We start from the raw sequence: 288,358 nt of genomic DNA on the forward strand, positions 1-288,358 counted from the left end.
GTGTGAAGTTTGCATGTTTTTCCTGTGTTGTTGTGGGGTTCCCCCCCGAGTCCAAAAACATACTGAGGCTAATTGGAGTTACCAAATTGCCTGTAGGTGTGACTGGTATCTGTGCCCTGCGATATGTTGGTGGCCCATGCTGGGTTGTTCCTTGCCTCACACCCATATCCTCCAGGACAATGTACGCTACTGTAATGCAGAATTGAGATCTTGCAAGTACAAGTATGAGTACATTGGAGGGCACGTCAGAGGCGGAAATGCTGTAGGTGACGTCAGATGCCGGAGACTTGGTGGAAAATCTGAATGAACAGCGAGGGGAATTTGGAATCTCTTGTGGAATATATCGACTGGTACTTCAACATTATAGTCATGAAGAAGAACGCAAACGCATCTTCTCCAGCCAAAAGCGAGACGCCGTCCTCCAAAAGAAGTTGCCCGGCAGACTCCCCTGGCACAGCATCGCCGACTGGTAAAGACTTTGCCGACATCTTGGATTCAATCGACAAACGATTGTCCAGTTTCGACGCGAGGTTGGCTCTGCTCGAGATTCTACATCAGGAATTCAAATCCCTGAGGGAATCTTTGGAATTCAACCAGCAGCAGGTGGAAACACTCGCTGCTGAAAACGCCTCACTACGGGACTCGGTTAAGTGTCTAACTGAAAATGTGACCCATCTAAATGAAGAAAATAAAAAAATAAGAGACTCATCGATCTACAGGCCTGGTGTTTTCAGGCATCCCAGAATTACCGTCAAAACCTTTATCAAGAACCACCTGAAACTTTCGGAGGACACTGTGAAAAACATCTGCTTTGAGAGAGTCCATCGGCTGGGAGCCAAGAGGCCTGGTGCACTGAGACCGCGTCCTATTGTGGCTAAATTTGGATATTTTAAGCAGGAGCAGGTGAAGAGCCACGGCAGGGAGCTGAAAGGAACGGACTTTGGCGTAAACGACCAGTTCCCCAGAAATCCTGGAGCGACGCAAAGTTCTGCTCCCAATCCGACGCAACTTTATTTAGAAGGGCTCCCGAGTTGTCATCGCCGTAGACCAGCTGTACGTGGATGGGCAGCTGTACCGCGACCCCAGTACCACTCCCTGGTTATATTAACACCAGTCCAGATAAGAACCCGTTATATATTTTTCTTATTTCCTCTAATCGTCTTCCATTAACATCTCTCTAGCTTATACATGTTAATCTGCTAATTGAACATGATGTCATATCAAATACATTACCGTCAGTCTCCGCAGCGCTACAGTGCTAACAATGTTTCCGCTTCTCTCTTGTCCTCACGTATACCCTCACCAACTTGCCCCTTTGTATGTCTCTCTCACTTCCCCCTTCTTTCACTGCACCGATCACCTGCTTTTCTACTCTGTCACACACAAAACCCTCAATCATCACGCATCTGCACAGCACAACCACGTACATATGCAGTCAGCGTCAACACAACCACTCCGACCTCATAGCGCACACAGACACATAGGGCACACACAAGCCCGTACAAGCTCGCTCAAACCTCATTCATTTGCATGTGCTACATTAGCTACACACACATGTCTAAGGACACACTAAGGATTGTCTCAAGGAATGGGCATGGAGCTGGCTCCAGAGAGAAGAGGTTAAAAATATTAAAAAACTACAGGCAGACGTTGTTTTATTACAAGAGACTCATACACCTGCCAAATGATGAACTTAAAACACCTGAGTTTCCTAATGTGTTCTCAGCCTGCTATAACTTTAGGCAAGGCGGGTAGCAATTCTAATACATCCATCCATCCATTTTCCAAAGCGCTTATCCTACTGGGTCGTGGGGGGTCCGTAGCCGGTCCCGGAAGCAATGGGCTCGAGGCAGAGAACAACCCAGGATGGGGGGCCAGCCCATCGCAGGGCACACTCACACACTATTCACTCTCACCCTAAGGGCAATTTAGCAACTCCAAATAGCCTCAGCATGTTTTTGGACTGTGGAGGGAAACCGGAGTACCTGGAGGAAACCCCACGACGACATGGGGAGAACATGCTCACTCCACACACATGTGACCCAGGCGGAGACTCGAACCCGGGTCCCAGAGGTGCGAAGCAACAGTGCTAACCACTGCACCACCATGCCTCCCCATTCTAATACATAAAAATGTCAATTTCACAGTACTCAACACAATTATAGATCCACAGGGTAGATTTATAATCATTAAATTATCTATACTTAACAAAAAGTTATGTATTGTTAGTATATATGGTCCAAATGTTGATAACCCCTCATTCTTCCACGTTTTCTTTACCACACTCTCTGAACACCTGGATTGCGCACTTGTTCTTGGGGGCGACCTCAACTTTGGACTAAATAAAGAAATGGACAGGCTCAGTACAGCTGCTCAGCGCAATTGGGAATCCACAAATATAGTTAAACAGCACATGAGCGACTACGGACTTTGCGATGCATGGCGTTCTCTTCACCCCACCCGTAGGGAATATACTTTCTTCTCACATGTCCATCACTCTTACTCTCATCTGGATTATTTCCTAGTCAGTAGCTCTCTGCTGAGTGACATTTCAGACACAGAGATACACCCTATAGCTGTCAGCGATCATGCTCCTGTATCTTTAACCCTAATAAATAAGAAGGCCATTCCACCAAGCAGAAACTGGAGATTTAATACATCATTGCTTAAAGATGGAAATTTTATTAACTATTTTAAAAAACAGTGGGCTTTATATTTAGACTATAATGACCTGCCTGGAACATCAGCATCTGTTGTCTGGGAAGCAGGCAAAGCTGTGATGAGAGGTAAAATAATCTCATTCTCATCACATAAAAAGAAAAGAGAAAACAAGTGTATCCAGGAATTAGAAGAAACCATCAAATCCTTAGAAGAAGCCTACATATCATCCCAGGAACAGGAAATGCTGAATAAAATACGCAAAGCAAAACTAGATTTAAATGAAATTATTAATAGAAAAACTTCGCTGGCAAAATTATGAACATGGTAACAAATCAGGTCATTTTTAGCTAATCAGTTAAAAATAAATATGGAAAAAACAACTATATGTGCTGTTAAAGACTGAAATGGGGATACAGTATATGACTCTGACAGAAAAAAACAGCACTTTCAGGGACTTTTACAAATCTTTATATTCACCACAGATAAACGCATCTAAAGACGAAATTGATCAGTTTCTTGATAGTATAACCCTTCTGAAATTATCAGACAATCAAGCGATGGCACTGGATTCTCCGCTGACACCAGGTGAACTCCAGGAAGCCCTGAACGGTATGCCCAATAAAACGGCTCCAGGTCCAGATGGATTTCCAGCAGAATTCTATAAAGAATTCTGGACAATTCTGGCATCAACATTCTGCAGAATGTTGCAAGAAACCAGGGAAAATGGTCGGCTACCACCAAATATGAATTCTGCCAACATTAGTCTCTTGCTAAAACCAGGCAAAGATCCTACAGTATCTACCAGCTATCGTCCAAAATCCCTTATAAACGTTGACCTTAAAATAATCTGCAAAGCTCTCTCAAAAAGAATAGAGAAGTTAACCCCTCTCATAATTCATCCTGACCAAACTGGTTTCATAAAAGGAGGCACTCATCAACAAATACACGTAGATTACTTAATCTAGACATAGACTATTCATGCAATAAAAACCTTCAAATTACAATATTGTCTCTAGATGCAGAAAAAGCATTCGATAGAGTTACAGTAACTGGAATTTTTTATTTGCAGCTTTATGCAAATTTGGTTTCGGAAACTCTTTCATAAACTGGTTAAAAATATTACATCGTTCCCCAACGGCATGTGTCAGGACGAAAGAAACTGGAGGATGTTTGGTCAGTCTGAAGAGGGGCACCAGGCAGGGATGTCCTCTATCCCCCTCAGTGTCTGCGATTTTTATTGAACCACTAGCAGCAGCAATTAGACAGGCTACAGTGATTAAAGGCATTAAACGCAGGAATGTAGAACATAAGGTAAGTCTTTATGTGGATGACGTGTTACTTTTTCTCCAGCATTCACAAACCACTCTTTCTGAGGTGATTGCATTAATAAACTCTTTCTCAAGAGTCTCAGATTATTCGATAAATTGGTTAAAATCTACAGTTCTTCCAATTAATTGCTCCTTCCAGAATAATTCTCCCACTCCACTGCCATCTGGAGATATAAAATATTTAGGTATTAATGTTACACCTAGGCTGGCAGATTTAACTAAACTAAACCATTTCCCACTTTTAAATAAAGTAGCGGATGATCTGGTCAGGTGGAAGTCCGTACCCATATAACTTATGGGAAGGGTCACCTCAATAAAAATGATGGCTTTGCCAAGAACTAATAATTTATTTGCAACGATCCCGAGTAAACCATCACCTGACTGGTTTAGATCTCTGGACTCCGCCATCTCTAAATTCCTCTGGAAAGATAAACCCCCACGTATTAGCTTAGAAACACTGCAAAGGACTAAGGACAAAGGAGGAATAGATCGGCCTAATTTTCACCACTATTTCTTAGCCAACAGGCTCCAAAACATCTCAGGGTGGTTAAAACATACCCTCTTAGATGAGCCTTGGCCAGACGTAGAACAGGCACTATGCAATAAGATAGAGATTTCGGATCTACCATTCATTAGCTCAAACATCAAAACGACAGGAATGCTTCAAAAGCATCAGTATCAGCTCTTTTCTGACAGCGTGCTGGGAGTTTCTAAAAATGACTCAGTCTTCATTAATCCCATGCAAGCGTACTCCCATCTGGAACAACCCTGACGTACTACTAAACAATAATTGATAAACTTCCCAGATTGGAGTTGTAAAGGTATTAAATACTTGGAACATATATTTGAAGGAATAGACTTTATTCCCTTTGACATATTAGTTAAACGATATGGGATTAGCAAGAATAGATTTTTAGAATATCAACAAGTTAAATCTATAGTAAAAAAAAATTAAGGTCTAATCAAATCAAATTACAAATACCACAAAGTGTGGCAGAATTCCTTAATCTAAAACCCCCCAAATTACTGTCTAAAATATACAGGACACTTTCTAAAATGGATGAATCATTGCAAAATGGGAGGCAGATCTATCAGTCAGCTGGGACCACAATTTCTGGTCTAAGATATGTTTAAAAACCTTTAAACTGATTAGAAATTCCAGTTTACAGTTAATACAATACAAAATCCTGCATAGAGTGCACTATACAGGGCATCGGATGTTCAGGATGGGTTTTACGTCTTCTAACATCTGCTCACACTGTCAAGGCGATACACCTGACAGTTACATCCATGCTTTTTGGTTCTGTCCACCTACTCAGATGTTCTGGCGCAGGATCTGTGAAGACTTAAAATGTCTGAAATGTACCATTCCAGCCTCTCCTTCAGTCTGCTTGTTGGGTGACCTAGATGGCGTCAGTACAGATTTTAACACAATCCACATGGCTTTCACCGCCTTATGCACTGCCTAGAAGACTGTCCTTATGAACTGGAAAAATAAAAATAATTTTAATATCGACCAATATAGAGACAGTTTGTTGAACCATATTAGTCTTGATACAGCTTCTGCTGCCACACTAGATCAATCTCTCTGTGCTCCTTTGATCAGCTCCATCACCTAGTGGGGGTGGGGGGTCACGGTTCTGTCCCGCTTTGGTCATTGTCGTTGTACGTGGGGGGCATATTGTCTCGGGCCGTCTGGGGGTTCCCTGGGGGTGGGTTGCTGGGGGGTTCGGCACTGCGACTGCGATCCTGGCCTGGGTGGGGCTTTGGTGGCTCTTGGGTGGGGTCCTTCTGGTGGCTGCAGGCGGAGCTGCTGGGGGAGCCTGTGCCGGCGGACGTAGGTTACCGGCCTGGCAGCAGCGCTGCTCCTTGGTGAATCCGGGGCGGGCTTGGGGTTCTGGGGGCGCTCTGCCTCCGGGCTGGGGTTCCGGCTGGGCCGGGGGGGCTGAGCTAACACCAGCTGTTGGTTGGCAGGGGGTAGTTAGCGCCATGCCCTTCCCGTTTTAAAAGCACTTTAGAACATGCACCAACACCACATCTGAGTGGGCGAAGGGGGGGCATAGGGTCTTTTCACACCCCCGTTCTCTGTTCGACATTTGGAGCTGGGGGCTGAGAGGAAGAGCTGGCCGTCCGGTCGGGGTCTGGGCTGGTGGGCTTCTCGGCTGCTGCAGGGTCCGGGGTGGTCTTCTGGTCTCCTCGCCAGAGGAAAAAATAGGGGTCCACATAGAGTATATATGGGGAGTGAGAGTATGTGTACATCTCTCTATGTTGGGTGAATGTGTAAATATTTGTTTATGTGTGCATGAGGGTGGGAACGTATGCTTGTGTATGTGTGCGCCTGTTTGTCTATGCAGTATCTGCATTTAAGACCACCAACTGCTCTTTCTTCTCCTTCGCTCGTCGTCTCAGAGTGGGTTCGTTAATGAGTTTAAATGTTATTGAATGGCTTACCTTAAACTTCTCCAGTAAGTCTTCAGCGGTGGAGTGGCTCATGTACTGTGATCCCAGATACCAGGACTGCACTCGAGAGCCATTCTCATAATTTACCCAATACCTGACATGCACATCCAGTTGTTTTCTTTTGATGGTCCTGTTCATACTTACGTCAAACATGACAACGAAGCTCCCTTTTAATATATGGAGCGAGTCCGAATCATGCAAGAAAAGCGGTTATATCCCTACCACAAGTGAATGTTTTGGCAAAGCCCATAGCACTTCTGCTTTCAGTGTCGGTTGAGGAGAATGTACTGAAGGCATTACTTGTTGTGGGATCCGGAGACACTGCCAAAACGGGTGTAGGCCTATCTGTAGAGGTTGTGCTTGCAATGCCAATACTGGTAAAAAACTGAATGGGGACAGTTGTCCGACTATTGACAAAATATTTGTGCTTCTCTCCCTTGATATGTGCATCGATGGCTTTACAGCCCATTGCTGCCAGTTTGATAACTTTTTTACAAAGGTTGTATTGTGCTTTTTAGACATTAGTCGTCTTTTTCAACAAGCCACAGTACTTATCATTTGCATTTACCATTTCTACCATTTTAAGGGAAACCTGCTACACACCAGCTATGCACATGCAGCACTATATCTTCATTTTCTATGGCGTGCATATAGGCCTATCGGGTACACACTGCCCCCTGTGCTATAGGCAGTGACGTGCGTGGGAAAAAAAAAAAAGGGGGGGAAAAACAGACTTTGATACTTTTCAAAGATCCGCGGGGATCCTGTAACTTCCTCAAAGCTTTGGACAGGAATGGTGAACTTCCTGTGTAAGGTAACAAGGGGTCTGGAGCCTATCATGGAAGCTATGAGCACAAAGCACGGAATAACCCAGGATGGGGTGCCAACCTGTTACAGGGCATACACACCACTCAGACGTGGGTAATTTGGCAACTCCAGTTAACCTTGGAATATTTTTAGACTGTGGGGGGAAACCGGAAGAAATCCCATGACACCTGGAGAACATGCAAGATCCACAGACATGACTTGAACCTTCCTCCCACATATGTCAGGCAACAGGTCTAACCACTGTGCAGCTCCTACGTGCAATTTTGAAATTAAGCAATGATGCTGATCTAGATATGAAGACTGTAAACATTAAAAACCTGGAGATGTGCTTCTATGGGGTCACTTGTAAGAACAACATGGTCCCATACAGACAGCGAGAACATTACGCCTGGCGGTCTATGTTACATCACATTAATCTCCTTTCAATCACATTTCTTCTGTGTATTACCTAAATAATTAATGTAATTATTATCTATCCATCTGTATTTGTGACAAACACCTAAATATTTACCATAAAGACCCATCACTGAAATAGTGACACCCACATCAGGTGAAGAATACAGATAAGATTCCTTCCTGAATGTTTTTATACATAACCACATTGCAAAGGAGAAACAAGAGGGATATCTCATTACAAGCTTTATTACAGGACATTATGGGGTTCACCTAAAACAGCTGGACTTATTATACATTGATTGACAGTACCAGTATGTGTGTGTATGCATTGGGATTGTTTGGGACCAGTGATATTACTGCTAAATAAAACTGAAAGATGGAAACTAATGAAAAAAAACTGGACTAAAAGTTGAAACTATAGCTAATAAACTCGTCAGGCATTAAATCAACATAAAAGTACTGTCACTCCACCATCTTTATACCAAGTTTACCCACAATAAATTTTTAGTTTACAAAAAGTACTTCCTGCTTCCATTATCTACCAAAACAGCTGCATGTGGTGCTCCCATAAGCGAATTTAAAAAACCGTGTTTAATATCTCTGGCTCCCCTCACCTGCATATCAGCTCCCGCCTGTTACAAGTGAATTACTGCGTTAAATGAATCAACCAATTGGTTAAATAGTCGATGGATTAATTCATAGAAAAATTGTCGCTAGTTGCAGCTCTAATGTCAACAGTAAGAACATAAACCACCAGTGATAATACTATATAAATGAAACCCGGGGAGGAAACCCGTCTAAATCTGGAAATGCTTCTGGCAGCGTGCCCGCCGGGACTTGACTTCTGGCAGCCTGCCCGCCCGGGGCTTGACTTCTGGCAGCGTGCCCGCCGGGGCTTGACTTCAGGCAGCGTGCCCGCCGGGGCTTGACTTCTGGCAGCGTGCCCGCCGGGGCTTGACTTGGGGCCGCCTGCCCGCCGGGACTTGACTTCTGCCAGCGTGCTCGCCGGGACTTGACTTCTGGCAGCGTGCCCGCCGGGACTTGACTTCTGGCAGCGTGCCCGCCGGGACTTGACTTGGGGCCGCTTGCCCGCCGGGACTTGACTTCTGGCAGCCTGCCCGCCCGGGGCTTGACTTCTGGCAGCGTGCCCGCCGGGGCTTGACTTCAGGCAGCGTGCCCGCCGGGGCTTGACTTCTGGCAGCGTGCCCGCCGGGGCTTGACTTGGGGCCGCCTGCCCGCCGGGACTTGACTTCTGCCAGCGTGCTCGCCGGGACTTGACTTCTGGCAGCGTGCCCGCCGGGACTTGACTTCTGGCAGCCTGCCCGCCCGGGACTTGACTTCTGGCAGCGTGCCCGCCGGGACTTGACTTCTGGCAGCGTGCCCGCCCGGGACTTGACTTCTGGCAGCCTGCCCGCCCGGGACTTGACTTGGGGCCGCCTGCCCGCCGGGACTTGACTTCTGGCAGCCTGCCCGCCCGGGGCTTGACTTCTGGCAGCCTGCCCGCCCGGGGCTTGACTTCTGGCAGCCTGCCCGCCCGGGGCTTGACTTCTGGCAGCGTGCCCGCCGGGGCTTGACTTCTGGCAGCGTGCCCGCCGGGACTTGACTTCTGGCAGCGTGCCCGCCGGGTGGAGCCGCTTGACCGCCGGGACTTGACTTGGGGCCGCCTGCCCGCCGGGACTTGACTTCTGGCAGCGTGTCCGCCGGGACTTGACTTCTGGCAGCGTGCCCTCCGGGATTTGACTTGGGGCCGCCTGCCCGCCGGGACTTGACTTGGGGCCCCCTGCACGCCGGGACTTGACTTCTGGCAGCGTGCCTGCCGGGTGGAGCCGCCTACCCGCCGGGACTTGACTTCTGGCAGCGTGCCCGCCGGGACTTGACTTGGGGCCGCCTGCCCGCCGGGACTTGACTTCTGGCAGCCTGCCCGCCCGGGACTTGACTTCTGGCAGCCTGCCCGCCCGGGACTTGACTTCTGGCAGCCTGCCCGCCCGGGACTTGACTTCTGGCAGCCTGCCCGCCCGGGACTTGACGTCTGGCAGCCTGCCCGCCCGGGACTTGACTTCTGGCAGCCTGCCCGCCCGGGACTTGACTTCTGGCAGCCTGCCCGCCCGGGACTTGACTTCTGGCAGCCTGCCCGCCCGGGACTTGACTTCTGGCAGCCTGCCCGCCCGGGACTTGACTTCTGGCAGCCTGCCCGCCGGGACTTGACTTCTGGCAGCGTGCCCGCCGGGTGGAGCCGCTTGCCCGCAGGGACTTGACTTCTGGCAGCGTGCCCGCCGGGACTTGACTTCTGGCAGTGTGCCCGCTGGGTGGAGCCGCTTGCCCGCCGGGACTTGACTTCTGGCAGCCTGCCCGCCGGGTGGAGCCGCCTGCCCGCCGGGACTTGACTTGGGGCCGCCTGCCCGCCGGGACTTGACTTCTGGCAGCGTGCCCGCCGGGTGGAGCCGCTTGCCCGCCGGGACTTCACTTGGGGCCGCCTGCCCGCAGGGACTTGACTTCTGGCAGCGTGCCCGCCGGGACTTGACTTCTGGCAGCGTGCCCGCCGGGACTTGACTTCTGGCAGCGTGCCCGCCGGGACTTGACTTGGGGCCGCCTGCCCGCCGGGACTTGACTTGGGGCCGCCTGCCCGCCGGGACTTGACTTCTGGCAGCGTGCCCGCCGGGACTTGACTTCTGGCAGCGTGCCCGCCGGGACTTGACTTCGGGCCGCCTGCCCGCCGGGACTTGACTTCGGGCCGCCTGCCCGCCGGGACTTCACTTGGGGCCGCCTGCCCGCCGGGACTTGACTTGGGGCCGCCTGCCAGCCGGGACTTGACTTGGGGCCTCCTGCACGCCGGGACTTGACTTGGGGCCGCCTGCCCGCCGGGACGCGACCTCGGGCCGCCTGCCCGCCGGGACGCGACCTCGGGCCGCCTGCCCGCCGGGACGCGACCTGGGGCCGCCTGCCCGCCGGGACGCGACCTGGGGCCGCCTGCCCGCCGGGACGCGACCTGGGGCCGCCTGCCCGCCGGGACGCGACCTGGGGCCGCCTGCCCGCCGGGACTTGACTTCTGGCAGCGTGCCCGCCGGGTGGAGCCGCCTGCCCGCCGGGACTTGACTTGGGGCCGCCTGCCCGCCGGGACTTGACTTCTGGCAGCGTGCCCGCCGGGTGGAGCCGCTTGCCCGCAGGGACTTGACTTCTGGCAGCGTGCCCGCCGGGACTTGACTTGGGGCCGCCTGCCCGCCGGGACTTGACTTCTGGCAGCGTGCCCGCCGGGACTTGACTTCTGGCAGCGTGCCCGCCGGGACTTGACTTCGGGCCGCCTGCACGCCGGGACTTGACTTCGGGCCACCTGCCCGCCGGGACGCGACCTCGGGCCGCCTGCCCGCCGGGACGCGACCTCGGGCCGCCTGCCCGCCGGGACGCGACCTCGGGCCGCCTGCCCGCCGGGACGCGACCTCGGGCCGCCTGCCCGCCGGGACGCGACCTGGGGCCGCCTGCCCGCCGGGACGCGACTTCTGGCAGCGTGCCCGCCGGGACTTGACTTGGTGCCGCCTGCGAAGTAGAAGTCAGGGTTAGTAATTGGGCTTTTTCCACTAAGCCCAACTTACTGCAAACACCACACTGTATGTGATATGTCTGCATTATGTTTGCCATTGATTATCCATAAACTGTTGCAGGTAGTGACAATGACTCATTCACTACCAAAGAGTACTGAGATTGAGTAGAGTGAGGGACTTGGGGAGTATTACAGAAGAATAAAAGCTCAATCACTAAGAACTAACCAAGACCAGCCTTAACTCTCTAAGCACTTTGGAGACTGATATAAATGGTAAATATGAGATGTGAGTACCAGGTACTCATTGAATACTCAGTCATGCAGAAATATAGTATAAAGTTATAATTATGGGGACACTGGGCCTTCAGGTGACAATGTCCTAAACTCTTTCATACTTAAAGAATGCTTACAGTTATTACTTAAGGACGCACAAAACTCCAGTTCAGCAAATGTATGGAATATATACCGCAGTAACTACTTTTTGTCATTTATCAAGTAACTGATTAAATTGTAAATGTAACTCACAGCGTAAAAACGTGGAATGCAATCATAAGCGCATGGGCCTCTTGCGTGGCGGTGGTGAGCTGGAGCCGCTGGTGTCGTCGGGCTTGGCCTTGCGCTTCCTCTGACTGGTGCCAACGGGCATGTGAGGAGGGCTCTCCTCCTGCCTCACAACCCATGTTCGCAGAGAACTGTGCACACGCACGGAGACATGCACGGACATGACCATGGTGTGATCATCAGCGTAGTCCGTGATGCTCCAAAGTCCCTCGGGAATGCTGAGCTCATCCAGCTTGCGCAGGAAGGTCTGGCCTTCAATCTCAACCTGCTGCCACATGGTGTTAGGGCCCGCAGGGATCCAGAAGGTGGAGCTGGAGGGTTCACCATGCTCTGACTCAACCTCATTTCCAGGCTGAGTGTCAGAAGCCACAGATGAGGGCTCATCTTCACCCCAGAGCAAGGGGAGAGCCTCGAGGAGTCCATCAGCATCCTCAGTCGTGGATGCTGGAGCTGCAGGGGAAGCCTCCCTTGCAGAGCTGGGTGACGGCAGCCCCTGTCCGTAATGGGCATTCTGCTCAGCTGGTGATTCTCCATTCCCATGCTGGACACCAGTCTCTGCACCATGATGTAATACTTGCAGCCGTGCAGGTGCTATGCGCAATAGACTGGGATCCAACTGCTCCCCAGTGAGTCGCCAATAAAATGATGGGACACTGAGGGCCAGAGACTGCAAGTTCTCCATGGTCAGTGAGCTGCTCTCAAAGTTCACGACCAGTATGGAGATGAACTTATCCTCCACAAACTCATGAACTGCAACAAAATGGAACACAGAGAGATATATATAAGAACATGGGCTCTGACAATAACGGAATAAACACTGTACTACAAAATAAGTTTAAAATGAGTCTACGGGCTTCAGATTGTCGGATAAATGAAATTGTGAGAATCACCCATGAAGCTAAAAAGACAACATCCATGAATACGCTTACTCTCACAAATATCCAAGTGAATTAATATTAAATGTGTCTGTATTATGCATTATGAAACATTTATTCCTACACTTTTGTCACTAATAGTCATCTTCCTTTTTATTTTCTTATTAAACACGGTGAGCAAGAAATCGAGACAGAAGGGGAGTACACCGAAGGGTATTTCCTATCGCATCGTTACATTTTCTCATTTTAAAACTCCAGTGTATACCTTTGCAGTACAAAATACATTCGTTTCTGTAGATAAAAGTTGAACTATTCAACCGGTCGGTGATTTTACATCGAAAATCAAAGGTTTTACTTATCAGCTACTTATCAACTAACAAACATTAGGCCAATGCAGACGTTCATTTCGTTTGTCACATACCGGTAACTACAACTTTATTATTTAATCATTAATTACCTTCTGGATCCATGTTCTCCAGGTTCAACGAGCGATGGATTCGAAATCTCATCGAGTAACACTCCTTTATCTCAATACTCTGTGTCATTTTGCCAAGAGCAAGAATGTGCGCATCCAGAAAATGTAACGTATTTGTTTTGTTTTATTTCAAACTGCCTTCATGGGCCGGAAACCGTAAATATTCTAAACTCTGCGCTAAATCACATTCCGACGGCGTTAGTGTCACCGATTCAGATGGGATAAGGAACGTGCGTAATTTCTCTAAATTACCACACAGTAGAGAGTTCATGCCGACAGGATCTTATTGTCTACAAAGTAAGTTCAATGCAAGCATAACCTGCACAAGCAAGACGAAGCATGGCGACTGGGAAAAAAATTGTTGCACAATTACTTCAAAATGAGTGTAGCAGGGGGATATTTTGGTGTTTATTTTGTCACTTCCATTCTCCTGCTGGTTAATTAGTTAGGCATTTGTCTGTTTCCCTGTTCTTCTCTCACGGATGTGTGTGTGTGTGTATATATATATATATATATATATATATATATATATATATATATATATATATATATGTATGTGTGTGTGTGTGTGTGTGTGTGTGTGTGTGTGTGTGTGTGTGTGTGTGTGTACTACACTCGCGTTTGAAAGTAGCGAAGGCTGTTTTGATTGACCCTTATTCTTGACCAGTGTTCCGCGGTGTAGTGTGTTTGCTGACGGAGAGGGGGCGTAGATTACTGAAGCGGCGTCCACCGAACGCTGGCTACAGAAATCGCAACAGGTATGTTTACCTATGTAGGTTAAACTATTCCGTACTGACGCAACCAAAAACTAGTGAGCAAGTGATGTTATGTTTAGAGGTATGTGCCCATTGTTAACGGGGGGAAGGTGAGGACTTTACATTGTCTTTTCTTTTTTTCCCGTGTTTCTTTAGTGTTTTGTGTCGTGCGCTAGCTGCTCTCTATAGTATATGTCTGCGTGATGTTTGCGGTTTGAAATTTTATAGTATCGTTGCATTTCTTTGGCCCTCCAGCCTGTGGGCTGTATGTTATAAGCACTAGGGTTGTTGTGAGCGACGGGTTGGGGGGTTTTCCTTTTTGTTTGTCTCTCTCCCCTCCCTCTCACTTAGCTAGTTGCGGTTGTGCTAAGCCTGTTTAACCGCAGGGTGTCTTCAACGCTAAATTCCCTGAATGGTGACTTTGAGCAGGGCACACGTACATCAACAAGTGTCAAGGCAGCAAGTGCATGCAAACAACTTCTCAGGACAGTTATAGGGCCTTCAGGAGGAGCCAAACTGCTGCGTCATTCAGTGATACCTTGTCTAAGGCACTAAAACATTCTAAGCACTTGGGCATATTTAAACAAAGTAGTATGGCACCTGTGTCAGAATCCATCCCTGCCTTGTCCTGTTCACATGTCACTGGCCATCCTATTCTCTCCTCTGTCTTCTACCCCTTAGCCCGTAGTGTGTTTGCCTGCTCATAGGGCCACCATGTGGCTTAACGGGCCAAGTGGTTGGCCACCGTTCCTGACTACCCTTTTGGTTGTGGGTTTTGAGGATATCAGAGGGTCTGTGTTTTAATGATTGTCCCCCAGGCCACCATGCAGCTCAGCCCAGGATTCTCCACCCATTCTACCTTTACTCCTTCAGCCGCATACATGAGTCAGACCTATAGGTTATTCAAATTTCGTCCTGTCAAATTTACTGGACAGGAAGTGGACACTGCAAATGAATCTGTGAATACTCCAATACCTACATCTTCACAAGTTACATTAATGGGTTTGGTACAGTAAATGGCTGTGAGGTGGGATTTCTTCTTGATGTCTGTTTGTAGCCCGTCCACCAGCAGCTGCTGCTGTATTTATCACACCAAGCAGGGAAAGTATATTGCTAAATTTTCCTTAGTTCAATTACGCTTGATTAAGCTAATTAAGCCGGCTATGTTATTTACATTCAGAAGGATGCCGCCATATTGGGTTATACACAGATGCCACGATAGCTCACACTCACATTCCCTCTTCATTATTTTTCTAAACACACTCCATCCTGCCTTGTCACCTGCAACAAGATCTCACTCCCTGTATCAAGTAAAGTCTTTCTAATGATTGAGCAGATTTCTGCTTCTCTCCTAACCATGGACATCCAAAGTAAGATGAAGCAAAATGTTAGGAAATTTGACAACACATGGTTACTCTTTTGGTAACAGTGACCTTGGTTTTATTTTGATAGATGTAAACCACATAATTTGGTCTTAACCTTGTTTTCTGTCCTAAAAGCAAACTTTTGTGTTACAGGAGAAATGTGCACAGCTGCTCGGATCAACCCCAGCTAATCAGCGCATATGGGAATCTTTTCAAAATACCATGTGAGTCTTATGCAATTTACCCAAGTAATATAAGCTCTTTAGATGACGCTCAAATAATCATTTCCCATCAACTTAGTGTCAGAACACAAACTCGGTGGCAAAAAAAGTGAAGCACAACAGACTAAGTTGTGAAAATGAAATCTGCATGTGATGAAAGGGCATGTGACTGTATCACGATGATTATAATATCAGAGCATACGGACCACGGAGTTGGTGGTATGGCCACACTGCTGGTCCCATGTCAGTAGGGTATAGCACACCCTTGGGCCCGGATACCACTAGGATGTCACTGGTGTACCACTGTGCCGTCAGAGTGTGGTGTGTCACTCCACAGCGTTGGCAGGATTGCTCTTCTCCCTGAGGCGCCACCATACGCACACGACGGTCATCTGTGGTACTGCAGAACTGAGATGTATCGCTGAACATGGTAGGACGCCAGTCGTCATCAGTCCATGCCTCCCAGTGACTACACCACTCCAATCGCAACAGTTTCTGTGCTATTGTGAACGGCAGCCTATGCATGGGACGGTGAACCCGTAGTCCAGCTGATGCCAGTCATCGCGACATGATGATATAGGGTGTTGTAGAGAGTCCAGTAGCTGTGTCCATATATCAGGCGCAGGTGTCATGGGGATCTGTGATGCTTGGAGCACAATCCGACGATCCTTCCTTGGCGTGGTCTGTCTTGGATGACCAGAAACTTCACGACGTGTGTGGATGCCTCACGTGCCCATTGGTTTCAATATCAGGCCACTGTGATATCCGCATGGCCCACATGCAATTGCACCATATGACCACCTGGCTTCATGCAAACCCGCAATGCAACCCTATCAAACTCCGTCAAGTGCCGGTAACCCTAATGTGACTACGAGGCATCCTGTGTCTGGTGATTAAACATGCCAACTCCTTGCAATTCTAATCATTTACATATCCATCACTGGTCTGCACGTGTACCAAATTACATCTAAATTGGAGAGTTCTGGGTTTTCAACTTGTATATGCCCTTCACTGATGAGAAATTCATCAACATCTAAGTCCTACATTCATGTACAATGCATATTAAATTAATATTTTGTCACTATTAGTCTTGATGTATCATTCTTTGAATGCACTCAATTGAATCATGGACAGTGGTTCCACATGGAAAAAAATGAATATTCTGAAAAGGAAACGTCCTTCTTCGGTTGATACATTCACTTTGTTTTCTGAGAAGGTTTTTCCCTTGACTGCCTTGTACAGTATGTCTAGTGTGTTTTTTTGGTATGAATGTGGCATTAATCATACAATGAAAAAAACACTGACTTGTAGTGAACATGTAAAACAACAACATGCAGTGTCATCCATCCATCCATTTTCCAAACCGCTTATCCTATTGGGTCGCGGGGGGTCCGGAGGCAGGGAACAACCCAGGATGGGGGGCCAGCCCATCGCAGGACTCACTCACACACCATTCACTCACACATGCACACCTATGGGCAATTTAGCGACTCCAATTAGCCTCAGCATGTTTTTGGACTGTGGGGGGAAACCGGAGTACCCGGAGGAAACCCCACGACGACATGGGGAGAACATGCAAACTCCGCACACATGTGACCCAGGCGGAGACTCGAACCCGGGTCCCAGAGGTGTGAGGCAACAGTGCTAACCACTGCACCACCCCGCCGCTCCTCATGCAGTGTCATATATAACTGAAATAAGAAATGCTGGATTGCCTGAGTTGCATGCGTGTGTGTTTTTTAATATGGGCAACATGGTTCCCTGAGATGCCTCAGTGTTGCTCACCTCCATCTCTAACACACAGCCACACAAATGATTTTAAAACTACTGAAAGAAATAATTGGCTACACTGCAGCTCCACTGTTTTGTTTGGCACCCCTGCATGTTCTGCATTGCGTGGGGAAAAAAGTTGAAGGCTGTGTTACATACTGTAACACAGCTAGAATGCAAAAACACTTTATACTTCACATAAGGTGGTGGACGTTATTGACAAAGGCAAATTTGTGTTGACCCCAGCAAGGCAGCTAGCGTACTTTGCATTTCTCTCTTACCCGGATGTGACAATAAAGTGCTGCACTACAGTAAACCCTGCAGACACACATGAGTGTGTGGCAGAGTCTTTGGTTTACACTAAACTGAGAGCAGACTTGGAGAGCTCTCCCATTGAAAATAGCGAGATGGTTTTGTTTGTGGATGGCTCATGTTGGAGAGATGGGGATGCCTTGAAGGCTGGGTTTGCTGTAGTCCAGGCACAGGGTGATGATTTTCACACTCTCGTTTCAGAGCACAACCCTGTTCTGGTCAATTAGCAGAGATAAAGGCTTTGACTACAGCGTGCCGGCGAGGACAACATAAGACAGTTACTATCTACACAGACTCTGCATACACACATGATGTATGCCATCAGTTTGGAGCAGTCTGGAAGCAAAGGGGGTTTCGCAAAAGTGACGGCTCCCCCATTCAGCATTATAATCAGATTTTGGAGTTGCTACACACAATGATGCGTCCCAAGCGTTTGGCTATTGTTAAGTGTCAGGCCCACCGCAAAGGTCGTGATTTTGTTATTCAAGGAAATGCAGTCTCTGATGCGGCAGCCAGGCCAACATTTTGATAACGGATGCGCATGGTCTTGACCATTGCACAAGGGGGGTGGTGTTACAGAAAATTACAGAACAAGGTTTCTGGACACCATAGCTGCAAGCAATGACGGATGCAAGGTTGTCAGAATATGAGGTGTGCATTAAGAACAATTTACGCAAAGCAATCACGGCCCCAGTAGGGCACATTCCAGTGCCTGAGTGACCGTTCAGACACTTGGTGATGGACTATGTGGACATGGGAAAAACAGCATATGGAAAGCGATATATGCTTGTGATTGTGGACAGGTTCAGCAGATGGGTGGAGACAATACCGTCCAAGGACATTTGGGCGATGACAGTGGTGAAATTCCTGATCAGAGAGTCCGAGGTTTGGGATACCAACTGAAATAAGCTCTGATAATGGAGCTGCCTTTGTGGGGAAAGTTAAAAGTTAGTGGTTTAACAGCTGAGAATAAAACAAAAGTTGGCATGTGTGTATCACCCTCAGATGCAGGGTATGGTGGAGAGAGTGAATGGCACACTTAAGCAGAAGCTGAATAAAATTTGCGCCGCCATGAAAATGAACTGGGTGGATGCCCTGTCAACAGCCTTGATGACATATCGGATGGAAACGCACAGGTGATGCATTTGTCTCCGCATGAAATGCTGACAGGGAGACCTATGCCTGGATCGACTTGGAGGGGGCGTATAAGGGACCCAGCCTAGATCAGCTGGGGGATGAATTAAAGTTGTACATGAGGACTTTAACCAAAATACACAAAACTATTTCCAAACAGGAAAAGGAGAAAGCACAGAAAGAAGACACAGACCAGGAGGAGCCAGTCATCTTTCCAGGAGATAAAGTCTACCTGCGAGTGTTCCGGTGAAAGTGGCACTAGCCCCGACGAGAGGGACCCTTCAAGGTGACACGAGCCACAGCAACAGCGGTGCAGGTAGAAGGGAGTAATATGTGGTACCATTTGAACCACTGCACTAGAGTACCGCACGAAAGACAGAGTCACTGAAAACAACACAGAGGATGCAGTTGCCCTTGACTCAGATGGCCCTGATGGAGCTCCCAGAGGAGCTCCACAGCTTGGGGTGGAGTCAGTTTCAGGATCAGAGCAGAGTGAGGGTCAAGAGGGAGCATCGCAAGCAGACCAGCCACTCCAGACAGGACACGAAGCTGTGGGTTCTGGTACGGCTGACAGCAACGATGTTAGTGATGCTAATGATTTATCAGGCCCTTCAGGTCTGGGTGCACAGCAGGACCACAGGTCAGGTGAGCACAGGACAACTGACTTCACTGACTCAGCCTGGTCCTTTGATGCTGAATAACCGCTCAGATTACAGTGAGCGAATGCGGAGAGAAATGGGGGGAGATATGGGAGTGAGGAGAGTGAGTAAATTTTAGAAGGATGCCCAGGATGAAGTAGACCTGTATGGGTTAGCAAAACGTACACTTGGAAATTGGTGATATAAATGGGCTAAGTATACCGCCACTTCATTAGGGCAGGAGGGGTGTGTGTTGTGTGCAAGTCCTGACCCTTCAGTTCGGGTTGTCCCGTTCCCATACACTAATAAACAGTGTGAAGAATGGGAAATGGAGAGGATTATGAGATTCTGGAAGAGTCTGTGTCAGGAGGGGCAGGCCCCTAAGAAAGTGCAGGCCCACATCTAACCAGACGGAGCGCATACCGTACTGCCCATATCAGCGTCTGATATATCAGGGAAATACTAAATATGCATAGAGGGTGGAAAAGCATTGTGGGCAGTTTAAGCCCTGGGAAGGAGGTCAGCAAGATATTATGGCGAACAAATTGAGTTTTTTTACAGCAAATTTTCCTCTCTTCATGTTATCCCTACTGCGCAGATTAATCGTCCCATGTGCCTGCCAGCAAATATTGCTCCTTTACCTGCCGAATGCTGCCTAATTTTAATGCTGCAATTGAAAGGCTTCAAACATGATATGGGTGTGTGGGTTCTTACTAAAAAGTTATAATTCAAGTAGCCTCAATAACAGTCCATTTTGATGGCAGGTACCTGAAAGTACAACTCTGGAGGACCTTGAGAAGTGAAAGACACCTCTGCTTGACTTCATGGCCAATGCAGGTTGTCTGAGGCCTATCCGGTCAATAAGAGACGGGAATCTGCTGGAACATGACATTGTCACGTTTCAGGTCATCCACAGGGGTCAGGGTCCATTTCAGAGGTATTCTGTGTTCTGTTTACATGTACGTTAGTTAGGATCAGAATTTTATCCTTTGACCATCATGGTTCAAGTTGCTATTATTTCTTTGAATATAAACTAATAAAGTAACCAGTAACACATTGATAATTAATAAGCGAGTTATAAACACTGTCTACATTCTGCGCCACCTGTTCTGCTTTGAGACAATCACAATGACTGCTGACCAGATGGAAGATCTTTTCAGCATTCATCTGTCTCCAGAAGGTAGCAACAAGAGAGTTGCTGAGGAAATAGACTCTCCAGAAGGTAATGACCATCTCCAGGATGCAGAAGGTACTTTAATTGACCGTATAGTGTAGAAGTAAATGTTGTTTTTGTAAAACAAAATATACCTGTATAACAAAAAACACTGTAGCTAAAGGTAAATCCTCTTACTGGACAATCACCTATTTTAAATCGCTCTTCAGTTTTATCCGTTTTCCAAACCTCTTATCCTTCTGGGTCACGGGGGTCGGGAGCCCATCCCAGAAGCAATGAGCACGAGGCAGGGAACAACCCTGAATGGGGTCAAGCCCATTGCAGGGCACACTCACACACCATTCACTCACACACGCACACTTACGGGCAATTTAGCAACTCCAATTAGTCTCAGCATGTTTTTAGACTGTGGGGGAGAACCGGAAAACCCAGAGGAAACCGCACGACGACATGGGGAGAACATGCAAACTCCACACACATCTGACCCAGGCGGAGACTTGAACCCGGGTCCCAGAGGTGTGACGCAACAGTGCTAACCACTGCACCAGCATGTCGCCCCATCCTATTAAGCTTATTGTTCAGAATTAAAAATGGGGTTATTAAGAAAGAGTAGCCTCCTATAAAATAGCCCAGCACTCCTCCCTCCAGGCCAAGAATATTTTCTTTATGGTCCAGTTCAAAATAATATCAACTGCAGAATTACGGAGCACATGTAATTTATCTGTATTTTAGATGGTAGACGAGTGGCTGGGTGACGTCGTGGCTGGACGACTTGCAGTGTAGCTTGTTATCTGTGCATTCTGGGCAGGCTGCTGACTTCTGATTACTTTTGACATTTGGTTCAATGTTACGTCATTTCCAGGTGTGTCGGTGCCCAGTATGAAGCTAATCGCCGCATTATAGTTATGAAAAGAAGACAGAATAGCAAAGAAATTGAGGCAGAATTAATTCAACAAAGTATTAAAAATATTACTCAAGTAGATGAATCGCTTCTTGAGACTGAAGGCGACTGTATTTGCACGAACGAGCGTCGAAAAGAAATGCATTATTGTCGCGCAGGAGAACAAGACAACCGATGTTACAGCGAGCGGACGCTGCTGCCGCGCAGGAGAAGCGAAGCGACATTGCCTTTAAAATGAGAGATTACATTCCGTGGCAGGGGGACAGTTTACAGCACGACACCGGCATTAGGCAGCAGGATGGGTGGGTTAGGTGATCTCCCAGACTGAAAGGGATTCTGGGGACTCAGGGGACAGTGTCGCCCTGAGGGACTGAGGGCCACGTCAGAGGGGGCCTGCTGTAGAGGGGCCCAGACAAGGGATGGCTGATGTAGAGGAGCCAGGTGTGGAGGTGCCACATATTGAGGAACCCTGGTGATCACACTACAGGGGGCCAAATTTTGGTGGGCCAAGAGGAAGTGGCTGGGGAGTAGAAAGCATAGATGTCTTGGAGGTGGGTAGACTACAGAGATTTATGCACCCCGGGATTCCCTCAAGTGCCTCTCAGATCTAGGATGGCCAATACTCGGTCCTCCCCAGGAGTGAGAGGATGCAGACTGGCTCCCCCCAACCCTCCTCACCGGCTCCCTCCAAAGAGCTGTAGCCCTCCTTTTGGTGATGCCGACATCGTCCCTGCACTTCCCCCTCACACCCTCTGCCATGCGGCAGCAGACATGGCCCACAGAATGTATCAATTTTCTTTGATCTCTTGCTATATAGTTTCCTGACATATATTTGTCTTTTGCCAATGTGCATTGTGGTATAGGAAACGTACCCCAGAGCAGGACTTTAGACTAAACCATTTTCAGTAAGGATAGGTGTGCTTGGGGTGAAAACACTTTAAATGAACTGTTGAGATTGATTCATTTTATCTGTACTTTTTTGAATATGAAGAATTATATTATTTTAGTGGATATCTCCCTATTTTAATGCTAGAGGGAGCCCCCCCCCCAAATTTATGCCTGACCCACAAACCCACACACTGTCCACAGATGAGAACAGCGCAAACCCTGCACAGTCAGGTTTGGCAACTCCTTCCAATTTTATAGCCCAAACCAGGAGTAAAAGATGCAGAAAATCAGACCCTTCATAGAAAAATTTATGTTCAACGACACTCCATAATGCTGCTTAAAATGAAGCAATGCACGCACAAGTTAAAGCTCTTTTCGTTTTAATGAATGAGGAGTTTTGGATAAAGAAATGAATTAGGCTTATTTTTTTCATGTGAGCATCCTCCTGCAGCATTTAAATACGGTAAAGTGGCTGATGGATGGACTTGTATTAAATTTGGGAGGGTCTGAATGAAGCTCATTACCCCAAATTTTCTTAAATTGGCTTATATATTTACAACATGGTGACTGCAACAATAATACACCCACGACTGTGGTGTTCTACCTAGAGCACCACTAGAGGGAGCTCACACATTCTGTCGTACTTGCCACAGTAACAACAGTGATGTATAGGAACAGAGTTAGAAGCCGGTAATTTATATATAAAAAATGTCATTTCATTAATCTGACTGGGTAGGTCCAGCTGTCAATCCCACCCAGGCCTATCCTCAGCTCCGCCTCTGCGTCAGTCCATCTCTTTGCAGTCCAAGTTGTACATCTACCAAACTTGGCAACAAATTGAGAACCGTTCTGTTTCGGTGGTTGTATTTAAGGAATGTCACATTAGTAAACATCTGGACATCTGAAATGGGCAGAGACAAAATCGGCAGTACAGGCAGACCAATGTCTTTGAAACTCCTTTTTCCTTCAGCACCCTCTTACTGCAAAACCTCAATCCAAAGTTCTCCATGTTGTTCATCTCTGTGAAACTGCAACAGGAGAGCTCTCTCCACTGGTATTCTAATTCACCAAGGGAACAGGAAAGGCCCTCTTTTGGTAGACTGCCTACTGCAGGCTCTCTTTCCCGGGGATGAATTATCTCCAGCTTACTCAAGTGACTCTGGAAGTCGCATTAGATACTGTGTCCAGAAGCAGTCCATGCTGCGCTTAGGAATGATGTCTCTTCTAGTGTAGAACTGACTGTGGAATTTACTGTAAATACCTAGCAAAAAAAAAAGCTGCCAGAAAAGTATTGCAAAATTGCTGTTAATCACTGTAAAACCCCCAGCTCCATGGGTGTCCCTACAGGTGGCTGCCCTTTGCTGCCAGGTTTGCTGTTACCTTTGTCTGTGCCCGTGTGTCAAGTAGAGCAAGATGGGGTAGGTGAAAAGAGAATTTCCCCAAGGGGAGTAACAAAGCATCTTCATTTCATTTAGAAAATAATTACAAAATGTCTTTTACAGGTTTTGTCCTATGTAAATTACAGCAATTGTCTTTTTTAAACAGAAAAATAACAATTAACTGTAATCTAGTTTAAAATATTATCTTGTATTCTATTCAAAATATAGAAGTTACCTAGCAACTGGAATTGGCAATAAATGCTATTAATACTCCACAATACTGAATGTTGTTGTAGAATGCTTTCCAAGTTAATTTTTGTATTTTACATTTGCAGCTATGCAATCTATGCATATTGTTAAGTGGTTTAAATGAAACTAAGACGAAAATAACAGCCTGAGACAGAGACCCACACAGAACAAACTCACATTAACTGGAATGACATTAACTTGAAAATTTCAGGATAATCTTCACACCCGTTAACCACTTGATGGAATTCAACTTAGTCAGAGTTGCAACAAAGTCAAGTATTTTTAAAACTGACCATATTCTAGGCTTAAAGGCCCAATTTGAAATCAGGACTGGACATAGAAATCTATTCAGAACAACATTACATTAATGTTAGAATAATGTTATATTTTTTGCTGGTCTGTGTTAATGTAATGCAACAACTCTGGTCTAATACCTCCCTGTCACTTTAATGCTGGATGTGTGTGCAATTTATAACAAGTTAGGCAAGCCACGGATTCAACCATTAAACTGCATTTTCATTCCACATTTTTTGACAGTTCTGTCCAAAATCATATTCCACCAAATCAGCCGTTACAAATTCCAATAACTTCAACCTTCAAATGTATTAAAGTTGATCTTTTTCAGTGTGTTCCTAAATCTTACGGTATAAGCAAAAGGTATAAATAAAAGATTAAGAACAATTTCCATTTGAATAGTGGAGAAGAGTCCTCATCTTTTGTACATGTCTCATGCTCAGAGTCCATCAATCGCCTGAGGAGAGAGGAGACGTGAGGATTGACTGAGTTGTTCTTCTCAGGCATCGTCCCACTTCTTTGGCTTGCAGTCTTCATGCTGCTGGTTGGATTGATTCCAATGAAACAGTTTAAACCGCAAAATCACATGAATAAAACTTACGCTGACCCTCACTGAAGCGGCCTGGTATCTGTTTCATACCTCACTTTACAACACACAGGACTTTTTTTTTAATTTAAAGGCACAAGTTATTTTACGTCATGGCCAACCCACGTTTGCTAGTTTAATGGCAGAAAAATAGTCAAAGCCAGGCGCCTGGTCCACAAGGGTTGTACTCAGTCACTGCTGTTTTTATGGTGTAAACATGCTATAAACAAATTTTTTCAAACATTTTCTTTAAGAGCTAGGGGCGCTAGGTGGATTGCTATTATAATGATGGATTTGCCAGGCAGAAGAAAAGAATGCTTCTCTGCAGAGATACAAAAAATCTGCTTGTGCACAATGTGAAAGCGTGCGAGCAGACCATCTACAACAGCAGCAGGATTACACCAAAGTAGAGGTCTGCATTCCTGTGGAACCCACGGCAATAAAGTGCAGTGCAGGACAAACTTTCATTTTTGAATGCAGGAGCAGGAGGGAAGTGACTGATATGTTCGCAGGGAAAAAGAATGAAACAAGTGTTTTTTGTTATCAAACAATTTTTTATTTGCGTGAGTAAATACAAAATTACACAGCAAAGTATAGCACGTTATCACAACATTACATTGTGTGAAAGCGCTTTACAGCATCCCCACCCAAAGCCCCCAGTGAGTAAGCCATAGGCGACAGTGGCAAGGAAAAACTCCCTAGAAGGAAGAAACCTTGGGAGGCACCAGACTCAAAGGGGAAGCCCAAACCTCCAGGGGCCGGCAGGGAAAGTCAAAAACACACACACCAGATAACTGCAACAGGTTCTTCTACATATCCTATACATGGGCATGGTACAGTGATGCAGTGGTTAAAACTGTTAACTCACACCTCTGGGGACATTCATCCATTTTCTGAAACCGCTTCTCCTGTTCAGCGTTGCTCCAGCTGACAGCTTAAGCAATTCATCTGTATCTGAATGAGGAAAAACAACATACAGGCAATACAATGGAGCTGTCAGTCACTCCTGGCACATGGAATACAGTTCTGCACTGACACCTCCGCAATGAACAATTGCATTATAGCATAGGAAACTAGTTAACTTTCACATAAAATTTAGATATAATCAAAACAGAAGCCTGGAACAATTTAAAATTTTACTAAATGGCAATATACTGATTTTGGTCACCAAACAAACTTTACAGGACTTGCTTCACTACTTTTATTTGTGTTTCTTACAATACATCTGCCCTCTCCTGGTCTGGTGGAATATCATTGCTGTAGGCAGCACCGAGCGAAACCACCCGCATCCGCAGTAGAATGCAACATGAAAGCGCACGCGGAAAAGTGAAATATCACCTAGACTTTGCGGCACAGGAAACTAGCCGACTTGCACATGAAATTTAAATTTAACCAACACAGCACCCCACAACAATGTTCACTTTATTTAAAAGAAATGAACTAATTTACTCACTAGCAAGCGCAATAATGTACTTAAACGCAGGAAAGCGCACGCGGAAAAGTTAAATGTCAACTACACTTTGCGCATAAAATTTAAATATAATTAACATAGTAGCCCAGAACAAAATCACTTTATTTAAAAGCAATATACTGACTTTACTCATCAAACATATTTTAATATACATGCAAATTTGACAAATACTAAATAATAAGATAAATTATCCGATAAAATGGGAGCAGAATGGCAACCCACCTTTGTGCAGAAAACAAGTGAAGCCGCGTCTTTCAAACCGGCAGCGTCCCACGTGCCGAGGAGTCAAATGTAATCAAGCAACACGGCCCACACACATTAAATAATAACATCATAATAATTATAGTTCTTGTATAATTATTCTCTATATTATTCTATAATAAGATTAACAGACTTTTATAAGTTAAGTTGTATACCGAGAACAGTATGCGACAGCATAAGCATATAACTCTTAAGGGTTTATTAATTAAAAATCACACATTCATCCTGCTTAACATAAAACAATGACTTAAAGAGACTTAATTGTGAAATGAACGCTACTGTCCGAGGGTATTTATCTCCACAAATTGCTATGGAACATAATGTCTTAAATACTCAGATTTTCAGAATGACAGAATCTTAACATTTTAAATTTTGTTTTGCGATACCGATACGTAGTGATATTGGTATGTGGAACAACGTTAAACTGTAGTTAGATTAAGTGCGTATTCACAATTTACCCGTTTGCCTTTTATCGTGACTGAGCACGATCCCCCACCCCAACTGGTCTGAACTCCCCACATTGCAAATAACGATCCAGACCTCAGCGCTTTTGTTACCGTGGGACTTTGTTGCGTTGAAGAAAACATTAAAATGAAGTCTGAGGAATGTTACATGACACAGCTAAAATGCAAAAACTCTCTCTGGTGTAATTCACTGCATAAAACCAATAGTCTTAAGTGTGGTGCCTTCTTCATAACACTCCCTGACTTTTGTATTCGTGACCATGAGATACGGTGGCCTTTTCTTCCTTCATTTGACTAGTGTTCCTCCCTTTCCTCCCAGCCTTGGTTGGTGGTTCAGGCAGCATCACCTTCTTTTAATAGACCCAGGTGTATCCATCCATCCATTTTCCAAACCACTAATCATACTGGGTCGTGGGGGGTCCGGAGCCTATCCCAGAAGCAATGGGCACGAGGCAGGGAACAACCCAGGATGGGGGGCCAGCCCATTGCAGGGCACACTCACACACCATTCACTCACACATGCACACCTAGGGGCAATTTAGCAACTCCAATTAGCCTCAGCATGTTTTTGGACTGTGGGGGGGAAACCGGAGTACCCGGAGAAAACCCCACGACGATATGGAGAGAACATGCAAACTCCACACACATGTGATCCAGGCAGAGACTCGAACCTGGGTCACCCAGGTGTCATTTATTTTGAAATTCGGTTCAAGTGCAGAAAATGTTCTAGCAGAAGTCTTGGACAATCTCTGAATTACACAGAAATCTGACTTCTTCTGAAGCTGTGAGAAATTGTTCTTCTGTAATTGTTGCATTGATATTTGTTGATGTGCGTGTGCCCTCCTTGAGCAGTAAAGGGGAGATCACATGCAGAGCTGATTTTCTGTAGTTTCTTAGTCTAAATAAAAATAAAATATTCTCTTCATATAGGCTGGACATTTCTAGAAAAGAGCCAATTAGTTATTTCTAGAAAAATATATGGAGCCAATGAAAGGACCTGACGTCATAGTAGCACAGATCACTGTCCGTGGTGCTGAATTCTCTACTTGTTGGGCTGGCGCTGAACAAATAGGATAACCAGCCACCGTGTCCGTGTGCCTCCACTGATTGGCCCCCTGACATATAATTATTTTTAACACTGAAGGGGAGAAAGATCATACAGGAAATTAGTTAACAGTAATTAGCAATCACTTATAGTTCTCATTTATAATGATGTAAATTTAAAAAAATAATATATATATATATATATATATATATATATATATATATATATATATATATATCATTAAAAACAAAATATAATCCTGATTTAATGTATCCCTTCTGCTCTTAAAAAAGCACAATATGTCTGAAAGACAAATATGTCTATTACTCTACATGTTTTAATAATTTTGTTAATATTACCTAATTTGCTTATCTTTTTTTCTGTAATCACTCTGCATTAAAGCAATTTTTAAAACTAGCTGTGAAATTGATGATTCTGTTGTTATTCTGACTGTTGTTGCCCTGGTGCCTTAGGATACGTCTGTCTAAACATAATTGAGAGGATGGATGCATTATTCTATGGAGGCCTCTGAAGAGAATAAATGATCCCAATATTATATTGAGAGAGATGGTTAAATCAGAGCTGGATAAGATTTTAACAACTCTGAGCTATTAGTTAAGTTCTTCCCAAACGAGCTTGATGGGCCGAATGGGCTCCTCTAATTTGTAAATTTCTTATGTTCTAAGATATACAGTACTGTGCAAAAGTCTTAGGCAGTCCAAAGAAATGTTTAAAGCTGTTTATCTGGGTAGCAAGTGTACTTTGGCTTAGAACAAATAACACAATTTAACATTAGAACGTGTAAATTAAGAGGAACACAATAAAAACTATTAATAATTTCTTCTCTTTTCTAAAAAGATACTGATATCTAGTCGGATGGCTAGATGAACACCGCTTCAGTTCCCAAACTTCTCCTCAGGGGCACCTCAGCCGTTCCATGATTTTGACAGATTGACTAGCTGTATGAGGTGTGCTAGTGGCCAAGTCAAAAAATACATGGCTGCACTGGACGGTCGCTACAAATACTAGGATGATGTTAGCAGAGATTCTGAAATGGCTAAGCTGAGACACTTTGACAGGCATAATATCATAGTTTTACACCAACACGAGGACAATCTAAACATCGTTTTCTTTGCCTGCCTAAGATTTTTGCACAGTGCTGTACATGGAAGTCTCAATTCAACCCTATCCTTTCCTAAGTGCCATACTTCTGTTGAAAAAAGAAAATTACAGATTGGAAACCTTTTAATAAAGAAACTGTGATAGAAAATTCTTGATTATGCTAATCAGTAATCAATAATGGAATATAGATGATTATGCAAAATGCATTACCTAATCAGTAATTAACAATTGAGTTTACAATGTGTTGTTGATTTACACATAGTGGTTGAAACAATGTAATTTACTTGTCATTAATTGAATGTATCAAACAAGAATGCAAATCTGCTTAAGTAAGAAATTTCTATTTTCTATAGAGGAACTAACATGTTTGCCATATATTGCTTGATCAGCAAGAGGCCCAGGTCAAAGCAAAGGCATGACCTGAGAAGTAAGCTGTTGCAGAAGATATTATAAAATGAATGCATGGTATTGGATAACATAAAATGTAGAAAAAGAGAACAACGAGTCCTAGAATAATATAGCAAAAGGAAAAGTCCCAAATAGATAGACTTGTTCTAAGCTGATAGGTGGACCTTGAAAACGTAGAAGAAACTGGTATCTCCAAATGGCCAAACTTTCTTTGAACTGCCTGGACCTTGAAAGGCAGAAGTAACTGGAACGTCCAAAAATCCGATTTGTCCTTGATTTGTCAGATGACTGTCGCATTTTAGGCCATAAAAGATGTATGCATTTGTTGCTCGGGGAGCAGAACACAAGACGCATGCTTGCTGAGTGTCTGTTCCCTGTGAGCTCATCAAATAATAAAGTTCTGTCAAACACTTAAACATCGGACTTCGAGAAATTTCTTCCACAAAACACTCTGTTCTCGTTAACAATTTTTCAGTTATAAATTCCATATTATACACTTTCTTTCCTCTTTCTTTCCATTGTACTGTTGTGGGTGGCTGGGGTTTTAGCCAGGAGATCGTTATCATCCTCCTGGCAATTACAAGAAGAACTCTCTGTAATACAACCTTATTTTCATGCACTATATTCTGTGGCATAATTCCTAGTATGAAACGAGCTGGTTCAAGTGGTAATTTTATGTTCAAACATTTTTTTTATCTCTTCCTGTATATTTTGCCAGTACTCTGACAGTTTTGGACAATCCCAAAAAATGTGGGTGTGGTCTCCTACCAGGTCACAACCCCTCCAATAAACCCCTGATTAGAGGTGTTGCCAAACGTAGAGGTGAGAAGGGGAGTCTTAAAGTATCTCATCTTAACTTTCCAATCAAATTCCCTCCATGTAGGACTGTTTGTTATTCTGTGTCCTTCTTTACATGAATGAGTCCAATCTTCATCGTTAATGATAGTATTCATCTCTAGTTCCCATTTCTCTTTATTAACACTGTTGACTCTTTTTGCAATATTTTATAAATATATGATATAATGTTCTTTTAACCAATCCTTTAATTGTTAATATAAACAATATATTTGTTGACTGTAGGTATCTAAAACAGTTGGGCACTGGGAGGCCACATTTGTTTCTAAGATGTTCGAAGGACATTAGATCTCCTCCATTACACAACTGATCCAACTGGTTAAACCCTTTTCTCCCCATGTCTTAAACCCTGTATCTAATTTAGATGGTAGAAAATCAACATCATGTGCAATTTTTATTTTTGATGAAGGGCGTCCCAGCCTCTCTCTCACTTTTCAGAGTGTTTCCTATCCAAATGTTATTGATTTTATTTACTTTCCATGTATCTTGATTAAAAATAATTGCTATGTGTCACGCTGGCTCTCCGGGGTTAAAGCGGGCGAGCAGGCAGGAAACAAGCGAGGTAGCCAGAACTCAGGGAAAATGGGGGATTTATTTAAGGGAACTGGGGAAGGAGACATCAGACACTGACTAACATCAGTGACAGACAAGGAGTTAATGCAAAACAGGGACTTAAATACACGGAACAAGGCAGCAGGAAACAAGACACGACTGGGCACAATCAGGGAATCACACGTGGGTAATTAGGGGGCGTGGCAGACACGAGGAGCGGACGGAGCGGGCGTCACACTATGTCCAGCGGCAAATTTGGGCAGATTGTTCCGTTCCCACCCACTGACCCTCCCTGTCCTGGGTTATCCATACCACTACTGATATAAGTTGGGCTGCCAAGTAATAATTTTTTAAATTAGGTAAGTCCAGACCCTCATTCTCTTTTGGGTTTAATAGTCTTTTCAGTTCAATCCTGGGTCTTTTGTTTTGCCAGGTAAATTTGGATAACCATTTATTGAGCGTTTTGAATGTGGATATAGGGACCCCTATGGGCAGGGACTGGAACATAAAGAGAAGCCTAGGTAGTATGTGTCATGATCCGGCTCGTCGGCTCCTCGTGTGCCCCCTGATTACCCGCGTGTGCTTCCCTGATTGTTTCCAGCCTTGTCTGATTACTTTGCTTAGTCTTGTCCTGTTTTAAGTCCTGGTCTTGCCAGTTACCCTTGTCTGTCATTGTGGATTGTTGTTAGTCCCTGTCAAATTTTCCCGAAACCTCGTCCACTTAATAAATCCCCTTTATTCCCCGTACCTTGCCTGCCTTGCCAGTTTCCGGCACGATCGCCGCTACAGATATTTCCTGATCGTGACAGTATGTTCATTCTAATGCTCTCCACTCTACCCAATAAGGATAGAGGGAGGATTTCCCATCTTTGGAGATAATTCTTTATTTCACATAGTAATTTACCATAATTAGTCTTGTATAAGTATGATATACCAGGATCCCTAGGTATCTAAAGCCATAACTGTGGAATCGAAACTTAATATTTGAGAGCTTTAATGCAAAAACATTCTCTGTAGTATAAGTGTGGGTAGATTACTGTAAAATTTGGACGAATCTTAAACTTAAAGCAACAGTAAGGTGTAGCGATCAGGGAGTTCAGTATAGGACTAAACATGCAAGGGAAGAAGTAGATAATTAGTGAAACTTTTGACTGGACTGGAGATCTGAGGAGTCATCTAAAGATATATGACACAGCAGATATTTTTGTCTGCTTTTCAGATGGTTGACGTGACATATTTTCCGACGTGCGCTCTCTGTCCGCTGGTGGGAGTGTGCTCACCTGTCTGCATCGGGGCGGAAGTCCGCCATGCGCAATACAGAGAGCAGAGGAGAATAGTAAATGAGCGACCGTGTAGAGACAAAAATGACAAGCTTTTGTGTAAATAAGATAAATAGCATAAGGCTATTTAGTTTGTTTAAGAAAAGGACAACGTATAGACTTATTCTATAGGAAAAGTAACCTTAAGAACATAAGAAATTTACAAACGAGAGGAAGCCATCCGGCCCATCAAGCACTTTTGGGGAAAACGTACCTAACAGCTCAGAGTTGGTAAAATCTTATCTAGCTCTGATTTAAAGAAACCCAGGGTTTTAGCTTGCGCTACACTAGTAGGAAGACTATCCCATACTCTAACTACACGCTGTGTAAAGAAGTGCTTCCTCAAATTCGCTTTAAAATGTTCTCCCGCTAAATTCCACTTGTGGCCACGAGTTCTAGTATGTCATGTCACCGCCATCCAGACCTGTTAGAATCTTATATACCTGGATCATGCCCCAACTTAGTCTCCTTTGCTCGAGGCTAAACAGATTCAGCTCAACTAACCTGTCCTCATAAGACATTCCTCTAAGACCAGGAATCATTCTCGTAGCCCTACGTTGCAACTTTTCCAAGGCAGCAATGTCCTTCTTAAGGTATGGTGACCAAACATGCACAAAATATTCTAGGTGGGGTCTTACCAGGGAATTATATAATCGTAGCATCACTTCCTTTGACTTAAACTCCACACACCTAGAGTTGTAACCCAACATTCTATTTAACTTTTTTATTGCTTCCCCACACTGGCGAGAGTGGGACATGGAAGCATCAACATACACACTGAGATCTTTCTCATAATCAGCTACCTTTATTTCAGTGGAACCCGTAAAATATCTGTACTGTATATTTCTGCTATATTTCTGGATGTGGCAGTGTGTGAGGAGATGGAGACTCTGATAAAGTATCATAAGGCTAATAAGAACACAGCAAGGCGTAACAAGAAAAGGAGTGAGCAACTGGAGGTTCTGAGGTTATGGCAAAGGGAGAGGCCTGGAGAAAAGAGCAGAAAGTGATGAGAGAGTGATGAGTGAGAATCAGGCAGGAGTCAAAGGTAAAACAGAGCAGGAGGAATTACGACTTCCTCAGTATCAGGGACTGTATCTGTTAGTAGAAGGGCCACCTCTGATATTTAAGGGCCACTTTCCAGTAATAGAGGGCAAGATAAAGTTCAGAGGGGAAGAAACAGAAGGATGAAGAAAGTTGTTTATATGGGTACAGGGAAGTGAGCGACCTGCGGCGGCAGACCGTGAAGGAAGGACTGCGAGGGAGTGATATAATAATAGAAGGCCAGGCATGTGGGTTTAAGAAAAAAGGGAGTGATATAAAGGTGGGGTACGGAGCAAGTGGTAGGGCTGCAGAAGGGCTGATGCATCTGATGGACAGCCCTAACTCCCCATGTAGAGGATGGAGTCAGTTTCAGGAGAAGGAGATAGAAACGGATAGTGAGGAAGGAGTAGAGGAGGATAATGCAGATCATAGAACAGTGGGAAGCAGGAGGGCTGTGAGACCCCCGATAGGGACACTCTGATGCTCCCCCTGGTGGTGAAAGGAGCACAGACACAGTATGTGCCATGGGCAGAACAGTCCTGGCAGACGGAGCTTGAAAATGGATGAAAGTATTTGAGGAGGAAACTATGGGACGGCTCTTGGTGATGGGGGATATAAAAGCGGTTCAGGCTTGTGTCCTGGGGGTAGACGGAATGGAGAGAATGCTGGCAGTGGTGACAGGGACTCCGTGATTGAGTGTGGCTGAAATGAAGGTGGAGCCCGTAAAGGAGGGGGAGAGCCCAGCTGCCTATCTGCAAGCCCAAGAAAAGCGGTGGAGCAGTGAGGCAGAGCAGGACCTACAGGATTTGGTGTTCAGCGGTCTGTACCGGAGGGCTCTGCAGGACACGCTCCCGAAGCCAGTGAGAAGCAGGCTAAGGCAAGTGGTGGGACTTATTACTATTCCTGAGGAGCAGCTGATCCACGCTATTGACTTGTACAGAGAGGAGGAGGACTCTGCTGAAGAGCATGAGAGGGAGCTGACGAAGAAATTGAGTCAGTCACTGCCAAAAAAACAAGGCCACTAATTGGCCTCCGGTCCCTAATTAGAACAGAGTGAGTAGATACAATGGATGGGGGTTTCCTCAGAGGGCACCCATTTACTCACAAATTTGATGATCCTAGACCCCTGGGAGACTGGGAAACAGGCTGATTCAGCTGGTGTGCTGGAGCTGTGATCAGCCTGGACACACCTGTCCAACCTGCATGTTCCAGAATCTTCTTTAGTAGATGTTCAGATAGGGGCCAAAAATGTAAATATGTCTAAACTAACATCAGAGCATATCCCAGTGAATTTGTTAGGCAGAGATGCTGTGTGTCAGCTGCAGATAGACATAAAATGTACGAAGGGGGAGTAGAGGTACTCAGTGGACAGTTCACCCTTCTGCAACAAAGGTTGTTGTCCAGCAGGGATAGTATAGCTTATACGGATTAGAAGAAGTTATTGGAAAGGTTTGGGAAATCTTAGAACAGTGGAGACCATTTATACAGGAACAATATAGCAATGTGCTAAATTGGAAATAGGATAAATACAGTTGTTAGTGGCAATGGGAGATTTCAGTGATCCTGGAGTGAGGGATGAGTGGGACCGGATGACAGATCCGCTGCCTGGCCGAGAGAAAGACGGGATGCGCATGACGGCAGACTGGATAATATTAGGCCCTGAGGGAGTAGCCATTCAGATATGGAGGACGAGAGTAGTGGGAGAATGGTACAACACACCAGAGGAGGACCCCCCCTTAGCAGTGGCTTTTAATCAGCCCATGCTGGATCTGGGAGAAATGATGGGGCGAGCAAAGCAGGTGGTTTGGGTGCCGACAGAACATGAAGGAGTGCAGGCAGCGGCAGGAGAGAAGCTGGTAAGGAGTCAGTCGAGTGCAGAGAGTGTAGGAGATTTCAGAGGTTTGTGGTTGTGGAGCATGATTGGAGTGCAGTGTGAAGGGAAATAAAGGACAGAGGAATGTTGGCAGGAGATGGAAGTGCCTGAGGAGGTGTGGTTCCACTTTGGAACCCCGCCCCTCCCATCTGTGGTCAACCTTCCCCTTCTCAGTCTCTTATTTCTGGCCAGACGCGAGATCTTCGTGGTTTATGCAGCGTGCAAGCGTTTTTCCCCTCCTTGTGTTCCTGTCTTCCTGTGTACCGATCTCTGCTTCGCCTCCTTGGCTCCGAGTCATGCCTGGCGCGCTTACTGCCATCTACGATCAGCCGACCTGGATTACCGACATCGTCTGCCGTTTCAGCCCTCTGACAGCCGACGCCGGATGGATGGATGGATTCGAGCTTGTATTTGAAATAGAAACATCGCAGCGGTTCTCAGGCAACAGCTGGACATATTTATTTTTCAGCTTGGAGTTGTCTGGCTTTAAACGATTACATTGAAGCAGAGGTACTTGTTTTTGGTAAAAGCAAGAAATATAAGTTTTGTGTGTCTGAACTCTGGTCTTTACTCCCTGCACACATTGATGGCACGGAAGGACAGTCACTGCAGTCACCTATTCTCACAGACTGACTTTCTCCTTTAAGTGCTGATAATGCAGAAGAAGATGGATCATTGGCTTGCTTGCTTAATAACCACAAGCACCCATATTGCAGAATGAATGAGACTGAAGTGGATGGAAGGCCACATCATTCTGTCTGCAGTGAAAGAAATAATAGGAGTTGGAATTGATTATGATTATGGAGAAAATGGCTGGCTATGGTGAGAAAGCTGTGGAAATTTGTGCCAATTCACATCGGTGAGGGCATAAAGGGTAATTTCTTTCAGTATGGGACGAATTCACATATTTGTGCGAGGAAGGTAACAAAAGTTCACTAAAGTACACTATATTAAATTTGAATGTCTTTAATTAAAATGTTATGTACAGTATAACACTGCACCTTTTAACACTGCATGTCTGGCAGTGAAGGTCACATTCAGTTTGCTGAATGTATTCTGTCTTAAATGGTCGGTCTATTTTTCCTTCTGCTGGATGATGTACCCAATTTTCTAATAAACAAAGAGTATAATGAACAAGTTGATGTTCTGTGTGTCTGATACCTGTACATGTTTGGCAAAGCAGTATATAGTTACTGCCTACATTTTTGGCTGTGCATGTGTGATTTTGATGGGAATATTATATTTTTATATCTGTGTGTAGATTTTTTCAGCAATAATTGAGTTTATCCTTCTGTACAGTATTTAAGGTTTTGGTAATTCATGATTTATTTGTATTTGTGCAGTGTGCAGTTACCAGGTTATAAATAAACAAATAAATAAATGTGACATCAGAAGAGATGTACAATCACAGTAAAATGTGTGAAAGTAATGGAATGTGAAAATTGTTTGTGCGTATAAGTCTCCACATGTATAAAACGGTTGTATACCATAAGGAAAAGGAGCAATGGATGAATTACATAAAGTGCTTACTGTCCAAAACGAAAATGAGTCATGTTTGGCGTAACATAAATATTCAGTGAGTTAACCCTTCGAACTCGACAAACGCAAAATGCGTTTTTCGCACCTATTAATCTGAAGCTCTTAACTTTGGATATGCATAATGCACAGACAAGAATCATATGTCTTTGGAATCAAGAGAACTATCAGCTAACTTCACCAAGTCACCATATGGATGCAAAATCAAAGATTTCTGCCTGGCACTAAGCATGTATTCCTCTGTCACGTCACCGTTGGGAAGTAGGACCCAAATGCAAGCTGTAGGGCAGAATCCCCTTCGTGGGGAGTTTTATTGACAGGCAGGTTTGGGCACAGAGACGCAAACAGACAAGGACACAACTGGAGAAGATAGGACTGGGCACTTTACCAGACTAAGGAATGGGAAAACACAAGGAAGCTGATAGTGACTGACAGAAGGGGAGGAACATGGGATGAGACTAATAGACACCAAGCGTGGCTCATCAGGGAGGAGAACTGGAGGGTAAGGTTGACTAAATGGGCAAGACATGACAGTAAACGCCCCCCTCCCAATCCTGTGCCCTCCGGGTACAAGGGCATCATTAAGGGGACACACAGACCAGGGCAAAACCAAGGACAACAGGGGAGACTAACCCCCAGGACACAACTCATGACAGGCCAGGTAATCCAACAGGGATGCTGACTATGGACCAAAAGACAGACAGTGGGTGTCAGTGGGAACAAAGGACACAGTAGAAGGAGACAAAAGGGAGGGATTGGGCATCAAAAGGACCAAAGACGACACAGGGACAGACAAGGCAGGACACAACCAGACAAGACAGGCAAGCAACGGAACCAGTGCAACAATAATATGGCCAGGAGAGGGGAACCTAAAGCGGGAAGCAAGAGTGACTGGAGTGGGGGCTGGAACAGTGAAATCGGGCTAAGAGGTGAAACCAGGGAGAGCCACGGGGAAGCAAGACTACAGACCAAAGACTGAGGTATTAGGAGGGGCAAGACACTAGGTAGCATGGGAGGTAAAGTGAACAGTTCAGGGCCTCTGATGGGCTCCGGGGTGCCGCAGAAGGGTCACGGCCAGGGGGGCCTTTGGAATCCTGTCTGGGTCTGTAGAAGCTCTACTCGTCTGCGGCAGCCGAGGGAAGAACAGCATCGGTAGACGGCGAGGGGTTGGCAGAGTCGGAGGGTGTCGAGGGGCAGGCAGGACAGGAACTGGACCAAACCAGGGACCCTGCAAAACAAAAACACAGGCCAGTACCAGCGCCATGAGGAGACCGGATGTGGTTCCTTTTGGGAATCATTGAATGGGGTACCCTGAAAGACCATCTTGGACCAAGCCTGGATCAGGAGGCAGGTCTGGGTAGCATAACCTCGTTTTTTCCTCCTGGACCTCAGCTCACGACTGGATTTCCGTTGACCCTGCCGTTGTCGCGGCGATAGCCTCCTCGGCTGGGGAAACTTTGGCCACGGGGCTGACACCACGGAGTGGGACTCAGGGCAAGACCTGGAGGCTCCCACTCCATGTCCTCCGGGGGAATGTCCTCCAGGTCAGCCCCCTCTGGGCTGGCATTGTCCGGAGAGTCTGATGACAGGCTGGTGATGCCTTAATCCAGGCTGGCTGTGCCTTAATCCATACTAAATGTAATTAAACATAATGAAATTTAAAAGAATAAAATGGTAATTAGAGGAAAATTTAACGTGCAAGTTTTAAAAAATGGGCTTTTCCTTTTATCCAGATGTCTGCAAGCGCTGTGACTCTGTGATGAATGGTGACGTATGAGATCCTGAGACTGGGCGACGCTTCCAAGGATGGGTGGCAGGTGGCATTTCCCAGGAATTACAGGCTGGAGATGCCTGAGGAGCTCTCCTGGAGGGAAGACAGAAAGAGAAGAAGGGAACAAGCAGAGGCTGTGGGGAGAAAAAGACTGCAGAACCAGTTAAAGTTGTACAGCTGGATGGTACAAATGCCCTCAAGTCTTGGTCCACGAGGGTTCCTGTTTTTAATTTACAAAAAAACAATAAATTAATTTAAAATAAATCTTAAGGCTTATCATTTACATCTGTCTAGTAGTTAAAACACATACAATCGATTAACTTACCTGGTGATTTTGGAACTTCTGACTCCAAAGCAAAATAATACAGATTACAAGTAAATGCATCATTCTACTTGGGGAAAAGGGATAAATTAAATAAAGGGTTAACTTTGGAATCTAAATCAAAAACAGCAATATCATATCAAGGGTCTTCAATACCTTTTTCCTGTGTCTGCTCCCTTTACATGTAGATACTGATATAAACACGTACCTATAAAATATATTATGTTTAGTTTATAAGCTTATTTCATTATAACAAACAAGCACAATCCATAAGTGCACTAGGCCTAACACATGGTTCAGAAGCCTCCTACCCCACCTTACACCAGCCACATGGACACCATCTGTCCAACTGGGCAACCTCAGCGTCTTGTGCCTCCTGAAACGCCACCTCAGTTTCTTCTTCTTCCTCACATCCTTCTTCCTGAATGGTTTCCAGCCATGATCTGCCTCCTTGTGACACAATAGATCCCAAAGCATTCCCTCTACTTTTCTCTCCTTCTCCCTTAACCTCCTCCACATTCACTCCTACCTCACATCCATTCTCCTCACCTCCATTTACCATATGCATTCCATTCATACCAGCCTCCGCCCCCTCCATCTCACCATTGGACGCCCCTTTCTGATACCTCCACATTTTCCCAAGTAGCCCTTCCCAATCCCTCCTTATCCCCCCCAACCTGGACAGTGGGGGTGTCGCTCGTGAGCACTCCTCCACACTGTCTCCCCAGTCGATCACCTTGTCACACAGGTTCCAGGCATCCCAGTACTGGGTGTTGATCAAGGCAACCGCTGTCTGAATTTGCTTTCTGAGGAGTAAATGATAGATAGTTAACCAACTATTTACAGTGATAATTAAATGAATAAAGACCAGACAGATCTTCAACCATAAAAAAACAGTTGCTATAATTATTATAATCATGGGAGTAAATTTCATTTAACAGTAGGGGGGGACAATAAATATAACATTTCTCATAAGCAATTTTTGAAGGGGACACAAATAATACAGTCAAATTGTACTTATGAAGATTTATCCTCACAGTGAAAAACATTACTTCTGTCATTACTATTGTAGCAGGGAGACTGTGTCATTATGCTTATTTTCAAAGTTTTTCTCAGGTTAAATGACAAAGCAGATTTTTCTTCAAAACTATTTATTGCATTTTTTGTTATGTTGTTTACGGTCAAGCCATCAACATACAATAAAATTTAAACATGACTATTATTGTGAAAAAGATATCACATAAGTAATGTTTTGCATCAAAATCAACAATTAAATAACCAATTTACAGTAACTGTTCTATGCAAAAAAAAAAAAACATCTGCAATTTAAAGCAAACTTACATTAATGAATGGACACTAAACAAAAGTACCAAATGTGTTTTTCCTGGTATCACGGGGCCCCACAAACTCCTGGCATATGTTGTTTATGTTAAAGTTGTCCAGCTCATCTTTCTGCATATTCAGACTAACAGACTGTTAAGTCCATCGTGGCCCATAGTAGCCCTTAGCCACGTCTTTAGTCTGCGCAATGCACTGAAGCTCCTCTCAGCTTCACATGAGGACACTGGAACCACCAACAAAATTCTGACAAGGACCTCAATCTGGTTAAACAAGCCTGAAGGGCCAGTGCTTTGGACAGGATCTTAGTCCGTATTCAATAAGCCTTTAGGTGAAAGGAGGTGTAAGAATGAGGATCTTTCCCCTTTTTAAGCATGAGAAATATTAGCTTGGGCAAGAGGTTCAGGTTGTTGAACATGTCCAATAGGAGAGAGGACAACTGGGGCCATAACTTTTTATAGAACTCTGAAGGAAAGCCATCGGGTCTGGGACATTAACCACTTTGCGAAGCAGCCGCCATGGTGGTCAGTTCAGTTACAGTGATAGTGATAGTGACATCTAAATCATTCACAGCCACACATTCCTATGAAGGAATGGCTAAATCCCTAAAGAAACTATTGAACTCTAGACAACAAGTGAGAGGAGAAAAGCTTGAATGCATTATTCATTTCTAGAGGATTTGCTCGTAATAATGAGACCTTGTTTGCATCAGTAGTTCAGCAGTATGTTGAGACACTAGAAATTCATATTCTGCTTGTATCGTTAGATGCTCCTTATAAACATCAGCAGATGGGGAGAAACATATCAATTGTCAAGATCTGCTTCACGCTGTGTTAAATATGCCATCTTCTCCTTCCACAGCTCTCTATCATTGCTTACATATCAGATAATCTGCCCACTAGTATCGGTCTGCAAGGTTTCCAGCGATATGGAAACAAATACATCTGGAGATTTATTTAAAGAAAGAAAATTGGCAATTTGTTGTGAAATAAAATCAACAACGAAAGCAACTGAGTGTTGAACCGTCAAGGACACCATGTTCTAACAAAATTTTCGAGGAGACTGGAGCATGATCTGAGAAAGCTATTTTATCATAGCTACTCAGATATTGAGCAAGAAGTCTCTTATCAACTGCTCTTATCGACAATAGATAAACTATAGTGAGATGTTGGATATTTAAGTTATTTAATTTGTATGTTGATATTTTTTGCAGTCTGATTGAAAGATAATTCATTGCAGCTCTGAAGATAATTCTAAAGGTTCTAAACAAAAATAAATAAAAGACATTCCTTCCTTTGTTAAAAGGTTCTAAACAAACTGAAAACAACCCATTTGTTGTTACAATCGTCCTTAGTAATTGCTCATCCTGAATATAATTGTTAAAATAAAAGCAATACAAGTCTTTATTCCACTTTGTCATTTTTAAAATTGAAATACTGTCAAACAGAGATTCTAACTATGAACAAAAAACATATAATTTTAAATTTGAATTAAGCATATTTGCAAAAAAAATGTACTGTATATGAAGAATCGTTTTGGAATCGGATCGTGGATCCCAGAATCGTAATTGGATCGGATCGCAAAGTACCTAAAGATTCCCACCCCTAAGTGACAGTCACATAATGTTGGTGGGCTTGAGAGGTCTGGTGTGCTGTACATTTTTCAGTGGCTTTCTTCCAATTTCTAAAGCCTGTACTAACGAAAGCGGCATCAGGTCTATGACCTAAAGAGGACTGGTTTGAAACACCTTTGCTGAAGTAAAAACATAACACCCCTTACACTGATGGACTGTAATTTAGCCATGGAAAGTCTTGATACGATTTCTCTTGAAATGTCAATGACTTCTTTGAAAACATTTGTTTTTCGATACACTAGGGAGGTAGTTGTGCAGGCACTGAGATCTAAACTAAAAACTGTGCTCCCTGTGCTGCTGCTGGCAATATCATCTCTTTGTTCTGCTGTCTCCGGCTCCCTCCCTGGTTCTGAATCTGCCCCTTCCTCTACTCTCACTGTCTCAGAACAGACTGACTCCTAAAGCAGAAATAATGCAGGAAAAGATGTTTTCCATACTCATAATACTCAACTTGTTTACATTACACTTGTTAAATTGACAGATCATACTGTAAATTGGTGAGCCTGTGATGTTCATCTACTGAACAGCCACAACTCAGAAAACATTAAAGAAATTGTTCATCCAAAAAAAAATTCTGTCCTTATCCCTTCAATAAAAGCACAACACACTTACCTGACACTGTACATCTGAATGACCCTGCTCTACCTGTCCCTCAATAATTTCTGTCTCCTTTGCCTGCGATTGATATTGTGACATTAGTAGTCATAAGTACCCATTCTTAAAGCCAAATTGCCATAATATGTGAACTTTTCGTTTCGTTACTTGGCGTTTAGGTGCACTGAAAAATGTTCCTATGTCCATTTTCCTTTTCTCTGTCATTTTACCTAGTCTATGACACTGCAAGGCAAGGCGAGTTTATGCTGTAGCACATTTCATACACAATGGTAATTCAAAGTGCTTTACACAAAGAAAGTAAAACTAACATAAAATAATCACAACAATAAAAACAAGGAATTAAAAAAAGTTTCAATTTGTATTTAAAATGAATAGTTAGGTACACTTAAGAACAGAATAGAAACTGATTATACAAAAAAATACAGTGGGGTCAGTTTGGACGTAGCACAGTGCTCATTTAGTAAATGCACAGCTAAACAATATGCTAACTGTGGCCGTTAATGTTAAGTTAATATTATGCCAGGTCGTCACAAATAAAACAATGCATTGGAAACTGCTTTGGCGCGTTAGTTGCAGTGCACTATGGAACAAGTTATTGTAAACAAGCGAACGTTAACTACACAAGTAATATTTTAGTCGCTAATATATCAAATTCATGGGAAATTACATCGGTAATCAGCTTTTTTGCCGAAACTAATTTATGAATGAGTATGCATTAACTACATTAAAGATAATCTCTTTATTTAAAGTGAATAAAATACCCTACTTACTGGAATTCAACGTTAATAGATCCGCAGCCACACACCTGACTCGTGTGTGTAGAGTAGGTGAGATGAACTGGGAAAGCAGGCAGCGGGCCAAACCACTGTGAGGAATGGGGGGGGGACGCAACTGTTTCTAAATGCATTATTTGGGTTTGTTTTATTTTCTACTTACACAATTATTTTAGGTATACGTATATATATTTTTCATAATAGAGAGTGCGTTTTTTTTAATAATTTATTGGGGGGGGGACAACTCTCGGATGGGGGTGGGGGGGCATGTTCCCTCCGTCCCCTCCGCGATTTACGCCCATGATTATAATGAGTAATTGTGGGGTTTATTGCTTCCGTAGGATAAGCGGTTTGGAAAGTGGATGGATGGATGGATTATAATGAATAATTGTGGGGTTTATTGCTTTCAGGATAGGCTCCGGACACCCCGAGACCCAGTAAGATAAGCGGTTTGGAAAATGGAAATTGTGGGGTTTACAGAAAAAAAAACTGTGCTGGCGATTATAACTAACATGGAATAGGAAACAACAGCGCTCCACAAGTGAAAACCCAGATGAATGCTACTGAGAACTGTGTTAACACTGATGAAACTAAGAGTATTTTTTAAATTCTGTGCAACATTGTTTTTTTAAAAATGCAATAGTCAGCTTGAAGCATTTACCTTATTACGAAAGCAATGCCCCAAATTACTTAAACATTTTAGGTAAACATTTTACCATCCATTACCGTAAGGGTTCCCAGCCCCCGGTCAGTGTACCGGTACAGTCCGCGCTCAGTGCTCGGGGGGGGCGGGCTGTGCCTACCGTCCTGTGCCTACCGTCCTGTTTATTACGGGTTCGCGCCGTATTAAAAAGAAAACTGTCTGTATTGTTTAGTGCCGGATTTCCGTTCGCATAGCCAATCTCCCACCATTCCGCATATTTTATCGTGGACACCCCGGCAAATTACACCGCCGTTTTAGGGATCAGTGACATTTTTTGAAGTTTGGGAAGATTTTACTAACCAAATAGCTGTCTATCATCATCACTTCGATATAAGAGCACCCCCAATAAAAATAAAGACCACAAGTTTTAATGACATTAAAAACATGCAATAATTTTATCGACATGTACTACATTAGTATAGTATAAAAGAGTAAATAATCAAAGTAGCATAATATAATTTGAAGAATAAAAGGAAATTTTGGAGAGCTAACAAACTGCTCAATTGAGCGCCATTTTCATTCGTAGAGTTTGCTGTGCTGCAAACGGTAAAGAATATTTACGTTGTTTCTATGGAAACTACTCCCACTGTCCGCTTAACATTAATGTAATAGTACGTACGTTGAAATTGGCTAATGAGTTGTATTACGCTACGTGCGTATTACGTCATAACTCTTGCGTAACGTCCATTTAACCGGGGAATGTCGAAGACGTGCTATGTAGTTCAGATGTAGAAAGTTCTACGTTTCTTTTAAATGTTAAAGAAAGTTTCATAAAAACAAATTGTATAGCGAATGTTCAGTACAATAGGAAGCGTTATTTTATTCAAGCAAATGGAGCTGAGGCATAATATTTAAAGGAATGTTATTCAAAGGTAATAAGCTTCCACCACACTGCAGCTTAAATACACGCGTAATGAGGCAAAATACCGCTTTCTTAAATTAATTACATGATACGTGAATGTCCTGCTTTGTCTTCCAATAAGATAAGCTCGGTGGCTATAAAAACTCATACATTTAGCTGATACAAATTAATTTTGTCCTTTGGAAAAAAAAGTAGCTGATTTTTGGCTTGTTGAGGCTTCTACATATGACAAACCACAAGATGGCACTGCCTGAGCAGGCTTTTAGAAATGTACTGGAGTGCCACTAGCAGGCAAGCAAGTTACTTTGCAAGTTCTAGAGCACAGCAATGGTGTTTGACATTCTGTTAGCTATATACGCAGGGATGGATATAACTGGTAAGCAAGTACGCATTCACCTTTAAAAGCGATATGTGCAGCAATCGGTTGTTGTAACAGTGTGAATTCGTACGTACTTTATGTGCATTTGCGGCGATATGACAAGAAATTACCGTGCATTTTAACCTTTAATTTTCCTTACTTCTTTATATTACGTTTTCTCTGCTTTATTTCAGTCAGTCTAACATATTGCGCCACAGCCTTCAACCCAAATTTTCATAGCAGACTTCAGTTAGGAGTACGCCTTAGTAATGATTAACCTGGGACTCACCAGGGAGGTGTAGGGGGATACTATTGTAAATTGCTTAGTTTTAACTATAACAGCCTTAATAATCCTATCAAACACTGTGAAATACTGCAATACCTTTATCACTGAAGGGCTCGTATGATGCTCTTTCAAGAAACTCATTTTAAACCATCAGACGACAGGTGTGGATGGGCAGATCACATCTATCATTCTACAGTCTTTCTGCTGTAGAGCAAGGGACGTAGCAATATTGTTGCATACATCTATTCCCTTTGTTCTTTGCATATCTGATGTGGATTCCCGATCCAAATGGGAGATCTGTCATGATTACTAGTTTATTGTTCATTACACCTGTACTATTGGTTAATGCATGTGCTCCTAATTGCGATGATATTTTCTTTAAGCGTCTGTTCTCACTGGTACCTGATACCTCTAAATATCACCTTATCTTGGGGAGTGATTTAAATTGTCGCTTTAATCCAAAATTAGATCATCCATCCCCCAAGATAGCTCTGCCTTCAAAATCTGTCGAAATGATAAATTCTTTTACCAAAGAATTTAATGTGTCAGGTGTTTTCACAATTCTTTAATCCCACTCGAAAAGAGTATAGTTTTTTTCTCTCAGATTCATCACACGTTTACCCAAATTGACTATTTCTTAGTTGATAAGACTTCTTGCTCAATATCTAAGTAGCTATGATAAAATAGCTTTCTCAGATCATGCTCCAGTCTCCTCGAAAATTTTGTTAGAACATGGTGTCCTTGACGGTTCAACACTCAGTTGCTTTCTTTGTTGATTTTATTTCACAACAAATTGCCAATTTTCTTTTTTTAAATAAATCTCCAGATGTATTTGTTTCCATATCGCTGGAAACCTTGCAGACTGATACCAGTGGGCAGATTATCTGATATGTAAGCAATAATAGAGAGCTGTGGAAGGAGAAGATGGCATATTTAACACAGCGTGAAGCAGATCTTGACAATTGATATGTTTCTCCCCATCTGCTGATGTTTATAAGGAGCACCTAACGATACAAGCAGAGTATGAATTTCTAGTGTCTCAACATACTGCTGAACTACTGATGCAAACAAGGTCTCATTATTACGAGCAAATCCTCTAGAAATGAATAATGCATTCAAGCTTTTCTCCTCTCACTTGTTGTCTAGAGTTCAATAGTTTCTTTAGGGATTTAGCCATTCCTTCATAGGAATGTGTGGCTGTGAATGATTTAGATGTCACTATCACTCTCACTGTAACTGAACTGACCACCATGGCGGCTGCTTCGCAAAGTGGTTAATGTCCCAGACCCGATGGCTTTCCTTCAGAGTTCTATAAAAAGTTATGGCCCCAGTTGTCCTCTCTCCTATTGGACATGTTCAACAACCTGAACCTCTTGCCCAAGCTAATATTTCTCATGCTAAAAAAGGGGAAAGATCCTCATTCTTACACCTCCTTTCACCTAAAGGCTTATTGAATACGGACTAAGATCCTGTCCAAAGCACTGGCCCTTCAGGCTTGTTTGACCAGATTGAGGTCCTTGTCAGAATTTTGTTGGTGGTTCCAGTGTCTTCATGTGAAGCTGAGAGGAGCTTCAGTGCATTGCGCAGACTAAAAACATGGCTAAGGGCTACTATGGGTCAAGACAGACTTCACAGTCTATTAGTCTGCAATATGCAGAAAGACGAGCTGGACAACTTTAACATAAACAACATATGGTAAGAGTGTGGGGCCCAGTGATACCAGGAAAAACACATTTGGTACTTTTGTTTAGTGTCTATTCATTAATGTAAGTTTGCTTTAAATTGCAGATGTTTTTTTTGTTGCATAGAACAGTTACTGTAAATTGATTATTTAATTGTTGATTTTGATACAAAACATTACTTTTTTTATATCTTTTTCACAATAATAGTCATGTTTAAATTTTATTGAACGTTGATGGCTTGACCGTAAACAACATAACAAAAAATGCAATAAATAGTTTTGAAGAAAAATCTGCTTTGTCACTGAACCTGAGAAAAACTTTGAAAATAAGCATAATGACACAGTCTCCATGCTACAATAATAATGACAGAAGTAAAGTTTACGCCCATGATTATAATAATTATAGCAACTGTATTTTCTGTATGGTTGAAGATCTGTCTGGTCTTTATTCATTTAATTATCACTGTAAATATCTGGTTAACTATCTATCATTTACTCCTCAGAAAGCAAATTCAGACAGCGGTTGCCTGGATCAACACCCAGTACTGGGATGCCTGGAACCTGTGTGACGAGGTGATCGACTGGGGAGACGGTGTGGAGGAGTGCTCACGAGCGACACCCCCACTGTCCAGGTTGGGGGGGATAAGGAGGGATTGGGAAGGGCTACTTGGGAAAATGTGGAGGTATCAGAAAGGGGCCTCCAATGGTGAGATGGAGGGGGCGGAGGCTGGTATGAATGTAATGCATATGGTAAATGGAGGTGAGGAGAATGGATGTGAGGTAGGAGTGAATGTGGAGGAGGTTAAGGGAGAAGGAGAGAAAAGTAGAGGGAATGCTTTGGGATCTATTGTGTCACAAGGAGGCAGATCATGGCTGGAAACCATTCAGGAAGAAGGATGTGAGGAAGAAGAAGAAACTGAGGTGGCGTTTCAGGAGGCACAAGACGCTGAGGTTGCCCAGTTGGACAGATGGTGTCCATGTGGCTGGTGTAAGGTGGGGTAGGAGGCTTCTGAACCATGTGTTAGGCCTAGTGCACTTATGGATTGTGCTTGTTTGTTGTAATGAAATAAGCTTATAAACTAAACATAATATATTTTATAGGTACGTGTTTATATCAGTGTAAAAAGGGAAGGGGTTTCTCTATGACTTGGGTTGGTAGTAGCATTTGGGGGGTCAAGGAGTCAGATGTTAGTGGTTTATGGTAGTGTATTGTGTGTTGAAGTTTATTGAATTGGCGGACTACACATCCCATCATCCCCTGCGCACCACAAAATAATAGTCCATGCTTAGTGTGCTGTTTGGTTTATTTCTTTCTTTATTCAAGGCAATAACTTAGAGCTGTGAGGTACCCACTGTTCTAGTTTTATCCATCGGCCATGGTAAAGGGAGAACTTGGGTAAATCAGCAGAAGTCTCTCACCAACTTCCACCCCGGTTGCTGTTTCCTCTGGTCCCTCGGCATATGGGTTCCCTGCGGAAGCGCGCGCCGTCTGGGGAAGGTTCCCTTATAGCCCAGGGTGGAACAGGGGAAGGTGAAGGTTTGGCACAAAAGGGGGGGGGGAAATAGGTGAGAAAGGTTGTTTGTAGGGGTGGGAATCTTTAGGTACTTCGCGATCCGATCCAATTACGATTCTGGGATCCACGATCCGATTCCAAAACGATTCTTCATATACATTTTTTTGCAAATATGCTTAATTTAAAATTTAAATTATATGTTTTTTGTTCATAGTTAGAATCTCTGTTTGACAGTATTTCAATTTTTTAAATGACAAAGTGAAATAAAGACTTTTATTGATTTTATTTTAACAAAATTATATCAGGATGAACAATTACTAAGAACAATTGTAACAACAAATCAACAAATGTGTTGTTTTCAGTTTGTTTAGAACCTTTTAACAAAGGAAGGAATGTCTTTTATTTATTTTTGTTTAGAACCTTTAGAATTATCTTCAGCCGCGAGCTTAAACTCATCCGTGATGTAGTGAGCCGTAATGGTGACATACGAGTCTGTTGAAATTCATGTCCATGCATCGCATGTTATTGCAATCCTGTCCATATTACTTATTGATTCTAAAATTTGAGCTTTAGTCTCCCTGTAGAGTGCGGGTATTGCAGTGTCACTGAAATAACGTCGTGACGGCACACTATTTCTTGGCTCAAGCACCTGTAACATTGAGCGAAATCCTTCGTTCTCCATTACAGAGTAAGGCCAAATCTTTGGCAATGAAACCCGCCACTGACCGTGTAATTCGTTTTGCTTTTTCAGAATTGGATGGAAGCTTTGCTACTTGCTCAAGGGTCCTTTGAGTGAAACCGGCGCTGGGCGCGATCGGGACCGAAGTCCGTTCCTGCAGCTCTGAGTGGAACCGTGTTATATGCTTCTTCATATTAGTAGTGTTCCCGAAATACTTAAATTTGGCGCGACAGACTTTGCACACAGTATGGCTTTTATCAACGACCCCTTTCTCTTTGTCTTCACAAAATCCAAAATGTTGCCACACAGTCGATTTTAAATTTGATGGTGCAGGATGTAGTTTGTCCATTGTTCAAATGATGAGCAGCATATGTAAGAGGCGAGCGTTGTAATGTTTATTTTTCCGGCGCGCAGTCGCAATTTGGTAGAACACAGAATCGATTCTGAATCTTTGAGAATCGATTTTGAATCGTTAGAGAAAGAAAAAAGATGCATCGATGCATCGATTTTTTCTCTCACCCCTAGTTGTTTGTTCTTGCTTTTGTTGTGTGAGGTGGGATGTTCTGTGTGAAAGAGCAGGGGACGGTAATGCTTAAGGGCCAGCTATTATGATGTGTTCCATGTTAAATGTATGTGTTGTAATGTATGTTGTTAGTACATGAAACTCCAACTGGTTTCCCCTTGTCGTTGGGCTGTCCCAATTAGTTTAATGGGAAGCCGTATATAAGGGCAGGGGATTAGAGTAAAAAGGGTGGTTGGTGGTCTTTCTTTTGGTCTAATTGTTGTTTGTTTTTTATTTATTTTTTTTTTTTGTTGTTTTTGTCATGCTGTGGCCTGTGTGGATTATAGGCATGTCAAGGCCAAGAGAGAGGGGTAACAGCTTGAGGTGAGGCTGGAAAGGCCCCATGAAATAAAGCTACCTTTGTTCTGAGGCCTACTGCGTTTGTGCCTGGTTTCTCCCCACTCGCATGCGGGGTTGTTTGCATTCCCTCAACTCAATAAGGCAGGGCCTGTCCAGCTCTTGCCTTTTTCACATTCAGTATCTACATGTAAAGGGAGCAGACACAGGAAAAAGGTATTGAAGACCCTTGATATGATATTGCTGTTTTTGTTTTAGATTCCAAAGTTAACCCTTTAATTTATCCCTTTTCCCCAAGTAGAACGCTGCATTTACTTTACATTTTGCTTTGGAGTCGGAAGTTCCAAAATCACCAGGTAAGTTAATCGATTGTATGTGTTTTAACTACTAGAAAGATGTTAATGATAAGCCTTAAGATTTATTAAAAATTTATTGTTTTTTTGTAAATTAAAAACGGGTACCCTCGTGGACCAAGACTTGAGGGCATTTGTACAATCCACCTGTACAACTTTAACTGGTTCTGCAGCCTTTTTCTCCCCACAGCCTCTGCTTGTTCCCTTCTTCTCTTTCTGTCTTCCCTCCAGGAGAGCTCCTCAGGCATCTCCTGCCTGTAATTCCTGGGAAATGCCACCTGCCACCCATCCTTGGAAGCGTCGCCCATTCTCAGGATCTCATGCGTCACCATTCATCACAGTCACAGCGCTTGCAGACATCTGGATAAAAGGAAAAGCCCATTTTTTTAAAACTTACACGTTAAATTTTCCTCTAATTACCATTTTATTCTTTTAAATTTCATTATGTTTAATTACATTTAGTATGGATTAAGGCACAGCCAGCCTGGATTAAGGCATCACCAGCCTGGCATCAGACTCTCCGGACAATGCCAGCCCAGAGGGGGCTGACCTGGAGGACATTCCCCCGGAGGACATGGAGTGGGAGCCTCCAGGTCTTGACCTGAGTCCCACTCCGTGGTGTCAGCCCCGTGGCCAAAGTTTCCCCAGCCGAGGAGGCTATCGCCGCGACAACGACAGGGTCAACAGAAATCCAGTCGTGGGCTCAGCTCCGGGAGGAAAAAACGAGGGTATGCTACCCAGACCTGCCTCCTGATCCAGGCTTGGTCCAAGATGGTCTTTCAGGGTACCCCATTCAATGATTCCCAAAAGGAACCACATCCGGTCTCCTCATGGCGCTGGTACTGGCCTGTGTTTTTGTTTTGCAGGGTCCCTGGTTTGGTCCAGTTCCTGTCCTGCCTGCCCCTCGACACCCTCCGACTCTGCCAACCCCTCGCCGTCTACCGATGCTGTTCTTCCCTCGGCTGCCGCAGACGAGTAGAGCTTCTACAGACCCAGACAGGATTCCAAAGGCCCCCCTGGCCGTGACCCTTCTGCGGCACCCCGGAGCCCATCAGAGGCCCTGAACTGTTCACTTTACCTCCCATGCTACCTAGTGTCTTGCCCCTCCTAATACCTCAGTCTTTGGTCTGTAGTCTTGCTTCCCCGTGGCTCTCCCTGGTTTCACCTCTTAGCCCGATTTCACTGTTCCAGCCCCCACTCCAGTCACTCTTGCTTCCCGCTTTAGGTTCCCCTCTCCTGGCCATATTATTGTTGCACTGGTTCCGTTGCTTGCCTGTCTTGTCTGGTTGTGTCCTGCCTTGTCTGTCCCTGTGCCGTCTTTGGTCCTTTTGATGCCCAATCCCTCCCTTTTGTCTCCTTCTACTGTGTCCTTTGTTCCCACTTACCCACTGACACCCACTGTCTGTCTTTTGGTCCATAGTCAGCATCCCTGTTGGATTACCTGGCCTGTCATGATTTGTGTCCTGGGGGTTAGTCTCCCCTGTTGTCCTTGGTTTTGCCCTGGTCTGTGTGTCCCCTCAATGATGCCCTTGTACCCGGAGGGCACAGGATTGGGAGGGGGGCGTTTACTGTCATATCTTGCCCATTTAATCAACCTTACCCTCCAGTTCTCCTCCCTGATGAACCACGCTTGGTGTCTATTAGTCTCATCCCATGTTCCTCCCCTTCTGTCAGTCACTATCAGCTTCCTTGTGTTTTCCCATTCCTTAGTCTGGTAAAGTGCCCAGTCCTATCTTCTCCAGTTGTGTCCTTGTCTGTTTGCGTCTCTGTGCCCAAACCTGCCTGTCAATAAAACCCCACGAAGGGGATTCTGCCCTACAGCTTGCATTTGGGTCCTACTTCCCACCGGTGACGTGACAGAGGAATACATGCTTAGTGCCAGGCAGAAATCTTTGATTTTGCATCCATATGGTGACTTGGTGAAGTTAGCTGATAGTTCTCTTGATTCCAAAGACATATGATTCTTGTCTGTGCATTATGCATATCCAAAGTTAAGAGCTTCAGATTAATAGGTGCGAAAAACGCATCTTGCGTTTGTCGAGTTCGAAGGGTTAACTCACTGAATATTTATGTTACGCCGAACATGACTCATTGTCGTTTTGGACAGTAAGCACTTTATGTAATTCATCCATTGCTCCTTTTCCTTATGGTATACAGCCGCTTTATACATGTGGAGACTCACACACATTTTTCACATTCCATTACTTTCACACATTTTACTGTCATTGTACATCTCTTCTGATGTCACATTTATTTATTTGTTTATTTATAACCTGGTAACTGCACACTGCACAAATACAAATAAATGATGAATTACCAAAACCTTAAATACTGTACAGAAGGATAAACTCAATTATTGCTGAAAAAATCTACACACAGATATAAAAATATAATATTCCCATCAAAATCACACATGCACAGCCAAAAATGTAGGCAGTAACTATATACTGCTTTGCCAAACAGGTACAGGTATCAGACACAGAGAACATCAACTTGTTCATTATACTCTTTGGTTATAAGATAACTGGGTACATCATCCAGCAGAAGGAAAAATAGGCCGACCATTTAAAACTGAGAATACATTCAGCAAACTGAATGTGACCTTCACTGCCAGACATGCAAAGTGTTAAAAGGTGCAGTGTTATACTGTACATAACATTTTAATTAAAGATATCCAAATTTAATATTGTGTACTTTAGTGAACTTTTGTTACCTTCCTCGCACAAATATGTGAATTCGTCCCATACTGAAAGAAATTACCCTTTAGCCCTCACCGATGTGAATTGGCACAAATTTCCACAGCTTTCTCACCATAGCCAGCCATTTTCTCCATAATCATAATCAATTCCAACTCCTATTATTTCTTTCACTGCAGACAGAATGATGTGGCCTTCCATCCACTTCAGTCTCATTCATTCTGCAATATGGGTGCTTGTGGTTATTAAGCAAGCAAGCAAATGATCCATCTTCTTCTGCAGTATCAGCACTTAAAGGAGAAAGTCAGTGTGAGAATAGGTGACTGCAGTGACTGTCCTTCCGTGCCATCAGTGTGTGCAGGGAGTAAGACCAGAGTACAGACGCACAAAGCTTATATTTCTTGCTTTTCCCAAAAACAAGCTGAAAAATAAATATGTCCAGCTGTTGCCTGAGAACCACTGCGATATTTCTATTTCAAATACAAGCTCGAATCCATCCATCCATCCTATGTAACCGGGGGTCCGGCGTCGGCTGTCAGAGGGCTGAAACGGCAGACGCTGTCGGTAATCCAGGTCGGCTGATCGTAGATGACAGTAAGCGCGCCAGGCATGACTCGGAGCCAAGGAGGCGAAGCAGAGATCGGTACACAGGAAGACAGGAACACAAGGAGGGGAAAAACGCTTGCACGCTGCATAAACCACGAAGATCTCGCGTCTGGCCAAAAATAAGAGACTGAGAAGGGGAAGGTTAACCACAGATGGGAGGGGCGGGGTTCCAAAGCGGAACCACACCTCCTCAGGCACTTCCATCTCCTGCCAACATTCCTCTGTCCTTTATTTCCCTTCACACTGCACTCCAATCATGCTCCACAACCACAAACCTCTGAAATCTCCTACACTCTCTGCACTCGACTGACTCCTTACCAGCTTCTCTCCTGCTGCTGCCTGCACTCCTTCATGTTCTGTCGGCACCCAAACCACCTGCTTTGCTCGCCCCATCATTTCTCCCAGATTTAGCGTGGGCTGATTAATAGCCACTGCTAAGGGGGGCTCCTCCTCTGGTGTGTTGTACCATTCCCACCAGTCCTCCGTATCTGAATGGCTACTCCCTCAGGGCCTAATATTATCCAGTCTGTCGTCATGCAAGATTCTGGAACATGCAGGTTGGACAGGTGTGTCTATGCTGATCACAGCTCCAGCACACCAGCTGAATCAGCCTGTTCCCCAGTCTCCCCAGGGTCTTAGATCATCAAATTTGTGAGTAAATGGGTACCCTCTGAGGAAACCCCCATCCATTGTATCTACTCACCTGTTCTAATTAGGAACCGGAGGCCAATTAGTGGCCTTGTTTTTTTGGCGGTGACTGACTCAATTTCTTCGTCAGCTCCCTCTCATGCTCTTCAGCAGAGTCCTCCTCCTCTCTGTACAAGTCAATAGCGTGGATCAGCTGCTTCTCAGGAATAGTAATAAGCGCCACCACTTGCCTTAGCCTGCTTCTCACTGGCTTCAGGAGCGTGTCCTGCAGTGCCCTCCGGTACAGACCTCTGAACACCGAATCCTGTAGGTCCTGCTCTGTCTCAGTGCTCCACCGCTTTTCTTGGGCTTGCAGATAGGCAGCTGGGCTCTCCCCCTCCTTTACGGGCTCCTCCTTCATTTCAGCCACACCTAGTCCCTGTCACCACTGCCAGCATTCTCTCCATTCCGTCTACCCCCAGGACACAAGCCTGAACCGCTTTTATGTCCCCCATCACCAAGAGCCGTCCCATAGTTTCCTCCTCAAATACTTTCATCCATTTTCAAGCTCCGTCTGCCAGGACTGTTCTGCCCATGGTACATACTGTGTCTGTGCTCCTTTCGCCACCAGGGGGAGCATCAGAGTGTCCCTATCGGGGGTCTCACAGCCCTCCTGCTTCCCACTGTTCTATGATCTGCATTATCCTCCTCTACTCCTTCCTCACTATCCGTTTCTATCTCCTTCTCCTGAAACTGACTCCATCCTCTACATGGAGGGTTAGGGCTGTCCATCAGATGCATCAGCCCTTCTGCAGCCCTACCACTTGCTCCGCACCCCACCTTTATATCACCCCCTTTTTTCTTAAACCCACATGCCTGGCCTTCTATTATTATATCACTCCTTCGCAGTCCTTCCTTCACGGTCTGCCGCCGCAGGTCGCTCACTTCCCTGTACCCATATAAACAACTTTCTTCATCCTTCTGTTTCTTCCCCTCTGAACTTTACCTTGCCCTCTATTACTGGAAAGTGGCCCTTAAATATCAGAGGTGGCCCTTCTACTAACAGATACAGTCCCTGATACAGAGGAAGTCGTAACTCCTCCTGCTCTGTTTCACCTTTGACTCCTGCCTGATTCTCACTCATCACTCTCTCATCACTTTCTGCTCTTTTCTCCAGGCCTCTCCCTTTGCCATAACCCAGTGATTCCCAACCGGGGGTACGCGTACCCCTAGTGGTACGCGAGCACATTACAGGGGGTACGTGGAAAAAATTTTTATATTTAATTTCCCTGATGATGGGTAAATATTATCAGCCATTCCATTAGCTGTGCCCTGGTATAGAAAGAAAATCTATCTGGGATGTGTTGCTTAATGAATAACAAACCCAGCTTTTATCAATGAAAAGAGCAAAAAAAGACATAAACAACAACTACATGACGGAAAGACTAGAGCAGGGCTGTGCATCTGCACGACGCTCCGCTACCGACAGAGGGCATGAGAGAAAGTACAAGACAGACAAAAGTCACTGACGGGTCAAAGCAGCCACAGTCAAATGTGGATAAATGGCTGAAACGTCCCGTTGCTCTGGATCCAGGAGAGGGTTCAGCAGACCCCAAGACACGCAAAATAGAAACCAAACGTAAACCTAGGCAGTACAATGACAATTATATTTTCTTCGGGTTCACTTCTACGTCTGCGGACCTGCCACAGCCTCAGTGCTTCTTTTGCGGGGAAATCCTAGCAAATAGCGCAATGAAGCCGGCCCATTTACAACGACATCAGAGCACCAAACACTCGGGAAGTATCGGTAAAACAGAGGCTTTTTACAAACGAAAGTTATCGGAATTTAGGTCAGGTCAGACTGTAATGATGAAAGCTACGTCTGTATCAAGCAAAGCACTGGAGGCATCATACGCCGTATCCCTGCTTGTGGCTAAGTCAAAAAAGCCACACTCAATTGTCGAAGAGCTCATTCTCCCTGCAGCTAGTGTTATGGCTGAAATTATGATTGACAAGAAAGCAGCTGACACACTAAAAAAAGTCCCCCTGTCGAACAACACTGTGTCCCGTCGGATCAACAATATGTCAGTTAATATTATTGGACAAGTGGTGAAGAAAATAAAACAAGCCGGTCAGTTCGCTTTGCAGCTGGATGAAATGACAGATGTGAGTGGAGATGCTCAGCTCCTGGCTTTCGTTCGTTACAAAGATGTGTCGGACATAAATGAGCATATTTTATTTTGTAAAAAGCTGCCAGGAAAGACAACCGGAGGAGAAATGTTCCAGGTTATAGACAGCTTTTTCAAAGAACATGATCTGCAGTGGAATACATGCAGCCACGTCTGTACTGATGGTGCGGCTGCGATGACGGGAAGCGGGAAGGGACTGTTCGGACACATCAAAAAGGTAAACAACGACATTAAATGGATGCACTGTATTATTCATCGTGAAGCACTCGCTAGTAAGAGGGTTTGTCCTGATTTATGTGCTGTTATGGATGATGCTGTGAAGATGATAAACTTCATCCAATCCCGACCACTGAATCATAGACTGTTTGAAACTCTCTGTCATGAGAATGGCGCAGAGCACGAACAGCTATTGCTCCACACAGACGTGCGCTGGCTTTCACGCGGAAAAACGCTCCTGAGACTCTATGAGCTTCGCAATGAAGTTTTTATGTTCCTCAAGGAGCATCTGCATCCTCTTGCTGTGGTGTTTGAGGATGCAAACTGGGTGGCACGCCTTGCATATCTCGTTGATGTGTTTACCAAACTTAACGAGCTCAACCAATCACTTCAGGGGAAGGAGTCACACATCCTTAAAATGTATGACAGAGTGAAAGGATTCACTAAGAAGCTCGAACTATGGGAGAGGAAATGTGATGAGGGAGATGTGAGCTGTTTCCCACTACTTGATGCCCATCTTGCCACCACTGATGTTGCCCGGGGTCCAGTGGTCAAACTGGTGAAAGCACATCTGTCCAAACTCAGCATGTATTTTAGCCAGTATTTTCAGGACATTGAAAAAAATTCAGAAAGACTGGACTGGGTGAGGGACCCATTCATTGTGAGTGAGAGCAGCAGCAACCTTCATGCAAGGCTGCAGGAGCATCTCATGGATTTGTCATCTGACCGTGGGCTGAAAATAGCATTTGCTGAGAAGACATTGACTGAGTTTTGGTGTGATGTGGAGAAGGAATATCCTGAACTGGGAAAACATGCACTGTTTGAACTTTTACCTTTTGGTTCTACCTATATGTGTGAGGTGACCTTCTCAGCTTTGACACACATCAAAACCAAGCAGAGGAATAGACTGGATGTGGAGAACAGCCTGGTAACAGCTGTTTCCACACTGCCCCCAGATCTATCAGAGCTTATCAAAGATAAGCAAGCTCAGGTGTCTCATTAAACTAAACTAAGTTGAATGATGAAAACAAAGTAAAACTGATATGGTTATTTATTTTAGTGTTTTGCTCCTGATGTTCTAAGTTTAAATGTCTGTTTAAAGGGGACTCATTCAGCTTTTGTTATAACAAAGGGAGGTTTATTTACTTTTTTTTAAATTTAGTATTTATTTTCAGATTTATCATTCACTTTCGTGGCAACATATATATTTATGTTAAATTTAAACTGAAAAGAATAAAATGCCCAATAATTAAATGTTCAAGTTATGGAGATTTAATAAAATGTTTTAAATTTGATAATCAGTTGTACGTTCTACTTTTATTGAATCATCAACACATTTGACAAAGGGGGTACTTGTGGTATGAGAAAATCTCTCAGGGGGTACACAATTCAAAAAAGGTTGGGAAACACTGCCATAACCTCAGAACCTCCAGTTGCTCACTCCTTTTCTTGTTACGCCTTTCTGTGTTCTTATTAGCCTTATGATACTTTATCAGAGTCTCCATCTCCTCACACACTGCCACATCCAGAAATATTGCAGAAATATAAAGTACAGATATTTTATGGGTTCCACTGAAATAAAGGTAGCTGATTATGAGAAAGACCTCGGTGTGTATGTTGATGCTTCCATGTCCCACTCTCGCCAGTGTGGGGAAGCAATAAAAAAGGCAAATAGAATGTTGGGTTACATCTCTAGGTGGGTGGAGTTTAAGTCAAAGGAAGTGATGCTATGATTGTATAATTCCTTGGTAAGACCCCACCTAGAATAATGTGTGCAGGTTTGGTCACCATACCTTAAGATGGACATTGCTGCCTTGGAAAAGGTGCAACGTAGGGCTACGAGAATGATTCCCAGTCTTAGCGGAATGTCTTATGAGGACAGGTTAGTTGAGCTGAATCTGTTCAGACTAAGTGGGGGCATGAGCCAGTTATATAAGATTCTAACAGGTCTGGATGGTGAGTGACATGACATACTAGAACTCGTGGCCACAAGTGGAATTTAGCGGGAGAACATTTTAAAACGAATTTGAGGAAGCACTTCTTTACACAGCATGTAGTTAGAGTATGGAATAGTCTTCCTACTAGTGTAGCGCAAGCTAAAACCCTGGGTTTCTTTAAATCAGAGCTAGATAAGATTTTACCAACTCTGAGCTGTTAGGTAAGTTTTTCCCAAAAGTGCTTGATGGGCCGGATGGCTTCCTCTCGTTAGTAAATTTCTTATGTTCTTAAGGTTACTTTTCCTATAGAACAAGTCTATACATTGTACTTTTATTAAACAAACGAAATAGCCTTATGCTATTTATCTTATTTACACAAATGCTTGTCATTTTTGTCTCGTCTACACGGTTGTGTATTTACAATTCTCCTCTGCTCTCTGTATTGCGCATGGCGGACTTCCGCCCCGATGCAGACAGGTGAGCACACTCCCACCAGCGGACAGAGAGCGCGCGTCGGAAAATATGTCACGTCAACCATCTGAAAAGCAGACAAAAATATCTGCTGTGCCATACATCTGTGTATGACTCCTCAGATCTCCAGTCCGGTCAAAAGTTTCACTAATTATCTACTTCTTCCCTTGCATGTTTAGTCCTATACTGAACTCCCTGTTCACTACACCTTACACATCTTAAGTTTAAGATTTGTCCAAATTTTACAGTAACCTACCCACACTTATATTACAGAGAATGTTTTTTGCATTAAAGCTCGCAAATACTAAATTTGATTCCACAGTTATGGCTTTAGATACCGAGGGATCCTGGTATATCATACTTATACAAAACTAATTATGGTAAATTACTATGTGAAATAAAGAATTATCTCAAAGATGGGAAATCCTCCCTCTATCCTTATTGGGGAGAGTGGAGAGCATTAGAATGAACATACCACCTAGGCTTCTCTTTATGTTCCAGTCCCTGCCCATAGGGGTCCCTATATCTACATTCAAAACGCTCAATAAATGGTTATCCAAATTTACCTGGCAAAACAAAAGACCCAGGATTGAACTGAAAAGACTATTAAACCCAAAAGAGAATGCGGGTCCTGACTTGCCTAATTAAAAAAAATATTACTTGGCAGCCCAACTTATATCAGTAGTGGTATGGATTACCCAGGACAGGGAGGGTCAGTGGGTGGTAATGGAACAGAGTATCTGCCCAAATTTGCCGCTGGACATAGCAATTATTTTTAATCAAGATACACGGAAAGTAAATAAAATCAATAACATTTGGATAGGAAACGCTCTGAAAAGTGAGAGAGAGGCTGGGACGCCCTTCATCAATATCAAGATCAATGAAAATTGCACAGAATGTTGATTTTTTTCTACCATCTAAATTAGATACAGGGTTTAAGACATGGGGAGAAAAGAGGTTTAACCAGTTGGATCAGTTGTGTGATGGAGGAGATCTAATGTCCTTCGAACATCTTAGAAATAAATGTGGCCTCCCAGTGCCCGATTGTTTTAGATACCTACAGTCAACAAATATATTGTTTATATGAACAATTAAAGGATTGGTTAAAAAGAACATTATATCATATATTTATAAAATATTGCAAAAAGAGTCAACAGTGTTAATAAAGAGAAATGAGAACTAGAGATGAATACTATAATTAACGATGAAGATTGGACTCATTCATGTAAAGAAGGACACAGAATAACAAACAGTCCTACATGGTGGGAATTTGATTGGAAAGTTAAGATGAGATACTTTAAGACTCCCCTTCTCACCTCTACGTTTGGCAACACCTCAAATCAGGGGTTTATTGGAGGGGTTGTGACCTGGTAGGAGACCACACCCACATTTTTTGGGATTATCCAGAACTGTCAGAGTACTGGCAAAATATACAGGAAGAGATAAAAAAAAATGTTTGAACATAAAATTACCACTTGAACCAGCTCGTTTCATACTAGGAATTATGCCACAGAATATAGTGCATGAAAATAAGGTTGTATTACAGAGAGTTCTTCTTGTAATTGCCAGGAGGATGATAACGATCTCCTGGCTAAAACCCCAGCCACCCACGACAGTACAATGGAAAGAAAGAGGAAAGAAAGTGTATAATATGGAATTTATAACTGAAAAATTGTTAACGAGAACAGAGTGTTTTGTGGAAGAAATTTCTCGAAGTCCGATGTTTAAGTGTTTGACAGAACTTTATTATTTGATGAGCTCACAGGGAACAGACACTCAGCAAGCATGCGTCTTGTGTTCTGCTCCCCGAGCAACAAATGCATACATCTTTTATGGCCTAAAATGCGACAGTCATCTGACAAATCAAGGACAAATCGGATTTTTGGACGTTCCAGTTTCTTCTACGTTTTCAAGGTCCACCTATCAGCTTAGAACAAGTCTATCTATTTGGGACTTTTCCTTTTGCTATATTATTCTAGGACTCGTTGTTCTCTTTTTCTACATTTTATATTATCCAATACCATGCATTCATTTTATAATATCTTCTGCAACAGCTTACTTCTCAGGTCAAGCCTTTGCTTTGACCTGGGCCTCTTGCTGATCAAGCAATATATGGCAAACATGTTAGTTCCTCTATAGAAAATAGAAATTTCTTACTTAAGCAGATTTGCATTCTTGTTTGATACATTCAATTAATGACAAGTAAATTACATTGTTTCAACCACTATGTGTAAATCAACAACACATTGTAAACTCAATTGTTAATTACTGATTAGGTAATGCATTTTGCATAATCATCTACATTCCATTATTGATTACTGATTAGCATAATCAAGAATTTTCTATCACAGTTTCTTTATTAAAAGGTTTCCAATCTGTAATTTTCTTTTTTCAACAAGACTTTTGCACAGTACTGTATATCTTAGAACATAAGAAATTTACAAATGAGAGGAGCCCATTCGGCCCATCAAGCTCGTTTGGGAAGAACTTAACTAATAGCTCAGCGTTGTTAAAATCTTATCCAGCTCTGATTTAACCATCTCTCTCAATATAATATTGGGATCATTTATTCTCTTCAGAGGCCTCCATAGAATAATGCATCCATCCCCTCACTTATGTTTAGACAGACGTATCCTAAGGCACCAGGGCAACAACAGTCAGAATAACAACAGAATCATCAATTTCACAGCTAGTTTTAAAAATTGCTTTAATGCAGAGTGATTACAGAAAAAAAGATAAGCAAATTAGGTAATATTAACAAAATTATTAAAACATGTAGAGTAATAGACATATTTGTCTTTCAGACATATTGTGCTTTTTTAAGAGCAGAAGGGATACATTAAATCAGGATTATATTTTGTTTTTAATGATTATATATATATATATATATATATATATATATATATATATATATATTATTTTTTTAAATTTACATCATTATAAATGAGAACTATAAGTGATTGCTAATTACTGTTAACTAATTTCCTGTATGATCTTTCTCCCCTTCAGTCTTAAAAATAATTATATGTCAGGGGGCCAATCAGTGGAGGCACACAGACACGGTGGCCGGTTATCCTATTTGTTCAGCGCCAGCCCAACAAGTAGAACATTCAGCACCACGGACAGTGATCTGTGCTACTATGACGTCAGGTCCTTTCATTGGCTCCATATATTTTTCTAGAAATAACTAATTGGCTCTTTTCTAGAAATGTCCAGCCTATATGAAGAGAATATTTTATTTTTATTTAGACTAAGAAACTACAGAAAATCAGCTCTGCATGTGATCTCCCCTTTACTGCTCAAGGAGGGCACACGCACATCAACAAATATCAATGCAACAATTACAGAAGAACAATTTCTCACAGCTTCAGAAGAAGTCAGATTTCTGTGTAATTCAGAGATTGTCCAAGACTTCTGCTAGAACATTTTCTGCACTTGAACCGAATTTCAAAATAAATGACACCTGGGTGACCCAGGTTCGAGTCTCTGCCTGGATCACATGTGTGTGGAGTTTGCATGTTCTCTCCATATCGTCGTGGGGTTTTCTCCGGGTACTCCGGTTTCCCCCCCACAGTCCAAAAACATGCTGAGGCTAATTGGAGTTGCTAAATTGCCCCTAGGTGTGCATGTGTGAGTGAATGGTGTGTGAGTGTGCCCTGCAATGGGCTGGCCCCCCATCCTGGGTTGTTCCCTGCCTCGTGCCCATTGCTTCTGGGATAGGCTCCGGACCCCCCACGACCCAGTATGATTAGTGGTTTGGAAAATGGATGGATGGATACACCTGGGTCTATTAAAAGAAGGTGATGCTGCCTGAACCACCAACCAAGGCTGGGAGGAAAGGGAGGAACACTAGTCAAATGAAGGAAGAAAAGGCCACAGTATCTCATGGTCACGAATACAAAAGTCAGGGAGTGTTATGAAGAAGGCACCACACTTAAGACTATTGGTTTTATGCAGTGAATTACACCAGAGAGAGTTTTTGCATTTTAGCTGTGTCATGTAACATTCCTCAGACTTCATTTTAATGTTTTCTTCAACGCAACAAAGTCCCACGGTAACAAAAGCGCTGAGGTCTGGATCGTTAATTGCAATGTGGGGAGTGCAGACCAGCTGGGGTGGGGGATCGTGCTCAGTCACGATAAAAGGCAAACGGGTAAATTGTGAATACGCACTTAATCTAACTACAGTTTAACGTTGTTCCACATACCAATATCACTACGTATCGGTATCGCAAAACAAAATTTAAAATGTTAAGATTCTGTCATTCTGAAAATCTGAGTATTTAAGACATTATGTTCCATAGCAATTTGTGGAGATAAATACCCTCGGACAGTAGCGTTCATTTCACAATTAAGTCTCTTTAAGTCATTGTTTTATGTTAAGCAGGATGAATGTGTGATTTTTAATTAATAAACCTTTAAGGGTTATATGCTTATGCTGTTGTATACTGTTCTCGGTGTACAACTTAACTTATAAAAGTCTCTTCATCTAATTATAGAATAATGTATAGAATAATTATAAAAGAGCTATAATTATTATGATGTTATTATTTAATTGTGTGGGCCGTGTTGCTTGATTACATTTGACTCCTCTGCACGTGGGACGCTGCCGGTTTGAAAGACGCGGCTTCACTTGTTTTCTGCACCAAGGTGGGTTGCCATTCTGCTCCCATTTTATCGGATAATTTATCTTATTATTTAGTATTTGTCAAATTTGCATGTATATTAAAATATGTTTGATGAGTAAAGTCAGTATATTGCTTTTAAATAAAGTGATTTTGTTCCGGGCTACTATGTTAATTATATTTAAATTTTATGCGCAAAGTGTAGTTGACATTTAACTTTTCCGCGTGCGCTTTCCTGCGTTTAAGTACAGTAATTAGTTCATTTCTTTTAAATAAAGTGAACATTGTTGTGGGGTGCTGTGTTGGTTAAATTTAAATTTCATGTGCAAGTCGGCTAGTTTCCTGTGCCGCAAAGTCTAGGTGATATTTCACTTTTCCGCGTGCGCTTTCATGTTGCATTCTACTGCGGATGCGGGTGGTTTCGCTCGGTGCTGCCTACAGCAATGATATTCCACCAGACCAGAATGAGGGCAGATGTATTGTAAGAAACACAAATAAAAGTAGTGAAGCAAGTCCTGTAAAGTTTGTTTGGTGACCAAAATCAGTATATTGCCATTTAGTAAAATTTAAAATTGTTCCAGGCTTCTGTTTTGATTATATCTAAATTTTATGTGAAAGTTAACTAGTTTCCTATGCTATAATGCAATTGTTCATTGCGGAGGTGTCAGTGCAGAACTGTATTCCATGTGCCAGGAGTGACTGACAGCTCCATTGTATTGCCTGTATGTTGATTTTCCTCATTCAGATACAGATGAATTGCAAAAGCTGTCAGCTGGAGCAACGCTGAACAGGAGAAGCGGTTTCAGAAAATGGATGAATGTCCCCAGAGGTGTGAGTTAACAGTTTTAACCACTGCATCACTGTACCATGCCCATGTATAGGATATGTAGAAGAACCTGTTGCAGTTATCTGGTGTGTGTGTTTTTGACTTTCCCTGCTGGCCCCTGGAGGTTTGGGCTTCCCCTTTGAGTCTGGTGCCTCCCAAGGTTTCTTCCTTCTAGGGAGTTTTTCCTTGCCACTGTCGCCTATGGCTTACTCACTGGGGGCTTTGGGTGGGGATGCTGTAAAGTGCTTTCAGACAATGTAATGTTGTGATAACGTGCTATACTTTGTTGTGTAATTTTGTATTTACTCACGCAAATAAAAAATTGTTTGATAACAAAAAACACTTGTTTCATTCTTTTTCCCTGTGAACATATCAGTCACTTCCCTCCTGCTCCTGCATTCAAAAATGAAAGTTTGTCCTGCACTGCACTTTATTGCCGTGGGTTCCACAGGAATGCAGACCTCTACTTTGGTGTAATCCTGCTGCTGTTGTAGATGGTCTGCTCGCACGCTTTCACATTGTGCACAAGCAGATTTTTTGTATCTCTGCAGAGAAGCATTCTTTTCTTCTGCCTGGCAAATCCATCATTATAATAGCAATCCACCTAGCGCCCCTAGCTCTTAAAGAAAATGTTTGAAAAAATTAGTTCATAGCATGTTTACACCATAAAAACAGCAGTGACTGAGTACACCCTTGTGGACCAGGCGCCTGGCTTTGACTATTTTTCTGCCATTAAACTAGCAAACGTGGGTTGGCCATGACGTAAAATAACTTGTGCCTTTAAATTTAAAAAAAAAGTCCTGTGTGTTGTAAAGTGAGGTATGAAACAGATACCAGGCCGCTTCAGTGAGGGTCAGCGTAAGTTTTATTCATGTGATTTTGCGGTTTAAACTGTTTCATTGGAATCAATCCAACCAGCAGCATGAAGACTGCAAGCCAAAGAAGTGGGACGATGCCTGAGAAGAACAACTCAGTCAATCCTCACGTCTCCTCTCTCCTCAGGCGATTGATGGACTCTGAGCATGAGACATGTACAAAAGATGAGGACTCTTCTCCACTATTCAAATGGAAATTGTTCTTAATCTTTTATTTATACCTTTTGCTTATACCGTAAGATTTAGGAACACACTGAAAAAGATCAACTTTAATACATTTGAAGGTTAAAGTTATTGGAATTTGTAACGGCTGATTTGGTGGAATATGATTTTGGACAGAACTGTCAAAAAATGTGGAATGAAAATGCAGTTTAATGGTTGAATCCGTGGCTTGCCTAACTTGTTATAAATTGCACACACATCCAGCATTAAAGTGACAGGGAGGTATTAGACCAGAGTTGTTGCATTACATTAACACAGACCAGCAAAAAATATAACATTATTCTAACATTAATGTAATGTTGTTCTGAATAGATTTCTATGTCCAGTCCTGATTTCAAATTGGGCCTTTAAGCCTAGAATATGGTCAGTTTTAAAAATACTTGACTTTGTTGCAACTCTGACTAAGTTGAATTCCATCAAGTGGTTAACGGGTGTGAAGATTATCCTGAAATTTTCAAGTTAATGTCATTCCAGTTAATGTGAGTTTGTTCTGTGTGGGTCTCTGTCTCAGGCTGTTATTTTCGTCTTAGTCTCATTTAAACCACTTAACAATATGCATAGATTGCATAGCTGCAAATGTAAAATACAAAAATTAACTTGGAAAGCATTCTACAACAACATTCAGTATTGTGGAGTATTAATAGCATTTATTGCCAATTCCAGTTGCTAGGTAACTTCTATATTTTGAATAGAATACAAGATAATATTTTAAACTAGATTACAGTTAATTGTTATTTTTCTGTTTAAAAAAGACAATTGCTGTAATTTACATAGGACAAAACCTGTAAAAGACATTTTGTAATTATTTTCTAAATGAAAGGAAGATGCTTTGTTACTCCCCTTGGGGAAATTCTCTTTTCACCTACCCCATCTTGCTCTACTTGACACACGGGCACAGACAGAGGTAACAGCAAACCTGGCAGCAAAGGGCAGCCACCTGTAGGGACACCCATGGAGCTGGGGGTTTTACAGTGATTAACAGCAATTTTGCAATACTTTTCTGGCAGCTTTTTTTTTTGCTAGGTATTTACAGTAAATTCCACAGTCAGTTCTACACTAGAAGAGACATCATTCCTAAGTGCAGCATGGACTGCTTCTGGACACAGTATCTAATGCGACTTCCAGAGTCACTTGAGTAAGCTGGAGATAATTCATCCCCGGGAAAGAGAGCCTGCAGTAGGCAGTCTACCAAAAGAGGGCCTTTCCTGTTCCCTTGGTGAATTAGAACACCAGTGGAGAGAGCTCTCCTGTTGCAGTTTCACAGAGATGAACATGGAGAACTTTGGATTGAGGTTTTGCAGTAAGAGGGTGCTGAAGGAAAAAGGAGTTTCAAAGACATTGGACTGCCTGTACTGCCGATTTTGTCTCTGCCCATTTCAGATGTCCAGATGTTTACTAATGTGACATTCCTTAAATACAACCACCGAAACAGAACGGTTCTCAATTTGTTGCCAAGTTTGGTAGATGTACAACTTGGACTGCAAAGAGATGGACTGACGCAGAGGCGGAGCTGTGGATAGGCCTGGGTGGGATTGACAGCTGGACCTACCCAGTCAGATTAATGAAATGACATTTTTTATATATAAATTACCGGCTTCTAACTCTGTTCCTATACATCACTGTTGTTACTGTGGCAAGTACGACAGAATGTGTCAGCTCCCTCTAGTGGTGCTCTAGGTAGAACACCACAGTCGTGAGTGTATTATTGTTGCAGTCACCATGTTGTAAATATATAAGCCAATTTAAGAAAATTTGGGGTAATGAGCTTCATTCAGATCCTCCCAAATTTAATACAAGTCCATCCATCAGCCACTTTACCGGATTTCAATGCTGCAGGAGGATGCTCACATGAAAAAAATAAGACTAATTCATTTCTTTATCCAAAACTATTTCTTTCCTCATTCATTAAAACGAAAAGAGCTTTAACTTGTGCATGCATTGCTTCATTTTAAGCAGCATTATGGAGTGTCGTTGAACATAAATTTTTCTATGAAGGGTCTGATTTTCTGCATCTTTTACTCCTGGTTTGGGCTATAAAATTGGAAGGAGTTGCCAAACCTGACTGTGCAGGGTCTGCGCTGTTCTCATCTGTGGACAGTGTGTGGGTTTGTGGGTCAGGCATAAATTTGGGGGGGGGAGGGGGGCTCCCTCTAGCATTAAAATAGGGAGATATCCACTAAAATAATTCTTCATATTCAAAAAAGTACAGATAAAATGAATCAATCTCAACAGTTCATTTAAAGTGTTTTCACCCCAAGCACACCTATCCTTACTGAAAATGGTTTAGTCTAAAGTCCTGCTCTGGGGTACGTTTCCTATATCATAATGCACATTGGCAAAAGACAAATATATGTCAGGAAAATATATAGCAAGAGATCAAAGAAAATTGATACATTCTGTGGGCCATGTCTGCTGCCGCATGGCAGAGGGTGTGAGGGGGAAGTGCAGGGACGATGTCGGCATCACCAAAAGGAGGGCTACAGCTCTTTGGAGGGAGCCGGTGAGGAGGGCTGGGGGGAGCCAGTCTGCATCCTCTCACTCCTGGGGAGGACTGAGTATTGGCCATCCTAGATCTGAGAGGCACTTGAGGGAATCCCGGGGTGCATAAATCTCTGTAGTCTACCCACCTCCAAGACATCTATGCTTTCTACTCCCCAGCCACTTCCTCTTGGCCCACCAACATTTGGCCCCCTGTAGTGTGATCACCAGGGTTCCTCAATATGTGGCACCTCCACACCTGGCTCCTCTACATCAGCCATCCCTTGTCTGGGCCCCTCTACAGCAGGCCCCCTCTGACGTGGCCCTCAGTCCCTCAGGGCGACACTGTCCCCCGAGTCCCCAGAATCCCTTTCAGTCTGGGAGATCACCTAACCCACCCATCCTGCTGCCTAATGCCGGTGTCGTGCTGTAAACTGTCCCCCTGCCACGGAATGTAATCTCTCATTTTAAAGGCAATGTCGCTTCGCTTCTCCTGCGTGGCAGCAGCGTCCGCTCGCTGTAACATCGGTTGTCTTGTTCTCCTGCGCGACAATAATGCATTTCTTTTCGACGCTCGTTCGTGCAAATACAGTCGCCTTCAGTCTCAAGAAGCGATTCATCTACTTGAGTAATATTTTTAATACTTTGTTGAATTAATTCTGCCTCAATTTCTTTGCTATTCTGTCTTCTTTTCATAACTATAATGCGGCGATTAGCTTCATACTGGGCACCGACACACCTGGAAATGACGTAACATTGAACCAAATGCCAAAAGTAATCAGAAGTCAGCAGCCTGCCCAGAACGCACAGATAACAAGCTACACTGCAAGTCGTCCAGCCACGACGTCACCCAGCCACTCGTCTACCATCTAAAATACAGATAAATTACATGTGCTCAGTATTTCTGCAGATGACATTATTTTGAACTGGACCATAAAGAAAATATTCTTGGCCTGGAGGGAGGAGTGCTGGGCTATTTTATAGGAGGCTACTCTTTCTTAATAACCCCATTTTTAATTCTGAACAATAAGCTTAATAGGATGGGGCGACATGCTGGTGCAGTGGTTAGCACTGTTGCGTCACACCTCTGGGACCCGGGTTCAAGTCTCCGCCTGGGTCAGATGTGTGTGGAGTTTGCATGTTCTCCCCATGTCGTCGTGCGGTTTCCTCTGGGTTTTCCGGTTCTCCCCCACAGTCTAAAAACATGCTGAGACTAATTGGAGTTGCTAAATTGCCCGTAAGTGTGCATGTGTGAGTGAATGGTGTGTGAGTGTGCCCTGCAATGGGCTTGACCCCATTCAGGGTTGTTCCCTGCCTCGTGCCCATTGCTTCTGGGATGGGCTCCCGACCCCCGTGACCCAGAAGGATAAGAGGTTTGGAAAACGGATAAAACTGAAGAGCGATTTAAAATAGGTGATTGTCCAGTAAGAGGATTTAACTTTAGCTACAGTGTTTTTTGTTATACAGGTATATTTTGTTTTACAAAAACAACATTTACTTCTACACTATACGGTCAATTAAAGTACCTTCTGCATCCTGGAGATGGTCATTACCTTCTGGAGAGTCTATTTCCTCAGCAACTCTCTTGTTGCTACCTTCTGGAGACAGATGAATGCTGAAAAGATCTTCCATCTGGTCAGCAGTCATTGTGATTGTCTCAAAGCAGAACAGGTGGCGCAGAATGTAGACAGTGTTTATAACTCGCTTATTAATTATCAATGTGTTACTGGTTACTTTATTAGTTTATATTCAAAGAAATAATAGCAACTTGAACCATGATGGTCAAAGGATAAAATTCTGATCCTAACTAACGTACATGTAAACAGAACACAGAATACCTCTGAAATGGACCCTGACCCCTGTGGATGACCTGAAACGTGACAATGTCATGTTCCAGCAGATTCCCGTCTCTTATTGACCGGATAGGCCTCAGACAACCTGCATTGGCCATGAAGTCAAGCAGAGGTGTCTTTCACTTCTCAAGGTCCTCCAGAGTTGTACTTTCAGGTACCTGCCATCAAAATGGACTGTTATTGAGGCTACTTGAATTATAACTTTTTAGTAAGAACCCACACACCCATATCATGTTTGAAGCCTTTCAATTGCAGCATTAAAATTAGGCAGCATTCGGCAGGTAAAGGAGCAATATTTGCTGGCAGGCACATGGGACGATTAATCTGCGCAGTAGGGACAACGTGAAGAGAGGAAAATTTGCTGTAAAAAAACTCAATTTGTTCGCCATAATATCTTGCTGACCTCCTTCCCAGGGCTTAAACTGCCCACAATGCTTTTCCACCCTCTATGCATATTTAGTATTTCCCTGATATATCAGACGCTGATATGGGCAGTACGGTATGCGCTCCGTCTGGTTAGATGTGGGCCTGCACTTTCTTAGGGGCCTGCCCCTCCTGACACAGACTCTTCCAGAATCTCATAATCCTCTCCATTTCCCATTCTTCACACTGTTTATTAGTGTATGGGAACGGGACAACCCTAACTGAAGGGTCAGGACTTGCACACAACACACACCCCTCCTGCCCTAATGAAGTGGCGGTATACTTAGCCCATTTATATCACCAATTTCCAAGTGTACGTTTTGCTAACCCATACAGGTCTACTTCATCCTGGGCATCCTTCTAAAATTTACTCACTCTCCTCACTCCCATATCTCCCCCCATTTCTCTCCGCTTTCGCTCACTGTAATCTGAGAGGTTATTCAGCATCAAAGGACCAGGCTGAGTCAGTGAAGTCAGTTGTCCTGTGCTCACCTGACCTGTGGTCCTGCTGTGCACCCAGACCTGAAGGGCCTGATAAATCATTAGCATCACTAACATCGTTGCTGTCAGCCGTACCAGAACCCACAGCTTCGTGTCCTGTCTGGAGTGGCTGGTCTGCTTGCGATGCTCCCTCTTGGCCCTCACTCTGCTCTGATCCTGACTCCACCCCAAGCTGTGGAGCTCCTCTGGGAGCTCCATCAGGGCCATCTGAGTCAAGGGCAGCTGCATCCTCAGTGTTGTTTTCAGTGACTCTGTCTTTCGTGCGGTACTCTAGTGCAGTGGTTCAAATGGTACCACGTATTACTCCCTTCTACCTGCACCGCTGTTGCTGTGGCTCGTGTCACCTTGAAGGGTCCCTCTCGTCGGGGCTCGTGCCACTTTCACCAGAACACTCGCAGGTAGACTTTATCTCCGGGAAAGATGACTGGCTCCTCCTGGTCTGTGTCTTCTTTCTGTGCTTTCTCCTTTTCCTGTTTGGAAATAGTTTTGTGTATTTTGGTTAAAGTCCTCATGTACAACTTTAATTCATCCCCCAGCTGATCTAGGCTGGGTCCCTTATACGCCCCCTCCAAGTCGATCCAGGCATAGGTCTCCCTGTCAGCATTTCATGCGGAGACAAATGCATCACCTGTGCGTTTCCATCCGATATGCCATCAAGGCTGTTGACAGGGCATCGACCCAGTTCATTTTCATGGCGGCGCAAATCTTATTCAGCTTCTGCTTAAGTGTGCCATTCACTCTCTCCACCATACCCTGCAACTGAGGGTGATACACACATGCCAACTTTTGTTTTATTCTCAGCTGTTAAACCACTAACTTTTAACTTTCCCCACAAAGGCAGCTCCATTATCAGAGCTTATTTCAGTTGGTATCCCAAACCTCGGACTCTCTGATCAGGAATTTCACCACTGTCATCGCCCCCATGTCCTTGGACGGTATTGTCTCCACCCATCTGCTGAACCTGTCCACAATCACAAGCATATATCGCTTTCCATATGCTGTTTTTCCCATGTCCACATAGTCCATCACCAAGTGTCTGAACGGTACCTCAGGCACTGGAATGTGCCCTACTGGGGCCGTGATTGCTTTGCGTAAATTGTTCTTAATGCACACCTCATATTCTGACAACCTTGCATCCGTCATTGCTTGCAGCTATGGTGTCCAGAAACCTTGTTCTGTAATTTTCTGTAACACCACCCCCCTTGTGCAATGGTCAAGACCATGCGCATCCGTTATCAAAATGTTGGCCTGGCTGCCGCATCAGAGGCTGCATTTCCTTGAATAACAAAATCACGACCTTTGCGGTGGGCCTGACACTTAACAATAGCAAAACGCTTGGGACGCATCATTGTGTGTAGCAACTCCAAAATCTGATTATAATGCTGAATGGGGGAGCCGTCACTTTTGCGAAAGCCCCTTTGCTTCCAGACTGCTCCAAAGAGATGGCATACACCGTGTGCGTATGCAGAGTCTGTGTAGATAGTAACTGTCTTATGTTGTCCTCGCCGGCACGCTGTAGTCAAAGCCTTTATCTCCGCTAATTGACCAGAACAGGGTTGTGCTCTGAAACGAGAGTGTGAAAATCATCACCCTGTGCCTGGACTACAGCAAACCCAGCCTTCAAGGCATCCCCATCTCTCCAACATGAGCCATCCACAAACAAAACCATCTCGCTATTTTCAGTGGGAGAGCTCTCCAAGTCTGCTCTCAGTTTAGTGTAAACCAAAGACTCTGCCACACACTCATGTGGCTGCCCCTCATCCTCCAGGGGAATGCTGTCTGCAGGGTTTACTGTAGTGCAGCGCTTTATTGTCACATCCGGGTAAGAGAGAAATGCAAAGTACGCTAGCTACCTTGCTGGAGTCAACACAAATTTGCCTTTGTCAATAACGTCCACCACCTTATGTGAAGTATAAAGTGTTTTTGCATTCTAGCTGTGTTACAGTATGTAACACAGCCTTCAACTTTTTTCCCCACGCAATGCAGAACATGCAGGGGTGCCAAACAAAACAGTGGAGCTGCAGTGTAGCCAATTATTTCTTTCAGTAGTTTTAAAATCATTTGTGTGGCTGTGTGTTAGAGATGGAGGTGAGCAACACTGAGGCATCTGAGGGAACCATGTTGCCCATATTAAAAAACACACACGCATGCAACTCAGGCAATCCAGCATTTCTTATTTCAGTTATATATGACACTGCATGAGGAGCGGCGGGGTGGTGCAGTGGTTAGCACTGTTGCCTCACACCTCTGGGACCCGGGTTCGAGTCTCCGCCTGGGTCACATGTTTGCGGAGTTTGCATGTTCTCCCCATGTCGTCGTGGGGTTTCCTCCGGGTACTCCGGTTTCCCCCCACAGTCCAAAAACATGCTGAGGCTAATTGGAGTCGCTAAATTGCCCATAGGTGTGCATGTGTGAGTGAATGGTGTGTGAGTGAGCCCTGCGATGGGCTGGCCCCCCATCCTGGGTTGTTCCCTGCCTCCGGACCCCCCGCGACCCAATAGGATAAGTGGTTTGGAAAATGGATGGATGGATGACACTGCATGTTGTTGTTTTACATGTTCACTACAAGTCAGTGTTTTTTTCATTGTATGATTAATGCCACATTCATACCAAAAAAACACACTAGACATACTGTACAAGGCACTCAAGGGAAAAACCTTCTCAGAAAACAAAGTGAATGTATCAACCGAAGAAGGACGTTTCCTTTTCAGAATATTCATTTTTTTCCATGTGGAACCACTGTCCATGATTCAATTGAGTGCATTCAAAGAATGATACATCAAGACTAATAGTGACAAAATATTAATTTAATATGCATTGTACATGAATGTAGGACTTAGATGTTGATGAATTTCTCATCAGTGAAGGGCATATACAAGTTGAAAACCCAGAACTCTCCAATTTAGATGTACACTGAACAAAAATATAAACGCAACACTTTTGTTTTTGCTCCCATTTTTCATGAGATGGACTTAAAGATCTACAATTCATTCCAGATACACAATATTACCATTTCTCTCAAACATTTCTCACAAATCAGTCTAAATGAGTGATAGTGAGCACTTCTGCTTTGCTGAGATAATCCATCCCACCTCACAGGTGTGCCACATCAAGATGCTGATCTGACATCATGGGTAGTGCACAGGTGTACCTTATACTGCCCACAATAAAAGGCCACCCTGGAATGTGCAGTTTTGTCTCACAGCAAAATGCCACAGATGCCACAAGCATTGAGGGAGCGTGCAATTGGCATGCTGACAGCAGGAATGTCAACCAGATCTGTTGCTCGTGCATTGAATGTTCATTTCTCAACCATAAGCCGTCTCCAAAGGCGTTTCAGAGAATATGGCAGTACATCCAACCGGCCTCACAACCGCAGACCACGTGTAACCACACCAGCCCAGGACCTCCACATCCAGCAGGTTCACCTCCAAGATCGTCTGAGACCAGCCACTCAGACAGATAATGCACGGCCCCATGTTGCAAGGATCTGTACACAGTTCTTGGAAGCTGAAAATGTCCCAGTTCTTGCATGGCCAGCATACTCACCGGACATGTCACCCGTTGAGCATGTTTGGGATGTGCTTGACCGGCGTATACGACAGCGTGTACCAGTTCCCACTAATATCCAACAACTTCGCACAGCCATTGAAGAGGAGTGGACCAACATTCCACAGGCCACAATTGACAATCTGATAAACTCTATGCGAAGAAGATGTGTTGCATTGCATGAGGCAAATGGTGGTCACACCAGATACTGACCGGTTCTGAGTCCCCAGACCCCCAATAAAGCAAAAAACTGCACATTCCAGGGTGGCCTTTTATTGTGGGCAGTATAAGGTACACCTGTGCACTACCCATGATGTCAGATCAGCATCTTGATGTGGCACACCTGTGAGGTGGGATGGATTATCTCAGCAAAGCAGAAGTGCTCACTATCACACATTTAGACTGATTTGTGAGAAATGTTTGAGAGAAATGGTAATATTGTGTATCTGGAATGAATTGTAGGTCTTTAAGTCCATCTCATGAAAAATGGGAGCAGAAACAAGAGTGTTGCGTTTATATTTTTGTTCAGTATAATTTGGTACACGTGCAGACCAGTGATGGATATGTAAATGATTAGAATTGCAAGGAGTTGGCATGTTTAATCACCAGACACAGGATGCCTCGTAGTCACATTAGGGTTACCGGCACTTGATGGAGTTTGATAGGGTTGCATTGCGGGTTTGCATGAAGCCAGGTGGTCATATGGTGCAATTGCATGTGGGCCATGCGGATATCACAGTGGCCTGATATTGAAACCAATGGGCACGTGAGGCATCCACACACGTCGTGAAGTTTCTGGTCATCCAAGACAGACCACGCCAAGGAAGGATCGTCGGATTGTGCTCCAAGCATCACAGATCCCCATGACACCTGCGCCTGATATATGGACACAGCTACTGGACTCTCTACAACACCCTATATCATCGTGTCGCGATGACTGGCATCAGCTGGACTACGGGTTCACCGTCCCATGCATAGGCTGACGTTCACAATAGCACAGAAACTGTTGCGATTGGAGTGGTGTAGTCACTGGGAGGCATGGACTGATGACGACTGGCGTCCTACCATGTTCAGCGATACATCTCAGTTCTGCAGTACCACAGATGACCGTCGTGTGCGTATGGTGGCGCCGCAGGGAGAAGAGCAATCCTGCCAACGCTGTGGAGTGACACACCACACTCTGACGGCACAGTGGTACACCAGTGACATCCTAGTGGTATCCGGGCCCAAGGGTGTGCTATACCCTACTGACATGGGACCAGCAGTGTGGCCATACCACCAACTCCGTGGTCCGTATGCTCTGATATTATAATCATCGTGATACAGTCACATGCCCTTTCATCACATGCAGATTTCATTTTCACAACTTAGTCTGTTGTGCTTCACTTTTTTGCCACCGAGTTTGTGTTCTGACACTAAGTTGATGGGAAATGATTATTTGAGCGTCATCTAAAGAGCTTATATTACTTGGGTAAATTGCATAAGACTCACATGGTATTTTGAAAAGATTCCCATATGCGCTGATTAGCTGGGGTTGATCCGAGCAGCTGTGCACATTTCTCCTGTAACACAAAAGTTTGCTTTTAGGACAGAAAACAAGGTTAAGACCATATTATGTGGTTTAAATCTATCAAAATAAAACCAAGGTCACTGTTACCAAAAGAGTAACCATGTGTTGTCAAATTTCCTAACATTTTGCTTCATCTTACTTTGGATGCCCATGGTTAGGAGAGAAGCAGAAATCTGCTCAATCATTAGAAAGACTTTACTTGATACAGGGAGTGAGATCTTGTTGCAGGTGACAAGGCAGGATAGAGTGTGTTTAGAAAAATAATGAAGAGGGAATGTGAGTGTGAGCTATCGTGGCATCTGTGTATAACCCAATATGGCGGCATCCTTCTGAATGTAAATAACATAGCCGGCTTAATTAGCTTAATCAAGCGTAATTGAACTAAGGAAAATTTAGCAATATACTTTCCCTGCTTGGTGTGATAAATACAGCAGCAGCTGCTGGTGGACGGGCTACAAACAGACATCAAGAAGAAATCCCACCTCACAGCCATTTACTGTACCAAACCCATTAATGTAACTTGTGAAGATGTAGGTATTGGAGTATTCACAGATTCATTTGCAGTGTCCACTTCCTGTCCAGTAAATTTGACAGGACGAAATTTGAATAACCTATAGGTCTGACTCATGTATGCGGCTGAAGGAGTAAAGGTAGAATGGGTGGAGAATCCTGGGCTGAGCTGCATGGTGGCCTGGGGGACAATCATTAAAACACAGACCCTCTGATATCCTCAAAACCCACAACCAAAAGGGTAGTCAGGAACGGTGGCCAACCACTTGGCCTGTTAAGCCACATGGTGGCCCTATGAGCAGGCAAACACACTACGGGCTAAGGGGTAGAAGACAGAGGAGAGAATAGGATGGCCAGTGACATGTGAACAGGACAAGGCAGGGATGGATTCTGACACAGGTGCCATACTACTTTGTTTAAATATGCCCAAGTGCTTAGAATGTTTTAGTGCCTTAGACAAGGTATCACTGAATGACGCAGCAGTTTGGCTCCTCCTGAAGGCCCTATAACTGTCCTGAGAAGTTGTTTGCATGCACTTGCTGCCTTGACACTTGTTGATGTAAAAATAAAATATCCTTGTCATATAGGAACCAAGTCTCTGGCTGGAAATTTCTACAACAGAACCAATTAGTCATTTCTATAAATATATACAGAGCCAATGAAGGAACCAGATGTCGCAGTAACACAAGTCACTGTCCGTGGTGCTGAATTCTCTACTTGTTGGGCTGGTACTGAATGAATAGGATAACCGGCCAACGTGTTTGTGTGCTTACACTGATTATATATCAGGGGGGCAAATATTTATAACATTGAGGGGAAAAATTAAAAAATATATATAGTAAGGACAATATAATCGTGATTTAATGTATCCCTTCTGCTGTTTAAAAAGCACAATGTCTGAATGACAAATATGTATTACTCTGCACATTTTAATAATTTCATTAATATTATGCAGTTTACCTATTTGCTATAATCATTCTGCTTTAAAGCAATTTTTAAAACTAGCTGTGAAATTGATGCTGTTGTTCTGTCTGTTGTTGCCCTGGTGCCTTAAGATGTTAGACGTCTGTCTAAACATGCGTGAGGGGACAGATGCACTAATCCATGGAGGCCTCTGATCAGAATAACTCATCCCAATATTATATTGAGCGAGATGGTTAATTCCGTTTTAATCTAGACTGGGTTCAGAGCCTCCGTTCTGCCGTTGATCTTTTGCATGCCCGCTATTACATGTATTAGTTTACTCTAAATTTTGATCCCATGTCAAACTAAAGCAAATTAGGTCCAATTTTGTGTTACTAACGTAGCACCCCCTTGTAAACAGCTGGCCACACCTCCCCTTAAACTACAATTAAATGTGGTATTATGGAATATTATTCAGCACTATATAACATAGAATACAAGTATTATGATATTATTAAAAAGTATGTCAAATATCCATGATGTAATCATTACAATATAAACATTATAATGTAATCAACACAACGTAACCAACTGAGTATGTATTTGCACCTTTTGTTAGTCTGAGATTCTGTTAGCTACTTTATATTAGTCCTGAATCTATGAATATTCACTTTTATTAACGTATATTTTATCACAATGCTAAAGGACAAATATATTATCAACCTTTTAGTTAGACAATGTGTAAAAGGCTGAAACTGCCTAGGTTTACTACTAAAGGAAGGGATTCGCCTGAGTTCACCCGAAGTTCACGGCTGAGCATTTTTAAAAACCCAAGTGGAGCTGCTCCAACAACCATTATGTTCAGCCGAGAGACCAAACGGTAAAAGAAATGATGGACAAACTTATCACCTAGGCGTGTGGATTAAGGGAAAAAACAATTATTGTGAATGGCTGAAGGAATGATGATGCTTAAGTTACGAGATATTGTTAAATGATAAGAACTTATATAAAAATTGGTGTAAAACAGTACTGGACACACTTTTACGTGTCCAGCCTTGGTTGTAACTTCTTTGTTGCAATAAAGACTGAATTCTGGATACTGCACAAGCGGACTTCTGATTTGGCGGGGAAGGAGAAAAAACCACGACAGTATATCCGAACAAGGGGGAATTAGGGCCCTAAAATTGAATTACACAGGTTTTATTTTATAAAACTAGAAATCTTTATTAAATACATTTAAAAGAAGGTCAGACAGGTTAGTCATTCGGCAAATCAAAGGCATTAAACAAAACAAACATACAAGGGACTTGCCAAGCTACCAGGTCCAAGCCAGTTCAACCGCTAAGATGAAACAATACCGCGCGTGAACAAATGCAGGCGCTCAGACCGCTACACGCACAAAAATAAATAAAAACCAAACCCAATGCACTGTGACCTCAAACGATAATGATCACACTAGTGAATATTAAAAAGAAACTGGCCTCAAGCTTCACCGCACATCAAAGTCACCATTCAGGGAATTTAGCGTTGAAGACACCCTGCGATTAAACAGGCTTAGCACAACCGCAACTAGCTAAGTGAGAGGGAGGGGAGAGAGACAAACAAAAAGGAAACCCCCCAACCCGTCGCTCACAACAACCCTAGTGCTTATAACATACAGCCCACAGGCTGGAGGGCCAAACAAATGCAACGATACTATAAAATTTCAAACCGCAAACATCACGCAGACATATACTATAGAGAGCAGCTAGCGCACGACACAAAACACTAAAGAAACACGGGAAAAAAAGAAAAGACACTGTAAAGTCCTCACCTTCCCCCCGTGAACAATGGGCACATACCTCTAAACATAACATCACTTGCTCACTAGTTTTTGGTTGCGTCAGTACGGAATAGTTTAACCTACATAGGTAAACATACCTGTTGCGATTTCTGTAGCCAGCGTTCGGTGGACGCCGCTTCAGTAATCTACGCCCCCTCTCCGTCAGCAAACACACTACACCGCGGAACGCTGGTCAAGAATAAGGGTCAATCAAAACAGCCTTCGCTACTTTCAAACGCGAGTGTAGTACACACACACACTATATATATATATATATATATATATATATGCACACACATCCGTGAGAGAAGAACAGGAAAACAGACAAATGCCTAACTAATTAACCAGCAGGAGAATGGAAGTGACAAAATAAACACCAAAATATCCCCCTGCTACACTCATTTTGAAGTAATTGTGCAACAATTTTTTTCCCAGTCGCCATGCTTCGTCTTGCTTGTGCAGGTTATGCTTGCATTGAACTTACTTTGTAGACAATAAGATCCTGTCGGCATGAACTCTCTACTGTGTGGTAATTTAGAGAAATTACGCACGTTCCTTATCCCATCTGAATCGGTGACACTAACGCCGTCGGAATGTGATTTAGCGCAGAGTTTAGAATATTTACGGTTTCCGGCCCATGAAGGCAGTTTGAAATAAAACAAAACAAATACGTTACATTTTCTGGATGCGCACATTCTTGCTCTTGGCAAAATGACACAGAGTATTGAGATAAAGGAGTGTTACTCGATGAGATTTCGAATCCATCGCTCGTTGAACCTGGAGAACATGGATCCAGAAGGTAATTAATGATTAAATAATAAAGTTGTAGTTACCGGTATGTGACAAACGAAATGAACGTCTGCATTGGCCTAATGTTTGTTAGTTGATAAGTAGCTGATAAGTAAAACCTTTGATTTTCGATGTAAAATCACCGACCGGTTGAATAGTTCAACTTTTATCTACAGAAACGAATGTATTTTGTACTGCAAAGGTATACACTGGAGTTTTAAAATGAGAAAATGTAACGATGCGATAGGAAATACCCTTCGGTGTACTCCCCTTCTGTCTCGATTTCTTGCTCACCGTGTTTAATAAGAAAATAAAAAGGAAGATGACTATTAGTGACAAAAGTGTAGGAATAAATGTTTCATAATGCATAATACAGACACATTTAATATTAATTCACTTGGATATTTGTGAGAGTAAGCGTATTCATGGATGTTGTCTTTTTAGCTTCATGGGTGATTCTCACAATTTCATTTATCCGACAATCTGAAGCCCGTAGACTCATTTTAAACTTATTTTGTAGTACAGTGTTTATTCCGTTATTGTCAGAGCCCATGTTCTTATATATATCTCTCTGTGTTCCATTTTGTTGCAGTTCATGAGTTTGTGGAGGATAAGTTCATCTCCATACTGGTCGTGAACTTTGAGAGCAGCTCACTGACCATGGAGAACTTGCAGTCTCTGGCCCTCAGTGTCCCATCATTTTATTGGCGACTCACTGGTGAGCAGTTGGATCCCAGTCTATTGCGCATAGCACCTGCACGGCTGCAAGTATTACATCATGGTGCAGAGACTGGTGTCCAGCATGGGAATGGAGAATCACCAGCTGAGGAGAATGCCCATTACGGACAGGGGCTGCCGTCACCCAGCTCTGCAAGGGAGGCTTCCCCTGCAGCTCCAGCATCCACGACTGAGGATGCTGATGGACTCCTCGAGGCTCTCCCCTTGCTCTGGGGTGAAGATGAGCCCTCATCTGTGGCTTCTGACACTCAGCCTGGAAATGAGGTTGAGTCAGAGCATGGTGAACCCTCCAGCTCCACCTTTTGGATCCCTGCGGGCCCTAACACCATGTGGCAGCAGGTTGAGATTGAAGGCCAGACCTTCCTGCGCAAGCTGGATGAGCTCAGCATTCCCGAGGGACTTTGGAGCATCACGGACTACGCTGATGATCACACCATGGTCATGTCCGTGCATGTCTCCGTGCGTGTGCACAGTTCTCTGCGAACATGGGTTGTGAGGCAGGAGGAGAGCCCTCCTCACATGCCCGTTGGCACCAGTCAGAGGAAGCGCAAGGCCAAGCCCGACGACACCAGCGGCTCCAGCTCACCACCGCCACGCAAGAGGCCCATGCGCTTATGATTGCATTCCACGTTTTTACGCTGTGAGTTACATTTACAATTTAATCAGTTACTTGATAAATGACAAAAAGTAGTTACTGCGGTATATATTCCATACATTTGCTGAACTGGAGTTTTGTGCGTCCTTAAGTAATAACTGTAAGCATTCTTTAAGTATGAAAGAGTTTAGGACATTGTCACCTGAAGGCCCAGTGTCCCCATAATTATAACTTTATACTATATTTCTGCATGACTGAGTATTCAATGAGTACCTGGTACTCACATCTCATATTTACCATTTATATCAGTCTCCAAAGTGCTTAGAGAGTTAAGGCTGGTCTTGGTTAGTTCTTAGTGATTGAGCTTTTATTCTTCTGTAATACTCCCCAAGTCCCTCACTCTACTCAATCTCAGTACTCTTTGGTAGTGAATGAGTCATTGTCACTAACTGCAACAGTTTATGGATAATCAATGGCAAACATAATGCAGACATATGACATACAGTGTGGTGTTTGCAGTAAGTTGGGCTTAGTGGAAAAAGCCCAATTACTAACCCTGACTTCTACTTCGCAGGCGGCACCAAGTCAAGTCCCGGCGGGCAGGCGGCCCCAGGTCGCGTCCCGGCGGGCAGGCGGCCCCAGGTCGCGTCCCGGCGGGCAGGCGGCCCCAGGTCGCGTCCCGGCGGGCAGGCGGCCCGAGGTCGCGTCCCGGCGGGCAGGCGGCCCGAGGTCGCGTCCCGGCGGGCAGGCGGCCCCAAGTCAAGTCCCGGCGGGCAGGCGGCCCCAAGTCAAGTCCCGGCGGGCAGGCGGCCCCAATTCAAGTCCCGGCGGGCAGGCGGCCCCAAGTCAAGTCCCGGCGGGCAGGCGGCCCCAAGTCAAGTCCCGGCGGGCAGGCGGCCCCAATTCAAGTCCCGGCGGGCAAGCGGCTCCACCCATCGGGCACACTGCCAGAAGTCAAGTCCCGGCGGGCACGCTGCCAGAAGTCAAGTCCCGGCGGGCAGGCGGCCCCAAGTCAAGTCCCGGCGTGCAGGAGGCCCCAAGTCAAGTCCCGGCGTGCAGGCGGCCCCAAGTCAAGTCCCGGCTGGCAGGCGGCCCCAAGTCAAGTCCCGGCGGGCAGGCAGCCCCAAGTCAAGTCCCGGCGAGCAGGCGGCCCGAAGTCAAGTCCCGGCGGACACGCTGCCAGAAGTCAAGTCCCGGCGGACACGCTGCCAGAAGTCAAGTCCCGGCGGGCACGCTGCCAGAAGTCAAGTCCCGGCGGGCACGCTGCCAGAAGTCAAGTCCCGGCGGGCACGCTGCCAGAAGTCAAGTCCCGGCGGGCAGGCGGCCCCAAGTCAAGTCCCGGCGGGCACGCTGCCAGAAGTCAAGTCCCGGCGGGCACGCTGCCAGGAGTCAAGTCCCGGCGGGCACGCTGCCAGGAGTCAAGTCCCGGCGGGCACGCTGCCAGGAGTCAAGTCCCGGCGGGCAGGCGGCCCCAAGTCAAGTCCCGGCGGGCAGGCGGCCCCAAGTCAAGTCCCGGCGGGCAAGCGGCTCCACCCATCGGGCACACTGCCAGAAGTCAAGTCCCGGCGGGCACGCTGCCAGAAGTCAAGTCCCGGCGTGCAGGCGGCCCCAAGTCAAGTCCCGGCTGGCAGGCGGCCCCAAGTCAAGTCCCGGCGGGCAGGCGGCCCCAAGTCAAGTCCCGGCGAGCAGGCGGCCCGAAGTCAAGTCCCGGCGGACACGCTGCCAGAAGTCAAGTCCCGGCGGACACGCTGCCAGAAGTCAAGTCCCGGCGGGCAGGCGGCCCCAAGTCAAGTCCCGGCGGGCACGCTGCCAGGAGTCAAGTCCCGGCGGGCACGCTGCCAGAAGTCAAGTCCCGGCGGGCAGGCGGCCCCAAGTCAAGTCCCGGCGGGCAGGCGGCCCCAAGTCAAGTCCCGGCGGGCAGGCGGCCCCAAGTCAAGTCCCGGCGTGCAGGAGGCCCCAAGTCAAGTCCCGGCGTGCAGGCGGCCCCAAGTCAAGTCCCGGCGTGCAGGCGGCCCCAAGTCAAGTCCCGGCTGGCAGGCGGCCCCAAGTCAAGTCCCGGCTGGCAGGCGGCCCGAAGTCAAGTCCCGGCTGGCAGGCGGCCCGAAGTCAAGTCCCTGCGGGCAGGCGGCCCCAAGTCAAGTCCCGGCGGGCAAGCGGCTCCACCCGGCGGGCAGGCTGCCAGAAGTCAAGTCCCGGCGGGCAAGCGGCTCCACTCAGCGGGCACACTGCCAGAAGTCAAGTCCCGGTGGGCACGCTGCCAGAAGTCAAGTCCCTGCGGGCAGGCGGCCCCAAGTCAAGTCCCGGCGGGCAAGCGGCTCCACCCGGCGGGCACGCTGCCAGAAGTCAAGTCCCGGCGGGCAGGCGGCCCCAAGTCAAGTCCCGGCGGGCAGGCGGCCCCAAGTCAAGTCCCGGCGGGCAGGCGGCCCCAAGTCAAGTCCCGGCGGGCAGGCGGCCCCAAGTCAAGTCCCGGCGGGCAGGCGGCTCCACCCGGCGGGCACGCTGCCAGAAGTCAAGTCCCGGCGGGCACGCTGCCAGAAGTCAAGTCCCGGCGTGCAGGCGGCCCCAAGTCAAGTCCCGGCGGGCAGGCGGCCCCAAGTCATGTCACGGCGGGCAGGCGGCCCCAAGTCATGTCCCGGCGGCCAGGCGGCCCCAAGTCAAGTCCCGGCGGGTAGGCGGCCCCAAGTCAAGTCCCGGCGGGCACGCTGCCACAAGTCAAGTCCCGGCGGGCAGGCGGCCCCAAGTCAAGTCCCGGCGGGCAGGCGGCCAGAAGTCAAGTCCCGGCGGGCAGGCGGCCAGAAGTCAAGTCCCGGCGGGCACGCTGCCAGAAGTCAAGTCCCGGCGGGCACGCTGCCAGAAGTCAAGTCCCGGCGGGCACGCTGCCAGACGTCAAGTCCCGGCGGGCACGCTGCCAGAAGTCAAGTCCCGGCGGGCACGCTGCCAGAAGTCAAGTCCCGGCGGGCACGCTGCCAGAAGTCAAGTCCCGGCGGGCACGCTGCCAGAAGTCAAGTCCCGGCGGGCACGCTGCCAGAAGTCAAGTCCCGGCGGGCACGCTGCCAGAAGTCAAGTCCCGGCGGGCAAGCGGCTCCACCCAGCGGGCACACTGCCAGAAGTCAAGTCCCGGCGGGCACGCTGCCAGAAGTCATGTCCCGGCGGGCACGCTGCCACAAGTCAAGTCCCGGCGGGCACGCTGCCACAAGTCAAGTCCCGGCGGGCAGGCGGCCCCAAGTCAAGTCCCGGCGGGCAGGCGGCCCCAAGTCAAGTCCCGGCGGGCAGGCGGCCCCAAGTCAAGTCCCGGCGGGCAGGCGGCCCCAAGTCAAGTCCCGGCGGGCAAGCGGCTCCACCCGGCGGGCACGCTGCCAGAAGTCAAGTCCCGGCGGGCACGCTGCCAGAAGTCAAGTCCCGGGCGGGCAGGCTGCCAGAAGTCAAGTCCCGGGCGGGCAGGCTGCCAGAAGTCAAGTCCCGGGCGGGCAGGCTGCCAGAAGTCAAGTCCCGGGCGGGCAGGCTGCCAGAAGTCAAGTCCCGGGCGGGCAGGCGGCCCCAAGTCGCGTCCCGGCGGGCAGGCGGCCCCAAGTCGCGTCCCGGGCGGGCAGGCGGCCCCAAGTCGCGTCCCGGGCGGGCAGGCTGCCAGAAGTCAAGTCCCGGGCGGGCAGGCTGCCAGAAGTCAAGTCCCGGGCGGGCAGGCTGCCAGAAGTCAAGTCCCGGGCGGGCAGGCTGGCAGAAGTCAAGTCCCGGGCGGGCAGGCTGCCAGAAGTCGCGTCCCGGGCGGGCAGGCGGCCCCAAGTCGCGTCCCGGGCGGGCAGGCAGCCCCAAGTCGCGTCCCGGTGGGCAGGCGGCCCCAAGTCGCGTCCCGGCGGGCAGGCGGCCCCAAGTCGAGTCCCGGCGGGCACGCTGCCAGAAGTCAAGTCCCGGCGGGCAGGCGGCCCCAAGTCAAGTCCCGGCGGGCAAGCGCCTCCACCCGGCGGGCACGCTGCCAGAAGTCAAGTCCCGGCGGGCAGGCGGCCCCAAGTCAAGTCCCGGCGGGCAGGCGGCTCCACCCGGCGGGCACGCTGCCAGAAGTCAAGTCCCGGCGGGCAGGCGGCCCCAAGTCAAGTCCCGGCGGGCAGGCGGCCCCAAGTCAAGTCCCGGCGGCCACGCTGCCGGAAGTCAAGTCCCGGCGGGCAGGCGGCCCCAAGTCAAGTCCCGGCGGGCAGGCGGCCCCAAGTCAAGTCCCGGCGGGCAGGCGGCTCCACCCGGCAGGCACGCTGCCAGAAGTCAAGTCCCGGCGGGCAGGCGGCTCCACCCGGCAGGCACGCTGCCAGAAGTCAAGTCCCGGCGGGCAGGCGGCCCCAAGTCAAGTCCCGGCGGGCAGGCGGCCCCAAGTCAAGTCCCGGCGGGCAGGCGGCCCCAAGTCAAGTCCCGGCGGGCATGCTGCCAGAAGTCAAGTCCGCCGGCACAGGCTCCACCAGCAGCTCCGCCTGCAGCCACCAGAAGGACCCCACCCAAGAGCCACCAAAGCCCCACCCAGGCCAGGATCGCAGTCGCAGTGCCGAACTCCCCAGCAACCCACCCCCAGGGAACCCCCAGACGGCCCGAGACAATATGCCCCCCACGTACAACGACAATGACCAAAGCGGGACAGAACCGTGACCCCCCACCCCCACTAGGTGATGGAGCTGATCAAAGGAGCACAGAGAGATTGATCTAGTGTGGCAGCAGAAGCTGTATCAAGACTAATATGGTTCAACAAACTGTCTCTATATTGGTCGATATTAAAATTATTTTTATTTTTCCAGTTCATAAGGACAGTCTTCTAGGCAATGCATAAGGCGGTGAAAGCCATGTGGATTGTGTTAAAATCTGTACTGACGCCATCTAGGTCACCCAACAAGCAGACTGAAGGAGAGGCTGGAATGGTACATTTCAGACATTTTAAGTCTTCACAGATCCTGCGCCAGAACATCTGAGTAGGTGGACAGAACCAAAAAGCATGGATGTAACTTTCAGGTGTATCGCCTTGACAGTGTGAGCAGATGTTAGAAGACGTAAAACCCATCCTGAACATCCGATGCCCTGTATAGTGCACTCTATGCAGGATTTTGTATTGTATTAACTGTAAACTGGAATTTCTAATCAGTTTAAAGGTTTTTAAACATATCTTAGACCAGAAATTGTGGTCCCAGCTGACTGATAGATCTGCCTCCCATTTTGCAATGATTCATCCATTTTAGAAAGTGTCCTGTATATTTTAGACAGTATTTTGGGGGGTTTTAGATTAAGGAATTCTGCCACACTTTGTGGTATTTGTAATTTGATTTGATTAGACCTTAATTTTTTTTTACTATAGATTTAACTTGTTGATATTCTAAAAATCTATTCTTGCTAATCCCATATCGTTTAACTAATATGTCAAAGGGAATAAAGTCTATTCCTTCAAATATATGTTCCAAGTATTTAATACCTTTACAACTCCAATCTGGGAAGTTTATCAATTATTGTTTAGTAGTACGTCAGGGTTGTTCCAGATGGGAGTACGCTTGCATGGGATTAATGAAGACTCAGTCATTTTTAGAAACTCCCAGCACGCTGTCAGAAAAGAGCTGATACTGATGCTTTTGAAGCATTCCTGTCGTTTTGATGTTTGAGCTAATGAATGGTAGATCCGAAATCTCTATCTTATTGCATAATGCCTGTTCTACGTCTGGCCAAGGCTCATCTAAGAGGGTATGTTTTAACCACCCTGAGATGTTTTGGAGCCTGTTGGCTAAGAAATAGTGGTGAAAATTAGGCCGATCTATTCCTCCTTTGTCCTTAGTCCTTTGCAGTGTTTCTAAGCTAATACGTGGGGGGTTATCTTTCCAGAGGAATTTAGAGATGGCGGAGTCCAGAGATCTAAACCAGTCAGGTGATGGTTTACTCGGGATCGTTGCAAATAAATTATTAGTTCTTGGCAAAGCCATCATTTTTATTGAGGTGACCCTTCCCATAAGTTATATGGGTACGGACTTCCACCTGACCAGATCATCCGCTACTTTATTTAAAAGTGGGAAATGGTTTAGTTTAGTTAAATCTGCCAGCCTAGGTGTAACATTAATACCTAAATATTTTATATCTCCAGACGGCAGTGGAGTGGGAGAATTATTCTGGAAGGAGCAATTAATTGGAAGAACTGTAGATTTTAACCAATTTATCGAATAATCTGAGACTCTTGAGAAAGAGTTTATTAATGCAATCACCTCAGAAAGAGTGGTTTGTGAATGCTGGAGAAAAAGTAACACGTCATCCACATAAAGACTTACCTTATGTTCTACATTCCTGCGTTTAATGCCTTTAATCACTGTAGCCTGTCTAATTGCTGCTGCTAGTGGTTCAATAAAAATCGCAGACACTGAGGAGGATAGAGGACATCCCTGCCTGGTGCCCCTCTTCAGACTGACCAAACATCCTCCAGTTTCTTTCGTCCTGACACATGCTGTTGGGGAACGATGTAATATTTTTAACCAGTTTATGAAAGAGTTTCCGAAACCAAATTTGCATAAAGCTGCAAATAAAAAATTCCAGTTACTGTAACTCTATCGAATGCTATTTCTGCATCTAGAGATAATATTGTAATTTGAAGGTTTTTATTGGATGAATAGTCTATGTCTAGATTAAGTAATCTACGTGTATTTGTTGATGAGTGCCTCCTTTTATGAAACCAGTTTGGTCAGGATGAATTATGAGAGGGGTTAACTTCTCTATTCTTTTTGAGAGAGCTTTGCAGATTATTTTAAGGTCAACGTTTATAAGGGATATTGGACGATAGCTGGTAGATACTGTAGGATCTTTGCCTGGTTTTAGCAAGAGACTAATGTTGGCAGAATTCATATTTGGTGGTAGCCGACCATTTTCCCTGGTTTCTTGCAACATTCTGCAGAATGTTGATGCCAGAATTGTCCAGAATTCTTTATAGAATTCTGCTGGAAATCCATCTGGACCTGGAGCCGTTTTATTGGGCATACCGTTCAGGGCTTCCTGGAGTTCACCTGGTGTCAGCGGAGAATCCATTGCCATCGCTTGATTGTCTGATAATTTCAGAAGGGTTATACTATCAAGAAACTGATCAATTTCGTCTTTAGATGCGTTTATCTGTGGTGAATATAAAGATTTGTAAAAGTCCCTGAAAGTGCTGTTTTTTTCTGTCAGAGTCATATACTGTATCCCCATTTCAGTCTTTAACAGCACATATAGTTGTTTTTTCCATATTTATTTTTAACTGATTAGCTAAAAATGACCTGATTTGTTACCATGTTCATAATTTTGCCAGCGAAGTTTTTCTATTAATAATTTCATTTAAATCTAGTTTTGCTTTGCGTATTTTATTCAGCATTTCCTGTTCCTGGGATGATATGTAGGATTCTTCTAAGGATTTGATGGTTTCTTCAAATTCCTGGATGCACTTGTTTTCTCTTCTTTTTATGTGATGAGAATGAGATTATTTTACCTCTCATCACAGCTTTGCCTGCTTCCCAGAGAACAGATGCTGATGTTCCAGGCAGGTCATTATAGTCTAAATATAAAGCCCACTCTTTTTTTAAAATAGTTAATAAAATTTCCATCTTTATGCAATGATGTATTAAATCTCCAGTTTCTGCTTGGTGGAATGGCCTTCTTATTTATTAGGGTTAAAGATACAGGAGCATGATCGCTGACAGCTATAGGGTGTATCTCTGTGTCTGAAATGTCACTCAGCAGAGAGCTACTGACTAGGAAATAATCCAGATGAGAGTAAGAGTGATGGACATGTGAGAAGAAAGTATATTCCCTACGGGTGGGGTGAAGAGAACGCCATGCATCGCAAAGTCCATAGTCGCTCATGTGCTGTTTAACTATATTTGTGGATTCCCAAATGCGCTGAGCAGCTGTACTGAGCCTGTCCATTTCTTTATTTAGTCCAAAGTTGAGGTCGCCCACAAGAACAAGTGCGCAGTCCTGGTGTTCAGAGAGTGCGGTAAAGAAAACGTGGACAAATGAGGGGTTATCAACATAACTTTTTGTTAAGTATAGATAATTTAATGATTATAAATCTACCCTGTGGATCTATAATTGTGTTGAGTACTGTGAAATTGACATTTTTATGTATTAGAATGGGGAGGCATGGTGGTGCAGTGGTTAGCACTGTTGCCTCACACCTCTGGGACCCGGGTTCGAGTCTCCGCCTGGGTCACATGTGTGTGGAGTGAGCATGTTCTCCCCATGTCGTCTTGGGGTTTCCTCCAGGTACTCCGGTTTCCCTCCACAGTCCAAAAATATGCTGAGGCTATTTGGAGTTGCTAAATTGCCCTTAGGGTGAGAGTGAATAGTGTGTGAGTGTGCCCTGCGATGGGCTGGCCCCCCATCCTGGGTTGTTCTCTGCCTCGAGCCCATTGCTTCCGGGACTGGCTACGGACCCCCCACGACCCAGTAGGATAAGCGCTTTGGAAAATGGATGGATGGATGTATTAGAATTGCTACCCGTCTTTGCCTAAAGTTATAGCAGGCTGAGAACAGATTAGGAAACTCAGGTGTTTTAAGTTCATCATTTGGCAGGTCTATGAGTCTCTTGTAATAAAACAACGTCTGCCTGTAGTTTTTTAAGCTGGCTAAATATTTTTAACCTCTTCTCTCTGGAGCCAGCTCCATGCCCATTCCTTGAGACAATCCTTAGTGTGTCCTTAGACATGTGTGTGTAGCTAATGTAGCACATGCAAATGAATGAGGTTTGAGCGAGCTTGTACGCGCTTGTGTGTGCCCTATGTGTCTGTGTGCGCTATGAGGTCGGAGTGGTTGTGTTGACGCTGACTGCATATGTACGTGGTTGTGCTGTGCAGATGCGTAATGATTGAGGGTTTTGTGTGTGACAGAGTAGAAAAGCAGGTGATCGGTGCAGTGAAAGAAGGGGGAAGTGAGAGAGACATACAAAGGGGCAAGTTGGTGAGGGTATACGTGAGGACAAGAGAGAAGCGGAAACATTGTTAGCACTGTAGCGCTGCGGAGACTGACGGTAATGTATTTGATATGACATCATGTTCAATTAGCAGATTAACATGTATAAGCTAGAGAGATGTTAATGGAAGACGATTAGAGGAAATAAGAAAAATATATAACGGGTTCTTATCTGGACTGGTGTTAATATAACCAGGGAGTGGTACTGGGGTCGCGGTACAGCTGCCCATCCACGTACAGCTGGTCTACGGCGATGACAACTCGGGAGCCCTTCTAAATAAAGTTGCGTCGGATTGGGAGCAGAACTTTGCGTCGCTCCAGGATTTCTGGGGAACTGGTCGTTTACGCCAAAGTCCGTTCCTTTCAGCTCCCTACCGTGGCTCTTCACCTGCTCCATCTGCTTAAGATATCCAAATTTAGCCACAATAGGACGCGGTCTCAGTGCACCAGGCCTCTTGGCTCCCAGCCGATGGACTCTCTCAAAGCAGATGTTTTTCACAGTGTCCTCCGAAAGCTTCAGGTGGTTCTTGATAAAGGTTTTGACGGTAATTCTGGGATGCCTGAAAACACCAGGTTATTTCTCATGCTACAGGCCTGTAGATCGACGACAGTCTCTTTTATTTTTTTATTTTCTTCATTTAGATGGGTCACATTTTCAGTTAGACACTTAACCGAGTCCCGTAGTGAGGCGTTTTCAGCAGCGAGTGTTTCCACCTGCTGCTGGTTGAATTCCAAAGATTCCCTGAGGGATTTGAATTCCTGATGTAGAATCTCGAGCAGAGCCAACCTCGCGTCGAAACTGTACAATCGTTTGTCGATTGAATCCAGGATGTTGGCAAAGTCTTTACCAGTCGTCGATGCTGTGCCAGGGGAGTCTGCCGGGCAACTTCTTTTGGAGGACGGCGTCTCGCTTTTGGCTGGAGAAGATGCGTTTGCGTTCTTCTTCATGACTATAATGTTGAAGTACCAGTCGATATATTCCTCAAGAGATTCCAAATTCCCCTCGCTGTTCATTCAGATTTTCCACCAAGCCTCCGGCATCTGACGTCACCTACAGCATTTCCGCCTCTGACGTGCCCTCCAATGTACTCGTACTTGCAAGATCTCAATTCTGCATTACAGTAGCATACATTGTCCTGGAGGATATGGGTGTGAGGCAAGGAACAACCCAGCATGGGCCACCAACATATCGCAGGGCACAGATACCAGTCACACCTACAGGCAATTTGGTAACTCCAATTAGCCTCAGTATGTTTTTGGACTCGGGGGGAACCCCACAACAACACAGGAAAAACATGCAAACTTCACACGCATGGTGTTATGGCCGCAACTCAAACCCAGCTCCCAGAAGTGTGAGGCAATAATGCTAACCATTGCACCACCATGCTGGACCATAAGTGGAAATCCAACAAGTGAAATTGATTTATTAGGGTTAAGCTAACAGACACCCAGAAAAATTAAAATGTAAATCACTGCAGTGCCGTGCAAACCTGTGTGAACAGCCAATCAGATCAGTCTGCTCTGTAGCATGTACCTCCCTGTTTCCGGTCCCTTTGTCAGTTTCTCACTGGCTGATTCAAAAGAAGCGGAACCACTATGATGTTCAAACCCTTTGCTCTTCTCATTTTCATTAGTAAGTTCCTGATCACCGTAACCAGTCTGCATTTGAGACATTTTTCCCACACCTCATTCTCACAATAAGCTGATAATAATACTAATAATACTACTGTAATAATAGTATTACAGTAGACTTACTCTTTAAAGCCAGATGGCAGTGCTCACATACTGATGAATGGTTGTGTAGCCAAGTGCTAGAAAGCAAACAAACTGATTCACCACTTACTCTCATGTACATCAATTAAAACTGTTTGCTCCAAGATAAAAGATAAAAATACAAAAGTAATTTTTGCTGTCTAACCTCTGATTACTGCATGACATTTCTGATTAACTGATAAGTAGAAGATACGTTTAGTCCAGTGGCGGCTACTTGTCTGTCAAATAGGGGAAGCTCATTTTCGGCCTACATCATAAAATTGTCTATTTATTTAAAAGTAAATTCTGCCCTACATTCCTTTTCAAGAAAATGGTCCCCTAAATGACAGCTCCTGCTGGCCTAGCAAGGATGTCACATCAATAAGGCGGTTTAGGAAGGCCCTGTTTTGTTTGACTGTTTCATTATGTTTAGCCACTTGAATGCGAGCACCTTCATTTATTGCATGCTCAACCCTGATCCTTCCCATGCAACTTAATCTTGAACATGCACTCACATTTTCATTGCTCTTTTCATGTCTTTTATATGCCCTGTCAAAGTTAGACAGATCTCCAAACCCCACCTTTGACCAAACAACACATCCATGAGATGGTTTCATCAAGAGGCATGGCCAGCAGTACATTTTATTTGTCACAGCACTTCCAGTCAGCCAGCTAACTTTGTCATACCAGGAGAGCTGAAAAGACCTGTTATTTTTCCCTATCTTTTGCACTAAATCAATCTTAGGTGTTGATCTGCCCTGCTGTTTAATTCTACGTTTTTCCTCGTAAGGAACACTTTCAAATGGCTTCGCCAAAATCAGGTCGACAATATTAGCACTGTCTGCCATCGTGTGCAGTTTCACCCACGACGCTAGCCTATCCTAAGCCTACTATATGAATGAATGAATGAATGAATGAATAAACGATCTAAAAAAAATATTAAACTCTGTAAAAGTGAAACAAGGAATGTGGAGTATAAATGTGTGAAATGTATGATCAAAATCAAGCAATTTCGCCAAGCAAGTATAAAGAAATAGGTTGCAGCAGTTTTTATTTCGACTGAACTTGAGAAATCCGCGATGGGACTGAGCGCGAATAGCTTCAGCGATTCCTTATAGTACAAAATCGCTGTCAGTCAAAAGGAGATGCAATCTTCCGACAGACCCTCCAATCATCACGCAGAAGCTCGGAGTCCAGGCCAGCCCACTCCTCATTTTCTCCTCATTCACCCCCAGAGACGCTGAGCGTCCGTGGGCGGGACATAATCGCAGCGTTTATCCAATGACCATCTAGTTTCAAAGCACTGAAAAAAAACGTTCAAAGCAGCCCCATTGAAGTCAATGGACGCTGGGCTTCAACGGGGAAATGCACTGTGACGCTACGGGAATGTATGAGAAGAAAATCAAGTCAGCCGACCTGCTATATTTTACTGATTCAGAACAAACTCGTCTTTGAGATGAACGTTTTCTAACGCATTTTTAGTCAATAAAATGTTAATACAATAGTACACAATTTGACCATTAATTTTGTGACATAGGGGAAGCTGAGCTTCCCTTGCAGTCTTAAAGAAATCTCCACTGGTTTAGTCTGTTGCTTGGTGGTAAGATGTTTCCAAAAGGAGAACCACAAAGAGCACAGTCATTTTCAAGGTTATTTCTCACTGGTCAGTGTGAAAGGCTGCATCATTACTATAAAGCCGGGCTCAGCACAGTGACTGCACCTGCGCTGCACTGTAGATCGCAAGCCAGGCTGCAGACCATCAGCTCTGAAAGTTAAAACAGGACTCGTATGTGTGTCATGTGTTGTTTAATAAAAATTTACAGGACAGAACATACAGTAGTGGATTCAGTTTCCTTTGCTCTTACACTCAGATAAGGTCAGTTGTCAAGTCAAGCTTTTTACAATTGAGGCAGTTGGCCAAAATAAAGCCAATTCTTTCTAGGCAGCACTTTGAGACAGTAATCCACTCTTTTGTCACTACTAGTCTGGACCACTGTAATGCCCTCTATGTTGGGGTTAGAGGCTCCACTATTGTTCACCTCCAGAAGGTTCAAAATGCTGCCGCACATGGAAATATGAGCATGTCTCCCCCATTTTAGCCTCACTCCACTGGCTGCCCGTACATTTTAGGATTCATTTTAAAATTATGTTATTTGCTTTTAAAGCCCTCAAGGGTCTTGCTCCACCTGACCTCTGTGAGCTGCTTCACCCTTACACCCCCACCCGCTCTCTCAGGTCAGCTGATCAGCTGTTCCTGACGGTTCCTAAGACTCAGCGTGAGCTTAGAGGGGATCGAGCTTTTGCAGTCGCAGCTCCTAAAATGTGGAATGACTTGCCTTTTCACATTAGAGAGGCCTCTTCTCTGTCCGTTTTTAAATCTCTTCTTAAAACTCATCCTTTCTCTTTGGCCTTTGGCACGTTGTGAGATGTTGACTTTAATAGTAAATTTTATTTTAATCTTAGCCTTTTCTTTATTAATTAATGTAATTTTTTGTTTTTATTTTATTAATGGCCTTTTACTCTCATTTAATTTGTGTTCTGGTTTTTATTAAATTTATTTTACTTCGTTTTTAAGTATGTGAATGTTTTTATTTATTCCTCTGTGCAGCACTTTGGTCCATATGATTGTTTAAAGTGCTTTTCAAATAAAGCTGGATTGCACTGAATTAGAAGATGGCTCAACAAATCTCTTTCACAGTATGTAAAATTCGACAGAGGGGCGCAAGGTGACATTCTGTCAGGGGCCCAGAATTTTTTGCTACACCTCTGTGTTACTGTGTTTTTTTTGTTCTGTTGGGTGTTGGGTTTTTTCCCCTAAATATACGCTGAAAACCAACCAATCTCTGAACACAGAACAACACGGACAGCTGTGATGACTTTTTACTTGCTGCAAGGGAAGCCCGGTCCTGACCTCGAGGTGTCAGCCTCTCAGTCGAACTCAGCCAACTTCGAAAGAGTAACTCCCCTCGCAGTATCTTTTACTGAGGTACACAAACAGGATATGCGAATAACATTTAACATTGTTTATCACCATGTATGGGGTGGAAATATTCAAGCGACAGTTCTTAAGAAGGGTGATTGCTAAATTAAGATCAAGCTGCTGCAGGGTGTTATGTCTAAGAAATGGCATCTAGCAAAATGACAATAGTAAAAGTACATATTTCTCGAACAGTGGGTGTCAGCAAGAGCCGGCCCACTTATTCATTACATCATAGTGGGGGATCTCATTACAGTCAAGGTCCCACCCAGAACCCAGCAGGGGCCAGCCAAGGATCAGCCAAGGACCAGCCAAGGTCCCATCATGGAAACTGGGGAAAATTCAAGCGGCTACATCTGTATATATTTATAGAGATGACTAATTGGCTCTGTTGTAGAAATTTCCAGCCAGAGACTTGGTTCCTATATGACAAGGATATTTTATTTTTACTCGGACTGAGAGGCTACAGAAAATCATCTCTGCATGTGATCTCCCCTTTACTGCTCGAGCAGGGCACACGTACATCAACAAGTGTCAAGGCAGCAAGTGCATACATACAACTTCTCAGGACAGTTATAGGGCCTTCAGGAGGAGCCAAACTGCTGCGTCATTCAGAGATACCATTGTCTAAGACTTGCACTAAAACATTCTGAGCACTTGGGCATATTTAAACAAAGTAGTATGGCACCTGTGTCAGAATCCATCCCTGCCTTGTCCTGTTCACATGTCACTGGCCATCCTATTCTCTCCTCTGTCTTCATACGCACACGACGGTCATCTGTGGTACTGCAGAACTGAGATGTATCACTGAACATGGTAGGACGCCAGTCGTCATCAGTCCATGCCTCCCAGTGACTACACCACTCCAATCGCAACAGTTTCTGTGCTATTGTGAACGGCAGCCTATGCATGGGACGGTGAACCTATAGTCCAGCTGATGCCAGTCATCGCGACACGATGATATAGGGTGTTGTAGAGAGTCCAGTAGCTGTGTCCATATATCAGGCGCAGGTGTCATGGGGATCTGTGATGCTTGGAGCACAATCCGACGATCCTTCCTTGGCGTGGTCTGTCTTGGATGACCAGAAACTTCACGACGTGTGTGGATGCCTCACGTGCCCATTGGTTTCAATATCAGGCGACTGTGATATCCGCATGGCCCACATGCAGTTGCACCATATGACCACCTGGCTTCATGCAAACCCGCAATGCAACCCTATCAAACTCCGTCAAGTGCTGTTAACCCTGTCTAATGTGACTACGAGGCATCCTGTGTCTGGTAATTAAACATGCCAACTCCTTGCAATTCTAATCATTTACATATCCATCACTGGTCTGCACGTGTACCAAATTACATCTAAATTGGATAGTTCTGGGTTTTCAACTTTTTTTTCCCTGAGTGTATATGCCCTTCACTGATGAGAAATTCATCAACATCTAAGTCCTACATTCATGTACAATGCATATTAAATGAATATTTTGTCACTATTAGTCTTGATGTATCATTCTTTGAATGCACTCAATTGAATCATGGACAGTGGTTCCACATGGAAAAAAAATGAATATTCTGAAAAGGAAACATCCTTCTTCGGTTGATACATTCACTTTGTATTCTGAGAAGGTTTTTCCCTTGATTGCCTTGTACAGTATGTCTAGTGTATTTTTTGGTATGAATGTGGCATTAATCAGACAATGAAAAAAACACTGACTTGTAGTGAACATGTAAAACAACAACATGCAGTGTCATCCATGCATTTTCCAAACCGCTTATCCTATTGGGTCACGGGGGGTCCGGAGGCAGGGAACAACCCAGGATGGGGGGCCAGCCCATCGCAGGGCACACTCACACATGCACACCTATGGTTAATTTAGCGACTCCAATTAGTCTCAGCATGTTTTTGGACTGTGGGGGGAAACCGGAGTACCCGGAGGAAACCCCACGACGACATGGGGAGAACATGCAAACTCCGCACACATGTGACCCAGGCGGAGACTCGAACCCGGGTCCCAGAGGTGTGAGGCAACAGTGCTAACCACTGCACCACCACGATGCCCCTCATGCAGTGTCATATATAACTGAAATAAGAAATGCTGGATTGCCTGAGTTGCATGCGTGTGTGTTTTTTAATATGGGCAACATGGTTCCCTGAGATGCCTCAGTGTTGCTCATCTCCATCTCTAACACACAGCCTCAGAAATGATTTTAAAACTACTGAAAGAAATAATTGGCTACACTGCAGCTCCACTGTTTTGTTTGGCACCCCTGCATGTCCTGCATTGTGTGGGAAAAAAAGTTGAAGGCTGTGTTACATACTGTAACACAGCTAGAATGCAAAAACACTTTATACTTCACATAAGATGGTGGACCTTATTGACAAAGGCAAATTTGTGTTGACCCCAGCAAGGCAGCTAGCGTACTTTGCATTTCTCACTTACCCGGATCTGACAATAAAGCGCTCCACTACAGTAAACCCTGCAGACAGCATTCCCCTGGAGGATGAGGGGCAGCCACATGAGTGTGTGGCAGAGTCTTTGGTTTACACTAAACTGAGAGCAGACTTGGAGAGCTCTCCCATTGAAAATAGCGAGATGGTTTTGTTTGTGGATGGCTCATGTTGGAGAGATGGGGATGCCTTGAAGGCTGGGTTTGCTGTAGTCCAGGCACAGGGTGATGATTTTCACACTCTCGTTTCAGAGCACAACCCTGTTCCGCTCAATTAGCAGAGATAAAGGCTTTGACTACAGCGTGCCGGCGAGGACAACATAAGACAGTTACTATCTACACAGACTCTGCATACGCACACGATGTATGCCATCTGTTTGGAGCAGTCTGGAAGCAAAGGGGCTTTCGCAAAAGTGACGGCTCCCCCATTCAGCATTATAATCAGATTTTGGAGTTGCTACACACAATGATGCGTCCCAAGCGTTTGGCTATTGTTAAGTGTCAGGCCCACCGCAAAGGTCGTGATTTTGTTATTCAAGGAAATGCAGCCTCTGATGCGGCAGCCAGGGCGGCTGCGCAGGTGAGTACTGCTGATCTTTTACCTATGGTGACTACAGAGCAGGTTTCTGATCTGGTGGCCCTGCAGGAGCGGGCGGGCCCCTATGAGGCCTCAGTGTGGCTAAAAAGGGGGGCCTCTAAGGATGCTAATGGTCTGTATCGCAACCATGAGGGACTTTTGGCTGCACCTCTGTCTCTGGTGAACATTTTGATAACGGATGCGCATGGTCTTGACCATTGCGCAAGGGGGGAGGAGTTAAGGAAAATTACACAACAAGCTGCAAGCAATGATGGATGCAAGGTTGTCAGAATGTGAATATGAGGTGTGCATTAAGAACAATGTACGCAAAGCAATCACGGCCCCAGTAAGGCACATTCCAGTGCCTGAGGGACCGTTCAGAGACTTGGTGATGGACTATGTGGACATGGGAAAAACAGCATATGGAAAGCGATATATGCTTGTGATATGATTAAAAATATGATTGTGGACAGGTTCAGCAGATGGGTGGAGACAATACCGTCCAAGGACATGGGGGCGATGACAGTGGTGAAATTCCTGATCAGAGAGTCCGAGGTTTGGGATACCAACTGAAATAAGCTCTGATAATGGAGCTGCCTTTGTGGGGAAAGTTACAAAGTTAGTGGTTTAACAGCTGAGAATTAAACAAAAGTTGGCATGTGTGTATCACCCTCAGTTGCAGGGTATGGTGGAGAGAGTGAATGGCACACTTAAGCAGAAGCTGAATAAGATTTGCGCCACCATGAAAATGAACTGGGTGGATGCACTGCCAACAGCCTTGATGGCGTATCGGATGGAAACGCACAGGGTGACGCATTTGTCTCCGCATGAAATGCTGACAGGGAAACCAATGCCTGGATCGACTTGGAGGGGGCGTATAAGGGACCCAGCCTAGATCAGCTGGGGGATGAATTAAAGTTGTACATGAGGACTTTAACCAAAATACACAAAACTATTTCCAAACAGGAAAAGGAGAAAGCACAGAAAGAAGACACAGACCAGGAGGAGCCAGTCATCTTTCCCGGAGATAAAGTCTACCTGCGAGTGTTCCGGTGAAAGTGGCACGAGCCCCGACGAGAGGGACCCTTCAAGGTGACACGAGCCACAGCAACAGCGGTGCAGGTAGAAGGGAGTAATACGTGGTACCATTTGAACCACTGCACTAGAGTACCGCACGAAAGACAGAGTCACTGAAAACAACACAGAGGATGCAGCTGCCCTTGACTCAGATGGCCCTGATGGAGCTCCCAGAGGAGCTCCACAGCTTGGGGTGGAGTCAGGATCAGAGCAGAGTGAGGGCCAAGAGGGAGCATCGCAAGCAGACCAGCCACTCCAGACAGGACACGAAGCTGTGGGTTCTGGTACGGCTGACAGCAACGATGTTAGTGATGCTAATGATTTATCAGGCCCTTCAGGTCTGGGTGCACAGCAGGACCACAGGTCAGGTGAGCACAGGACAACTGACTTCACTGACTCAGCCTGGTCCTTTGATGCTGAATAACCTCTCAGATTACAGTGAGCGAAAGCGGAGAGAAATGGGGGGAGATATGGGAGTGAGGAGAGTGAGCAAATTTTAGAAGGATGCCCAGGATGAAGTAGACCTGGATGGGTTAGCAAAACGTACGCTTGGAAATTGGTGGTATAAATGGGCTAAGTATACCGCCACTTCATTAGGGCAGGAGGGGTGTGTGTTGTGTGCAAGTCCTGACCATTCAGTTAGGGTTGTCCCGTTCCCATACACTAATAAACAGTGTGAAGAATGGGAAATGGAGAGGAGTATGAGATTCTGGAAGAGTCTGTGTCAGGAGGGGCAGGCCCCTAAGAAAGTGCAGGCCCACATCTAACCAGACGGAGCGCATACCGTACTGCCCATATCAGCGTCTGATATATCAGGGAAATACTAAATATGCATAGAGGGTGGAAAAGCATTGTGGGCAGTTTAAGCCCTGGGAAGGAGGTCAACAAGATATTATGGCGAACAAATTGAGTTTTTTTACAGCAAATTTTCCTCTCTTCACGTTGTCCCTACTGCGCAGATTAATCGTCCCATGTGTCTGCCAGCAAATATTGCTCCTTTACCTGCCGAATGCTGCCTAATTTTAATGCTGCAATTGAAAGGCTTCAAACATGATATGGGTGTGTGGGTTCTTACTAAAAAGTTATAATTCAAGTAGCCTCAATAACAGTCCATTTTGATGGCAGGTACCTGAAAGTACAACTCTGGAGGACCTTGAGAAGTGAAAGACACCTCTGCTTGACTTCATGGCCAATGCAGGTTGTCTGAGGCCTATCCGGTCAATAAGAGACGGGAATCTGCTGGAACATGACATTGTCACGTTTCAGGTCATCCACAGGGGTCAGGGTCCATTTCAGAGGTATTCTGTGTTCTGTTTACATGTACGTTAGTTAGGATCAAAATTTTATCCTTTGACCAACATGGATCAAGTTGCTATTATTTCTTTGAATATAAACTAATAAAGTAACCAGTAACACATTGATAATTAATAAGTGAGTTATAAACACTGTCTACATTCTGCGCCACCTGTTCTGCTTTGAGCCAATCACAATGACTGCTGACCAGATGGAAGATCTTTTCAGCATTCATCTGTCTCCAGAAGGTAGCAACAAGAGAGTTGCTGAGGAAATAGACTCTCCAGAAGGTAATGACCATCTCCAGGATGCAGAAGGTACTTTAATTGACCGTATAGTGTAGAAGTAAATGTTGTTTTTGTAAAACCAAATATACCTGTATAACAAAAAACACTGCAGCTAAAGGCTATACATCATTTATACATTTTTTTTTGTTGTATTGATTAGCACCTTCAGATTTTTGGAAGATGAAATCCACTTTTTTAACTCTTTTTGATGCTTTGGAGTAAATATATTTTGAGGTAAAAAAAAGTTAAATCCTCTTACTGGACAATCACCTATTTTAAATCGCTCTTCAGTTTTATCCGTTTTCCAAACCTCTTATCCTTCTGGGTCACGGGGGTCGGGAGCCCATCCCAGAAGCAATGGGCATGAGGCAGGGAACAACCCTGAATGGGGTCAAGCCCATTGCAGGGCACACTCACACACCATTCACTCACACATGCACACTTACAGGCAATTTAGCAACTCCAATTAGTCTCAGCATGTTTTTAGACTGTGGGGGAGAACCGGAAAACCCAGAGGAAACCGCACGACGACATGGGGAGAACATGCAAACTCCACACACATCTGACTCAGGCGGAGACTTGAACCCGGGTCCCAGAGGTGTGACGCAACAGTGCTAACCACTGCACCAGCATGTCGCCCCATCCTATTAAGCTTATTGTTCAGAATTAAAAATGGGGTTATTAAGAAAGAGTAGCCTCCTTTAAAATAGCCCAGCACCTCCTCCAGGCCAAGAATATTTTCTTTATGGTCCAGTTCAAAATAATATCAACTGCAGAAATACGGAGCACATGTAATTTATCTGTATTTTAGATGGTAGACGAGTGGCTGGGTGACGTCGTGGCTGGACGACTTGCAGTGTAGCTTGTTATCTGTGCGTTCTGGGCAGGCTGCTGACTTCTGATTACTTTTGACATTTGGTTCAATGTCACGTCATTTCCAGGTGTGTCGGTGCCCAGTATGAAGCTAATCGCCGCATTATAGTTATGAAAAGAAGACAGAATAGCAAAGAAATTGAGGCAGAATTAATTCAACAAAGTATTAAAAATATTACTCAAGTAGATGAATCGCTTCTTGAGACTGAAGGCGACTGTATTTGCACGAACGAGCGTCGAAAAGAAATGCATTACTGTCGCGTTTAAATGAAATAGTAGTAAGTGTCACATTTGCGACGTATTACAGGAGGATGTTAATCTTAACTTTGACTGTAAAATATCATAATAAACAAGAAATGTGAGTTTTTAGTCTGCTTAAACAAGACTACCGATGTTACAGCGAGCGGACGCTGCTGCCGCGCAGGAGAAGCGAAGCGACATTGCCTTTAAAATGAGAGATTACATTCCGTGGCAGGGGGACAGTTTACAGCACGACACCGGCATTAGGCAGCAGGATGGGTGGGTTAGGTGATCTCCCAGACTGAAAGGGATTCTGGGGACTCAGGGGACAGTGTCGCCCTGAGGGACTGAGGGCCACGTCAGAGGGGGCCTGCTGTAGAGGGGCCCAGACAAGGGATGGCTGATGTAGAGGAGCCAGGTGTGGAGGTGCCACATATTGAGGAACCCTGGTGATCACACTACAGGGGGCCAAATGTTGGTGGGCCAAGAGGAAGTGGCTGGGGAGTAGAAAGCATAGATGTCTTGGAGGTGGGTAGACTACAGAGATTTATGCACCCCGGGATTCCCTCAAGTGCCTCTCAGATCTAGGATGGCCAATACTCAGTCCTCCCCAGGAGTGTGAGGATGCAGACTGGCTCCCCCCAGCCCTCCTCACCGGCTCCCTCCAAAGAGCTGTAGCCCTCCTTTTGGTGATGCCGACATCGTCCCTGCACTTCCCCCTCACACCCTCTGCCATGCGGCAGCAGACATGGCCCACAGAATGTATAAATTTTCTTTGATCTCTTGCTATATATTTTCCTGACATATATTTGTCTTTTGCTAATGTGCATTGTGGTACAGGAAACGTACCCCAGAGCAGGACTTTAGACTAAACCATTTTCAGTAAGGATAGGTGTGCTTGGGGTGAAAACACTTTAAATGAACTGTTGAGATTGATTCATTTTATCTGTACTTTTTTGAATATGAAGAATTATATTATTTTAGTGGATATCTCCCTATTTTAATGCTGGAGGGAGCCCCCCCCCCCCCCCCCCAAATTTATGCCTGACCCACAAACCCACACACTGTCCACAGATGAGAACAGCGCAGACCCTGCACAGTCAGGTTTGGTAACTCCTTCCAATTTTATAGCCCAAACCAGGAGTAAAAGATGCAGAAAATCAGACCCTTCATAGAAAAATTCATGTTCAACGACACTCCATAATGCTGCTTAAAATGAAGCAATGCACGCACAAGTTAAAGCTCTTTTCGTTTTAATGAATGAGGAGTTTTGGATAAAGAAATGAATTAGGCTTAATTTTTTTTCATGTGAGCATCCTCCTGCAGCATTTAAATACGGTAAAGTGGCTGATGGATGGACTTGTATTAAATTTGGGAGGGTCTGAATGAAGCTCATTACCCCAAATTTTCTTAAATTGGCTTATATATTTACAACATGGTGACTGCAACAATAATACACCCACGACTGTGGTGTTCTACCTAGAGCACCACTAGAGGGAGCTCACACATTCTGTCGTACTTGCCACAGTAACAACAGTGATGTATAGGAACAGAGTTAGAAGCCGGTAATTTATATATAAAAAATGTCATTTCATTAATCTGACTGGGTAGGTCCAGCTGTCAATCCCACCCAGGCCTATCCTCAGCTCCGCCTCTGCGTCAGTCCATCTCTTTGCAGTCCAAGTTGTACATCTACCAAACTTGGCAACAAATTTACAATGGTTCTGTTTCGGTGGTTGTATTTAAGGAATGTCACATTAGTAAACATCTGGACATCTGAAATGGGCAGAGACAAAATCGGCAGTACAGGCAGACCAATGTCTTTGAAACTCCTTTTTCCTTCAGCACCCTCTTACTGCAAAACCTCAATCCAAAGTTCTCCATGTTGTTCATCTCTGTGAAACTGCAACAGAAGAGCTCTCTCCACTGGTGTTCTAATTCACCAAGGGAACAGGAAAGGCCCTCTTTTGGTAGACTGCCTACTGCAGGCTCTCTTTCCCGGGGATGAATTATCTCCAGCTTACTCAAGTGACTCTGGAAGTCGCATTAGATACTGTGTCCAGAAGCAGTCCATGCTGCGCTTAGGAATGATGTCTCTTCTAGTGTAGAACTGACTGTGAAATTTACTGTAAATACCTAGCAAAAAAAAAAAGCTGCCAGAAAGCTATTGCAAAATTGCTGTTAATCACTGTAGAACCCCCAGCTCCATGGGTGTCCCTACAGGTGGCTGCCCTTTGCTGCCAGGTTTGCTGTTACCTTTGTCTGTGCCCGTGTGTCAAGTAGAGCAAGATGGGGTAGGTGAAAAGAGAATTTCCCCAAGGGGAGTAACAAAGCATCTTCATTTCATTTAGAAAATAATTACAAAATGTCTTTTACAGGTTTTGTCCTATGTAAATTACAGCAATTGTCTTTTTTAAACAGAAAAATAACAATTAACTGTAATCTAGTTTAAAATATTATCTTGTATTCTATTCAAAATATAGAAGTTACCTAGCAACTGGAATTGGCAATAAATACTAATACTCCACAGTACTGAATGTTGTTGTAGAATGCTTTCCAAGTTAATTTTCTTATTTTACATTTGCAGCTATGCAATCTATGCATATTGTTAAGTGGTTTAAATGAGACTAAGACGAAAATGACAGCCTGAGACAGAGACCCACACAGAACAAACTCACATTAACTGGAATGACATTAACTTGAAAATTTCAGGATAATCTTCACACCCGTTAACCACTTGATGGAATTCAACTTAGTCAGAGTTGCAACAAAGTCAAGTATTTTTAAAACTGACCATATTCTAGGCTTAAAGGCCCAATTTGAAATCAGGACTGGACATAGAAATCTATTCAGAACAACATTACATTAATGTTAGAATAATGTTATGATATTTTTTGCTGGTCTGTGTTAATGTAATGCAACAACTCTGGTGTAATACCTCCCTGTCACTTTAATGCTGGATGAGTGTGCAATTTATAACAAGTTAGGCACGCCACGGATTCAACCATTAAACTGCATTTTCATTCCACTTTTTTTGACAGTTTGGTCCAAAATCATATTCCACTAAATCAGCCGTAACAAATTCCAATAACTTCAACCTTCAAATGTACTAAAGTTGATCTTTTTCATTGTGTTCCTAAATCTTACGGTATAAGCAAAAGGTATAAATAAAAGATTAAGAACAATTTCCATTTGAATAGTGGAGAAGAGTCCTCATCTTTTGTACATGTCTCATGCTCAGAGTCCATCAATCGCCTGAGGAGAGAGGAGACGTGAGGATTGACTGAGTTGTTCTTCTCATGCATCGTCCCACTTCTTTGGCTTGCAGTCTTCATGCTGCTGGTTGGATTGATTCCAATGAAACAGTTTAAACCGCAAAATCACATTAATAAAACTTACGCTGACCCTCACTGAAGCGGCCTGGTATCTGTTTCATACCTCACTTTACAACACACAGGACTTTTTTTTAAGAATTTAAAGGCACAAGTTATTTTACATCATGGCCAACCCACGTTTGCTAGTTTAATGGCAGAAAAATAGTCAAAGCCAGGCGCCTGGTCCACAAGGGTTGTACTCAGTCACTGCTGTTTTTATGGTGTAAACATGCTATAAACTAATTTTTTCAAACATTTTCTTTAAGAGCTAGATGCGCTTGCACCTTGGTGGATTGCTATTATAATGATGGATTTGCCAGGCAGAAGAAAAGAATGCTTCTCTGCAGAGATACAAAAAATCTGCTTGTGCACAATGTGAAAGCGTGCGAGCAGACCATCTACAACAGCAGCAGGATTACACCAAAGTAGAGGTCTGCATTCCTGTGGAACCCACGGCAATAAAGTGCAGTGCAGGACAAACTTTCATTTTTGAATGCAGGAGCAGGAGGGAAGTGACTGATATGTTCGCAGGGAAAAAGAATGAAACAAGTGTTTTTTGTTATCAAACTATTTTTTATTTGCGTGAGTAAATACAAAATTATACAACAAAGTATAGCACGTTATCACAACATTACATTGTCTGAAAGCAATTTACAGCATCCCCACCCAAAGCCCCCAGTGAGTAAGCCATAGGCGACAGTGGCAAGGAAAAACTCCCTAGAAGGAAGAAACCTTGGGAGGCACCAGACTCAAAGGGGAAGCCCAAACCTCCAGGGGCCGGCAGGGAAAGTCAAAAACACACACACCAGATAACTGCAACAGGTTCTTCTACATATCCTATACATGGACATGGTACAGTGATGCAGTGGTTAAAACTGTTAACTCACACCTCTGGGGATATTCATCCATTTTCTGAAACCGCTTCTCCTGTTCAGCGTTGCTCCAGCTGACAGCTTTTGCAATTCATCTGTACCTGAATGAGGAAAAACAACATACAGGCAATACAATGGAGCTGTCAGTCACTCCTGGCACATGGAATACAGTTCTGCACTGACACCTCCGCAATGAACAATTGCATTATAGCATAGGAAACTAGTTAACTTTCACATAAAATTTAGATATAATCAAAACAGAAGCCTGGAACAATTTTAAATTTTACTAAATGGCAATATACTGATTTTAGTCACCAAACAAACTTTACAGGACTTGCTTCACTACTTTTATTCGTGTTTCTTGCAATACATCTGCCCTCTCCTGGTCTGGTGGAATATCATTGCTGTAGGCAGCACCGACCGAAACCACCCGCATCCGCAGTAGAATGCAACATGAAAGCGCACGCGGAAAAGTGAAATATCACCTAGACTTTGCGGCACAGGAAACTAGCCGACTTGCACATGAAATTTAAATTTAACCAACACAGCACCCCACAACAATGTTCACTTTATTTAAAAGAAATGAACTAATTTACTCACTAGCAAGCGCAATAATGTACTTAAACGCAGGAAAGCGCACGCGGAAAAGTTAAATGTCAACTACACTTTGCGCATAAAATTTAAACATAATTAACATAGTAGCCCGGAACAAAATCACTTTATTTAAAAGCAATATACTGACTTTACTCATCAAACATATTTTAATATACATGCAAATTTGAAAAAATACTAAACAATAAGATAAATTATCCGATAAAATGGGAGCAGAATGGCAACCCACCTTGGTGCAGAAAACAAGTGAAGCTGCGTCTTTCAAACCGGCAGCGTCCCACGTGCAGAGGAGTCAAATGTAATCAAGCAACACGGCCCACACAATTAAATAATAACATCATAATAATTATAGCTCTTTTATAATTATTCTATATATTATTCTATAATTAGAACACCGAGAACAGTATACAACAGCATAAGCATATAACCCTTAAAGGTTTATTAATTAAAAATCACACATTCATCCTGCTTAACAAAAAACAATGACTTAAAGAGACTTAATTGTGAAATGAACGCTACTGTCCGAGGGTATTTATCTCCACAAATCGCTATGGAACATAATGTCTTAAATACTCAGATTTTCAGAATGACAGAATCTTAACATTTTAAATTTTGTTTTGCGATACCGATACGTAGTGATATTGGTATGTGGAACAACGTTAAACTGTAGTTAGATTAAGGGCGTATTCACAATTTACCCGTTTGCCTTTTACCGTGACTGAGCACGATCCCCCACCCCAGCTGGTCTGCACTCCCCACATTGCAATTAACGATCCAGACCTCAGCGCTTTTGTTACCGTGGGACTTCGTTGTGTTGAAGAAAACATTAAAATGAAGTCTGAGGAATGTTACATAACACAGCTAAAATGCAAAAACTCTCTCTGGTGTAATTCACTGCATAAAACCAATGGTCTTAAGTGTGGTGCCTTCTTCATAACACTCCCTGACTTTTGTATTCGTGACCATGAGATACTGTGGCCTTTTCTTCCTTCATTTGACTAGTGTTCCTCCCTTTCCTCCCAGCCTTGGTTGGTGGTTCAGGCAGCATCACCTTCTTTTAATAGACCCAGGTGTATCCATCCATCCATTTTCCAAACCACTAATCATACTGGGTCGTGGGGGGTCCGGAGCCTATCCCAGAAGCAATGGGCACGAGGCAGGGAACAACCCAGGATGGGGGGCCAGCCCATTGCAGGGCACACTCACACACCATTCACTCACACATGCACACCTAGGGGCAATTTAGCAACTCCAATTAGCCTCAGCATGTTTTTGGACTGTGGGGGGGAAACCGGAGTACCCGGAGAAAACCCCACTACGACATGGAGAGAACATGCAAACTCCACACACATGTGACCCCGGCAGAGACTCGAACCTGGGTCACCCAGGTGTCATTTATTTTGAAATTCGGTTCAAGTGCAGAAAATATAATTACCATATAATTACCTTTAACAATGAGGGGGGAAAAGTCGAGACAGGAAATTAGGTAACAGTAATTAGTAATCACGTATAGTTCTCATTTATCATGATGTAAAATTATAAAACCTTTTCTGACTATTAATCTGCACATTTCAATAATTGAATTAATATTGCCTAATTTATTTATCATTTACTGCAATCACTGTACATTAAAGTATGTTTTGAATCTAGCTGTGAAATTGTTGATGCTTTTGTTGATCTGAAAGATGTTGCCGGAGCCTTAGGATATGCCTCTATACACATGAGTGAGGGGATGGATGCATTATTCTATGGAGGCCTCTGAAGAGAATAATTATCCCAATTTTATATTGAGAGAAATGGTTAATTGGTTAATGGTTAAATGGTTAATGCAAACTGTGTTCAGAGCCCCTGTTCTGCCATTGATCTTTTTTTAAGGCAAGCTATCATGTATTAGTTTACTCTAAATTTTGATCACATGTCAAACTAAGCCACATGGCAGCCCGAGCAGCAGGCAAACACACTACGGGCTAAGGAGCTACAAGACAGAGGAGAGAATAGGATGGCCAGTGACATGTGCTGGCCAAATGGGAACAAACAAGAGAGAACAGGACAAGTCAGGGATGGATTCTGACACTAAATACGCCCAAGTGCTTAGAATGGTTTAGTGCAAGTCTTAGACAATGGTATCTCTGGATGAGGCAGCAGTTTGACTCCTCCTGAAGGCCCTATAACTGTCCTGAGAAGTTGTTTGTATGCACTTGCTGCCTTGACATTTATTGATGTGCATGAGCCCTGCTCGAGCAGTAAAGGGGAGATCGCATGCAGAGCTGATTATCTATAGCTTCTTAGTCTGAGTAAAAATAAAATCTTCTCGTCATATAGGAAGCAAGTCTATGGCTGGAAATTTGTACAACAGAGGCATTTAGTTATTTCTAGAAAACTATATAGAGCCAATGAAGGAACCAGACGTCACAGTAACACTGGTCACTGTCCATGGTTCTGAATACTCTACTTGTTGGGCTGGCGCTGAACAAATAGGATAACCGGCCAATGTGTCCGTGTGCCTCCACTGATTGGCCCCCTGACATATAATTATTTTTAACACTGAAGGAGAGAAAGATCATACAGGAAATTAGTTAACAGTAATTAGCAATCACTTATAGTTCTCATTTATAATGATGTAAATTTTTAAAAATAATATATATATATATATCATTAAAAACAAAATATAATCCTGATTTAATGTATCCCTTCTGCCCTTAAAAAAGCACAATATGTCTGAAAGACAAATATGTCTATTACTCTACATGTTTTAATAATTTTGTTAATATTACCTAATTTGCTTATCTTTTTTTCTGTAATCACTCTGCATTAAAGCAATTTTTAAAACTAGCTGTGAAATTGATGATTCTGTTGTTATTCTGACTGTTGTTGCCCTGGTGCCTTAGGATACGTCTGTCTAAACATAAGTGAGGGGATGGATGCATTATTCTATGGAGGCCTCTGAAGAGAATAAATGATCCCAATATTATATTGAGAGAGATGGTTAAATCAGAGCTGGATAAGATTTTAACAACTCTGAGCTATTAGTTAAGTTCTTCCCAAACGAGCTTGATGGGCCGAATGGGCTCCTCTCATTTGTAAATTTCTTATGTTCTAAGATATACAGTACTGTGCAAAAGTCTTAGGCAGTCCAAAGAAATGTTTAAAGCTGTTTATCTGGGTAGCAAGTGTACTTTGGCTTAGAACAAATAACACAATTTAACATTAGAACATGTGCAAATTAAGAGGAACACAATAAAAACTAGTAATAATTTCTTCTCTTTTCTAAAAAGATACTGATATCTAGTCGGATGGCTAGATGAACACCGCTTCAGTTCCCAAACTTCTCCTCAGGGGCACCTCAGCTGTTCCATGATTTTGACAGATTGACTAGCTGTATGAGGTGTCATAGTGGCCAAGTCAAAAACTACATGGCTGCACTGGACGGTCGCTGCAAATACTAGGATGATGTTAGCAGAGGTTCTGAAATGGCTAAGCTGACACACTTTGACAGGCATAATATCATAGTTTTACACCAACACGAGGACAATCTAAACATCGTTTTCTTTGCCTGCCTAAGATTTTTGCACAGTGCTGTACATGGAAGTCTCAATTCAACCCTATCCTTTCCTAAGTGCCATACTTCTGTTGAAAAAAGAAAATTACAGATTGGAAACCTTTTAATAAAGAAACTGTGATAGAAAATTCTTGATTATGCTAATCAGTAATCAATAATGGAATGTAGATGATTATGCAAAATGCATTACCTAATCAGTAATTAACAATTGAGTTTACAATGTGTTGTTGATTTACACATAGTGGTTGAAACAATGTAATTTACTTGTCATTAATTGAATGTATCAAACAAGAATGCAAATCTGCTTAAGTAAGAAATTTCTATTTTCTATAGAGGAACTAACATGTTTGCCATATATTGCTTGTTCAGCAAGAGGCCCAGGTCAAAGCAAAGGCATGACCTGAGAAGTAAGCTGTTGCAGAAGATATTATAAAATGAATGCATGGTGTTGGGGAAAGCGCCCGGCGTTTCCACCCCAACTCCACATTTATGAGACACACACAGGTTACAGTTTTACTTGCAAGGGTACCCACACTCTCTGCAATGCAAACTACAGAATGTGTTACAAAGGGTGGTTCCCCTTGACTCCTTTATTTATAGTCAGTGGGAGGCGCAAGAGTCATGCAGAATAGGGAGGTGAGAGAAAGTTCTGGTTTTGCTAAGGTGGGAATGCTATTATTAATATAATCTAAAGTATGAGGCTAGGGGAAAACAAAATAATATATATACATATTTACATTCATTGCTGATCATACAGGAGTGATAACAAAATGATTCATAACAGTTTCTTCAACCTAACAGCCCCTCCTGTTTATCATGACAGTATAATCAAAAACATCAGTATTGTACAAGTTGCAAAAGCATTTCCAGTACAACTGTCATTTAGATCACATCATCATCATCCTAACTGTGGAGTACAGAAAACCATCAGGAGTCGTTCCTCCTGTTTATCATAGAAAAACATCTAATTCCGTTACTTCAGGTCCGAGCCCTGCACGGGTGCTTTCGGCTCAGCCGTCATTATGAATTACATGTCTTCTTCATCGCTATCGCTGGAAACAGGCTCTGTCTCCATATTCTGAGTAAGGGAGAGAAACATTGTACTGTGTGTCCGAAAAGCAGCATTAAGAGCTTGATTAATAAACATTTTCAAACATGGTATAACAGTTATAAAACAACAGAAAAACAAAATAAAAAACAAAACAAAAGGTAGGCACATTTTCATCAGTATGGACCACCATGTTCCTGTAACAAACCAGTCCAGCCAGGAGGACTGCGGTTGACTGTCCATGGTCATCACTTTTTGTAAGTCACGGAGGCGGTCAAGGGCAATTGTCATATTAGGTGAGTGCACGTTGTCAGGAATGTAAGTGCAGCACGTTTGATTCAGGAGGACACATACTCCTCCTTGTGCAGCTGTCAGTAGGTCTAATGCCATACGGTTCTGGATAACCATCTGTCTGGTTATGTCCAATTGTTCGTTTTGTTGTTGATCAATTAGTATCGAACTATTTATGAAAAGACCTAGTCTATAATTTAGAGTTTCTACTCGCAGCATGAGCTTTCCGACTCCTGCCCAGGGGAATAGGGACAGCACAACTTTACTGCCTGTTCCCCACAGTTTATGTTCAGGGGGTACGTCTGTTCCCCACAAACTGTCATGGGGTTGTATTGATATCGAACGCTTCCTCCTGCTTCTGATGAAAACCTTACTTCCCTGTGCTATCAGGAAGGTGTGATCTGAAACAAAAATAGGAGCGCACACTCCAAACCAGTTCGGTGGTAGGACAAAGTATGCACGAGGTCCGCATAACCAAGCCACTCCGTCCACCCAATAAGTTCCATTACTGGGCCCCAAGAACGAGACAGGAGAGCCGTACATGCTGCTAACGAAGGTCGTGTCACAATTCGTGGTATTGCCTCCGATCCACCTAGTGCCATTATTCTGTTTGTAGCAGACTGAATGATTATATGCGGTTGGGTCTTGATATATTAGGACAGAAAAGGGGAATTATACATTGGTTTTAGTTACGGTGAAATCCACCCAAAAGTCTTGGAGACATGTGCCGTTTTGGAACCCAGGGTCATCTGGGTATATTCCTGTGGCATCTTGCACAACAGTTTTTACGGTTATATTACCTGACCCATTAGTGGTGATATTAACATAGTCTCCATCTACGGAAAATATAAGTGAAACAATACTTTGGTACCCTATACCTGCAAAAGATGCAGCACATTTGGCCTGGGACATATTCATGGGTTTTCCATATACAGTGGGTCCTTCACTATGAGTAGGCATCACAGAACAAACATAGCAATTCGTCACATTTTTTGCTGTTACAGTGTCATGTACATATCGATACTAGTAGTTCTTCATGAACGGGTGTGAGTGGTCAGCAGGCAATGGGCGCAGATGGAAGTCATCATGGGTCCATCGCCGTAGGTGTTGCAATAGAGCTAGTGGGAGCAAGGACAACCATACAAGTCCAACAACAAGAATGACCCCTAGAGTCACCTTACCACATCCCCACCCCGTCAGAGCCATCCTAATAGAGTGCAGTTCAGTTGTTTTCTTCACCGGGTTGAGACAGCAGCACCCTATTGGTTACTGTGCCTTTGTAGCGGACTTCCACTGCTACTCTGTCGCTGAGGCCTCTGATAAGGGCTTGATGGGTTTACAGTGACTTTTGTGTATCCAGGAAGGTCGTTCTGCTATTTTCACAGCTGTTGGTGTTGTGAGGAGGACTTGATAAGGACCGTCCCACCGGGGTGTGCTCCACTCCTTCCGCAACAGGACCTTGACCAGGATCCAATCCCCTGGCTGCAAGTTATCCTGTTGGTTAGAAACAGAATTTACTGGCAGACTACTGGGGCTATGTTTTTGTTGTGATGATAGCAACTTTCGCATCCAATTAGCCAATGTATTTTCTCTGTCCGCTTTCCCTATATCACTCATTTCGGTTGCTAGGGGAAACGGCCTTCCGTACACTATCTCAAAAGGTGTTAATCCTGCAGGAATGGGAGTTATTCTCATCCACAATTTTACTAGAGACAAACATTCTGGCCACGGCCTTTTTGTCTCTTCCATTGTTTTTCTGAGCCTTGTTTTAATAGTGCCGTTAGTTCTCTCCACTAAGCCTGCACTCTGAGGGTGATAAGCACAATGATTCTTAAGCGTAAAACCTAATGCTTGTGAACAAAGGGACATGGTCTGATTTACAAAATGAGTCCCATTGTCTGATCTTATAATATGAGGTATGCCATAAGTAGGGAAATAATGGCCTACCAAACATTTTGCAACAGTCATTGCATCACAGTGCTTTACAGGGTATATTTCTACCCACTTAGAAAAGGTGTCTATAATGACTAGACAGTACTTCTTCCCTTGTGACCAAGATAATTCAATAAAATCCATATGTACAACTTGAAACGGGTACTCAGCTACAGGGAACTGGCCACGTTTTGGTCTCATGTTACCCTGTGCATTATGTTTACAGCAAATTAAGCATGTTCTACAAAATTGCTTTGCATAATCAGAAAAATTTATAGCATAAAAGTATTGCTGGATAATATGTACCATCCCTCCTGTTGAGACATGAGTATTTCCATGGCTCACTAAGGCAGCTGTTTTGTATAAGTTTTTTGGTAGGATGGGCTTGTCATTCATATAGTAAACTTTCCCTTGCTGTATTGCTCCTCTCTTGATCCAACTCTGTATTTCTGTTTTAGGAGCATGAATCTGTGCATCACACAGCACATCACTATCTATGAAAAGAATGTCTGCCACTGATAAGGTGGGCTGTTTCAGGGCCGCTTCTTTGGCAGTTTTATCTGCAAAGTTGTTTCCTTTAGCTATTGTGGAAGCATCGGTTTGGTGTGCTTTACATTTGCACAGTGCAAGGCGAGTCGGTAATTGTACAACATCTAATAATCAAAGTAGTAAGTTTGTGTGAGTTAGAGACGTTCCCTGCGATGTTTTAAAACCTCTATTTTTCCACACTCTTGCATGGTGATGAACAGCTCTAAACACATATTGACTATCAGTGTATATAGTAAGTGACTTATTTTTGAATAGCTCGCATGCCCTAATTACAGCATAGAGTTCAGCCGCTTGTGCTGAACAAGCAGGTGGGAGTGCATTGGCCTCTAACACTTCAGTGGACGTAACTACAGCATACCCGACCTTATTTTTTCCCATATCATTTTTTGATGCTGATCCATCTACATAAACAACCATTGAATCTGATATTGGGGTCTGTAAAATATCTGCTCTGGGTTTTGTTTGCTCTTCCACAACTGCTTTGCACGAATGTGGCTCTCCATCTTCCGTTGTCGGAAGAAGGGTGCTAGGGTTAAGAGGACCACATCGCTGTATAGTAATGTTTGACTGTGAAAGCAGGAGTGAGACTAAGGTCAGATGTCTAGCATGTGTGAGGAACGGAAGCGGCGTCTGCAGTAAAACTAATGAAACTGAATGTGGCACCTTCAGGGTGAGTGGGTGACACAACACTAATTCTGCTGATAATTTTACTGCTTCTGCAGCAGCTGCACATGCTTGCAAACATTGTGGAAAACCAGCTGCTACTGCATCTAATCGTTTAGAATAGAATGCTAGAGGTCTTTCCTTTGTCCCGAACGGCTGTGTTAATACCGCTTTCATATAACCTTGATTAGCATCAACACATAAGGTAAATGGTTGTTGATAATCTGGTAAGGCAAGTATCACATTTGTTTGTAGCATCATTTTTAAGTTTGTGAATGCCAATTCTCCTTCTTTTGTCCACTGAATTTTATCTTTTAAGGCCATGTCTTTCCCATAAATTAAGGTTTGCAGAGGTTGAACGAGTGCGGCATAATCAGGTAGCCATTCTCTGCAATAATTACAAAGTCCTAAGAAGGACATCATTTGCTGTTTAGTCTTTGGCTTTGGTGCCTCTTGTATTGCCTGTTTTCTAGTTTCTAATAATGATCGACCTTGTTGGGAGAGTTTATGTCCAAGATATATAACTTCCTCCCTGCAATATTGTAATTTTTGTTTTGATGCTTTATGTCCTGTATCATATAAATGCTGTAACACCAACAGTGTGGCTTCCTTACAATGCTGTTTTGTATCTGAAGCAATTAATATATCATCTACATACAGTAGCACTTGACTATGGGATGGTATTTTACAGGTACTCATAGAATATCTAAGGGCCATGGTATATACATGTGGACTTTCTGAAAACCCTTGAGGGAGTCTAGTATATGTGTATTTTTTTCCCTTATAGGTGAAACCAAATAAATGTTGAGAATCAGAGTGCAATGGTACTGAGAAAAATGCATTACTGAGATCAACTACTGAGAAGTAACTTTTATCAGGGGTTAATGAGTTGAGCAATAAGTGTGGGTTGGGCACGTCTGGTGCTGCGTGTTGCACTATGTTATTAACTGGTCTTAAATCCTGCACCATGCGCCATTTCCCTGTATGTCCCTTCTGGACAGGGAAGATAGGAGTATTGCAAGTGGCCTCAGGAGCCTCTCGCAATATTCCTGATGCCAACATATCCTGCACTACAGGGGCTATACCTTTCTCTGCCTCAGGTTTTAACGGGTATTGTCTAACTACCGGGCGGTGTTCTGATTTCACAATTACTTTGTATGGTGGGAACCCCTTTACCAGTCCTACATCAGTGGGGGAGGACGACCACAACCCTTCCGGGAGGCGATCTAGATCTGGACATGATCCCTCCTCCAGGGTTGGAAAAATTTGTCAGGTTGGGTCCTGCAAGTGTGTGGTGAGAGTGGTTTGAACTCTCCATCCCAAAGGAAACCGCCACACATTATGTTTTTTGTCATAGCTCCAACATGAGCCAGGTACGGGTTGGTAGTCATTGTGACTGTGCATGGAATCTCGTAAGAACATCTCTACATCCCTCCACTGCATCTGAGGTGGTTTTGATAGAGATACATGTGGTGTTTCCCCTCTGAACACAGCCTGTTGTTTATTAGATAAGATGACTGAGGCAGCAGAAAAGCCAGTAGTGGAGTTAACATACAAATGTTGTAAGGTGATACAAGTGTCTTGGAGGGCATGAAACGTTTTGTCATAGGCATAATCTGGTCCTGGGGTGCCTTTGTACCACATAGTGACATGTAAGGCATCATCAGGCATGAACTGGGTTTGTTTAGGGGACTGCTTTTCTCTAGTTTTTCGCAACAATTCTCGTGTCTGTGCAGTTCCCCCTAGGTCCAGTGACCAGTAATATTGTGGTGCTCCGGTTCCTTGCACAACATAGGCTTCCTCATTTATGATTGCTTTCATGCCAGAGTTTGTGGCAACTACACTAATGCCCATCTGTACCATAAGGTCATGGCCTAACAGATTGACAGGGCAAGAAGGGCTTATTAACACTTGTGCTTGACATTCAATCCCAGTTTCCTTATCTTTTACTGCAACTGGGTTTGTTAGCTGATGACTGTCTGTTTGGCCTCCTGCTGTTTTTATATTTATGACAGATGAGGAGTATGTGACTTCAGGAGGACTGGAGGTTAGGACAGTCCTACAGGCTCCAGTATCACACAGGCATTCGTATACTTTGCCATTTATGATTAATTTCCGACTTGGCAAAGTTCCCCACTGCCTTTCTGCTAATAGCTGACATACTGCTTGCAAATCTATTTCCTCATCCAGGAGGTCTTGTAAGGTAACCTCCGGTTCTTCCCTTAAAATGACCTCTGTTTCACCTCGGATAGTGTCAGCAACAGGGGTCTCCGAGGAGGGTCATTGGTCATTTTCGGTGGAGTTTGGATTGAATGGTCGCTTCCCTGACCTGCAGTCCCTGCTTAAATGTCCAGGTTTCCCGCATGTCCAACACTCTGTTTCCTGTGAAAACCCTCCTGTTTGTTTATTTCTAAATCTTCCTCGGCCTCTAAATCTTCCTCTTCCTCTACCTCTGAATCCCCCGCGTCCCCGAGGGTTCGTTTGCACTAGCGCTACCACGTCAGAGGCGCTGAATATTGTATCTGTCTTTTGCTGTTTCTGCGCTTTCTGTGCGTGTTGGGCATATTCTAAGGCTTGTTGGACTGAGCCAGTATTCTGATGTACCCAATGTTTGTCGAGATATTTTCGCAATTCAGGCTTTAGGCCTGCGACAAAAGCTCGTTTTAATTGTTGCTGATACACTCCTCCATCTTCCTCGTCGTGAGGAATTCCTGAATTTCCCCTGAACACCACTCGCATCCTATCCATAAAATCCTCAGGTTCCTCTCCATCTTTTTGTTTGCACTGCGCTATTCGCCCATAATCTGCACGTCTTACGAAGGCTGTCTCTACCCTGTTTCGCAAGTCTCGTAATGCTTGTATGAGTTCCTGCGAGTCATGTGCTAAGACTTCATCATTATTACCATGTCCTGTGAAGTCTCCCGCTACACGTCCCCATTTATGGGTAAACAACTGTCTTAGGCATCGGTACATTTCCCTGCCGTTCAAATGAAAACTACTTTGTAATTCTAGGATGGCAGTCCAAAACTCGGGTACCCCTTCTTCAACCGGGGGTATTCCTTTTAAAGCCGCTGTTCTATCCTCAGCGGTCCAGGGTCTATATACTAACATAGTTTCGGGTCCTGCATTATTTGGCCCTCGATTTGGGTTTGCCACTTCTACGAGGGGACACTGCCATTCTACCTCCTCTTGTTCTGTGTTATTTTTTGGATGCCATTGTACTTTAGCTGTGGCCAAATCTTTTACAGGATATAGAGAGGGATCAGACCCTCGAGTTAACATGCGAGATGGTTCCACCCCCCCCTGCTTCTTGTCTATCTGTGGCTGGAACCAGGCACCGGAATTTGTGGGGGCGGTGGAGGAGCTGGAGGGGCAGAAGGTCTTGCTGCCGTTTCTTCGTCTAGTGTGATTAAAGCCACCTGCAGTTTTTTCTCCTTATTTCTCTTTTTCTGTTGTCTCTTATTATCTCTTAGTTTACTCTGTTCTAACCATGCATCAGAGAAAACGTATTCCTTTTTTCTATCTTGGCCTTTTTTATTATTGGTAGTCTGTAACATCTCCAGTTTTAAGTTTCCCTGTAACTTTAATATGTCTGGAGTATGGAGTTTTCCTTCAAACCCATGTTTTTTCCTCCATCTCTGACTACTTATTTGTCCTGATCCTGGTTTATATCCTTCCATAAACTTCTCATCTCCCTCTAATTTGATTTGTTTACTCAGATTTTTTCCCATTGTTACCTTTTATTGAATACACTACAAAACATAAAAAATCCTAAAAGCAAGTCCCTGGCATGAGACCTCAGGAGGACACCAACACGGCCTTCTACTGCTCACTATTAGAGCAGCGGTGTTAGTTTTCAGGGATGAAACCCGTCCTTTATCCTTCAGTCACCAGTATGTTGTTGCTTTTAGGGTGGATCGTGTAGGTTAATCTAAAACCTATAAAAACACATCCACATACATCAATATATATATTTCCAATAACGCCTACTTTCTCTCCCGGTTAATTTCGGCTAACCTCAACCACATGCATGTCTTGGCCACCTACTTATTTAGGTGCCGTATGTCTCACTTGGCCACCTACTCACTTAGGTGCCATATCTCTCACCTGTATAGTGTGCTCTCTGTTCCGTCACCGAGGTCCTTCAGACATCACCAGACGTCGAGCGCAGTTCTAACCACCGGCCTGATGACGAATTCACATCACAGGTCTTTCTTGCACCCGTCTTCGAGTGACTGCCGGCAGTTTTCGGTGTCGCTTCTCTCGGCGTACTGGAGACGTCTTCGGGGTTCCTCGGATCCGGCTCAAAGGACCAAATTCTATGTTGGGGAAAGCGCCCGGCGTTTCCACCCCAACTCCACATTTATGAGACACACACAGGTTACAGTTTTACTTGCAAGGGTACCCACACTCTCTGCAATGCAAACTACAGCAGAATGTGTTACAAAGGGTGGTTCCCCTTGACTCCTTTATTTATAGTCAGTGGGAGGCGCAAGAGTCATGCAGAATAGGGAGGTGAGAGAAAGTTCTGGTTTTGCTAAGGTGGGAATGCTATTATTAATATAATCTAAAGTATGAGGCTAGGGGAAAACAAAATAATATATATACATATTTACATTCATTGCTGATCATACAGGAGTGATAACAAAATGATTAATAACAGTTTCTTCAACCTAACACATGGTATTGGATAACATAAAATGTAGAAAAAGAGAACAACGAGTCCTAGAATAATATAGCAAAAGGAAAAGTCCCAAATAGATAGACTTGTTCTAAGCTGATAGGTGGACCTTGAAAACGTAGAAGAAACTGGTATCTCCAAATGGCCAAACTTTCTTTGAACTGCCTGGACCTTGAAAGGCAGAAGTAACTGGAACGTCCAAAAATCCGATTTGTCCTTGATTTGTCAGATGACTGTCGCATTTTAGGCCATAAAAGATGTATGCATTTGTTGCTCGGGGAGCAGAACACAAGACGCATGCTTGCTGAGTGTCTGTTTCCTGTGAGCTCATCAAATAATAAAGTTCTGTCAAACACTTAAACATCGGACTTCGAGAAATTTCTTCCACAAAACACTCTGTTCTCGTTAACAATTTTTCAGTTATAAATTCCATATTATACACTTTCTTTCCTCTTTCTTTCCATTGTACTGTCGTGGGTGGCTGGGGTTTTAGCCAGGAGATCGTTATCATCCTCCTGGCAATTACAAGAAGAACTCTCTGTAATACAACCTTATTTTCATGCACTATATTCTGTGGCATAATTCCTAGTATGAAACGAGCTGGTTCAAGTGGTAATTTTATGTTCAAACATTTTTTTTATCTCTTCCTGTATATTTTGCCAGTACTCTGACAGTTTTGGACAATCCCAAAAAATGTGGGTGTGGTTTCCTACCAGGTCACAACCCCTCCAATAAACCCCTGATTAGAGGTGTTGCCAAACGTAGAGGTGAGAAGGGGAGTCTTAAAGTATCTCATCTTAACTTTCCAATCAAATTCCCTCCATGTAGGACTGTTTGTTATTCTGTGTCCTTCTTTACATGAATGAGTCCAATCTTCATCGTTAATGATAGTATTCATCTCTAGTTCCCATTTCTCTTTATTAACACTGTTGACTCTTTTTGTAATATTTTATAAATATATGATATAATGTTCTTTTAACCAATCCTTTAATTGTTAATATAAACAATATATTTGTTGACTGTAGGTATCTAAAACAGTTGGGCACTGGGAGGCCACATTTGTTTCTAAGATGTTCGAAGGACATTGGATCTCCTCCATTACACAACTGATCCAACTGGTTAAACCCTTTTCTCCCCATGTCTTAAACCCTGTATCTAATTTAGATGGTAGAAAATCAACATCATGTGCAATTTTCATTTTTGATGAAGGGCGTCCCAGCCTCTCTCTCACTTTTCAGAGTGTTTCCTATCCAAATGTTATTGATTTTATTTACTTTCCATGTATCGTGATTAAAAATAATTGCTATGTGTCACGCTGGCTCTCCGGGGTTAAAGCGGGCGAGCAGGCAGGAAACAAGCGAGGTAGCCAGAACTCAGGGAAAATGGGGGATTTATTTAAGGGAACTGGGGAAGGAGACATCAGACACTGACTAACATCAATGACAGACAAGGGGTTAATGCAAAACAGGGACTTAAATACACGGAACAAGGCAGCAGGAAACAAGACACGACTGGGCACAATCAGGGAATCACACGTGGGTAATTAGGGGGCGTGGCAGACACGAGGAGCGGACGGAGCGGGCGTCACACTATGTCCAGCGGCAAATTTGGGCAGATTGTTCCGTTCCCACCCACTGACCCTCCCTGTCCTGGGTTATCCATACCACTACTGATATAAGTTGGGCTGCCAAGTAATAATTTTTTAAATTAGGTAAGTCCAGACCCTCATTCTCTTTTGGGTTTAATAGTCTTTTCAGTTCAATCCTGGGTCTTTTGTTTTGCCAGGTAAATTTGGATAACCATTTATTGAGCGTTTTGAATGTGGATATAGGGACCCCTATGGGCAGGGACTGGAACATAAAGAGAAGCCTAGGTAGTATGTGTCATGATCCGGCTCGTCGGCTCCTCGTGTGCCCCCTGATTACCCGCGTGTGCTTCCCTGATTGTTTCCAGCCTTGTCTGATTACTTTGCTTAGTCTTGTCCTGTTTTAAGTCCTGGTCTTGCCAGTTACCCTTGTCTGTCATTGTGGATTGTTGTTAGTCCCTGTCAAATTTTCCCGAAACCTCGTCCACTTAATAAATCCCCTTTATTCCCCGTACCTTGCCTGCCTTGCCAGTTTCCGGCACGATCGCCGCTACAGATATTTCCTGATCGTGACAGTATGTTCATTCTAATGCTCTCCACTCTACCCAATAAGGATAGAGGGAGGATTTCCCATCTTTGGAGATAATTCTTTATTTCACATAGTAATTTACCATAATTAGTCTTGTATAAGTATGATATACCAGGATCCCTAGGTATCTAAAGCCATAACTGTGGAATCGAAACTTAATATTTGAGAGCTTTAATGCAAAAACATTCTCTGTAGTATACGTGTGGGTAGGTTACTGTAAAATTTGGACGAATCTTAAACTTAAAGCAACAGTAAGGTGTAGCGATCAGGGAGTTCAGTATAGGACTAAACATGCAAGGGAAGAAGTAGATAATTAGTGAAACTTTTGACTGGACTGGAGATCTGAGGAGTCATCTAAAGATATATGACACAGCAGATATTTTTGTCTGCTTTTGAGATGGTTGACGTGACATATTTTCCGACGCGCGCTCTCTGTCCGCTGGTGGGAGTGTGCTCACCTGTCTGCATCGGGGCGAAAGTCCGCCATGCGCAATACAGAGAGCAGAGGAGAATTGTAAAGGCGCGACCATGTAGAGACAAAAATGACAAGCTTTTGTGTAAATAAGATAAATAGCATAAGGCTATTTAGTTTGTTTAAGAAAAGGACAACGTATAGACTTATTCTATAGGAAAAGTAACCTTAAGAACATAAGAAATTTACAAACGAGAGGAAGCCATCCGGCCCATCAAGCACTTTTGGGGAAAACGTACCTAACAGCTCAGAGTTGGTAAAATCTTATCTAGCTCTGATTTAAAGAAACCCAGGGTTTTAGCTTGCGCTACACTAGTAGGAAGACTATCCCATACTCTAACTACACGCTGTGTAAAGAAGTGCTTCCTCAAATTCGCTTTAAAATGTTCTCCCGCTAAATTCCACTTGTGGCCACGAGTTCTAGTATGTCATGTCACCGCCATCCAGACCTGTTAGAATCTTATATACCTGGATCATGCCCCAACTTAGTCTCCTTTGCTCGAGGCTAAACAGATTCAGCTCAACTAACCTGTCCTCATAAGACATTCCTCTAAGACCAGGAATCATTCTCGTAGCCCTACGTTGCAACTTTTCCAAGGCAGCAATGTCCTTCTTAAGGTATGGTGACCAAACATGCACAAAATATTCTAGGTGGGGTCTTACCAGGGAATTATATAATCGTAGCATCACTTCCTTTGACTTAAACTCCACACACCTAGAGTTGTAACCCAACATTCTATTTAACTTTTTTATTGCTTCCCCACACTGGCGAGAGTGGGACATGGAAGCATCAACATACACACTGAGATCTTTCTCATAATCAGCTACCTTTATTTCAGTGGAACCCGTAAAATATCTGTACTGTATATTTCTGCTATATTTCTGGATGTGGCAGTGTGTGAGGAGATGGAGACTCTGATAAAGTATCATAAGGCTAATAAGAACACAGCAAGGCGTAACAAGAAAAGGAGTGAGCAACTGGAGGTTCTGAGGTTATGGCAAAGGGAGAGGCCTGGAGAAAAGAGCAGAAAGTGATGAGAGAGTGATGAGTGAGAATCAGGCAGGAGTCAAAGGTGAAACAGAGCAGGAGGAGTTACGACTTCCTCTGTATCACGGACTGTATCTGTTAGTAGAAGGGCCACCTCTGATATTTAAGGGCCACTTTCCAGTAATAGAGGGCAAGGTAAAGTTCAGAGGGGAAGAAACAGAAGGATGAAGAAAGTTGTTTATATGGGTACAGGGAAGTGAGCGACCTGCGGCGGCAGACCGTGAAGGAAGGACTGCGAGGGAGTGATATAATAATAGAAGGCCAGGCATGTGGGTTTAAGAAAAAGGGGAGTGATATAAAGGTGGGGTACGGAGCAAGTGGTAGGGCTGCAGAAGGGCTGATGCATCTGATGGACAGCCCTAACTCCCCATGTAGAGGATGGAGTCAGTTTCAGGAGAAGGAGATAGAAACGGATAGTGAGGAAGGAGTAGAGGAGGATAATGCAGATCATAGAACAGTGGGAAGCAGGAGGGCTGTGAGACCCCCGATAGGGACACTCTGATGCTCCCCCTGGTGGTGAAAGGAGCACAGACACAGTATGTGCCATGGGCAGAACAGTCCTGGCAGACGGAGCTTGAAAATGGATGAAAGTATTTGAGGAGGAAACTATGGGACGGCTCTTGGTGATGGGGGATATAAAAGCGGTTCAGGCTTGTGTCCTGGGGGTAGACGGAATGGAGAGAATGCTGGCAGTGGTGACAGGGACTCCGTGATTGAGTGTGGCTGAAATGAAGGTGGAGCCCGTAAAGGAGGGGGAGAGCCCAGCTGCCTATCTGCAAGCCCAAGAAAAGCGGTGGAGCAGTGAGGCAGAGCAGGACCTACAGGATTTGGTGTTCAGCGGTCTGTACCGGAGGGCTCTGCAGGACACGCTCCCGAAGCCAGTGAGAAGCAGGCTAAGGCAAGTGGTGGGACTTATTACTATTCCTGAGGAGCAGCTGATCCACGCTATTGACTTGTACAGAGAGGAGGAGGACTCTGCTGAAGAGCATGAGAGGGAGCTGACGAAGAAATTGAGTCAGTCACTGCCAAAAAAACAAGGCCACTAATTGGCCTCCGGTCCCTAATTAGAACAGAGTGAGTAGATACAATGGATGGGGGATTCCTCAGAGGGCACCCATTTACTCACAAATTTGATGATCCTAGACCCCTGGGAGACTGGGAAACAGGCTGATTCAGCTGGTGTGCTGGAGCTGTGATCAGCCTGGACACACCTGTCCAACCTGCATGTTCCAGAATCTTCTTTAGTAGATGTTCAGATAGGGGCCAAAAATGTAAATATGTCTAAACTAACATCAGAGCATATCCCAGTGAATTTGTTAGGCAGAGATGCTGTGTGTCAGCTGCAGATAGACATAAAATGTACGAAGGGGGAGTAGAGGTACTCAGTGGACAGTTCACCCTTCTGCAACAAAGGTTGTTGTCCAGCAGGGATAGTATAGCTTATACGGATTAGAAGAAGTATTGGAAAGGTTTGGGAAATCTTAGAACAGTGGAGACCATTTATACAGGAACAATATAGCAATGTGCTAAATTGGAAATAGGATAAATACAGTTGTTAGTGGCAATGGGAGATTTCAGTGATCCTGGAGTGAGGGATGAGTGGGACCGGATGACAGATCCGCTGCCTGGCCGAGAGAAAGACGGGATGCGCATGACGGCAGACTGGATAATATTAGGCCCTGAGGGAGTAGCCATTCAGATATGGAGGACGAGAGTAGTGGGAGAATGGTACAACACACCAGAGGAGGACCCCCCCTTAGCAGTGGCTTTTAATCAGCCCATGCTGGATCTGGGAGAAATGATGGGGCGAGCAAAGCAGGTGGTTTGGGTGCCGACAGAACATGAAGGAGTGCAGGCAGCGGCAGGAGAGAAGCTGGTAAGGAGTCAGTCGAGTGCAGAGAGTGTAGGAGATTTCAGAGGTTTGTGGTTGTGGAGCATGATTGGAGTGCAGTGTGAAGGGAAATAAAGGACAGAGGAATGTTGGCAGGAGATGGAAGTGCCTGAGGAGGTGTGGTTCCACTTTGGAACCCCGCCCCTCCCATCTGTGGTCAACCTTCCCCTTCTCAGTCTCTTATTTCTGGCCAGACGCGAGATCTTCGTGGTTTATGCAGCGTGCAAGCGTTTTTCCCCTCCTTGTGTTCCTGTCTTCCTGTGTACCGATCTCTGCTTCGCCTCCTTGGCTCCGAGTCATGCCTGGCGCGCTTACTGCCATCTACGATCAGCCGACCTGGATTACCGACATCGTCTGCCGTTTCAGCCCTCTGACAGCCGACGCCGGATGGATGGATGGATTCGAGCTTGTATTTGAAATAGAAACATCGCAGCGGTTCTCAGGCAACAGCTGGACATATTTATTTTTCAGCTTGGAGTTGTCTGGCTTTAAACGATTACATTGAAGCAGAGGTACTTGTTTTTGGTAAAAGCAAGAAATATAAGTTTTGTGTGTCTGTACTCTGGTCTTTACTCCCTGCACACATTGATGGCACGGAAGGACAGTCACTGCAGTCACCTATTCTCACAGACTGACTTTCTCCTTTAAGTGCTGATAATGCAGAAGAAGATGGATCATTGGCTTGCTTGCTTAATAACCACAAGCACCCATATTGCAGAATGAATGAGACTGAAGTGGATGGAAGGCCACATCATTCTGTCTGCAGTGAAAGAAATAATAGGAGTTGGAATTGATTATGATTATGGAGAAAATGGCTGGCTATGGTGAGAAAGCTGTGGAAATTTGTGCCAATTCACATCGGTGAGGGCATAAAGGGTAATTTCTTTCAGTATGGGACGAATTCACATATTTGTGCGAGGAAGGTAACAAAAGTTCACTAAAGTACACTATATTAAATTTGAATGTCTTTAATTAAAATGTTATGTACAGTATAACACTGCACCTTTTAACACTGCATGTCTGGCAGTGAAGGTCACATTCAGTTTGCTGAATGTATTCTCTGTCTTAAATGGTCGGTCTATTTTTCCTTCTGCTGGATGATGTACCCAATTTTCTAATAAACAAAGAGTATAATGAACAAGTTGATGTTCTGTGTGTCTGATACCTGTACATGTTTGGCAAAGCAGTATATAGTTACTGCCTACATTTTTGGCTGTGCATGTGTGATTTTGATGGGAATATTATATTTTTATATCTGTGTGTAGATTTTTTCAGCAATAATTGAGTTTATCCTTCTGTACAGTATTTAAGGTTTTGGTAATTCATGATTTATTTGTATTTGTGCAGTGTGCAGTTACCAGGTTATAAATAAACAAATAAATAAATGTGACATCAGAAGAGATGTACAATCACAGTAAAATGTGTGAAAGTAATGGAATGTGAAAATTGTTTGTGCGTATAAGTCTCCACATGTATAAAACGGTTGTATACCATAAGGAAAAGGAGCAATGGATGAATTACATAAAGTGCTTACTGTCCAAAACGAAAATGAGTCATGTTTGGCGTAACATAAATATTCAGTGAGTTAACCCTTCGAACTCGACAAACGCAAAATGCGTTTTTCGCACCTATTAATCTGAAGCTCTTAACTTTGGATATGCATAATGCACAGACAAGAATCATATGTCTTTGGAATCAAGAGAACTATCAGCTAACTTCACCAAGTCACCATATGGATGCAAAATCAAAGATTTCTGCCTGGCACTAAGCATGTATTCCTCTGTCACGTCACCGTTGGGAAGTAGGACCCAAATGCAAGCTGTAGGGCAGAATCCCCTTCGTGGGGAGTTTTATTGACAGGCAGGTTTGGGCACAGAGACGCAAACAGACAAGGACACAACTGGAGAAGATAGGACTGGGCACTTTACCAGACTAAGGAATGGGAAAACACAAGGAAGCTGATAGTGACTGACAGAAGGGGAGGAACATGGGATGAGACTAATAGACACCAAGCGTGGCTCATCAGGGAGGAGAACTGGAGGGTAAGGTTGACTAAATGGGCAAGACATGACAGTAAACGCCCCCCTCCCAATCCTGTGCCCTCCGGGTACAAGGGCATCATTAAGGGGACACACAGACCAGGGCAAAACCAAGGACAACAGGGGAGACTAACCCCCAGGACACAACTCATGACAGGCCAGGTAATCCAACAGGGATGCTGACTATGGACCAAAAGACAGACAGTGGGTGTCAGTGGGAACAAAGGACACAGTAGAAGGAGACAAAAGGGAGGGATTGGGCATCAAAAGGACCAAAGACGACACAGGGACAGACAAGGCAGGACACAACCAGACAAGACAGGCAAGCAACGGAACCAGTGCAACAATAATATGGCCAAGAGAGGGGAACCTAAAGCGGGAAGCAAGAGTGACTGGAGTGGGGGCTGGAACAGTGAAATCGGGCTAAGAGGTGAAACCAGGGAGAGCCACGGGGAAGCAAGACTACAGACCAAAGACTGAGGTATTAGGAGGGGCAAGACACTAGGTAGCATGGGAGGTAAAGTGAACAGTTCAGGGCCTCTGATGGGCTCCGGGGTGCCGCAGAAGGGTCACGGCCAGGGGGGCCTTTGGAATCCTGTCTGGGTCTGTAGAAGCTCTACTCGTCTGCGGCAGCCGAGGGAAGAACAGCATCGGTAGACGGCGAGGGGTTGGCAGAGTCGGAGGGTGTCGAGGGGCAGGCAGGACAGGAACTGGACCAAACCAGGGACCCTGCAAAACAAAAACACAGGCCAGTACCAGCGCCATGAGGAGACCGGATGTGGTTCCTTTTGGGAATCATTGAATGGGGTACCCTGAAAGACCATCTTGGACCAAGCCTGGATCAGGAGGCAGGTCTGGGTAGCATAACCTCGTTTTTTCCTCCTGGACCTCAGCTCACGACTGGATTTCCGTTGACCCTGCCGTTGTCGCGGCGATAGCCTCCTCGGCTGGGGAAACTTTGGCCACGGGGCTGACACCACGGAGTGGGACTCAGGGCAAGACCTGGAGGCTCCCACTCCATGTCCTCCGGGGGAATGTCCTCCAGGTCAGCCCCCTCTGGGCTGGCATTGTCCGGAGAGTCTGATGACAGGCTGGTGATGCCTTAATCCAGGCTGGCTGTGCCTTAATCCATACTAAATGTAATTAAACATAATGAAATTTAAAAGAATAAAATGGTAATTAGAGGAAAATTTAACGTGTAAGTTTTAAAAAATGGGCTTTTCCTTTTATCCAGATGTCTGCAAGCGCTGTGACTGTGATGAATGGTGACGCATGAGATCCTGAGAATGGGCGACGCTTCCAAGGATGGGTGGCAGGTGGCATTTCCCAGGAATTACAGGCAGGAGATGCCTGAGGAGCTCTCCTGGAGGGAAGACAGAAAGAGAAGAAGGGAACAAGCAGAGGCTGTGGGGAGAAAAAGGCTGCAGAACCAGTTAAAGTTGTACAGGTGGATTGTACAAATGCCCTCAAGTCTTGGTCCACGAGGGTACCCGTTTTTAATTTACAAAAAAACAATAAATTTTTAATAAATCTTAAGGCTTATCATTTACATCTTTCTAGTAGTTAAAACACATACAATCGATTAACTTACCTGGTGATTTTGGAACTTCCGACTCCAAAGCAAAATGTAAAGTAAATGCAGCGTTCTACTTGGGGAAAAGGGATAAATTAAAGGGTTAACTTTGGAATCTAAAACAAAAACAGCAATATCATATCAAGGGTCTTCAATACCTTTTTCCTGTGTCTGCTCCCTTTACATGTAGATACTGAATGTGAAAAAGGCAAGAGCTGGACAGGCCCTGCCTTATTGAGTTGAGGGAATGCAAACAACCCCGCATGCGAGTGGGGAGAAACCAGGCACAAACGCAGTAGGCCTCAGAACAAAGGTAGCTTTATTTCATGGGGCCTTTCCAGCCTCACCTCAAGCTGTTACCCCTCTCTCTTGGCCTTGACATGCCTATAATCCACACAGGCCACAGCATGACAAAAACAACAAAAAAAAAAAATAAATAAAAAACAAACAACAATTAGACCAAAAGAAAGACCACCAACCACCCTTTTTACTCTAATCCCCTGCCCTTATATACGGCTTCCCATTAAACTAATTGGGACAGCCCAACGACAAGGGGAAACCAGTTGGAGTTTCATGTACTAACAACATACATTACAACACATACATTTAACATGGAACACATCATAATAGCTGGCCCTTAAGCATTACCGTCCCCTGCTCTTTCACACAGAACATCCCACCTCACACAACAAAAGCAAGAACAAACAACCTTTCTCACCTATTTCCCCCCCCCCCTTTTGTGCCAAACCTTCACCTTCCCCTGTTCCACCCTGGGCTATAAGGGAACCTTCCCCAGACGGCGCGCGCTTCCGCAGGGAACCCATATGCCGAGGGACCAGAGGAAACAGCAACCGGGGTGGAAGTTGGTGAGAGACTTCTGCTGATTTACCCAAGTTCTCCCTTTACCATGGCCGATGGATAAAACTAGAACAGTGGGTACCTCACAGCTCTAAGTTATTGCCTTGAATAAAGAAAGAAATAAACCAAACAGCACACTAAGCATGGACTATTATTTTGTGGTGCGCAGGGGATGATGGGATGTGTAGTCCGCCAATTCAATAAACTTCAACACACAATACACTACCATAAACCACTAACATCTGACTCCTTGACCCCCCAAATGCTACTACCAACCCAAGTCATAGAGAAACCCCTTCCCTTTTTACACTGATATAAACACGTACCTTTAAAATATATTATGTTTAGTTTATAAGCTTATTTCATTACAACAAACAAGCACAATCCATAAGTGCACTAGGCCTAACACATGGTTCAGAAGCCTCCTACCCCACCTTACACCAGCCACATGGACACCATCTGTCCAACTGAGCAACCTCAGCGTCTTGTGCCTCCTGAAACGCCACCTCAGTTTCTTCTTCTTCCTCACATCCTTCTTCCTGAATGGTTTCCAGCCATGATCTGCCTCCTTGTGACACAATAGATCCCAAAGCATTCCCTCTACTTTTCTCTCCTTCTCCCTTAACCTCCTCCACATTCACTCCTACCTCACATCCATTCTCCTCACCTCCATTTACCATATGCATTACATTCATACCAGCCTCCGCCCCCTCCATCTCACCATTGGAGGCCCCTTTCTGATACCTCCACATTTTCCCAAGTAGCCCTTCCCAATCCCTCCTTATCCCCCCCAACCTGGACAGTGGGGGTGTCGCTCGTGAGCACTCCTCCACACCGTCTCCCCAGTCGATCACCTCGTCACACAGGTTCCAGGCATCCCAGTACTGGGTGTTGATCCAGGCAACCGCTGTCTGAATTTGCTTTCTGAGGAGTAAATGATAGATAGTTAACCAGATATTTACAGTGATAATTAAATGAATAAAGACCAGACAGATCTTCAACCATACAGAAAATACAGTTGCTATAATTATTATAATCATGGGCGTAAACTTTACTTCTGTCATTATTATTGTAGCATGGAGACTGTGTCATTATGCTTATTTTCAAAGTTTTTCTCAGGTTCAGTGACAAAGCAGATTTTTCTTCAAAACTATTTATTGCATTTTTTGTTATGTTGTTTACGGTCAAGCCATCAACATTCAATAAAATTTAAACATGACTATTATTGTGAAAAAGATATAAAAAAAAGTAATGTTTTGTATCAAAATCAACAATTAAATAATCAATTTACAGTAACTGTTCTATGCAACAAAAAAAACATCTGCAATTTAAAGCAAACTTACATTAATGAATAGACACTAAACAAAAGTACCAAATGTGTTTTTCCTGGTATCACTGGGCCCCACACTCTTACCATATGTTATGTTAAAGTTGTCCAGCTCGTCTTTCTGCATATTGCAGACTAATAGACTGTGAAGTCTGTCTTGACCCATAGTAGCCCTTAGCCATGTTTTTAGTCTGCGCAATGCACTGAAGCTCCTCTCAGCTTCACATGAAGACACTGGAACCACCAACAAAATTCTGACAAGGACCTCAATCTGGTCAAACAAGCCTGAAGGGCCAGTGCTTTGGACAGGATCTTAGTCCGTATTCAATAAGCCTTTAGGTGAAAGGAGGTGTAAGAATGAGGATCTTTCCCCTTTTTTAGCATGAGAAATATTAGCTTGGGCAAGAGGTTCAGGTTGTTGAACATGCCCAATAGGAGAGAGGACAACTGGGGCCATAACTTTTTATAGAACTCTGAAGGAAAGCCATCGGGTCTGGGACATTAACCACTTTGCGAAGCAGCCGCCATGGTGGTCAGTTCAGTTACAGTGATAGTGATAGTGACATCTAAATCATTCACAGCCACACATTCCTATGAAGGAATGGCTAAATCCCTAAAGAAACTATTGAACTCTAGACAACAAGTGAGAGGAGAAAAGCTTGAATGCATTATTCATTTCTAGAGGATTTGCTCGTAATAATGAGACCTTGTTTGCATCAGTAGTTCAGCAGTATGTTGAGACACTAGAAATTCATACTCTGCTTGTATCGTTAGGTGCTCCTTATAAACATCAGCAGATGGGGAGAAACATATCAATTGTCAAGATCTGCTTCACGCTGTGTTAAATATGCCATCTTCTCCTTCCACAGCTCTCTATTATTGCTTACATATCAGATAATCTGCCCACTGGTATCAGTCTGCAAGGTTTCCAGCGATATGGAAACAAATACATCTGGAGATTTATTTAAAGAAAGAAAATTGGCAATTTGTTGTGAAATAAAATCAACAAAGAAAGCAACTGAGTGTTGAACCGTCAAGGACACCATGTTCTAACAAAATTTTCGAGGAGACTGGAGCATGATCTGAGAAAGCTATTTTATCATAGCTACTTAGATATTGAGCAAGAAGTCTTATCAACTAAGAAATAGTCAATTTGGGTAAACGTGTGATGAATCTGAGAGAAAAAAACTATACTCTTTTCGAGTGGGATTAAAGAATTGTGAAAACACCTGACACATTAAATTCTTTGGTAAAAGAATTTATCATTTCGACAGATTTTGAAGGCAGAGCTATCTTGGGGGATGGATGATCTAATTTTGGATTAAAGCGACAATTTAAATCACTCCCCAAGATAAGGTGATATTTAGAGGTATCAGGTACCAGTGAGAACAGACGCTTAAAGAAAATATCATCGCAATTAGGAGCACATGCGTTAACCAATAGTACAGGTGTAATGAACAATAAACTAGTAATTATGACAGATCTCCCATTTGGATCGGGAATCCACATCAGATATGCAAAGAACAAAGGGAATAGATGTATGCAACAATATTGCTACGTCCCTTGCTCTACAGCAGAAAGACTGTAGAATGATAGATGTGATCTGCCCATCCACACCTGTCGTCTGATGGTTTAAAATGAGTTTCTTGAAAGAGCATCATACGAGCCCTTCAGTGATAAAGGTATTGCAGTATTTCACAGTGTTTGATAGGATTATTAAGGCTGTTATAGTTAAAACTAAGCAATTTACAATAGTATCCCCCTACACCTCCCTGGTGAGTCCCAGGTTAATCATTACTAAGGCGTACTCCTAACTGAAGTCTGCTATGAAAATTTGGGTTGAAGGCTGTGGCGCAATATGTTAGACTGACTGAAATAAAGCAGAGAAAACGTAATATAAAGAAGTAAGGAAAATTAAAGGTTAAAATGCACGGTAATTTCTTGTCATATCGCCGCAAATGCACATAAAGTACGTACGAATTCACACTGTTACAACAACCGATTGCTGCACATATCGCTTTTAAAGGTGAATGCGTACTTGCTTACCAGTTATATCCATCCCTGCGTATATAGCTAACAGAATGTCAAACACCATTGCTGTGCTCTAGAACTTGCAAAGTAACTTGCTTGCCTGCTAGTGGCACTCCAGTACATTTCTAAAAGCCTGCTCAGGCAGTGCCATCTTGTGGTTTGTCATATGTAGAAGCCTCAACAAGCCAAAAATCAGCTACTTTTTTTTCCAAAGGACAAAATTAATTTGTATCAGCTAAATGTATGAGTTTTTATAGCCACCGAGCTTATCTTATTGGAAGACAAAGCAGGACATTCACGTATCATGTAATTAATTTAAGAAAGCGGTATTTTGCCTCATTACGCGTGTATTTAAGCTGCAGTGTGGTGGAAGCTTATTACCTTTGAATAACATTCCTTTAAATATTATGCCTCAGCTCCATTTGCTTGAATAAAATAACGCTTCCTATTGTACTGAACATTCGCTATACAATTTGTTTTTATGAAACTTTCTTTAACATTTAAAAGAAACGTAGAACTTTCTACATCTGAACTACATAGCACGTCTTCGACATTCCCCGGTTAAATGGACGTTACGCAAGAGTTATGACGTAATACGCACGTAGCGTAATACAACTCATTAGCCAATTTCAACGTACGTACTATTACATTAATGTTAAGCGGACAGTGGGAGTAGTTTCCATAGAAACAACGTAAATATTCTTTACCGTTTGCAGCACAGCAAACTCTACGAATGAAAATGGCGCTCAATTGAGCAGTTTGTTAGCTCTCCAAAATTTCCTTTTATTCTTCAAATTATATTATGCTACTTTGATTATTTACTCTTTTATACTATACTAATGTAGTACATGTCGATAAAATTATTGCATGTTTTTAATGTCATTAAAACTTGTGGTCTTTATTTTTATTGGGGGTGCTCTTATATCGAAGTGATGATGATAGACAGCTATTTGGTTAGTAAAATCTTCCCAAACTTCAAAAAATGTCACTGATCCCTAAAACGGCGGTGTAATTTGCCGGGGTGTCCACGATAAAATATGCGGAATGGTGGGAGATTGGCTATGCGAACGGAAATCCGGCACTAAACAATACAGACAGTTTTCTTTTTAATATGGCGCGAACCCGTAATAAACAGGACGGTAGGCACAGCCCGCCCCCCCCTGAGCACTGAGCGCGGACGGTACCGGTACACTGACCGGGGGCTGGGAACCCTTACGGTAATGGATGGTAAAATGTTTACCTAAAATGTTTAAGTAATTTGGGGCATTGCTTTCGTAATAAGGTAAATGCTTCAAGCTGACTATTGCATTTTTAAAAAAACAATGTTGCACAGAATTTAAAAAATACTCTTAGTTTCATCAGTGTTAACACAGTTCTCAGTAGCATTCATCTGGGTTTTCACTTCTGGAGCGCTGTTGTTTCCTATTCCATGTTAGTTATAATCGCCAGCACAGTTTTTTTTTCTGTAAACCCCACAATTTCCATTTCCCAAACCGCTTATCTTACTGGGTCTCGGGGTGTCCGGAGCCTATCCTGAAAGCAATAAACCCCACAATTATTCATTATAATCCATCCATCCATCCATCCACTTTCCAAACCGCTTATCCTACGGAAGCAATAAACCCCACAATTACTCATTATAATCATGGGCGTAAATCGCGGAGGGGACGGAGGGAACATGCCCCCCCACCCCCATCCGAGAGTTGTCCCCCCCCCAATAAATTATTTAAAAAAACGCACTCTCTATTATGAAAAATATATATACGTATACCTAAAATAATTATGTAAGTAGAAAATAAAACAAACCCAAATAATGCATTTAGAAACAGCTGCGTCCCCCCCATTCCTCACAGTGGTTTGGCCCGCTGCCTGCTTTCCCAGTTCATCTCACCTACTCTACACACACGAGTCAGGTGTGTGGCTGCGGATCTATTAACGTTGAATTCCAGTAAGTAGGGTATTTTATTCACTTTAAATAAAGAGATTATCTTTAATGTAGTTAATGCATACTCATTCATAAATTAGTTTCGGCAAAAAAGCTGATTACCGATGTAATTTCCCATGAATTTGATATATTAGCGACTAAAATATTACTTCTGTAGTTAACGTTCGCTTGTTTACAATAACTTGTTCCATAGTGCACTGCAACTAACGCGCCAAAGCAGTTTCCAATGCATTGTTTTATTTGTGACGACTTGGCATAATATTAACTTAACATTAACGGCCACAGTTAGCATATTGTTTAGCTGTGCATTTACTAAATGAGCACTGTGCTACGTCCAAACTGACCCCACTGTATTTTTTTGTATAATCAGTTTCTATTCTGTTCTTAAGTGTACCTAACTATTCATTTTAAATACAAATTGAAACTTTTTTTAATTCCTTGTTTTTATTGTTGTGATTATTTTATGTTAGTTTTACTTTCTTTGTGTAAAGCACTTTGAATTACCATTGTGTATGAAATGTGCTACAGCATAAACTCGCCTTGCCTTGCAGTGTCATAGACTAGGTAAAATGACAGAGAAAAGGAAAATGGACATAGGAACATTTTTCAGTGCACCTAAACGCCAAGTAACGAAACGAAAAGTTCACATATTATGGCAATTTGGCTTTAAGAATGGGTACTTATGACTACTAATGTCACAATATCAATCGCAGGCAAAGGAGACAGAAATTATTGAGGGACAGGTAGAGCAGGGTCATTCAGATGTACAGTGTCAGGTAAGTGTGTTGTGCTTTTATTGAAGGGATAAGGACAGAATTTTTTTTTGGATGAACAATTTCTTTAATGTTTTCTGAGTTGTGGCTGTTCAGTAGATGAACATCACAGGCTCACCAATTTACAGTATGATCTGTCAATTTAACAAGTGTAATGTAAACAAGTTGAGTATTATGAGTATGGAAAACATCTTTTCCTGCATTATTTCTGCTTTAGGAGTCAGTCTGTTCTGAGACAGTGAGAGTAGAGGAAGGGGCAGATTCAGAACCAGGGAGGGAGCCGGAGACAGCAGAACAAAGAGATGATATTGCCAGCAGCAGCACAGGGAGCACAGTTTTTAGTTTAGATCTTAGTGCCTGCACAACTACCTCCCTAGTGTATCGAAAAACAAATGTTTTCAAAGAAGTCATTGACATTTCAAGAGAAATGGTATCAAGACTTTCCATGGCTAAATTACAGTCCATCAGTGTAAGGGGTGTTATGTTTTTACTTCAGCAAAGGTGTTTCAAACCAGTCCTCTTTAGGTCATAGACCTGATGCCGCTTTCGTTAGTACAGGCTTTAGAAATTGGAAGAAAGCCACTGAAAAATGTACAGCACACCAGACCTCTCAAGCCCACCAACATTATGTGACTGTCACTTAGGGGTGGGAATCTTTAGGTACTTTGCGATCCGATCCAATTACGATTCTGGGATCCACGATCCGATTCCAAAACGATTCTTCATATACAGTACATTTTTTTTGCAAATATGCTTAATTCAAATTTAAAATTATATGTTTTTTGTTCATAGTTAGAATCTCTGTTTGACAGTATTTCAATTTTAAAAATGACAAAGTGGAATAAAGACTTGTATTGCTTTTATTTTAACAATTATATTCAGGATGAGCAATTACTAAGGACGATTGTAACAACAAATGGGTTGTTTTCAGTTTGTTTAGAACCTTTTAACAAAGGAAGGAATGTCTTTTATTTATTTTGTTTAGAACCTTTAGAATTATCTTCAGAGCTGCAATGAATTATCTTTCAATCAGACTGCAAAAAATATCAACATACAAATTAAATAACTTAAACTATAGTGAGATGTTGGATATTTATCTATTGTCGATAAGAGCAGTTGATAAGAGACTTCTTGCTCTTGAGCTGGACAACTTTAACATAAACAACATATGCCAGGAGTTTGTGGGGCCCCGTGATACCAGGAAAAACACATTTGGTACTTTTGTTTAGTGTCCATTCATTAATGTAAGTTTGCTTTAAATTGCAGATGTTTTTTTTTTTTGCATAGAACAGTTACTGTAAATTGGTTATTTAATTGTTGATTTTGATGCAAAACATTACTTATGTGATATCTTTTTCACAATAATAGTTATGTTTAAATTTTATTGTATGTTGATGGCTTGACCGTAAACAACATAACAAAAAATGCAATAAATAGTTTTGAAGAAAAATCTGCTTTGTCATTTAACCTGAGAAAAACTTTGAAAATAAGCATAATGACACAGTCTCCCTGCTACAATAGTAATGACAGAAGTAATGTTTTTCACTGTGAGGACAAATCTTCATAAGTACAATTTGACTGTATTATTTGTGTCCCCTTCAAAAATTGCTTATGAGAAATGTTATATTTATTGTCCCCCCCTACTGTTAAATGAAATTTACTCCCATGATTATAATAATTATAGCAACTGTTTTTTTATGGTTGAAGATCTGTCTGGTCTTTATTCATTTAATTATCACTGCAAATAGTTGGTTAACTATCTATCATTTACTCCTCAGAAAGCAAATTCAGACAGCGGTTGCCTGGATCAACACCCAGTACTGGGATGCCTGGAACCTGTGTGACGAGGTGATCGACTGGGGAGACGGTGTGGAGGAGTGCTCACGAGCGACACCCCCACTGTCCAGGTTGGGGGGGATAAGGAGGGATTGGGAAGGGCTACTTGGGAAAATGTGGAGGTATCAGAAAGGGGCGTCCAATGGTGAGATGGAGGGGGCGGAGGCTGGTATGAATGTAATGCATATGGTAAATGGAGGTGAGGAGAATGGATGTGAGGTAGGAGTGAATGTGGAGGAGGTTAAGGGAGAAGGAGAGAAAAGTAGAGGGAATGCTTTGGGATCTATTGTGTCACAAGGAGGCAGATCATGGCTGGAAACCATTCAGGAAGAAGGATGTGAGGAAGAAGAAGAAACTGAGGTGGCGTTTCAGGAGGCACAAGACGCTGAGGTTGCCCAGTTGGACAGATGGTGTCCATGTGGCTGGTGTAAGGTGGGGTAGGAGGCTTCTGAACCATGTGTTAGGCCTAGTGCACTTATGGATTGTGCTTGTTTGTTATAATGAAATAAGCTTATAAACTAAACATAATATATTTTATAGGTACGTGTTTATATCAGTATCTACATGTAAAGGGAGCAGACACAGGAAAAAGGTATTGAAGACCCTTGATATGATATTGCTGTTTTTGATTTAGATTCCAAAGTTAACCCTTTATTTAATTTATCCCTTTTCCCCAAGTAGAATGATGCATTTACTTGTAATCTGTATTATTTTGCTTTGGAGTCGGAAGTTCCAAAATCACCAGGTAAGTTAATCGATTGTATGTGTTTTAACTACTAGACAGATGTAAATGATAAGCCTTAAGATTTATTTTAAATTAATTTATTGTTTTTTTGTAAATTAAAAACAGGAACCCTCGTGGACCAAGACTTGAGGGCATTTGTACCATCCAGCTGTACAACTTTAACTGGTTCTGCAGTCTTTTTCTCCCCACAGCCTCTGCTTGTTCCCTTCTTCTCTTTCTGTCTTCCCTCCAGGAGAGCTCCTCAGGCATCTCCAGCCTGTAATTCCTGGGAAATGCCACCTGCCACCCATCCTTGGAAGCGTCGCCCAGTCTCAGGATCTCATACGTCACCATTCATCACAGAGTCACAGCGCTTGCAGACATCTGGATGAAAGGAAAAGCCCATTTTTTAAAACTTACACGTTAAATTTTCCTCTAATTACCATTTTATTCTTTTAAATTTCATTATGTTTAATTACATTTAGTATGGATTAAGGCACAGCCAGCCTGGATTAAGGCATCACCAGCCTGTCATCAGACTCTCCGGACAATGCCAGCCCAGAGGGGGCTGACCTGGAGGACATTCCCCCGGAGGACATGGAGTGGGAGCCTCCAGGTCTTGCCCTGAGTCCCACTCCGTGGTGTCAGCCCCGTGGCCAAAGTTTCCCCAGCCGAGGAGGCTATCGCCGCGACAACGGCAGGGTCAACGGAAATCCAGTCGTGGGCTGAGGTCCAGGAGGAAAAAACGAGGTTATGCTACCCAGACCTGCCTCCTGATCCAGGCTTGGTCCAAGATGGTCTTTCAGGGTATCCCATCCAATGGTTCCCAAAAGGAACCACCTCCGGTCTCCTCATGGCGCTGGTACTGGCCTGTGTTTTTGTTTTGCAGGGTCCCTGGTTTGGTCCAGTTCCTGTCCTGCCTGCCCCTCGACACCCTCCGACTCTGCCAACCCCTCGCCGTCTACCGATGCTGTTCTTCCCTCGGCTGCCGCAGACGAGTGGAGCTTCTACAGACCCAGACAGGATTCCAAAGGCCCCCCTGGCCGTGACCCTTCTGCGGCACCCCGGAGCCCATCAGAGGCCCTGAACTGTTCACTTTACCTCCCATGCTACCTAGTGTCTTGCCCCTCCTAATACCTCAGTCTTTGGTCTGTAGTCTTGCTTCCCCGTGGCTCTCCCTGGTTTCACCTCTTAGCCCGATTTCACTGTTCCAGCCCCCACTCCAGTCACTCTTGCTTCCCGCTTTAGGTTCCCCTCTCCTGGCCATATTATTGTTGCACTGGTTCCGTTGCTTGCCTGTCTTGTCTGGTTGTGTCCTGCCTTGTCTGTCCCTGTGCCATCTTTGGTCCTTTTGATGCCCAATCCCTCCCTTTTGTCTCCTTCTACTGTGTCCTTTGTTCCCACTTACCCACTGACACCCACTGTCTGTCTTTTGGTCCATAGTCAGCATCCCTGTTGGATTACCTGGCCTGTCATGAGTTGTGTCCTGGGGGTTAGTCTCCCCTGTTGTCCTTGGTTTTGCCCTGGTCTGTGTGTCCCCTTAATGATGCCCTTGTACCCGGAGGGCACAGGATTGGGAGGGGGGCGTTTACTGTCATGTCTTGCCCATTTAGTCAACCTTACCCTCCAGTTCTCCTCCCTGATGAGCCACGCTTGGTGTCTATTAGTCTCACCCCATGTTCCTCCCCTTCTGTCAGTCACTATCAGCTTCCTTGTGTTTTCCCATTCCTTAGTCTGGTAAAGTGCCCAGTCCTATCTTCTCCAGTTGTCCTTGTCTGTTTGCGTCTCTGTGCCCAAACCTGGTGGTCAATAAAACTCCCCACGAAGGGGATTCTGCCCTACAGCTTGCATTTGGGTCCTACTTCCCACCGGTGACGTGACAGAGGAATACATGCTTAGTGCCAGGCAGAAATCTTTGATTTTGCATCCATATGGTGACTTGGTGAAGTTAGCTGATAGTTCTCTTGATTCCAAAGACATATGATTCTTGTCTGTGCATTATGCATATCCAAAGTTAAGAGCTTCAGATTAATAGGTGCGAAAAACGCATTTTGCGTTTGTCGAGTTCGAAGGGTTAACTCACTGAATATTTATGTTACGCCAAACATGACTCATTTTCGTTTTGGACAGTAAGCACTTTATGTAATTCATCCATTGCTCCTTTTCCTTATGGTATACAGCCGCTTTATACATGTGGAGATTCACACACATTTTTCACATTCCATTACTTTCACACATTTTACTGTGATTGTACATCTCTTCTGATGTCACATTTATTTATTTGTTTATTTATAACCTGGTAACTGCACACTGCACAAATACAAATAAATCATGAATTACCAAAACCTTAAATACTGTACAGAAGGATAAACTCAATTATTGCTGAAAAAATCTACACACAGATATAAAAATATAATATTCCCATCAAAATCACACATGCACAGCCAAAAATGTAGGCAGTAACTATATACTGCTTTGCCAAACACGTACAGGTATCAGACACACAGAACATCAACTTGTTCATTATACTCTTTGTTTATTAGAAAATTGGGTACATCATCCAGCAGAAGGAAAAATAGACCGACCATTTAAGACAGAGAATACATTCAGCAAACTGAATGTGACCTTCACTGCCAGACATGCAAAGTGTTAAAAGGTGCAGTGTTATACTGTACATAACATTTTAATTAAAGACATTCAAATTTAATATAGTGTACTTTAGTGAACTTTTGTTACCTTCCTCGCACAAATATGTGAATTCGTCCCATACTGAAAGAAATTACCCTTTATGCCCTCACCGATGTGAATTGGCACAAATTTCCACAGCTTTCTCACCATAGCCAGCCATTTTCTCCATAATCATAATCAATTCCAACTCCTATTATTTCTTTCACTGCAGACTGAATGATGTGGCCTTCCATCCACTTCAGTCTCATTCATTCTGCAATATGGGTGCTTGTGGTTATTAAGCAAGCAAGCCAATGATCCATCTTCTTCTGCATTATCAGCACTTAAAGGAGAAAGTCAGTCTGTGAGAATAGGTGACTGCAGTGACTGTCCTTCCGTGCCATCAATGTGTGCAGGGAGTAAAGACCAGAGTACAGACACACAAAACTTATATTTCTTGCTTTTACCAAAAACAAGTACCTCTGCTTCAATGTAATCGTTTAAAGCCAGACAACTCCAAGCTGAAAAATAAATATGTCCAGCTGTTGCCTGAGAACCGCTGCGATGTTTCTATTTCAAATACAAGCTCGAATCCATCCATCCATCCTATGTAACTGGGGGTCCGGCGTCGGCTGTCAGAGGGCTGAAACGGCAGACGCTGTCGGTAATCCAGGTCGGCTGATGGTAGATGGCAGTAAGCGCGCCAGGCATGACTCGGAGCCTAGGAGGCGAAGCAGAGATCGGTACACAGGAAGACAGGAACACAAGGAGGGGAAAAACGCTTGCACGCTGCATAAACCATGAAGATCTCGCGTCTGGCCAGAAATAAGAGACTGAGAAGGGGAAGGTTGACCACAGATGGGAGGGGCGGGGTTCCAAAGCGGAACCACACCTCCTCAGGCACTTCCATCTCCTGCCAACATTCCTCTGTCCTTTATTTCCCTTCACACTGCACTCCAATCATGCTCCACAACCATAAACCTCTGAAATCTCCTACACTCTCTGCACTCGACTGACTCCTTACCAGCTTCTCTCCTGCCGCTGCCTGCACTCCTTCATGTTCTGTCGGCACCCAAACCACCTGCTTTGCTCGCCCCATCATTTCTCCCAGATCCAGCGTGGGCTGATTAAAAGCCACTGCTAAGGGGGGGTCCTCCTCTGGTGTGTTGTACCATTCTCCCACTACTCTCGTCCTCCATATCTGAATGGCTACTCCCTCAGGGCCTAATATTATCCAGTCTGCCGTCATGCGCATCCCGTCTTTCTCTCGGCAAGGCAGCGGATCTATCAGCCGATCCCACTCATCCCTCACTCCAGGATCACTGAAATCTCCCATTGCCACTAACAACTGTATTTATCCTATTTCCAATTTAGCACATTGCTATATTGTTCCTGTATAAATGGTCTCCACTGTTCTAAGATTTCCCAAACCTTTCCAATAACTTCTTCTAATCCGTATAAGCTATACTATCCCTGCTGGACAACAACCTTTGTTGCAGAAGGGTGAACTGTCCACTGAGTACCTCTACTCCCCCTTCGTACATTTTATGTCTATCTGCAGCTGACACACAGCATCTCTGCCTAACAAATTCACTGGGATATGCTCTGATGTTAGTTTAGACATATTTACATTTTTGGCCCCTATCTGAACATCTACTAAAGAAGATTCTGGAACATGCAGGTTGGACAGGTGTGTCCAGGCTGATCACAGCTCCAGCACACCAGCTGAATCAGCCTGTTCCCCAGTCTCCCCAGGGTCTAGGATCATCAAATTTGTGAGTAAATGGGTACCCTCTGAGGAAACCCCCATCCATTGTATCTACTCACCTGTTCTAATTAGGAACCGGAGGCCAATTAGTGGCCTTGTTTTTTTGGCGGTGACTGACTCAATTTCTTCGTCAGCTCCCTCTCATGCTCTTCAGCAGAGTCCTCCTCCTCTCTGTACAAGTCAATAGCGTGGATCAGCTGCTTCTCAGGAATAGTAATAAGCGCCACCACTTGCCTTAGCCTGCTTCTCACTGGCTTCAGGAGCGTGTCCTGCAGTGCCCTCCGGTACAGACCTCTGAACACCGAATCCTGTAGGTCCTGCTCTGTCTCAGTGCTCCACCGTTTTTCTTGGGCTTGCAGATAGGCAGCTGGGCTCTCCCCCTCCTTTACGGGCTCCACCTTCATTTCAGCCACACCTAGTCCCTGTCACCACTGCCAGCATTCTCTCCATTCCGTCTACCCCCAGGACACAAGCCTGAACCGCTTTTATGTCCCCCATCACCAAGAGCCGTCCCATAGTTTCCTCCTCAAATACTTTCATCCATTTTCAAGCTCCGTCTGCCAGGACTGTTCTGCCCATGGTACATACTGTGTCTGTGCTCCTTTCGCCACCAGGGGGAGCATCAGAGTGTCCCTATCGGGGGTCTCACAGCCCTCCTGCTTCCCACTGTTCTATGATCTGCATTATCCTCCTCTACTCCTTCCTCACTATCCGTTTCTATCTCCTTCTCCTGAAACTGACTCCATCCTCTACATGGAGGGTTAGGGCTGTCCATCAGATGCATCAGCCCTTCTGCAGCCCTACCACTTGCTCCGCACCCCACCTTTATATCACTCCCTTTTTTCTTAAACCCACATGCCTGGCCTTCTATTATTATATCACTCCTTCGCAGTCCTTCCTTCACGGTCTGCCGCCGCAGGTCGCTCACTTCCCTGTACCCATATAAACAACTTTCTTCATCCTTCTGTTTCTTCCCCTCTGAACTTTACCTTGCCCTCTATTACTGGAAAGTGGCCCTTAAATATCAGAGGTGGCCCTTCTACTAACAGATACAGTCCCTGATACAGAGGAAGTCGTAACTCCTCCTGCTCTGTTTCACCTTTGACTCCTGCCTGATTCTCACTCATCACTCTCTCATCACTTTCTGCTCTTTTCTCCAGGCCTCTCCCTTTGCCATAACCTCAGAACCTCCAGTTGCTCACTCCTTTTCTTGTTACACCTTTCTGTGTTCTTATTAGCCTTATGATACTTTATCAGAGTCTCCATCTCCTCACACACTGCCACATCCAGAAATATTGCAGAAATATAAAGTACAGATATTTTATGGGTTCCACTGAAATAAAGGTAGCTGATTATGAGAAAGACCTCGGTGTGTATGTTGATGCTTCCATGTCCCACTCTCGCCAGTGTGGGGAAGCAATAAAAAAGGCAAATAGAATGTTGGGTTACATCTCTAGCTGTGTGGAGTTTAAGTCAAAGGAAGTGATGCTATGATTGTATAATTCCTTGGTAAGACCCCACCTAGAAAATTGTGTACAGGTTTGGTCACCATACCTTAAGAAGGACATTGCTGCCTTGGAAAAGGTGCAACGTAGGGCTACGAGAATGATTCCCAGTCTTAGCGGAATGTCTTATGAGGACAGGTTAGTTGAGCTGAATCTGCTCAGACTAAGTGGGGGCATGAGCCAGTTATATAAGATTCTAACAGGTCTGGATGGTGAGTGACATGACATACTAGAACTCGTGGCCACAAGTGGAATTTAGCGGGAGAACATTTTAAAACGAATTTGAGGAAGCACTTCTTTACACAGCGTGTAGTTAGAGTATGGAATAGTCTTCCTACTAGTGTAGCGCAAGCTAAAACCCTGGGTTCCTTTAAATCAGAGCTAGATAAGATTTTACCAACTCTGAGCTGTTAGGCAAGTTTTCTCCAAAAGTACTTGATGGGCCGGATGGCTTCCTCTCGTTAGTAAATTTCTTATGTTCTTAAGGTTACTTTTCCTATAGAATAAGTCTATACGTTGTCCTTTTATTAAACAAACTAAATAGCCTTATGCTATTTATCTTATTTACACAAAAGCTTGTCATTTTTGTCTCGTCTACACGGTCGCACATTTACAATTCTCCTCTGCTCTCTGTATTGCGCATGGCGGACTTCCGCCCCGATGCAGACAGGTGAGCACACTCCCACCAGCGGACAGAGAGCGCGCGTCGGAAAATATGTCACGTCAACCATCTCAAAAGCAGACAAAAATATCTGCTGTGCCATACATCTGTGTATGAATCCTAAGATCTCCAGTCCGGTCAAAAGTTTCACTAATTATCTACTTCTTCCCTTGCATGTTTAGTCCTATACTGAACTCCCTGTTCACTACACCTTACACATCTTAAGTTTAAGATTTGTCCAAATTTTACAGTAACCTACCCACACTTATATTACAGAGAATGTTTTTTGCATTAAAGCTCGCAAATACTAAATTTGATTCCACAGTTATGGCTTTAGATACCGAGGGATCCTGGTATATCATACTTATACAAAACTAATTATGGTAAATTACTATGTGAAATAAAGAATTATCTCAAAGATGGGAAATCCTCCCTCTATCCTTATTGGGGAGAGTGGAGAGCATTAGAATGAACATACCACCTAGGCTTCTCTTTATGTTCCAGTCCCTGCCCATAGGGGTCCCTATATCTACATTCAAAACGCTCAATAAATGGTTATCCAAATTTACCTGGCAAAACAAAAGACCCAGGATTGAACTGAAAAGACTATTAAACCCAAAAGAGAATGCGGGTCCTGACTTGCCTAATTAAAAAAAATATTACTTGGCAGCCCAACTTATATCAGTAGTGGTATGGATTACCCAGGACAGGGAGGGTCAGTGGGTGGTAATGGAACAGAGTATCTGCCCAAATTTGCCGCTGGACATAGCAATTATTTTTAATCAAGATACACGGAAAGTAAATAAAATCAATAACATTTGGATAGGAAACGCTCTGAAAAGTGAGAGAGAGGCTGGGACGCACTTCATCAATATCAAGATCAATGAAAATTGCACAGAATGTTGATTTTTCTACCATCTAAATTAGATACAGGGTTTAAGACATGGGGAGAAAAGAGGTTTAACCAGTTGGATCAGTTGTGTGATGGAGGAGATCTAATGTCCTTCGAACATCTTAGAAATAAATGTGGCCTCCCAGTGCCCGATTGTTTTAGATACCTACAGTCAACAAATATATTGTTTATATCCATCCATCCATCCATTTCCCAAACCGCTTATCCTATTGGGTCGCGGGGGGTCCGGAGCCCATCCCGGAATCAATGGGCACGAGGCAGGGAACAACCCAGGATGGGGGGCCAGCCCATCGCAGTATATTGTTTATATGAACAATTAAAGGATTGGTTAAAAAGAACATTATATCATATATTTATAAAATATTGCAAAAAGAGTCAACAGTGTTAATAAAGAGAAATGAGAACTAGAGATGAATACTATCATTAACGATGAAGATTGGACTCATTCATGTAAAGAAGGACACAGAATAACAAACAGTCCTACATGGTGGGAATATGATTGGAAAGTTAAGATGAGATACTTTAAGACTCCCCTTCTCACCTCTACGTTTGGCAACACCTCAAATCAGGGGTTTATTGGAGGGGTTGTGACCTGGTAGGAGACCACACCCACATTTTTTGGGATTATCCAGAACTGTCAGAGTACTGGCAAAATATACAGGAAGAGATAAAAAATAAATGTTTGAACATAAAATTACCACTTGAACCAGCTCGTTTCATACTAGGAATTATGCCACAGAATATAGTGCATGAAAATAAGGTTGTATTACAGAGAGTTCTTCTTGTAATTGCCAGGAGGATGATAACGATCTCCTGGCTAAAACCCCAGCCACCCACGACAGTACAATGGAAAGAAAGAGGAAAGAAAGTGTATAATATGGAATTTATAACTGAAAAATTGTTAACGAGAACAGAGTGTTTTGTGGAAGAAATTTCTCGAAGTCCGATGTTTAAGTGTTTGACAGAACTTTATTATTTGATGAGCTCACAGGGAACAGACACTCAGCAAGCATGCGTCTTGTGTTCTGCTCCCCGAGCAACAAATGCATACATCTTTTATGGCCTAAAATGCGACAGTCATCTGACAAATCAAGGACAAATCGGATTTTTGGACGTTCCAGTTACTTCTGCCTTTCAAGGTCCAGGCAGTACAAAGAAAGTTTGGCCATTTGGAGATACCAGTTTCTTCTACGTTTTCAAGGTCCACCTATCAGCTTAGAACAAGTCTATCTATTTGGGACTTTTCCTTTTGCTATATTATTCTAGGACTCGTTGTTCTCTTTTTCTACATTTTATATTATCCAATACCATGCATTCATTTTATAATATCTTCTGCAACAGCTTACTTCTCAGGTCAAGCCTTTGCTTTGACCTGGGCCTCTTGCTGATCAAGCAATATATGGCAAACATGTTAGTTCCTCTATAGAAAATAGAAATTTCTTACTTAAGCAGATTTGCATTCTTGTTTGATACATTCAATTAATGACAAGTAAATTACATTGTTTCAACCACTATGTGTAAATCAACAACACATTGTAAACTCAATTGTTAATTACTGATTAGGTAATGCATTTTGCATAATCATCTACATTCCATTATTGATTACTGATTAGCATAATCAAGAATTTTCTATCACAGTTTCTTTATTAAAAGGTTTCCAATCTGTAATTTTCTTTTTTCAACAGAAGTATGGCACTTAGGAAAGGATAGGGTTGAATTGAGACTTCCATGTACAGCACTGTGCAAAAATCTTAGGCAGGCAAAGAAAACGATGTTTAGATTGTCCTCGTGTTGGTGTAAAACTATGATATTATGCCTGTCAAAGTGTCTCAGCTTAGCCATTTCAGAACCTCTGCTAACATCATCCTAGTATTTGTAGCGACCGTCCAGTGCAGCCATGTATTTTTTGACTTGGCCACTAGCACACCTCATACAGCTAGTCAATCTGTCAAAATCATGGAACGGCTGAGGTGCCCCTGAGGAGAAGTTTGGGAACTGAAGCGGTGTTCATCTAGCCATCCGACTAGATATCAGTATCTTTTTAGAAAAGAGAAGAAATTATTACTAGTTTTTATTGTGTTCCTCTTAATTTACACGTTCTAATGTTAAATTGTGTTATTTGTTCTAAGCCAAAGTACACTTGCTACCCAGATAAACAGCTTTAAACATTTCTTTGGACTGCCTAAGACTTTTGCACAGTACTGTATATCTTAGAACATAAGAAATTTACAAATTAGAGGAGCCCATTCGGCCCATCAAGCTCGTTTGGGAAGAACTTAACTAATAGCTCAGAGTTGTTAAAATCTTATCCAGCTCTGATTTAACCATCTCTCTCAATATAATATTGGGATCATTTATTCTCTTCAGAGGCCTCCATAGAATAATGCATCCATCCTCTCAATTATGTTTAGACAGACGTATCCTAAGGCACCAGGGCAACAACAGTCAGAATAACAACAGAATCATCAATTTCACAGCTAGTTTTAAAAATTGCTTTAATGCAGAGTGATTACAGAAAAAAAGATAAGCAAATTAGGTAATATTAACAAAATTATTAAAACATGTAGAGTAATAGACATATTTGTCTTTCAGACATATTGTGCTTTTTTAAGAGCAGAAGGGATACATTAAATCAGGATTATATTTTGTTTTTAATGATATATATATATATATCTTTATTATTTTTTTAAATTTACATCATTATAAATGAGAACTATAAGTGATTGCTAATTACTGTTAACTAATTTCCTGTATGATCTTTCTCCCCTTCAGTCTTAAAAATAATTATATGTCAGGGGGCCAATCAGTGGAGGCACACAGACACGGTGGCCGGTTATCCTATTTGTTCAGCGCCAGCCCAACAAGTAGAAAATTCAGCACCACGGACAGTGATCTGTGCTACTATGACGTCAGGTCCTTTCATTGGCTCCATATATTTTTCTAGAAATAACTAATTGGCTCTTTTCTAGAAATGTCCAGCCTATATGAAGAGAATATTTTATTTTTATTTAGACTAAGAAACTACAGAAAATCAGCTCTGCATGTGATCTCCCCTTTACTGCTCAAGGAGGGCACACGCACATCAACAAATATCAATGCAACAATTACAGAAGAACAATTTCTCACAGCTTCAGAAGAAGTCAGATTTCCGTGTAATTCAGAGATTGTCCAAGACTTCTGCTAGAACATTTTCTGCACTTGAACCGAATTTCAAAATAAATGACACCTGGGTGACCCAGGTTCGAGTCTCTGCCTGGATCACATGTGTGTGGAGTTTGCATGTTCTCTCCATATCGTCGTGGGGTTTTCTCCGGGTACTCCGGTTTCCCCCCCACAGTCCAAAAACATGCTGAGGCTAATTGGAGTTGCTAAATTGCCCCTAGGTGTGCATGTGTGAGTGAATGGTGTGTGAGTGTGCCCTGCAATGGGCTGGCCCCCCATCCTGGGTTGTTCCCTGCCTCGTGCCCATTGCTTCTGGGATAGGCTCTGGACCCCCCACGACCCAGTATGATTAGTGGTTTGGAAAATGGATGGATGGATACACCTGGGTCTATTAAAAGAAGGTGATGCTGCCTGAACCACCAACCAAGGCTGGGAGGAAAGGGAGGAACACTAGTCAAATGAAGGAAGAAAAGGCCACCGTATCTCATGGTCACGAATACAAAAGTCAGGGAGTGTTATGAAGAAGGCACCACACTTAAGACTATTGGTTTTATGCAGTGAATTACACCAGAGAGAGTTTTTGCATTTTAGCTGTGTCATGTAACATTCCTCAGACTTCATTTTAATGTTTTCTTCAACGCAACAAAGTCCCACGGTAACAAAAGCGCTGAGGTCTGGATCGTTAATTGCAATGTGGGGAGTGCAGACCAGCTGGGGTGGGGGATCGTGCTCAGTCACGATAAAAGGCAAACGGGTAAATTGTGAATACGCACTTAATCTAACTAAAGTTTAACGTTGTTCCACATACCAATATCACTACGTATCGGTATCGCAAAACAAAATTTAAAATGTTAAGATTCTGTCATTCTGAAAATCTGAGTATTTAAGACATTATGTTCCATAGCAATTTGTGGAGATAAATACCCTCGGACAGTAGCGTTCATTTCACAATTAAGTCTCTTTAAGTCATTGTTTTATGTTAAGCAGGATGAATGTGTGATTTTTAATTAATAAACCTTTAAGGGTTATATGCTTATGCTGTTGTATACTGTTCTCGGTGTACAACTTAACTTATAAAAGTCTGTTCATCTAATTATAGAATAATGTATAGAATAATTATAAAAGAGCTATAATTATTATGATGTTATTATTTAATTGTGTGGGCCGTGTTGCTTGATTACATTTGACTCCTCTGCACGTGGGACGCTGCCGGTTTGAAAGACGCGGCTTCACTTGTTTTCTGCACCAAGGTGGGTTGCCATTCTGCTCCCATTTTATCGGATAATTTATCTTATTATTTAGTATTTGTCAAATTTGCATGTATATTAAAATATGTTTGATGAGTAAAGTCAGTATATTGCTTTTAAATAAAGTGATTTTGTTCCGGGATACTATGTTAATTATATTTAAATTTTATGCGCAAAGTGTAGTTGACATTTAACTTTTCCGCGTGCGCTTTCCTGCGTTTAAGTACATTATTGCGCTTGCTAGTGAGTAAATTAGTTCATTTCTTTTAAATAAAGTGAACATTGTTGTGGGGTGCTGTGTTGGTTAAATTTAAATTTCATGTGCAAGTCGGCTAGTTTCCTGTGCTGCAAAGTCTAGGTGATATTTCACTTTTCCGCGTGCGCTTTCATGTTGCATTCTACTGCGGATGCGGGTGGTTTCGCTCGGTGCTGCCTACAGCAATGATATTCCACCAGACCAGGAGAGGGCAGATGTATTGTAAGAAACACAAATAAAAGTAGTGAAGCAAGTCCTGTAAAGTTTGTTTGGTGACTAAAATCAGTATATTGCCATTTAGTAAAATTTAAAATTGTTCCAGGCTTCTGTTTTGATTATATCTAAATTTTATGTGAAAGTTAACTAGTTTCCTATGCTATAATGCAATTGTTCATTGCGGAGGTGTCAGTGCAGAACTGTATTCCATGTGCCAGGAGTGACTGACAGCTCCATTGTATTGCCTGTATGTTGTTTTTCCTCATTCAGATACAGATGAATTGCAAAAGCTGTCAGCTGGAGCAACGCTGAACAGGAGAAGCGGTTTCAGAAAATGGATGAATGTCCCCAGAGGTGTGAGTTAACAGTTTTAACCACTGCATCACTGTACCACGCCCCTGTATAGGATATGTAGAAGAACCTGTTGCAGTTATCTGGTGTGTGTGTTTTTGACTTTCCCTGCCGGCCCCTGGAGGTTTGGGCTTCCCCTTTGAGTCTGGTGCCTCCCAAGGTTTCTTCCTTCTAGGGAGTTTTTCCTTGCCACTGTCGCCTATGGCTTACTCACTGGGGGCTTTGGGTGGGGATGCTGTAAAGTGCTTTCAGACAATGTAATGTTGTGATAACGTGCTATACTTTGTTGTGTAATTTTGTATTTACTCACGCAAATAAAAAATAGTTTGATAACAAAAAACACTTGTTTCATTCTTTTTCCCTGCAAACATATCAGTCACTTCCCTCCTGCTCCTGCATTCAAAAATGAAAGTTTGTCCTGCACTGCACTTTATTGCCGTGGGTTCCACAGGAATGCAGACCTCTACTTTGGTGTAATCCTGCTGCTGTTGTAGATGGTCTGCTCGCACGCTTTCACATTGTGCACAAGCAGATTTTTTGTATCTCTGCAGAGAAGCATTCTTTTCTTCTGCCTGGCAAATCCATCATTATAATAGCAATCCACCTAGCGCCCCTAGCTCTTAAAGAAAATGTTTGAAAAAATTAGTTTATAGCATGTTTACACCATAAAAACAGCAGTGACTGAGTACACCCTTGTGGACCAGGCGCCTGGCTTTGACTATTTTTCTGCCATTAAACTAGCAAACGTGGGTTGGCCATGACGTAAAATAACTTGTGCCTTTAAATTTAAAAAAAAAGTCCTGTGTGTTGTAAAGTGAGGTATGAAACAGATACCAGGCCGCTTCAGTGAGGGTCAGCGTAAGTTTTATTCATGTGATTTTGCGGTTTAAACTGTTTCATTGGAATCAATCCAACCAGCAGCATGAAGACTGCAAGCCAAAGAAGTGGGACGATGCCTGAGAAGAACAACTCAGTCAATCCTCACGTCTCCTCTCTCCTCAGGCGATTGATGGACTCTGAGCATGAGACATGTACAAAAGATGAGGACTCTTCTCCACTATTCAAATGGAAATTGTTCTTAATCTTTTATTTATACCTTTTGCTTATACCGTAAGATTTAGGAACACACTGAAAAAGATCAACTTTAATACATTTGAAGGTTGAAGTTATTGGAATTTGTAACGGCTGATTTGGTGGAATATGATTTTGGACAGAACTGTCAAAAAATGTGGAATGAAAATTCAGTTTAATGGTTGAATCCGTGGCTTGCCTAACTTGTTATAAATTGCACACACATCCAGCATTAAAGTGACAGGGAGGTATTAGACCAGAGTTGTTGCATTACATTAACACAGACCAGCAAAAAATATAACATTATTCTAACATTAATGTAATGTTGTTCTGAATAGATTTCTATGTCCAGTCCTGATTTCAAATTGGGCCTTTAAGCCTAGAATATGGTCAGTTTTAAAAATACTTGACTTTGTTGCAACTCTGACTAAGTTGAATTCCATCAAGTGGTTAACGGGTGTGAAGATTATCCTGAAATTTTCAAGTTAATGTCATTCCAGTTAATGTGAGTTTGTTCTGTGTGGGTCTCTGTCTCAGGCTGTCATTTTAGTCTTAGTCTCATTTAAACCACTTAACAATATGCATAGATTGCATAGCTGCAAATGTAAAATACAAAAATTAACTTGGAAAGCATTCTACAACAACATTCAGTATTGTGGAGTATTAATAGCATTTATTGCCAATTCCAGTTGCTAGGTAACTTCTATATTTTGAATAGAATACAAGATAATATTTTAAACTAGATTACAGTTAATTGTTATTTTTCTGTTTAAAAAAGACAATTGCTGTAATTTACATAGGACAAAACCTGTAAAAGACATTTTGTAATTATTTTCTAAATGAAATGAAGATGCTTTGTTACTCCCCTTGGGGAAATTCTCTTTTCACCTACCCCATCTTGCTCTACTTGACACACGGGCACAGACAAAGGTAACAGCAAACCTGGCAGCAAAGGGCAGCCACCTGTAGGGACACCCATGGAGCTGGGGGTTTTACAGTGATTAACAGCAATTTTGCAATACTTTTCTGGCAGCTTTTTTTTTTGCTAGGTATTTACAGTAAATTCCACAGTCAGTTCTACACTAGAAGAGACATCATTCCTAAGCGCAGCATGGACTGCTTCAGGACACAGTATCTAATGCGACTTCCAGAGTCACTTGAGTAAGCTGGAGATAATTCATCCCCGGGAAAGAGAGCCTGCAGTAGGCAGTCTACCAAAAGAGGGCCTTTCCTGTTCCCTTGGTGAATTAGAACACCAGTGGAGAGAGCTCTCCTGTTGCAGTTTCACAGAGATGAACAACATGGAGAACTTTGGATTGAGGTTTTGCAGTAAGAGGGTGCTGAAGGAAAAAGGAGTTTCAAAGACATTGGGCTGCCTGTACTGCCGATTTTGTCTCTGCCCATTTCAGATGTCCAGATGTTTACTAATGTGACATTCCTTAAATACAACCACCGAAACAGAACGGTTCTCAATTTGTTGCCAAGTTTGGTAGATGTACAACTTGGACTGCAAAGAGATGGACTGACGCAGAGGCGGAGCTGTGGATAGGCCTGGGTGGGATTGACAGCTGGACCTACCCAGTCAGATTAATGAAATGACATTTTTTATATATAAATTACCGGCTTCTAACTCTGTTCCTATACATCACTGTTGTTACTGTGGCAAGTACGACAGAATGTGTCAGCTCCCTCTAGTGGTGCTCTAGGTAGAACACCACAGTCGTGAGTGTATTATTGTTGCAGTCACCATGTTGTAAATATATAAGCCAATTTAAGAAAATTTGGGGTAATGAGCTTCATTCAGACCCTCCCAAATTTAATACAAGTCCATCCATCAGCCACTTTACCGGATTTCAATGCTGCAGGAGGATGCTCACATGAAAAAAATAAGACTAATTCATTTCTTTATCCAAAACTATTTCTTTCCTCATTCATTAAAACGAAAAGAGCTTTAACTTGTGCATGCATTGCTTCATTTTAAGCAGCATTATGGAGTGTCGTTGAACATAAATTTTTCTATGAAGGGTCTGATTTTCTGCATCTTTTACTCCTGGTTTGGGCTATAAAATTGGAAGGAGTTGCCAAACCTGACTGTGCAGGGTCTGCGCTGTTCTCATCTGTGGACAGTGTGTGGGTTTGTGGGTCAGGCATAAATTTGGGGGGGGGGGGCTCCCTCTAGCATTAAAATAGGGAGATATCCACAAAAATAATTCTTCATATTCAAAAAAGTACAGATAAAATGAATCAATCTCAACAGTTCATTTAAAGTGTTTTCACCCCAAGCACACCTATCCTTACTGAAAATGGTTTAGTCTAAAGTCCTGCTCTGGGGTACGTTTCCTATACCACAATGCACATTGGCAAAAGACAAATATATGTCAGGAAAATATATAGCAAGAGATCAAAGAAAATTGATACATTCTGTGGGCCATGTCTGCTGCCGCATGGCAGAGGGTGTGAGGGGGAAGTGCAGGGACGATGTCAGCATCACCAAAAGGAGGGCTACAGCTCTTTGGAGGGAGCCGGTGAGGAGGGCTGGGGGGAGCCAGTCTGCATCCTCACACTCCTGGGGAGGACTGAGTATTGGCCATCCTAGATCTGAGAGGCACTTGAGGGAATCCCGGGGTGCATAAATCTCTGTAGTCTACCCACCTCCAAGACATCTATGCTTTCTACTCCCCAGCCACTTCCTCTTGGCCCACCAACATTTGGCCCCCTGTAGTGTGATCACCAGGGTTCCTCAATATGTGGCACCTCCACACCTGGCTCCTCTACATCAGCCATCCCTTGTCTGGGCCCCTCTACAGCAGGCCCCCTCTGACGTGGCCCTCAGTCCCTCAGGGCGACACTGTCCCCTGAGTCCCCAGAATCCCTTTCAGTCTGGGAGATCACCTAACCCACCCATCCTGCTGCCTAATGCCGGTGTCGTGCTGTAAACTGTCCCCCTGCCACGGAATGTAATCTCTCATTTTAAAGGCAATGTCGCTTCGCTTCTCCTGCGTGGCAGTAGCGTCCGCTCGCTGTAACATCGGTTGTCTTGTTCTCCTGCGCGACAATAATGCATTTCTTTTCGACGCTCGTTCGTGCAAATACAGTCGCCTTCAGTCTCAAGAAGCGATTCATCTACTTCAGTAATATTTTTAATACTTTGTTGAATTAATTCTGCCTCAATTTCTTTGCTATTCTGTCTTCTTTTCATAACTATAATGCGGCGATTAGCTTCATACTGGGCACCGACACACCTGGAAATGACGTAACATTGAACCAAATGCCAAAAGTAATCAGAAGTCAGCACCCTGCCCAGAATGCACAGATAACAAGCTACACTGCAAGTCATCCAGCCACGACGTCACCCAGCCACTCATCTACCATCTAAAATACAGATAAATTACATGTGCTCAGTATTTCTGCAGATGACATTATTTTGAACTGGACCATAAAGAAAATATTCTTGGCCTGGAGGGAGGAGTGCTGGGCTATTTTATAGGAGGCTACTCTTTCTTAATAACCCCATTTTTAATTCTGAACAATAAGCTTAATAGGATGGGGCGACATGCTGGTGCAGTGGTTAGCACTGTTGCGTCACACCTCTGGGACCCGGGTTCAAGTCTCCGCCTGGGTCAGATGTGTGTGGAGTTTGCATGTTCTCCCCATGTCGTCGTGTGGTTTCCTCTGGGTTTTCCGGTTCCCCCCCACAGTCTAAAAACATGCTGAGACTAATTGGAGTTGCTAAATTGCCTGTAAGTGTGCATGTGTGAGTGAATGGTGTGTGAGTGTGCCCTGCAATGGGCTTGACCCCATTCAGGGTTGTTCCCTGCCTCGTGCCTATTGCTTCTGGGATGGGCTCCCGACCCCCGTGACCCAGAAGGATAAGAGGTTTGGAAAACGGATAAAACTGAAGAGCGATTTAAAATAGGTGATTGTCCAGTAAGAGGATTTAACTTTAGCTACAGTGTTTTTTGTTATACAGGTATATTTTGTTTTACAAAAACAACATTTACTTCTACACTATACGGTCAATTAAAGTACCTTCTGCATCCTGGAGATGGTCATTACCTTCTGGAGAGTCTATTTCCTCAGCAACTCTCTTGTTGCTACCTTCTGGAGACAGATGAATGCTGAAAAGATCTTCCATCTGGTCAGCAGTCATTGTGATTGTCTCAAAGCAGAACAGGTGGCGCAGAATGTAGACAGTGTTTATAACTCGCTTATTAATTATCAATGTGTTACTGGTTACTTTATTAGTTTATATTCAAAGAAATAATAGCAACTTGATCCATGATGGTCAAAGGATAAAATTCTGATCCTAACTAACGTACATGTAAACAGAACACAGAATACCTCTGAAATGGACCCTGACCCCTGTGGATGACCTGAAACGTGACAATGTCATGTTCCAGCAGATTCCCGTCTCTTATTGACCGGATAGGCCTCAGACAACCTGCATTGGCCATGAAGTCAAGCAGAGGTGTCTTTCACTTCTCAAGGTCCTCCAGAGTTGTACTTTCAGGTACCTGCCATCAAAATGGACTGTTATTGAGGCTACTTGAATTATAATTTTTTAGTAAGAACCCACACACCCATATCGTGTTTGAAGCCTTTCAATTGCAGCATTAAAATTAGGCAGCATTCGGCAGGTAAAGGAGCAATATTTGCTGGCAGGCTCATGGGACGATTAATCTGCGCAGTAGGGACAACGTGAAGAGAGGAAAATTTGCTGTAAAAAAACTCAATTTGTTCGCCATAATATCTTGCTGACCTCCTTCCCAGGGCTTAAACTGCCCACAATGCTTTTCCACCCTCTATGCATATTTAGTATTTCCCTGATATATCAGACGCTGATATGGGCAGTACGGTATGCGCTCCGTCTGGTTAGATGTGGGCCTGCACTTTCTTAGGGGCCTGCCCCTCCTGACACAGACTCTTCCAGAATCTCATAATCCTCTCCATTTCCCATTCTTCACACTGTTTATTAGTGTATGGGAACGGGACAACCCTAACTGAAGGGTCAGGACTTGCACACAACACACACCCCTCCTGCCCTAATGAAGTGGCGGTATACTTAGCCCATTTATACCACCAATTTCCAAGTGTACGTTTTGCTAACCCATCCAGGTCTACTTCATCCTGGGCATCCTTCTAAAATTTACTCACTCTCCTCACTCCCATATCTCCCCCCATTTCTCTCCGCTTTCGCTCACTGTAATCTGAGAGGTTATTCAGCATCAAAGGACCAGGCTGAGTCAGTGAAGTCAGTTGTCCTGTGCTCACCTGACCTGTGGTCCTGCTGTGCACCCAGACCTGAAGGGCCTGATAAATCATTAGCATCACTAACATCGTTGCTGTCAGCCGTACCAGAACCCACAGCTTCGTGTCCTGTCTGGAGTGGCTGGTCTGCTTGCGATGCTCCCTCTTGGCCCTCACTCTGCTCTGATCCTGACTCCACCCCAAGCTGTGGAGCTCCTCTGGGAGCTCCATCAGGGCCATCTGAGTCAAGGGCAGCTGCATCCTCTGTGTTGTTTTCAGTGACTCTGTCTTTCGTGCGGTACTCTAGTGCAGTGGTTCAAATGGTACCACGTATTACTCCCTTCTACCTGCACCGCTGTTGCTGTGGCTCGTGTCACCTTGAAGGGTCCCTCTCGTCGGGGCTCGTGCCACTTTCACCGGAACACTCGCAGGTAGACTTTATCTCCTGGAAAGATGACTGGCTCCTCCTGGTCTGTGTCTTCTTTCTGTGCTTTCTCCTTTTCCTGTTTGGAAATAGTTTTGTGTATTTTGGTTAAAGTCCTCATGTACAACTTTAATTCATCCCCCAGCTGATCTAGGCTGGGTCCCTTATACGCCCCCTCCAAGTCGATCCAGGCATAGGTCTCCCTGTCAGCATTTCATGCGGAGACAAATGCATCACCTGTGCGTTTCCATCCGATATGCCATCAAGGCTGTTGACAGGGCATCCACCCAGTTCATTTTCATGGCGGCGCAAATCTTATTCAGCTTCTGCTTAAGTGTGCCATTCACTCTCTCCACCATACCCTGCAACTGAGGGTGATACACACATGCCAACTTTTGTTTTATTCTCAGCTGTTAAACCACTAACTTTTAACTTTCCCCACAAAGGCAGCTCCATTATCAGAGCTTATTTCAGTTGGTATCCCAAACCTCGGACTCTCTGATCAGGAATTTCACCACTGTCATCGCCCCCATGTCCTTGGACGGTATTGTCTCCACCCATCTGCTGAACCTGTCCACAATCACAAGCATATATCGCTTTCCATATGCTGTTTTTCCCATGTCCACATAGTCCACCACAAGTGTCTGAACGGTCCCTCAGGCACTGGAATGTGCCCTACTGGGGCCGTGATTGCTTTGCGTAAATTGTTCTTAATGCACACCTCATATTCTGACAACCTTGCATCCGTCATTGCTTGCAGCTATGGTGTCCAGAAACCTTGTTCTGTAATTTTCTGTAACACCACCCCCCTTGTGCAATGGTCAAGACCATGCGCATCCGTTATCAAAATGTTGGCCTGGCTGCCGCATCAGAGGCTGCATTTCCTTGAATAACAAAATCACGACCTTTGCGGTGGGCCTGACACTTAACAATAGCAAAACGCTTGGGACGCATCATTGTGTGTAGCAACTCCAAAATCTGATTATAATGCTGAATGGGGGAGCCGTCACTTTTGCGAAAGCCCCTTTGCTTCCAGACTGCTCCAAAGAGATGGCATACACCGTGTGCGTATGCAGAGTCTGTGTAGATAGTAACTGTCTTATGTTGTCCTCGCCGGCACGCTGTAGTCAAAGCCTTTATCTCCGCTAATTGACCAGAACAGGGTTGTGCTCTGAAACGAGAGTGTGAAAATCATCACCCTGTGCCTGGACTACAGCAAACCCAGCCTTCAAGGCATCCCCATCTCTCCAACATGAGCCATCCACAAACAAAACCATCTCGCTATTTTCAGTGGGAGAGCTCTCCAAGTCTGCTCTCAGTTTAGTGTAAACCAAAGACTCTGCCACACACTCATGTGGCTGCCCCTCATCCTCCAGGGGAATGCTGTCTGCAGGGTTTACTGTAGTGCAGCGCTTTATTGTCACATCCGGGTAAGAGAGAAATGCAAAGTACGCTAGCTACCTTGCTGGAGTCAACACAAATTTGCCTTTGTCAATAACGTCCACCACCTTATGTGAAGTATAAAGTGTTTTTGCATTCTAGCTGTGTTACAGTATGTAACACAGCCTTCAACTTTTTTCCCCACGCAATGCAGAACATGCAGGGGTGCCAAACAAAACAGTGGAGCTGCAGTGTAGCCAATTATTTCTTTCAGTAGTTTTAAAATCATTTGTGTGGCTGTGTGTTAGAGATGGAGGTGAGCAACACTGAGGCATCTCAGGGAACCATGTTGCCCATATTAAAAAACACACACGCATGCAACTCAGGCAATCCAGCATTTCTTATTTCAGTTATATATGACACTGCATGAGGAGCGGCGGGGTGGTGCAGTGGTTAGCACTGTTGCCTCACACCTCTGGGACCCGGGTTCGAGTCTCCGCCTGGGTCACATGTTTGCGGAGTTTGCATGTTCTCCCCATGTCGTCGTGGGGTTTCCTCCGGGTACTCCGGTTTCCCCCCACAGTCCAAAAACATGCTGAGGCTAATTGGAGTCGCTAAATTGCCCATAGGTGTGCATGTGTGAGTGAATGGTGTGTGAGTGAGCCCTGCGATGGGCTGGCCCCCCATCCTGGGTTGTTCCCTGCCTCCGGACCCCCCGCGACCCAATAGGATAAGCGGTTTGGAAAATGGATGGATGGATGACACTGCATGTTGTTGTTTTACATGTTCACTACAAGTCAGTGTTTTTTTCATTGTATGATTAATGCCACATTCATACCAAAAAAACACACTAGACATACTGTACAAGGCACTCAAGGGAAAAACCTTCTCAGAAAACAAAGTGAATGTATCAACCGAAGAAGGACGTTTCCTTTTCAGAATATTCATTTTTTTCCATGTGGAACCACTGTCCATGATTCAATTGAGTGCATTCAAAGAATGATACATCAAGACTAATAGTGACAAAATATTAATTTAATATGCATTGTACATGAATGTAGGACTTAGATGTTGATGAATTTCTCATCAGTGAAGGGCATATACAAGTTGAAAACCCAGAACTCTCCAATTTAGATGTAATTTGGTACACGTGCAGACCAGTGATGGATATGTAAATGATTAGAATTGCAAGGAGTTGGCATGCTTAATCACCAGACACAGGATGCCTCGTAGTCACATTAGGGTTACCGGCACTTGATGGAGTTTGATAGGGTTGCATTGCGGGTTTGCATGAAGCCAGGTGGTCATATGGTGCAATTGCATGTGGGCCATGCGGATATCACAGTGGCCTGATATTGAAACCAATGGGCACGTGAGGCATCCACACACGTCGTGAAGTTTCTGGTCATCCAAGACAGACCACGCCAAGGAAGGATCGTCGGATTGTGCTCCAAGCATCACAGATCCCCATGACACCTGCGCCTGATATATGGACACAGCTACTGGACTCTCTACAACACCCTATATCATCGTGTCGCGATGACTGGCATCAGCTGGACTACGGGTTCACCGTCCCATGCATAGGCTGACGTTCACAATAGCACAGAAACTGTTGCGATTGGAGTGGTGTAGTCACTGGGAGGCATGGACTGATGACGACTGGCGTCCTACCATGTTCAGCGATACATCTCAGTTCTGCAGTACCACAGATGACCGTCGTGTGCGTATGGTGGCGCCGCAGGGAGAAGAGCAATCCTGCCAACGCTGTGGAGTGACACACCACACTCTGACGGCACAGTGGTACACCAGTGACATCCTAGTGGTATCCGGGCCCAAGGGTGTGCTATACCCTACTGACATGGGACCAGCAGTGTGGCCATACCACCAACTCCGTGGTCCGTATGCTCTGATATTATAATCATCGTGATACAGTCACATGCCCTTTCATCACATGCAGATTTCATTTTCACAACTTAGTCTGTTGTGCTTCACTTTTTTGCCACCGAGTTTGTGTTCTGACACTAAGTTGATGGGAAATGATTATTTGAGCGTCATCTAAAGAGCTTATATTACTTGGGTAAATTGCATAAGACTCACATGGTATTTTGAAAAGATTCCCATATGCGCTGATTAGCTGGGGTTGATCCGAGCAGCTGTGCACATTTCTCCTGTAACACAAAAGTTTGCTTTTAGGACAGAAAACAAGGTTAAGACCATATTATGTGGTTTAAATCTATCAAAATAAAACCAAGGTCACTGTTACCAAAAGAGTAACCATGTGTTGTCAAATTTCCTAACATTTTGCTTCATCTTACTTTGGATGCCCATGGTTAGGAGAGAAGCAGAAATCTGCTCAATCATTAGAAAGACTTTACTTGATACAGGGAGTGAGATCTTGTTGCAGGTGACAAGGCAGGATAGAGTGTGTTTAGAAAAATAATGAAGAGGGAATGTGAGTGTGAGCTATCGTGGCATCTGTGTATAACCCAATATGGCGGCATCCTTCTGAATGTAAATAACATAGCCGGCTTAATTAGCTTAATCAAGCGTAATTGAACTAAGGAAAATTTAGCAATATACTTTCCCTGCTTGGTGTGATAAATACAGCAGCAGCTGCTGGTGGACGGGCTACAAACAGACATCAAGAAGAAATCCCACCTCACAGCCATTTACTGTACCAAACCCATTAATGTAACTTGTGAAGATGTAGGTATTGGAGTATTCACAGATTCATTTGCAGTGTCCACTTCCTGTCCAGTAAATTTGACAGGACGAAATTTGAATAACCTATAGGTCTGACTCATGTATGCGGCTGAAGGAGTAAAGGTAGAATGGGTGGAGAATCCTGGGCTGAGCTGCATGGTGGCCTGGGGGACAATCATTAAAACACAGACCCTCTGATATCCTCAAAACCCACAACCAAAAGGGTAGTCAGGAACGGTGGCCAACCACTTGGCCTGTTAAGCCACATGGTGGCCCTATGAGCAGGCAAACACACTACGGGCTAAGGGGTAGAAGACAGAGGAGAGAATAGGATGGCCAGTGACATGTGAACAGGACAAGGCAGGGATGGATTCTGACACAGGTGCCATACTACTTTGTTTAAATATGCCCAAGTGCTTAGAATGTTTTAGTGCCTTAGACAAGGTATCACTGAATGACGCAGCAGTTTGGCTCCTCCTGAAGGCCCTATAACTGTCCTGAGAAGTTGTTTGCATGCACTTGCTGCCTTGACACTTGTTGATGTAAAAATAAAATATCCTTGTCATATAGGAACCAAGTCTCTGGCTGGAAATTTCTACAACAGAACCAATTAGTCATTTCTATAAATATATACAGAGCCAATGAAGGAACCAGATGTCGCAGTAACACAAGTCACTGTCCGTGGTGCTGAATTCTCTACTTGTTGGGCTGGTACTGAATGAATAGGATAACCGGCCAACGTGTTTGTGTGCTTACACTGATTATATATCAGGGGGGCAAATATTTATAACATTGAGGGGAAAAATTAAAAAATATATATAGTAAGGACAATATAATCGTGATTTAATGTATCCCTTCTGCTGTTTAAAAAGCACAATGTCTGAATGACAAATATGTATTACTCTGCACATTTTAATAATTTCATTAATATTATGCAGTTTACCTATTTGCTATAATCATTCTGCTTTAAAGCAATTTTTAAAACTAGCTGTGAAATTGATGCTGTTGTTCTGTCTGTTGTTGCCCTGGTGCCTTAAGATGTTAGACGTCTGTCTAAACATGCGTGAGGGGACAGATGCACTAATCCATGGAGGCCTCTGATCAGAATAACTCATCCCAATATTATATTGAGCGAGATGGTTAATTCCGTTTTAATCTAGACTGGGTTCAGAGCCTCCGTTCTGCCGTTGATCTTTTGCATGCCCGCTATTACATGTATTAGTTTACTCTAAATTTTGATCCCATGTCAAACTAAAGCAAATTAGGTCCAATTTTGTGTTACTAACGTAGCACCCCCTTGTAAACAGCTGGCCACACCTCCCCTTAAACTACAATTAAATGTGGTATTATGGAATATTATTCAGCACTATATAACATAGAATACAAGTATTATGATATTATTAAAAAGTATGTCAAATATCCATGATGTAATCATTACAATATAAACATTATAATGTAATCAACACAACGTAACCAACTGAGTATGTATTTGCACCTTTTGTTAGTCTGAGATTCTGTTAGCTACTTTATATTAGTCCTGAATCTATGAATATTCACTTTTATTAACGTATATTTTATCACAATGCTAAAGGACAAATATATTATCAACCTTTTAGTTAGACAATGTGTAAAAGGCTGAAACTGCCTAGGTTTACTACTAAAGGAAGGGATTCGCCTGAGTTCACCCGAAGTTCACGGCTGAGCATTTTTAAAAACCCAAGTGGAGCTGCTCCAGCCACCATTATGTTCAGCCGAGAGACCAAACGGTAAAAGAAATGATGGACAAACTTATCACCTAGGGGTGTGGATTAAGGGAAAAAACAATTATTGTGAATGGCTGAAGGAATGATGATGCTTAAGTTACGAGATATTGTTAAATGATAAGAACTTATATAAAAATTGGTGTAAAACAGTACTGGACACACTTTTACGTGTCCAGCCTTGGTTGTAACTTCTTTGTTGCAATAAAGACTGAATTCTGGATACTGCACAAGCGGACTTCTGATTTGGCGGGCAAGGAGAAAAAACCACGACAGTATATCCGAACAAGGGGGAATTAGGGCCCTAAAATTGAATTACACAGGTTTTATTTTATAAAACTAGAAATCTTTATTAAATACATTTAAAAGAAGGTCAGACAGGTTAGTCATTCGGCAAATCAAAGGCATTAAACAAAACAAACATACAAGGGACTTGCCAAGCTACCAGGTCCAAGCCAGTTCAACCGCTAAGATGAAACAATACCGCGCGTGAACAAATGCAGGCGCTCAGACCTCTACACGCACAAAAATAAATAAAAACCAAACCCAATGCACTGTGACCTCAAACGATAATGATCACACTAGTGAATATTAAAAAGAAACTGGCCTCAAGCTTCACCGCACATCAAAGTCACCATTCAGGGAATTTAGCGTTGAAGACACCCTGCGATTAAACAGGCTTAGCACAACCGCAACTAGCTAAGTGAGAGGGAGGGGAGAGAGACAAACAAAAAGGAAACCCCCCAACCCGTCGCTCACAACAACCCTAGTGCTTATAACATACAGCCCACAGGCTGGAGGGCCAAACAAATGCAACGATACTATAAAATTTCAAACCGCAAACATTACGCAGACATATACTATAGAGAGCAGCTAGCGCACGACACAAAACACTAAAGAAACACGGGAAAAAAAGAAAAGACAATGTAAAGTCCTCACCTTCCCCCCGTGAACAATGGGCACATACCTCTAAACATAACATCACTTGCTCACTAGTTTTGGTTGCGTCAGTACGGAATAGTTTAACCTACATAGGTAAACATACCTGTTGCGATTTCTGTAGCCAGCGTTCGGTGGACGCCGCTTCAGTAATCTACGCCCCCTCTCCGTCAGCAAACACACTACACCGCGGAACGCTGGTCAAGAATAAGGGTCAATCAAAACAGCCTTCGCTACTTTCAAACGCGAGTGTAGTACACACACACACACACACATATATATATATATATATATATATATATATATATATATATATATACACATCCGTGAGAGAAGAACAGGAAAACAGACAAATGCCTAACTAATTAACCAGCAGGAGAATGGAAGTGACAAAATAAACACCAAAATATCCCCCTGCTACACTCATTTTGAAGTAATTGTGCAACAATTTTTTTCCCAGTCGCCATGCTTCGTCTTGCTTGTGCAGGTTATGCTTGCATTGAACTTACTTTGTAGACAATAAGATCCTGTCGGCATGAACTCTCTACTGTGTGGTAATTTAGAGAAATTACGCACGTTCCTTATCCCATCTGAATCGGTGACACTAACGCCGTCAGAATGTGATTTAGCGCAGAGTTTAGAATATTTACGGTTTCCGGCCCATGAAGGCAGTTTGAAATAAAACAAAACAAATACGTTACATTTTCTGGATGCGCACATTCTTGCTCTTGGCAAAATGACACAGAGTATTGAGATAAAGGAGTGTTACTCGATGAGATTTCGAATCCATCGCTCGTTGAACCTGGAGAACATGGATCCAGAAGGTAATTAATGATTAAATAATAAAGTTGTAGTTACCGGTATGTGACAAACGAAATGAACGTCTGCATTGGCCTAATGTTTGTTAGTTGATAAGTAGCTGATAAGTAAAACCTTTGATTTTCGATGTAAAATCACCGACCGGTTGAATAGTTCAACTTTTATCTACAGAAACGAATGTATTTTGTACTGCAAAGGTATACACTGGAGTTTTAAAATGAGAAAATGTAACGATGCGATAGGAAATGCCCTTCGGTGTACTCCCCTTCTGTCTCGATTTCTTGCTCACCGTGTTTAATAAGAAAATAAAAAGGAAGATGACTATTAGTGACAAAAGTGTAGGAATAAATGTTTCATAATGCATAATACAGACACATTTAATATTAATTCACTTGGATATTTGTGAGAGTAAGCGTATTCATGGATGCTGTCTTTTTAGCTTCATGGGTAATTCTCACAATTTCATTTATCCGACAATCTGAAGCCCGTAGACTCATTTTAAACTTATTTTGTAGTACAGTGTTTATTCCGTTATTGTCAGAGCCCATGTTCTTATATATATCTCTCTGTGTTCCATTTTGTTGCAGTTCATGAGTTTGTGGAGGATAAGTTCATCTCCATGCTGGTCGTGAACTTTGAGAGCAGCTCACTGACCATGGAGAACTTGCAGTCTCTGGCCCTCAGTGTCCCATCATTTTATTGGCGACTCACTGGTGAGCAGTTGGATCCCAGTCTATTGCGCATAGCACCTGCACGGCTGCAAGTATTACATCATGGTGCAGAGACTGGTGTCCAGCATGGGAATGGAGAATCACCAGCTGAGGAGAATGCCCATTACGGACAGGGGCTGCCGTCACCCAGCTCTGCAAGGGAGGCTTCCCCTGCAGCTCCAGCATCCACGACTGAGGATGCTGATGGACTCCTCGAGGCTCTCCCCTTGCTCTGGGGTGAAGATGAGCCCTCATCTGTGGCTTCTGACACTCAGCCTGGAAATGAGGTTGAGTCAGAGCATGGTGAACCCTCCAGCTCCACCTTCTGGATCCCTGCGGGCCCTAACACCATGTGGCAGCAGGTTGAGATTGAAGGCCAGACCTTCCTGCGCAAGCTGGATGAGCTCAGCATTCCCGAGGGACTTTGGAGCATCACGGACTACGCTGATGATCACACCATGGTCATGTCCGTGCATGTCTCCGTGCGTGTGCACAGTTCTCTGCGAACATGGGTTGTGAGGCAGGAGGAGAGCCCTCCTCACATGCCCGTTGGCACCAGTCAGAGGAAGCGCAAGGCCAAGCCCGACGACACCAGCGGCTCCAGCTCACCACCGCCACGCAAGAGGCCCATGCGCTTATGATTGCATTCCACGTTTTTACGCTGTGAGTTACATTTACAATTTAATCAGTTACTTGATAAATGACAAAAAGTAGTTACTGCGGTATATATTCCATACATTTGCTGAACTGGAGTTTTGTGCGTCCTTAAGTAATAACTGTAAGCATTCTTTAAGTATGAAAGAGTTTAGGACATTGTCACCTGAAGGCCCAGTGTCCCCATAATTATAACTTTATACTATATTTCTGCATGACTGAGTATTCAATGAGTACCTGGTACTCACATCTCATATTTACCATTTATATCAGTCTCCAAAGTGCTTAGAGAGTTAAGGCTGGTCTTGGTTAGTTCTTAGTGATTGAGCTTTTATTCTTCTGTAATACTCCCCAAGTCCCTCACTCTACTCAATCTCAGTACTCTTTGGTAGTGAATGAGTCATTGTCACTAACTGCAACAGTTTATGGATATTCAATGGCAAACATAATGCAGACATATGACATACAGTGTGGTGTTTGCAGTAAGTTGGGCTTAGTGGAAAAAGCCCAATTACTAACCCTGACTTCTACTTCGCAGGCGGCACCAAGTCAAGTCCCGGCGGGCACGCTGCCAGAAGTCAAGTCCCGGCGGGCAGGCGGCCCCAGGTCGCGTCCCGGCGGGCAGGCGGCCCCAGGTCGCGTCCCGGCGGGCAGGCGGCCCCAGGTCGCGTCCCGGCGGGCAGGCGGCCCCAGGTCGCGTCCCGGCGGGGAGGCGGCCCCAGGTCGCGTCCCGGCGGGCAGGCGGCCCGAGGTCGCGTCCCGGCGGGCAGGCGGCCCGAGGTCGCGTCCCGGCGGGCAGGCGGCCCGAGGTCGCGTCCCGGCGGGCAGGCGGCCCGAGGTCGCGTCCCGGCGGGCAGGCGGCCCGAGGTCGCGTCCCGGCGGGCAGGCGGCCCGAGGTCGCGTCCCGGCGGGCAGGCGGCCCGAGGTCGCGTCCCGCGGGCAAGCGGCTCCACCCAGCGGGCACGCTGCCAGAAGTCAAGTCCCGGCGGGCACGCTGCCAGAAATCAAGTCCCGCCGGGCAGGCGGCCCCAAGTCAAGTCCCGGCGGGCAAGCGGCTCCACCCGGCGGGCACGCTGCCAGAAGTCAAGTCCCGGCGGGCAGGCGGCCCCAAGTCAAGTCCCGGAGGGCAGGCGGCCCCAAGTCAAGTCCCGGCGGGCAGGCGGCCCCAGGTCGCGTCCCGGCGGGCAGGCGGCCCCAGGTCGCGTCCCGGCGGGCAGGCGGCCCCAGGTCGCGTCCCGGCGGGCAGGCGGCCCCAGGTCGCGTCCCGGCGGGCAGGCGGCCCCAGGTCGCGTCCCGGCGGGCAGGCGGCCCGAGGTCGCGTCCCGGCGGGCAGGGGGCCCCAAGTCAAGTCCCGGCGGGCAGGCGGCTCCACCCAGCGGGCACGCTGCCAGAAGTCAAGTCCCGGCGGGCACGCTGCCAGAAATCAAGTCCCGGCGGGCAGGCGGCCCCAAGTCAAGTCCCGGCGGGCAGGCGGCCCCAAGTCAAGTCCCGGCGGGCAGGCGGCCCCAAGTCAAGTCCCGGCGGGCAGGCGGCCCCAAGTCAAGTCCCGGCGGGCAAGCGGCTCCACCCGGCGGGCACACTGCCAGAAGTCAAGTCCCGGCGGGCAGGCGGCTCCACCCGGCGGGCACGCTGCCAGAAGTCAAGTCCCGAAGGGCAGGCGGCCCCAAGTCAAGTCCCGGCGGGCAGGCGGCTCCACCCGGCGGGCACGCTGCCAGAAGTCAAGTCCCGGCGGGCAAGCGGCTCCAAGTCAAGTCCCGGCGGGCAAGCGGCTCCACCCGGCGGGCACGCTGCCAGAAGTCAAGTCCCGGCGGGCAGGCGGCCCCAAGTCAAGTCCTGGCGGGCAGGCGGCCCCAAGTCATGTCCCGGCGGGCAGGCGGCCCCAAGTCAAGTCCCGGCGGGCAGGCGGCCCCAAGTCAAGTCCCGGCGGGCAGGCGGCCCCAAGTCAAGTCCCGGCGGGCAGGCGGCCCCAAGTCAAGTCCCGGCGGGCAGGCGGCCAGAAGTCAAGTCCCGGCGGGCACGCTGCCAGAAGTCAAGTCCCGGCGGGCACGCTGCCAGAAGTCAAGTCCCGGCGGGCACGCTGCCCCAAGTCAAGTCCCGGCGGGCAGGCGGCCCCAAGTCAAGTCCCGGCGGGCACGCTGCCAGAAGTCGCGTCCCGGCGGGCAGGCGGCCCCAAGTCAAGTCCCGGCGGGCAGGCGGCTCCACCCGGCGGGCACGCTGCCAGAAGTCAAGTCCCGGCGGGCAGGCGGCCCCAAGTCAAGTCCCGGCGAGCAGGCGGCCCCAAGTCAAGTCCCGGCGGGCAGGCGGCCCCAAGTCAAGTCCCGGCGGGCAAGCGGCCCCAAGTCAAGTCCCGGCGGGCAGACGGCTCCACCCAGCGGGCACGCTGCCAGAAGTCAAGTCCCGGCGGGCACGCTGCCAGAAATCAAGTCCCGCCGGGCAGGCGGCCCCAAGTCAAGTCCCGGCGGGCAAGCGGCTCCACCCGGCGGGCACGCTGCCAGAAGTCAAGTCCCGGCGGGCAGGCGGCCCCAAGTCAAGTCCCGGAGGGCAGGCGGCCCCAAGTCAAGTCCCGGCGGGCAGGCGGCCCCAGGTCGCGTCCCGGCGGGCAGGCGGCCCCAGGTCGCGTCCCGGCGGGCAGGCGGCCCCAGGTCGCGTCCCGGCGGGCAGGCGGCCCCAGGTCGCGTCCCGGCGGGCAGGCGGCCCCAGGTCGCGTCCCGGCGGGCAGGCGGCCCGAGGTCGCGTCCCGGCGGGCAGGGGGCCCCAAGTCAAGTCCCGGCGGGCAGGCGGCTCCACCCAGCGGGCACGCTGCCAGAAATCAAGTCCCGGCGGGCAGGCGGCCCCAAGTCAAGTCCCGGCGGGCAGGCGGCCCCAAGTCAAGTCCCGGCGGGCAGGCGGCCCCAAGTCAAGTCCCGGCGGGCAAGCGGCTCCACCCGGCGGGCACACTGCCAGAAGTCAAGTCCCGGCGGGCAGGCGGCTCCACCCGGCGGGCACGCTGCCAGAAGTCAAGTCCCGGCGGGCAGGCGGCCCCAAGTCAAGTCCCGGCGGGCAGGCGGCCCCAAGTCAAGTCCCGGCGGGCAGGCGGCCCCAAGTCAAGTCCCGAAGGGCAGGCGGCCCCAAGTCAAGTCCCGGCGGGCAGGCGGCTCCACCCGGCGGGCACGCTGCCAGAAGTCAAGTCCCGGCGGGCAAGCGGCTCCAAGTCAAGTCCCGGCGGGCAAGCGACTCCACCCGGCGGGCACGCTGCCAGAAGTCAAGTCCCGGCGGGCAGGCGGCCCCAAGTCAAGTCCCGGCGGGCAGGCGGCCCCAAGTCATGTCCCGGCGGGCAGGCGGCCCCAAGTCAAGTCCCGGCGGGCAGGCGGCCCCAAGTCAAGTCCCGGCGGGCAGGCGGCCCCAAGTCAAGTCCCGGCGGGCAGGCGGCCCCAAGTCAAGTCCCGGCGGGCAGGCGGCCAGAAGTCAAGTCCCGGCGGGCACGCTGCCAGAAGTCAAGTCCCGGCGGGCACGCTGCCAGAAGTCAAGTCCCGGCGGGCACGCTGCCCCAAGTCAAGTCCCGGCGGGCAGGCGGCCCCAAGTCAAGTCCCGGCGGGCACGCTGCCAGAAGTCGCGTCCCGGCGGGCAGGCGGCCCCAAGTCAAGTCCCGGCGGGCAGGCGGCTCCACCCGGCGGGCACGCTGCCAGAAGTCAAGTCCCGGCGGGCAGGCGGCCCCAAGTCAAGTCCCGGCGGGCAGGCGGCCCCAAGTCAAGTCCCGGCGGGCAGGCGGCCCCAAGTCAAGTCCCGGCGGGCAGGCGGCCCCAAGTCAAGTCCCGGCGGGCAGGCGGCCAGAAGTCAAGTCCCGGCGGGCACGCTGCCAGAAGTCAAGTCCCGGCGGGCACGCTGCCCCAAGTCAAGTCCCGGCGGGCAGGCGGCCCCAAGTCAAGTCCCGGCGGGCACGCTGCCAGAAGTCGCGTCCCGGCGGGCAGGCGGCCCCAAGTCAAGTCCCGGCGGGCAGGCGGCTCCACCCGGCGGGCACGCTGCCAGAAGTCAAGTCCCGGCGGGCAGGCGGCCCCAAGTCAAGTCCCGGCGAGCAGGCGGCCCCAAGTCAAGTCCCGGCGGGCAGGCGGCCCCAAGTCAAGTCCCGGCGGGCAGGCGGCCCCAAGTCAAGTCCCGGCGGGCAGACGGCTCCACCCAGCGGGCACACTGCCAGAAGTCAAGTCCCGGCGGGCACGCTGCCAGAAGTCAAGTCCCGGCGGGCAGGCGGCCCCAAGTCAAGTCCCGGCGGGCAAGCGGCTCCACCCGGCGGGCACGCTGCCAGAAGTCAAGTCCCGGCGGGCAGGCGGCCCCAAGTCAAGTCCCGGCGGGCAGGCGGCCCCAAGTCATGTCCCGGCGGGCAGGCGGCCCCAAGTCAAGTCCCGGCGGGCAGGCGGCTCCACCCAGCGGGCACGCTGCCAGAAGTCAAGTCCCGGCGGGCACGCTGCCAGAAATCAAGTCCCGGCGGGCAGGCGGCCCCAAGTCAAGTCCCGGCGGGCAGGCGGCCCCAAGTCAAGTCCCGGCGGGCAGGCGGCCCCAAGTCAAGTCCCGGCGGGCAGGCGGCCCCAAGTCAAGTCCCGGCGGGCAAGCGGCTCCACCCGGCGGGCACACTGCCAGAAGTCAAGTCCCGGCGGGCAGGCGGCTCCACCCGGCGGGCACGCTGCCAGAAGTCAAGTCCCGAAGGGCAGGCGGCCCCAAGTCAAGTCCCGGCGGGCAGGCGGCTCCACCCGGCGGGCACGCTGCCAGAAGTCAAGTCCCGGCGGGCAAGCGGCTCCAAGTCAAGTCCCGGCGGGCAAGCGGCTCCACCCGGCGGGCACGCTGCCAGAAGTCAAGTCCCGGCGGGCAGGCGGCCCCAAGTCAAGTCCTGGCGGGCAGGCGGCCCCAAGTCATGTCCCGGCGGGCAGGCGGCCCCAAGTCAAGTCCCGGCGGGCAGGCGGCCCCAAGTCAAGTCCCGGCGGGCAGGCGGCCCCAAGTCAAGTCCCGGCGGGCAGGCGGCCCCAAGTCAAGTCCCGGCGGGCAGGCGGCCAGAAGTCAAGTCCCGGCGGGCACGCTGCCAGAAGTCAAGTCCCGGCGGGCACGCTGCCAGAAGTCAAGTCCCGGCGGGCACGCTGCCCCAAGTCAAGTCCCGGCGGGCAGGCGGCCCCAAGTCAAGTCCCGGCGGGCAGGCGGCCCCAAGTCAAGTCCCGGCGGGCAGGCGGCCGCAAGTCAAGTCCCGGCGGGCAGGCGGCCAGAAGTCAAGTCCCGGCGGGCACGCTGCCAGAAGTCAAGTCCCGGCGGGCACGCTGCCAGAAGTCAAGTCCCGGCGGGCACGCTGCCCCAAGTCAAGTCCCGGCGGGCAGGCGGCCCCAAGTCAAGTCCGGGCGGGCAGGCGGCCCCAAGTCAAGTCCCGGCGGGCAGGCGGCCCCAAGTCAAGTCCCGGCGGGCAGGCGGCCCCAAGTCAAGTCCCGGCGGGCAGGCGGCCAGAAGTCAAGTCCCGGCGGGCACGCTGCCAGAAGTCAAGTCCCGGCTGGCACGCTGCCAGAAGTCAAGTCCCGGCGGGCACGCTGCCCCAAGTCAAGTCCCGGCGGGCAGGCGGCCCCAAGTCAAGTCCCGGCGGGCACGCTGCCAGAAGTCGCGTCCCGGCGGGCAGGCGGCCCCAAGTCAAGTCCCGGCGGGCAGGCGGCTCCACCCGGCGGGCACGCTGCCAGAAGTCAAGTCCCGGCGGGCAGGCGGCCCCAAGTCAAGTCCCGGCGAGCAGGCGGCCCCAAGTCAAGTCCCGGCGGGCAGGCGGCCCCAAGTCAAGTCCCGGCGGGCAAGCGGCCCCAAGTCAAGTCCCGGCGGGCAGGCGGCCCCAAGTCAAGTCCCGGCGGGCAGGCGGCCCCAAGTCATGTCCCGGCGGGCAGGCGGCCCCAAGTCAAGTCCCGGCGGGCAGGCGGCCCCAAGTCATGTCCCGGCGGGCAGGCGGCCCCAAGTCAAGTCCCGGCGGGCAGGCGGCCCCAAGTCAAGTCCCGGCGGGCAGGCGGCCCCAAGTCAAGTCCCGGCGGGCAGGCGGCCAGAAGTCAAGTCCCGGCGGGCACGCTGCCAGAAGTCAAGTCCCGGCGGGCACGCTGCCAGAAGTCAAGTCCCGGCGGGCACGCTGCCAGAAGTCGCGTCCCGGCGGGCAGGCGGCCCCAAGTCAAGTCCCGGCGGGCAGGCGGCTCCACCCGGCGGGCACGCTGCCAGAAGTCAAGTCCCGGCGGGCAGGCGGCCCCAAGTCAAGTCCCGGCGAGCAGGCGGCCCCAAGTCAAGTCCCGGCGGGCAGGCGGCCCCAAGTCAAGTCCCGGCGGGCAGGCGGCCCCAAGTCAAGTCCCGGCGGGCAGACGGCTCCACCCAGCGGGCACACTGCCAGAAGTCAAGTCCCGGCGGGCAAGCGGCTCCACCCGGCGGGCACGCTGCCAGAAGTCAAGTCCCGGCGGGCAGGCGGCCCCAAGTCAAGTCCCGGCGGGCAGGCGGCCCCAAGTCATGTCCCGGCGGGCAGGCGGCCCCAAGTCAAGTCCCGGCGGGCAGGCGGCCCCAAGTCAAGTCCCGGCGGGCAGGCGGCCCCAAGTCAAGTCCCGGCGGGCAGGCGGCCCCAAGTCAAGTCCCGGCGGGCACGCTGCCAGAAGTCAAGTCCCGGCGGGCACGCTGCCAGAAGTCAAGTCCCGGCGGGCACGCTGCCCCAAGTCAAGTCCCGGCGGGCAGGCGGCCCCAAGTCAAGTCCCGGCGGGCACGCTGCCAGAAGTCGCGTCCCGGCGGGCAGGCGGCCCCAAGTCAAGTCCCGGCGGGCAGGCGGCTCCACCCGGCGGGCACGCTGCCAGAAGTCAAGTCCCGGCGGGCAGGCGGCCCCAAGTCAAGTCCCGGCGAGCAGGCGGCCCCAAGTCAAGTCCCGGCGGGCAGGCGGCCCCAAGTCAAGTCCCGGCGGGCAGGCGGCCCCAAGTCAAGTCCCGGCGGGCAGACGGCTCCACCCAGCGGGCACACTGCCAGAAGTCAAGTCCCGGCGGGCACGCTGCCAGAAGTCAAGTCCCGGCGGGCAGGCGGCCCCAAGTCAAGTCCCGGCGGGCAAGCGGCTCCACCCGGCGGGCACGCTGCCAGAAGTCAAGTCCCGGCGGGCAGGCGGCCCCAAGTCAAGTCCCGGCGGGCAGGCGGCCCCAAGTCATGTCCCGGCGGGCAGGCGGCCCCAAGTCAAGTCCCGGCGGGCAGGCGGCCCCAAGTCAAGTCCCGGCGGGCAGGCGGCCCCAAGTCAAGTCCCGGCGGGCATGCTGCCACAAGTCAAGTCCCGGCGGGCACGCTGCCAGAAGTCAAGTCCCGGCGGGCACGCTGCCAGAAGTCAAGTCCCGGCGGGCACGCTGCCAGAAGTCAAGTCCCGGCGGGCACGCTGCCAGAAGTCAAGTCCCGGCGGGCACGCTGGCAGAAATCAAGTCCCGCCGGGCAGGCGGCCCCAAGTCAAGTCCCGCCGGGCAAGCGGCTCCACCCGGCGGGCACGCTGCCAGAAGTCAAGTCCCGGCGGGCAGGCGGCCCCAAGTCAAGTCCCGGAGGGCAGGCGGCCCCAAGTCAAGTCCCGGCGGGCAGGCGGCCCCAGGTCGCGTCCCGGCGGGCAGGCGGCCTCAGGTCGCGTCCCGGCGGGCAGGCGGCCCCAGGTCGCGTCCCGGCGGGCAGGCGGCCCCAAGTCAAGTCCCGGCGGGCAGGCGGCCCCAAGTCAAGTCCCGGCGGGCAGGCGGCCCCAAGTCAAGTCCCGGCGGGCAAGCGGCTCCACCCGGCGGGCACACTGCCAGAAGTCAAGTCCCGGCGGGCAGGTGGCTCCACCCGGCGGGCACGCTGCCAGAAGTCAAGTCCCGGCGGGCAGGCGGCCCCAAGTCAAGTCCCGAAGGGCAGGCGGCCCCAAGTCAAGTCCCGGCGGGCAGGCGGCTCCACCCGGCGGGCACGCTGCCAGAAGTCAAGTCCCGGCGGGCAAGCGGCTCCAAGTCAAGTCCCGGCGGGCAAGCGGCTCCACCCGGCGGGCACGCTGCCAGAAGAAGAAGTCCCGGCGGGCAGGCGGCCCCAAGTCAAGTCCCGGCGGGCAGGCGGCCAGAAGTCAAGTCCCGGCGGGCACGCGGCCAGAAGTCAAGTCCCGGCGGGCACGCTGCCAGAAGTCAAGTCCCGGCGGGCACGCTGCCAGAAGTCAAGTCCCGGCGGGCACGCTGCCAGAAGTCAAGTCCCGGCGGGCACGCTGCCCCAAGTCAAGTCCCGGCGGGCAGGCGGCCCCAAGTCAAGTCCCGGCGGGCACGCTGCCAGAAGTCGCGTCCCGGCGGGCAGGCGGCCCCAAGTCAAGTCCCGGCGGGCAGGCGGCTCCACCCGGCGGGCACGCTGCCAGAAGTCAAGTCCCGGCGGGCAGGCGGCCCCAAGTCAAGTCCCGGCGGGCAGGCGGCCCCAAGTCATGTCCCGGCGGGCAGGCGGCCCCAAGTCAAGTCCCGGCGGGCAGGCGGCCCCAAGTCAAGTCCCGGCGGGCAGGCGGCCCCAAGTCAAGTCCCGGCGGGCACGCTGCCAGAAGTCAAGTCCCGGGCGGGCAGGCTGCCAGAAGTCAAGTCCCGGGCGGGCAGGCTGCCAGAAGTCAAGTCCCGGGCGGGCAGGCTGCCAGAAGTCAAGTCCCGGGCGGGCAGGCTGCCAGAAGTCAAATCCCGGGCGGGCAGGCTGCCAGAAGTCAAGTCCCGGGCGGGCAGGCTGCCAGAAGTCAAGTCCCGGGCGGGCAGGCTGCCAGAAGTCAAGTCCCGGGCGGGCAGGCTGCCAGAAGTCAAGTCTCGGGCGGGCAGGCTGCCAGAAGTCAAGTCCCGGCGGGCACGCTGCCAGAAGTCAAGTCCCGGCGGGCAGGCGGCTCCACCCGGCAGGCACGCTGCCAGAAGTCAAGTCCCGGCGGGTAGGCGGCTCCACCCGGCAGGCACGCTGCCAGAAGTCAAGTCCCGGCGTGCAGGGGGCCCCAAGTCAAGTCCCGGCGGGCAGGCGGCCCCAAGTCAAGTCCCGGCGGGCAGACGGCTCCACCCGGCAGGCACGCTGCCAGAAGTCAAGTCCCGGCGGGCAGGCGGCTCCACCCGGCAGGCACGCTGCCAGAAGTCAAGTCCCGGCGGGCAGGCGGCTCCACCCTGCAGGCACGCTGCCAGAAGTCAAGTCCCGGTAGGCAGGCGGCCCCAAGTCAAGTCCCGGCGGGCAGGCGGCCCCAAGTCAAGTCCCGGCGGGCAGGCGGCCAGAAGTCAAGTCCCGGCGGGCAGGCGGCCAGAAGTCAAGTCCCGGCGGGCACGCTGCCAGAAGTCAAGTCCCGGCGGGCACGCTGCCAGAAGTCAAGTCCCGGCGGGCACGCTGCCAGAAGTCAAGTCCCGGGCGGGCAGGCTGCCAGAAGTCAAGTCCCGGGCGGGCAGGCTGCCAGAAGTCAAGTCCCGGCGGGCGCGCTGCCAAAAGTCAAGTCCCGGCGGGCGCGCTGCCAGAAGTCATGTCCCGGCGTGCAGGCGGCCCCAAGTCAAGTCCCGGCGTGCAGGAGGCCCCAAGTCAAGTCCCGGCGGGCAGGCGGCCCCAAGTCAACTCCTGGCGGGCAGGCAGCCCCAAGTCAAGTCCCGGCGGCCACGCTGCCAGAAGTCAAGTCCCGGCGGGCAGGCGGCTCCAAGTCAAGTCCCGGCGGGCACGCTGCCAGAAATCAAGTCCCGGCGGGCAGGCGGCTCCACCCGGCAGGCACGCTGCCAGAAGTCAAGTCCCGGCGGGCAGGCGGCTCCACCCTGCAGGCACGCTGCCAGAAGTCAAGTCCCGGTAGGCAGGCGGCCCCAAGTCAAGTCCCGGCGGGCAGGCGGCCCCAAGTCAAGTCCCGGCGGGCAGGCGGCCCCAAGTCAAGTCCCGGCGGGCAGGCGGCCCCAAGTCAAGTCCCGGCGGGCACGCTGCCAGAAGTCAAGTCCCGGCGGGCAGGCGGCCCCAAGTCAAGTCCCGGCGGGCAAGCGGCTCCACCCAGCGGGCACACTGCCAGAAGTCAAGTCCCGGCGGGCACGCTGCCAGAAGTCAAGTCCCGGCGGGCAGGCGGCCCCAAGTCAAGTCCCGGCGGGCAGGCGGCCTCAAGTCAAGTCCCGGCGGGCAGGCGGCCACAAGTCAAGTCCCGGCGGGCACGCTGCCAGAAGTCAAGTCCCGGCGGGCACGCTGCCAGAAGTCAAGTCCCGGCGGGCACGCTGCCAGAAGTCAAGTCCCGGGCGGGCAGGCTGCCAGAAGTCAAGTCCCGGGCGGGCAGGCTGCCAGAAGTCAAGTCCCGGGCGGGCAGGCTGCCAGAAGTCAAGTCCCGGGCGGGCAGGCTGCCAGAAGTCAAGTCCCGGGCGGGCAGGCTGCCAGAAGTCAAGTCCCGGGCGGGAAGGCTGCCAGAAGTCAAGTCCCGGCGGGCAGGCGGCCCCAAGTCAAGTCCCGGCGGGCAGGCGGCCCGAAGTCAAGTCCCGGCGGGCACGCTGCCAGAAGTCAAGTCCCGGCGGGCAGGCGGCCCCAAGTCGCGTCCCGGCGGGCAGGCGGCTCCACCCGGCGGGCACGTTGCCAGAAGTCAAGTCCCGGCGGGCGCGCTGCCAGAAGTCAAGTCCCGGCGGGCGCGCTGCCAGAAGTCAAGTCCCGGCGGGCAGGCGGCCCCAAGTCAAGTCCCGGCGTGCAGGAGGCCCCAAGTCAAGTCCCGGCGTGCAGGCGGCCCCAAGTCAAGTCCCGGCGTGCAGGAGGCCCCAAGTCAAGTCCCGGCGGGCAGGCGGCCCCAAGTCAACTCCCGGCGGGCAGGCAGCCCCAAGTCAAGTCCCGGCGGCCACGCTGCCAGAAGTCAAGTCCCGGCGGGCAGGAGGCCCCAAGTCAAGTCCCGGCGTGCAGGAGGCCCCAAGTCAAGTCCCGGCGGGCAGGCGGCCCCAAGTCAACTCCCAGCGGGCAGGCGGCCCCAAGTCAAGTCCCGGCGGCCACGCTGCCAGAAGTCAAGTCCCGGCGGGCAGGCGGCTCCAAGTCAAGTCCCGGCGGGCACGCTGCCAGAAGTCAAGTCCCGGCGGGCAGGCGGCTCCACCCGGCAGGCACGCTGCCAGAAGTCAAGTCCCGGCGTGCAGGGGGCCCCAAGTCAAGTCCCGGCGTGCAGGGGGCCCCAAGTCAAGTCCCGGCGGGCAGGCGGCCCCAAGTCAAGTCCCGGCGGGCAGGCGGCTCCACCCGGCAGGCACGCTGCCAGAAGTCAAGTCCCGGCGGGCAGGCGGCTCCACCCGGCAGGCACGCTGCCAGAAGTCAAGTCCCGGCAGGCAGGCGGCCCCAAGTCAAGTCCCGGCGGGCAGGCGGCCCCAAGTCAAGTCCCGGCGGGCAGGCGGCCCCAAGTCAAGTCCCGGCGGGCAGGCGGCCTCAAGTCAAGTCCCGGCGGGCAGGCGGCCACAAGTCAAGTCCCGGCGGGCACGCTGCCAGAAGTCAAGTCCCGGCGGGCACGCTGCCAGAAGTCAAGTCCCGGCGGGCACGCTGCCAGAAGTCAAGTCCCGGGCGGGCAGGCTGCCAGAAGTCAAGTCCCGGGCGGGCAGGCTGCCAGAAGTCAAGTCCCGGGCGGGCAGGCTGCCAGAAGTCAAGTCCCGGGCGGGCAGGCTGCCAGAAGTCAAGTCCCGGGCGGGCAGGCTGCCAGAAGTCAAGTCCCGGGCGGGCAGGCTGCCAGAAGTCAAGTCCCGGGCGGGAAGGCTGCCAGAAGTCAAGTCCCGGCGGGCAGGCGGCCCCAAGTCAAGTCCCGGCGGGCAGGCGGCCCGAAGTCAAGTCCCGGCGGGCACGCTGCCAGAAGTCAAGTCCCGGCGGGCAGGCGGCCCCAAGTCGCGTCCCGGCGGGCAGGCGGCTCCACCCGGCGGGCACGTTGCCAGAAGTCAAGTCCCGGCGGGCGCGCTGCCAGAAGTCAAGTCCCGGCGGGCGCGCTGCCAGAAGTCAAGTCCCGGCGGGCAGGCGGCCCCAAGTCAACTCCCAGCGGGCAGGCGGCCCCAAGTCAAGTCCCGGCGGCCACGCTGCCAGAAGTCAAGTCCCGGCGGGCAGGCGGCTCCAAGTCAAGTCCCGGCGGGCACGCTGCCAGAAGTCAAGTCCCGGCGGGCAGGCGGCTCCACCCGGCAGGCACGCTGCCAGAAGTCAAGTCCCGGCGTGCAGGGGGCCCCAAGTCAAGTCCCGGCGTGCAGGGGGCCCCAAGTCAAGTCCCGGCGGGCAGGCGGCCCCAAGTCAAGTCCCGGCGGGCAGGCGGCTCCACCCGGCAGGCACGCTGCCAGAAGTCAAGTCCCGGCGGGCAGGCGGCTCCACCCGGCAGGCACGCTGCCAGAAGTCAAGTCCCGGCAGGCAGGCGGCCCCAAGTCAAGTCCCGGCGGGCAGACGGCCCCAAGTCAAGTCCCGGCGGGCAGGCGGCCCCAAGTCAAGTCCCGGCGGGCAGGCGGCCCCAAGTCAAGTCCCGGCGGGCACGCTGCCAGAAGTCAAGTCCCGGCGGGCAGGCGGCCCCAAGTCAAGTCCCGGCGGGCAAGCGGCTCCACCCAGCGGGCACACTGCCAGAAGTCAAGTCCCGGCGGGCACGCTGCCAGAAGTCAAGTCCCGGCGGGCACGCTGCCAGAAGTCAAGTCCCGGCGGGCAGGCGGCCCCAAGTCAAGTCCCGGCGGGCAGGCGGCCCCAAGTCAAGTCCCGGCGGGCAGGCGGCCCCAAGTCAAGTCCCGGCGGGCAGGCGGCCCCAAGTCAAGTCCCGGCGGGCAGGCGGCCCCAAGTCAAGTCCCGGCGGGCATGCTGCCACAAGTCAAGTCCCGGCGGGCAGGCGGCCTCAAGTCAAGTCCCGGCGGGCACGCTGCCAGAAGTCAAGTCCCGGCGGGCACGCTGCCAGAAGTCAAGTCCCGGCGGGCACGCTGCCAGAAGTCAAGTCCCGGCGGGCACGCTGCCAGAAGTCAAGTCCCGGGCGGGCAGGCTGCCAGAAGTCAAGTCCCGGGCGGGCACGCTGGCAGAAGTCAAGTCCCGGGCGGGCACGCTGGCAGAAGTCAAGTCCCGGGCGGGCACGCTGGCAGAAGTCAAGTCCCGGCGGGCACGCTGCCAGAAGTCAAGTCCCGGCGGGCACGCTGCCAGAAGTCAAGTCCCTGCGGGCACGCTGCCAGAAGCATTTCCAGATTTAGACGGGTTTCCTCCCCGGGTTTTATTTATATAGTATTTTCACTGGTGGTTTATGTTCATACTGTTGACATTAGAGCTGCAACTACCGACAATTTTTCTATGAATTAATCCATCGACTATTTAACCAATTGGTTGATTCACTTAACGCAGTAATTCACTTGTAACAGCGGGAGCTGATATGCAGGTGAGGGGAGCCAGAGATATTAAACACGGTTTTTTAAATTCGCTTATGGGAGCACCACATGCAGCTGTTTTTGTAGATAATGGAAGCAGGAAGTACTTTTTGTAAACTAAAAATTTATTGTGGGTAAACTTGGTATAAAGATGGTGGAGTGACAGTACTTTTATGTTGATTTAAAGCCTGACGAGTTTATTAGCTATAGTTTCAACTTTTAGTCCAGTTTTTTTTCATTAGTTTCCATCTTTCAGTTTTATTTTGCAGTAATATCACTGGTCCCAAACAATCCCAATGCATACACACACATACTGGTACTGTCAATCAATGTATAATAAGTCCAGCTGTTTTAGGTGAACCCCATAATGTCCTGTAATAAAGCTTGTGATGAGATATCCCTCTTGTTTCTCCTTTGCAATGTGGTTATGTATAAAAACATTCAGGAAGGAATCTTATCTGTATTCTTCACCTGATGTGGGTGTCACTATTTCAGTGATGGGTCTTTATGGTAAATATTTAGGTGTTTGTCACAAATACAGATGGATAGATAATAATTACATTAATTATTTAGGTAATACACAGAAGAAATGTGATTGAAAGGAGATTAATGTGATGTAACATAGACCGCCAGGCGTAATGTTCTCGCTGTCTGTATGGGACCATGTTGTTCTTACAAGTGACCCCATAGAAGCACATCTCCAGGTTTTTAATGTTTACAGTCTTCATATCTAGATCAGCATCATTGCTTAATTTCAAAATTGCACGTAGGAGCTGCACAGTGGTTAGTGCTGTTGCCTCACATATGTGGGAGGAAGGTTCAAGTCATGTCTGTGGATCTTGCATGTTCTCCAGGTGTCATGGGATTTCTTCCGGTTTCCCCCCACAGTCTAAAAATATTCCAAGGTTAACTGGAGTTGCCAAATTACCCATGTCTGAGTGGTGTGTGTGCCCTGTAACAGGTTGGCACCCCATCCTGGGTTATTCCCTGCTTTGTGCTCATAGCTTCCATGATAGGCTCCAGACCCCTTGTTACCTTACACAGGAAGTTCACCATTCCTGTCCAAAGCTTTGAGGAAGTTACAGGATCCCCGCGGATCTTTGAAAAGTATCAAAGTCTGTTTTTCCCCCCCTTTTTTTTTTCCCACGCACGTCACTGCCTATAGCACAGGGGGCAGTGTGTACCCGATAGGCCTATATGCACGCCATAGAAAATTAAGATATAGTGCTGCATGTGCGTAGCTGGTGTGTAGCAGGTTTCCCTTAAAATGGTAGAAATGGTAAATGCAAATGATAAGTACTGTGGCTGGTTGAAAAAGACGACTAATGTCTAAAAAGCGCAATACAACCTTTGTAAAACAGTTATCAAACTGGCAGCAATGGGCTCTAAAGCCATCGATGCACATATCAAGGGAGAGAAGCACAAATATTTTGTCAATAGTCGGACAACTGTCCCCATTCAGTTTTTTACCAGTATTGTCATTGCAAGCACAACCTCTACAGATAGGTCTACACCCGTTTTGGCAGTGTCTCCGGATCCCACAACAAGTAATGCCTTCAGTACATTCTCCTCAACCGACACTGAAAGCAGAAGTGCTATGGGCTTTGCCAAAACATTCACTTGTGGTAGGGATAAAACCGCTTTTCTTGCATGATTTGGACTCGCTCCATATATTAAAAGGGAGCTTCGTTGTCATGTTTGACGTAAGTATGAACAGGACCATCAAAAGAAAACAACTGGATGTGCATGTCAGGTATTGGGTAAATGATGAGAATGGTTCTCGAGTGCAGTCCTGGTATCTGGGATCACAGTACATGAGCCACTCCACCGCTGAAGACTTACTGGAGAAGTTTAAGGTAAGCCATTCAATAACATTTAAACTCATTAACGAACCCACTCTGAGACGACGAGCGAAGGAGAAGAAAGAGCAGTTGGTGGTCTTAAATGCAGATACTGAAAAATACTGAACTGCGACTCCTAACACATCAAGAGTAAATCAGTGGAAACAAAAATATTCAGGTTCTTTGCACTTTTGGAGTACTTTACTTTTTTGTGCTTGTTTGCACATTGTTCACAGCCATAATATTTTATAATTACAAGGTAGTTTTATGTTAGAGCTCTTGCTCCAATAAATATGTGCCTTGTTGAAATCAACTAAATACTAGGCTATTGTGTTTTTTTGCCGTCGTGGGTTGTGAAAAAAGCCTTCTTGTTAGGGGTACCGCTGGGGCCAGCCAGGCGTATGTCGTGGGTTCAGTTAGTTCTTATGTTTGTCATGCTGCCAGTGTACTTCATCATTGGTGTTTCAATCAGCATCTAGCTATTATGTTAGTCGCCACTAGCAGGGTAATAAAATGACTCAAGTGGGGAATTTATTAAAAGCTGGATTTAGCACCTTGCCATTAGAGCAAAAATGAGAGATTAAAAGATCGCCTGGATAAAAGATCGTTGTGTAACTTTTCTTTTCAAGCATTGAACGTCACTGGTGAGTCTATTTGTATGCGGCACAAGTCTCGTTGTATGCGGCACTCTTCACTTCCAGGACTGCAGGTCTGAAGAACAGATTTAGATGTGCATTATGCTTCAATGGGTCACTAGACCACAGATGGTGTGTCTCCTGCTCACAGATTCGTCTAACAAAGGCCTCCTTATATGCCCTCAGAGTCCTCCTCAGCTCCCGGTACAGACTGTAGTTGCCACCAATTTGTGCGCTGATACTCCTCTCAATAATATCCCGGGTGCCCTGTGAGATTAAACACCAACACATCCCTCAGCAACCTTCAGGGTCTTATCACGGAAGGTCTCTCACATCACATCTGTAAGTTCCTCACACAAACTGAGTGCAAATGCATCAGAAACAGCTTGATCTTGGAGTCTGGCCAAGTCCAGCCTCATTCTCCTAGTACATGGTAGCCAACTGGATCTAAGCTGAATCTTCAGAGTAGCAACAAGAAGTCTGTGGTCAGAATTCTCAAACTGGACACTGTAGGTCCTGCAGTTCAGTATCTGTACCAATCCCACTAGCAACCCCCAACATTTATTTGTAACAATAGCAGTTTCACTGGATTGCCTGACTTGTTTTTGCCCATCACTTTAAAGCTCCTGATCACCGTGACTGATCCGCATCTGAGTCCTTTTTCCCGCACCCCATCCTCACCATTAGCTGATTAGAATACTTGCAAGATTTATTTTTTCTCTTTTTTCCCTCCACGACCCCCCCTCTCCAGAGGACTGCTTTATTTCTACTTTATTTTTTTATTTATTTATTTTTATTTATTTCCTCAAGAGAAGGAGAGGTAGAGAGAGGGGGAAAGAAGGAAGAAAACGGACAAGAAGGGAGATGAAAAGAGGAAAAAACAGATAATCTGCTTCAATACCAGCTAAAAAGAGAAAACAATAACCAACATCTGTACAAATCACAATGACCATGTTAAGAAGCAACAGCCAATCAAGACAGTGTGTGTCTGTGAGTACCTGTTTGTACACCTGTGTGTGTGAATGCGCTGGTGTTCATAAGGTTTCTCCATGTAAATGTCTAGTAGTGTGTGTGGGGAGCCACAGCCCCACCCCCCACGACATGAAGTAGACATGGAGGGGACCCGGGCCCCAGACATCCAGAGGCCCCCCAGGGCATGGGAGTCCCCGGAGGACCACCGCAGGGAGTATTGCAGCCTTCACTCAGAAAAGGGCAGAAGAAAGCTCCGGGGTGAGGTTATCCAGCAGCCACAGTGCAGGAACCCTAGGGGGCCGTGGCGGCGAGCCCGCAGGCTCCTCTGGCTGTCAGCCAGACCATGGCAGACCGGTCCACGGGCCCAGAGATCCAAGGGCCACCCCACCCCCCAGGAGGGGTTCGACAGAGCCAGGAGGGCCAGACCCCGCCAAGCAACTGCCGAGGGTGAGCCAGCATCCAGCCCCAGACTTCGAGAACCACCAACGCACTAGTGGCCGGGGGGCCCATCCACCGGCAGGGAGTGTGGCGACGGGGGGGAATAGAGCCCGAGATGTTATTTCAGGTGGAGTCTAGGACCCAACCTGACATGCGTATAGACAAACAGGCGCACACATACACAAGCATACGTTTCCACCCTCATGCACACATAAACAAATATTTACACATTCACCCAACATAGAGCCACACAGAAATGAACACCGTACACATACTCTCACTCCCCATATATACTCTATGTGGACCCCTATTTTTTCCTCTGGTGTGGAGACCAGAAGACCACCCCGGAGCAGCCGAGAAGCCCACCAGCCCAGACCCTGACCGGACGGCCAGCTCTTCCTCTCAGCCCCCAGCTCCAAATGGCGAACAGAGAACGGGGGAAGGGCATGGCGCTAACTACCCCCTGCCAACCAACAGCTGGTGTTAGCTCAGCCCCTCCCCAGAACCCTCAATATCTATGTGCTATTTAAAATTGAGAGGTGGGCCCTGGCACCAGAGGTAAGGCTGAATGAACAGACCGCCCTCTGGATGCCATTCTGTGTGCCCACCCCCAAGGCCCTAAATGTATGTGTCATGAGAGAAGAAGTAATGAGAGTGTCTAAGTTGTGATGTATGATTGAGATACAGGTGGTCGCGAGGGGACAGAGGAGGAATGCCTCCCTGAAATCCACCCAGGGCCGGGGGGCCCAGGCCCATCCAGACAAGGGCCCACAGAGCCCAGGGCGCCCCACCGGATCCCACCACAGAGGAAAAACTACACCCGGCCCAACATTCAGTCAACTCCCAGACTACATGAGACAAAAGACACTCAGGTTGAGTCCCCCCCCCCCCCCCCCCCGGCAGAGTGGATACCCCAAAAGCAGGGGCCCCCTGCCGAGAGATGGTAAGGATCTCTCCCCCAGCTAAGGAGGCCGAGCCCCCGTGCATGCACCAACCCACACCCCGGCGACACACCCACCAGGACCCGAGCCCCCCCGGCCCAGCCGGAACCCCAGCCCGGAGGCAGAGCGCCCCCAGAACCCCAAGCCCGCCCCGGATTCACCAAGGAGCAGCGCTGCTGCCAGGCCGGTAACCTACGTCCGCCGGCACAGGCTCCCCCAGCAGCTCCGCCTGCAGCCACCAGAAGGACCCCACCCAAGAGCCACCAAAGCCCCACCCAGGCCAGGATCGCAGTCGCAGTGCCGAACCCCCCAGCAACCCACCCCCAGGGAACCCCCAGACGGCCCGAGACAATATGCCCCCCACGTACAACGACAATGACCAAAGCGGGACAAAACCGTGACCCCCCACCCCCACTAGGTGATGGAGCTGATCAAAGGAGCACAGAGAGATTGATCTAGTGTGGCAGCAGAAGCTGTATCAAGACTAATATGGTTCAACAAACTGTCTCTATATTGGTCGATATTAAAATTATTTTTATTTTTCCAGTTCATAAGGACAGTCTTCTAGGCAATGCATAAGGCGGTGAAAGCCATGTGGATTGTGTTAAAATCTATACTGACGCCATCTAGGTCACCCAACAAGCAGACTGAAGGAGAGGCTGGAATGGTACATTTCAGACATTTTAAGTCTTCACAGATCCAGCGCCAGAACATCTGAGTAGGTGGACAGAACCAAAAAGCATGGATGTAACTTTCAGGTGTATCGCCTTGACAGTGTGAGCAGATGTTAGAAGACGTAAAACCCATCCTGAACATCCGATGCCCTGTATAGTACACTCTATGCAGGATTTTGTATTGTATTAACTGTAAACTGGAATTTCTAATCAGTTTAAAGGTTTTTCAACATATCTTAGACCAGAAATTGTGGTCCCAGCTGACTGATAGATCTGCCTCCCATTTTGCAATGATTCATCCATTTTAGAAAGTGTCCTGTATATTTTAGACAGTAATTTGGGGGTTTTCAGATTAAGGAATTCTGCCACACTTTGTGGTATTTGTAATTTGATTTGATTAGACCTTAATTTTTTTTTTTACTATGGATTTAACTTCTTCTAATCTATTCTTGCTAATCCCATATCGTTTAACTAATATGTCAAAGGGAATAAAGTCTATTCCTTCAAATATATGTTCCAAGTATTTAATACCTTTACAACTCCAATCTGGGAAGTTTATCAATTATTGTTTAGTAGTACGTCAGGGTTGTTCCAGATGGGAGTACGCTTGCATGGGATTAATGAAGACTGAGTCATTTTTAGAAACTCCCACTACGCTGTCAGAAAAGAGCTGATACTGATGCTTTTGAAGCATTCCTGTCGTTTTGATGTTTGAGCTAATGAATGGTAGATCCGAAATCTCTATCTTATTGCATAGTGCCTGTTCTACGTCTGGCCAAGGCTCATCTAAGAGGGTATGTTTTAACCACCCTGAGATGTTTTGGAGCCTGTTGGCTAAGAAATAGTGGAGAAAGTTAGGCCGATCTAGTCCTCCTTTGTCCTTAGTCCTTTGCAGTGTTTCTAAGCTAATACGTGGGGGTTTATCTTTCCAGAGGAATTTAGAGATGGCGGAGTCCAGACATCTAAACCAGTCAGGTGATGGTTTACTCGGGATCGTTGCAAATAAATAATTAGTTCTTGGCAAAACCATCATTTTTATTGAGGCGACCCTTCCCATAAGTTATATGGGTACGGACTTCCACCTAACCAGATCATCCGCTACTTTCTTTAAAAGTGGGAAATGGTCTAGTTTAGTTGAATCTGCCAGCCTAGGTGTAACATTAATACCTAAATATTTAATATCTCCAGACTGCAGTGGAGTGGGAGAATTATTCTGGAAGGAGCAATTAATTGGAAGAACTGTAGATTTTAACCAATTTATCGAATAACCTGAGACTCTTGAGAAAGAGTTTATTAATGTAATCACCTCAGAAAGTGTGGTTTGTGAATGCTGGAGAAAAAGTAACACATCATCCACATAAAGACTTACCTTATGTTCTACATTCCTGCGTTTAATGCCTTTAATCACTGTAGCCTGTCTAATTGCTGCTGCTAGTGGTTCAATAAAAATCGCAGACACTGAGGGGGATAGAGGACATCCCTGCCTGGTGCCCCTCTTCAGACTGACCAAACATCCTCCAGTTTCTTTCGTCCTGACACATGCTGTTGGGGAACGATGTAATATTTTTAACCAGTTTATGAAAGAGTTTCCGAAACCAAATTGGCATAAAGCTGCAAATAAAAAATTCCAGTTACTGTAACTCTATCGAATGCTTTTTCTGCATCTAGAGACAATATTGTAATTTGAAGGTTTTTATTGCATGAATAGTCTATGTCTAGATTAAGTAATCTACGTGTATTTGTTGATGAGTGCCTCCCTTATGAAACCAGTTTGGTCAGGATGAATTATGAGAGGGGTTAACTTCTCTATTCTTTTTGAGAGAGCTTTGCAGATTATTTTAAGGTCAACGTTTATAAGGGATATTGGACGATAGCTGGTAGATACTGTAGGATCTTTGCCTGGTTTTAGCAAGAGACTAATGTTGGCAGAATTCATATTTGGTGGTAGCCGACCATTTTCCCTGGTTTCTTGCAACATTCTGCAGAATGTTGATGCCAGAATTGTCCAGAATTCTTTATAGAATTCTGCTGGAAATCCATCTGGACCTGGAGCCGTTTTATTGGGCATACCGTTCAGGGCTTCCTGGAGTTCACCTGGTGTCAGCGGAGAATCCAGTGCCATCGCTTGATTGTCTGATAATTTCAGAAGGGTTATACTATCAAGAAACTGATCAATTTCGTCTTTAGATGCGTTTATCTGTGGTGAATATAAAGATTTGTAAAAGTCCCTGAAAGTGCTGTTTTTTTCTGTCAGAGTCATATACTGTATCCCCATTTCAGTCTTTAACAGCACATATAGTTGTTTTTTCCATATTTATTTTTAACTGATTAGCTAAAAATGACCTGATTTGTTACCATGTTCATAATTTTGCCAGCGAAGTTTTTCTATTAATAATTTCATTTAAATCTAGTTTTGCTTTGCGTATTTTATTCAGCATTTCCTGTTCCTGGGATGATATGTAGGCTTCTTCTAAGGATTTGATGGTTTCTTCTAATTCCTGGATGCACTTGTTTTCTCTTTTCTTTTTATATGATGAGAATGAGATTATTTTACCTCTCATCACAGCTTTGCCTGCTTCCCAGAGAACAGATGCTGATGTTCCAGGCAGGTCATTATAGTCTAAATATAAAGCCCACTCTTTTTTTAAAATAGTTAATAAAATTTCCATCTTTAAGCAATGATGTATTAAATCTCCAGTTTCTGCTTGGTGGAATATTTATTAGGGTTAAAGATACAGGAGCATGATCGCTGACAGCTATAGGGTGTATCTCTGTGTCTGAAATGTCACTCAGCAGTGAGCTACTGACTAGGAAATAATCCAGATGAGAGTAAGAGTGATGGACATGTGAGAAGAAAGTATATTCCCTACGGGTGGGGTGAAGAGAACTCCATGCATCGCAAAGTCCATAGTCGCTCATGTGCTGTTTAACTATATTTGTGGATTCCCAATTGCGCTGAGCAGCTGTACTGAGCCTGTCCATTTCTTTATTTAGTCCAAAGTTGAGGTCGCCCACAAGAACAAGTGCGCAGTCCTGGTGTTCAGAGAGTGCGGTAAAGAAAACGTGGACAAATGAGGGGTTATCAACATAACTTTTTGTTAAGTATAGATAATTTAATGATTATAAATCTACCCTGTGGATCTATAATTGTGTTGAGTACTGTGAAATTGACATTTTTATGTATTAGAATGGGGAGGCATGGTGGTGCAGTGGTTAGCACTGTTGCCTCACACCTCTGGGACCCGGGTTCGAGTCTCCGCCTGGGTCACATGTGTGTCGAGTGAGCATGTTCTCCCCATGTCGTCGTGGGGTTTCCTCCAGGTACTCCGGTTTCCCTCCACAGTCCAAAAATATGCTGAGGCTATTTGGAGTTGCTAAATTGCCCTTAGGGTGAGAGTGAATAGTGTGTGAGTGTGCCCTGCGATGGGCTGGCCCCCCATCCTGGGTTGTTCTCTGCCTCGAGCCCATTGCTTCCGGGACTGGCTACGGACCCCCCACGACCCAGTAGGATAAGCGCTTTGGAAAATGGATGGATGGATGTATTAGAATTGCTACCCGTCTTTGCCTAAAGTTATAGCAGGCTGAGAACACATTAGGAAACTCAGGTGTTTTAAGTTCATCATTTGGCAGGTCTATGAGTCTCTTGTAATAAAACAACGTCTGCCTGTAGTTTTTTAAGCTGGCTAAATATTTTTAACCTCTTCTCTCTGGAGCCAGCTCCATGCCCATTCCTTGAGACAATCCTTAGTGTGTCCTTAGACATGTGTGTGTAGCTAATGTAGCACATGCAAATGAATGAGGTTTGAGCGAGCTTGTACGCGCTTGTGTGTGCCCTATGTGTCTGTGTGCGCTATGAGGTCGGAGTGGTTGTGTTGACGCTGACTGCATATGTACGTGGTTGTGCTGTGCAGATGCGTAATGATTGAGGGTTTTGTGTGTGACAGAGTAGAAAAGCAGGTGATCGGTGCAGTGAAAGAAGGGGGAAGTGAGAGAGACATACAAAGGGGCAAGTTGGTGAGGGTATACGTGAGGACAAGAGAGAAGCGGAAACATTGTTAGCACTGTAGCGCTGCGGAGACTGACGGTAATGTATTTGGTATGACATCATGTTCAATTAGCAGATTAACATGTATAAGCTAGAGAGATGTTAATGGAAGACGATTAGAGGAAATAAGAAAAATATATAACGGGTTCTTATCTGGACTGGTGTTAATATAACCAGGGAGTGGTACTGGGGTCGCGGTACAGCTGCCCATCCACGTACAGCTGGTCTACGGCGATGACAACTCGCGAGCCCTTCTAAATAAAGTTGCGTCGGATTGGGAGCAGAACTTTGCGTCGCTCCAGGATTTCTGGGGAACTGGTCGTTTACGCCAAAGTCCGTTCCTTTCAGCTCCCTGCCGTGGCTCTTCACCTGCTCCTTCTGCTTAAAATATCCAAATTTAGCCACAATAGGACGCGGTCTCAGTGCACCAGGCCTCTTGGCTCCCAGCCGATGGACTCTCTCAAAGCAGATGTTTGACCATTTGACAATTTGACCATTAATTTTGTGACATTATAGGGGAAGCTGAGCTTCCTTTGCAGTCTTAAAGAAATCTCCACTGGTTTTGTCTGTTGCTTGGTGGTAAGATGTTTCCAAAAGGAGAACCACAAAGAGCACAGTCATTTTCAAGGTTATTTCTCACTGGTCAGTGTGAAAGGCTGCATCATTACTATAAAGCCGGGCTCAGCACAGTGACTGCACCTGCGCTGCACTGTAGATCGCAAGCCAGGCTGCAGACCATCAGCTCTGAAAGTTAAAACAGGACTCGTATGTGTGTCATGTGTTGTTTAATAAAAATTTACAGGACAGAACATACAGTAGTGGATTCAGTTTCCTTTGCTCTTACACTCAGATAAGGTCAGTTGTCAAGTCAAGCTTTTTACAATTGAGGCAGTTGGCCAAAATAAAGCCAATTCTTTCTAGGCAGCACTTTGAGACAGTAATCCACTCTTTTGTCACTACTAGTCTGGACCACTGTAACGCCCTCTATGTTGGGGTTAGAGGCTCCACTATTGTTCACCTCCAGAAGGTTCAAAATGCTGCCGCACATGGAAATATGAGCATGTCTCCCCCATTTTAGCCTCACTCCACTGGCTGCCCGTACATTTTAGGATTCATTTTAAAATTATGTTATTTGCTTTTAAAGCCCTCAAGGGTCTTGCTCCACCTGACCTCTGTGAGCTGCTTCACCCTTACACCCCCACCCGCTCTCTCAGGTCAGCTGATCAGCTGCTCCTGACGGTTCCTAAGACTCAGCGTGAGCTTAGAGGGGATCGAGCTTTTGCAGTCGCAGCTCCTAAAATGTGGAATGACTTGCCTTTTCACATTAGAGAGGCCTCTTCTCTGTCCGTTTTTAAATCTCTTCTTAAAACTCATCCTTTCTCTTTGGCCTTTGGCACGTTGTGAGATGTTGACTTTAATAGTAAATTTTATTTTAATCTTAGCCTTTTCTTTATTAATTAATGTAATTTTTTGTTTTTATTTTATTAATGGCCTTTTACTCTCATTTAATTTGTGTTCTGGTTTTTATTAAATTTATTTTACTTCATTTTTAAGTATGTGAATGTTTTTATTTATTCCTCTGTGCAGCACTTTGGTCCATATGATTGTTTAAAGTGCTTTTCAAATAAAGCTGGATTGCACTGAATTAGAAGATGGCTCAACAAATCTCTTTCACAGTATGTAAAATTTGACAGAGGGGCGCAAGGTGACATTCTGTCAGGGGCCCAGAATTTTTAGCTACACCTCTGTGTTACTGTGTTTTTTTTGTTCTGTTGGGTGTTGGGTTTTTTCCCCTAAATATACGCTGAAAACCAACCAATCTCTGAACACAGAACAACACGGACAGCTGTGATGACTTTTTACTTGCTGCAAGGGAAGTCCGGTCCTGACTTCGAGGTGTCAGCCTCTCAGTCGAACTCAGCCAACTTCGAAAGAGTAACTCCCCTCGCAGTATCTTTTATTGAGGTACACAAACAGGATATGCGAATAACATTTAACATTGTTTATCACCATGTATGGGGTGGAAATATTCAAGCGACAGTTCTTAAGAAGGGTGATTGCTAAATTAAGATCAAGCTGCTGCAGGGTGTTATGTCTAAGAAATGGCATCTAGCAAAATGACAATAGTAAAAGTACATATTTCTCGAACAGTGGGTGTCAGCAAGAGCCGGCCCACTTATTCATTACATCATAGTGGGGGATCTCATTACAGTCAAGGTCCCACCCAGAACCCAGCAGGGGCCAGCCAAGGATCAGCCAAGGACCAGCCAAGGTCCCATCATGGAAACTGGGGAAAATTCAAGCGGCTACATCTGTATATATTTATAGAGATGACTAATTGGTTCTGTTGTAGAAATTTCCAGCCAGAGACTTGGTTCCTATATGACAAGGATATTTTATTTTTACTCGGACTGAGAAGCTACAGAAAATCATCTCTGCATGTGATCTCCCCTTTACTGCTCGAGCAGGGCACATGTACATCAACAAGTGTCAAGGCAGCAAGTGCATACAAACAACTTCTCAGGACAGTTATAGGGCCTTCAGGAGGAGCCAAACTGCTGCGTCATTCAGAGATACCATTGTCTAAGACTTGCACTAAAACATTCTGAGCACTTGGGCATATTTAAACAAAGTAGTATGGCACCTGTGTCAGAATCCATCCCTGCCTTGTCCTGTTCACATGTCACTGGCCATCCTATTCTCTCCTCTGTCTTCATACGCACACGACGGTCATCTGTGGTACTGCAACACCACTCCAATCGCAACAGTTTCTGTGCTATTGTGAACGGCAGCTTATGCATGGGACGGTGAACCTATAGTCCAGCTGATGCCAGTCATCGCGACACGATGATATACGGTGTTGTAGAGAGTCCAGTAGCTGTGTCCATATATCAGGCGCAGGTGTCATGGGGATCTGTGATGCTTGGAGCACAATCCGACGATCCTTCCTTGGCGTGGTCTGTCTTGGATGACCAGAAACTTCACGACGTGTGTGGATGCCTCACGTGCCCATTGGTTTCAATATCAGGCGACTGTGATATCCGCATGGCCCACATGCAGTTGCACCATATGACCACCTGGCTTCATGCAAACCCGCAATGCAACCCTATCAAACTCCGTCAAGTGCTGTTAACCCTGTCTAATGTGACTACGAGGCATCCTGTGTCTGGTAATTAAACATGCCAACTCCTTGCAATTCTAATCATTTACATATCCATCACTGGTCTGCACGTGTACCAAATTACATCTAAATTGGAGAGTTCTGGGTTTTCAACTTTTTTTTCCCTGAGTGTATATGCCCTTCACTGATGAGAAATTCATCAACATCTAAGTCCTACATTCATGTACAATGCATATTAAATGAATATTTTGTCACTATTAGTCTTGATGTATCATTCTTTGAATGCACTCAATTGAATCATGGACAGTGGTTCCACATGGAAAAAAAATGAATATTCTGAAAAGGAAACATCCTTCTTCGGTTGATACATTCACTTTGTATTCTGAGAAGGTTTTTCCCTTGATTGCCTTGTACAGTATGTCTAGTGTGTTTTTTGGTATGAATGTGGCATTAATCATACAATGAAAAAAACACTGACTTGTAGTGAACATGTAAAACAACAACATGCAGTGTCCATCCATCCATTTTCCAAACCGCTTATCCTATTGGGTCACGGGGGGTCCGGAGGCAGGGAACAACCCAGGATGGGGGGCCAGCCCATCGCAGGGCACACTCACACATGCACACCTATGGTTAATTTAGCGACTCCAATTAGTCTCAGCATGTTTTGGGACTGTGGGGGGAAACCGGAGTACCCGGAGGAAACCCCACGACGACATGGGGAGAACATGCAAACTCCGCACACATGTGACCCAGGCGGAGACTCGAACCCGGGTCCCAGAGGTGTGAGGCAACAGTGCTAACCACTGCACCACCACGATGCCCCTCATGCAGTGTCATATATAACTGAAATAAGAAATGCTGGATTGCCTGAGTTGCATGCGTGTGTGTTTTTTAATATGGGCAACATGGTTCCCTGAGATGCCTCAGTGTTGCTCACCTCCATCTCTAACACACAGCCTCAGAAATGATTTTAAAACTACTGAAAGAAATAATTGGCTACACTGCAGCTCCACTGTTTTGTTTGGCACCCCTGCATGTCCTGCATTGTGTGGGAAAAAAAGTTGAAGGCTGTGTTACATACTGTAACACAGCTAGAATGCAAAAACACTTTATACTTCACATAAGATGGTGGACCTTATTGACAAAGGCAAATTTGTGTTGACCCCAGCAAGGTAGCTAGCGTACTTTGCATTTTTCACTTACCCGGATGTGACAATAAAGCGCTGCACTACAGTAAACCCTGCAGACAGCATTCCCCTGGAGGATGAGGGGCAGCCACATGAGTGTGTGGCAGAGTCTTTGGTTTACACTAAACTGAGAGCAGACTTGGAGAGCTCTCCCATTGAAAATAGCGAGATGGTTTTGTTTGTGGATGGCTCATGTTGGAGAGATGGGGATGCCTTGAAGGCTGGGTTTGCTGTAGTCCAGGCACAGGGTGATGATTTTCACACTCTCGTTTCAGAGCACAACCCTGTTCTGCTCAATTAGCGGAGATAAAGGCTTTGACTACAGAGTGCCGGCGAGGACAACATAAGACAGTTACTATCTACACAGACTCTGCATACGCACACGATGTATGCCATCAGTTTGGAGCAGTCTGGAAGCAAAGGGGGTTTCGCAAAAGTGACGGCTCCCCCATTCAGCATTATAATCAGATTTTGGAGTTGCTACACACAATGATGCGTCCCAAGCGTTTGGCTATTGTTAAGTGTCAGGCCCAACGCAAACGTGATTTTGTTATTCAAGGAAATGCAGCCTCTGATGCGGCAGCCAGGGCAGCTGCGCAGGTGAGTACTGCTGATCTTTTACCTATGGTGACTACAGAGCAGGTTTCTGATCTGGTGGCCCTGCAGGAGCGGGCGGGCCCCTATGAGGCCTCAGTGTGGCTAAAAAGGGGGGCCTCTAAGGATGCTAATGGTCTGTATCGCAACCATGAGGGACTTTTGGCTGCACCTCTGTCTCTGGTGAACATTTTGATAACGGATGCGCATGGTCTTGACCATTGCGCAAGGGGGGAGGAGTTAAGGAAAATTACACAACAAGCTGCAAGCAATGATGGATGCAAGGTTGTCAGAATGTGAATATGAGGTGTGCATTAAGAACAATGTACGCAAAGCAATCACGGCCCCAGTAAGGCACATTCCAGTGCCTGAGGGACCGTTCAGACACTTGGTGATGGACTATGTGGACATGGGAAAAACAGCATATGGAAAGCGATATATGCTTGTGATTGTGGACAGGTTCAGCAGATGGGTGGAGACAATACCGTCCAAGGACATGGGGGCGATGACAGTGGTGAAATTCCTGATCAGAGAGTCCGAGGTTTGGGATACCAACTGAAATAAGCTCTGATAATGGAGCTGCCTTTGTGGGGAAAGTTACAAAGTTAGTGGTTTAACAGCTGAGAATTAAACAAAAGTTGGCATGTGTGTATCACCCTCAGTTGCAGGGTATGGTGGAGAGAGTGAATGGCACACTTAAGCAGAAGCTGAATAAGATTTGCGCCACCATGAAAATGAACTGGGTGGATGCCCTGTCAACAGCCTTGATGGCATATCGGATGGAAACGCACAGGTGATGCATTTGTCTCCGCATGAAATGCTGACTGGGAGACCTATGCCTGGATCGACTTGGAGGGGGCGTATAAGGGACCCAGCCTAGATCAGCTGGGGGATGAATTAAAGTTGTACATGAGGACTTTAACCAAAATACACAAAACTATTTCCAAACAGGAAAAGGAGAAAGCACAGAAAGAAGACACAGACCAGGAGGAGCCAGTCATCTTTCCAGGAGATAAAGTCTACCTGCGAGTGTTCCGGTGAAAGTGGCACGAGCCCCGACAAGAGGGACCCTTCAAGGTGACACGAGCCACAGCAACAGCGGTGCAGGTAGAAGGGAGTAATACGTGGTACCATTTGAACCACTGCACTAGAGTACTGCACGAAAGGCAGATAGTCACTGAAAACTACACAGAGGATGCAGCTGCCCTTGACTCAGATGGCCCTGATGGAGCTCCCAGAGGAGCTCCACAGCTTGGGGTGGAGTCAGTTTCAGGATCAGAGCAGAGTGAGGGCCAAGAGGGAGCATCGCAAGCAGACCAGCCACTCCAGACAGGACACGAAGCTGTGGGTTCTGGTACGGCTGACAGCAACGATGTTAGTGATGCTAATGATTTATCAGGCCCTTCAGGTCTGGGTGCACAGCAGGACCACAGGTCAGGTGAGCACAGGACAACTGACTTCACTGACTCAGCCTGGTCCTTTGATGCTGAATAACCTCTCAGATTACAGTGAGCGAAAGCGGAGAGAAATGGGGGGAGATATGGGAGTGAGGAGAGTGAGCAAATTTTAGAAGGATGCCCAGGATGAAGTAGACCTGGATGGGTTAGCAAAACGTACACTTGGAAATTGGTGGTATAAATGGGCTAAGTATACTGCCACTTCATTAGGGCAGGAGGGGTGTGTGTTGTGTGCAAGTCCTGACCCTTCAGTTAGGGTTGTCCCGTTCCCATACACTAATAAACAGTGTGAAGAATGGGAAATGGAGAGGAGTATGAGATTCTGGAAGAGTCTGTGTCAGGAGGGGCAGGCCCCTAAGAAAGTGCAGGCCCACATCTAACCAGACGGAGCGCATACCGTACTGCCCATATCAGCGTCTGATATATCAGGGAAATACTAAATATGCATAGAGGGTGGAAAAGCATTGTGGGCAGTTTAAGCCCTGGGAAGGAGGTCAGCAAGATATTATGGCGAACAAATTGAGTTTTTTTACAGCAAATTTTCCTCTCTTCATGTTGTCCCTACTGCGCAGATTAATCGTCCCATGTGCCTGCCAGCAAATATTGCTCCTTTACCTGCCGAATGCTGCCTAATTTTAATGCTGCAATTGAAAGGCTTCAAACATGATATGGGTGTGTGGGTTCTTACTAAAAAGTTATAATTCAAGTAGCCTCAATAACAGTCCATTTTGATGGCAGGTACCTGAAAGTACAACTCTGGAGGACCTTGAGAAGTGAAAGACACCTCACTGACTTCATGGCCAATGCAGGTTGTCTGAGGCCTATCCGGTCAATAAGAGACAGGAATCTGCTGGAACATGACATTGTCACGTTTCAGGTCATCCACAGGGGTCAGGGTCCATTTCAGAGGTATTCTGTGTTCTGTTTACATGCATGTTAGTTAGGATCAGAATTTTATCCTTTGACCAACATGGATCAAGTTGCTATTATTTCTTTGAATTTAAACTAATAAAGTAACCAGTAACACATTGATAATTCATAAGTGAGTTATAAACACTGTCTACATTCTGCGCCCCCTGTTCTGCTTTGAGCCAATCACAATGACTGCTGACCAGATGGAAGATCTTTTCAGCTTTCATCTGTCTCCAGAAGGTAGCAACAAGAGAGTTGCTGAGGAAATAGACTCTCCAGAAGGTAATGACCATCTCCAGGATGCAGAAGGTACTTTAATTGACCGTATACTACGGGACCGTTGAATGCTTGAATCTGATTGGCTGACGAACGTTCTGAGGTGTGCAATTATTTTCAGATAAACGCACGGCGAACATAGTTCCAGGTAGCTCTCTTGACCGCATTACAGTTCCATATCACTTCGCATAGTTAACTGTAATAACGGAAATTAGCATACAGTACCTATACAGCACACAGGACTAACAAAAACAACAACATGACAGACGATTTTCCGAAAGTAAATTTTAATATTTACGGTGAATATGAAACTTTCAACAATTGGGCTGCAGCAGTATTAGTTAGCCTAGCGTACCAACTTAAAGGCTACACATGACATTTCTCACTAGCGAGGTAATAACAGCGCTGCATCTTAAAGCAGACTTACAGTTTAGAGACGGTGCTTCAGAACACTGTTGAGGGACACACAGAGGTAGCCTAATTCATACAAGCTCTCTCTCTCTCTCTCTCTGTTTCTCTTTCCCTGTGTCTCTGTCTCTCTCGCTCTCTTTCTAATAACTTCATTATTAACTGCATTAGTCTGCTATCAACGGCTCAAGCCTCCATTGCCAGCTTTAAAATGACGTTTTGGAACTAGCAAAAGAGTCGTTGGATGAGATGCGGAAGAAATAATCCTACTCACAATAGCGATTTAAGTAGATAAACCGGACGAATCCCTTGAAATATATCATCTGATCGATGTCTTGAGGTGTGGCAACTGTAGTATAAGCGGAATAATTGACTCCGGACCGTCGAATTATTAGAAAATAATGCACACCCGAGGTGTAACGGCCACTCCGCTTCGCGTCGTGGCCGCATTACCACCTCGGGTGTGCATTATTTTCTAATAATTCAACGGTCCGTCGTCAATTATTCCTTACGTATAGTGTAGAAGTAAATGTTGTTTTTGTAAAACCAAATATACCTGTATAACAAAAAACACTGTAGCTAAAGTTAAATCCTCTTACTGGACAATCACCTATTTTAAATCGCTCTTCAGTTTTATCCATTTTCCAAACCTCTTATCCTTCTGGGTCACGGGGGTCGGGAGCCCATCCCAGAAGCAATGGGCACGAGGCAGGGAACAACCCTGAATGGGGTCAAGCCCATTGCAGGGCACACTCACACACCATTCACTCACACATGCACACTTACGGGCAATTTAGCAACTCCAATTAGTCTCAGCATGTTTTTAGACTGTGGGGGAGAACCGGAAAACCCAGAGGGAACCGCACGACGACATGGGGAGAACATGCAAACTCCACACACATCTGACCCAGGCGGAGACTTGAACCCGGGTCCCAGAGGTGTGAGGCAACAGTGCTAACCACTGCACCAGCATGTCGCCCCATCCTATTAAGCTTATTGTTCAGAATTAAAAATGGGGTTATTAAGAAAGAGTAGCCTCCTATAAAATAGCCCAGCACCTCCTCCCTCCAGGCCAAGAATATTTTCTTTATGGTCCAGTTCAAAATAATATCAACTGCAGAAATACGGAGCACATGTAATTTATCTGTATTTTAGATGGTAGACGATGGGCTGGGTGACGTCGTGGCTGGACGACTTGCAGTGTAGCTTGTTATCTGTGCATTCTGGGCAGGCTGCTGACTTCTGATTACTTTTGGCATTTGGTTCAATGTCACGTCATTTCCAGGTGTGTCGGTGCCCAGTATGAAGCTAATCGCCGCATTATAGTTATGAAAAGAAGACAGAATAGCAAAGAAATTGAGGCAGAATTAATTCAACAAAGTATTAAAAATATTACTGAAGTAGATGAATCGCTTCTTGAGACTGAAGGCGACTGTATTTGCACGAACGAGCGTCGAAAAGAAATGCATTATTGTCGCGTTTAAATGAAATAGTAGTAAGTGTCACATTTGCGACGTATTACAGGAGGATGTTAATCTTAACTTTGACTGTAAAATATCATAATAAACAAGAAATGTGAGTTTTTAGTCTGCTTAAACAAGACAACCGATGTTACAGCGAGCGGACGCTGCTGCCGCGCAGGAGAAGCGAAGCGACATTGCCTTTAAAATGAGAGATTAAATTCCATGGCAGGGGGACAGTTTACAGCATGACACCGGCATTAGGCAGCAGGATGGGTGGGTTAGGTGATCTCCCAGACTGAAAGGGATTCTGGGGACTCGGGGGACAGTGTCGCCCTGAGGGACTGAGGGCCACGTCAGAGGGGGCCTGCTGTAGAGGGGCCCAGACAAGGGATGGCTGATGTAGAGGAGCCAGGTGTGGAGGTGCCACATATTGAGGAACCCTGGTGATCACACTACAGGGGGCCAAATGTTGGTGGGCCAAGAGGAAGTGGCTGGGGAGTAGAAAGCATAGATGTCTTGGAGGTGGGTAGACTACAGAGATTTATGCACCCCGGGATTCCCTCAAGTGCCTCTCAGATCTAGGATGGCCAATACTCGGTCCTCCCCAGGAGTGAGAGGATGCAGACTGGCTCCCCCCAGCTCTCCTCACCGGCTCCCTCCAAAGAGCTGTAGCCCTCCTTTTGGTGATGCCGACATCGTCCCTGCACTTCCCCCTCACACCCTCTGCCATGCGGCAGCAGACATGGCCCACAGAATGTATCAATTTTCTTTGATCTCTTGCTATATAGTTTCCTGACATATATTTGTCTTTTGCCAATGTGCATTATGATATAGGAAACGTACCCCAGAGCAGGACTTTAGACTAAACCATTTTCAGTAAGGATAGGTGTGCTTGGGGTGAAAACACTTTAAATGAACTGTTGAGATTGATTCATTTCATCTGTACTTTTTTGAATATGAAGAATTATTTTAGTGGATATCTCCCTATTTTAATGCTAGAGGGAGCCCCCCCCCCCCCCCAAATTTATGCCTGACCCACAAACCCACACACTGTCCACAGATGAGAACAGCGCAGACCCTGCACAGTCAGGTTTGGCAACTCCTTCCAATTTTATAGCCCAAACCAGGAGTAAAAGATGCAGAAAATCAGACCCTTCATAGAAAAATTTATGTTCAACGACACTCCATAATGCTGCTTAAAATGAAGCAATGCACGCACAAGTTAAAGCTCTTTTCGTTTTAATGAATGAGGAGTTTTGGATAAAGAAATGAATTAGGCTTATTTTTTTCATGTGAGCATCCTCCTGCAGCATTGAAATACGGTAAAGTGGCTGATGGATGGACTTGTATTAAATTTGGGAGGGTCTGAATGAAGCTCATTACCCCAAATTTTCTTAAATTGGCTTATATATTTACAACATGGTGACTGCAACAATAATACACCCACGACTGTGGTGTTCTACCTAGAGCACCACTAGAGGGAGCTCACACATTCTGTCGTACTTGCCACAGTAACAACAGTGATGTATAGGAACAGAGTTAGAAGCCGGTAATTTATATATAAAAAATGTCATTTCATTAATCTGACTGGGTAGGTCCAGCTGTCAATCCCACCCAGGCCTATCCTCAGCTCCGCCTCTGCGTCAGTCCATCTCTTTGCAGTCCAAGTTGTACATCTACCAAACTTGGCAACAAATTTACAACGGTTCTGTTTCGGTGGTTGTATTTAAGGAATGTCACATTAGTAAACATCTGGACATCTGAAATGGGCAGAGACAAAATCGGCAGTACAGGCAGACCAATGTCTTTGAAACTCCTTTTTCCTTCAGCACCCTCTTACTGCAAAACCTCAATCCAAAGTTCTCTATGTTGTTCATCTCTGTAAAACTGCAACAGGAGAGCTCTCTCCACTGGTGTTCTAATTCACCAAGGGAACAGGAAAGGCCCTCTTTTGGTAGACTGCCTACTGCAGGCTCTCTTACCCGGGGATGAATCATCTCCAGCTTACTCAAGTGACTCTGGAACTCACATTTGATACTGTGTCCGGAAGCAGTCCATGCTGCGCTTAGGAATGATGTCTCTTCTAGTGTAGAACTGACTGTGGAATTTACTGTAAATTCCTAGCAAAAAAAAAAAGCTGCCAGAAAAGTATTGCAAAATTGCTGTTAATCACTGTAAAACCCCCAGCTCCATGGGTGTCCCTACAGGTGGCTGCCCTTTGCTGCCAGGTTTGCTGTTACCTTTGTCTGTGCCCGTGTGTCAAGTAGAGCAAGATGGGGTAGGTGAAAAGAGAATTTCCCCAAGGGGAGTAACAAATCTTCATTTCATTTAGAAAATAATTACAAAATGTCGTTTAAAGGTTTTGTCCTATGTAAATTACAGCAATTGTCTTTTTTAAACAGAAAAATAACAATTAACTGTAATCTAGTTTAAAATATTATCTTGTATTCTATTCAAAATATAGAAGTTACCTAGCAACTGGAATTGGCAATAAATACTAATACTCCACAGTACTGAATGTTGTTGTAGAATGCTTTCCAAGTAAATTTTTGTATTTTACATTTGCAGCTATGCAATCTATGCATATTGTTAAGTGGTTTAAATGAGACTAAGACGAAAATGACAGCCTGAGACAGAGACCCACACAGAACAAACTCACATTAACTGGAATGACATTAACTTGAAAATTTCAGGATAATCTTCACACCCGTTAACCACTTGATGGAATTCAACTTAGTCAGAGTTGCAACAAAGTCAAGTATTTTTAAAACTGACCATATTCTAGGCTTAAAGGCCCAATTTGAAATCAGCACTGGACATAGAAATCTATTCAGAACAACATTACATTAATGTTAGAATAATGTTATATTTTTTGCTGGTCTGTGTTAATGTAATGCAACAACTCTGGTCTAATACCTCCCTGTCACTTTAATGCTGGATGTGTGTGCAATTTATAAAAAGTTAGGCAAGCCACGGATTCAACCATTAAACTGCATTTTCATTCCACATTTTTTGACAGTTTGGTCCAAAATCATATTCCACTAAATCAGCCGTAACAAATTCCAATAACTTCAACCTTCAAATGTATTAAAGTTGATCTTTTTCAGTGTGTTCCTAAATCTTACGGTATAAGCAAAAGGTATAAATAAAAGATTAAGAACAATTTCCATTTGAGTAGTGGAGAAGAGTCCTCATCTTTTGTACATGTCTCATGCTCAGAGTCCATCAATCGCCTGAGGAGAGAGGAGACGTGAGGATTGACTGAGTTGTTCTTCTCATGCATCGTCCCACTTCTTTGGCTTGCAGTCTTCATGCTGCTGGTTGGATTGATTCCAATGAAACAGTTTAAACCGCAAAATCACATTAATAAAACTTACGCTGACCCTCACTGAAGCGGCCTGGTATCTGTTTCATACCTCACTTTACAACACACAAGACTTTTTTTTAACAAAGGCACAAGTTATTTTACGTCATGGCCAACCCACGTTTGCTAGTTTAATGGCAGAAAAATAGTCAAAGCCAGGCGCCTGGTCCACAAGGGTTGTACTCAGTCACTGCTGTTTTTATGGTGTAAACATGCTATAAACTAATTTTTTCAAACATTTTCTTTAAGAGCTAGGTGCGCTAGGTGGATTGCTATTATAATGATGGATTTGCCAGGCAGAAGAAAAGAATGCTTCTCTACAGAGATACAGAAACAGAACTGCTTGTGCACAATGTGAAAGCGTGCGAGCAGACCATCTACAACAACAGCAGGATTACACCAAAGTAGAGGTCTGCATTCCTGTGGAACCCACAGCAATAAAGTGCAGTGCAGGACAAACTTTCATTTTTGAATGCAGGAGCAGGAGGGAAGTGACTGATATGTTCGCAGGGAAAAAGAATGAAACAAGTGTTTTTTGTTATCAAACAATTTTTTATTTGCGTGAGTAAATATAAAATTACACAACAAAGTATAGCACGTTATCACAACATTACATTGTGTGAAAGCGCTTTACAACATCCCCACCCAAAGCCCCCAGTGAGTAAGCCATAGGCGACAGTGGCAAGGAAAAACTCCCTAGAAGGAAGAAACCTTGGGAGGCACCAGACTCAAAGGGGAAGCCCAAACCTCCAGGGGCCGGCAGGGAGAGTCAAAAACACACACATCAGATAACTGCAACAGGTTCTTCTACATATCCTATACATGGGCATGGTACAGTGATGCAGTGGTTAAAACTGTTAACTCACACCTCTGGGGATATTCATCCATTTTCTGAAACCGCTTCTCCTGTTCAGCGTTGCTCCAGCTGACAGCTTTTGCAATTCATCTGTATCTGAATGAGGAAAAACAACATACAGGCAATACAATGGAGCTGTCAGTCACTCCTGGCACATGGAATACAGTTCTGCACTGACACCTCCGCAATGAACAATTGCATTATAGCATAGGAAACTAGTTAACTTTCACATAAAATTTAGATATAATCAAAACAGAAGCCTGGAACAATTTAAAATTTTACTAAATGGCAATATACTGATTTTAGTTACCAAACAAACTTTACAGGACTTGCTTCACTACTTTTATTTGTGTTTCTTGCAATACATCTGCCCTCTCCTGGTCTGCTGGAATATCATTGCTGTAGGCAGCACCGAGCGCAACCACCCGCATCCGCAGTAGAATGCAACATGAAAGCGCACGCGGAAAAGTGAAATATCACCTAGACTTTGCGGCACAGGAAACTAGCCGACTTGCACATGAAATTTAAATTTAACCAACACAGCACCCCACAACAATGTTCACTTTATTTAAAAGAAATGAACTAATTTACTCACTAGCAAGCGGAATAATGTACTTAAACGCAGGAAAGCGCACGCGGAAAAGTTAAATGTCAACTACACTTTGCGCATAAAATTTAAACATAATTAACATAGTAGCCCGGAACAAAATCACTTTATTTAAAAGCAATATACTGACTTTACTCATCAAACATATTTTAATATACATGCAAATTTGAAAAAATACTAAACAATAAGATAAATTATCCGATAAAATGGGAGCAGAATGGCAACCCACCTTGGTGCAGAAAACAAGTGAAGCCGCGTCTTTCAAAACGGCAGCGTCCCACGTGCCGATGAGTGAAATGTAATCGAGCAACACGCCCCACACAATTAAATAATAACATCATAATAATTATAGCTCTTTTATAATTATTCTATATATTATTCTATAATTAGAACACCGAGAACAGTATACAACAGCATAAGCATATAACCCTTAAAGGTTTATTAATTAAAAATCACACATTCATCCTGCTTAACAAAAAACAATGACTTAAAGAGATTTAATTGTGAAATGAACGCTACTGTCCGAGGGTATTTATCTCCACAAATCGCTATGGAACATAATGTCTTAAATACTCAGATTTTCAGAATGACAGAATCTTAACATTTTAAATTTTGTTTTGCGATACCGATACGTAGTGATATTGGTATGTGGAACAACGTTAAACTGTAGTTAGATTAAGGGCGTATTCACAATTTACCCGTTTGCCTTTTACCGTGACTGAGCACGATCCCCCACCCCAGCTGGTCTGCACTCCCCACATTGCAATTAACGATCCAGACTACAGCGCTTTTGTTACCGTGGGACTTTGTTGCGTTGAAGAAAACATTAAAATGAAGTCTGAGGAATGTTACATGACACAGCTAAAATGCAAAAACTCTCTCTGGTGTAATTCACTGCATAAAACCAATGGTCTTAAGTGTGGTGTCTTCTTCATAACACTCCCTGACTTTTGTATTCGTGACCATGAGATACTGTGGCCTTTCTTCCTTCATTTGACTAGTGTTCCTCCCTTTCCTCCCAGCCTTGGTTGGTGATTCAGGCAGCATCACCTTCTTTTAATAGACCCAGGTGTATCCATCCATCCATTTTCCAAACCACTAATCATACTGGGTCGTGGGGGGTCTGGAGCCTATCCCAGAAGCAATGGGCACAAGGTACACTCACACACCATTCACTCACACATGCACACCTAGGGGCAATTTAGCAACTCCAATTAGCCTCAGCATGTTTTTGGACTGTGGGGGGGAAACCGGAGTACCCGGAGAAAACCCCACGACGACATGGAGAGAACATGCAAACTCCACACACATGTGACCCAGGCAGAGACTCGAACCTGGGTCACCCAGGTGTCATTTATTTTGAAATTCGGTTCAAGTGCAGAAAATATAATTACCATATAATTACCTTTAACAATGAGGGGGGAAAAGTCGAGACAGGAAATTAGGTAACAGTAATTAGTAATCACGCATAGTTCTCATTCATCATGATGTAAAATTATAAAATTTCTGACTATTAATCTGCACATTTCAATAATTGAATTAATATTGCCTAATTTCTTTTTCATTTACTGCAATCACTGTACATTAAAGTATGTTTTGAATCTAGCTGTGAAATTGTTGATGCTTTTGTTGATCTGAAAGATGTTGCCGGAGCCTTAGGATATGCCTCTATACACATGAGTGAGGGGATGGATGCATTATTCTATGGAGGCCTCTGAAGAGAATAATTATCCCAATTTTATATTGAGAGAAATGGTTAATTCCTTATTAATGCAGACTGCGTTCAGAGCCCCTGTTCTGCCATTGATCTTTTTTTAAGGCAAGCTTTCATGTATTAGTTTACTCTAAATTTTGATCACATGTCAAACTAAGCCACATGGCAGCCCGAGCAGCAGGCAAACACACTATGAGCTAAGGAGCTACAAGACAGAGGAGAGAATAGGATGACCAGTGACATGTGCTGGCCAAATGGGAACAAACAAGAGAGAACAGGACAAGTCAGGGATGGATTCTGACACTAAATACGCCCAAGTGCTTAGAATGGTTTAGTGCAAGTCTTAGACAATGGTATCTCTGGATGAGGCAGCAGTTTGACTCCTCCTGAAGGCCCTATAACTGTCCTGAGAAGTTGTTTGTATGCACTTGCTGCCTTGACATTTGTTGATGTGCATGAGCCCTGCTCGAGCAGTAAAGGGGAGATCGCATGCAGAGCTGATTATCTATAGCTTCTTAGTCTGAGTAAAAATAAAATCTTCTCGTCATATAGGAAGCAAGTCTATGGCTGGAAATTTGTACATCAGAGGCATTTAGTTATTTCTAGAAAACTATATAGAGCCAATGAAGGAACCAGATGTCACAGTAACACTGGTCACTGTCCATGGTTCTGAACAGTCTACTTTTTGGGCTGGAGCTGAACAAATAGGATAACCGGCCACCGTTTTAAGACTGAAGGGGAGAAAGATCATACAGGAAATTAGTTAACAGTAATTAGCAATCACTTATAGTTCTCATTTATAATGATGTAAATTTAAAAAAATAATATATATATATCGGGGGCGGCATGGTGGTGCAGTGGTTAGCACTGTTGCCTCACACCTCTGGGACCCGGGTTCGAATCTCCGCCTGGGTCGCATGTGTGTGGAGTTTGCATGTTCTCCCCATGTCGTCATGGGGTTTCCTCCGGGTACTCCGGTTTCCCCCCACAGTCCAAAAACATGCTGAGGCTAATTGGAGTTGCTAAATTGCCCGTAGGTGTGCATGCGTGTGTGAATGGTGTGTGAGTGTGCCCTGCGATGGGCTGGCCCCCCATCCTGGGTTGTTCCCTGCCTCGTGCCCATTGCTTCCGGGATAGGCTCCGGACCCCCCGCGACCCAATAGGATAAGCGGTTTGGAAAATGGATGGATATATATATATCATTAAAAACAAAATATAATCCTGATTTAATGTATCCCTTCTGCTCTTAAAAAAGCACAATATGTCTGAAAGACAAATATGTCTATTACTCTACATGTTTTAATAATTTTGTTAATATTACCTAATTTGCTTATCTTTTTTTCTGTAATCACTCTGCATTAAAGCAATTTTTAAAACTAGCTGTGAAATTGATGATTCTGTTGTTATTCTGACTGTTGTTGCCCTGGTGCCTTAGGATACGTCTGTCTAAACATAAGTGAGGGGATGGATGCATTATTCTATGGAGGCCTCTGAAGAGAATAAATGATCCCAATATTATATTGAGAGAGATGGTTAAATCAGAGCTGGATAAGATTTTAACAACGCTGAGCTATTAGTTAAGTTCTTCCCAAACGAGCTTGATGGGCCGAATGGGCTCCTCTCATTTGTAAATTTCTTATGTTCTAAGATATACAGTACTGTGCAAAAGTCTTGTTGAAAAAAGAAAATTACAGATTGGAAACCTTTTAATAAAGAAACTGTGATAGAAAATTCTTGATTATGCTAATCAGTAATCAATAATGGAATATAGATGATTATGCAAAATGCATTACCTAATCAGTAATTAACAATTGAGTTTACAATGTGTTGTTGATTTACACATAGTGGTTGAAACAATGTAATTTACTTGTCATTAATTGAATGTATCAAACAAGAATGCAAATCTGCTTAAGTAAGAAATTTCTATTTTCTATAGAGGAACTAACATGTTTGCCATATATTGCTTGTTCAGCAAGAGACCCAGGTCAAAGCAAAGGCATGACCTGAGAAGTAAGCTGTTGCAGAAGATATTATAAAATCAATGCATGGTATTGGATAATATAAAATGTAGAAAAAGAGAACAACGAGTCCTAGAATAATATAGCAAAAGGAAAAGTCCCAAATAGATAGACTTGTTCTAAGCTGATAGGTGGACCTTGAAAACGTAGAAGAAACTGGTATCTCCAGATGGCCAAACTTTCTTTGAACTGCCTGGACCTTGAAAGGCAGAAGTAACTGGAATGTCCAAAAATCCGATTTGTCCTTGATTTGTCAGATGACTGTCGCATTTTAGGCCATAAAAGATGTATGAATTTGTTGCTCGGGGAGCAGAACACAAGACGCATGATTGCTGAGTGTCTGTTCCCTGTGAGCTCATCGAATAATAAAGTTCTGTCAAACACTTAAACATCGGACTTCGAGAAATTTCTTCCACAAAACACTCTGTTCTCGTTAACAATTTTTCAGTTATAAATTCCATATTATGCACTTTCTTTCCTCTTTCTTTCCATTGTACTGTCGTGGGGGGCTGGGGTTTTAGCCAGGAGATTGTTATCATCCACCTGGCAATTAAAAGAAGAACTCTCAGTAATACAACCTTATTTTCATGCACTATATTCTGTGGCATAATTCCTAGTATGAAACGAGCTGGTTCAAGTGGTAATTTTATGTTCAAACATTTATTTTTTATCTCTTCCTGTATATTTTGCCAGTACTCTGACAGTTTTGGACAATCCCAAAAAATGTGGGTGTGGTCTCCTACCAGGTCACAACCCCTCCAATAAACCCCTGATTAGAGGTGTTGCCAAACGTAGAGGTGAGAAGGGGAGTCTTAAAGTATCTCATCTTAACTTTCCAATCAAATTCCCACCATGTAGGACTGTTTGTTATTCTGTGTCCTTCTTTACATGAATGAGTCCAATCTTCATCGTTAATGATAGTATTCATCTCTAGTTCTCATTTTTCTTTGATATCAACACTGTTGACTCTTTTTGTAATATTTTATAAATATATGATATAATGTTCTTTTTAACCAATCCTTTAATTGTTAATATAAACAATATATTTGTTGACTGTAGGCATCTAAAACAGTTGGGCACTGGGAGGCCACATTTGTTTCTAAGATGTTCGAAGGACATTAGATCTCCTCCATCACACAACTGATCCAACTGGTTAAACCTCTTTTCTCCCCATGTCTTAAACCCTGTATCTAATTTAGATGGTAGAAAAATCAACATTCTGTGCAATTTTCATTGCTCTTGATATTGATGAAGGGCGTCCCAGCCTCTCTCTCACTTTTCAGAGTGTTTCCTATCCAAATGTTATTCATTTTATTTACTTTCCATGTATCTTGATTAAAAATAATTGCTATGTCCAGCGGCAAATTTGGGCAGATACTCTGTTCCATTCCCACCCACTGAACCTCCCTGTCCTGGGTTATCCATACCACTACTGATATAAGTTGGGCTGCCAAGAAATAATTTTTTTAATTAGGCAAGTCAGGACCCGTATTCTCTTTTGGGTTTAACAGTCTTTTCAGTTCAATCCTGGGTCTTTTGTTTTGCCAGGTAAATTTGGATAACCATTTATTGAGCGTTTTGAATGTAGATATAGGGACCCCTATGGGCAGGGACTGGAACATAAAGAGAAGCCTAGGTGGTATGTTCATTCTAATGCTCTCCACTCTCCCCAATAAGGATAGAGGGAGGATTTCCCATCTTTGGAGATAATTCTTTATTTCACATAGTAATTTACCATAATTAGTTTTGTGTAAGTATGATATACCAGGATCCCTAGGTATCTAAAGCCATAACTGTGGAATCGAAATTTAATATTTGCGAGCTTTAATGCAAAAACTTTCTCTGTAGTATAAGTGTGGGTAGGTTACTGTAAAATTTGGACGAATCTTAAACTTAAAGCAACAGTAAGGTGTAGCGATCAGGAAGTTCAGTATAGGACTAAACATGCAAGGGAAGAAGTAGATAATTAGTGAAACTTTTGACTGGGCTGGAGATCTGAGGAGTCATACACAGATATATGGCACAGCAGATATTTTTGTCTGCTTTTCAGATGGTTGACGTGACATATTTTCCGACGCGCGCTCTCTGTCCGCTGTTGAGACTGTGCCCACCTGTCTGCATCGGGGCGGAAGTCCGCCATGCGCAATACAGAGAGCAGAGGAGAATAGTAAATACGCGACTGTGTAGAGACAAAAATGACAAGCTTTTGTGTAAATAAGATAAATAGCATAAGGCTATTTAGTTTGTTTAATAAAAGGACAATGTATAGACTTGTTCTATAGGAAAAGTAACCTTAAGAACATAAGAAATTTACAAACGAGAGGAAGCCATCCGGCCCATCAAGTACTTTTGGAGAAAACTTACCTTACAGCTCAGAGTTGGTAAAATCTTATCTAGCTCTGATTTAAAGGAACCCAGGGTTTTAGCTTGCGCTACACTAGTAGGAAGACTATTCCATACTCTAACTACACGCTGTGTAAAGAAGTGCTTCCTCAAATTCCTTTTAAAATGTTCTCCCGCTAAATTCCACTTGTGGCCACGAGTTCTAGTATGTCATGTCACCGCCATCCAGACCTGTTAGAATATTATATACCTGGATCATGCCCCCACTTAGTCTCCTTTGCTCGAGGCTGAACAGATTCAGCTCAACTAATCTGTCCTCATAAGACATTCCTCTAAAACCAGGAATCATTCTCGTAGCCCTACGTTGCACCTTTTCCAAGGCAACAATGTCCTTCTTAAGGTATGGTGACCAAAGCTACACACAATATTCTAGGTGGGGTCTTACCAAGGAATTATACAATCGTAGCATCACTTCCTTTGACTTAAACTCCACACAGCTAGAGATGTAACCCAATATTCTATTTGCCTTTTTTATTGCTTCCCCACACTGGCGAGAGTGGGACATGGAAGCATCAACATACACACTGAGATCTTTCTTATAATCAGCTACCATTATTTCAGTGGAACCCATAAAATATCTGTACTTTATATTTCTGCTATATTTCTGGATGTGGCAGTGTGTGAGGAGATGGAGACTCTGATAAAGTATTATAAGGCTAATAAGAACACAGAAAGGTGTAACAAGAAAAGGAGTGAGCAACTGGAGGTTCTGAGGTTATGGCAAAGGGAGAGGCCTGGAGAAAAGAGCAGAAAGTGATGAGAGAGTGATGAGTGAGAATCAGGCAGGAGTCAAAGGTAAAACAGAGCAGGAGGAATTACGACTTCCTCTGTATCAGGGACTGTATCTGTTAGTAGAAGGGCCACCTCTGATATTTAAGGGCCACTTTCCAGTAATAGAGGGCAAGATAAAGTTCAGAGGGGAAGAAACAGAAGGATGAAGAAAGTTGTTCATATGGGTACAGGGAAGTGAGCGACCTGTGGCGGCAGACCGTGAAGGAAAGACTGCGAGGAAATGATATAATAATAGAAGGCCAGGCATGTGGGTTTAAGAAAAAAGGGGGTGATATAAACGTGGGGTGCGGAGCAAGTGGTAGGGCTGCAGAAGGGCTGATGCATCTGATGGACAGCCCTAACCCTCCATGTAGAGGATGGAGTCAGTTTCAGGAGAAGGAGATAGAAACGGATAGTGAGGAAGGAGTAGAGGAGGATAATGCAGATCATAGAACAGTGGGAAGAAGGAGGGCTGTGAGACTCCCAATAGGGACACTCTGATGCTCCCCCTGGTGGTGAAAGGAGCACAGACACAGTATGAGTCATGGGCAGAACAGTCCTGGCAGACGGAGCTGGAAAATGGATGAAAGTATTTGAGGAGGAAACTATGGGACGGCTCTTGGTGATGGGGGACATAAAAGCGGTTCAGGCTTGTGTCCTGGGGGTAGACGGAATGGAGAGAATGCTGGCAGTGGTGACAGGGACTCCGTGACTGAGTGTGGCTGAAATGAAGGTGGAGCTCGTAAAGGAGGGGGAGAGCCCAGCTGCCTATCTGCAAGCCCAAGAAAAGCGGTGGAGCACTGAGGCAGAGCAGGACCTGCAGGATTCGGTGTTTAGAGGTCTGTACCGGAGGGCACTGCAGGACACGCTCCCGAAGCCAGTGAGAAGCAGGCTAAGGCAAGTGGTGGGACTTATTACTATTCCTGAGGAGCAGCTGATCCACGCTATTGACTTGTACAGAGAGGAGGAGGACTCTGCTGAAGAGCATGAGAGGGAGCTGACGAAGAAATTGAGTTAGTCACCGCCAAAAAAACAAGGCCTCTAATTGGCCTCTGGTCCCTAATTAGAACAGAGTATATACAATGGATGGGGGTTTCCTCAGAGGGCACCCATTTACTCACAAATTTGATGATCCTAGACCACGGAGAGACTGGGGAACAAGCTGATTCAGCTGGTGTGCTGGAGATGTGATCAGCCTGGACACACCTGTCCAACCTGCATGTTCCAGAATCTTGTTTAGTAAAAGTTCAGATAGGGGCCAAAAATGTAAATATGTCTAAACTAACATCAGAGCATATCCCAGTGAATTTGTTAGGCAGAGATGCTTTGTGTCAGCTGCAGATAGACATAAAATGTACGAAGGGGGAGTAGAGGTACTCAGTGGACAGTTCACCCTTCTGCAACAAAGGTTGTTGTCCAGCAGGGATAGTATAGCTTATACAGATTAGAAGAAGTTATTGGAAAGGTTTGGGAAATCTTAGAACAGTGGAGACCATTTATACAGGAACAATATAGCAATGTGCTAAATTGGAAATAGGATAAATACAGTTGTTAGTTGCGATGGGAGATTTCAGTGATCCTGGAGTGAGGGATGAGTGGGATCGGCTGATAGATCCGCTGCCTTGCCGAGAGAAAGACGGGATGCGCATGACAGCAGACTGGATAATATTAGGCCCTGAGGGAGTAGCCATTTAGATACGGAGGACGAGAGTAGTGGGAATGGTACAACACACCAGAGGAGGAGCCCCCCTTAGCAGTGGCTTTTAATCAGCCCACGCTGGATCTGGGAGAAATGATGGGGCGAGCAAAGCAGGTGGTTTGGGTGCCGACAGAACATGAAGGAGTGCAGGCAGCGGCAGGAGAGAAGCTGGTAAGGAGTCAGTCGAGTGCAGAGAGTGTAGGAGATTTCAGAGGTTTGTGGTTGTGGAGCATGATAGGAGTGCAGTGTGAAGGGAAATAAAGGACAGAGGAATATTGGCAGGAGATGGAAGTGCCTGAGGAGGTGTGGTTCCGCTTTGGAACCCCGCCCCTCCCATCTGTGGTCAACCTTCCCCTTCTCAGTCTCTTATTTCTGGCCAGACGCGAGATCTTCGTGGTTTATGCAGCGTGCAAGCGTTTTTCCCCTCCTTGTGTTCCTGTCTTCCTGTGTACCGATCTCTGCTTCGCCTCCGTGGCTCTGAGTCATGCCTGGCGCGCTTACTGCCATCTACGATCAGCCGACCTGGATTACCAACAGCGTCTGCCATTTCAGCCCTCTGACAGCCGACGCCGGACCCCCAGTTACATAGGATGGATGGATGGATTCGAGCTTGTATTTGAAATAGAAACATCGCAGCGGTTCTCAGGCAAGAGCTGGACATATTTATTTTTCAGCTTGTTTTTGGGAAAAGCAAGAAATATAAGCTTTGTGCGTCTGTACTCTGGTCTTACTCCCTGCACACATTGATGGCACGGAAGGACAGTCACTGCAGTCACCTATTCTCACACTGACTTTCTCCTTTAAGTGCTGATACTGCAGAAGAATATAGATCATTTGCTTGCTTGCTTAATAACCACAAGCACCCATATTGCAGAATGAATGAGACTGAAGTGGATGGAAGGCCACGTCATTCTGTCTGCAGTGAAAGAAATAATAGCAGGAGTTGGAATTGATTATGATTATGGAGAAAATGGCTGGCTGTGGTGAGAAAGCTGTGGAAATTTGTGCCAATTCACATCGGTGAGAGCATAAAGGGTAATTTCTTTCAGTATGGGACAAATTCACATATTTGTGTGAGGAAGGTAACAAAAGTTCACTAAAGTACACTATATTAACTTTGAATATCCTTAATTAAAATATTATGTACAGTATAACACTGCACCTTTTAACAGGCTGCATGTCTGGCAGTGAAGGTCACATTCAGTTTGCTGAATGTATTCTGTCTTAAATGGTCGGCCTATTTTTCCTTCTGCTGGATGATGTACCCAGTTATCTTATAAACAAAGAGTATAATGAACAAGTTGATGTTCTGTGTGTCTGATACCTGTACCTGTTTGGCAAAGCAGTATATAGTTACTGCCTACATTTTTGGCTGTGCATGTGTGATTTTGATGGGAATATTATATTTTTATATCTGTGTGTAGATTTTTTCAGCAATAATTGAGTTTATCCTTCTGTACAGTATTTAAGGTTTTGGTAATTCATCATTTATTTGTATTTGTGCAGTGTGCAGTTACCAGGTTATAAATAAACAAATAAATAAATGTGACATCAGAAGAGATGTACAATGACAGTAAAATGTGTGAAAGTAATGGAATGTAAAAAATGTGTGTGAGTCTCCACATGTATAAAGCGGCTGTATACCATAAGGAAAAGGAGCAATGGATGAATTACATAAAGTGCTTACTGTCCAAAACGACAATGAGTCATGTTCGGCGTAACATAAATATTCAGTGAGTTAACCCTTCGAACTCGACAAACGCAAGATGCGTTTTTCGCACCTATTAATCTGAAGCTCTTAACTTTGGATATGCATAATGCACAGACAAGAATCATGTCTTTGGAATCAAGAGAACTATCAGCTAACTTCACCAAGTCACCATATCGATGCAAAATCAAAGATTTCTGCCTGGCACTAAGCATGTATTCCTCTGTCACGTCACCGGTGGGAAGTAGGACCCAAATGCAAGCTGTAGGGCAGAATCCCCTTCGTGGGGAGTTTTATTGACAGGCAGGTTTGGGCACAGAGACGCAAACAGACAAGGACACAACTGGAGAAGATAGGACTGGGCACTTTACCAGACTAAGGAATGGGAAAACACAAGGAAGCTGATAGTGACTGACAGAAGGGGAGGAACATGGGGTGAGACTAATAGACACCAAGCGTGGCTCATCAGGGAGGAGAACTGGAGGGTAAGGTTGACTAAATGGGCAAGACATGACAGTAAACGCCCCCCTCCCAATCCTGTGCCCTCCGGGTACAAGGGCATCATTAAGGGGACACACAGACCAGGGCAAAACCAAGGACAACAGGGGAGACTAACCCCCAGGACACAACTCATGACAGGCCAGGTAATCCAACAGGGATGCTGACTATGGACCAAAAGACAGACAGTGGGTGTCAGTGGGTAAGTGGGAACAAAGGACACAGTAGAAGGAGACAAAAGGGAGGGATTGGGCATCAAAAGGACCAAAGATGGCACAGGGACAGACAAGGCAGGACACAACCAGACAAGACAGGCAAGCAACGGAACCAGTGCAACAATAATATGGCCAAGAGAGGGGAACCTAAAGCGGGAAGCAAGAGTGACTGGAGTGGGGGCTGGAACAGTGAAATCGGGCTAAGAGGTGAAACCAGGGAGAGCCACGGGGAAGCAAGACTACAGACCAAAGACTGAGGTATTAGGAGGGGCAAGACACTAGGTAGCATGGGAGGTAAAGTGAACAGTTCAGGGCCTCTGATGGGCTCCGGGGTGCCGCAGAAGGGTCACGGCCAGGGGGGCTTTTGGAATCCTGTCTGGGTCTGTAGAAGCTCTACTCGTCTGCGGCAGCCGAGGGAAGAACAGCATCGGTAGACGGCGAGGGGTTGGCAGAGTCGGAGGGTGTCGAGGGGCAGGCAGGACAGGAACTGGACCAAACCAGGGACCCTGCAAAACAAAAGCACAGGCCAGTACCAGCGCCATGAGGAGACCGGAGGTGGTTCCTTTTGGGAATCATTGAATGGGATAACCTGAAAGACCATCTTGGACCAAGCTTGGATCAGGAGGCAGGTCTGGGTAGCATAACCTCGTTTTTTCCTCCTGGACCTCAGCCCACGACTGGATTTCCGTTGACCCTGCCGTTGTCGCGGCGATAGCCTCCTCGGCTGGGGAAACTTTGGCCACGGGGCTGACACCACGGAGTGGGACTCAGGTCAAGACCTGGAGGCTCCCACTCCATGTCCTCTGGGGGAATGTCCTCCAGGTCAGCCCCCTCTGGGCTGGCATTGTCCGGAGAGTCTGATGCCAGGCTGGTGATGCCTTAATCCAGGCTGGCTGTGCCTTAATCCATACTAAATGTAAATAAACATAATGAAATTTAAAAGAATAAAATGGTAATTAGAGGAAAATTTAACGTGCAAGTTTTAAAAAAATGGGCTTTTCCTTTTATCCAGATGTCTGCAAGCGCTGTGACTGATGAATGGTGATGTATGAGATCCTGAGAATGGGCGACGCTTCCAAGGATGGGTGGCAGGTGGCATTTCCCAGGAATTACAGGCTGGAGATGCCTGAGGAGCTCTCCTGGAGGGAAGACAGAAAGAGAAGAAGGGAACAAGCAGAGGCTGTGGGGAGAAAAAGACTGCAGAACCAGTTAAAGTTGTACAGGTGGATTGTACAAATGCCCTCAAGTCTTGGTCCATGAGGGTTCCTGTTTTTAATTTACAAAAAAACAATAAATTAATTTTAAATAAATCTTAAGGCTTATCATTTACATATTTCTAGTAGTTAAAACACATACAATCGAATAACTTGCCTGGTGATTTTGGAACTTCCGACTCCAAAGCAAAATAATACAGATTACAAGTACATGCATTATTCTACTTGGGGAAAAGGGATAAATTAAATAAAGGGTTAACTTTGGAATCTAAAAGAAAAACAGCAATATCATATCAAGGGTCTTCAATACCTTTTTCCTGTGTCTGCTCCCTTTACATGTAGATACTGATATAAACACGTACCTATAAAATATATTATGTTTAGTTTATAAGCTTATTTCATTATAACAAACAAGCACAATCCATAAGTGCACTAGGCCTAACACATGGTTCAGAAGCCTCCTACCCCACCTTACACCAGCCACATGGACACCATCTGTCCAACTGGGCAACCTCAGCGTCTTGTGCCTCCTGAAACGCCACCTCAGTTTCTTCTTCTTCCTCACATCCTTCTTCCTGAATGGTTTCCAGCCATGATCTGCCTCCTTGTGACACAATAGATCCCAAAGCATTCCCTCTACTTTTCTCTCCTTCTCCCTTAACCTCCTCCACATTCACTCTTACCTCACATCCATTCTCCTCACCTCCATTTACCATATGCATTCCATTCATACCAGCCTCCGCCCCCTCCATCTCACCATTGGACGCCCCTTTCTGATACCTCCACATTTTCCCAAGTAGCCCTTCCCAATCCCTCCTTATCCCCCCCAACCTGGACAGTGGGGGTGTCGCTCGTGAGCACTCCTCCACACCGTCTCCCCAGTCGATCACCTCGTCACACAGGTTCCAGGCTTCCCAGTACTGGGTGTTGATCCAGGCAACCGCTGTCTGAATTTGCTTTCTGAGGAGTAAATGATAGATAGCTAACCAGCTATTTACAGTGATAATTAAATGAATAAAGACCAGACAGATCTTCAACCATACACAAAATACAGTTGCTATAATTATTATAATCATGGGCATAAATTTTATTTAACAGTAGGGGGGGGACAATAGATATAAAATTTCTCATAAGCAATTTTTGAAGGGGACACAAATAATACAGTCAAATTGTACTTATGAAGATTTGTCCCCACAGTGAAAAACTTTATTTCTGTCATTATTATTGTAGCATGGAGACTGTGTCATTATGCTTATTTTCAAAGTTTTTCTCAGGTTCAATGACAAAGCAGATTTTTCTTCAAAACTATTTATTGCATTTTTTGTTATGTTGTTTACGGTCAAGCCATCAACATACAATAAAATTTAAACATGACTATTATTGTGAAAAAGATATAAAATAAGTAATGTTTTGTATCAAAATCAACAATTAAATTATCGATTTACAGTAACTGTTCTATGCAAAAAAAAAAAACATCTGCAATTTAAAGCAAACTTACATTAATGAATAGACACTAAACAAAAGTACCAAATGTGTTTTTCCTGGTATCACTGGGCCCCACAAACTCTTGGCATATGTTGTTCATGTTAAAGTTGTCCAGCTCGTCTTTCTGCATATTGCAGACTAACAGACTGTTAAGTCCATCTTGGCCCATAGTAGCCCTTAGCCACGTCTTTAGTCTGCGCAATGCACTGAAGCTCCTCTCAGCTTCACATGAGGACACTGGAACCACCAACAAAATTCTGACAAGGACCTCAATCTGGTCAAACAAGCCTGAAGGGCCAGTGCTTTGGACAGGATCTTAGTCCGTATTCAATAAGCCTTTAGGTGAAAGGAGGTGTAAGAATAAGGATCTTTCCCCTTTTTTAGCATGAGAAATATTAGCTTGGGCAAGAGGTTCAGGTTGTTGAACATGTCCAATAGGAGAGAGGACAACTGGGGCCATAACTTTTTATAGAACTCGGAAGGAAAGCCATCGGGTCTGGGACATTAACCACTTTGCGAAGCAGCCGCCATGGTGGTCAGTTCAGTTACAGTGAGAGTGATAGTGACATCTAAATCATTCACAGCCACACATTCCTATGAAGGAATGGCTAAATCCCTAAAGAAACTATTGAACTCTAGACAACAAGTGAGAGGAGAAAAACTTGAATGCATTATTCATTTCTAGAGGATTTGCTCGTAATAATGAGACCTTGTTTGCATCAGTAGTTCAGCAGTATGTTGAGACACTAGAAATTCAAACTCTGCTTGTATCGTTAGATGCTCCTTATAAACATCATCAGATAGGGAGAAACATATCAATTGTCAAGATCTGCTTCATGCTGTGTTAAATATGCTATCTTCTCCTTCCACAGCTCTCTATCATTGCTTACATATCAGATAATCTGCCCACTGGTATCAGTCTGCAAGGTTTCCAGCGATATGGAAACAAATACATCTGGAGATATATTTAAAGAAAGAAAATTGGCAATTTGTTGTGAAATAAAATCAACAAGGAAAGCAACTGAGTGTTGAACCGTCAAGGACACCATGTTCTAACAAAATTTTCGAGGAGACTGGAGCATGATCTGAGAAAGCTATTTTATCATAGCTACTCAGATATTGAGCAAGAAGTCTTATCAACTAAGAAATAGTCAATTTGGGTAAACGTGTGATGAATCTCAGAGAAAAAAACTATACTCTTTTTGAGTGGGATTAAAAAATTGTGAAAACACCTGACACATTAAATTCTTTGGTAAAAGAATTTATCATTTCGACAGATTTTGAAGGCAGAGCTATCTTGGGGGATGGATGATCTAATTTTGGATTAAAGCGACAATTTAAATCACTCCCCAAGATAAGGTGATATTTAGAGGTATCAGGTACCAGTGAGAACAGACGCTTAAAGAAAATATCATCACAATTAGGAGCACATGCGTTAACCAATAGTACAGGCGTAATGAACAATAAACTAGTAATTATGACAGATCTCCCATTTGGATCGGGAATCCACATCAGATATGCAAAGAACAAAGGGAATAGATGTATGCAACAATATTGTTACATCCATTGCTCTACAGCAGAAAGATTGTAGAATGATAGATGTAATCTGCCCATCCACACCTGTCGTCTGATGGTTTAAAATGAGTTTCTTGAAAGAGCATCATACGAGCCCTTCAGCGATAAAGGTATTGCAGTATTTCACTGTGTTTGATAGGATTATTAAGGCTGTTATAGTTAAAACTAAGCAATTTACAATAGTATCCCCCCACACCTCCCTGGTGAGTCCCAGGTTAATCATTACTAAGGCGTACTCCTAACTGAAGTCTGCTATGAAAATTTGGGTTGAAGGCTGTGGCGCAATATGTTAGACTGACTGAAATAAAGCAGAGAAAACGTAATATAAAGAAGTAAGGAAAATAGAGGTTAAAATGCACGGTAATTTCTTTTCATATCGCCGCAAATGCACATAAAGTACGTACGAATTCACACTGTTACAACAACCGATTGCTGCACATATCGCTTTTGAAGGTGAATGCGTACTTACCAGTTGCTGAATGCTGAATGCTTACTAGTTATATCCATCCCTGCGTATATAGCTAACAGAATGTCAAACACCATTGCTGTGCTCTAGAAGTTGCAAAGTAACTTGCTTGCCTGCTAGTGGCACTCCAGTACATTTCTAAAAGCATGCTCAGGCAGTGCCATCTTGTGGTTTGTCATATGTGGAAGCCTCAACAAGCCAAAATCAGCTACTTTTTTTTCCAAAGTACAAAATTAATTTGTATCAGCTAAATGTATGAGTGTTTATAGCCACCGAGCTTACCTTATTGGAAGACAAAGCAGGACATTCACGTATCATGTAATTAATTTAAGAAAGCGGTATTTTGCCTCATTACGCATGTATTTAAGCTGCAGTGTGGTGGAAGCTTATTACCTTTGAATAACATTCCTTTAAATATTATGCCTCGGCTCCATTTGCTTGAACAAAATAACGCTTCCTATTGTACTGAACATTCGCTATACAATTTGTTTTTATGAAACTTTCTTTAACATTTAAAAGAAAAGTAGAACTTTCTACATCTGAACTACATAGTACGTCTTCGACATTCCCCGGAAAAATGGACTCTACGCACGAGTTATGACGTAATACGCACGTAGCGTATACAGCTCATTAGCCAGTTTCAACGTACGTACTATTACACTAATGTTAAGCGGACAGTGGGAGTAGTTTCCATAGAAACAACGTAAATATTCTTTACCGTTTGCAGCACAGCAAACTCTACGAATGAAAATGGCACTGAGGTGAGCAGTTTGTTAGCTCTCCAAAATTTCGTTTTATTCTTCAAATTATATTATGCAACTTTGATTATTTTCTCTTTTATACTATACTAATGTAGTACATGTCGATAAAATTATTGCATGTTTTTAATGTCATTAAAACTTGTGGTCTTTATTTTTATTGGAGGTGTTCTTATATCGAAGTGATGATGATAGACAGCTATTTGGTTAGTAAAATCTTCCCAAACTTCAAAAAATGTCACTGATCCCTAAAACGGCGGTGTAATTTGCCGGGGTGTCCACGATAAAATATGCGGAACAATACAGACAGTTTTCTTTTTAATACGGCGCGAACCCGTAATAAACGGGACGGTAGGCACAGCCCGCCCCCCCTGAGCACTGAGCGCGGACTGTACCGGTACACTGACCGGGGGCTGGGAACCCTTACGGTAATGGATGGTAAAATGTTTACTTAAAATGTTTAAGTAATTTGGGGCATTGCTTTCGTAATAAGGTAAATGCTTCAAGCTGACTATTACATTTAAAAAAAACAATGTTGCACAGAACTAAAAAAATACTCTTAGTTTTATCAGTGTTAACACAGTTCTCAGTAGCATTCATCTGGGTTTTCACTTGTGGAGGGCTGTTGTTTCCTATTCCATGTTAGTTATAATCGCTAGCACAGTTTTTTTTCTATAAACCCCACAATTTCCATTTCCATTTTCCAAACCGCTTATCTTACTGGGTCTCGGGGTGTCCAGAGCCTATCCTGAAAGCAATAAACCCCACAATTATTCATTATAATCCATCCATCCACCCATCCATCCATCCATTTTCCAAACCGCTTATCATACGGAAGCAATAAACCCCACAATTATTCATTATAATCATGGGCGTAAATCGCGGGGGGGGGGGGGGACGGAGGGAACATGCCCCCCCCCCCCCAATAAATTATTTAAAAAAACGCACTCTCTATTGTGAAAAATATATGTATGTATACCTAAAATAATTGTGTAGGTAGAAAATAAAACAAACGCAAACAATGCCTTTAGAAACAGTTGCGTCCCCCCCCCGGGAACATGTCAGCTACACACTTGTTGAAGTCATCATGGAAGGAGAAAGGAATGTTGTTTTTGGCACACAGTATTGCCATTTTTACCTCTGCACTTGTGACCTGGTCTGCCTCAGTGGCATTTCTCGTCACGAATGCTGACATCGCCTGGGCATGTTTTTGTGCCTTTAGCCGGCGCTTGTGCTTGGCGGATTTGTCATGCTGGCAACATCATTCCTTCCCCCGTGTGCGATGCTAAAGTCGCAGTTACAAATTTTACGAAACGCGTGACTGTCCCCCACCCTGCTCTTCTTCAGAAAAATTAATTCGTTGTCCCATTGATCGCGGTATTTACACGAGGGTTTTGGTTTTTTGGCAGGAGTGCCTTCCTTCTCTGTCCTGGCGTCCATCATCTGTCTGTTTTCTTCTTTTTTTCCCGTGTTTTTTTCCCGCGTAGTAGGCTACTGCAGGTGGTAGTTATCGCGAGGCTAGTGACAGAGCTCAGATTTTGGGGGGGGTAACGTTTTTTTTTTTTTTTAATAACGCAGGTTAAAATACGGGACATTTACGGGAAAATACTAATACGGGAGGACGGCGGGAAAGAAGGGTAAATTACGGGACTTTCCCGGCCAAAACGGGATACTTGACAGGTATGATTCTATGGCAAATGCCAATCGAGCTCCATGGTGCTGGGCAGTGAGCACAGGGCCCATTAGAGGATGTTGGACCCTCAAGCCAACCTCATGAAGTCCAAACAATCAGAAACATTCACACCAGTGGCTTGATGAAGGTCATTTTGTAGGGCTCCAGCAGTGTTCATCCTGTTCCTCCTTGCACAAAGGAGCAGATCCCGGTCCTGCTGATGGGTTAAGGACCTTCTATGATCCTGTCCACCTCTCCTAGAGTAACTGCCTGTCTCCTGGGATCTCCTCCATACCCTTGAGACTGTGCTGGGAGACACAGCAAACTTTCTGGCAATGGCACGTATTGATGTGCCATCCTGGAGGAGTTGGACTACCTGTGCAACCTCTGTAGGGTCCAGGTATCGCCTCATGCTACCAGTAGTGACACTGACCGTCGCCAAATGCAAAACTAGTGAAAAAACCGTCAGAAAAGATGAGGAGGAAAAAATGCCAGTGGCCTCCACCTGTTAAACCATTCCTGTTTTGGGGGTCATCTCATTGTTACCCCTCTAGTTCACCTGTTCATAATTTCATTAACACCAAAGCAGCTGAAACTGATTAATCACCCCCTCCACTACCAAACTGACCAGATCAATATCCCAGAAGTTTAAAAGACTTGATGCTATACTCTAATTAAAAAGTGTTCCTTAAATTTTTTTGAGCAGTGTATAATTGTAGCATCACTTCCCTTGTCTTAAACTCCACACACCTAGACTTGTAACCCAACATCCTATTGGCCTTCTTTATTGCTTCCCCACACTGGCGAAAGTGGGACATAGAAGCATCAAGATACACATCGAGATCTTTCTCATAATCAGCTACCTTTATTTCAGTGGAACCCATAAAATACAAGTACTTTATATTTCTGCTCTCTGCATGATTATCTTACATGTATCTACTGTATGTTAAATTTCATCTGACAGGTATCAGCTCAGTCGCTAATTAAATCCAGATCCCGTTGTAGCCTCTCCGCTGCTAGATCAATATCTGCTACGCCACCCACTCTGGTGTCGTCTGCAAATGTAGCCAGTTTACTGTATGTATTGCTGTCAATATCATTAATGTAAATTAGGAACAGTACTGGTCCTAAAATTGAACCCTACAGTACCCCACTATGAACACAGACCCACTGTCATGCCCGGCTCATACGATCGTTGTGTGCCACGCCCCCTGATTATCCACGTGTTCTTCCCCTATCATGCCTAGCTGTACCTTGTCGTTTTGCCATGTCTTTTGTCTATATCAGTCCACATCTTGCCCTGTCCGATGTCCGTCATTGATGTTAGCTGATGTTAGTGCTGTTGTCATGTCCCGTTCTGCCCATAGCCGTCTTCCCCCTAATAAAACCCCAGTTTTCCCCGTATTCTACCTCCCTGCTTCGTCCTTCCCTGCCTCCTTCCTGCCAGCCTGCCCGTCCGCACACGCAAACTCTGACACCCACAATATAATATTGTGTACAGTACATACTGTAATCAATGCAGAGGTAACATCCCTTCTCCAAATTCAAGTTGCTGGCTATGTTTACTGTAGGTCCCAGGGGAAGGGGTTGCACTAAACCAGTATTTCAATTGATTACGAAAAACCTTAGTGCTTAATTAGCAATCACCGATGGTTGCAGCGGAATTTCTGAAGAGAACCGTCAAACGAGAACAACGTTTATCCAAAATGGGAAATTTATGACGCTTTCACAAACTAGATAATATGAAAAAGAGAACTTTATTTTAAGTATGCAATGTCAGGAGAAGATTCAACTCCGACCTCCAGCAGAGCTTCTCCCATGTCCTGGAGGACGCAGGGGACATTGAGTCCGAATGGGCCTTGTTCCATGCCTCCGTTGTGGAGGCGGCTGACTGGAGCTGTGGCCGTAAGGTGGTCGGTGCCTGTTGTGGCGGCATTCCCCGAACCCGCTGGTGGACAGCGGTGATGAAATGATGGAATGCGGCTTCGGCGGTCGTCGAGGCAAAAACTCAGGTGTGGGAGGAGTTTAGCGAGGCCATGGAAAATGACTTCGGGGTGGGGGGTGCAAATGAGGTTACGTACTGGGCATGCTGTTGTGGGCAGATGGGTTTCTCTCCTCCTTGGTGGCCATCAGGGACTAACGAGGTGAAGCGTATTGTATGATGCGGGGGTGCGCAGGCACTACGCAGCAGCTGAAGTGTTTTCTGGCTCTGCTCATGTCCTGCGCACGATACCAGCTGCCTGTCCCCGCATCATAACACTCCACCTTGTTTGTTACCCTAAACCCATCGTGGCCGCCCATCACAAACAGGAGGTCGTCCACCACTGCGATGCCAAATTCACTTCGTGGTGTAGACATGGGGGCCACAGCATGCCAGCGGTTTGTGGTAGGGTCATAGACCTCCATGGTCTGCAGGTGATCAGACCTGTTGATACCGCCCACCTGAGAGATGCCAAAGATTCATTATCACTTGGTTGCCAAAAGGATGGGCAAACATCAACTTTCCCAAAGTCATGAACTCTTAAGCAATTTTCACCCTATGAAAGCAGGCTCCTTAGAACCTCCCATTGTCTATAAATGACACAAGCTTATATACACATGTCAACCTATATGCAATGAAAACATGGATTTGGGCAACAGAAAACTTGTATGATTCGGTGAAAACTGTGAGCCATCAAAAATGACTCCTTATGCTAATATATTTTGCTTTTTTATTGTTATTACTTAAAACGAACACTTGAAGCTAATCAGACACTGAAAAAAACAACAATCTGACCAATTATATCTAGAACTAGAGAAAATAATTAATAAAAAATCTAAACTTTACAGCCCGAGCTAGTAGCAGAGACCCCCAGCAGATCCATTTATAACCCAGAAATGAATGCAGGGAGGCTAAAGAGGGTAGCATATATGTTTTTATGTGTATTAAGATAAGCCTTTGCAGCAGGTATTTCTGGCATTTAACTGTTATGTTTGGTTTAAATGCATCACAATGAAAGACACAGCAGCAAAGACAAAAAAACCATGAGTCTTACAGGTAAAATGTGAGATTTGACACAGAAAGGAATCACTCACCGCATAGATCTTCCCTATATACGCCGTGACTCCAAGGCTGTGACGGGGAGTGCTCATTGGAGTGATCAAGCTCCATTCGTTAGTGAGTGGGTCAAAGCACTCCACTGTAGAAAGGCTCTCTGTTCCATTGTAGCCCCCACAGATGTATATCTATGAAAAACAATTTTACTGTGAACACCGTTATACTGTATATGACTGGGGTTTGGAGGTTACAGATGAAGTTCATTGTGACTCAAAAATAAAAGTATGTGCTATGCATAGTGTAAGACAGGGTTCCCCAGTTCCGGTCCTGGCGGAACACAGTTTGCAGATTTCCCTTCTCAAACACACCATAATCAGCTAATTTTCAGGTTTAGTATGGCTGTTTGAAAAGGGAAATCTGCAAAGAGTTTTGAATTCTGCTCCCCCAGGAACAGAATAAAGGAAACCTGACATGGAAACACAATTTCATCTATCTCACAAGTCTTGGATATGACACCACAGCACTACCCAATGTGCCCCTAATGGAGACCAATAATGCATTTATGCAAATACTTAAATTTATTGAACATAGTAATTATGGATTAAAATCAGCAATCTGAAGAGAAAGAGAACTCATGACTGTGTAAAATACTCAATTTCAAGGGGAAGATGAGGGTAAACACAGTCAGACGCCCTCCCATTACCCTACCTTGCCATTCAGGGTGGTGGCACTGGCATCGCTTCTCCTCTCATTCATGGGCTCGATCTGGGTCCATTCGTTGGTTACTGGGTTGTACCGCTCAACTTTGTTGAGGGGCCTGAAAACAATATGGCCACCCATGGCATAGATGAACCCATCGAGCACAACCACACTAACATTACAGCAATGCCAGTGCATGGGGGCCATCTGCTGCCATTCTCGTGTTATCGGGTCATATCTGCGCACGGAATTAATGAAGTGTTGGCCATCAAACCCCCCAATGCAGTACACAAATCCATTATGGTACACCGTGCCATGACCAGCTAGGTTGCTCTGCTCCTCCTGCGTGATATCCACCCAGCGGTCGGCCCGTATGTCATACGCATCAATGCAGTTAGTAGTGCCCATGTTCCATCCACCGACAGCCAGCAAAACGTCAGAGGGCAAGCGTGGGCGGATCAGCGGGTTCTCAAAGTCAGAGAGTGGACTTTCATCATCAAGATCATAGATGACCTTCATGACATCACTGATAATTCGCCTGCACGCCGCATTGGCCTTCACTAGATCGTTTTTTTTGACGATCTTCATGAAATATTCTGGATCCATACGAGCCATGCGAACCTACACAGGAAACAAGAATGAGAGAATTCCCATGAGTTCCTTAGTGCTTTCTGTGAATCTCTGGAGATGAGCAATTCGTAACATTAAGGATACAGCAGTAAGTGCAAATTTTAATTTCTTTAGCTGAAGCCATTTACATAGAAAGTCTCAGATGTGTCAGCTAACACTTATTTCATGTAAGACATTTGAGTGTGTTGTTTTCCATTATTTGTTACACTCTCCTCCCAGGTGTAATACCTGGAAGCCTTGGTTGTAGACTTATGGGACATAAAAATGGAGGTTCAGTCTCTAGCTACAGTAATAAGGACTTCACTCAATGAGCATTCTATTGTTATATACACAAGTCAATGAGAACATAGTATAACTATACTCACCTTGGGCAACAGAACTGAAATGTGGGCCTCTCGGGTGGCAGGCTCGTGCTCGATCCACCGGAGGATGGCGTGAAACACCACATCCTCTTCTCTGACATTCAGTTCATGCCCCGCTCCATGATGTCACAAAGTTCTTCGAGCGTGAGTTCTAGGAACTCGTTTGAGTTGATGGCAACCTCCTTGAAGTTCTTCAGGAGGAATTTGAATGCAGACTGGTGCAGCTCATTGAGGCAGTAGACTTCTCCGATTTTGACAAGCCCAACACAGTTGTCAAGGCAGAGATGCTCATGCAGGAAGTCACAGCAGCGCTGCACGATGCCCAGGACACTGAGATAATCAGCAGCTGCCAGGAGGTTCTCCACATTGTCAGCTGTGATGACCACAGAGTACGTGTAGGCGTACTCTATGACCTGCCTCAATGTTTCAGGGGAAATGCCTGGGAGTTGGTACTCCCGCTTTCCTGAATCACTCCAGTCACTGGAGAACAGAGCCCTGAAACACAATCCAGAAGTGACTCATCTAATAAATATGGGTTTTGCAGGCAAAGTTAAATAAGGGGTTTTCTAAATCTTCTGAACCAGGGACCCCCAAATGGAAATAAACCAGAGATAAGGACGCCCCGCTACAGATGATCACATAGGCATCTAAGAACTAGGGACCAGGGGCTTTAACTCTTATTTTTCCAACATTAGCTCCCCCTATAATATTTTTCACTTGGGCTGGTGGGCAAGTGCCCCGGAATACTTTGTTTTTGCCTGATGGACATAGTCCCCTTTTTATATATTTATACCATTATTATTATTATTATTATTATTATTATTATTATTATTATTATTATATGTTAAACGTTAAGGTGGTACTGTATACTTAAAAATATTTCTGATCAGCACTGACCTACATTAACATAATTTAATATAATATATATTAATATAAACTTTCTGTCATCCTAGAGCCTAATTGCCAAGGAGAAGTCATTGCTAACGAGAGATAAAAACGGACTCCTTGCTGTTTTGGCATCGTCATATATGAGCCATGGCAACTTACTGGAAGTAGGAGCTACAGCCACACAGAATTACTCTATGGGCGTTGAACTGAACACCGTCTGCGATGAGGACCACGTCACAAAGCTGTCCTGCGAGCCGAAGCTTGTTGAACACTTCGAAAGCCGGGGACATCAGTACTCGCTCCATGTCGTGTGCCATCATTATTCAAAAATGTGGATGTCTCGTCTCTTTCTCCTTTTTATACCACTCGAAATGACGTGTTCTAATACGCAAAAACCGCACTTTTGCGTCACAGTGTTCTAAGATACCGTAACGTTTATTTTTAAATCTATATTTGAGATTCGAAATTGATTGGGGGGAAAATATTTTCTATGCGCAATCAGCTGTACAAGAAGAACAAGTTAAATGTTTTTAACATCACTTTTGGAAAATGTATACCGTGCTTATCTTAGCATTTACGTTTTGTATCATGTGTGAATTGTCAAATCACGAATTCCCGAAATAAATAAAATAGTTCCTTAATTAATAAAAAAATGTTTTCATATTTTTTCTCCTCGGCTGCGTTTCTAAAAATGAAAAACAAAAAAGGTCCTTTACATGACTGTCAGGAACGAGGCTAAAGTTCGTATCTTATTCCCTAGTTTCCACCTTAAACATAAGCCACTGAGCAACAAATGTCCACAGGACATTATTTTATGGGCTAAATCTGGTCGGCCCGTTGTGGCCTTTATTTAGAACAAAAATGGTCCTTGAAAATTGGGCTGCGTAGTCCGTCTGTTTTGGTCCACATTTAGCACAAGGCGGACGTATTTTTCGGACCGCAAATATCCCCAATACAGTCATGAAAACATATTGCAGCAAGTGTGGAATTATCACAATGATTATTGTGCTGTGTACAGTACACTTCACCCAAATCCTGAACACTATTGCATATAATCGATTATATATTATAGAGCAGTTATGTTACAATCAAGGTACAGTGTGCAATATCACTCCATGAGCTATTGACCATTTTCCTGTTTTATGATCTTTTCTTGAGAAATCGTTTTTTTTTTTTTTTTGTAATTCCTCACTTCTGCCGACTAACTTTAGTTTAATATATTTCCGTGCAGGTTTTTAAGTTTGTTTTCCTGCAGCTTCGCGGCACCCATCGTTCTTGCGCACCCCCACACAGATGGACGAGTTAAGTTAGAAGTGGATGGGAGTAGCGGCAGGACAGATATTCCGAGGGCACCCATTGAACGATGTAAGTAATTATTATTTCTCGTTAGAATTCTCACTTAACACAGAATGTTGTGTTTGGCTGAAGTTTAAACAGTCGAGCTGAACTGTGGCAAGATAAGCTGAAGCTGTTCGCGTCCGCAGCTAATGCTCGCGCCATGACTAGCCAGCACACAGTGATATGGTGAATGGATTTGGCGACATTTTCCGTTTGAATTGAGCACAGAGACGTAGGTGGTGTTTTATTTGTGGCCCTGCTTTTACAGTGGACGTGTAGCAAAGTGAAGTTGGGATCAGCTTGCGTCTTTTGCAACTAACATCACACTCGATATAGCCTAGCGCAGTGTATGGTGGAATCGTCATTTTGGGTGTACACAACGCAAGAGCGCACGAGTGTTTTATATATTTATATATATATAAACAATTCTACTCTGGCTGAGTTTTTTTATTATTATTATTTTTCATGCTATACTATATACAAACGTTGTACAAGTACATCTTAGGATATAGTTCACTGTGACAATATAAATCGTAGGAGAGAACTGAAACAGCAACGACTGTGTTTATGTAATTATTTAGGTCTGTGTATAATATCTTACTGTATCTAAAATCCCAAAGTAAATTAATTATTTTTACCCACCCACACACACACAAGACATATTAAGGATTGTACATTAACATATTTTATCGTAAAAAAACTGTTGTCCGAACCATACTGAATTTAACTGGATATAGATATATACACACACAAACAAACATAATAACTAACATATAAATTGGAAGAAATATAACTTTACATATAAAACAAGCACACACAGAAGTCAAAATATGACATACATATAAAATGTATGGTCGGTTGATTGCCAGTTTCTCACCGGTACTTGTGACTAGTGACATGGTGTATTGCAACAGCAATAAAGGGTTCTCATCATCATCTCATCATCAAATAGAACTTTAAATATAAAACAAGCACGCACAGAAGTCAAAATAAGACATACATATAAAATTATTATATTAAATAAGTATAAAAGGCAGATACAATTAAAATGAGGCATTCCTAAATGACACAATTAACATGATTGCACTTCGCACAACACACAGTGATATGAAATAATTGTCATCTAAATCAGGACCTTCCTTGCCTTCCTTGATGCAAAGTCATCAATAATGTCATATGAAATCTGGCCAGCAATTGCATGATTAATGCTGATGATGGCAAGGCCAGTGAGGCGTTCCTGAGACATAGTGGACCTCAGATATGTCTTCACAAGTTTCAGCTTTGAAAAGCTCCTCTCTGCTGAAGCCACAGTTACAGGTAGAGTAACTGCAATTCTCAGAGCAATGCACAAATTTGGGTATATTTCTGAGTTCACTGTCATGCACAAAGTTCAGCAGCTCAAGACAGGTCATAGATTTTGATGGTAAGTCAGACGAATTCTTAATCTCCTGTGCAAGCTCTCCGGCATCCAAGTCTGATTGGTCCTGAAAAAGCTAAGTAGCACCGAGGGTCTTACACTGTTCAGTGAGATCATCATTTGAGAGATTTGGAAAATGTGTCAGTCCTCCAGATTTCTCTCCCACATTTTCCAATATGGTGAATCTCTCTTGGATGGAAGACACTGCAGCATCAACAACAACATTAAAAAAGGTCACCTCCAGGTTCTTTAAGTCATCACTCAATGGCTCATCAAATGATTTGTGAGAGAAGTGCCGCTTTGTAGATCTCTGTCTTTTCTGCTGTAGAACAGCCTCTACGTTCATGTCCTCACACATATCCTTGGCTGACATTTGTGCAGATGCAAAGCCTGTTGCCCTGTAGTTGCGAGAGAATTGAATGATAGCAGTGAGACGAGTCAGCGCCGCTTTCCATCTTATTTTCTCAGCCTGCAGAAGTGCCATCTCTTGTTTGTTAATTGTTTCACCATTTTTAATCCTCACTACCAGCTCTTTCCATGCTTTCATGGAGTTATGGTGTTCAGGACTATTGTCACGTGAGGTGAGAAGAGAACTGGCATGCTTCCAATCTATCAGCCCAGAACTTGTTAAACTGATGTGTCTTTTAGAAAACAAAAAAAAGCAAAAAAGGCTGTTGTTTTTCTCAGAATATACTAGCCAGCTTTTAGGCATCTTTTCACCGCTAACTAGTGTTTTCTTAAAATACTGCTGGTGGCAACTTCTTCCATCACCCTCATTTCTAGGAAAAACAAAGTCAGGTGCTACCTTACTTGGTCCTTTGCAAACCAGCTGTATTCGAATGCTGTCAGTGATATCTGAAGGCCAGTTTGCAGGTTTTGTAGGCAGGAGCTCATCCTCAGGGGGTTGAGCTCCAGGCATTTCTATGAGCATACATTTGCATTAGTATACACAAGTTATTTTGAATACACAGCATTCATCGTGCCGGAACAGTCGTTGCAAAATATTTTGCGACACACACACACACTCAGGCTACGCACAATCACACCTGAAGTGGCTGCTATTGGCTCTTCATCCTCGGGATCAGACATTTGTGGAGACACATATGTGGCTGAGGAGGTGGACGGCTCCTCATCTTGGGCGGTGGCAGTGGCAGAGGGTGCTCCAAAATGTTTCAGAAGTGCCCCTGAATAGAAACCCACTATAAAACTCTGATACATGCATGCATCATTTTCATGTTTAAAACAAACATATAATTTTGCCCAATTTATCAAATATTCAGAATTATATGTATAACAAGCATTTAATTGAATAGTCTATCACAACATCGCTGTTTGGAAGCAATGCATTACTCTGTAATTACACTAAGGTGACTTTCCTAAATAATAAAAAAATAATAATAATAATAATCTTTTAGTGTAAGGGATTTTTTTTGCTAAGTCAGCTAGACTACAACAGAATTCTGTCGTCCGGTTTTCGCATAAGATAGTATGCAAACGGCTAACAAACAGCCATGATAATTCGTCATACACTGAGAATAGGACACAAATCAAAAGTACTTGTCCATCTTCCATCTGTGTTAATTTTGCACTCCAATATCAACACCCATCCCCCAACCCGAGAGTCTGGTGCTTTTGTGTTTGTTTCTTCCGTGTTTTTGGGTTACACGATCAATCTCGTCCCCCACCTGCAAATTTTATTTGTTCAGACCAAATGTGCCAACTTGAGTGAGGATTGATAGTTTGATCAATGAAGCCATGCATCTCCAGGTAATGGGGGCACATTACCTGCATTGTGAGGGATTGTCAGTTAGGGCACTACGGCCATGTGGCGCGTTTCCCTGAGGGTGATCCGGGTCGCAGGATCCTCATTGCTGAGGACCCAAGCGGCTGGACCAGGCCAAGGGGACGCCCACGTACATGTAACACCTACTGTAGCTGTGTCAGATGGATGGCCGATGGATTGGTAGAACTGGACCGTGTATTTGCCTGAGGGATCGCTGGCCAGGATCCCGAGGAGATTCGCTGTGTGGTGGTTGACTTCATACATACAGATTCGATTTTATATCTTACATGAAATGCAAAACACAACAATAATCCTGATGTAGTTTTCTGAAAATCTGTAACAATAGAGTGAAGGAACTGATCAAAGGCTGGGTTACTCATGTATGGTATGATGAATATAATTAAGTGTTTGTTTAACCCTTTAGCTAAAAAACACACACACAAATTCCATAGCACAGCTGATTATATATATTTTAATCATCCAGCGATATTGTTTAACGTTGTTTCGTTGTTCACATTTCGTGGTGTGTCAACAATGATCAATGAAAAACAAATTAAATTGTTGTTATTCCAGTCCTCCTGCCTGTCGTCTGCCTCAGTCTGTCTGTGGCTGAAGGAGCACAGATGCCCTCCCCAGCTTCCAGATGTCTCTGTATGGTAAAGTGCAGCAGTGTCTATTGGTATCATGGTCTCAGAAAAGAACAGCAGAAAATGACAGGAACAAATGTCCATCATCTGATACTCGGACTCCTGGTGACATGTTTCCTTTGTGTGGTTACATTGCAGCATTCTTAGAAAACTAAGAAAGTATCCCAGTGTTCTGTAAGCACTATACATTTTAGGGAAAGAATTTGAGGGGGGGTGTACTTGAGGTTACCCACCAGGCAGGTGGGTTTACCTCCTCCTGGGTGGCCATGGGACTACCGAGGTGCAGCGTGCTGTACGATGCGGGGGTGCGCAGGCACTACGCAGCAGCTGAAGTCTCTGTTGGCTCTGCTCATGTCCGGGGCGCTAAACCAGCTGCCTGTCCCCGCATCGTAACACTCCACCTTGGTTGTAACCCAGACGTCATCAGAGCCGCCCATCACAAACAGGAGGTCATCCACCACTGCGATGCCAAAACGGCCTCGTGCCGTGAACATGGGGGCCACAGCACGCCAGTGGTTCATCGCAGGGTCATAGGCCTCGACGCTCCGCAGGTAATGTGACCCGTTGGAACCGCCCACCGGGGAGACACCAAAAGCAAGTGATCACTCAGGTACCAAAAGGATAAGCAAATATCAGCTTTACCAAAGTCACAAACTTTTCAGGAATTTTTGTCCTATGAAAGCAGGCTTCCATTGTCTCACAAGCTTATAACTCATTTGTGTTAAAGACACGTGAACCTAACTGTACCAAAGACAGGGATTAGGGTGGAGGGAAAACCAGCAGAATTAGGGGAAAATCATGAGCCTTCAAAAAATGCTCATATGTTTTGCTTTTATTATTATTATTACTAAAAATGCCATTTGTAGTTAAACAGACTCTGACAAAAACAACAATTATGTCTGGAACTGGAGAATATAAAACTGTGATCAGAAATCGAAACTTTACTACCCGAGCTTGTAGCAGAGTCCCCCAACATATTCGTTTATAACCCAGAAATGAATGCAGGGAGGCTAAAGAGGGTGGTATATATTTTGTACATGCATTCAGATAAGCCTTCACAGTGAGTTATTCTGACAATGAACATTTTGTTTGGTTTAAGGGAATCACAATCCATGACAGTAGCAAAGACAGATAGGTAAAACTTGAAACTTGTCACCTATGGTTCAAGGTGCAAGAAAGGAGTCACTCACCACATAAATTTTCCCGTGATAAGCAGCGACCCTAAGGCCACGTGGGCGAGTGCTCATGAGAGCGATTATGGTCCATTCGCCAGTGAGTGGGTCATAGCACTCCACAGTAGCATGTGTATCAGCTCCATTGTAGCCGCCACAGATATATATCTAAGAAAACCAATTCAAAAGTGATGAGTGTCATGATGTACATGATTGAGATGGAGATCCAGAAAGTACAGGGTCGTAGTGAAGCTGGAGCCGACCACAGGAAGCACATGGCACAAGGTAGGAGATTTACAGATAAAGTTCACCGTGACACAAACATAGAAGTATGTGCAATGGATAGTGTAGGACAGGGTTCCCCAATTTCCGTACTAGCGGGCCAGAATCCAATGAGCTACAGAGCTGCACAATGCCCAGGATGTTCAGCTGATCGGCGGCCGCCAGGAGGTTCTCCACGTTGTCAGTCGTGACGAGCACAGAGTACGCGTAGGCGTACTCGATGATCTGCTGCATCGTATCTGGGGAAACGCCTGGGAAGTGGTAGTCCCGTTTTCCTGAATCCTTCCAGTCACCGGTTAACAGAGCCCTGAAGGACAGTACAGATGTGAGTCATTTAATTAAAAATAGGGTTTGCAGACAAAGTTAACAAGGGATTTTCTAATTCTTAAGTTGAGGAACCTCCACTACAGATAATCACATATGTACTTAAGAACTAGGAACCAGGACAGAAAGGGCTTTAATATTTTTTTTTTTGCGGCAGTGGGTCCCCATTAAATTTTTCACTTGGATCTGTGGGCAGTCCCCTGCAATATTAGTTTGCCTTTGAATGACGTGGTCCCATTTCAATATTTTTATACTACTACTATAATAATAATAATTATTATACTAATAATTTTAAGTATTATTTTTATTATCATTATATGTCCAAAGTTAAGGTGGTTCACTTAATAACTAGCTCAGAAATATTTCTTATTAGCCCTGTACTCTAATTTAACACAATTATGCATTTATGAAACTTTCTGTCATCACAGACGCTCATTGCCGGGGACAAATCATTGCTAAAGAAACAAAACTAACATTGAATGTAAGAAAACAATATATGTGATGTTTAGTAAATTCATTTGAGTTAAAATACCATTCTTTTCATGAATGGTACATGGAGCAGACGTATTGCATGGTGCTCTGTAAAATTGTGTTAAAATTTGTAACACCGATGTTTAAAGGGACTTTAAGGGACTAGTTCATATGTATGCACGGAGCGTATTTTGTGACAAATGTTTTATCACCTTTGGAAAAAGAAATAAAGTACATGTATAATTAAAAGGTTTTAGATTTTTCCTATAGGCTTTTCCTTTGAGTAAAAAAAAGCAGTGAAAACGGGCTTTCAGGTAATTTACCTGGAAAAATAAAGTTTAAATAAATGAAATAAATGCTCTAATAGTACACGTAAGTTAGTGGTTTATTTATTGTTAGTTACTGTAATGTTGTGCTGCTTTATTTGTTTAATCGTCTAGTCTATGAGGAAGGCATTCAAGTACGAATTGCAATGTATTTTGTACATGACAATAAACTCTTAATCCTTGGAATAAATGTATTTGATCTTTTTCCTGGCAACTCTCTTTTTATACAGGGCCATTATATACAATAGTTAATTTTTTTCACTGCTGAGAGTTTGTACCAGGACTTGGTTATTGTAAATTTAATGTGCATGCAGGTGTTATTTGTATAGATTCATCTACACCCTTCTGGCAGTGCTGCTATCGCAGTCAGGTCTCGCACACTTCGAGCAGTAGTTTTTACTCCACCCCTGCAGCCGCCGGCAGATGGCGCTCCACGTCCCGTCAGCTGCACACAGACCTAAGTCCAAGTCGTTAGTCCAACGCACCCATAGTCTTGTGATGACATGTGATTGAGAAAATGTCATCAGGTGGCTGTTTAGCGGTTCAGAGGATTAGCTGGACTTGATTTTGATTGAATGACACCTGGAGGAAGTTTTAAGGGTAGAGGACCTTGTTTAGAAGCAAGAAGGGGAGAGAGACGGCGGGGTTGTTTCGTGAGGCAGGGACGGTGTTGGATGCTCAGTTGACAAGAAAGGATGTTTTGTGCCATGTTGGATTGACTTTCGGATGGAGTGACCAGCGAGGGACGTGTGGAAAGACTTTGTGTGCGTTTTCGGTGGGCTTTTGGGACGCAGATACCCACAGACTGATCTACGGACATACGGGATGGTCTTGGCGGCTACTGGACAGAGGGAAGTTCGGTGGTTGTTTTAATCTTAGATCCTGTGAGTGTGTGTGTGTGTGTGTGTGTGTGTGAGAGAGAGAGAGAGAGAGAGAGAGAGAGAGAGAGGGGGGGGGGATTAGGGAGGTATATTTACTATGGTTTAGCGTGGAAAGTGGGTGGCTTATTGGGAGTGTTTTATGTATTGAGCATTTATTTATGCATAATAACGAGGTATGTTAAAGTCTAACCTATCCCTGCTTTAGACCTTTTGGGGGGTGTGCAACACTGCATGATGGTGGGTGCATGAAGCTGCTGACTTGGTGCTCCGTAGGTTACATAGCATAACCCGTATTCCTGCCTGCATTCACTTAAACCTGGTATCTTTTATGAACAGTATATTTAGTAAAGAATAAAGGAAAGTGTATTTGTTACCGTGTTCTGTGTGGGTTTTTGTGAGGAATCTGGGGACGACGACCTGACCGGTTAAAAGAGGCGGTGGCAGCGTAAGGAAATTGCTGTGACATTACAGTCTATTGGGTGGGTTTCCTGGTAACGGTGACTCTTAGCATCTTGCGAAGACTTCAAAGGTAAACCTTACAACGAGAACACGTGTGTACTTTTCTAGGCGTGCTTCCAGAACAATCCCATAAGACGTTGCTTAAGGGACAGCTTGACTGCGGAATGAAAGAATGTGGTGTTCTCTGTAAATACAACACTGCAGGAAAGCTTCACAATCAGGATTGAGGAGAGCCTAAAAATGAGACGCAATTTGAATAATCTAACTGTAAATTAGATTTTCGCTGATCGGGTGCAGGATCCCGCCTCCCCAGCTTGTAGTATCACAGCTTTTTATTTGTATGCATACGTTCTTTAAAATGCCTGGTGCGCATGTCATTTGTTTTTGGGATGAGCAATGCCACAATAGCCGAAATATTGTGTTACTGTTATAACGTAAAAGAATGTACAATGTACGTTGATTACCTCATTAGTACTATTCCAGGGTGCTTTCTTAGGGAAAATATATTAAACTTGTATGAAATGAACCTGCAGTGTCGACTCAACCTTATCAACCAAAGTTTTGTTATACCGCGACAAGGCTGAAGTTGTCTTCTAATTCTCCAGCTTCTTCGCAGGATCCGTGCCTCCTTAAAAGGGGATGCCGTTTCGACCGAATCCACTAGAGGGCGCTGCTAAATTGAAGACTCCATAAATGTATTCCTTATCTCTGAAATTTGTTCTTTTAAATTAAATTTGGAATCTGAGCTGTGTATTTGATTTCTCAGATATTATTTGAAGATACGTCACTACAATTTTCAGTTTAATTCCCTCTGAAATTGGAAGTCTTTCATTAAGATGTACTGCACAAGCTGCAGTTTCTGTAACTTGTCGGATTTAAGGTACCGCAGTTTAAATTGACTTCATATTCGTTCACTTACATTTTGCCCAGACTACCTCAAATTCGACAAGATACCCCGATAAGCCAGTAACTCCGCTTCGTAGTACAGGCCGCTGTTCTCGTCTAGCTCCATTTATTTTTGTTCCTTCTTGTCCCAGTGTAGTCTTCAGAGTTAGTGGTTTGTGTTTTCTAGGGTCAGTGCCTGGTAATTGTTCCAATCGTTGCTCGTTGTCCTGCATCCTCTGTGATTGGTCGATTGTCTGATGTCTCACACTTTGATCCTCTTATTAGCCCAGTTGGCTTGTTTAACTGCCTGCTTCTGCTCAGTTGTTTACTCGGTCATTGTGTGTTCATGTTGCTGTGTGTTTTATAATCCTGCTTCCTCTGTTATACCTCGTCTGTGTATATGTATGTGTGTGCGCCGAGACACATTAGGGGATGACAAGAGGTTCAATATTAACTTCAGCTCCGGGTCTAACGCACACACACTCAACTTCACTGTGTTGCTGCCTTCGACTTCCCGCCTGTGCTGCCATAACTATATGCTACTACTGCCCTCTCGTGGTTGAATCCAAGCTATTACAGTATCTATGTATGTGTGTATTTATATGTATGTATATATAATATAGTGTGTGTCTGCAGGAATATTTCAAAGACAAGTCTGGTGGTACCTGAAGCACAGCCGTCTCTGTGTTGCACAGTTGGTTTCAGTATCCAAATGTCCCTTCAATTACAGTACGTGCTTCATTCTGATAACGCAAGATATTTTTAATGATACGGTTTGTTCTTTATAAATGTATATAATTTTCTTTCGGTATTTCATTAAACAGTATGACTGAGTGAATGGACCAGATGCTATAATAAAACATATATTGACCAGTTCTTGTCTTTTTATCAATCTTTGAGGGACTTCCAGTTCTTGGTGACTCTGCGGTGTGTTTCATGGTATCTAATGCCGTGGAAACTTGCCCTTCCTGCTGACACACCTTTCTGCAATATGATCCTTTTCATGTTTTGTAAGCTTTCTGTGAAATATGACTTTTGGTGTAAGATACAACTGAGTAAAGGTCATGAGAGAACCTACCTGGACAGCTGAGCTTTATTTGGGGTTAATCAGTCACTTAACTGATGGCAGGTGTGTCCCCAAAAAGCCTGAATGCTGTAATTAAATCAAAAGCTGCTCCAACATAATATTAGTTTATGGGTGTGCGCACTTAGCTAGCTTATGTACTTTTCTTGTTTAAAATTTTTTCCCCCCAAACACATTTTTGTTTTTCGGTTGAATTGTATAGATTTTAGGTCACGTTAAAAGTGGAAAAAGTTTTGAAATGACTTGTGGTCAATTTTTTTTTTTTACATCATGAAAACCCGGCATGTTAACAGGGATGTGTACATTTTTTATCTCCACTGTACCAGGGCATAACAGTGTGGAACAACTAAAATAACCAATCAGCACAGGACAACAAGAAGCAGACGGCGTAACAAGGATCGAAAGTAAGAAACCTTAAACACTAAGGGTTAATAACGCTAGAGAAGACTTGGAATAAGAGTCTAAGCAGAACAAAGTTAGACAAGCAGGTTACACCTTAAACAGGGACACAAAGAGAGACAAAAGATACTAAGGAAACCAAAAACCAGTAAAACTTTAAGGTGAACTCATGACTGGAGGACTTTAGCCTCTAAGCCATGTACTCAACCCACTGAGCGACACCTGCTGATCAAAAGGACACAAGACACACAGGACAGGTTCGGACAGGTACTGGCGCAAACGTTTAATTGTCTGGTAAAATTTAACTTCATAGAGGTTTAGGAACTGAAGTGGTGTCCATTTAGCCATCCAACAAGATATCAGTAACTTTTTGGAGAACAGAAAAAATTCTTGTTAGTTTTTGTTTTACTTTTTTTTCTGAGCATTTTACTACACTTTCTAGCCACATAAATAGCTTTAAACATTTTCTTTGACTGCCTACGACTTTTCTTCAGTACTGTGTATGCGTCTACATGCATTTCCTCAGACAGAAAAATGACCTGGAACATGTTGTCCTTGGTTAAATTTGAGGCATTTCTGTATGCGATTAGCAGGTAATCTGGGTGTTTAATGTCATTGCATGCTTGTTGATTTTGACTCCACTCTTCTTTGTACACATTATTCTCACAAATAGAACATGACAGCTGTACAGCCAAAGGATTTATAGCATCTGCTTTACCCTGAGACACATGGGGCTCTGAGGCTCACAGCTGGGACTCAGAATGCTAAATGAGAATCACTGAATATTTACTACCACATGTATGTATGCCCTTATTCTTTTAAAAGTTGCACAATTTCATTTTCGTAAATACATTAATAAAACAAACCTGAGCAATTTCATAATAGGAAATAAATGCTTTTGCATGATTATTTGTCCAGCTATGGACATTCAGTGGCACCCCCAGAAAATATAGATTTAGATCCTTCCCTGAAGACACCCACAGCGTGAGGACCAGTAATATTACTTTTAAGGAGGAAAAGTTGCAACTACTTGAAGCTAGTCCATAGCCATACTAACAACTGAAGCTTACTTTATGTTCCTCATTGGAGTTGGTACGTTCCAACGGTCTCTTCTGCAAGCTCAGTCAGTGATGCAAACAAGAGATGTGATTAGTGCGGATATTTCTGGATGTTTGGCGCAGATTATGGTTGAGTTTCGATACAGAGGACTGTCTATACAGCATGCCAGTTACTGATGGAAGAAATCACTGAGCCATTTCTCCAGTTTATTTTAGGAACCTTGGTTCCTGTTTCTGACCTGTGTGTTCCTAGTTTGCATGTTCTCTCTCTCACGCACGGATCTGGCAGTTCTAGATTCCACCTGCAGTCCAAAGACATACAGTGAGGCTGATGGGTATCTCCAAAGTGCCTGGAGGGTGGTTTGCCCCATGATGGTCCCGGGTGAACCCAGCTTTGTGCCCTGTGTTGCCTGATAGACTCTAGTCCAGTCTGTAGTGCTGCACTGTATTCCGTGGTAGGAAGGAAGAAGTGGGGTTTGGTTAGGCTTCAGAAATATTGCATAGAGGTTATAAAAAAATGCAGCCTTGCACAGATGGCACAGAAGGGTGCAGGGGCATGTCAGATGAGCCGTGGTACCTCCTCAATGCCAGTTCTAGTGACCAGTTATCAAGCCCAGTCAAGCGGGCAGAGAGGAAATGATTCTTATTCCTCCATAAAAGTTGGTGCTCTCCTCCATGCATGGATGGATGGATGATTGCAGGAGCCCGACCATGACCTGTAGCAGCAGCATTTGTCACCACTCAAATCACACGTTTGCCTGTGGCCCCCTGTTGGCCAGAAGCAGTTACTACACTAAATATTATGTATACACATTCCATCCATCCATCCATCCATTTTCCAAACCGCTTATCCTACTGGGTCGCGGGAGGTCCGGAGCCTATCCCGGAAGCAATGGGCACGAGGCTGGGAACAACCCAGGATGGGGGGCCAGCCCATCGCAGGGCACACTCACACACCATTCACTCACACATGCACACCTAGGGGCAATTTAGCAAGTGCAGTTAGCCTCAGCATGTTTTTGGACTATGGGGGGAAACCGGAGTACCCGGAGGAAACCTGTTAGGAGAAAGCGCCGTAGCTTTCACTCCTACAATCTCCTGTGTGAGGAAGCGCCGCAGCTTACCACTCACACACTTCCACTTCTAGGACCCAGGAATAATCGAGACAGCACACGTCTTTCTGTTTTACTTGCGCAAGGGTGCCCACTTCAGGTGTAACAGACAGTATCTGCGCCTCTGTTGAGTGTCACACCGGACAGTCCCTTGGCTTCTTTATTTATAGGGTAGGGGAGGGGTTACATGGGTCTTGTCTTTAACTAGTCAATGCTGTGTGAGGCCTCCGTGAAACAGGGTTAATACAAAGCATTACATATCTCAAGGTGGGCCCCCTGCTATGTTGACAGAATCTGTTTCCTTTCTCAAGGTCTCTTATTCCTGCGTCACAATCTGGTAGGCCCCTGTGAGGACATCTTGTCTGCAACCCTTTCTGGGCCATGGGTTAGTTGTTAAGGGTTGCACGTACACATATAGGAGGATAATAATATGATAAAATACACAGATACACTCTAACAAAACCCCACGGCGACATGGGGAGAACATGCAAACTCCACACACATGTAACCCGGGCAGAGACTCGAACCCGGGTCCCAGAGGTGTGAGGCAACAGTGCTAACCACTGCACCACCATGCCGCCCCCAGGATCATGAGGGTACAGCAGACAAATGTGCTGCAACTGTGTGGCCAGTGTGTGTATCTTCTTGACAAAGATTAACTGGCACCAAATACAGCACAGCTACAGAAAAAGGTTATATTTGGAAGAAAAGGGGTGGTTATACACTGGACCCAGTGCCTTGAGACCCTTCCTGGCATAACAATCACTGTTATTCAAAAGCACTATAGTACTGTTAATCATTAAACGATCAATAAAAATCTCTTACTTTGAAACAGTGCTGGGCCTCAGCTGACACCTGTTTAAAGTAGAATAGAGAATTTCATATTCGTTTTGTGAGGGAAAGTATCATTCCCCACTCATCGGATCCTCCCATGTGGCCACGCCCCCTCATCTACCCCGTGTGGATTCCACATGTTCATTCCTGTCATTAGTTCAATGTATTTAGTTCCCGTTTCAGTTTGTTTCCCCAGACTAGTCATTATATTGTCAATCTGTGTTTGCTGCTTGTTCATTCCTTTTCGCTTTAATTAAACCCTGCATTTTCCTGTTTCCTGGCGTCCTGCCTCCCTTTCTGTGCCAGAAAACTGAGTGTGTAAGTATAGCATACGTGTATATCACATGCACGGTCTGAATGAGGTCCCAACGTATATTTAGCTGTAGTGCTGAGGATTCTCACATTATCTACGTTGACATTTTACGCAGGATGGTGGTGATACCGCTCTGTCGGTGACACTGGTCCTGCGCTCATATTTCTTGGCTTGTCTCGGTCAGCAGGGGGCGTAGCAGCGTCGCCCCGCTTCGGGCAAGAAGATGGGCAACCATTGAGCAGCAGATACTTATATGAAGCAGAACGAAAATCGCGAGAGCAACAAAGAATGTACGCGGTGCGCTCTGGCCAAAACGCCGTCTGGCATTTCCAAAGGGTCCAGGCGGAGCTGGGTAGCTCCTTGCAGGTGTTGCACCGTATTTTGCGACCATCGTAATGTGTGACTTCAGGGTCGCTGTTTCACATGTTATTGGGAGTGAAGGTTCCTGTTCACATGCACGTGCCTTCTGCGAATTTTATGTAACGTAATTATTTTAACTTTTCTAGGCAGTAGACTTCTTCAAAGCAGCAGCGTTTCCACTTTCTGTTCCTTAATGTGAAAAGGGTTAATGTGGTCTAATGTATCAAAATAGCGACACCAAAATTCTTACACACATATCTGGTCATAAATACTTTCACTTGACAAGAAATAAAATATTAAATGCTAGGAATATGGACTTTATACTACGTTAAGCGTTTTCCCCTCCATTGACGCCCATTATAACCCACATTTGAGTGTGTGTATGTGTACAAAAAAAAAAAATTGTTGCACTTTCTTAACAGTGTTCGGATAGATGGTATTCATAGCTTGGGTCCTTATTGAGCTAGTATCGGAAAAATTCATCACAGCGTCTTGAAGCACTTATGTAAGTCGCTCTGGCTAAGGGTGTCTGCCAAATACTGTAAATGTAAATGTTATAAGGAAAAGGCTTAAAGTGACTTAATGTACTGTAATAGATTTTCCTTGCCACTAGAGGGCGATATTTAAACCTCGGTAAACAACAGGTTAAGCTGCCACCACCTTTAATTATACCCCGGTCTTGTCCAGTAGGTCAGAATACTCCACTCAGAATCAGGGAAACTGAGGCGATAAGAATACTTTATTATTCAATTATTTCATTAATCAATGGGCTCACGTTGGATGCCTCGCAGCACACAATTCCCACGCATACACTAAGGGCATCTGATAAAACAGCACAGCACACGTGAAATAAGGTAGGTTACGCTCTCAAAGCAATAAATCATTCCAGCTCATCACAGCACGGCACCAATAAGAAAGTCTACACAGCAATCAACATCGCAATCCTGACCAGGAAGATACACACGTGATAAAAGACAGAATTCCCATTAAATCCTCAGTCTCATTATCTCCAGGTGAGTGAATGTAGCAGTCTCCGTTAATTAACCCCCCCCCCCCCCTTTCCAAAACAGAGTCTGTACTGGTACTTCATCAGTCTTCATCATATTACCAAAACAGCCACCAATAATCACCAAATTACTCACACATATATATGGTCATAAAGACTTTCACTTGACAAAAAATCAAAACCGAAATACTAGGAATATAGACTTTATACTCTTTTCCTTGCCTGTGCCATGTTATGCTATCACAGAAAAAACAAGACACAAGCAGGATACACCAAAAGTCAAGGATAAAATAAAACCCTAAAACAAAGAGGTGAGACAGACCAAAGTCCAGCCTTCTTCCATGACTGGAAGGGTGTCAACTTTTAAGCTGCTCAAACAACCCATTGAACTACATAGCAGGCCAGGGAATAAGGATTCCCTGTCATTACACAAATAAATCACTCCAGGTAATAGCAGACGCTATAGCGATGGAGGTGAAAAAAGACAAAAGAAGAGATGGAGGAGAGGGGAGAGAAAGCAGAGGAGTCTGAGATCAAGAGACGAGAAAGAGAGAGTGAGCTGGGGCATTTGGGGCAGCAGCTGCAGAAGCTGAGGCGGTTGGGGCATTAGGTGTAGGAGCAGTAGTAGGAATAGTGGGTGTAGCTGTGGGGGCTTTGGCTGCAGCAGGAGCTATAGGAGGGAGGTTGAAGGAGCCAAAGCTGCAGCCAGAGCAGACAGTGTAGGAGAGGCTGCAAAAAATGAAGCTGAAGCTGTGGCAGAGATATCAGGAAAAACTGCAAAAGAAACTTGGGAATTAGGGCTGACAAAAGCAAAGGAAACACCTTATAAAAAACTGTAGTAGATCAAATGTAAGGGAGCATCTGCTTCTGTGAGAGATGCAAGTAAATAGCTGCTACATTTATTAGATGCAAGGAAAGAGCCGCTTCATTAATTAAGCCGCATGGCAGGCAGGACTATCTACTGTGACAGAAGTGTGGGGAGCGACACAAAAACTAGTCAGACCTGGAGAATAAGCTGACACACAGCTTCAGCAGAGACTCTGCTAAGACGGGATGACGCCTCCCAGCATGAATGCAATCAATTGTGATCAAATGCTGCATGGGAATCGGGGGGTTTAACCGTTATCCTACCCACATATTTACATACATGGGCTACCGACTGGGGGCATCAAGAACTAAAAACAAACGCTAGTGTTAGAGCCCTGCGCAGGACTGTTTTTTTTTAACCCGCTCTCACAGGCTGTCTCTGTCACTCCCACCCGCTCCCGCAATATTTCTGTCCAATCCCGCCCGCACCCACAGATCCATTAACGGATATACTGTATGATTAAATAAGTTTATATGCATTCAATTCTTATTCCAGCAGAACAATAACTGAATAAATAAAACAAATTCAACAAAAAAATCACAAATAAATGTAAACTGAGCCCAAAAACTAATCAAATGTGCAAATATCTGCAGTTATTAAAAAAACAATAACCAAATTGATACAACAAATGTTTAAATATAATTATAAACAAACAAGATCAGCTTAAAAACAAAAGAGAACCGTGAACCCAATTTCAAAGAAATACATTCAAACTAGCTGAACATCACAACTTAATACAATGGCTCAGAACAAACACGAATATATAACACAAAATAAATGACATCAGTTACATTCTCCATCCTGCCAATAATCTTGGGATCCGCTGTCTATTTTTAGCCGCCCGTTCCCGCGAGATTTCCGTTGGGGCCCACGGGATCCCAGCACCAATGCAGGGCATCCATATGCATAACAAATTATTTTACAGTGCTATCTTGTATAATAGGACATAAACAGTGAATTTGACAGTTATCTTTTATTTTCACATCTGAACACAACACACGGACATTAAGGGATTGTTTGCATTTGCAGCCAACCCCTCTGCAAAACCAAGCTGGAAGGCGGTACTGCTTCATGTTCACATGAGCTAGCTGGCTAGTTACGATGGATTCAGAATGCACTGTACTACAACTATAAATGACGTAACGTGATATAGTAAAACAATTACTAACCGGCAATGCACATTTGCATTACTTTACGACAACTTTACCTGTTACTTACCAGAGTCGCCTATATGTTAGCCGAATGACAGCAGGCAGAAGGCGGCGCGTTTTCAGTAAGATACCGGAGTTAAACTTATTTGCAGACACTTTTAACACAAACATTGGCAGCCATTAACTCATGGGTGGCAGTAAAGCTGAAATGACTCTTTCTGTGTTAAAAAAATGCAACACTGTCATTTTGATACTTTTTTTGTTTGTCTTTTACTTCCTCCCATTTGTCTGTCTCTGGTTATTGACGTTTAGGAGAGTGCCAAACACATTAACGATGCATATTTTTCAAATAAAGACAGACACAACACTAAAGAGTTGAGAAAGACACAGTTGAATATGTAACATGCGTTTTATGCAGAAAAATAGTGTAGTTAAAACCATCTGGGATTTAAGAGGTTAAACTCAATTGGCTTGAGTGAAGCCACGCCCTCTCATAAGTGAAGAACAGGAGTATTCCGGTTTTTCCAGGTTGCCTGGAAAAATGTAGTCACGTAGTTTTCTTAGACGGTGAACAAGCTGTATTACAAAGAGCAAAAAGTTTTTTCTTTTGGAGATACACCGAAATATTAAAGAAATATTCAGAGAGCGAGACAACATTGGTTGTGATGGCTGAACGTTTTTTCCTGCTACTAGTCACCCGTGAGGCACGGAGCAGCCGCGTGACACTTTTGACCAGAGGTACATTTTCCTTATTCGCTAAACGTGTGTGCAGTAAAGAGGCACAATTTAGTAATTTGGTTTAGAAATATGTGTATTTTGAGTGTATTATATAATTCAATACATTTCGGTATTGAAGTGAATGTACAATTCTTTATGCTGTAAAAGAAAGGTAACTAATACTTATCTCTCCGGAGTACCTGTTAAAGAAAGGTTATTTGTTGATTAGCCCACTTAAAAAAAAAAAATTGGTTCTCGTACTTGTTTGTAGATTTGCATTTTGTAAATTCCTTGTATTTTAACATGTTTTAATACACGTTCTTTCTAGATATATATTTTAAAATCTTGGTTGTTCATTTAGAATGGGAATGACAAACAGAATATTGGTTTAAAATAGTATAATTTTTATATTCACGAATGAAACATCAGCATAAAGTATCCAAATCCATGGTTAGGAAGGCATTTATGAGATGCACATGGATCAAGGAATTTACATTCTTGTACTTTCTTACATTTAATATATTTGAAACGCAACAAACTGGAAGAACTGAGGAGGCGTACTAAGTAGGTCTGCTCTCTTCGGTATGTATTTTCAAATATGTATTTTCTTACATATTTGAAAGTTCAAACAATCAATCAAATAAAAAAAAAAATCCCTCCCCCCCTGATCCACCCCCTCTAAAAAAAGGACATTATGTGTAAAAGTATTTTCTTTGATATAGTATCATATATTTGATTAATTATAACTGTAATGATTAGACAGAGTGACTGATATAGTAAATATTGTAGTGTATTATAATACCTGTTTGCTTACGCAGGTCAGGTCCTTTTAGCGGGAACCTAAACTTCCTGGAGCTGCATTCGAATATCGTTGGATGTTGATGGTGAGTCACCCAAGGAACTAAACCGATTCTTGTGTTGACAACTCATATTCATTTAACTACCGGATTTGTGGTAGGACTGTTAAATTGTTTTATGCAGTTTACGTAACTAATTTGTATTTCATTTAAGTTGTTATATACTTACCCTTTCTTCACCTGAGTGGAGTTGGACTAAGAAGGGTAATCAAAAAACATATTGGAACTGGTGAACCTAAATCTAAAAACATCCCTAAGTCTAATCTACGGCCAATTACAATTTAATCTTGACGTAATTGGTTATTGATTCTAAATTTAGCTATGAAAGTCTAAACATACAGTAACTAAACCTAAAATAGGGTAAATCGGTTAAAGAGGAATTTAAATCTAGTTTTAATCAGAGAAACTAAGGGTATAAAACTTAAGCTCACAGATTCAGTTAATGTGTATTTTATGTTTGGTTGTGCATTTTATTTTCTGTGTATGTCTTTCCATTTTTCATCCCTATCCATAAAGCTGGAACTGGCGTGAACAGGAAGTTGGGGGAGGTACTCAATGGTAGGGCTTCACTGCACTTACTCAGTACTTCCTCTACAGCTCTCTGTGTAGAAAAATAGAGTTTTCAGTTACCATGGCATTCACAAGGTCCAAGGAGGACGACACTAATTCAGTATACCCCAGCTTTATCCATGCAAAACACCAAGACAAGCTTAAGCTACAGAATGGTAACAGAGATGGGACAGGACAAGGATTCACTATTGTGAATAGCACATCTTTACCTCAACCGCTTTGACCAACTCGACCAGGTCAATTTGGCGTGACTCCACAGGCTGGGGGATCTCAAGACTGCTCTGCTTTGCATCCTCCAGTAAAGGCTCAACTGCGAGAAAGCATGGATTTGCCAGGTCAAGCGTCTGAGCCTGAGGAACTGAGAGATGATCTACTAGGGTGATTTATGCTGATGGAATTTACCTCTGGATCGCTTCTTTTGTAGCAGGTACATGAACCAGTTGAAAATCTTCACAAATCGATTTACTGCTTTAAGCTGCGGCGCTTTATCACAGCTACTAGCTGGCAGTGTCTTTGGAGTGAAGCCCTAGGGTGTTGGTTTAACATGCATCAGTTAAGCAAACCAATCCCATACATCCATCCATCCATCCATCCATCTTTTGTTACTGTAATTTTATAGGAAGGGTAAATACCAGTGACCTCAGCAGACCAGCTAATCATCCACATCCCACCAGTTTGCAAGTGGACCAACCTTTGTGAAGAACTTGTGGCCACGGATATTCTGCGGTGACGGGCGATCCCGTGGGTCAATTTGAAATATTTTGCCCATCAGTTTCCCAGCTTCAATACCGAGGTTCTGGGGTAGAATAAATTTAGCTTCTTTGATGTTCTTTATCATTTCACAGCGATCGTCGTGATCGAATGGGATTTCCCCAACCAGAAGCTGGTACCTGTAGTAAGAAAGGCAGCAAAGGTGTTTGAGGTCTTTCACATTTGACATAAAAATACTGTGCTTCCAAAAGAGCAATTCCTCTCAACTGTGTGCCAGTATTCATTTTTCTTTTCTATTTCAAGTAGAAAAAAAAAACATATTTATGTATGTTAGACGCATGTCTTCTTAAAATGTTAGACAGATTTTATTAGCCATGCTGATCTTTGGCTGGGAGGAGGGTTGATAGGGTATACGTACATGACACAGCCCAGTGCCCAGACTTCTGCTTCCGTTCCATGGCCCTCTCGTTTCCACACTTCTGGAGCCATGTAACATGGAGTACCACACACTTTTCTACAACACACACAAATGGAAAACGTTAAGCACACATGTGCTTTAGCTTGCTGTATGAACAAATTTGAAAGCTTAGCCAGGAATTCTGCAAAAAACACCTACTTCTCCCTCGGCTCCAGCTTGACCGCCAGTCCAAAATCTCCAATTTTCAGTTCCATTTTGTCATTCACAAATAAATTTTCTGAAAGACAAACGAATTTGCATTAAGGATAGACTCAAATACTTTGCCAAACTGCAGACTTTACCAAATTGATAAATGAACACTACACAGAAATCCTACACTCGCAATGCCATGTGAAATGCCAGCATTATTAAACAGAGAATTGAGTAAAGCGTGAGTGCATGTACACATACCGAACTAGATGTCCCTATGGACATAACATATGTCCCTATGCCGGTGGATGTGTTTTATCCCCGATATCAGCTGTTGAATGTAGTAGCGCACTTCGGGGTCAATCAGAGTCCCGCGAGCTTTCAGGATGTCACCAAGTGTCTGGGCAGGGAGAAACAGGGGCAGCCTGATCCATCACAAAGTCTTTGCCTTACTAAGACGTCTACAAAAGTCAGGGACTCACCTGCCTACTGCACAACTCCATGAAAATATACATGAACAGATCGTCTTCAAAAGAATGGGAGAAGCCCACAACGTTCTTGTGCCGTGGTTTTTTTCAAAATCTCCACTTCTTGACACACCTGAGTGAAATATCAAACACACCATCTCATCAAGTACTGTAACAGGGAAATGCAGATAAACTGCAAAGAGGGATGACATTAAGCACAATCCATACCACATACCTCCTCCAGTCCCCAGGAATGTGGAGGTATGACCATCACAGCAAAGGTGTCACTACTTTCAAGGTCGGTCATCTTGTAGCACTTGCCACAAGCACCCTAAAGAACATGTCAATAAAGGGCATTTCTGACTGACCCTGTTCAAGCATCTCCTCTCCGCAGAAAAAAATCAACTGTAATCACTTTCAACAACAACTTTGTGGTGCACACCTGTCCCAAAAGCGGCCAAGACAGCTGGGCAATTTGAACTTGCTAGATGGATTACATCACCACATTGAAAATTCCATGGACGGAAAAAGAGGTGAACTTGCTAAGACATTGCAACAAAACACGGATAAAAACTTTCATTACAATCAACTTCATTGAAGAAAAAAAAACCCATCTCCGTTATGTACACCAAACATTCAGTTTCGGTAATGCAGTAACACATGCTCAGGAATAAAGACTTTTATGTAGTGTGCAGTGACTATCACATCATATGTTACTGCGGCTCTTTAGGCACTCAGCTATCGGTCTCACTTTGTCATACAGAACAGGGATTCATTTCCTGGTGAAAAACTTCCTATGTGGTATGTGATACCTCAGCTCCAAGATGTGGAGCAGTTATCCATTACACCGTAAGGCTGGATATTTTTACAAATAAAGGTGGCAATGGTGTCGGTTATTGCCTTAGAACGAGCTGTTAGCTGGCAGGGTGTGAAAATTAGGGCGTTTATTTTTTTTTTAAGAGTTTTGTGTTATTTGAAAGCATTGTGAAATGTAAAAAAAAAAAACAGTAATGATATGATGAAAATGGGAATACTGACGTTGACAATGCCAATATAATATTTTTGTATGTTAAGGCATGTTTGTTCTCTGCTTTAAAGAAAGGGGGATGTGTTGATATGTAGTGCAGTACCTTTGGTGACCAGCAGAGAGACCTGGAGGGTTGGGAGGAGGTAAAGACAAGGGGTAGGGAGACCGACGGCACAGAGCAGGTTGTGGGTTTGCATGGAAGATGTTGGTGGTTAAATAAAAGTTCATTGTTCATGAAACAAGGTCTCTTCAATGACATATGAACAGCACAATGTATCTCTTCCTTCTCATGATAATCTGACTCGCCAAACATGCCTCCAGCTCGCGTGATGTGGCCGAGGGACTTGAGGAGAATTATACACTGACAGCAGTGGAGATGAGAGCGCACTTGAAATTATCAGGTAAGAGAGGGTTAATCGAGCAAAATGTACAATTATTGGTCAGAAAATGTCGGTCAAATTTCTAAATAATTATGGCGTACGAATAATGATATATCCGTAAATCGTATTTTACCGATTTAAAGATGTTCATTATTCATTGTATTGTCACGCCCCCCTCGGGAGAATGCAGCGGCAGCAGCCACACCTGAGTTACGTCAACTCCCTGTTTAGTTCTGCTTGGCGCTGCATTATATGCAAGGTACTGTTGAGGGTTTTCATAAGAAGTACAGGGCGGTCTTCCTCCTGTCTACCCCGATCCGGTCCATCCGCCTGCTTTGCTGCCATTCCATCCCATCCCATCCTGATCCTCCCGGACCTCTTCCTTGTACTTGTCCTGCGTCTCGCATGCCACCTGTAGAACTGGCTTTTGGACTCGATTGTACTTGCTGATTCCAGTTCTGTTTGCGTGTTCCCAACAATAAACCCCGTACAGTACGTTGCCTTCTGTGTCTCTACCATCCTCCGGGGTTGCATGTTGTGCAATACTGTAGTAGCTTGGATTCAACCATTAGATGTCAGTAGTAGCATATAGTTGGAGGGAAGTAGAAGAAGGCAAGAGAGGGAAGTTGAGTGTTTGTGCGTTGTTCCCGGAGCTGATAAGTTAATAAATATTGAACCTCTTGCCATCCCCAAATGTGTCTCGGCTGACTCTCAATATATCAAAAGTACATACCGTCTATTTATTTATGTCTGCCCTTCAAACCGCTAGATTCCTTCACTAAGCAGGAAGTTTGTCACCACAGCTGACACCAAATCTCCTGCTGAGCTGGTTCAGACAGAACTATCCTCAATTCACCACGAGGGGGCGCCAACGCAGCAGCTTAGTTCTATTGTTTCTCTTTTTCAAAGACAGTTTTTCTCTTCACAAAAGGACAACTTAACTGAATAATGCACTTTCATAGTAATTGTTTTTAATCCGTGTTAATGTTCTGAACAATGACTACTAAAGGTTCTGTAAGGTTGTCCCACATACTGTGGATTTTAAGTTTTTTATCAAGGTGTTAAAACGTACCATCTATTTTCTGCTGAAAGTTGCCAGTCCTGTGTTTTATGTCTAGCAATTTGTACAGTTTCTTCAGTATGGCACATAAACACATGCCATCATCTACAGTATGAGAATCTCCTCCAGAACTCTGCATTTCCTCAAGATTTTTTTTGTAATATTACATAGGTGCATCTCATGAACCTTAATTTGCCAAGCATGTATTGACTGGGCACAGTACAGTGGTGCAATTTCTGACAATGAAAGAACATCATGGACCCCTACTCCCCATTCCTTAACCTGATCGAGGGGCTCTGCTCAGCATGGAGTTAGAAGGCTTACGATCGCCAGCCACATGCTCAGATGACCCTGCTGGCTGACATGGATGCAGCATGTGAGGACATTACAGCAGATGCCTGCAGAGGCAGGTAAGACATTAGAAAAGATTCCTTTTTTTCTTATGTACAAATACATAAGTGCACATTAGGATGCTTTTTCACTATTACGTAAGTTCCCATGTGAACAGCCAATCAGATCAGCCTGATGTGTGTCTTGTTCCTCTCTGTTTCCTGCCCTTTCATCCCGACCACGACCATGATCTCTCACTTAGCAGCAGAGCAGTTTATTCTAAACAGTGGAACCGCAAAGATGTTCAGACTCTTTGGTCTTCTCATTTTCATTAGTAGGGTTCTATACTATTAAATCATATTTTGTGGGGATTTTTATATATCCTGTACGATGTGATTAGTGTAATAAGTATTTGGCCATTTAATCTTCATCATATGTAATAGGTATTCTGATTATTATTATGATATTTATTTATTTATTTGTTTGTTTGTTTGTTTATTCATTTGTGTTTCTCTCTTTTTCCAGACACTTCACTGGCTGTGGATGTTGTTCAGCCCAGATACCTGATGAGGGTCCAGCATGGAGGCAGTGTGACCCTGACATGCTTCTGTCCAGAAGATATTTCTTTTGCAGTTTGGTTTTAGCAAGCTGTTGGTCAGAAGCCCCAGCTCATCGCGAAAGCACTTCTCTATGTACCTGGTGAATTTTACAAGGAATATAAAAACATAAAACGTTACTCCTTACTGAATGCAGAGGGGAGTTTTAACCTCACTATTTCTAACGTGGAGCCATCAGATTCTGCAGTGTATTATTGCGCTGCTCTGTTCTATAATGAAATCGCATTTGGAAATGGAACCTTTGTCATAATCACAGATAAATGAGATTCCAACTATTTTCATATTTGCTTTATTAAAGTGTCAATAATATTGTCCTTTGACAAACATTTTTGACAGTTGGGCTCTGTGTCAATATAAAATTAACCAACATAGTTGATGTAGATTGCGAGCATTGGTCCTTGAATGTTTTTCTATATACAGCATTAAACAAAAACATTTATAAAAGCTTTCCAATTAGAATTATAAACTTTTTATTATTATTACACGCATAAATAGCTGAAATATGTAAAAATAAGTATACAAGAATACAAATTAATAGGAGGCATTACGTATCATCTTACTTGTGTGAAGTGGATTTAGTTATGTGTATACAGTTATGTGTTGGACCCCTCCTGATGTTACATTTATACATGAACATGCACTGCATCACATCATTATACAGTTTGTTACATTTATACATGAACATGTGCTGCATCACATTATTTCACAGTTTGTTACATTTTGCTTGCTGTCAGAAATCTTCAGCCATATGGAATCTTCAGATTTGGAAAAATGTTACACATTGCAGCCTCTTTCAAATAAATTAAAGGAAAATGTTTACATTTCAGTTTTGAGTTGATATATATATTACTGCGTAAAAGTCTTAGGCGACAAAGAAAATATATTCTTAACATTTTTTAACTCAACAGTCAGTGTATATTGTCTCAGAAAGACATGCTATAATATAAGAGTCGGATATGCACCATTCAGAACTGGTTTGAGAATGGACCTTAAATTTCAATTAATTTTGTTCATCTGAAATAAAGTTGAATCGCTGTTGAAAACAGGATGCAGAATTACAATTCATTTTTGAATTTAAGGAAGCAGAATGAATACGTATTTGAATTCAAATAAATTCATATACATACAGTACATATAGCTACAATATAGGTTTTAGCTATACAGCCAAATATTTAAATATGAATTACACATAAGCACATTAACATTGTTGTGTATCACTATTATAATTTTATTCAGAATGAAATAATGCAACATTTGAAGTGTCACCTAAAACAATAATTATACTGTCATTTTGTGCACCATGGTGGATCTGCTCATAGGAAGAGCTGAGTGTCTCTCCTTAGAAGTCAGTGTTGGCTGCAGTGACTGCAGTTTCTAACCTAAGAAACGTCCCAAACACTTTTCCTGCATCAAAAGTCAAACTAGTCCCTATTCCTGCCATGAAAGCTTCACATAATGTCACCGATACCTGAGCCAACCATGTTTATCAGAGGATGCCAACCCTTTGGCTGCAGCTTTCTCTGCACACGCTGAGAGAGTCTTCAGTGTAGCAGGAAAAGATTTCAGGCCAGAAGATTGCAGATTAAATCATGAAACCTTTGAAGATATTATGCTAATCAAATGTAATATAATAATAAATGTAATCATGTTTATTTGAATAAAGCATAATTGCATTTGCCATGATGTCTTGCTTTTTGCTGTAGTGCTACGGTAGAAAGGAAAAACTTACTTTTCAACACATAAGAAAATAAATAGTAGAAACCGCATGAAACCAAGTAATTCCTTTTGCGATGCACACTTCTTATTTTATGTTTAAAAAATAGACAAACAAAATGGTCAACATAAGCCAGAGGGATATTGATAGTCACGAAAATCATGAAAATATAAAATACACTTTACACACTTCATTTCTTTACATTGAAATTAATTAAATTCATCTACCTTCATGCACTAACATCAAACATATGATTATACAATTATAATGTTTGTTCTTATCATATAATGTTTGTTATTGTCATGCCCATGCAGGCGGAACCCACCGAATAGCCTGTCTCGATCACGCCCAGATGGGCGGGACCAGCCAGGTGCTCCGTAGAACGCTTAATGACGGAATGGATTTAAGCACTGAGCTCCATCGGGACATTGCGAAGTATTGAGCCATGCTATTGAGCCATACCGAGCAATCTATTGTCTATCGTCTACCCGTTGCTTCCTACCTGTTCCGTCCGCCCAGTGTACTTACCTTGTCTGTTCCTCTTCCCAGACCCGTTCCCGAACCTGAACCTCCTGCCCCGCTGAGACCGGCTTCTCCTGGTACTCTTTCCCTGTGTTGTCGTGTCCCGTGTTTGTTCCTCTTTCGGCTTCGGACACATGCTTCTGCCCCTCGACCATTCTCCTCGCTTAGCCCCTTTCATCGCTACGTACTAGTGCTGCCAATAAAACTTCTGGCTGCGTGCAATTCTGGATCTCCGTTCCACTTCTTGGGCCAGTGTTACAGTTATCATATAATCTTTGTTAACATATAATGTTATCAATGAATATTAAAGCTGTTAAGGAATGTTAGGATATTAAGGTATACGAATTACATGGTGATTATGAATGTTATATGAATGCATTGTAAATGTATAATGTAGGTGCAGTTAATGTAAAGTGTTACTGAATATATACTAATAAATAGTTATTACAACAAAAAGAGACAAGAATGTCAACTATTCTCCAAGAAGTTACTTATTTTATGGATGGATAGAACAACATGACATCCATTCCAAAATATTTCTAAAATCGGCAAGAAATATTTTTCAGGATCTGTGTTTTCCATTGTGACTCTCAAAGCGCTGTCATCATGAACATTTTGCTTTTCGGGTAAAGACTCCAACAGCAAGACTGTGGTACAGCAGCCTGTGTCTGACACTGTGTCTGACACAGACTCTGTGAGCCTGCAGTGTACGATAGAGACTGGGAGCTGTGCAAGAGAACACAGTGTTTACTGGTTCAGACAGGGATCAGGAGAATCCCTTCCTGGAGTCATTTACAGCCACGGAAACAGGAGTGATGAGTGTGAGAAGAGCCCTGAGGCTGGATCTCCTACATGGAGCTGCGTCTACAGCCTCCCCAAGGGGAACCTCAGCCTCTCCGATGCTGGGACTTACTACTGCGCTGTGGCCATGTGTGGGGAGATGCTGTTTGGGAACGGCACACAGCCGGATATAGATGGTAACACCCAGTGTGGGGAGATGCTGTTTGGGAACGGCACACAGCTGGATATAGATGGTAACACCAAGTGTGGGGAGATGCTGTTTGGGAACAGCACACAGCTGGATATAGATGGTAACACCCAGTGAGGGGAGATGCTGTTTGGGAACGGCACACAGCTGGATATAGATGGTAACACCCAGTGTGGGAGATGCTGTTTGGGAACGGCACACAGCCGGATATAGATGGTAACACCCAGCGTTGGGAGATGCTGTTTGGGAACGGCACACAGCCGGATATAGATGGTAACACCCAGCGTGGGGAGATGCTGTTTGGGAACGGCACACAGCTGGATATAGATGGTAACACCCAGCGTGGGGAGATGCTGTTTGGGAACGGCACACAGCCGGATATAGATGGTAACACCCAGCGTGGGGAGTATATCTGCTTCTGTTTTGCTTTTTTTTTGCTATTTGGACGTGAATTTATTTCTTATACTATTTGAAGTAATGTAATTCCTAATTTAAGTGTATATGCACTTACATTTAATTACATAATTGTTAATTTAATAATCTTGAATATATTAATAAATGTTAAAATGCTAAATATAAAAAAATGTGTTAAAAATGGATAACTTTCCAAGAAATCTACTTTAATTTTTTATCGATTTGATCTTTAAGTGATGTAATGTAAGCAAATGGGAAATGTGTCTCTATATCATTATGCTGAAATCTATCTCTCTGTTACAGGCTTTCAGAAGCTGCTGGATCCTCTTCACTTTGGCTTGCTGATAGTTTTATCTTGCAGCATTATTCTGAACGTTGCTGTCATTTGTATAAGATGTAAACTGATCTGTACACACTGTGCAGGTACACTGCCCAGCTTTATGCACTCAGAAGAAGGACAAAATGTAGATTTTAACAAAGACTCATGTGCTTATAACAGAGTAGAATTGTTTAATACTAGATACAATTTTCGTATTGGAAAACCACTGGGTTACCCTCTAAAATCGCTTATTAAATCTTACCTTATGTATTTAAAGATTTTTGTAAGATCTTTGTGTTTTCTTATTAAATCTTTAGTATTTTGCTAAATATACTGAAATATACAACACATGTTGCAGTAAGTTGCATATAAATAACATTTATTAGTCTGCCTGGCCCTCCTGTCCCCTCCCCAGTGTGGCCCTAATGAGCCACTCCATTACTCGTTGTCCCATCGTTAGTTGTTGTATATGCCTGTCATTGTGCCTGTCACTGTGCCTGTCACTGTGCCTGTCACTGTGCTCATCTTCCCGCATCTTTCTCTGCCCCTGGGTCTTTCCCCTGCTTGTTCCCTGTTCTCCTGTTTGGATCCCTCGTGGTTGCATTTGGTTTTCCCAATAACTGTCAAAGTTTTGCCTCAAAGTTTTGCCCTCTCCGTTCACCTTACTCCAGTCCACAGGTTGTTCCTTTCCTTGTTGTGACACTTCAAATCTCTTGAAATATTTGTATAGCTTTTTTACTATACATAACATATCATACAGTACTAAACAACACATATCCAAACATACACTGAAATTGACAGAAATAATTTTTACTAAGTGTTAATTTCCTCCCAAAATTAGGAATATTATCCTACCATTGAATTGTTATATTGTGTGAAATTATATAATATGTTAATTTATTGTATATTTTAAACAGATCAGAAAAACAGTGATTTATCAAAAGTGGAATGGTCACATAAGCAGGTATGGTATCAAAATCAGCAAAAAAATTCCAACTGACTTCCATCCTGGGATCAGCATTTAAGAGCAATTTGTACATGTAAGTGATAGCAAACCGAATTGATCCATCCAATTCTGCCATCTTTGTCTCCACAGTGCCATGACGAGGACACACTGAATTACGCTGCCCTGAACCTTAAGAACCCAAAACCCAGGAGACAGAAGAAAGACGGGAATAATGACACTCTGTATTCTGACCTCCGCTACAGAGATTATGAATAAAGATGCTTCTCATTCATGTCAGTCACACAGAGTGTTCAGGGTGTAGCTTTAATAATGTTCAGAAGGAGGGCAGGGGAGCCAGTGCTTCTGAGACTGAATCATGGGATTTTACGGAGCCCGATCCTCGTGTGTGCCACGCCCCCCTGATTATCCACATGTGCTTCCCTGATTGTACCCAGCTGTACCCTGTTGTCTTGTCTATTTCAGTCCCAGTCTTGAAAAGTGACATACAGCTGTAAGCTGTTTTGGTTTGTTTGTCTGCTGAGTGCTTCTCTGCAGTGCTGCAGATGTTTCCACTGGTTAGATGCAGCTCAGGAAGACTGACCCACTGACTGCACTGTGTTGGGCTCACTTTGCAAAGAGTAAAAACCACACAGAGAGAACAATACCTGCTTCATTTAAGACCCTGTTTGATCTCTACCTCACCCAGGTCACGCTTTGAAGTAGCCCTAGATATCCAAACAATCTACCATTTTCATTGACGCAGTACACCTTTGACACATGAGTACTACACACAACAGACCCTGTACATTGAATATAGAATGTATAGCTTTCACAACAGAGCACACCATTTATATTATTTATATATTGTTCCCATTTCTAATGGCATGCTTTTGTCTAAAAAAAAAATAAAAAAATCTGCGTGTTGAAAAACTCCATTCATCTATCTTCCAACATATATGATGGTCAGGGAGAAGTACTGATAGGGATCTAATATTGATAAACATGTAATATTGGCCAGCAATAATGACCATGATTGACACATACTGATATTATCGTGTCCTGCAGGATGGGGCTGGCCAGTTAGTAACAATTAGCACCTATCTCCAATAGGGCATCTCTCTCCCCTAGGATTGTCTGTTCTCCGTGTCCTGAGGAGGCTTATGTCCACGTACATCACAGCATGAGGTCTCCCCCATTACCCACCCCATGCACAGCGCATGGACCCAGCATGAGGTCTCCCCCTTTACTCACCCCACACACAGCGCATAGACCCAGCATGAGGTCTCCCCCATTACCCACCCCACACACAGCACATGGACCCAGCATGAGGTCTCCCCCATTACCCACCCCACACACAGCACATGGACCCAGCATGAGGTCTCCCCCTTTACTCACCCCACACACAGCGCATAGACCCAGCATGAGGTCTTCCCCATTACCCACCCCACACACAGCACATGGACCCAGCATGAGGTCTCCCCCATTACCCACCCCACACACAGCACATGGACCCAGCATGAGGTCTCCCCCATTACCCACCCCACACACAGCACATGGACCCAGCATGAGGTCTCCCCCATTACCCACCCCACACACAGCGCATAGACCCAGCATGAGGTCTCCCCCTTTACTCACCCCACACACAGCGCATGGACCCAGCATGAGGTCTCCCCCATTACCCACCCCACACACAGCACATGGACCCAGCATGAGGTCTCCCCCATTACCCACCCCACACACAGCACATGGACCCAGCATGAGGTCTCCCCCATTACCCACCCCACACACAGCGCATAGACCCAGCATGAGGTCTCCCCCTTTACTCACCCCACACACAGCCCATGGACCCAGCATGAGGTCTCCCCCATTACCCACCCCACACACAGGACATGGACCCAGCATGAGGTCTCCCCCATTACTCACCCCACACACAGCGCATAGACCCAGCATGAGGTCTCCCCCTTTACCCACCCCACACACAGCGCATGGACCCAGCATGAGGTCTCCCCCATTACCCACCCCACACACAGCGCATGGACCCAGCATGAGGTCTCCCCCATTACCCACCCCACACACAGCACATGGACCCAGCATGAGGTCTCCCCCATTACCCACCCGACACACAGCACATAGACCCAGCATGAGGTCTCCCCCATTACCCACCCCACACACAGGACATGGACCCAGCATGAGGTCTCCCCCTTTACTCACCCCACACACAGCGCATGGACCCAGCATGAGGTCTCCCCCATTACCCACCCCACACACAGCGCATGGACCCAGCATGAGGTCTCCCCCATTACCCACCCCACACACAGGACATGGACCCAGCATGAGGTCTCCCCCTTTACTCACCCCACACTCAGCACATGGACCCAGCATGAGGTCTCCCCCATTACCCACCCCACACACAGCGCATGGACCCAGCATGAGGTCTCCCCCATTACCCACCCCACACACAGGACATGGACCCAGCATGAGGTCTCCCCCATTACCCACCCCACACACAGCGCATGGACCCAGCATGAGGTCTCCCCCATTACCCACCCCACACACAGCACATGGGCCCAGCATGAGGTCTCCCCCATTACTCACCCCACACACAGCGCATGGGCCCAGCATGAGGTCTCCCCCATTACCCACCCCACACACAGAGCATGGGCCCAGCATGAGGTCTCCCCCATTACCCACCCCACACACAGCACATGGACCCAGCATGAGGTCTCCCCCATTACCCACCCCACACACAGCGCATGGACCCAGCATGAGGTCTCCCCCATTACCCACCCCACACACAGCGCATGGACCCAGCATGAGGTCTCCCCCATTACCCACCCCACACACAGCACATGGACCCAGCATGAGGTCTCCCCCATTACCCACCCCACACACAGCACATGGACCCAGCATAAGGTCTCCCCCATTACCCACACCACACACAGCGCATGGGCCCAGCATGAGGTCTCCCCCATTACCCACCCCACACACAGGACATGGACCCAGCATGAGGTCTCCCCCATTACTCACCCCACACACAGGACATGGACCCAGCATGAGGTCTCCCCCATTACCCACCCCACACAAAGCGCATAGACCCAGCATGAGGTCTCCCCCATTACCCACCCCACACACAGCACATGGACCCAGCATAAGGTCTCCCCCATTACCCACACCACACACAGCGCATGGGCCCAGCATGAGGTCTCCCCCATTACCCACCCGACACACAGGACATGGACCCAGCATGAGGTCTCCCCCATTACCCACCCCACACACAGCGCATGGACCCAGCATGAGGTCTCCCCCATTACCCACCCCACACACAGCACATGGACCCAGCATGAGGTCTCCCCCATTACCCACCCCACACACAGCGCATGGACCCAGCATGAGGTCTCCCCCATTACCCACCCCACACACAGCGCATGGACCCAGCATGAGGTCTCCCCCATTACTCACCCCACACACAGCACATCGACCCAGCATGAGGTCTCCCCCATTACCCACACCACACACAGCGCATGGGCCCAGCATGAGGTCTCCCCCATTACCCACCCCACACACAGCACATGGACCCAGCATGAGGTCTCCCCCATTACCCACCCCACACACAGCACATGGACCCAGCATAAGGTCTCCCCCATTACCCACCCCACACACAGCGCATGGGCCCAGCATGAGGTCTCCCCCATTACCCACCCGACACACAGGACATGGACCCAGCATGAGGTCTCCCCCATTACTCACCCCACACACAGGACATGGACCCAGCATGAGGTCTCCCCCATTACTCACCCCACACACAGGACATGGACCCAGCATGAGGTCTCCCCCATTACTCACCCCACACACAGGACATGGACCCAGCATGAGGTCTCCCCCATTACCCACCCCACACACAGCACATGGACCCAGCATGAGGTCTCCCCCATTACTCACCCCACACACAGCACATGGGCTCAGCATGAGGTCTCCCCCATTACCCACCCCACACACAGCACATGGACCCAGCATGAGGTCTCCCCCATTACCCACCCCACACACAGCGCATGGACCCAGCATGAGGTCTCCCCCATTACCCACCCCACACACAGGACATGGACCCAGCATGAGGTCTCCCCCATTACCCACCCCACACACAGGACATGGACCCAGCATAAGGTCTCCCCCATTACCCACCCCACACACAGCACATGGACCCAGCATGAGGTCTCCCCCATTACCCACCCCACGCACAGCACATGGGCCCAGCATGAGGTTGTCCACGCGATCTCCCCTTTACTGTTCGAGCAGAGCACACGCACATCAAGAAGTGTCAAGGCATTAAGTGCATTCAGACAACTTCTCAGGACAGTTATAGGCTTGTCAGAACTCGCCCTCTAGTGGTTTGGACACATACATCCAAGTTTTTAATAGAGTAAAAGGACCTCCAACAGAAGAAACAAACGTGTAAGATCAAACAAAAACCGCTTGTTAAATTCCAAAAAAGACAAAACACACATTTTCCCATAAAAATGACTGTCATGCTCTCAAATAGCTTGCTCACTCATCGCAGAAAAATGTCAGTCAGCATTCTGTAAACACGTGCTGTGTTTTTCATCTCCAGAGTTTTTGAAGAAAACCACTGAATGAAAAGTTACCCTCGTTTGAAAGCTTGATCTCCTATGTATACGAATCAATCACTGTCATTCTTCATTGTCAAGTATTTTTAAAATTTTTGAAATATACGCTCTGCTTCCCTGCAAGCATATCAATTTTTACGCACTGAACCTTTGCCCATGGTTATGTTTCACTATAATAAACTTTTTGTATGAACATCAAATTACAGTGTCACTTGTTTTGTCCAATAGAGGTGTGTCTAAGGTTTGAGAATTTGTATGGGATGTGCTGATTCGCCATTGTTAATCGCACTGGGGACAGAAACGCGCAAATGCTTCTCTGCCGGCGCAGTATCTGTGGGAGTGTCTCCAGTTCGCATTGCACAGATAATCTCGGTGAGTTTTCCCAATTATTTTCGCACAACATTTTTGAGTGAAGAAAAATGGCTCGGAAGACGTTCATGTTTGAGGAAGCACAGAAGAAGATTTTGGAAGTGAGGCATCCATCGCTGACTCCGTTGATTCGATGGAGGTGGACGCTTTTTTGCACGGAGAGGATGCAACATTTTGCTCTTTAATTCTATAGATTTTTATAATTCCGTGATTCAGCAATTCATAATTAACATTTGCTTTGGTGACAATTGTATTGTGGTACATTGGGAAAAGTTACGCATCGCCTTTGTCGGGCTTTGTTTGGGCAAAGTTACGTGGGGCATTACTCAGGCTTTGTTTGGGCAAAGTTACGTGGGGCATTACTCGGGCTTTGTTTGGGCAAAGTTACGTGGGGCATTACTCGGGCTTTGTTTGGGCAAAGTTACGTGGGGCATTTGTCGGGCTTCGTTTGCATAAAGAAAATGTACATATTTTTGTTGCCTAGATCCTAAATATTTTTCCTTTTTCTTTGTTTTAGCCCCCAAAGCTTCATCATCCTTACACCCATTGCCGGGGAGAAGAGGCAGAGGCCTCTCACACAGAAACGCTTTCGGGCGCAGCAGGACACAGCAGCAGTGCTTCCAGAGCCACAGAAGCAGATGTGCGTCCCAGTGGCCATCACTGACACTTCTGTTGTGGACTCCAGGCTGAAGGCCACACAGGACAGGAAGTACTGTGTGCACTGCCACTCCGAGAAGCTAAGCAACAAGACAATTTACAAATGCTTAGCATGCATTGTGCCACTCTACATAGTTGCAGACCGAATCTGTTTCACAGAGTGGCATTTGCAGAAAAACACATAGAGGTTGTGGCAGTGCAACTTGAAATTTCTTATGGTGTTTTGTGTGTGAATAATAGTTTTTTTCCCAGCATGTGTGGTGATGTTGTGTGACAAAATGTTTCTTATGACCCATGGGTAGTAATGCATTTATAAATAAAGAGGCTATCCCAAGAAAGTTTTTCTGAATTGCTAAAACACATTTCCTTAAATCTCCTCTCCTTTAATCAAACCACTAAGCACAAACGCTCAAATACAACTCACAAAACCTTACACTCATCCTGCAAAATCAAACAATCTTCTCAAAACTACAGTATATTATCTTTGCCCAAAGACAAACACTGCTTTCAGATCATACATCAAGCCTATGGCTTAAATAAACACTACTGAACAGTCATTACACACTAAAGGACAAAGCCAAAAAGTAAACAAACGAGAGGCATATTACAGTAAAATGTTGTGCAACTGCCAAGCCAGAGTCACAGAAGAATATTCATTCTGCCTCATCACCATGTCTCAGGGCTGGGACTAGCGATGCTATCCCTTGTTGGGCGATGCAGAAGGTATCCTCTGTGTGACCCATTTGTACCTTGATGTCGAATTTCAACTCCAATTCACCTATGGCACGTATTCTATGTTCTAGTCACTGTTTGGCTTCTTCAAATGTTTAGAAGTGTGTGCGAACAATTTTAAGTTATTGTGTTTAAATGTTTAAATTAACCTTGGCATATTTTTAGACTGGGGGGGAAAGCAGAGGAAAGCCCTTGACAACACATGGAGAACATTCCAGGCTCGGCCCACCGTCAGGGTCCATGGCTGGCATAGTTCATGAACTACAAACACTCAGATTCAGATCCCACCTATAGTGGGATCGTCGTAAAGTAGTGGAGAGGATTGCCGTATAATGAACTCCCATAGATAAATGGGGAGGTTAACTGTTAGGCTGAAGAAACTGTTATTAATCATTTTGTTATCACTCCTGTATGATCAGCAATGAATGTAAATATGTATATACATTACTTTGTTACCCTCATTCTTTAGATTATATTAATAATAGCATTCCCACCTTAGCAAAACCAGAACTTTCTCTTCTTGTTCTCACCTCCCTATTCTGCGTGACTCTTGCGCCTCCCACTGACTATAAATAAAGGAGCCAAGGGGAACCACCCTTTGTAACACATTCTGCTGTAGTTTGCATTGCAGAGAGTGTGGGTACCCTTGCAAGTAAAACTATAAAGTGTGTGTCTCGTAAAGTGTGGAGTTGGCGTGGAAACGCCGGGCGCTTTCCCCAATATTAACTGATAGTGCTGCAGTCCAACATCCATAACATACACTTCTTCATGATTCTACTCTTTCCAGCTGTCGGATTAGGCCGTGGTGGCTTTATGGTTAGGGAAGTGCACTTGTAGTTGAAACACTGTAGGTTCGAATCCCCGACCAGCAAAGCCTCACTGAGATACTGACCCCCAAGTACTGCTCCCTGGGCGCTGAATTTGCTGCCCCCTGCTATGTCACATATGGGTTAAATACAGAGAATGCATTTTGTAGTTGTGCACCATGTGCTGTGGTATGTTGACAATTAATTGCTAAATTCTAATTCGAAATTAGGCAGTCAATCCCTGCAGTTCCTTCATGTTGCAATTTTGCAGGCAGGGCATTGTCAGCAATGTCTTTTCCTTTTCTGTGTTGGATCCAGGATCTCATCGTTTCAGACGGTCCTCCCACCACCTTTGACATGGCAGCTGTTGTCACATGTTGAGACAGAGCTCTGCTCACTAGGGTGACGACTAAAGGATCTACACAGCAGAAGATTAGTATCAGAGTCAGAATAATCACAGCTCCTAAGAAAAGCCCTTTCATAACAGCTTGCTGCCAACCTCCCCACATATCATACCACCAATCCAAACATTCCTGTGTGTTGACCTGCACCTCTTGCCATTTCACCCTGAATCCCCTGTGATTTAACACGCGGAGGTGTACTCGGTCTGCTGGGGAGATGACTGGCTCCCCCTGGTTGGTGCTGTCTCTTGTCATCTGTGCTGCCTCCTTGTCCTGTTTGAATATAGCTTTATATATTTCGGTTAGACTCCTTATGTACTTCAACTCATGCAAATCTGAAGACCATCCATTGTGAAAATGTCAACCGGTGACTGAGGTGCTTCAACAGTAAAGGAGAGATCGCATGCAGAGCTGATATTCTATAGCTTCTTAGTCTAAGTAAAAATAAAATTTTCTCGTCATATAAGAACCAAGTCTCTGGCTGGAAATTTCCACAAAAGAGCCATTTAGTTATTTCTAGAAAAATATACAGAGCCAATGAAGGAACCAGATGTCACAGTAACACAGGTCTGCCCTGGTGCCTTAGGATACGTCTGTCTAAACATGAGTGAGGAGATGGATGCACAGTTCTATAGAGGCCTCTGAGGAGAATAAATGATCCCAATATTATGTTGAGAGAGATGGTTAATTCCGTTTTAATCCAGACTGGGTTCAGAGCACCTGTTCTGCCGTTGATCTTTTGCATGCGTGTTACCATGTATTAGTTTACTCTGAATTTTGATTACTTGGCAAACTAAAACATTTTTGGTCGTATTTTTTTATTCCTAAATTTAAAGTAATTGTACAGTACAATAATATGTTTTCCCCGCCATGCTTTGTCTTGCTTCTGCAGGTTATGCTTGCATTGAACTTGCTTTGTAGAAAATAAGTGTCATGCCCGGCTCATACGCTCCTCGTGTGTGCCACGCCCCCTGATTACCCACGTGTGCTTCCCTGATCGTCTCCTGCTGTGTCCAATTACTTTGATTAGTCCCGTCCTATTTAAGTGCTGATCTTACCTGTTCCCCGTGTCCGTCATTGTAGTTTGTTGTGGATCTTGTGTGGTTTGATGTTCCCTGCTCCCGATTCCCTAATTAAACCCCGAGTTTACCCCGATCTCGACCTGTCTGCCTGCTCCTTTCACGCCTGCCCACACGATCGCCGCTTACCGCCGTCCTGCTCGCAACCGCTACGCCGTGATCGTGACAGGGGCCATTCGCGAATCAGTTCTGAATGGTGCACAACCTTAGTTCTTATGTTAAATCATGTTTTTTTTTCTGACAGCCCAGATAAATGAAATAAAAAAGAATTTTCTTTTGTTGCTTAAGAATTTTGCACAGTCCTATATACAGTATAGCAATTTTTAAAGCTTTTTTTTTTCATTTCTTTTAAAGAGGCTGCAATAAGTAGCATTAACATCTGTATAAAGAAAAGGCTAAGCAGAAATGTAACAAACTGCATAATGTGATGTAGTGCATGTTCATGTATAAATGTAACAAACTGTATATGATGCAGTGCATGTTCATGTATAAATGTTTAAATGTAACAAACTGTATAATAATGTGATGCAGTGCATGTTCATGTATAAATGTAACAAACTGTATAATAATGTGATGCAGTGCATGTTCATGTATAAATGTAACAAACTGCACAATAATGTGATGCAGTGCATGTTCATGTATAAATGTAACAAACTGCACAATAATGTGATGCAGTGCATGTTCATGTATAAATGTAACAAACTGTATAATAATGAGATGCAGTGCATATTCATGTATAAATGTAACATCAGGAGGGGTCCATCACAGCCCCACCACCATCTCTTGTTCAAACCCTTTGGTCTTCTCATTTTCATTAGTAAGCTCCCGATCACCGTAACTGATCTGCATTTGAGACATTTTTCCCGCATCTCATTTTCACAATAAGCTGATAATACTAATAATACTACTGTAATGATAGTATTACAGTAGACTTACTCTTTAAAGCCAGATGGCAGTGGTCACATACTGATGAACGGTTGGGCAGCAAATGCATTTAATGTGGCTAGATAGCAAATAAACTGATTCACCATTTACTCTCATTTGCATCAATTAAAATGTTTGCTGGAAATGTAAATGTAAGCAGTAAAGCTACATTTTACGTTCTTTAAGAAAGTTTAAGAAAGAACAGTTAAACTGTATTTTGAGTGTGGTTAGAAGATCCAGTATTTCAGAAAACTTAAGAATTGTGTAATATGAGAGACTAGCGAGTCTAATATCAGACTGACTGCGCTGAGCTTGTCTGAGAGAGATGATTAGCGAATGGCCTCCCACAGTGTCTCAGCACTCCGTACAAAGAACTTCATATGCTCAGCATATGTTCCTGTTTATCTAATTGTTCTTATTTTAACTGGCTGTGAAGGAGTAAATGAATAAACTTTGCCTGTAGAGTGAACTGGTTACTATGGTTCGGGGCAGCTTTTATTAGACATTGTAGACACCACGTTAGTCTATCAAGAGAGTAAGACCGATCGCTAAGGGTGTCATCTGAGTAAAAACAAAGTTACCTCAAAATAGCCAACCAATCACGAGCCAGTACGCATCAAGGCCAACATCTGATTGGAATGCACCATTACTATGCGGTGAAAGGTTAATAGCTAATCACTGATAAACTCAAACACGAACAGCATGCCAAGCAGACTATCTGTTCCCTTCCCTCCATGTTGTCCTTCCAACTGATTGCTCAATGACAATATTTTAAAATGTGGACTTCCTAATTACTATAACATAATTTCTATTTGTTAGATTGTTGTTGCGATTACTTTTATTGTTATTGAATGTCATATTTATTTATTTATTTATTTATATGTTATTCTTGTTATTTTATTTCTTATTGATTAAAAACAAAGTCATTGAGAAAGTTTATGAAATTCTGTATTTTTTCTATTTTTAGATATTCATTATCTTACAGTCGCATGAATGAATGAATATTCATTCATTACTTTACATCTTACAGTCCCAATAAGAGTTAAAACTGCAACCCCCCACCCACCCATCATTCTTTCTTTACTTTCCAGCCCAAAATAATTTATACAACATAAATAAGGCACAGGTTTGGTGCATGTAGGATTTTCACAGCCAGAGTTAGACAGGGGCCTGGTGTAAAAGCCCCACCCCACCCAGAAACTTTTCCATTTGGCCCAGCCCAAAATCATTTCTTCAGCACAAATAAATCTCAGTAACTGGCGCAAGTTTGGTGCATGTACTGTAGTATTCTCCGAGCCAGAGATAGACAGGGGGTGCATTCTGTGGCAAGGTGGTCTGCTATAAAATGCCCCTCTTCAACCTCGAATCTTTTCCTCATGACCCAGCCCAAAATAATTTCTACAACATAAGTAAAGGACAACTATCAGTAACACGTAGGTACATGTAGGATTTTCCGTTGTTAGTTGTCCTGTACATACGAAAGTAGTCTTCCAGCTCCTGTCAAGCGCTCATTTTCGGACACAAAATACATACTGTGTGACAAAATGCATTATGAGTAATGCCTTGAATTTTGTCCAGAGAAAGACATACTACAGTTACATTTTGTCCACAGAAGCATAAATACGTTACTGTCTTTGGTGCCCCGAAATCAACAGGAATGTTTCATTTTGTACACAGAACTGATATTAGCACCTAGCATATCATGTTCAGAAGGTTGAATGTATCTGCTTTCGTGAATGAAAAAGGGCATTTCATCCACAAAATGCATTTTGTCAAAGAAACAAGTTCATTGCGTGCAGGAAATGCACTTTGTGAGTGAAAGAAATGCATTTAGTAGAGGGGCGCAGTACCTTCCAATAACCAGGAGGTGGAGAGCCAACTTTGATTTTGGTAATCCCAATTGACTTTGGCACATATAGGAAAATATAATTTTCAAAATAACATGAGTCTTATGCAATTTACCCAAGTAATACAAGCTCTTTAGGTGACACACAAAGAATCAATTCCCATCAACATAGTGTCAGAACACATATACTCAGTGACCAAACAATTAAGCAGAACAGACTGAGTGGTGAAAATGAAATCTGCATGAGATTGTCTAGTGTGTTCTTGGTATGAATGTGGCCATAATCATACAAGAAAAAAACTGAATCCATGCCTGAATGCTTGAAACACAAAAGAACTTTATTGAAACAGGAGTGGACAGGGAGCTGGGGGAGGCACTCAGGTGTGGGGCGTCACTGCACTTGCTGAGTACAGCCTGCCTACAGGTCCCTGTGTAGAAAAATAGAGGTTTTCAGTTAACATGGCATTCACTAGAGTTCAAGGACGACTACACTAATATTCAATATACCCCAGCTTTATCCATGCAAATCACCAAGACAAGCTTAAGCTACAGAATGGTAACAGAGATGGAACAGGACAAGGATTCACTATTGTGAACAGCATATCTTTACCTCAACCACTTTGACCAACTGGACCAGGTCAATTTGTTCATTGGTCTGTTGACATCCTCTAGAACACGGAGTGACTCCACAGGCTGGGGGATCTCAAGTCCACTCTGCTCGGCATCCTCCCGTAAAGGCTCAACTGCGAGAAAGCATGGATTTGCCAAGTCATGCATCTGAGCCTGAGGAACTGAGAGATGATCTACTAGTAGGATTTATGTCGATGGAATTTACCTCTGGATCGCTTTTTTCGTATCAGGCGCATGAAACGGTTGAAAATCTTTTTGAATGGGTTGACTGCTTTATGCTGTGGTGGTGTATTGCAGCTACTAGCTGGCAGTGCCTTTGGAGTGAAGCCCTAGGGTATTAGTTTAATATGCATCAGTTAAGCAAACCAATTCCATACATCCATCCATGCATCCATCCATCTTTTGTTACTGTAATTTTAAAGGAAGGGTAAGTACCAGTGACCTCAGCAGACCAGCTAATCATCCACATCCCACCAGTTTGCAAGTGGACCAACCTTTGTGAAGAACTTGTGGCGACGGACATTCGATAGTGACGGGCGATCCCGTGGGTCGATTCTAAATATCTTGCCCATCAGTTTCCCAGCTTCAATAGAGAGATTCTGCGGTAGAATAAATTTGGCTTCCTTTATATTCTTGAGCATCTCCCAGTAATCGTCAGCGTAGAATGCGATTTCCCCAACCAGAAGCTGGTACCTGTAGTAAGAAAGGCAGCAAAGGTGTTTGAGGTCTTTCACATTTGACATAAAAATGCTGTGCTTCCAAAAGAGCAATTCCTTTCAGCTGTGTGCCAGTATTCATTTTTCTTTTCTCTTTCAAGAAGAAAAAAAAAACATATTTATGTATGTTAGACACGTGTCTTCTTAAAATGTTAGACAGATTTTATTAGCCATGCTGATCTTTGGCCGGGAGGGGGGTTGACAGGGTATACGTACATGACACAGCCCAGTGCCCAGACGTCCGCTTCCGTTCCATGGCCCTCTCGTTTCCACACTTCTGGAGCCATGTAGACGGGAGTACCACACACTTCTCTACAACACACACAAATGGAAAACGTTAAGCGCACATGTGCTTTAGCTTGCTGTATAAACAAATTTGAAAGCTTAGCCAGGAATTCTGCAAAAAACACCTACTTCTCCCTCGGCTTCAGCTTGACCGCCAGTCCGAAATCCCCAATTTTCAGTTCCATTTGGTCATTGATAAATAAATTTTCTGAAAGACAAACAAATTTGCATTAAGGATAGACTCAAATACTTTGCCAAACTGCAGACTTTACCAAATTGATAAATTAACACTACACAGAAATCCAGACGACCTACACTCGCAATGCCATGTGAAATGCCAGCATTATTATACAGAAAATTGAGTAAAGCGTGAGTGCATGTACACATACCCAACTTGATGTCCCTGTGGACGTAACCTTGCCGGTGGATGTATGTTAACCCTGAAATCAGCTGGTTAATGTAGTATCGCACTTCGGGCTCAGTCAAAGTCCCCCGAGCTTTTAAAATGTCACCGAGTGTCTGGGCAGGGAGAAACAGGGGCAGCCTGATCTATCACAAAGTCTTTGCCTTAGTAAGACGTCTACAAAAGTCAGGGACTCACCTGCCCACTGCACAACTCCATGAAAATATACATGAATTTGTCATCTTCGAAAGAGTGGGAGAACCCCACCACATTCTTGTGCCGCAGTGTTTTTAAAATCTGTACTTCTTCACAGACCTGAGTGAAATGTCAAACACACCATCTCATAAAGTAAAAGGGAAATGCAGATAAACTGAAAAGAGGGATGACATCAAGCACAATCCATACCACATACCTCCTCCACTCCCCAGGAATATAGCCGGATGACCTTAACAGCATAGGTGTCGCCAGTTTCAAGATCGGTCATCTTATAGCATTTGCCACAAGCGCCCTAAAAAACATGTCCTCAATATGTTAACAATAAAGAACATTTCTGACTGACCCTGTTCAAGCATCTCCTCTCTGCAGAAAAATATCAACTGCGATCACTTTCTACAACATTGTGGTGCACACCTGTCCCAAAAGCTCATCCCTGCCGTAGGACCTTAATGTCTTGGGATCTACCAGAATCTCAGGCACTTCCGATGCCATCTGAGCGCGGGAAGGTTCACTGACAGACATGATTTCACCAGAAGAGAAGCGCGATCCGTAACTAACCCGTGGAATACTCGAAATGGGTAGTGAGCGCTCGCGTTCTAAATTACGTGTACACTGGCGTCATCAGTCTTAGAACGCGGCCAAGGCAGCCACGCGATTCGAACTTGTTAGATGGATTACGTCACCACATTGAAAATTACATGGACGGAAAAAGAAGTGAACTTGCTAAGACAATGCAACTAAACACGGATAAAAACTTTTATTACAATCAACTTTATTGAAGAAAAAAAATGTGTACACCAAACATTCAGTTTCGGTAATGCAGTAACACATGCTCGGGAGTAAAGCCTTAGAGCAGAGGCCAGGCGGACCGCGGTCCGGGTCCGTACCCAGAAGCTGTCCCATACGGAGCTGGACCGATAGTCAAAACAAAAGGTTATGATTTAGAACCTGACTGGGCGCTTTTATTTTGTCGGCGCAGCTTTTATAGTCTTTTCGGTAGCGGTTTAGCACTAGAACCGCCGTTTCCCACGCCAACGAACGTTAACTGCCAAGCAAGACGCAACTCGCCGTATGCAGCCCTGTCTTTGCGCTAATGTGCCATTAGTGTTAATAGCACCAGCGAAGCTACTGATGTTCCTTGTTCCTAACAGAGTGGCTTTTCTGTCCTGAAATCGTAAAGCTTTCAAACACAGCATGTTTTATATAACATGTTGTTTATTGGTGATTTCATGCTCGTCGAAGTTTCCGCTTTTTAACAACTGTATAAAGTAATGTTATTTATTATATAAATCAACTCAGGTGAAACAAATGTACGTTTCCAGGGTCGCCGAACCTCGTGTATCTGGCGTGAGACTCACGCTTTCAGACTCACGCAGGAAATCTTACCGCAAATCTATATTATTTCATTGAACCAAAAATGTTATACGTCAAAAATGTAATTACACGATTAGATACCTGAAAAAGTCAGGTATCGGTTACATGCAATGTTTATACAACTAATAGGCTACTAAAATATACCACATTAAATAGTTAGACATTTTGATCTTCTGAACCTTTGCTTCAAGAATTTTCTCTAACTGGATATCTTTACATTTTAGTTGAATACCCCTGCCAAAGGCAGTTGGCTTAATACAATTTTAGTTTTTCTTTTTTTTCTTAGAATAGTAAACGGAAGATCGTACACGCTCTTGCTGCAAGGTGCTGCAGCCTAACGCATCGAAACAAACTATATTACACTAAAGACCGCACTATTCTGCGCGGTCGTGCTGTTAATATAGGCTATTGTACATTCTAAGCAATTGCCCAGGAAACAAAAAAAAACTGACCTTTTGTATGAAAGCAAACGTCCAACAACCGCTTTCTTTACTTCCGTCCCTCTTCCCTCTCTTTATTCCCTTTTCGTTTTTGAAATCCCGACTTGTGTCGGACACTGTTCACGTGTAGCATATATCTAGCCAGATAGCTAACGTACTTAATAAGTAGGTAAAGTCTAAGCTGCTCCAACATTCGGGCTTGCTGAAGTAGGTTGATATCTTGTCTTCCTGAAGAAAGACGCCGAATCTAGCCTAAGCCGATTTTCACCACGCAGGAGGGCTACATTGAGATCAGTCCCACTTTCAGCTGTTTACATTTATTTACATCCATGCACATTGTTGTAACGGAATGTAAAGTGCGGCACCTGACAGACAGGTGAAATGCGCACCAGAAACGATAGGTAAAAACTCATTTTATACACGTGGATAGGACAAGGTTACCTAAACTACGCTCCTTTGGAAACCATATATAAATTATCTCCATGGTATATATATGGGAATGATCTCAGTGTAGGAGACCCTCTTACGTGGTGAAAATCGGTTTAGTCCAGATTCGGGGCCTTTCTTCAGGAAGACAAGATATGAACCTAGTTCATTAAGCCCGAATGTTGCAGCAGCAAACTTAACGGCTTAGACATTACTTATACAGTACGATATGCTTGTTAGCTAGCGAGCTAGATATTTGCCACACGTGAACAATGTCCGCCCCAATTCGGGATTTCAAAAACGAAAAGGGAATAAAGAGAAGGAAGAAGGGCGGAAGTAAATAAAGCGGTTGTTGGCCGTTTACTTAAAATTCTTGAATCAAAGGTTCAGAAGATCAAAATGTCTAACTATTTAATGTGGTATATTTTAGTAGCCTATTAGTTGTATAAACATTGCATGTAACCGATACCTGACTTTTTCAGGTATCTAATCGTGTAATTACATTTTTGACGTATAACATTTTTGGTTCAATGAAATAATATAGATTTGCGGTAAGATTTCCTGCGTGAGTCTGAAAGCGTGAGTCTCACGCCAGATACACGAGGTTCGGCGACCCTGGAAACGTACATTTGTTTCACCTGAGTTGATTTATATAATAAATAACATTACTTTATACAGTTGTTAAAAAGCGGAAACTTCGACGAGCATGAAATCACCAATAAACAACATGTTATATAAAACATGCTGTGTTTGAAAGCTTTACGATTTCAGGACAGAAAAGCCACTCTGTTAGGAACAAGGAACATCAGTAGCTTCGCTGGTGCTATTAACACTAATGGCACATTAGCGCAAAGACAGGGCTGCATACGGCGAGTTGCGTCTTGCTTGGCAGTTAACGTTCGTTGGCGTGGGAAACGGCGGTTCTAGTGCTAAACCGCTACCGAAAAGACTATAAAAGCTGCGCCGACAAAATAAAAGCGCCCAGTCAGGTTCTAAATCATAACCTTTTGTTTTGACTATCGGTCCAGCTCCGTATGGGACAGCTTCTGGGTACGGACCCGGACCGCGGTCCGCCTGGCCTCTGCTCTAAGGCTTTACTCCCGAGCATGTGTTACTGCATTACCGAAACTGAATGTTTGGTGTACACATTTTTTTTCTTCAATAAAGTTGATTGTAATAAAAGTTTTTATCCGTGTTTAGTTGCATTGTCTTAGCAAGTTCACTTCTTTTTCCGTCCATGTAATTTTCAATGTGGTGACGTAATCCATCTAACAAGTTCGAATCGCGTGGCTGCCTTGGCCGCGTTCTAAGACTGATGACGCCAGTGTACACGTAATTTAGAACGCGAGCGCTCACTACCCATTTCGAGTATTCCACGGGTTAGTTACGGATCGCGCTTCTCTTCTGGTGAAATCATGTCTGTCAGTGAACCTTCCCGCGCTCAGATGGCATCGGAAGTGCCTGAGATTCTGGTAGATCCCAAGACATTAAGGTCCTACGGCAGGGATGAGCTTTTGGGACAGGTGTGCACCACAATGTTGTAGAAAGTGATCGCAGTTGATATTTTTCTGCAGAGAGGAGATGCTTGAACAGGGTCAGTCAGAAATGTTCTTTATTGTTAACATATTGAGGACATGTTTTTTAGGGCGCTTGTGGCAAATGCTATAAGATGACCGATCTTGAAACTGGCGACACCTATGCTGTTAAGGTCATCCGGCTATATTCCTGGGGAGTGGAGGAGGTATGTGGTATGGATTGTGCTTGATGTCATCCCTCTTTTCAGTTTATCTGCATTTCCCTTTTACTTTATGAGATGGTGTGTTTGACATTTCACTCAGGTCTGTGAAGAAGTACAGATTTTAAAAACACTGCGGCACAAGAATGTGGTGGGGTTCTCCCACTCTTTCGAAGATGACAAATTCATGTATATTTTCATGGAGTTGTGCAGTGGGCAGGTGAGTCCCTGACTTTTGTAGACGTCTTACTAAGGCAAAGACTTTGTGATAGATCAGGCTGCCCCTGTTTCTCCCTGCCCAGACACTCGGTGACATTTTAAAAGCTCGGGGGACTTTGACTGAGCCCGAAGTGCGATACTACATTAACCAGCTGATTTCAGGGTTAACATACATCCACCGGCAAGGTTACGTCCACAGGGACATCAAGTTGGGTATGTGTACATGCACTCACGCTTTACTCAATTTTCTGTATAATAATGCTGGCATTTCACATGGCATTGCGAGTGTAGGTCGTCTGGATTTCTGTGTAGTGTTAATTTATCAATTTGGTAAAGTCTGCAGTTTGGCAAAGTATTTGAGTCTATCCTTAATGCAAATTTGTTTGTCTTTCAGAAAATTTATTTATCAATGACCAAATGGAACTGAAAATTGGGGATTTCGGACTGGCGGTCAAGCTGAAGCCGAGGGAGAAGTAGGTGTTTTTTGCAGAATTCCTGGCTAAGCTTTCAAATTTGTTTATACAGCAAGCTAAAGCACATGTGCGCTTAACGTTTTCCATTTGTGTGTGTTGTAGAGAAGTGTGTGGTACTCCCGTCTACATGGCTCCAGAAGTGTGGAAACGAGAGGGCCATGGAACGGAAGCGGACGTCTGGGCACTGGGCTGTGTCATGTACGTATACCCTGTCAACCCCCCTCCCGGCCAAAGATCAGCATGGCTAATAAAATCTGTCTAACATTTTAAGAAGACACGTGTCTAACATACATAAATATGTTTTTTTTTTCTTCTTGAAAGAGAAAAGAAAAATGAATACTGGCACACAGCTGAAAGGAATTGCTCTTTTGGAAGCACAGCATTTTTATGTCAAATGTGAAAGACCTCAAACACCTTTGCTGCCTTTCTTACTACAGGTACCAGCTTCTGGTTGGGGAAATCGCATTCTACGCTGACGATTACTGGGAGATGCTCAAGAATATAAAGGAAGCCAAATTTATTCTACCGCAGAATCTCTCTATTGAAGCTGGGAAACTGATGGGCAAGATATTTAGAATCGACCCACGGGATCGCCCGTCACTATCGAATGTCCGTCGCCACAAGTTCTTCACAAAGGTTGGTCCACTTGCAAACTGGTGGGATGTGGATGATTAGCTGGTCTGCTGAGGTCACTGGTACTTACCCTTCCTTTAAAATTACAGTAACAAAAGATGGATGGATGCATGGATGGATGTATGGAATTGGTTTGCTTAACTGATGCATATTAAACTAATACCCTAGGGCTTCACTCCAAAGGCACTGCCAGCTAGTAGCTGCAATACACCACCACAGCATAAAGCAGTCAACCCATTCAAAAAGATTTTCAACCGTTTCATGCGCCTGATACGAAAAAAGCGATCCAGAGGTAAATTCCATCGACATAAATCCTACTAGTAGATCATCTCTCAGTTCCTCAGGCTCAGATGCATGACTTGGCAAATCCATGCTTTCTCGCAGTTGAGCCTTTACGGGAGGATGCCGAGCAGAGTGGACTTGAGATCCCCCAGCCTGTGGAGTCACTCCGTGTTCTAGAGGATGTCAACAGACCAATGAACAAATTGACCTGGTCCAGTTGGTCAAAGTGGTTGAGGTAAAGATATGCTGTTCACAATAGTGAATCCTTGTCCTGTTCCATCTCTGTTACCATTCTGTAGCTTAAGCTTGTCTTGGTGATTTGCATGGATAAAGCTGGGGTATATTGAATATTAGTGTAGTCGTCCTTGAACTCTAGTGAATGCCATGTTAACTGAAAACCTCTATTTTTCTACACAGGGACCTGTAGGCAGGCTGTACTCAGCAAGTGCAGTGACGCCCCACACCTGAGTGCCTCCCCCAGCTCCCTGTCCACTCCTGTTTCAATAAAGTTCTTTTGTGTTTCAAGCATTCAGGCATGGATTCAGTTTTTTTCTTGTATGATTATGGCCACATTCATACCAAGAACACACTAGACAATCTCATGCAGATTTCATTTTCACCACTCAGTCTGTTCTGCTTAATTGTTTGGTCACTGAGTATATGTGTTCTGACACTATGTTGATGGGAATTGATTCTTTGTGTGTCACCTAAAGAGCTTGTATTACTTGGGTAAATTGCATAAGACTCATGTTATTTTGAAAATTATATTTTCCTATATGTGCCAAAGTCAATTGGGATTACCAAAATCAAAGTTGGCTCTCCACCTCCTGGTTATTGGAAGGTACTGCGCCCCTCTACTAAATGCATTTCTTTCACTCACAAAGTGCATTTCCTGCACGCAATGAACTTGTTTCTTTGACAAAATGCATTTTGTGGATGAAATGCCCTTTTTCATTCACGAAAGCAGATACATTCAACCTTCTGAACATGATATGCTAGGTGCTAATATCAGTTCTGTGTACAAAATGAAACATTCCTGTTGATTTCGGGGCACCAAAGACAGTAACGTATTTATGCTTCTGTGGACAAAATGTAACTGTAGTATGTCTTTCTCTGGACAAAATTCAAGGCATTACTCATAATGCATTTTGTCACACAGTATGTATTTTGTGTCCGAAAATGAGCGCTTGACAGGAGCTGGAAGACTACTTTCGTATGTACAGGACAACTAACAACGGAAAATCCTACATGTACCTACGTGTTACTGATAGTTGTCCTTTACTTATGTTGTAGAAATTATTTTGGGCTGGGTCATGAGGAAAAGATTCGAGGTTGAAGAGGGGCATTTTATAGCAGACCACCTTGCCACAGAATGCACCCCCTGTCTATCTCTGGCTCGGAGAATACTACAGTACATGCACCAAACTTGCGCCAGTTACTGAGATTTATTTGTGCTGAAGAAATGATTTTGGGCTGGGCCAAATGGAAAAGTTTCTGGGTGGGGTGGGGCTTTTACACCAGGCCCCTGTCTAACTCTGGCTGTGAAAATCCTACATGCACCAAACCTGTGCCTTATTTATGTTGTATAAATTATTTTGGGCTGGAAAGTAAAGAAAGAATGATGGGTGGGTGGGGGGTTGCAGTTTTAACTCTTATTGGGACTGTAAGATGTAAAGTAATGAATGAATATTCATTCATTCATGCGACTGTAAGATAATGAATATCTAAAAATAGAAAAAATACAGAATTTCATAAACTTTCTCAATGACTTTGTTTTTAATCAATAAGAAATAAAATAACAAGAATAACATATAAATAAATAAATAAATAAATATGACATTCAATAACAATAAAAGTAATCGCAACAACAATCTAACAAATAGAAATTATGTTATAGTAATTAGGAAGTCCACATTTTAAAATATTGTCATTGAGCAATCAGTTGGAAGGACAACATGGAGGGAAGGGAACAGATAGTCTGCTTGGCATGCTGTTCGTGTTTGAGTTTATCAGTGATTAGCTATTAACCTTTCACCGCATAGTAATGGTGCATTCCAATCAGATGTTGGCCTTGATGCGTACTGGCTCGTGATTGGTTGGCTATTTTGAGGTAACTTTGTTTTTACTCAGATGACACCCTTAGCGATCGGTCTTACTCTCTTGATAGACTAACGTGGTGTCTACAATGTCTAATAAAAGCTGCCCCGAACCATAGTAACCAGTTCACTCTACAGGCAAAGTTTATTCATTTACTCCTTCACAGCCAGTTAAAATAAGAACAATTAGATAAACAGGAACATATGCTGAGCATATGAAGTTCTTTGTACGGAGTGCTGAGACACTGTGGGAGGCCATTCGCTAATCATCTCTCTCAGACAAGCTCAGCGCAGTCAGTCTGATATTAGACTCGCTAGTCTCTCATATTACACAATTCTTAAGTTTTCTGAAATACTGGATCTTCTAACCACACTCAAAATACAGTTTAACTGTTCTTTCTTAAACTTTCTTAAAGAACGTAAAATGTAGCTTTACTGCTTACATTTACATTTCCAGCAAACATTTTAATTGATGCAAATGAGAGTAAATGGTGAATCAGTTTATTTGCTATCTAGCCACATTAAATGCATTTGCTGCCCAACCGTTCATCAGTATGTGACCACTGCCATCTGGCTTTAAAGAGTAAGTCTACTGTAATACTATCATTACAGTAGTATTATTAGTATTATCAGCTTATTGTGAAAATGAGATGCGGGAAAAATGTCTCAAATGCAGATCAGTTACGGTGATCGGGAGCTTACTAATGAAAATGAGAAGACCAAAGGGTTTGAACAAGAGATGGTGGTGGGGCTGTGATGGACCCCTCCTGATGTTACATTTATACATGAATATGCACTGCATCTCATTATTATACAGTTTGTTACATTTATACATGAACATGTACTGCATCACATTATTGTGCAGTTTGTTACATTTATACATGAACATGCACTGCATCACATTATTGTGCAGTTTGTTACATTTATACATGAACATGCACTGCATCACATTATTATACAGTTTGTTACATTTATACATGAACATGCACTGCATCACATTATTATACAGTTTGTTACATTTAAACATTTATACATGAACATGCACTGCATCATATACAGTTTGTTACATTTATACATGAACATGCACTACATCACATTATGCAGTTTGTTACATTTCTGCTTAGCCTTTTCTTTATACAGATGTTAATGCTACTTATTGCAGCCTCTTTAAAAGAAATGAAAAAAAAAAGCTTTAAAAATTGCTATACTGTATATAGGACTGTGCAAAATTCTTAAGCAACAAAAGAAAATTCTTTTTTATTTCATTTATCTGGGCTGTCAGAAAAAAAAACATGATTTAACATAAGAACTAAGGTTGTGCACCATTCAGAACTGATTCGCGAATGGCCCCTGTCACGATCACGGCGTAGCGGTTGCGAGCAGGACGGCGGTAAGCGGCGATCGTGTGGGCAGGCGTGAAAGGAGCAGGCAGACAGGTCGAGATCGGGGTAAACTCGGGGTTTAATTAGGGAATCGGGAGCAGGGAACATCAAACCACACAAGATCCACAACAAACTACAATGACGGACACGGGGAACAGGTAAGATCAGCACTTAAATAGGACGGGACTAATCAAAGTAATTGGACACAGCAGGAGACGATCAGGGAAGCACACGTGGGTAATCAGGGGGCGTGGCACACACGAGGAGCGTATGAGCCGGGCATGACACTTATTTTCTACAAAGCAAGTTCAATGCAAGCATAACCTGCAGAAGCAAGACAAAGCATGGCGGGGAAAACATATTATTGTACTGTACAATTACTTTAAATTTAGGAATAAAAAAATACGACCAAAAATGTTTTAGTTTGCCAAGTAATCAAAATTCAGAGTAAACTAATACATGGTAACACGCATGCAAAAGATCAACGGCAGAACAGGTGCTCTGAACCCAGTCTGGATTAAAACGGAATTAACCATCTCTCTCAACATAATATTGGGATCATTTATTCTCCTCAGAGGCCTCTATAGAACTGTGCATCCATCTCCTCACTCATGTTTAGACAGACGTATCCTAAGGCACCAGGGCAGACCTGTGTTACTGTGACATCTGGTTCCTTCATTGGCTCTGTATATTTTTCTAGAAATAACTAAATGGCTCTTTTGTGGAAATTTCCAGCCAGAGACTTGGTTCTTATATGACGAGAAAATTTTATTTTTACTTAGACTAAGAAGCTATAGAATATCAGCTCTGCATGCGATCTCTCCTTTACTGTTGAAGCACCTCAGTCACCGGTTGACATTTTCACAATGGATGGTCTTCAGATTTGCATGAGTTGAAGTACATAAGGAGTCTAACCGAAATATATAAAGCTATATTCAAACAGGACAAGGAGGCAGCACAGATGACAAGAGACAGCACCGACCAGGGGGAGCCAGTCATCTCCCCAGCAGACCGAGTACACCTCCGCGTGTTAAATCACAGGGGATTCAGGGTGAAATGGCAAGAGGTGCAGGTCAACACACAGGAATGTTTGGATTGGTGGTATGATATGTGGGGAGGTTGGCAGCAAGCTGTTATGAAAGGGCTTTTCTTAGGAGCTGTGATTATTCTGACTCTGATACTAATCTTCTGCTGTGTAGATCCTTTAGTCGTCACCCTAGTGAGCAGAGCTCTGTCTCAACATGTGACAACAGCTGCCATGTCAAAGGTGGTGGGAGGACCGTCTGAAACGATGAGATCCTGGATCCAACACAGAAAAGGAAAAGACATTGCTGACAATGCCCTGCCTGCAAAATTGCAACATGAAGGAACTGCAGGGATTGACTGCCTAATTTCGAATTAGAATTTAGCAATTAATTGTCAACATACCACAGCACATGGTGCACAACTACAAAATGCATTCTCTGTATTTAACCCATATGTGACATAGCAGGGGGCAGCAAATTCAGCGCCCAGGGAGCAGTACTTGGGGGTCAGTATCTCAGTGAGGCTTTGCTGGTCGGGGATTCGAACCTACAGTGTTTCAACTACAAGTGCACTTCCCTAACCATAAAGCCACCACGGCCTAATCCGACAGCTGGAAAGAGTAGAATCATGAAGAAGTGTATGTTATGGATGTTGGACTGCAGCACTATCAGTTAATATTGGGGAAAGCGCCCGGCGTTTCCACGCCAACTCCACACTTTACGAGACACACACTTTATAGTTTTACTTGCAAGGGTACCCACACTCTCTGCAATGCAAACTACAGCAGAATGTGTTACAAAGGGTGGTTCCCCTTGGCTCCTTTATTTATAGTCAGTGGGAGGCGCAAGAGTCACGCAGAATAGGGAGGTGAGAACAAGAAGAGAAAGTTCTGGTTTTGCTAAGGTGGGAATGCTATTATTAATATAATCTAAAGAATGAGGGTAACAAAGTAATGTATATACATATTTACATTCATTGCTGATCATACAGGAGTGATAACAAAATGATTAATAACAGTTTCTTCAGCCTAACAGTTAACCTCCCCATTTATCTATGGGAGTTCATTATACGGCAATCCTCTCCACTACTTTACGACGATCCCACTATAGGTGGGATCTGAATCTGAGTGTTTGTAGTTCATGAACTATGCCAGCCATGGACCCTGACGGTGGGCCGAGCCTGGAATGTTCTCCATGTGTTGTCAAGGGCTTTCCTCTGCTTTCCCCCCCAGTCTAAAAATATGCCAAGGTTAATTTAAACATTTAAACACAATAACTTAAAATTGTTCGCACACACTTCTAAACATTTGAAGAAGCCAAACAGTGACTAGAACATAGAATACGTGCCATAGGTGAATTGGAGTTGAAATTCGACATCAAGGTACAAATGGGTCACACAGAGGATACCTTCTGCATCGCCCAACAAGGGATAGCATCGCTAGTCCCAGCCCTGAGACATGGTGATGAGGCAGAATGAATATTCTTCTGTGACTCTGGCTTGGCAGTTGCACAACATTTTACTGTAATATGCCTCTCGTTTGTTTACTTTTTGGCTTTGTCCTTTAGTGTGTAATGACTGTTCAGTAGTGTTTATTTAAGCCATAGGCTTGATGTATGATCTGAAAGCAGTGTTTGTCTTTGGGCAAAGATAATATACTGTAGGTTTGAGAAGATTGTTTGATTTTGCAGGACGAGTGTAAGGTTTTGTGAGTTGTATTTGAGCGTTTGTGCTTAGTGGTTTGATTAAAGGAGAGGAGATATAAGGAAATGTGTTTTAGCAATTCAGAAAAACTTTCTTGGGATAGCCTCTTTATTTATAAATGCATTACCACCCATGGGTCATAAGAAACATTTTGTCACACAACATCACCACACATGCTGGGAAAAAAACTATTATTCACACACAAAACACCATAAGAAATTTCAAGTTGCACTGCCACAACCTCTATGTGTTTTTCTGCAAATGCCACTCTGTGAAACAGATTCGGTCTGCAACTATGTAGAGTGGCACAATGCATGCTAAGCATTTGTAAATTGTCTTGTTGCTTAGCTTCTCGGAGTGGCAGTGCACACAGTACTTCCTGCCCTGTGTGGCCTTCAGCCTGGAGTCCACAACAGAAGTGTCAGTGATGGCCACTGGGACGCACATCTGCTTCTGTGGCTCTGGAAGCACTGCTGCTGTGTCCTGCTGCGCCCGAAAGCGTTTCTGTGTGAGAGGCCTCTGCCTCTTCTGGCGATGACTGTAAGGATGATGAAGCTTTGGGGGCTAAAACAAAGAAAAAGGAAAAATATTTAGGATCTAGGCAACAAAAATATGTACATTTTCTTTATGCAAACGAAGCCCGACAAATGCCCCACGTAACTTTGCCCAAACAAAGCCCGAGTAATGCCCCACGTAACTTTGCCCAAACAAAGCCTGAGTAATGCCCCACGTAACTTTGCCCAAACAAAGCCCGAGTAATGCCCCACGTAACTTTGCCCAAACAAAGCCTGAGTAATGCCCCACGTAACTTTGCCCAAACAAAGCCTGAGTAATGCCCCACGTAACTTTGCCCAAACAAAGCCTGAGTAATGCCCCACGTAACTTTGCCCAAACAAAGCCTGAGTAATGCCCCACGTAACTTTGTCCAAACAAAGCCTGAGTAATGCCCCACGTAACTTTGCCCAAACAAAGCCTGAGTAATGCCCCACGCAACTTTGCCCAAACAAAGCCTGAGTAATGCCCCACGTAACTTTGCCCAAACAAAGCCTGACAAAGGCGATGCGTAACTTTTCCCAATGTACCACAATACAATTGTCACCAAAGCAAATGTTAATTATGAATTGCTGAATCACGGAATTATAAAAATCTATAGAATTAAAGAGCAAAATGTTGCATCCTCTCCGTGCAAAAAAGCGTCCACCTCCATCGAATCAACGGAGTCAGCGATGGATGCCTCACTTCCAAAATCATGTTCTGTGCTTCCTCAAACATGAACGTCTTCCGAGCCATTTTTCTTCACTCAAAAATGTTGTGCGAAAATAATTGGGAAAACTCACCGAGATTATCTGTGCAATGCGAACTGGAGACACTCCCACAGATACTGCGCCGGCAGAGAAGCATTTGCGCGTTTCTGTCCCCAGTGCGAAAAACAATGGCGAATCAGCACATCCCATACCATTTCTCAAACCTTAGACACACCTCTATTGGACAAAACAAGTGACACTGTAATTTGATGTTCATACAAAAAGTTTATTATAGTGAAACATAACCATGGGCAAAGGTTCAGTGCGTAAAAATTGATATGCTTGCAGGGAAGCAGAGCGTATATTTTAAAAATACTTGACAACGAAGAATGACAGTGATTGATTCGTATACATAGGAGATCAAGCTTTCAAACGAGGGTAACTTTTCATTCAGTGGTTTTCTTCAAAAACTCTGGAGATGAAAAACACAGCACGTGTTTACAGAATGCTAACTGAAATTTTTCTGCGATGAGTGAGCAAGCTATTTGAGAGCATGACAGTCATTTTTATGGGAAAATGTGTGTTTTGTCTTTTTTGGAATTTAACAAGCGGTTTTTGTTTGATCTTACACATTTGTTTCTTCTATTGGAGGTCCTTTTACTCTATTAAAAACTTGGATGTATGTGTCCAAACCACTAGAGGGCGAGTTCTGACAAGCCTATAACTGTCCTGAGAAGTTGTTTGAATGCACTTAATGCCTTGACATTTGTTGATGTGCGTGTGCTCTGCTCGAGCAGTAAAGGGGAGATCGCGTGGGCAACCTCATGCTGGGTCCATGCGCTGTGTGTGGGGTGAGTAATGGGGGAGACCTCATGCTGGGTCCATGCGCTGTGTGTGGGGTGGGTAATGGGGGAGACCTCATGCTGGGCCCATGCGCTGTGCATGGGGTGGGTAATGGGGGAGACCTCATGCTGTGATGTACGTGGACATAAGCCTCCTCAGGACACGGAGAACAGACAATCCTAGGGGAGAGAGATACCCTATTGGAGATAGGTGCTAATTGTTACTAACTGGCCAGCCCCATCCTGCAGGACACGATAATATCAGTATGTGTCAATCATGGTCATTATTGCTGGCCAATATTACATGTTTATCAATATTAGATCCCTATCAGTACTTCTCCCTGACCATCATATATGTTGGAAGATAGATGAATGGAGTTTTTCAACACGCAGACAAAAGCATGCCATTAGAAATGGGAACAATATATAAATAATATAAATGGTGTGCTCTGTTGTGAAAGCTATACATTCTATATTCAATGTACAGGGTCTGTTGTGTGTAGTACTCATGTGTCAAAGGTGTACTGCGTCAATGAAAATGGTAGATTGTTTGGATATCTAGGGCTACTTCAAAGCGTGACCTGGGTGAGGTAGAGATCAAACAGGGTCTTAAATGAAGCAGGTATTGTTCTCTCTGTGTGGTTTTTACTCTTTGCAAAGTGAGCCCAACACAGTGCAGTCAGTGGGTCAGTCTTCCTGAGCTGCATCTAACCAGTGGAAACATCTGCAGCACTGCAGAGAAGCACTCAGCAGACAAACAAACCAAAACAGCTTACAGCTGTATGTCACTTTTCAAGACTGGGACTGAAATAGACAAGACAACAGGGTACAGCTGGGTACAATCAGGGAAGCACATGTGGATAATCAGGGGGGCGTGGCACACACGAGGATCGGGCTCCGTAAAATCCCATGATTCAGTCTCAGAAGCACTGGCTCCCCTGCCCTCCTTCTGAACATTATTAAAGCTACACCCTGAACACTCTGTGTGACTGACATGAATGAGAAGCATCTTTATTCATAATCTCTGTAGCGGAGGTCAGAATACAGAGTGTCATTATTCCCGTCTTTCTTCTGTCTCCTGGGTTTTGGGTTCTTAAGGTTCAGGGCAGCGTAATTCAGTGTGTCCTCGTCATGGCACTGTGGAGACAAAGATGGCAGAATTGGATGGATCAATTCGGTTTGCTATCACTTACATGTACAAATTGCTCTTAAATGCTGATCCCAGGATGGAAGTCAGTTGGAATTTTTTTGCTGATTTTGATACCATACCTGCTTATGTGACCATTCCACTTTTGATAAATCACTGTTTTTCTGATCTGTTTAAAATATACAATAAATTAACATATTATATAATTTCACACAATATAACAATTCAATGGTAGGATAATATTCCTAATTTTGGGAGGAAATTAACACTTAGTAAAAATTATTTCTGTCAATTTCAGTGTATGTTTGGATATGTGTTGTTTAGTACTGTATGATATGTTATGTATAGTAAAAAAGCTATACAAATATTTCAAGAGATTTGAAGTGTCACAACAAGGAAAGGAACAACCTGTGGACTGGAGTAAGGTGAACGGAGAGGGCAAAACTTTGAGGCAAAACTTTGACAGTTATTGGGAAAACCAAATGCAACCACGAGGGATCCAAACAGGAGAACAGGGAACAAGCAGGGGAAAGACCCAGGGGCAGAGAAAGATGCGGGAAGATGAGCACAGTGACAGGCACAGTGACAGGCACAGTGACAGGCACAGTGACAGGCATATACAATAACTAACGATGGGACAACGAGTAATGGAGTGGCTCATTAGGGCCACACTGGGGAGGGGACAGGAGGGCCAGGCAGACTAATAAATGTTATTTATATGCAACTTACTGCAACATGTGTTGTATATTTCAGTATATTTAGCAAAATACTAAAGATTTAATAAGAAAACACAAAGATCTTACAAAAATCTTTAAATACATAAGGTAAGATTTAATAAGCGATTTTAGAGGGTAACCCAGTGGTTTTCCAATACGAAAATTGTATCTAGTATTAAACAATTCTACTCTGTTATAAGCACATGAGTCTTTGTTAAAAACTACATTTTGTCCTTCTTCTGAGTGCATAAAGCCGGGCAGCGTACCTGCACAGTGTGTACAGGTCAGTTTACATCTTATATAAATGAGAGCAATGTTCAGAATTGTCATGCCCGGCTCGTCCGCTCCTCCTGTGTGCCACGCCCCCGGATTACCCACGTGTTCTTTCCCGATTGTACCCAGCTGTGTCTGCTTCTTTTCAATCAGTCCAGTGTATTTCGGTCCGTGTCTTACCTTAGTCCTTCGTCCGTCATTGATGTTGTCGATGCCCATGTCCTGTCCTGCCTTGCCTTCATTAAATCCCCGTATACCCCGTACTCTGTTTGCCTTGCCTACTTCCTGCCCGCACGATCGCCGCTCTGCCCGCGATCGCTGCCGTCTCCCGTGACAAGAATAATGCTGCAAGATAAAACTATCAGCAAGCCAGAGTGAAGAGGATCCAGCAGCTTCTGAAAGCCTGTAACAGAGAGATGGATTTCAGCATAATGATATAGAGACACATTTCCCATTTGCTTACATTACATTACTTAAAGATCAAATCGATAATAAATTAAAGTAGATAGAAGTTATCCATTTTTAACACATTTTTTTATATTTAACATTTTAACATTTATTAATATATTCAAGATTATTAAATTAACAATTATGTAATTAAATGTAAGTGCATATACACTTAAATTAGGAATTACATTACTTCAAATAGTATAAGAAATAAATTCACGTCCAAATAGCAAAAAAAAAGCAA

The 288,358-nt window shown here is 44.7% G+C and overlaps 2 protein-coding genes and 6 long non-coding RNA genes across 9 annotated transcripts; 3 read left to right on the forward strand and 5 right to left on the reverse strand.

Moving 5' to 3' along the window:
* Positions 1-37,014: 37,014 nt before the first annotated feature.
* Positions 37,015-38,312, reverse strand: LOC125725110 (uncharacterized). The gene is made up of 2 exons (XR_007387339.1): positions 38,045-38,312; positions 37,015-37,962 (listed from the first exon to the last, which is right to left on the reverse strand). It is a non-coding gene; the product is annotated as an uncharacterized LOC125725110 (long non-coding RNA).
* Positions 38,313-38,489: 177 nt separating this feature from the next.
* LOC125725108 (uncharacterized) lies at positions 38,490-220,087 on the reverse strand. The gene is made up of 3 exons (XR_007387336.1): positions 219,904-220,087; positions 129,923-130,520; positions 38,490-39,035 (listed from the first exon to the last, which is right to left on the reverse strand). It is a non-coding gene; the product is annotated as an uncharacterized LOC125725108 (long non-coding RNA).
* Positions 126,947-128,244, reverse strand: LOC125725111 (uncharacterized). The gene is made up of 2 exons (XR_007387340.1): positions 127,977-128,244; positions 126,947-127,894 (listed from the first exon to the last, which is right to left on the reverse strand). It is a non-coding gene; the product is annotated as an uncharacterized LOC125725111 (long non-coding RNA).
* LOC125725113 (uncharacterized) lies at positions 134,863-139,961 on the forward strand. The gene is made up of 4 exons (XR_007387342.1): positions 134,863-134,902; positions 135,613-135,675; positions 137,451-139,039; positions 139,122-139,961. It is a non-coding gene; the product is annotated as an uncharacterized LOC125725113 (long non-coding RNA).
* Positions 220,088-247,259: 27,172 nt separating the features above from the next.
* LOC125725137 (uncharacterized) lies at positions 247,260-248,605 on the forward strand. Its single transcript, XR_007387362.1, has 3 exons — positions 247,260-247,327; positions 247,817-247,858; positions 248,490-248,605. It is a non-coding gene; the product is annotated as an uncharacterized LOC125725137 (long non-coding RNA).
* A 21,083-nt stretch (positions 248,606-269,688) lies between these two features.
* LOC125725133 (serine/threonine-protein kinase PLK3-like) lies at positions 269,689-273,647 on the reverse strand. 2 transcript variants are annotated; one of them, XM_049001733.1, is made up of 10 exons: positions 273,485-273,647; positions 271,855-271,950; positions 271,641-271,757; positions 271,429-271,558; positions 271,169-271,247; positions 270,971-271,066; positions 270,533-270,637; positions 270,244-270,367; positions 270,019-270,151; positions 269,689-269,836 (listed from the first exon to the last, which is right to left on the reverse strand). In XM_049001733.1, exons 2-7 carry the CDS (start codon positions 271,924-271,926, stop codon positions 270,610-270,612), a joined length of 522 nt encoding a protein of 173 aa, XP_048857690.1. In that variant the 5' UTR covers positions 271,927-271,950; positions 273,485-273,647; the 3' UTR covers positions 269,689-269,836; positions 270,019-270,151; positions 270,244-270,367; positions 270,533-270,609. The 2 variants fall into 2 exon arrangements, with proteins under 2 accessions (XP_048857690.1, XP_048857689.1); XM_049001732.1 differs by lacking the exon at positions 273,485-273,647 and adding an exon at positions 272,073-272,815.
* Positions 273,648-274,678: 1,031 nt separating this feature from the next.
* On the forward strand, positions 274,679-277,766 carry LOC125725134 (serine/threonine-protein kinase PLK3-like). Its single transcript, XM_049001734.1, has 10 exons — positions 274,679-275,421; positions 275,544-275,639; positions 275,737-275,853; positions 275,936-276,065; positions 276,247-276,325; positions 276,428-276,523; positions 276,857-276,961; positions 277,127-277,250; positions 277,343-277,475; positions 277,658-277,766. Exons 1-7 carry the CDS (start codon positions 275,314-275,316, stop codon positions 276,882-276,884), a joined length of 654 nt encoding a protein of 217 aa, XP_048857691.1. The 5' UTR covers positions 274,679-275,313; the 3' UTR covers positions 276,885-276,961; positions 277,127-277,250; positions 277,343-277,475; positions 277,658-277,766.
* An 8,690-nt stretch (positions 277,767-286,456) lies between these two features.
* On the reverse strand, positions 286,457-288,296 carry LOC125725136 (uncharacterized). Its single transcript, XR_007387361.1, has 3 exons — positions 287,848-288,296; positions 286,801-286,847; positions 286,457-286,668 (listed from the first exon to the last, which is right to left on the reverse strand). It is a non-coding gene; the product is annotated as an uncharacterized LOC125725136 (long non-coding RNA).
* Positions 288,297-288,358: the final 62 nt, after the last annotated feature.

Source organism: Brienomyrus brachyistius, unplaced genomic scaffold (assembly GCF_023856365.1).
Source record: "Brienomyrus brachyistius isolate T26 unplaced genomic scaffold, BBRACH_0.4 scaffold61, whole genome shotgun sequence".
NCBI classification, from domain to species: Eukaryota; Metazoa; Chordata; class Actinopteri; order Osteoglossiformes; family Mormyridae; genus Brienomyrus; species Brienomyrus brachyistius.

Excerpts from the sequence above, each read along its gene's own strand:
- LOC125725134 (XM_049001734.1), top strand. The coding sequence starts at position 275,314 with ATGTCTGTCAGTGAACCTTCCCGCGCTCAGATGGCATCGGAAGTGCCT. Across the intron at positions 275,640-275,736 it reads ATTCCTGGGGAGTGGAGGAG|GTCTGTGAAGAAGTACAGAT; the intron begins GTATGTGGTATG and ends CATTTCACTCAG. Across the intron at positions 276,524-276,856 it reads TGGGCACTGGGCTGTGTCAT|AATCTCTCTATTGAAGCTGG; the intron begins GTACGTATACCC and ends ATTCTACCGCAG.
- LOC125725133 (XM_049001732.1), bottom strand. The coding sequence starts at position 272,180 with ATGTCTGTCAGTGAACCTTCCCGCGCTCAGATGGCATCGGAAGTGCCT. Across the intron at positions 271,951-272,072 it reads GGGATGAGCTTTTGGGACAG|GGCGCTTGTGGCAAATGCTA; the intron begins GTGTGCACCACA and ends CATGTTTTTTAG. Across the intron at positions 271,248-271,428 it reads CCACAGGGACATCAAGTTGG|AAAATTTATTTATCAATGAC; the intron begins GTATGTGTACAT and ends TTTGTCTTTCAG.